This window comes from Chiroxiphia lanceolata, chromosome 7, assembly GCF_009829145.1.
Source record: "Chiroxiphia lanceolata isolate bChiLan1 chromosome 7, bChiLan1.pri, whole genome shotgun sequence".
NCBI classification, from domain to species: Eukaryota; Metazoa; Chordata; class Aves; order Passeriformes; family Pipridae; genus Chiroxiphia; species Chiroxiphia lanceolata.
In genome coordinates, this window is record NC_045643.1 from 7,445,237 (window position 1) to 7,691,346 (window position 246,110).

Below are 246,110 nucleotides of genomic sequence, written 5' to 3' on the forward strand. Positions count from 1 at the left end.
GTGGATTTAATTAGTGGGCTGGTAGGGATGATGGACAGTGTCTGATTCTGTGCTGGTGTTTAAACTCATGTTTGGACTAAGGCTCAGCAACCCAAAGGTTGAGAAGACTAATTTATTGCTGTATGGTGCAGGGCCATTGGAGATTCACTGTCACTTGGGGAATACAAGGGAGTTGGAATAGGGAGTCAAAGGCAGCTGCATCCAGTGTGCCAAAGGTTGGGAGAGCTAGCAAAGGACTGGTGCCATTTGCAGCCTCTGCACTGCAGGTGCTTGGTCTCAGTAGCCAGAGGATAATCAGTTAAACACTGCCTGTCCATTGCCCAGGAGAGCAGCCCATGCTATGGGGACCTCTAAGTTCAGAAGAGGGCAGGTGACTGAAGCCCAGGACATCAGCCCTTCCTGTCTGCAGTCATGCTCTCAGCAAATACAGGCAAACTTAGGGTATCTAAACCCTCAAAAGGCTGGGTTATGAAACCACAGGGACCTTTGGTGCTTGTGTGGTATTTTCTCTTGGTCCAGGTACCACTCCTAGCAGGATTAAGCAGCAGGTGACCCAAATAAAACACTCAAGACGCAAACCCAGTAACTCCAATCCATGCTCTGATTCAGCAAACTACTTCAAGGTGGTGCCTAGGTAAGTTCCTCTGATCTCTCTTAAAGTTAGGAGGGGCTTTAAGGCTCTGCTAATTACCACAGACCCACGACTGCTGTGCAAACTCAGTGCTTCCTGTGAACCATAACTCGCTGGCTTCAGCTGCATAGAATTAGCACTACTCTTAGCAAAGGGGTAAAATCCTGCCCCAAATCAGGGCAGACTGCCTACTCCTGAGATACCATGCTCTGTGCTCTTCAAGATGATGCAGGGGGCTCTATTCCTACATGTTCTCTTTCCGCTGGACGATAGGAGGGGCTTTCAGTGCAGACAGAGCGCTGTAGGTATGGCTTTAGCTGCCTGCAGCTTTGCATCCTCTTCTCCTGCTACCCTGTGAGCATCTTCCGGGCTCTGAATCCGCTTCCCGAGATGTGGGGGCTGCTGAGGAACCCCCGGGATCCGTGGGCATTTTGAAAGCTCTCTGTAATTAGTAATTACAGAGCTGTGTAAAGTCTAATGCTCTGGGGCTCCAGCATCTCGGCGGGATGAGCCTCTGGAAGCTGCCCTCTGGATTTTACCCTCCGGCTCCGCTCCGGCCGGGCAGGGAGGAGCTGCGGGGCGGGCGGTAGGTACCGGGGGCGGTGCCGGCCATCGCCCGCTTTTCTTCCCCTTTGTCCCCGCCCGGAGCTCCGCACGGAGAGGCAGCGGGAGCTGCGGGAGCTGCCGGCGGTAAAGGCGAGGGGCGGCGTGGGGGGGCTGGGGGAAGGAGGCTGCTCTGAGCGCTTAGAAAGCAGCTGGAGGATCCCTCCAGAAAGGGCTTTGGAAGCGCTGCTGCTCCCTGCTGGGAGCTCCAACCCCGCGCTGGTTGAGCATCTCTTCCTGCACCCAAGGCAGATTAACCCTTGGTTGTCCGATGTGTTTGTGCGTCGCTGGATAAACTCGCAGCTCTCGCGTCGCTCTGCTCATCCCGTTCGCTGTGGGCACAGGGAGGGTGTTGGGTCCCGTCAGACGGGGCAGGAAGCCCTTCTGGCAGGTTCTTGGGGTCTGTCCCCAGCCCAGGGAGCTGTCGTTGTCCCGCACGGCGCCTTCTCAGGCACGGAGACAAACAGGATACGGCCGAGAGCCTTCCGGTGCGGCGGGACGGGCCCGGGCAGCGCCCTTGGCCGCCGGGACCGCCCGGGGCGTGCGGGGACTGCGGGGTCCGGAGCATCACGGGGGGGACACAGTGGTGGGTGAGCCAGGGAACGCCCTGGGCCGTGTCCGTGAGAGGCAAAAAAATAGTAGGTGGTTGAGAAAGCGTAGAGTCGAGTTGTGATTGTGTTGTCAATTCTAAAACACGGGTTTCCTCAAAACAAAACCAAAAAACCTCCAAAGAAACCTCCCACAAAAAACAAACCCAAAGTGTTCTACTGTAGTGGTGATTTATTTCAGAAAACACCCGGGGAGCGGGGGAAAGCAAAGGAGTAAGGAGTGCTTAAAAACCTGGAAAGCTTTTCCACATCCAGCGCTGCTGGTTTCCTCCTGGGATTAGCTCACAGCCGTGGGAGGGATTCTCAGAGAGCAGGTTCACACTCCCCTGCCCGGAGCCTCATGGGCAAAGTCCTCTGGGGGCCCCCGCCAGGAACTGGAGGCTTTAGTGCCTATGGTCACAGACTAAGTAGGTGGCAAGAATTTGATCCCATGGTGACAAACCCAGCTTCTTGCCTCTTCCCAGGTGCCAGGTTATCCAAGCATGACCACCCAGATGTTCGAAGGCAGAGGCCATGCGGCCGTCTACCAGAAATACAGGTTTGCACCGGGCAAAGAGCTGCAGCAAACCATCCTTGCCTACCTGCAGGAAAAGGTGAGTGGGGTATGGCCAGGTTGGAGGATATCTTTATTTGTGGGTGGTAGTATTTACCTTGCTGGGAGTGTTACCTTGACTGGTACCAAGGGGAATGATAAATCAGCAGGGCTCAAGGCAAGATGGGGGCACGGGAGAGGCCTTCCACAGGTTCTGCCATGCCAAGGCTGTTCCTGAGTGGATGCTGGGGGAAGCAATGGGGTAAAAGCACAGAAACTGGGTGGCTGCCCACTGAGACACATCCCCTCCTCCCCACAGAAGGCAATCCCTGCTGAGCTGGTAGTGGATGTTGGCTGTGGGTCCGGACAAGGCACCCGCTTCCTTGCGGAGCACTTCAAGAAAGTGGTGGGGACGGACATCAGCGAAGCACAGATTCAGGAGGCCAAGGACACCTCCTCCATGCCCAATGTCTCTTACCTGTGAGTGTTGGGGGAGTGAGCTCAGCCGAAGGCAAAATTCGGGTCCTTACATGGAAGTGGTGTTTTGTGAGTATGGTTGTTGTAAGACCTAGCTGGCACCAAAGAAAGCCCTATTTGATGGAATTCCTGAGGTGAACAGGCATTATCCTACACTTCCAGTAGCCATGGTCTTCCCACATTGTCCTCATGGCCTCCAAAAAATACCCACTGGCTTCATGTCCTACCCTCTGATTCCCGTATCACAGATGTCTTTTTTCCCCTTCCCGCTCCAAGCGTGTGCCCTGCAGAGGAGCTGCCGTTCCAGGACGCCTCTGTGGACGTCCTGGCCTCGTTCACGGCCGCGCACTGGTTTGACATCGAGAAGTTCATGAGGGAAGCGCAGCGGGTGGTGAGGCCGGGCGGCTGCGTGGCCATCAGCACCTACACCGTGGACATGAGCCTGCGCTACGGAGACTGCTCCGAAAAGCTCACCAAAATCTTCAGGGAGGTGAGGAGATGGAACCCAAACCTCAGGGCTTCCCCTCCTGCTCTAGGCACAGGAAAATGTGTATTACTTGGATACGGAGAGGAATCCTAGTGCAGGATGGGGCAGAAGAGGGATGGTTATGTGCAGGGACAAGGCTGAGATGGGATTTAGAGGCTCCAAAGCAGTGCTAAATCTGGCTGGATGAGGAGAAAAGGGATGCTAGCATTGATGGGGCAGGCTCTGGTAGGGTGAGAAGAGTGCTAGAGCATTTCTGGGGGCTGGTATTGTCAAAGATACTTCTCCTGCTGTTGATCACAGAGAAAAGAATGGGGAGTATAAACTGTTTGGGAAAAGTCCTTTTTTAGTAATCTTTCTTGACAAAGGGTGTTTTAATAACTGGATAAAAGGAGCCTTTCCACAATCAGTAAAAGCAGTGCAAGGAGAAAGACAGAACTCTTATCTCTATGCTAAAATGTCATCCTTAAATTCTGGGCATTAAGCAAGATTTTTGGTGTGTTTTAATGCAACGAGTATTTAAAAAAAAAAAGGACCACGTGTGAATGCATCAGGTTTGGGCTTGAACCTGAGGTAAGTGGAAATTGAGAACTTCAAGTGGTTTTTTGCCTTTTTTTTTTTTTTTTTTTTTTAATACACTGTCTTTACAGTGCTGGGACCAGATTTTAAAATACTCACATAATAGACTAAAATTCGTCTTGGAAAACTACAAAGAGATCTTCGAGGCCTTGCCATTCCCAGACAAGAAGAGGTGAGCAGAACCCCCTCGGTGCAGCACCAGGAGTGGATAAAGGGGGGTGTCTCTGCTCCTCCGGGGGGCTGCTCTGCCTCCAGCCCAGCGAGGACACAAGGGAGTGGGGTTTGCCAGAAGCTCAGCCCAGCTGCTGGGGTTCAGCAAACCCCTGTGCACTGAGGCAGAGCTGTGTGGCTGCATTCCCGCTGCTCCTGGCTTTTATGTGGCTCTGTACTGAGCCATCAAATGTGGTCTGAGGGCTGTGAGGACCCTTCCTACTCAAGGCAGCCTTGGGTTGGATTTTCAGTTGATGGTCTAGCACAATTTGAGGTTTCTGGGCAGGTCACTTCATGGGTGAAAGATAAAATAGAGTGAGGCAGCAAATGTGCCCCAGACCTCGGGGGAGCCAGTGCCTGCCTCCCCACCGAGGCACAGGGCAGGGGCTGACTCTGCAGGCAAAAAGGATGTGGTGGTAGTGGTGGTGTGAAGGTGTTGGTGTCCTGGATGCTGGAGGGGTTGGGGTCTGCAGATAAGCCTGGACCAAAAGGGCTGGTGAAGTCACAGACTATGTGAGATGGTCCCTGGAACTATCTTTGCTTCTCCGGTAGCACATCAGTCAGAGCTCTTGACCCACCACATGCCACAACTGGATGTTGTTTCCATCTGCTGGACGTTTGATGGTGTCAGATACTTTATTCACCACCATGTCAATCTCTTATCTGTGTTCCCCTGCCTTTGAGATTTAACTTGTCAATGCTCCTTTCTTCCCCATCTCTCTTGTAGAATCACTGATATCTATGACAAAATTCCCATGACTGTTGAGGGTGTGGTTGGTTACTTGGAGTCTGCCTCTCCATATCAAACCTTTTTGAAGAGCGACCCTGAAGCTGCAAAATCCCTCCTCCAAGAGACTGAAAAGAGGTGAGAAAACTGCTTGGGAAAACAAGCAGGATGTGGAGGACTTGTTTTCTACAGTGCACAAAGAGTGAGGTTGTAGAGACCCCTCCGAAGCTAGAAGTGAGCTGTGCAGGGGTGCACTCCCTCCTTCCCCCAGGTGTGGGTGGGTGTCTGTCAAGGGTTAAACAGCAGATTCTTAAATGTTAAGTCCATGAAACTCTATGGTGTGCTTGCACTGATATATATGGAAGTATTGTGTCAGAGGTATCTTGAGTTTCTTTGTCTTGTTCTTGATTAGCAGAGGACACGAAAAATATTGGTGGTTGCATCTTTACCAGCCTGTTTTGGTCTCCAGCAAGGGCCTTCTGGGAAGGAAAGGCATCCCTGGGCCTGCTAATTTATTCACTGACAAGAACAACCCTTGTGCAGCAGCTGGAAGCATCTGCCATCCAGGCCTTTGTGCTATGGGTGGAAGAGCCGTGTCTCTGGTTGTGGGTGTCAGTTGGGAGCTGGCTGGACAGGGCGAGACCCTTCCTCTGCTTCTCGTTGCAGGATGCTGGAGACGATGGGAGTTTCTTCCCGTGAAACCCCAGTGGAGTTCTGGGTGAGGCACGTCTGTGTGCTGGGCTGCAGGGGACGGTGAAAGAGGAAACCCTCCTGATCTGGTGCTAAAACGGAAGGGAAACGTGGGTTGTCTCCAAATACCCCACTTGCAGCCGCTCTTTTTCTTTGGGAAGATTGATGCTGATTTCGGTGATGAAAATTTTGATCTTCTGTGGAAAGCAGAGGGGGTTTTATGCCTCTGGGGTTCCTGCCCACCTTGGTCCTGCAGTGAGCCCAGTGCTGCCCCCTCAGCAGTGGAAGGGTCCTGTTTTGGGCTGGTGGTGGTTGGATTACACATGGGGAAGAGAATCACAGTAATAGCTGAGAAACTTGCTGCATTTCTTACACAGTTAATAATAATTAAAAAAAAAAAAGCTGATAAAAAGTTGCCTGTGGTTCCTCTTTTTAAGAGAGGCTGTGGAGCACCTGCTGGGTGGGAATAACTGTGCTACATAGACATTGAGTGTCCTGAGTGGCCTTCTGCTCTGTGGGGGAGATGAGTTTTGGATAGGAAGGGCCATTTGCCCCTTTCCCTGCCCAGGCTGAGGAGGTGTGTGCTCTCTTTGGAAGCTGACTTGCAAAGGGGCTGTTCTCAGCCAGAAGGTGCCCCCATCCCTGGTGCTTAGCTGGCTGGTACAGGTGTAACAGCAGCTTACCTGCCCCAGGAGTGCTTTGGCCCTAGTGAGTCCCTTGCCCTCAGCACAGCTTGGGAGCCCTTCTGGGATTGCTGCCACAGGGGAGCAGGTTTCTGCCCATTATTACCCACCCACACTGCAAAGGCAAGATTAGAGGCTGCATTTTGGGGAGGGGCAGGTGGAGACATGAGGGCTCAGAGCTGGGCACAGCCCAGCACAGTCCCCTCCTGTTTGCTTTCTGCATATTTCAAGTTAAGGCACAGCCTCTGTGAGGACTGTTCCCTTTCCTGTAATTTCTGCCCATGGCAAGAAGGCTGCCCTGGCACTATGGGAAGGGCAGTGCCCTCACTTTGTTCTGCCTTTCTTAACAATGCACCAAAGTAAAAGTGGCACATCTGCTCCCTGCCCCAGAGAGCACACCTGGAGAGGGGCTTAGAGGGCCTAGAGGTGCTTCCACTGTGGTCCTGTGCTCTCAGGTGTGGTCCTGACTGAGCCCCCTCAACTTGGCAAAGGTGCTGGACCCTGGGCATATTTCCCCTGGGGTCACTGAGCCCTGGCTCAGCTTGCCCAGGGTGGGGAGCAGAGATTTTGCCCCCAGGAGATTGGTGGGGCCCTGGGAGGCCAGCTATGGGGTGGGAAGCCCATCATGGATATGAGGTTGGTGTCTGTGTCCATGGCCACATGCTGCAGCAGTGATGCCGGATCCAGCCTGATGCTGTCACCAGGGGATAGGCTGCACAGGTGCATGATGGGTTTGGGTGAGCAGCAGCCATCAGGCCTCCCTTGCCAGGTGAGGATGGGGCTGGTGCCTTGTCATCTCCAGAGGGTGCACAAGAAGTCTCTCTTCCCAGGGTGACACTGCTACTGGGGTGCCAGTGGCCTGACTGGCTGCCCGGGCCAGGGCAGCCCCAGCTTTGCTGGCAGGGATTTTTCTGGAGAGGGGCATCCCCACAGCCAAGGCAGGGAGGGAACCCCCAGGAGGGAACACCCTATGTCCCTACAGTGCTGGAGCAAAGGTTCTGGTGAAAAAGTGTTTGGGTTTTTTCCTCATTTTAAATTTAAAACAAGTTCGTTTAAGTCTGCTCAATAATTAACTCAGTAATTCACAGCCCTTCCCTCTGTGCATCCCCAGGGTCATGCAGCAGGTGCCAGGCTGTGCTGTGACACCAGGGGTTGCATCACCACCGTGCTCGGGCGCGGTGTCAGCAGCAGAGCGGCACAAACCATCACAGCTGTGACAGCTCGTGTGCAGAGAGGTGCTGAAGGGTTTTGGGGCATGTAGCTGGGCAAGGGGCACTTTGGTGGCACTGACACCCTGGGCTGGCAGGGACAGGTCGGGCAACAACTGCCAAGTGGAGCCCACCTCATGTCCCCTGTCTCAGCACCATCAGGCCCTGGGCAGGCCTCCCACACATTTATTTTTAAAGCTGGCTTTTTTGGGGCACAGTTTTTTGTCCCTTCTATCTTCTTTTCTCAGACCAGTAACTTTAGCAGGAGCCAATTCCTCCCAGGCAAGCCTGCTGGCTACAAAAGGGGTCAGGAAGGAGCCTTACTGGGCTCATCCTTACCCACTCCAGTGGCATTGCCTGTGGCCAAGACTTTCCCACGTTGTGCCACGTAGCGGCTGATGAGTCACCATGGAGCAGTTACCTCACCTGATGCTGACGCCAGCCCTGTCCTCAGCCATGTTTCACTTTCCTTCTCGCACATGGAACTTCGGAACTTCCCACACACCTGGGATTTCTTGCTCCAAGCAAATTCAAGTGGCTCCAGCCCGCTGGGCCGTGTGAATCCAAGGGGGTTCACCCTCTGTGCCGCTCTCCTGGCACAGTGCTGTCTGCAGCTGGGGCTGGAGCGATGGCTGTGGTGGGTCCCCAGTGTCCTGCAGACCATACTAGGCACTGTATGGTGTCCCCAGCCCATGCTGGCCTTGGGGGACCCTCCTCTGCCATGGCAGGAGCTGCCAGTTGCATGGTTTGGAGGAGCCGTGGACTGCGATATGGTGGAGCATGGCATCACCATCACCGTGTGAGACCCAGGCCAAGGCCCAGGATGGAAAAATCCCTTGATTCTGTTCAGCCAGGCACCTGGGGGTTTGGCTATGGCCACAGGTGAGCGTGGCACAACTACCTGAGCAAGGCACCCAGGAGGGATCCTCACCCCTCCATCCCATCCACCCTGAGGGCCAGGGGTCATGCTCATGGCCCGGCTTCACCCTCCAGCTTTCACTTTTCTTCGATGCCTCTGAATTTCCTTTTGCGTGTGTGAAGACATGAGGTTTCGCTTTACTTCTCCAAACAGAAATGACACCTGGGACATAAAAGCCACAGTGATGGGAAACAGGAGCCAAAGCTGGGTCCCACGGGGCTGTGATGCTGCTGTGACCAGACGGGTGACCCAAGAGTGTCTCGGCAGGGATCTGTGGTGTGGGACAGTGGTTCATGGTGGATCACCCCTCTCTCATTGGGGGACACATTTCTTTTTCACAACTGCTGGGATTTTCTGCTGAGGTGCTATCTATTCCAGCTGAGCTGTGCCTCGCTTGAGCAACATACATGGCATTATTTATGCTGGTTTGGGCTTTTATTTCAAAGCTGTATCAATCATGGACTTCGTTGCATTGAATAAAAATTATTCTTCTAAGTCTGTGGTTTTCTTTAATGGGAGAGAAAGGAAACACAGAGCTGTTGTCCTGTTTACTGAGAGGGCAGGCAAAGGAGCGAAGCCCAGGGCTCAGGCTTTTAATTATTGATCTCACCCACCCTGCTGCCAGGGGGGAGGCTGGCACGGGAGCCTGGTCCTGTGGCCGTATCTGTGGCTGGAAAACCTGTGCCCACCACGCTTTTACCACTGTCTTTTGCTGTCCTGGCTCTTCTCCAAGCTGTATCTGCATCCAGCTTGGTCAAGGTGGAAATAGTCACTGTCCCATCCATGCTGTCCTCTTCTCTTTATTTCCATCATGGTTTTCTAGGAAAGACCTGAGTAATCTGAGATGCTGCTGGAGCAGAGGAAGGGCTCAAGAAGGGCTGGATGGACCTTGTGGGTCAACAGCTGGTCCTGCTCTACCTCTTTAGAAATTATCTGGACAATGAGGCAGAGGGTACCCTGGGGGTACCAAGTTTTGTGGTGAAGCATACTAGGAGAAGTGGATGACACAGCAGGGAGTCATGCTGCTGTCCACAGGGACCTTGACAAGCTGGAGGAATGGGCTGATGGAACCTCCTGAAGTTCAACCAGGGAAAGGGCTAAGTCCTGCACCTGAGGAGTAACAGCTGGGGGCTGCCCAGATAGAAACCAGTGTGGCAGAAAAGGACCTGGGGGTCCTGGTGGGCATCAGGTTGAACATGAGCCAGAAACATGTCCTTGTGGCAAAGAAGTGAATGGTGTCTGGGGCTGCACTGGGAGCAGTGTTTCCAGCAGGCTGAGGGAGGTGATCCTTCCCTTCTACTCAGCACTGGTGAGGCCACCCCTGGAGTGCTGGGTCCAGGTTTGGGCTCCCCAGGGGGAGAGAGACATGGCACACACTGGATAGAGTCAAATCAATGTCATGAAGATGATGGACAGGAACATCTCTCCTATAAGGCAAGGCTGAGAAAGGAGGCTTAGGGACTCTTGGTAGTGCCTACTGACAGCATAGCAGAAAAAAGCTACAATCTGAAACGTGAAAATGCATCTGAACACAAAAAAACACTCACAGAGAGGCTGTGGAGTCACCACTCCATCCTTTGAGATATTTAAAACTGGACACAGTCCTGGGCAACCCATGCTGGCTGACCCTGCCAGAGCAAGGATTGCACTGGATGATGTCCAGAGATCCCAGTCCACCTCCATGACCACATCCATGCCACTCTGCCCACTCATAGATGTATCTTTCCACGGGCTTGCTCAAGAACTTTTCTTGTTCTCTTGGCCTCTTTGAAATCAGCAGTTTATTTCCAAATGTGAACACTAAAAGTCAAGTCCTTCTGGAGCGGTGTTTTCCTGTGTATGGCCATCACGGGAGACACTGCAAAGTGCATTTATGCCTGTTGCTGCCTTAATGTCTTGGCTTTTTAGATCCAGGTATTGCCCTAATTTTCTGTATGAATGCATGAAACTAAAAGCCCAGCAGCGATCGCAGGAGGTTACCTCGAGAGAAGGACAATTGGCTGAACGGGGCACCATTCCCGCTGTCACTGGAGGGATGTCAATACACCACATTTGTGCTTCCAGGCTGAAGAGGGAGGGAAACCTAGCTAATTCCAGTGGCTTGTAGGGTGGCAGCCCTGCTCATTTCTGGCAGCCTCCCTTCACAACTCTGTGTCCCACCTGGAAAACGTTAGGTGGAAGTGCTTCTGCTTTCACCCTTTTCCCTGCTTTGGTGGCAAGCCTGGGCCCCCGGGATAACACAGACATAGAGCTCATGCCTGCAGCCTGCGCCGTGGCGGTGCTTGCTCCCTGCTGCTGCTGCTGCTTTCCCCCCCTCCCTGCCATGGCCCTTTCTATAGGGAAACCGAGGCATGAACTCCTGCTGCCACTCAGGAGGCACTGTAACCCTCCCGGCCACCCCGAGTCTGCTGTCCCCGTGGGGCTGCGTGCCTGGGGTCTCCCGCAGCTCTCAGCGTGGGGCGGGGCTGGGTCGTGCCCGGTGTCCTCGCACTTGCCAGCACCTCTGTGCCACTCGGCGTGGCAGCGGCGTCCCCCCACTCAGCCCCCTCGGGGGCGTGTGCTGGAGGCAGCCCGAGCATCCCTCATCGCCGGTGCGCTCGCCCTGTCGAGGCGGAGCAGGCGGCAGGGCTGGAGGCAGCAGCGCAAGTAACGGAGGCGGGATTCCCGCCGCAGCTTTCGCTTTCCTGTTTCCAGAGCTGCCAGGCCGTGGATTTTCCTGTCAATGTGAAAGCAGCCACACCGGGCAGGTGGAATAAAAAGCCGGGGACATGGGGCAGCAAGGCATCCACAGCCAGCAGAGCAAAGCAAGGAAAGAAGCTCCCCCGGACAGCCCAGCATCTCCACAGCTGAGAGAGCCACCTGTGGCACCTGTCAGGCACCTCTGCATCAGGAGTTTAGCAAATCCTGCCCGGAGTCCTCCAGTTCATCCTCTCTGGCATCTTGCACCGCAGCCTCCTCACCCCATCGTAACCCACTGCTCACCATCGAGCTCTCATCAACAAAATGCTGTGTCTCCGCCTCACCACACTGCTTGTGCTGGTGCTGGGGGTCAGCCTGGGGGCTGCCTTTCCCCACAACACCCTGAGGAAGGGCTGCAGCCTGTTCAAGTACAAGCAAGTCACGTTCGATGAGAAGAAGGCTGTGAAGAAGATGCAGAAGGAGTTTGTGAGTATCGCTGGCAATGGGGGCTGTGGGCTGGGGAGGGGGGCAAGGCAGAGGAGATGCTGAATTTGAGACCTGAGTGACAAAGTGGATGTTTTCTGCAGCAGTCTGGGGAGGAGGAGGATGTTCTCCATGGGAGTTTGGGGACATGAAGGATGCTGGGCCAAATTTCGTCCTGGTTTCAAACCACATGGCTGGCGGGGTTGCATGACATCGCCAGAAGTCACAATGACAGTTGTTCAGTCTCTCTCTTGGTTTGTGCCTGCAGCGCAACATCAGGCAGCCGGGCCGCAACTGCGACACCGGGCTCTTGGATCGGAAGTGGATGTCGGCACACCTGTCGGTAAGAGCGAGGTGACGCTGTGACAAGGGGGCACAGCTCTCCTCTCAGCCAGTCCCACCCTCACCTGCACGCCAGGCAGGTCTTTGAGACTCCCCTCCTCCAGCCCTGGCTCTTTGGTCCCTAACCACACACTCCTGCCGCAGGTGCCCGACCGAGTGGTGCTGGTGGAAGCCGAGCTGAACTTCACCATCACGATGCTGCAGCTCTCCACCCACCCTGGCTTCACCAAGATGCGCCAGCGGCCCCTGGCCTTCCTCGCCCAAGCCCGGGAGGATCTGCGGGGCTGTGTGAGTGCCCCCCGAGCCCCCCACCCCGTGCCAGCTCCATGGCCCTGGCATTGTCGGCAGCGCCGCAGGGCATCACTGGTCCTTACCCCGCTGCTTCCCTTGCAGGTGGCTCCCTCGCATCAGCCCTCTGGGGAACTGAGCCAGTGGCTGCAGAACCTGCAGGTGGCCATGAATATGGTAAGTTGGGTCAGCGGGGCCAGGGGGTCTCGGGGTGTCAGTGACCTCAGGGCTGCACCTGACCCCATTGCTAACGCAGGCGCTGTCCCCGCCGCACAAGAACACCGGCTGCCTGGAGGACTATGCTGTCCGCCACGTCTTTGAAGTGCTGGAAGACCTGAACTGCGCTGCCCTCCAAGAGCAATGCTCTTAGCACCCGCCACCGGCCCCAAAGGACACCCTGAGGACCGCGAAAAACAACTGCTATTGCATCACTGTACTGTACTTAAGCCTTTTTCTTACTCATGTGAGCTCAGGGAACAATTTTTTTTCACAGTCTTTTAAATTATTGGGGTTTATTGTGTACTTATAAATGGCTCAGGAGGAGCTGAAGAAATGCCCCTCCTGAAAGAATGGCAATGAATATATTTATTTGATATCATTGTTTTGCTAGTTTTCAAAATGTTTTTAAGGAAATATATTTTTTCACCTGCTATTTATTACAGAGTATATTATGCATATTTTCCTGTATAAATTATTTTCTTGTATGCCATTTAATAAAATAAATACTATATGTAGACAAGCTGCCATCACATTTATTACTATGCTTTGCTGTAATACAACAGCAGAGGTATTGCACACACATCCTTGCAATTACATTCCATTGCATTGCATTGTCCAAATGAAACCTCATTCCATTTAATTTGGGGACAGGGAGGGAGAAAGGCCTGGATGCTGGGCTCTTTGGGGAGCTTTAGTAGATTTTATCACCTGGCCATGCCCCATCTGCTGCCACCTGATGACAAGAGCAGCACCTGAGGCAATGAAAACCCATCAGGAGGGAAATGCCCTTGGGCCAACACTACAGACAGGCAGGAAAAGCCCCAGAGGTGTGTCTGGAATTGCACATGGACTGCTGGATTTGGTTACAGCCAGGCACAGCTAATCTCTCAAAAAACAGCTGCACCAGTGCTTTGCCTGTGCGGCCACAGACTCCCAGGAACAGGCAGATGCCATCAGTGCCTGCTTGGGATCCAATCCCCTGACCCTGCTCACTATTTGACCCCTCGGTTTTGAAGTCTTGCAAGAAATCACTTTCTCTGGAGCCTATGTATAGTCAACATCTGGCAGGGAGGTTGTTTTTAGAACGTTTCTGGACTAAAGTGCTGTGCTGTGATAGCCAAACAATACATGGATCTGGAGAGAAAAGCCTAAGGAGGTAAGATGGTGTTTATTCATCCTCCAAAATAGATGTATTTAGGTTGTCCTGCTCTCACTGAGGTATCTATCAAGGCATTGTTCCTTTTGCCAGGCAAAGGCTGTAGGCTGTAGTGATGGGGCAGCCAGGCTCCTCAGGAGCTGGGAGCAGGAGTGGTGGGGACAGCTGGGAAGTGCTGCAGCTGGCCAGCTTTAGCCTAATGCCCCTGCCAGCTTCTTGTAGCTCAGGTAAGTCCTCTGCTTTTCCTGGAGGGTGACTGGAGGTGGGCAAGAAGCGCTTGCTTTCCCTGCAGACTCACAGAAGGAGTGCAGGGGTTCTGTGCTGGTTTAACTAGATTTCAGTCAGCAAAATTCCAATTTCTTTTTGGGGAGGAGGTGGTGGTATCATTCCAGTGAAGGTTTAGGACACAGTGAGTATTTCAACAGCTGTCAGCCAAATGTTCCTTGTGTTCGGTCTCCAGCTTTGCCTTATCACACTTTCTAACCTGGATGCTGCTTTCATGCCTGGTTCCCTTATTTAATGGAAGCCACCAAATGGAAGAATTTAAGTTTATGCACCTATTTTACAGGGGGAGGAGGCTGTTCTAACACAACTGTTTAAGTTTCTAAAGATTTTGGTCAGTCTGTTTATGATACCCAGGTAATTCACTCTCAATTACTAAATGCATTCTTATGATCCTTTTTTTTTTTACAGATTTCATCTGATTCACTCTTGCTCCCGTCTCATCGACTATTGCTCCCATTTGATTCACTATTGCTTCCACTAATCTGCTGCTGGAATGCACAAATAGTCTATTAATTTAAGCAGGTACTAAGGCAATGGTTGCAGTAAGCCTGGTTATGTTCCACTTGTGAAATCACCCTGATAATTGTTGGGGTTTTTTCCCCTCTTGCTGCGTTGCTATTTGCCACAGACTCAGTGTAATTTATATTGCAACTGAATCACCCCTCACAGCTCTATGAAGGGACTGTAAAATAATGGAATGTATTGGAATGGGCTGCCCAGGCAGGTGGTGGAGTCACCATTCCCTGGAGGTTTTTAAGGAAAGACTGGACATCTAGGTGACAGGGTGGTGGTGGGTCGTAGGTTGGACTCAATCATCTCACGGGTTTTTTCCAACGTATTTGATTCTGTGATTCTGCTCACAAAAGGTGAGAAAATTGAGCCTGGGGACACATAACTCAGCCCGAAGACCTCAACTCCCCTCGGGCACTGGGAGACACCGCTCCCGCTGCCCCTGAGGGGGCGACCCAACATGGCGCCGCCCTCCCGGCAGCCAGCGGCCACCCCGCGCCGCCGCCACCGCCAAAACTCGCGAGAACCCCGCAGGCGCACTGCCCGGCCCTGCCCGAGCTCTCGCGACATCTCCGCTGGGGGAGGGAGGGAGGAGGAGGAGGGGAGGGAGAAGAAGGAGAGGAGGAGGAGGAAGAGGAAGAAAGAGTCCGAAGGAGCTGCCGCTCCTGCCCGGGCCGGTGCCGGGGATGGTGTTGGCCGCGGCAGCCGGGCCCTGACGCCGCGCTCAGGTACGTGCGAGCCACCCCCCTTCCCTCAGCCCTCCCCGCCCGGGCCTGGCCCCTCCCGGCGCCCCCACAACTCCCGGGGCGGTCCCGGCCCGCCGGGCCTTGGGGCCCATTTGTGACCCCCGGCCCAGCTCTCCCGGCCCTCGGAACCCAGCGATCCCCCTGCCTCTGCGGAGGGGCTCCCGGGCCGCCGCTGCCTCCGCTCCCGGCGGAGCTGGGGAACTCCCGGGGCTCTCGCGCCCTTCCCTATAAATAAGCACAGTCTCCCTTCCCTGGCCTGTCTCTCCGGGGTCTGCAGCGGGGAAGCTTTGCTTGAACTGTTGGGGGCTTCCTTGCCGTGCTTCTCTGGAATTTGGGGTATAATTGAAGCGAATGATTTCTTTTTCACAGTGATCACGTTTCTCTTGGGTTTCCCGGTTTTCCGGGACAAGCTATAAAGATATTTGGACATTTAATGCCTATCGGAGTTGATTTAATTTGGAATTGGCACCTAAACGATGCGGTTTTTTTGGAGTGGAGAGGTTGCCTGCAATTTACAGATTTATTTCTTTTCATGTAGAGCGCCGTTCAGTACTTCCCAGACTCCCCTACTCCCCCCCCCTTTTTTTTTTTTTTTTAAGCAGCTGTTGGTTTTCCCTCCTCCAAAGAAAAAAGGTCTGTGTTGTCTGCTTATTCTTCCTTTCTCTGGGGTAGCAGGATGAAAAAACTTACTGTGTTTCAATTGAGCCAGCTGGATTTTACATTTACACCTAACATTACTTTTGTTTTGAAATGTATTTTGCAGCTGACACACACACTTGTCAGCTTCAGAGAACTTGACCTCCTTGTAGATCTCACCAGAGTTTCATACTGTTAGGGACTATTGTGAATTACATGTTTCCCTTTTTTTTAAGCCTTTTTGCTCAATTATCTGTTATGTCTTTCTCAACCCCCAGGTAAGGATTATACCTTGACGTCTTGCAATTTTTCCCCTTTTATTTGGTTCAATTAATTAATACGATTTAAAGGATAAACATTTCTCCTACCATTTTAGTGGTAATGGGGCCTGAAGGGTTTAGATCTTGTCAGCATTATGTTGGTTTTGCCAAACTTAAGAAGAATGGGTTGCCTTCAACTAAGAATAGTTACAAAATGTATTAAGCCATGACAGACTGGATGCTTTGGTTTAATGACTTTGGCATTCTGTCTGTCTTTTATTGTAATTATTTATCAGTGCAGTTATCTTCTAGAGGGGCTGGGTAACACAGCAAAACTGTCTCTTCATTTCAGTTATTGAGTCTCGCAACTTCTTGCACTGTGGAGAGTTTCCTGTTGTGCAGCTGCGTGGATCATTGCACTGTTTGCAGCTTAAGTCTTTTTTCTGTGTCCTGGGAGCTGCCTCAGAGCTCGCTTCCCAGTGTTAGAGAATAGTTCCAGTGATCTCTCCCCTTTCTCTTTGTTATTTCTTATATTTTGGCCAGCTGAAAAGCGACTCTGAACGCTGTCCTGGGAGGTGTGGATGAGGAGGCTGTAGCAGACTGTCTGGCAGGGGTATTTCCACAGCAGTTCTTAGGAAGGAGCAGTGTCAAGCAGTGACACTGCATTGTAGACACTGATGTAAGCCTGACCTTTCTCCTGCAAAATTGAGCTTCCCCTTAGCCTAACAAACTGTAGCTCTTTCAGTATTCACAGCCCAAACAAAATCTTTCTCTGAGTTTAATCACAGTTGTGTGAGCTGTGTGCAGCGTATTCTGTGTTTGACCGCTGAGAATGCGATGGAAGTTCGTTCCTTATTCAACAACTGTGAGTTGTTTTCATACTGCAGCCCCAGTGCTTCGTTTCTGGTGATGGGCTTTGCTCTCCCTTTGTGTTCCAGGTGGAAGCAGCAGGAATGCTAACACTGGCAAGCAAGCTGAAGCGGGATGATGGTGTCAGAGGACCCCGTGCGTCCAACCCAGCGTCGGATTCCACTCGGAGGGTGTCTGTGCGAGATAAATTACTTGTTAAAGGTGAAAGGGACTTGTACTGAAATATTTTGGGGTTTACGGTTTGCAGGTGTGTTGCCAGTAAGCAACACTAAATTGCATATGAATTTCCAGAGGTATTTTTGAAATGGCTTGTGACTTACCTCAGGATTGCTGCTGTAGGGTGTGCATTGACATACATCTCATCTCCAGCAGCTCTTTGCCTGTAGGACACTTGTTTTCGTTGAATAGTGAAAACCAAAACAAGTGTCCTCCTTACTCTGCTGAAAAATTAACCCATCATAAGGAACTCTGTCATCAATTAAAACATGATAAAAATTGCCACATGAGTGTCAATAAACGTATAGGAGGAGAATATCAACAATAGTATATTTGTCTTGATAGGAAGGTGGTTTTTTGAGCAAAAACATAACTGCCTGTGACAGGAAAAAACATCCTAAGGGTAACAACAGTGTTCCAGTGGTCTTTAATGGTACAGGTCATAGGCAGCAAAGTTTAAAAAGCTTAAAAAAAGCAATGCAGGGAGATATTTTTGTAGGCCTGGAGTCTCTAGAAGTTGAGTATGAAGCTGTGAGTTAAAAAAAACAGTGCTCGTTTTTGTATTGCAATAGAGTGTGTTCTAGGAGGGCTGCTGTGGGTTGTTACTGGTGGGGAAAAAAGCCCCAGACTTTCACTTTATGGCAGTTCTGGATAAATGGGGTAGTTTGTGAGGCAATAATTAAACTGTTTTATAGTGAATTCAGGGGCAGCTCTTTTTTGTACTTAATTTTTTTTTCCTGTAACATAGATAATATAATTAAAAATCCGTAGGTGCTGACACTTTGCAGTTACTGTGGGCTTAAACTCACGTTTACTCCCTCTGGTAATAGTTGAGTGTTTTAATGCTCTAGTGGCAAGGAGTATGTTGTTTAGATGGATGTTTCTGCTGAAAATGATCAATAGCAAATATGCTGCTGTTGATGGGTAAGCTGCCACTATTAGGGTTTGTGCCAGTCAGAGGAAACTCACATTTCCTGGTCTTGTTTCAGAATGATTTGAGACTGACAAGGGTGTATTTGCCTAACTGGTATTACCTAACTAGCATTGCATATGGGTTTTTTTCAAATTAGGATAAATTCTGTCATGTAACTGTGCTGGAGCAAGGTGTCACTGCAAATGCTGCTGCCTCAGTGCCCTGGGAAGTGCCACAGCTAGACTGTAGGAATGTGATATTCACAGTTTTCTCTCTGTACAGTTCTAAGGACAGGGACTTTTAATAACCCTGATGTGATCATTCTTGAAAAGAACTTGCTTTAGACTTCCAGTTTGGAAATCCTTAGTTAACTCCAGTTCTGAGGGAGGAAGATTTAGGTAGGAGAAATAAGCTCTTTAACCAGGCTAAGCTACAAAGCCAAATGACTAAATAATCTGAGATTTTTGCTAAACCTACAGGTATAGACTCAAGAGGAAGAGAGCAGTGCAATATAAATGCACTTCCAACTGCAATGCTTGGTATAGTGTGAGGTGCCATAAGACATTCTACTGTACCCTTAGAGCAGTCATGTTTTTCATTTTTAGGGCTAAAACCTTACAAAGTCTGCAGGGAGTAAGAGAACATGAGCTATAGAAAATCAGTATTGACGCTGTAATTGCTATGGCTGCATTAGCAAACCAGCACAGATTTGGGTATTGAACGAGCTGAGTCCCAAACTGACAAATGGTGAAAGCAGGTCACTGCTCATGTGCCTCTGACAAGTACTGGGTGCTGGATCCTCATCTGATTGTGCATGGAAGTTGTATCCCTACTGTGGAATGTGTGGCTTATGCCACTTAAAGAGTCACCGTCAAAGGTACAGTGAAAACGTCCTTAAATATAAATTTGCAGAAGCATAAAGAAGTTTGGGAAGGTTTCTGCTGCTTCTTACTGCTTGGATAATGCATGTGAAGGGAAATCAAGTTAGAATCAATTAAGAGTTATTTCTACAGAGGCTGGAATGGAAAGAGTGAGGGGGGCAAGGAGACCCTTAGTTGAGTCAGTTGAGTCATGAGGTTCAGAGTGAACCCCCTTTCATTCTGGACTCCTTTTCAGGGATGAGTCTCAGTGTGGCTGGGTCCAGTATTAGGGTTGGACTCAGTCAACAGTTTATGTCTAAAGAATTTAGCAGCACTTAATCGTAAAAGCACTTAAATGTTGGACTAATCACTAACCAGCTGTAAACATAACAATATTCTAGATTCAGGATAATAACATGTATACTATGTTATGTAGCATTCAAGTCAATACACAGATACACAAAGTTATATATAGAGAGGGACAAATGTGTAAAGGTAACACACACATATGGATATGTGTGCCTACAAGTGTATACCTATTGAAAAATTCCCCTCCAGAATCAGTGAAATACTTGTGTTTAATGCCTTTTTGGGAACTACTGGAATTGTCTGTCATTTGAGTGAGGATGATACCATTTCACTTGGACTGTAATTCAGATAAGGAATGTTCCGAAGCTGTCAGGGGATGACTGATTACTGCTCCTCTCATCTCCCACTGTGTTGAGGCAGCAGGAGTTCCTGGTATGGTCAGTGCTGCTCCTTGGCCTGGCAAGAGTTCCTAGAAGAGTTAAGGAATGCTTCACCACCGAGCTCCTGTGCAAAGGCCAAGGCCTGACAAGAGTTACTGAAATTGTAGAGCAGGCCAGAGGTGGGGAGGGGAGGCTCTCCTAGTCCTGATGCTCTCCCAGAAGAATTGTAGGAGCAACTGTCAGTGTGTTAGAATGGTTTCTGGACTCAAATGGGAGCTGACAGTAGAAGCAGATCATCTTAGTACAACTCCACTGAAAGCGAGAGGGAAATTCAGTAGCTAGTGTGAAAGATTTATTGGGGATATTCTCTTTTAAACTGCTTTTTAAGCTAAACGTAGACCATTTGCCTATGAAGTTTCTAGAATTTGCTCCAGCACTTCAAGATAGACCAGCTGCAGCAGCATCTACGATGTTGAGGGGGCTGAGGGAAGGTGAACTTTCGATGTTGACAGTGTTTTTAGGTCACATAAAGATCTGCAGGAATGAGTTTGGTAGGGAGTGCAGAGCTGTCTGCTCAAGGTGTGCATACAGCAGTGATGCTCTGCATCTAGACTAGCACCAGTGCCTTTATTGTCTGATTGTCTGGAACTGTAGTAGCCCAGCTGAACTTCAGGCTGCTGTTTTGCATCACAAAGTTATAGGAGCCTGGAAGAGTAGCTGTAAGTACAAGTTGTTACTGGTGAGTGTTTAGGCTGGAGTTACCAAACAAACAGATGACAGTTGCAGAATGGGTGAAAGTCTCAATCAGTTTCCTGGCAATGGTGAATTAAAAGATAATATGTTCTACATAAAAGAAGAGAAATCCTGGCTATCAGCAAGGGAAGAGGAGGAGATGAGAAGAGGCCCAAAGTGTTCTGTCAGCAGTGAAGCACCACTGTCCTATTCCTGATCCACAGTAAATTGATGATAGTCTAATAAATTCTGCAGTCTAATAATGCCTGCCAGCTTTGCTCGGGGTATTGTCCAGACACAGACAGTGGCTGGTTTTTCTCTGGAGTTAAAGACAGCCTCGTTTGTGTTGATTAGAGTCCAGTTCAGGAGGCAGTCTGGAATCTCTTTGGAGGATGTGCTGTCACACTGACAACCTTGTAGTGCTCAAATGTGTTGTGTGCACAGACTGGTAAATAGATCAATGCCATTTGATGAAGGGTAGATGGCCATGACCCAGCCCCTGTTAGTGTTGATGATGCTTGCAAACCTTCAAAAATCTGGCACAGACCAACTCCATGCTGCCTTAAGGTAGGAAGAATAAGTAGTAATTTAGGTATCATGTTGGCTGTTTGTACCATATGGATGTGAAGAAAATCTCAGTCAGCATCTGAAATAGTGTTACCCGGTGCTGTCCTTGACTTCAGTGATGGCCTCAAGTTAAACAGGCTTTTTTACACTTCTGTGAAAAAGCTGCTCTTAAAATACTGGTGCCCTTTGTTAGTTTTTCTAAGCTAGTCCTTTGATTTTTGTCCAGTGTTGTGTTATATTCAAGTATCAATCACGGCTCAGGGCACTTGCTTTGTTGGGTTATTTCATGGACATATTATGAATGGAAATATCTCTATCCTTAAAGTTTTGTTTAGGGAAGTAATTCTGAGGCAGCTGATTATTCTCTTCCAGCTGTTTTTCCTCTGGAGTGTTAAAGTCATGGCTGCTAAACAGGATTTGGCAGCAGCCTGTCTCCTGCAGGCTAACGGAGCACGTTTGGGAGTAGAGCAGGGCACATATGTCTGGAGTGTGGAGTGTGCTGCTGGTTCTGATCTGAAACCCTGGGAAGGCACAGGAAAACATCCACCAGTTGGGAATCACTGAGGGCACAGGTTTCTGAGGGTGTGGGGGGGCAAGGACTGGTAATTCAGGCTGCCAGGTCGTGGAGAGAGGCTTTGTGGCCCAGGACTGAGGGGTCTGGAGAGAGACCAAGCAGTGGCTAACATGTTTCAAGACAAATCAAGTGGAGGACATGCAAACAACTGCAGAAGACGGAAAGCAGATGCTGATGAGAGGAAGAGGAGCAGACAGAAATGGTGCTTGAAGGGGCTCTGCTGCCTCTCTCAGCTGGGAGAGGGGCTCTACTGCCTCTCTCACCTGGGAGAGAGGCTCTAACAAGGCACACCTTTGTTAAAAGTTCAGCGTGACTTATCTGTACGTCTCTTTTCACTGGGTTTTCCATATAGGCTCTGTGGGAGAGTAAGGCCCTAATTCTATAGATCTAGTGCCTAAGTTAAAATAGAGCAAGCAGTACATTTGCTTTAGCACCTTTCATTTTGTTCTGTGCTGCAGAGACAATTTTTGATGTTCTGTTCATCTCTAAGGGGCACTTCATTAAGTTGAGAACAGGGGCCACATGACTGCTCCTCCGGGATGCTGAGAATGCAGTGCTGAACTTGAAAGGCAAACCCTTTCTGGAAATTTGAAAGAGACTGAGGACAAGCCAAAGTGGTATTTAAAATTAATATTGTGTAATGAAGGTGACTACGAAATTGAATTCAAGATAGTGTGCCAGGATGGCAGGAGAAGTAATGCATGTGTGCTTATGGATCACAAAGGTTGTCCCTTAAGCTGTGGGTTTTGTAGTGCACCTGAACATCATCATTCAGTTTTAAATTATCAGTACTGTTTTGATTGTGACAGTTGGAAGTAACTTTACATATAAGAAAATGAGTTAACGTGTTTTACTCCTCAGTTGTCTTCAACATCTGTGGCTTTTCCAGCAGATTTCTGTAATCGGAAAATGTTTCGGGTGTGCCTTTGTATATAAGCCTGAGAGAATGGAAGTGGGAAGCTGATTATGAAAGTGAGTTTCATGTGCATTGAAACTAAAAATGAGGAGAATCCATGTATTTGCTTTCTTCAAGCTATGAAAATTGAAGTTATTACTGAGACATTTTTCCAGGGCTTTGCTGACAAAGGGAGGTGCAAGGCATTGCTTCACTTACGCCTCAGATTTTCAGCACACCTGAAATATGAAGTGATATATTGCAGACTTAGAGATTTCCAACCACAGTGGCTTTTGGTAGTTTTTGATGTCAGGATAATAAGCTTTGTTATAGTGTATAGAAGCTGAAGGTGTGATTTGATAGTGTCTTGTTTAAAATAAACATTTGGAAGCAGGAGGAGAATATACATCTTTTGCTCTATTGAAAAACTGGTGATATTAGCTGGCTCGTTTGACTTCTAATACTGGTCTGTGCAGTTCAGAGGAGCTAAGTAAGGAAAGCTATAAAGAGAGATGAGAATTAGGAGGCATAGACCCATATACAGGGCAGGAGTGTGCTCCTATTTCTGTCTTGAGAACTGTCAGGGGTAGGGAGAGTTATTGTTTGTGAAGTCATTTATAAATAGCTCTGGTTGCTTGTGTTAGGCTTAGCTTTTCTCTCTTCTGTAAAGTTCCTAGGCTGCTTCTGAGGCATAATGAGTTTGCATTCAACTCTTCCAAAGTTTGTGGTAGGTTTAACTTTAAGCCTTGCTTTTTTATTCTTTTTATGGTTTAAAATAGCATTTGGAACTGTTCAAGCAAGGGCATAGTGGGGCAAGAGCAGGACTCTGCAAGGATACCTACCACTGAGGTGTGCTTCTACACCAGATCACAGGAGGTTTTAAGAACACCAGACTGGCTGGTTGGGAGCTAATGGTATTTCCTGAGACTTGGATTTTCTGGTTGGTTGTCTCATCTTGTGCTGGTTTAAAAGTTAACCAGCAGAGGAAACCAAGCCAACTCAAAGAGAGATTACAAGTCAGAATAACAATTTAATAAAATAATACAATAAGTACGACCACACAGACAAGCAACAGGCACTAACCCACAAAGCCCAAATGTACAACCCAGCGCCCTGGGGTACAAACAAAGCGGTGCTACCTGGGCCCCCCCCTTGAGTCCAAAGCAAAGGGAGAGGGGAAAAACCTGCTGGTGGGAGAGCTGCTGCAGTTCAGCCAAAAGTGGTAATTGTAGTCCGGCCGAGGGTGGTGGTGAGCTGCAGTCTGGTTGAGAGCAATGAGCTGCAGTCCTCCTCTGGATCCCACGAGTGGTAAAAAGGTTCCGAAACTCCGGGTTTATATACTCTCCAGTTCAGGCAGGAATGTTCAGTCCTCCCCTCAGAGCGGGGAATCCCATAAAAGGGTATGAGGGTGCTCAGGAACATTCCCCCCCCACCTCGCAGGCCTCTACTGATAACAGTTTCTGGGAAATGGCATGGAGGGCTATAGAATACACAGTTTGGGCTATACCCATTCAGTGATGAATCGGTCCCAGCTGTTCTAACCAGGACACATCTTAATGGTGTGAATTGAGACACAGATACTGATTCTCCACAAAATGACTGTGAAAAGTAGTCAAGTTGAATTTTCTTTTCTATTTATCTGTAGTGACAGTCATTTTTTGAAAGAAGAGGTCAGAAAAATTGTGATCTTAAGTTTATTCTTTAATTTAGTGAGGCTTTTTGAGCTCTTGGAAGTTCAGTGCATTGGAGCTCTAATTGTCACTTCCATGCTTTGCTTATTTACAGATCTGTTTAATAAGTTGGCAGCCTGCACAAGGGGAGGTTTCTTACAGAGAATGCTCTTGCCAAGGGTGTTGCTTTATGTAGAAAATGCATGACTTAAAACATCAGAATCTTAATGGGGCTTGAATGATGTGGCCAAAATATTTGCTTTTTGAGCAGCAACATACAAAAACGGTTTCAGTGTCATGACTGTCACTACCAAAGAGTCATAGAATTTGGAAAACTCACAAACACTGTAGCTTTGGCCCACTAAATGTGCATCTTAATTGGTTAATTACCAATGTTTATGTATATTTATATGGCACAGTTAATAGTAACATCTGTTGCCTTACTCGATACTACTTTAAACATTCAGGTTATTGAAGCAGGTCTTTACCTGCATTTCTGTCTTTATAAAGTTGTTGCATTCTTAGTTTATGGTTTGTTGCAGAGGGGGTTAGAAGCCTTGATTTTGGAGGACTTGCTTTTGTGTGGATTAGTTAGCATAGCATTCCCACCTGTTTACACTCCTGCAAAGAAAGAGGGAGCTGTTCCCTTCTCCCAGGTGTAAATATTTTGTTTTCCTGTTTCCAGAAGAAAACCCAGTCATTCTTGTACCAGGACAGAGGGAAACACAGAAGTGTGAACACATTACAGGAAACTTCCACACTTCAAAGGAACTATGGTGACAGTGAACTCTCTGATCCTTGCGGGAGGCAGAAGTGAGGCCTTGGCTCAGCAGAGCTGCTGCAGCTCAGCCACTGCTGAGACTCAATGTGCTCTGTCCTTGGGTGTCAGGATTCATTAAGCTGAACAACACACAAACAGAGAAAGCAATAAGGAAAGCAGTCAACACCTTCAAATAAGAGCCAGGTCCTAACCTTTAGCCTGTAGTGAAGATTGATAGTGCCTCCCACTATGACAGGCTGGTGAATTTAAAGAGAAAGAAAGGTTGGTATAACTGCAACCTTCAGTTGTTGGTTGTTGTGTCTTCTTTTATCAACCAGGAAGGAAAAGTAAAGATAAAGCCCTTGATTATAGCTGAAATTCGATTTATTTTTTTATATATTGTGAAGACAGTACTCTTTCAAAACTTTTATCAAAAGTATGGCCCCAGCATTGTGTGTCTTTCGGTGCACAGCTTTGTTAAATCAGCTCTGGCTGCTCCAGTGTGGGATTTTAAAGAGTGCAGTTGTGAACTTTTTAGGTAAGTGTGAAACACAGTGCTTCTCTTTTGGTGGTTTTTTTTCTCTTGGTGTTGTAGGCTGCAGGGACACCAGGGCTGTGCCAGGCAAAAGGGAGGTGGAAGTCAAGTAACTATCATGCCCACTGCAGAGACCAGCCAGGTTCGGTAAGCATGGATGCAGAAAAAGTTCTGGAGAGTTATTGTGATGACCAGTTTGGATTCAGTGCCAAGAAATCTGAATTACAGTTTTCTTTACATGTATGTTTTTGAGAGTTAGTATTGAAATCCCTTACATGTTGTTAGCCCAAATAAATGGTCTGTCTCTCTGCAGGCCTGAAAGCAAAGTTAGAAGTGGAAAAAAAAGACTATAGGAAGTGCAAAAAATAGATTTGATGAGATTTTCTAGAACTTCAGAAGTGAAAGGGGAAGGTATCTTCATGCATCTCATTCATACTTCTGTGAGATACAGGTAGTTGAGATTAAGACTTAAATAAAATACAAAAAAGAGGGAGAGAAAGCAGGGGCTCTTCCAGAGCAGGTAACTTGACAGGGAAAGGTCTTAGGGCTATGCAACTGAATCAGGTTGCTTCCTTTCTTTTAATAATTACTTTTAAACTTTATGCTTGGGAAATAAATAAAAAGAAATTTTAATTGAGCAGGAGTGTATATGTATAGCAGACTGTGCTTTGGAAATGTCAGTACTCTGTGTGTGAGCAGCCCTGGCAGAGCTGAAGTCCCCATCACAGTAGGATGCGTTTGCAGAGTCTGTGGGGCAGGTTTCTAGTAACAAATTGAGTGGCTTAAAGAGAAATTTCAAGGTAAACTTCCACTGCAGCTTAATTATATTTTTAGGTAAAATTGTATTTACAGGGCGGTTTCAAGTAGATCTGCCAATCTGGACTTCAAGAATAGCTTTATGCTTGTATAAATAATGTGGTGTTGTTTTGTTTTTTTTTCTTTCAACAGAGGTTGCAGAGCTTGAAGCTAATTTACCTTGTAAGTATAGCATTTAATGGTATGCATTTTAAGGGGAAAAGGACCATTGAACTGAATGTTTTTATTGAAGTATGAATGCTAATGATATTTGTTAACTTTAGGGAAACCTTTGCAAAACGCTACCACTTGAGCTTGAACAGGTTTTCTTTGTTGCACCCTCTTAAGGGGTTGTAGAGAGGTGGACCCTCATTATTGTCCTTTGGAAGGAGAATTGATAATTTGCCTCCAGAATTTGATTGTTGGGGAGTGGAAGCTTAACTTCCATAAAACACCCAAAAGATTTGTGGGACTGAAGGGTGCATTTGTTGCCTCACACCTGTTTTTCCTCCATTCTCTCCTTTCCAAAACAGGAGATTCTGATTTAGGGGCAAAGAAAAATAGCTCAGTTCTCAGGAAACAAGTTAACCTGCTGTTTCTCTGCATCACATGTAAGATGTAACCTGATATGTTTGTTAATAGTGAACATACTAAAGAAAATTAGTTTTACAAAAGTGATCCATATTCCTTAGAACAAAAAAGGCAAATTAATGTGGTTTTAGCCCTGGAGTCTTACTTATGATATAAGCAATAAACAGCTGAAAATATTAATGGCTACTTTAAAACAGGCTTTAAGTGGGTAAGTGTCTTGTGGCTTCTAAAGCTTAGAAGGCCCAGTTGGCAAAGGGCAGCAAAACACAAAGCACTTTTACAAGAGGAGTAGAGTTCCTACTGCTCTGTGTTTGTTGCTCAGGGTGGATGTTGGCAGCAAAGCCAAGTTGTCGCTGAGCTCTTTGCTTCAGGCATTGGCCAGAACAGCATCATTCTGCCATGAGCTCTTAGAACACAGGCAAGCACAGCACGTTACTGCCTGGTGAGCTCAGAGGGACATTCAGAGCTCATCACTGGCCCTGCATAACCTCCTGTGCTGCACATTCCTCTGTGTCATCTCAGACGTTTTGCTGCAGGGAGAGAGGTGTGAGTTGTGTGCAGTGGGCTGAGAGTGTATGTGCAGGTGGTTCCTGTGCTGTACATCCATACTGACTTGTCCATATGCTTATCCTGCAAAGAAAAGCAGTGAATATTCTCTAGGATTATGTTGGAAGCTTTGACTATATTTTTTCTCTCCAGGTTAAACTTCTGAGTGCTGGTTGCGATGAGCATCTTCTATTTGCTGATGATTCTAAATCCAGATAAATGCTCAGATTTAAAAAGTGAGGCTTTTCAGTATACAGACTGCCTGATGGGAGGAAAAATGCAGAACAGAAGCAGGAAAAAGGGAGGGCAGGAAGAGGCATTATTTTAACTCTTCCTTTCTGTAGGCTCTTTTTTCTTAAAGGTGATTGCAGAGAATTTACACAGTAATTTTTATTTCGGGTAAACTTTTTTCTGTAGATTCTTCTGTAGGATGACAAGCACGTGGGAAATGTGTATTTTTAGTTACTACAATGTGAGCGCATTACTAGGGTTTGTGTACAGTTCTAGTTGATTTTTTTCAGGCAGATAAGGTTTATGTCTCTGATACTGTTTAGCTCCTTGAAAAGGAGCTAAAAGAACAACCAACTTGATGGGTTAAGAAGCTAAGGACTACACAGGGTGGATAGCAACATGTCTGTGGATATACACATCTTCTCATGCCAGCTTGACAGCTTGTCTCTGCCACAGTCATGAAAGGCCCGTTTTGTGCATGGGAAAGCAACTTGGTTTCGTAGAATCAGCTGGGTTGGAAGGGACCTCTGAGATCATCAAGTCCAACCCTTGATCCACTACCACCGTGGTTACTTGTTTGTGTCATCAAATGCAAACAAAGGGCTGTTCTACTGTGAACTGAAACTATTTTCCCCCACACTTGTTCTTCATTCTCACTATTCTCATTAAATTCATCTCTTCTGAGAATAAACCCATCGTGTTTGGTTTATGCTGCCCCATAACCTTTGCTGTTAAAGCACATAGTTGGTTATGTGGCAGAAACTTGTACAATGTGGCAGCTGAACAGAAACTCGCTGGCATTTGGATGAGGCTTTCAGGAAAGCTTGTGTCTCATTGTACCTTAAAGGTGTTAATAATCCCCTGTCACCACGTCTCCCTGTGGTGACTTCATGCAGGTCACAGTGTGTGATCAAATGTTAATACACAGATTATTATTATTAATGTTACAGAAGCTTGTAAGGCAGAGATGCTCCTCTGTATGCTGTCGCCTTCACGTGTAGCTACTATGCAGGAGAGCAAATCCTTTGGATTTGTAAAGCCTTTGAGACAGCATGGTTTGCTGAAAGGGAATGACCTTCTTCCTTACAGCTGAAAGAAGTAGAATTTCCAGGTGACTCATAACTGTATAGGGTGGAGATGCTCAAAGTGTAGGAGGAAATCACTTGACTGAAAGGTAGGGATTAATGAGGGAGGCAATTTGAAGAGTATAAAGGATGATACACTTGCTTTCCCAAGAGTGGAGAACTAATTGTCTGATGTAAATTATTCTTTTGCTTCACAGGTACATGTAAAGTGAATTTTCCTGACCCAAACAAGCTTCATTACTTTCAGCTAACTGTAACCCCAGGTAATTTTTTAAAGCATATTATTTTTCTTTCTGCGTGTTGGTGTTTAGGGAACTAATTCCAAGAGTTTGCTTGGACTCCAGTAAAGTGTCTACTCAAAGTGATTATTTTGTTAGTGGGATGGAGAAACTGGGCTGGATTTTGACAATCAGATTCCAATAAAAAGGCCATTAAAATTGAGAATGTTTAGGAAATATTCAAATCTTGTTTGCTTACTTTGATTGGAAGCTTTTTTTTTTGGCTCTCAGCCAGTTTCAAACCATCTTGTTTATTTGCTGAGAAAAATCTTGATCTGTGTCTGGGCAAGTTATTGTATTACAGCCCTGTTATGTACATGTGTAGTGTGTTCTACTAATTGCTTGATTCTGCAGTGGTGAAGAGATAGGTGACACATCACTGGTGCAAATGTTCAAATCTGTGCATGAGTGAAGATGCTTGATGAGTAGGGGTCTTAGTCTTTGAATATTCAAGTATGAGAAAGATCTTTTACTATTAATACAGGTATACTGTGAAGCTCCTTGCTGGCACGCTGGTCAATGGAAATGTTTTCAGAATTTATAATTTCCACCAAAGTTTCTTAATAGCCACCTGAAATTACAGAGTTTGCTCACAAAGCTGCCCATTGTAGAATAAAAAGTTGTGTTTTATGGATGAATTTGCATTTGGAAGATTATTTAAATTTCACGTGCACTTCTTGGTTATGTTTGAGACTGTGCAAGTGCTTAACTGAGGACATTGCCACATGCAGCACACTGAGCTGTTTGAGTTAGATGTGCTGGGATTGGTGTCTCCCTGCCAGCTGATCCTCCTAGATGCACGTTTTCTGTAGATGCTTATTGACAACAGCACTTGGGTGAGCTGTCAGTCATACAGATGTATTACCTGGAGAAACAGTGGTTTGCGCTTAACAGTGTGGTAGGAGCGTCTGCTAATCCCGGATTTTGAAGTCAGGGAGGCACTAGATGTCACTGTTGCTGCTTATTAGCCAAAATCGACTGGCCCTTCCTTGAACTAGAAAATCTTGGGTGGTCTTCGTTAACATGTCCATTCATGTGACTCTTTTTTGTGATGGAAAAGTGAGTGTAATTAAAAATAAATGCAAGTGCTATTCTAGCACTTTTAACCTCTCATTCTGTGAAGATGTGCTCATGTTTACTCAGTGGGTGTTAGTCTGCTTGCACTGAATGTCCTTCAGTTTATATGATGCTGCTTTATTATGTTTTGGAAATGAGTTGACTTTACAAGAGCATCATTGTGTGAGTTAGGGATGTCTTGAATATGAAGCAGTGGTAGCTTCTTCGTCCTGATTCCGAGATGTCTAAATCACAGTACTGGTTTTGTCTGTTCACTGCTGTGCAGCAAGGTGCTGCCGGCAGAGTGAGTGTGGTTTTTGTGCTGCAGGCAGAGTGAGTGTGGTTTTTGTGCTGCAGGCAGAGTGAGTGTGGTTTTTGTGCTGCAGGCAGAGTGAGTGTGGTTTTTGTGCTGGCCTCGTTGCTGAAATGATCTTGAAAACGAGATGATCTTAATTAACATTTTGTTACTCTAAATATAGCTGCACAGCTGAAGTCTCTGCAGTTGCAGTCTGACCCCAAGTAAACATCTATTTTCAGCTGTGCATAATTCAGGTATAGAATCTTGTGATCAGCTGCAGCTCAGCACAACTCTCTAAAGGCAGAACATAACACAGACCAAGAAAATCTTTGTAGTTTTCTGATTCCCTTCAAGACTGAGGTTTTCTTTACGGTGTGCTAAATCTTAGTTTCCTCTGGGATAGCAAAGAGGCAACTGAGTGGTTGTCAGAGAATTTTTACAGCTCAAGTGGGCTCGAGCCAACTATTCTTGTAGTGTCCAAACATTATTGCGTGAAACTTGACAGTCTGGAGGAAGAACCAGTTTTCCTTCTCCTACCTAGAACTGTCTCTTGCATTTGGAGCCGAGTTACTTCTAGAAATCCTGCTTGTGCATTTGGCTTTGCAAATCTCCCTGCAGCTTTTTTGTGGAGCAAGGGCTGAGCTCAGCCAGGGAATATCCAGCGCTGCCTTGCGGTTCGCCCTGTTAGGACTGATGAGGTGCATAAACAGGAGTAGGAGCCTGCACAGCAAAGGGCTTCAGGGGCTCACTTCTTAAGGCTCTCGGTTTAAGTTCTCTTATTTTCTAACATTAGAGCTTAAATTCTGCAGTGCACCATCAGTGGATATATAGTAGTGCCTGCTAGAAAATGGGTAAGCCTTAGATTTTACTGCCGCAGTGGACAAAACTCTGTGTTCCCAAGGCACACACTGCTGGCTTTCTGTGCTGTCTGAAACTTCTTTTTCCTTTTGTCATCTGAAACAATTGTTCTGTCATTGAAAAATGCCCTTGTGCCACACTTGCCTCTGTTCTTATTTTTCACCAGTACCACATTGGATTAAAATCTAGGGAAAATAAGGAGATATATGCTTGTAACACAGGCAGAGTCCTGCCTGCTGCACTGATATTTGGAGCACAAAATTGGAAGCTGAGACTAAAACACGGTAATGACCTGGAAAAAAGTAAAGGAGGTGAGTTTAGGTGGCTTACACATGAAGAACACTAGAAGAGTGTGTGTGGTTAATGCAATTTTCCTGCAGTTCCCAGGCAGCTGGAGCAGTCTAGGGTTAGTGTAGTTATTTTAGAGTCCCATTCTGGGGGGATTAATAAAGAGCCTGTTTTCTGGTTTGCATGCGGTAGAATGAGAAATGTCTGTGAGCATGGCTGAGCATTTCAATGCTGCTGGTTCAAGGAACAGCTATCCCAAGTGCATTCTTTGTGGCCTGTCCTAATTATCTTGCATTTTCTTTTAATGTGGTGAAATAATTTGGTTTAGTATCTTCCACAGCACTTTCAGGCATAAAAACACCTTACAAATGCAAACTAAGATTAGAGTCCGGTTGTTGGTAATGAAAATTGAGACTGAAATGTGTGGGATGCTTGCTCTGCTAGTGCAGCTTGAAGACAAAAATTTAAGCAGTAGGAGGAAGACTGGAACTCAGATATATTCCCTTTTAGCAAAAGACTCTCAGTGGCTAACTTCCTAAGTTATGTGCTAAAGCTGTTTTAGTTGATGATTTTATTTATAGCGCTTTCCCCATCGGTAACTCTACCAGAACTTCAGTTTTTCCCACCACTTCTCTCTGCCTAAAAAAGTTGAGAGTCTTTGTCCCAGTCTGAGAACTTATTTCCTTGCTTGAGATGCCACAAGATGACTTTATCATGAAAGCTTATCCTGTTAATGTAGTGCAAGATTTCTGGCTGAGTACCGAGGCCCTCCAAGGTATGAATTGTTGATACACAGTTGAGTGATTGGTAATGAGTAGCTTTATTGGTGCTTCAGTGAAAAGATCACATAAAGGGAGAATTGTAAAAGGAGGGAGGAGAGATGCCTTACTCTCCCAATTGGGTAAATATGTCCTTGCTTATTTTACAACGAGACCAGTAATGTGACCAGTATAATTTTTGGTTAGTGCTAGCATGGATTGATGTCCAGGTAAAACCAAAACAGAAAATGAGTTGTCAGGTAAGGCACTGATGAGTATTGAATTGTCTTTGAGGGAGACTTGATCTGAAAGGATGTAGAAGTGGCCTGCAGCATGAGGCACATACAACATGTAAGGTGCTCCAGCTCTTCCAGAGATTTCTCAGCCTTACAGAGAACACAGGAAAACAAATACAAGAAAGCTGAGTTAATAGATGAGGTATCTCTTAGAGCCTGTGGAGGTGTAAATATAGAGTTTTGAAAGTACTTGACCTCACCTAAAATATGTTTTTAATGAAAACGGGTGTTCTTTCACCATCTGGTCCTGCTGCTTCTATTCTGCTGACACCAATTACATCCTGCACGTGGACACGGGGAGTTTCTCCTGTGACTGGGTGGTATTGGAGCTATCCTGAGCTCAGTCTGCATGGTGGAGAAGGGCAGAGAAAATGAAAACCAACTGTTCAGCTTTTTTCCCCACCCCGTGTGTCTCTTGAGCAGTGTCAGGCTGATCTTGTTGTCTGTGCTCGGAGCCAAGGACGTACCTTGCTGTTCTGCACTCTGCAGTGGCTGTGGGCCCGGTGTTTCCAGTGTGCAGACCCATGTGGAGCGTGGCTTTGCTCTTGCTGCTTGACTGGCAGGAATCTGACAGTCTTTTGGCCAGCTCTCCTCCCTCGGAGCTGTTCTTGGATGTTTCTTTTGGACAACTGAGGATTCATTAAACCGGAGTATTTACTTTGACATAAGGCACATGTGGATACATCCCTCAACAGGCATCTATTCCATTTTAGCAGGGGTGCAATGTGAAGACCTGCAGCACACTTTGCTCCAGGCCCACAAGATCAAGGAACTAGTGAAATTAAGCCAAGGAAAATAACTTTTGTACTAGGAAATAGTTAGAATTCCTGACGGTTAAAATGCTATTACAGTGCTATTATAATGTGCTAGATAGTGGATAAAACGCAGTTAGCTGTGTTCTGTAGGATAAATGGTGGTGTTTGAGCTCCTAGGGGATATTAACTCACCTTTCACTTCTCATTCTTCAGTAATGGCTTTCTTTACTGATTTTTATCTCAGTATATTTGAAAACAAAAGATACGTAGAATCACAGAATCAGCCAGCTTGGAAAGGACCTCCGAGATCATCAAGTCCAACCCTTGATCCACAACCACCACATGCTTTTATCTTGCTTTTTTTCCTGTAAAAATCAGTGCATGTCCATTGATTTTCTGGTAAAGCATAATGTACCTGAGAAGGCTGATCAATAAATCCACCACACTTCAAAATTGAATTGGAGTGGAAATGGAGAATGGATTTGAAAGGCGTGTGTTCTGGACAGGTTATTCCAGGGAGATTTGCAGAGGCTGAGGGCTGCAGCTCAACGTGGAGGCAGCTGCCAGCAGTGCTGGGTGGGGTGGAGAAGCCAACCATCTTCTTTTTCCATACTCTCAACCTGTCCCAGAGGCTCTGGGGAGAAGCTGGGCCATGATGGACTTCAGGCACAGTCTTTTGGAGGGGCACACTGGACATAATGTGCAAGTTGGGGGTGATCTCTGGCAGCATCAGCTTTTGCTGGCTCACCCCTCTCCAGCTGAGGGTTTGCCTTATTGAACAGGGTGATGTCCTCTCCTTTTCTGTTGGTCAGCTGCTAAAAGATGGCAAAGAGCAGGAGGGTAGGAACTGCCTGCTCTCCTGTGATTATAGCAGTGTGGAGGCTACAGGCTGAAACCAGAGCATGTGGTTGTGGTGCATGGGTTGGTAGGAGAAGACAAAAGACCTGTGTAGGAATGGGGGAGGCAGCAAGTCCAGGAGACAGCATCCGAAAAGAGGATTTTGACCTACGGTAGAGAAGCTAGTTTGTTGTAGTTTGGAACAAGCTAGATAGATTAAAAAGCGTTTCCTTGTTTTCTGGAAACTGTGGATTGCTTCACAGAACATTCCTTTGCAATGTTGGTTTAAAAAATATAATTCATACATAACCAGCCCTCCTGGCCTTCAGGCCTGCACTGTGGCTGGGCCATGTGATACAGAGAGCGAGAGTACTCAAGATGGTTTGAGCCTGAGCATTCCTGACGTGTCCCAGACCCCCAGAGCTGGATGTGGGCTTGGTACCTGTTTCCCTTTTTTAATGAAAAGTAGTGGCGATGCCAGGCAGACATTTCAGATCACTTTGCAAGCATTTCAGCTTCGAAGCACAGCCATCTCAAGAGTTGCAGGCTGACTGTTACCCGATTATATTATTTCTGGTTCAATGTAACTAGATATTTTAAGATGTCATATTATAAAATGTAGCCATTTTAATAATTCAGTATTGAGTCTGAGGTTGACAGAGAGGCAGACATATTTTCCTAGCTGATGTATCATCCTAAGATAATTACAATAAAAGAACCTGCTTGCTCTTTTATTGTAGTGCACTGAAACATGCTCTTGCACACATTATTCATACAACTCACGATACATCATTGCTAGCATAAGTTTGGGAAGATGTGCAAAGTCCTGGAGCAGGATTTAGCACGCACTAGCAAGTGAAGTATTTCTCCAGCTCATTCCAAGGGTTGGTAAGGTGGTGCTGTGTGCCACATGGCAGGATTTTTTTCATACAGATATGAGAAGCTCAATCCAAAGTTCCTCTAACTTGGTATCACCTGTTACTCTGCTCAGGATAGTGGATTTTTATGGGACTGTTGACACGGACTTCAAATTTCTGCTGTAAAAATGTTGGGAGTGGAGGAAAACACTGCTCACGTGCTGTTTAAATTAGGTGGCAGCTAGTGGTGTGGTGTAACTAGGCTAAGTGTTTGATAACCCTGTGCCATTATTTTAATTTTTGTAGTTTTTTCTTATTTAACTATTTTCCTTGTTTTTCCTTTTCTAGATGAGGGCTATTACCAAGGTGGAAAGTTTCAGTTTGAAACTGAAGTTCCTGATGCCTACAATATGGTGGTGAGTATTTGAATAGTATTTGAATTCAACCATTAGTTGAATGATTGTCATTTTAGATTTTCTTTCCAGGTGATAGGACTTCAGAGGGAACTTGGCATTGAGACAGAAAGGATCTTGTGTCTGTTACTAAAGTACTGTGGGTTTATAGAAAAATCTTTGTTGCCTGGAGGTCATCTGAACTCCTGCTCAAATTTAGACTAGTGTTTAAAGTTGGGTTTGGTGGTTCAAGGCCTGGGCCAGTTGACATTTCAAAATCTCCTAGGATGGAGGTCTAAATCTCACTGCTTCTCTGGGCCTCTGTTCCAGTGCTTAATTACCTCTGTTGTGATTTTTTTTTTTTTTTCCCCTATATCAGGTCAGAATTTTTCTTTTTGTCTATGGGCCTCTTTTATCATTGTGCACCTCTAAGAGCCTGACTCAGTCTCCTCTTTACTCTCCTATCAGGTAGTTGCAGACAGCAGTAGAGTCCCTTCAGCCTTCTCTTCTCCAGGCTGAACAAATCCCTGTCCTTGACTCCTTGCCCTGTGTGTGTTAATCCCTTCTGGGACCATACAGTGAGGATGTGGAATGCACAGATACAGTGACAAGTGGCACCTCCAACAGTTTTACTGGTTGTCTCCCAGGCTGTTAAATATCTTTAAAAAAATAACAGTTCAATGGTTATTAAACAAACAGCTTTTCAGGGGACCAGGAAATAATTGTGATATCTTCTTGTAGGTAAATGGAAAGCTCCAGACAGCTTGGCCTTTTCAAGTCTGAGACTCTCGATATTTCATGATCGTACTTTACTAAAATTGCAGAACCTTGCAAGGGAGGAGAGATGCAATTACAATAAAAATAACTTCAGTCATTGTTTTCAGAGTTTAGCTATCAAAAGAACAAGATTGTCCCCAAAAATGGAAAACAATTAAGGCACATCTCCGATTCTCAGGAATTACAGCTGCTGTTATGTATCCTGATAGCTTGATACATAAGGAAACTAGACTCATTTGAGCAACTGAGTTGCAATATTTGCAAGTTAGGTATATGAATTTCAGGAGGAAGGAAGTGTCATTTTCTTTTAGTTTGAATGCTTTTGATAATTTTGTAATTTTTTCCCCCCATCCTTCTGCTTTGTTTCCTTACTTTTGGTGTTGATAGTTCAGACTCCTTTTGCTTTCAGAGAGGCTGAAGAATGTATAGACAAGGATCCTAGGGAAATGTTTCTGGGAAGACCTTTGGTTCATGTTCAGCTGCACCAGGCCTGAATTCAGCATTATGTGTATGTAAGAGTTGCAGTCACAGCATTGTTTGTGTAAAAGTATGAAGGAGGTGCAGTGGTCTGGAAGGTAATAACTTGAGTTCCCAGACTGAGCTTGGAGAACAGTGCATTAACACTGCTAGTAGAGTGGAAAGGTTATGTTTCTGAAAGCATAGTTGGCATTGGTTGGCATTCCAGAAGATGCCTTCAAGTTCCTGATACTCCTTTATAATCTGTGGATTAATGGGATGTATCTTATATAAAGTTCATGCTTGCAGAGGACTATAGCATTTCTGAAACAGCTTTGAATTTTCCCTTTGATTATTTTGATAGTTTTTTTTCTCCTTTTGTAGTAGTATTGGTCAAGAATTATCTGCTCAAGCTGTTTTGTTTTCAAAGTGTTTAGGATCATGTCTGTCTTTATTGATACACTTCTGCTAGTACATGTAAGTGCTTTAGGTAGTGTGTGCAGTGGGATGATTTTGGTTGTGGGATGTTTTAAGTCCCCCTTACCCTCACCAAAGACTTTCAGACTATGATACAGGCCACCCTTAGTAGCTTGTGTGTGATTATGCTCATATAATAAACACAAAGGTGGTCATTTAAGGTTCACTGCATCCTTGTTCTTACTTGAATAAGTCATGTCATGGCCAACATGGCCTTCATATAAAGGGGGAAACCTTCTCAGGTTCTCTGCTCTCTAATTTTTTCGTCATCTTCAATAATAACAGTTTAACCCCTGTGGTAATTTTGGGCCCAGGGGAACACACACAATATATACTAGTTTTATTTTCTTTAATTACTGTATTTCGGTTGTTCACCTGAAAAACACTGCTTCAGAAAAGTATTTGCTATATATAACTGGAGAGCTGAATCTTAATTTTGATCTGACTGTTTTGATTCTTAAATTCCAGAATTAAAAAGTCTCTGGTTTGTTATGGTTTCCTGCTCAGTACTGGCAGAAAAATCTACAGCAACTGTTAATTAGATATTTTACAATTCTAGCACCTCTCATCCAGTACAAAAGAATGCTTTGGGACTAGCTGGTGCTCAGAGAAAATATTCCAAATAACACAGATTCCAAATTTCTCTTAGGAACCACATCCTTTCTCTAGGGAAAAGATTGTGAATTGAAGAACTGGAGTTACAGGACAGATACCTCTAAGTACACGTGTCCTTTTTAGAGTGCCAAATTATAAGGATCTGAAACTGCTAATTAAGTTCATTCATCGATTAGCAGTTTATAATCAGTCTGCCATTTGGGGAGAACAGTGGAAGGGAGAGATTATTTATTACCTTCATTTTTCAAGAAATGAGACAAACTTAAACGGAAGCTTGCTCTGCAAAGCTTCCACCAAAACTGAAGTTGGAATATGCAGAATTCTCAAACACTTGCAAAGCTTTCTTGTACCTTCAGCATGTGTTCATGGATATGTTGAAGTGGCCTGAGGATGGATGGGAAAGGCAGACAGTTTCCACTGCCAAAACTAAAGAGAGATCCCAAAACATTGGGCTGCTTGGAAATGGAGGAGGGAACAGATACAGTCACTGCTGTGCCCCCTATTTGAGATTGGATCTATCTGTGCAGCTTTTGGTGTCTGAGGTAAAGGGAGAGTTTGAGCAGTGAAATAAATGGATTTTGTGAGCTTTGTTGTGCAAAGTGTCACACGTAGGACCTGGAGATGGTTGGAGGTGTTGAAGTGAAACATCATCATGAGGAAATCTTGTGGGGATTTGTTGGGCTAAGGAGGAGAATTGGAACAAGCTCGAAGGAGAAGTTTTGTCTGAAGATGTATTTTATGACAGTGCTCCACATTGTCCTGTCTGTCTAACAGGGGAAAAGGAGAAGGAAGAGAGAAAACCTTTGTCTTACTGTCAAAAGTGGGTTTTTCTAATTTTCAGCAATGCAAAACGCTTTGAAAGGATAAAGGAATTCTTTTGTTTTCATGATACAAAAAATGAGGCACCAGTTAATTCACTCTGACTGTGAGGATTTGGGGATTTCATTCTTTTTTTTTTTTTTAAAGAGTTTCTATAAAGCTTTTTTCCTACTCATCAATACATTCCCTATTTGAAGGTAGATATGGTAGAAACTTACTCTTTTATCTTGATCTACTGGCATGGAATAAATACTGCTGCTTTCCTTTGCTTGAGAACTAGACATAATCTTTCAAAACAATGTGAAGGTGTAGCTAATAAAAAGTTGTGCTGTTAGAAAACTTCTAAAACCAGCATTTGTTTTGAAGGGAAAGAGTTTGAGACTGTTTTCAGTCAAAATCTGTTACAACTTGTGGATGTGTTGTGGTGATGGGTGTTTCTTCTTTTAGAAGATATTTTTTGGATGTGTTTTTGGTGTCTCAGTGCCATGTGTATTTTCTTACCTCTTTTTCCAAGGAGTCTTAATTAAAAAAATATTTAATTAAAAAGATAATTGGAAAATTGAGAACAAAATGGTGACACAAAACACATCATGCTGCAAATATAACTGTTTGGCTGTTTTGTCTCTTGACTGAAGACTTTATGGGAAACAGTGGAGGAAAATAGCTCCACATCTATAATATGTGATTTAATTGAAATTATGCAAGGTGCTGGTCTGTGCTGATGTACTCCAGTGCACTTCCTATAAGGAATAATCTGCCTGATGGAAAGCTGCAAATCCTAATGGGGAAAGCATGGATGGAACAACGTGCTGTTGCTAAGCTACTGAAATTTTTATGACCCACTCTTTATTTACTTCACAAAACTAGAGCAAATGAGACTGTATTTTAAGAATCTGTGTTTCAAAACCCACTATGAAATTCACAAATTTGGTGATCTTGCCTGAAAATAAGTTTGATAGCTTTTTGTTTTAGTGTCTTAAATTCGAATATGACCAACTGTGAACAGGAAGGTCTGTGTTCCAAAGAAGTTGTTCTTTTGATGTAGTTATCATCATTGCATTCTCTGCTGGTTTAACAAACCCCTGACCTGGATATGCCATCCAGGAAAACACTTTGTAGTTTCTTGGTTTAAATTTTTGTCTTACTGGTTGAGTGTTAAGAATGTTGAGTGTTAGGAATGACTTAGAATGTTTTCTTTCTGCTGACGGAGTTAGGAGAAGAGAGTAAATTTTCTTGGCTTTCTTTAAAGCTATGTTTTTCTGAGGAAAAGCCTAATACCAGCCTAGCTTTTGTAAAGAGTTGAGAGAAGCTGAAAGGGGAGAGAAATCTAGTTTGACTCCTGTGGGTTATGTATCAGTGCCTTTAACATCCAGACTTTGGCTGTGAGTATCAAATGTATTTGCCTTTCTCAGTTGTGTGAGTTGTAACAGTGATATGGTTTTATTTTAAGGGATAACATGGTAATTTGTTTTCTCTCCTGGCAGCCTCCAAAGGTAAAGTGTTTGACAAGAATCTGGCATCCCAACATTACAGAGACGGGAGAAATCTGCCTAAGGTAGCACCAGCATCTGGTTTGGGTTTTTTTTAACCTTGGAGGTTTATCTGCTTGATAAAATATTGTATGGAATTGTTATGATGGTATTGTTTTCCACAGATTCTGCAAATCAGTGGCATGTATAGGAATATAGGAATCTACTGAAGGAATCATTCTTGCTGTGCATTAGGGCCCTTGTAGAGCCAGGTTCAGACTTAATGCTTTGTTTTACTTGGGGTAAAAATGTAAACTCCAATCTAAACAAAATTTTGGGTTTTTTTTTTCTCCCTTATAGCTGAATATCCTCAGGCCCTGATGGGACTTGAGGCTTTACTGTTTAATGCCTGAGTGTATGAAGTGCTTGAAAACCCTTCATATTTCACAAATGTTCCTTAAACTTTGACAGTAGCTCGTCTATACTTGTAATTTGATTATTTTAACATTTAATGTCCGCTAAGACGACACATGTACCGGTTATAACAAAGAAGATTTGGGGTCAAGATAAGTCTGAAAGCTTTACTTTACCAAAATGAGAGGCTTCTGTTGCTGGGTAGTTTTCCTTGATAGTAGATGTTTCCTCTCAAAGATCAGTTTCTGAAACTTTGATTTCAGTGTTTCGTCACCAGTACCTGATGGTGAAACTGGCCAGGAGCCAACCATAAACAGAAGTGAGAAACATAACTGTCATTTTTCAAGTTAGTGGCACATAAAAGAAAATGTAGATGAAGCAGATGCAATGACAATGTGAGATTGAAAGCTGTTCTGAAGATCCAGAATGGTTGTTGACATGTGTAGCAAATTAACACTTAAAAAAAGAAAAGCTGTATTTTTCCTGTAGATTTAAAATCATTTTAGTGCTGTGTTCAAGGTCCTGGTGAAAATGAAGTTTTCAGAGGGCAATCTCTCACACTTTTTAGGCAGGTCAGGCTCGTCAACCTTAAAAGAACTTAGATGCTTTGAGTCAGGTAGTGCAAGTAAGGGAACAAACAAGTGTGGAACCAGAAATACTGGGCACCAAACAATAGCTAAAGTTAAGTTCCAGTACAAAATCTTCTGAGGTTAAGTAAAGCATCACATCCACATAATCCCAGAATGGTTTGGGTTGGAAAGGACCTTAAAGCCCATCTCGTTCCAACCCCCTGCCATGTGTAGGGACATCTTCCACTATCCCAGGTTGCTCCAAGCCCTGTCCAGCCTGGCCTTGGACACTTCCAGAGATGAGGCAGCCACAACTTCTCTGAACACATTCTTCTGGATATTTCACTGTTTCCTGCCTTTAAATGGTTCTAATTATGAGAGCTGAATGCAGTGTTGGAACACTGTAGTTCTAATGAAGTGAAACGATTTTTTCAGCATCTGCACTGAAACGTCAGCTTTATTTGATTGTTAGGTACCTTAACATATCAAACCATTTAGATGGAAAAACTAAAATAACTTAGATTGATTTATGCCTGTTATAATGGAGAATGCATTCTATATATAGTACCTGCAATCACAGGAGTCTTTACATTAAAATAGCTTCAGTTATTTTTAAAAGCAGGAAAAAAAATCTTCATCAGTGTTTTTCCCAACTGCCTTTTGCTGAACATACATCATGGTGTAAGTATGTGTTGCTTTGATAATCATCCCTGGATTAAAACATACCAAATGGTTAAGATTGGGGTCAAGTGTAATAGTTTTGGGTAGGAAAAGTGTTGCTTCTCTGTGCTTTATGGATTGCAGTTACTCTGGACCATATTATTACTAGATCATATTAATTAGGTCTGGACCACGCTTGTGGATATTACCTCCACTGCACATGTGGATAAAAAAAGGTCAAGGTTTCTCCGGGACTGATCTCTCCATTATAGGAATTTTTAGTCAAAGCTATAAGTCAAGTCATGTCAGCTGGAGTTTCAGAAGGTTTTAAACTTACTGGAATAATGCAGTTTCCAGGTCAGTAGATGTTTTTGCAAGATCTCTTTAGGGTGCTCTGTATTTAACACGAAAAAATTCTTCAAAGCCTTCTTCCATGCAGGAATTACAAAATGAGAAATAGTTGATGGAGTGAAAGCTGAGCAGCTGACTGGTCATATCAATGACAGTTTTTGTTACCATAGCTTCAAAATGGGGATTTTGCAGTCTTCCCACAGGAACCCAAATGTAAGGATTTGAAATCATATTCTGAGAGGTCTCCGTAGATACAAACCCCAGATGGTGAGGTGTGGTTATCAGTACCAGTCCCCCATGACTGAGGACACACTGTTCTTTTCTTAGGTCCTTCTACAGCTGAAGACAAAGCAAACTAGATGATCTTTAAGGTTCCTTCCAACCCAAACTATTCTATGATTCAAATGTTTTATTGTTCTTCCCTGTTCCCGGTAAAGTCCCCCCCTGACAAACTCACCCTCCTGTCAGCCCAGCTCCCCTGTGGCAACAGGATCCACGGATGGCAGGTCTTTGAACAGGAGCTACATGCAGATGCTTGTTCATCCAGCAGACTAATTCATGTTTTTTGTGTGTTTCTGCTCATTTAGGTGTTCATTCTGTGTGTGTGATGCTGAGAGAGCCTCTCACTATTCAGACCTGCTTGGCTGGCTCTTATATCTGGGTCATCCCTGTGGAGAGCACGGGATGCAGCTTCTCTAGTCACCAGGTTGTGGGAAAAGGTTCTGATTAGGGGCTTAATGAGCATTGCCAATCTGTAGGAAGAAAAAGGATGCTGCTCTATAAATTAATTATATCAGCAAATGAGGAATGAATATTAAGCCGAGGGACACTTACCTGTCTTCACTGCTTTCCTGCCAGAGCTCTAGGAGAGGTATGAGTGTCTCCTCAAGTCCTGGCTGCAGGTGTTCCCCACTGGAGAGAGAGCTCTGAGGCCTTGGGAAGCTGCAGAGCTGTTAATGAGGCTTAACTGATATGCTCAGGCACTCTGAGCTCTGTCAGTGAATATCTTTATGATTTTTTTGTGTGTGTTAGCCTACTCCTCACTTTTAAGCTCCCAGTGAGTTATATGAAGAGGTAAAGGGGAGTACTGCAGCACAATTTTATAGGGAACTTTTGTTCCCTTTGTTTCGCTTTCACTTTTTTTATATGAACAAAAATTTCAGCCACAAGATGTTATTTTTAGTGTTCTTGAAATAAGTTTTGAGCTGCACTGGTGGTAATGGCATATTTTACCTTTTTAAAGGCACAGAAATGAGATTAGCAGCATGGTTAGGATGGAATGGTCTTGTCCGGTGTGATCATCCTGTCCTTAGCCTCTCTAGGAGGACAAGGAGTCACTGGACAAAGAGTATATTTCCTTGGATTAAAAACTCTGTGCATTCAATAAAAACTACCTGGATAGCCTCTATGGTCTAGTGGTCTGCTGTGATTTTTAAATTACTTAATACATGTCACCCTGAAAATTGGTAAAACCTAATGGTTTAAGACTAATGAGTTTCACTTTAACCCTGTCATTTCAGTAGCAGAAGCTGCTGCTGGTGGTGAATTTTGTGCTTTGACACTTTGCTGTGTTGAGATTTCAGTTTTATATTGCTTCTTACAAAGGAAGGTATAATTGTGGAATCCAGACTTTCTCATTCATATTATTACTTTTGTGAGCAAGACTTCAGCTTATTTCTCCATTGTTCTCTGGTCTCCAGTAGTTTTCCTTCTCATAACTGCTGAGGTTTGGACTGGAAAGGTCCAGAAATACCTGAAGAGCTGAACACACCTCTATAATTTCAACTTTTAAATAGGTCAGCAGCTTCACTGGACTTAGTATGCAGCATAATATGTTGGTCATATAAATTTCCATGCTGGATATCTGCATATAGGGAAGTCTGTATCTTATTTTATGTATTCATATGTGTTTGTACTAGAATTCAAGAGCACGTGTTACAGTTAATAAGGAATTTTTTCCTCCTGAGCAGACAGACTAAAACTATTTCACTTTCCTATCCCTGCCTCTAGGAAGCTAAAGTCCTCTCACAGAAGAGAGGATGATAATCCTCTTTTTGCTAATTAGATATCCCTTTTCTGGATTGGATTGTGCTAGTTTTGGTGAGAGATGCATTGTTCTGCAAGTTTGTCTCTCCACCAAAGATTAACATGTTCTAAAATGTGTCTGTGTGCTCAGTGGATAAAAAAAATGTTCAACGTAGAGACTGTCACAAGGATTTCTGTCACACTTATTCTACTCGAGGAAAATTTATTCAGGTGTTTTGACAAAGGTTTTGCTCAGGTCAGGAGTTCTGTTATGACACTGTGTGGAATGTAATTTTAGGAAGCCATGCCAGCTCCTGTGGTTTGAAATTCCACTATATCTAGTGAAAGAAGTAGATCTTCTTTTGCAATTACTTCCTAAGTTCCTAATGTTTTCTGAGAAGATTTCTGACAAAGTTTAACTAGAAGTTGCATTGTATAATATGTGTGTCTTTTTTTTTTTCCCCAGTTTATTGAGAGAACATTCAATCGATGGCACTGGCTGGGCTCCAACTAGAACATTAAAGGTACTATTTCATTTTAGATGCATCCATCGAACTAGATATAGTTTAAAAATCCTTTTATGGACTTGGAAAGAGACAGATAATGTGGTTTGTTCTGGAAACAGCTGAGATTTTTGTCTTTTAACAAGTGCTGGTGGCAATACTAGAACAAGTACAGTACTGACTGATCAAGGAAACGTTTGCTAGTTTTAGTGTAGTTGCACAAATCCTGCTGTGACTGATAAAAGGGTTTGTAGCTTGGTGGGACTGCAGATAACCCTGAGACCCCGTGGTTGGTAAGGGGGTCTGCTGTTTTTTTACCCAGGCAGCAGTTGCCAAGAGCAAGAGCATGATGTGAGCAAGACCAGCAGTAATGTCTGGTAATTTCCATTGATATTCCTGACAAATCAGCGCAGAGCACTGAGCTGTAATCTTCCTGTTGCTGGAATTGTGCTGTTTATGGACAGTATGACCACACGGTCCAGTTACTTGTCAGTGCATTAAAGATTGTGGTGGGTGTGAGTTCACTACAGAGCACAGAATGACATGGAATGGGGAGTGACCGACAGCAAACGAGAGCCATGAGCTGGGACCCAGGTTACTTTTGTCTCTTTATGTGCCAGTTGCCCCCACTAATCCAGCCTTCCTGAATCCTTTGTTTCCAACACCCTGGATGGGACTTTGAGCAGCCTGGTTTAGTGGAAGGTGTCTCTGCCCATGGCAGCAGGGTGGGGCTAGATGAGCTTTAAGGTCCCATTGAACCCAGACCTCTATGAACATTTGGAAACCGTGGCTTGGAGCATCTGGGAGCACCTGCTTGTCTCCATAATACTGTGTGAGTTTGCACAGTAGCACTGTGGATGGCATCCATTCTTGGCCAGTGATGGACTTGCAAATTAGTATTTCATATTCCTCTCATCAGTAATATGAAGGCAGACTGATTTTCTGGAGGAATAGTACCCAAATTTCTCCGATAAACACTCTGAACCACTGCTAAGATATTGAATTTGAGAATGGGCATGTGCTGTACTTCTGCAACAAAAATTCCCAGGAATTACTAATGCAGCCATTTCCATGGTTAGTAGAACCATTCCAATTAGATAACACACATCAAAAGCCACGTGCACAAACCAGCTCTGCTTTATGCTGCTGCATGCATGGAGCTTGTGTGCTTAAACCTTTAGAAGGCTGAAGTTTCACGCTGTCTCATCTTCTGAATCCTTGTGGTGGCAGCAGAGCTCTTACACGAAAAATCCTTCAAAATAAACTGCTGTGACCTTTTTGATAATTGGCTTCAGTATCAAATGGGTAGAAACTTGAAGAAACTTTCTGAAATAAAAGCAAAAATCTGCTAAATAATCTGTAAAAATTATCTGATAAAATGTATTTTAACTGTGTAGAGAATTCTTAATTGTTACCTGGCTATGAGTTAGCAATAGGAGCTTATTTACCTTTCAGTCTCCATTCTGTTATGTCCTGCATCATTTTATTGTATACTTTCCTCTTTAAAACAGGTAATTCTTATGAATTAAGGCTGAAGCTGAAGACTGCTGCAGTTATTTGGAGCCTCTGCTCAGTGTCTGAACTTGCTTTTCTCCTGCTTTTAGGTTTGATGATCGAAATGGAAGTTTTCCAGACAGAAAGCAAATAGTGGCTTTAATTCCATTCTGTTCTCAGATTTTATGTCACTGGAAACACCAGTTTTTAAATATCTCATATGAATTAACACAGTTGCTGTTACACTGATACCCTGCTTCTTCCCCTTCTGTAATCCTAATTTCACACTCAAAAGTGCTTTAGTAGCTTCTGTTATTCCTCAACATTCACTTCTTTGTGTCCTATTTGCCATGACTATGACCTGCCTAGTTAAGATACTCCTTAGTATTCTCCAGCTTTCTCCTAAATGCTCCTTTTCACTTTGCTGTAAAAATATCTGGAGTGATTGATTTTAAAAACTGAAGAAGTGGATCTGTGTATTGTGATTGAAGAATTGGTTCTAAAAGTCAAACTGTTCCTTCTGCAATGACCTCTAACCAGCTACAGCTGGAAATAGGTCCATAAATAAGTGGCTGTTGCTGCTGTCAGGAGACACAGAAGCAGGAATGGGAAGTGTCAAGGTGGTCTTAGACTATAGATCTGCAGACAACTTTTCATACCCACCTACAGGAAAGCGCTGTTTTTTTCAGGAATTTGTCTCCCATAACTTCAGATACAAGGTCAATAGGTATCTGTCTGTGTTATTAGATTATCTAATCTAAAAGGAATTAACTCATTTTCAATAAACTGTTGCTGTTTGGAGTTTATCCTTAAGAGGCTTGCTTATTTAATTAGTGTTTAGTACTAATGGGAAAATTTTGCCCTCTTTGTTGCAGTAGTTCTGCTCTTGTCTTCAGGCAGTAAAATTACTTTATCTGAAATCATGCAAATGCCAAACTAATCTCTTGGAGAAATAAATCAGAGGGTTGTGACTTAACTTTTCCAGTTAACTTTACCTCCATGTTTAAGCATCAACCTGAACAGTTTTGAAAGTACAAAACTTTGATCTATCATCTTAAGGAAAATAGGTGGTCTGCTGTCAAAACCATATGTAATCAGTGCAGAGGAGTATTTTGAACAGTCAATAACTGTCACTGTCTTCAGGATGAAGGGAAAAAAGAAAACCTGTATGTTCTGTGTCATTCACGTTAATTCTTGTTGCTCGTTTTTTCTCAGTGTTATGGTGCCATTGTACAGCTATTGATTTATTCAAGTTCTGTTTTGGAATGGGTCTCTTTGTCTTTCTTCTCCACGTCTAAGAATTGAATAAGCCCCAGACAAAAAAACTTCAGATCTACTATTTTGTGAAGAGAAGATGTAAGCCACTAAAGACAATCTTCTGTGTAGATCTGACATTCTGTTTTCTCTTAAAATAAGCTTCAGGAAATTTTTCTGCAGGGTTCTATTGTGTTGTATTTTGATTTATAAATTGGCTTTATCAGTTTTCTAAGTGATTTATTTCTTTCCCCTCTGTACCTGCCCAGGCTGGTGAAAACACACAGCTCAATGTCTTGTCGTAGCCTTTGCTTCATAAAACATTTGCAGAAGTTTTCATTTTCTCTCTTTTATATCTTTCTCTCTTTAGTATCTTCTGGTAAAGCCAAATCTTTGGTTTAGGTATAGTAGCTGTTACTGCTGGCATGTGAGTCAGGAGAGCAAGGCAGTACCTTAGATAAACTGTGGTTGTTTTCCCCAAATTGTTGATTTCTGAATATACAGTTTGTGTCAACTTTAATCAGTTGAGTAGACTGGTCTCCTGAGGGCATGGCTTTAGTGTTCCTAATCACTGCAGTGTAGTTCATTAGGGAGCTATCACAGAATTCCCCAGGGAACAATTTATACAAGACTATCTGCCTACCCTGAAGTACCCTCGAGGACAAATGTCAAGGAGGGAGTGACAAAAGTGAGGGATTTTACAGGAGTGCTCCTGCATACTTGGCAATTCACAGCTGGCTTGGTCTGGGAGAGGAACAGACTGGAATTGTTCCTGTTTTCTTCCCTCTCATATATTTAAGCACAGAAGAAGTCGTTTTCCAGCCTTTCTCCTTTTTTTGTGTTTGCTAACTGGAGCAGTTCATGCCATTTAAGTTCCCCCGAGCCCTCTGTAAGCTGCTGCTGTGCTTGGGTGGGAAGCATGGGCTAGGATGGCAGGCACATGAGAATTGAGATGCCCTTTGTGGGTGACTTATTCCAGGTGGAAATAATGTTTTTCCTCCTACAGGAATTCTCTGAGATGGGAGAGGAAGCACAAAAGAGAAAATTTTATTTGGGAGAAGACTGTTTCGGAGGGAAGAAGTTTTTTCGCAAGCTAAAAAGTACCTACATCTCTGGAAAGAAAACTTCTTTTTTTTTTTTTTTTTTTTTTTTGAATCCCAGGATCAGTGATGAATTTTGTATGCTTTAGGGGTTGCAGAGAGGTGGTTACTCCGTGGGGGGAAATTCCAGATGTTTGAGGAGGAGAAGCATGACAGAGCTTGGGGAAGGTGGGGCTTGGTGGGATGAAGAGTGCTTGGCTTTCTAGGCTGCAGTGAAGGGAGGAAGAAGCTGGGCTTGTTTTCGAGACATGATGGAAGAGGGTGAATGGAAGAGGAGAATCACCTGGAGCTGGTGCATAGGCAGACAGGATAGCAGAGAGCTGCTCCAGGACGCTTGTTTTATTGGAGTTGTTGCTTCAGTTTATAAAGCAAACAAAAAAAATTTACTTCAGACATCTTGTAGAAATGACTGCTGCTCCTTTCGTTCATCTGAGTGGCTTAAATTGTTTGTTTATAAAAAGTGGTTTAGCAACGAGCTTTGATTTAATCAATCTATTAGATCCAAAATGCTCCTTGGATCTCTAAAGGAGTTTCTTTAATTGGAAGTTCATTAGCTGCTTTTGTCTGGCTTTCTCTCTGCTTAAATTAATGTATTAAATATAGTTTGCTTGTTAAAGGAAAATCTTAATTTGCAATTTACATGTCTGCTTTCTCTTGAAAAGAAGTGCTGTGGTTGTGTTTTTGAAACCCTTGTTTGTGTCATGGTTTCAGTGGCATTGCTTTTGTGAAGTGGTTGTGAGAACTGTCACTTGGGAAGGGCTGGTGACTAACTGAATTAGGACCTCCTGCAAATGCAAAGCTTTGAGACTCTCTGGCCTCAGGAGAGGCGACTTCAAAAGCTGTATTGAGGATTTTGATTCATTGCTTTTGAACTTTAAACACTGCTGCAGTGGCAGGTCTTTTTCTCCTCATTTGGCATGCTGTAAATAAATCTGTGGGCAGGGGTTTGATGTAACTTTTCACTGAAGTGCGACACAAAAATACTCCAGAACGAAAAGGGACCATTATAAAGGGTTATTTACAATTGTCTGATCTTCTGACTTGCTTATGTTGACTTCCCTGCTCTCAACCTCAGACTGGTGATATTGCCATGGAGCAGAGTGTGTTTTCCTCTATTCCCTCTTCCACTTGCTGTGGATTTAGCCAGGTAGTGCTCTGCTTGGGAATCCTGGTTATTTAGCTCAAGTATCGTACTTAAATCCTCTGAACTAACAAAGTAGATGTTAATTAAACTCACTTGCGTTCCCAAGATCTGCTGTTGACTCCCAAAAGCATCTAACCAACCCCATGGGTGTCATGGGTGCTTATGCAAAGCCTCTGGGACACTGGACAGGGAATAGGGACCAGGCCTGCCTGGGCACAGCTGGAACTGGAGCCAGGTAGAGCAGCTCAGGCAATTCAGCAGCTTTTGCCTGCAGGGTCCAGCCTGGGCAGACCTGGGTGCTTCGGTCCAAAAAGCACAGGAGTTTCTCAGCTGTGCTCTGAAGTGACCCCTCAGCAGTGGGTGCACTTGTACTCTCACTTGGATGTCAAGCACAGAGAAGAAAGTTGATAAAAAGCAGCTTTGTAAAGGAAAAAGCCTTGTCAGGTAGAGATGTCTGATGCTCCTCTTACAGGGGAGTTCTCATTGAGGTGCAGCAGCATCGAGGTGTGCACTATTAGCATTTTAAGTTGCCATCTGTCCTGCTCCTGCCTGTGGAGATAACCTTTAAAAGTTCTTGTACTACGCCCAACTTTCAGTTTTCAGAGTATTTAAGCAGAAGTTTGGTAAATGTTTGAAACTAAGGCTGATGCTTTATTACACTGAAAGAAAGTTTTTGAACTGTTAGATCTGACAGGATCTTTGGTGGCTCATACATCCTTTAGTTCCATCGGAAAATGCATTCAAAGGCCGGTGCTTATCTGCATGCAGCAGGCAGCTCTGGAGTCAGTAATGCAAGGGCATTCTTTCTGCAATGCAACAGTGTCAAGTTTCTCAAATACAAAGTATTTGTTTCGCTCTTGTTCCATCTCATTTCCCTATCTCAATATCCTAGATTTAAACCCAAGCTAGCCACAAACTCATTACAAAAAGTGTTGCCCTCTGGTAGGAATTTAGCATTATTTTTTTATGGAGCCATGCAAGGATATAAAATGAATCCAGCAAGTCATAAAAGTTGAATAGGTGGAAGCATCAAAAATTATATTAAGAATTTCACACATAAGTTATTCAGTAGTAATAATAATAATAATCCCATTATGCGTTTTGGTGTCTAGAATGACAGTGAAAATGTACAGCATTCTGACAACTTATGACCTTACAAAGTTTTGCTGGTTTTTTTTCTTTTTGTGTTTGTCATTTTTTTTAATGAAACTCTATGCAAAGCCAGTCTGAATGAGTCAAGCATCCCAAAGCCCTAAAATCAGGGCTCAGCAAGTAAGAATTTGGGAGCAATTTATTATGTAATGGGAAAACAATTTGGTATCACATTTCTGTTACCACCACCACTGCCTCCCTGGGGGGCAGTAAAGCCTCTGAGGGCAGCAGTGGAAGGGGCTCCCTGTAATTCAGTGTCTGGGTCATTCCTTTCATGCAGTTTGTGTCTGTGCTGCCATTGAAGGTCATGAGCACCTTTAAAAGTTGCTGGTTTTGCCACACACGTCAAGATGCTGAAACTGGAAACACAATATCAGCTGTGCTGGGCAGATTCACGTTTTTAAAGCAAATAAACTGAGTAAGGTTATTTGTGCAAGATCAAAGGGAAATTGGATCGTGAGAGGCTGTTTTCCACATAATGCTGACATCATGTCTTTTTCATTAGGACATAATTGCATGGTGTCCTTAAGGGATATGGATTTCTGTGATCCACCACTCAGCAGAGGGCCCAGAACAGGAAACAAGCTGAAATGCACTCAATTATTGAAGTTCTTTGCTGTGAATAGGGAGTTTTAACTTTGAGGCTTTATCTTTATTGTAAAAGGCATATTTTAGCCATGAAATTATTGATGTGCAGCCTCTGTCCCACGGGTGGAAACGAGGCAGTGTGGTTTTCATGGACAGGCAGTCCAGTGCTCACAGGCTGTCACGAGATCAGCCCTGGTCTTTAACTGAAGTGTCTGGTAGGTGTGAGCTCTGGTGCCCAGAATGCAGTGGAATTTTGCAGTAGGGAGCTTGGTTATGTTACTGCTGAAAGAAATAATCTTTTCTGTAGGTAGGAAAGTGTAACCTCTGAGTTGGTGATAGATGATTCTTTTAGGTGTATTTCTGTAATATTTGGATGTTGTGTGTTTTCTTCCTCTTTGAAGGTTGTCAGTGGACTCTGAGGTCAATGCTAACAGAACCCCAAAATAAGCTGCTTGGTGACACTATTTGGAGGCAGGTTCCCCTGAAACCTCCTGTTTGCAGAAACTGCAAACCCTCTCTATTCAGTGTGTTTAAATAGGTACTTAAAGGTAATAGAATTATCTGAGACATATTCTTATATAAGAACAGTATTTTTCCATACTCATACTACACCTAACTCTCTTTTCTCTGATGTTTTGACAGTTTCAAGTATTTGTCTGACACCATTTTAATTTTTTCATTTTAAGAATGCATTGCTGAATTAAGTTTTATAGCCATCCTTTAAACCAAGGAATGCAGTTTTCAGTTGATGGCATATACTGAAGTATTATTTATCTTCTTGAGTGAAGAAGTAACAGGAGTAAGGCTCCTGTACACACAGATCTGAACTTTTATTTGAATATGCAGTATTTGTTTTTTGCTGACTCCTAAATATCAAGTGTCCATGAAATGGAAAAGCTTTTTCAATATTTTGATGTAAATTAGTTAAACATCACCCTTAATCTAGATTTAATTTCCAGTAATTTAATGATTAATATAAAAATTAAGTATGTGAACGTGTTCAAAACACTTGAAATCCGTGTCTAACTGACTGTGTTTTTCCTTTGCAGGATGTTGTCTGGGGATTAAACTCCTTATTTACTGTAAGTAAAGAAATATTTTGCATATCCACTTTTCTTTTTCCTGCCTGGTTTAGCTTGAGCATCTGCTCACATGAACCCTGTGTGTTGCCTCTAAAAGTTTAGGTCATTATTTCCCTCAACTTCAGTGGAGGTTGTAAAAGTATGAAATCAGCTTGTGCTTTTTTTTTTGTGTAACTGCAAGACTAATACAGATGGTCTGAAGTGCCAGCTTTTTGTACATCCATTTTACTGTTGGTTAAAAATATTGTGGGACATTTTGATGACATGTTACTTGATATCTTCCATGCAGTATGAAATTCCTTCCTTGAAAATGGAGGAGAGGGCAGGAAGCTGTAAGAGGCAGGCAGGATGCAACAGCTGCTTTTGTCTTAAAAGTGGAGAGGCTAAGTCTTTACTGTAGAAAATGACCTCTTTTAGAGATTCCAGGGTTATGGTCCCTTTCCACAGCCATTGGAAGGTCAGGAGAAAGCAAAGAGTGGCACTACCTTGGTGGCCACATTTGTCATGCCCTCTGGAGAGAGCTACCCCAGCCACTCCAGGATGTAGAAAGGAGGCTGTGAAAAGCTTTGGATGAGGAGCATTGCTGTGGGCTTCCCTTGTCCCAGCCTGTTTTTGGAGAGAGGAATTCCTTCCACCACTACCTGCAGAGGCAGAGCAGCGGCTGTGCTTCCAGTGCTGTCGCTGGGATCGTGGAGAGTTACTGAAACCTCCAGCGAAGCCCAGGCCAGTGACTGACTACAATTTGCTGGGATTTCCTGGCACCCCAAGGCTTGATTTGTTTCAACAACTTCTCTGGTAAATTGATTTTAGGAGATAGGAGAGCATTTGCCTTTTTAATAAAAGGTAATTGCATTTCACAGTCAGTCTCCACTGCATGATGAGTAACTGGAAGGGAGTAAAATCCACTGGAAGTACAAAGGAATGCCTTCAGGGGCAGAACTGCACATAAAAATAATCTGTAGGGCAAACAACTGCAGAGAGTGATGGTTGTGGGTCGGAGACCACAGGGATTTGTCATGACCAGTAAGAGCTGTGCTTCCCAGCTTCCCTCTTGGACTTCCCCCACAACCACCTTCTTATAAATAAGTAGGCTTCGGAAAGCTGGCACTGGGATCATCACATGGGTCTTGCAGGTTCTTTTGGGACTTTCTGGAAGAAAGAGAGAGGAAAATGAGGTGGATAGGTGTGGTGCCTTGATTGCTGCCTGAAAATGAGTCAGAGACTGACAGGAACCTTTCAGACTTGTGGAACAGCAGTATTCCTCTCTGTCATAGACTGAACTAAACTGGGGAAAGGATCTGGGCTGCAGGCAGAATAGGGATTTGTGTTTCAGTATTATTTGTAATGATGATTCCCTTTCCAGCAGCATTGTGTTCTCCATTGTTTTTAACCCTAGACCCTCTCTCCTTCCAAAGTTAGTATTTGAGATTAAACTGAGAAATAGGAGGTTTATTTTGACTTTCTGCTCCCTGACCCCACATGCCTTTAGTTCCTGGGCTCTTTGCAGTTCTTTTCCTCTTGTTTTTCTCATACTGCTAAAACATCCCTGTTTCTCATGCTCTAGGTTACGTAGTTTCTTCACAGGAGGGAATTAAATTGCTTTTCTATGGAGATGGCATTAAGGAAACTTCTACCTTATCACCATGATGTTTGCAGGGGTTTTTTTAAGGGTTTACTTTGCCTTCGAGCAAAAATCAACAAGAATTGTGCCTCCTGAAAATTTGAATGTTCCTTCAAAATTGGGCTTAAAACTGTCTCAGTTTTCAAATAGAAGTGCATCACTGCCAGGGAGGAGTGTCACAGGGCCATGTGTGGCCTGCCACCAGAAGGACTCAAATGCCTTGCTGCTGTTGTCCTTTAATTGTCTTATGATTTGGTTTGCAGTCATCAGACTCATTTGCGGTTTCCTTTGGCAGGGACACCACCAAGGTAGTGAGAAAATGGCACTGGGCTTGTTGGTCCTCTTTGCTTTGTTTCGTTCTGTTCTTCACTGGGAATTTGGGTTCTGCATGCGATGCAGTGAGTGGGAAACCTGTCATGTTCTCTGGGGTTTTTTTTCCAGGATCTTTTGAATTTTGACGATCCCTTGAATATTGAGGCTGCAGAGCATCATCTGCGTGACAAGGTGAGTCAGTGGTTTATTTAAAGCCTGTTGTTCCTAAACAAATACACGTTCTGTACTCAGATTCCCAGTCAGTCCTTTTAAAGCGCTCACGCTGGTACTTCAGGCAGTCGAGTGACTCATTGTATCAGCAACCAGTTACTCAAACAAAAAGTGCTTTCTCTGGGAAAGTAAACTCCACACAGTAGTGTTAGTCACCATATGCTGGAATTGTTGACCATAATGTAGTCATGTCCCCAAAATAGATGATCTTTTCCTTCTCGTTTCTGAGATTGTTTCCCTGAAGTTGTACATGTTCTGTGCAGCAAGTGACAGTGAGTTGGTTTGTCGCAGTGACGTGAGTAGCCTTTACCTTAAAACACCTGTGAAAAGATCTCTTTTTCTATCTCTTTCCAAAGGCAACTTTTTTCTTCGCAGCTCTTACATCTATCATGCTTTTATAGAGCCAGGAAAAATCTGGGCATATTTAAAGGCCAGGAGAGGAGTGGAAGCTTTATTTTCTTGTTACTGGTCCTAATTTTAACGTGTGCATTATGGACTGGGTCAAAACATGTTCTTGCTTAGTGGCCTGGTGAAAATGTACTGCTCAGCTTGACACGGTGTCTGGAGGTAGAGGTGACCAAAAGTGCTAGTTTCTTCCTTGTATCAATGTCCAGAATGGTGTCACATTTTATTATATAGATTAATTCCTCAAGCAGACAGAACTTACACTTGGCATGCTCAAGATCTCTTGTTTTAATTAAATCCTTCTGATACTTTTGTGGGGGTTAACCTCTAAGATGGAAGAAAGCTTCCAGGTAAGCGTTGATTTGAAGAGTTCATTGAAAATGCAGTCAGGCAGTGCACCTAATTTATCTCATTTTTTCAAGAGGAAATATCAGGATTGCAAGTTCATCTTTCCAGCTGTTTTTTGATTAATGAGATGTTGTAGCTATTCTGGTTATTTATCAGTGTTTGCAGGGCTGGGATGAGACTGTAAACATATATTGAGAAAAAATTTCTAGAAACCTACTCTGGAAGAGAGGTTTTTTTGTGGCTTTGTTTTATCATAGAATTGTTTGGGTTGGAAGGGGCCTTAAAGACCATCTTGTTCCAAGTTCCCTGCCATGGGCAGGAATACCTCCCACTAGACCAGGTTGCTCCAAACTCATGAGAGCAGAGTAGAGGGGGAGAATCACCTCCCAGGGCACCTTCCAAGCCATAAAACACTGAACTGGTCACTGAGGGGGTACAACATGGGAAACAAAACCAGTGTAGGGAAGGCTGAATAATTTTCTTTGTTTGCATTGTTAGACTGAATTATTCTCCACTCTTACTGGGAAAATTTGTAGCTTATCAGTGCTTTGAGTAAATTGTTACACCTCAGAGTAGCCAGGCTACTTCCCAAAGAGTGTCCACTCCCCAGAGGGTGATGAAATGCTATGAAATTGCTGTCTTGCACCTCTCAGCCTTGCTCAGATGTTGGAAATTTTGGGAATCCGCAGGAAGGAAGAATGTTACCTGATTTGTAAAACACACCTCCCTCAAAACCAGAGGTGAGCGCTCAAAATAGGTCCTGCTACACTGATAGCATGAGAATTGTTTGGCTTTTTCAGGTAACAGCAGCTGTGGAAGAAGTGAAAAGGAAATTGAGTGGGTTTTTGACACTCTTCTGAATTACAAATATTTTTGGAACAAGCACTTCTTATTTAGTAAACTCTAAGGGTTCTCCTCCCAGGCATCTGTAAAATTCATATTCTGCCATGTTAACTCTTTTTAGGAGCTTATTTGAATTTAGTGGAGGTGTTTCATTGGTAGTGACAGCACCAGGTAGTGCTGAATTTTCCGTAGTACATCTTACAGCAACATCAATAAAAACCAGTGATGCCTGTGTGGAGAGAATAAATTGTGCAAGGGAGAGAAAAGGCCACTCAGAGGATGCAATTGCAGCCTGAGTTAACTTTTTGTCTTTCTCTGGTATAGATGTCATGTAGCATATAAACACTTTGTTGTAGAGTCAGACTGCAGTGGTCCCATCCTGGCTCTTAAGAAAATACTTGAAATGCTCCATATGATTAATATAGGAATGCTAATTAATTTTCTTTTCCCTGAGGTGTTTTTACATGTGTAATCAATGACAGAAGTAGTGTATATGTAATGCTTGTGCTCACATGCACAGTATCTGTACAGACAGATGTGCAAATGTATCTGTATACAAACAGTTTTGTATAGAGACATCTGTGTCCGACAGATCCTGCAGGAGAACCTTGACAGCACGGGGTGTGTGGCATGGAACAGCCAAACCACGTGTACCTCAAGCTGTCTCCTGTGTTTCTCCCAGAGGAGATGACTCAGTATTTCACTGAAATAATTTCAGATTTGAAATCATGGAGTCCCTCCATTCCAGGCTAAATGTGGCTGCCTGAGAGGTTAACAGTTAATCCAAGGCCTTGCCTCTGGCTATTGAAAATGCTGGGTTTTGTTCAGTTACACAGGCTGGTTTTAAGTCATCGCAAATGACTCCTGCCTTGCAGATGCTGGAAGAAGTCACATCAGAAATATCAAATCCTTATTACTGATTCTTAGAAAACAGCTGTGCTTGGAATGTTTGTGTTAGATCAGGCTAGAAGGGACAGTTGTGATCCCTTCCTGTGTAAGGGACCTCTTCATTTTTGCATTAAATCTGTGGCTTATAACTGAGCTCACAGTTGTGACTTTTGAGGGAGCAACCTTGTTCTAAGATGTAAAAATGATGCAAAATTCAGAGTTTGAGTTTTATAATTCATTAACCTCTCTTACCTGAGATCTGAGTACACCTTCAGCTTCCAGCCCTCCAGGATCAACTTCAGCTCCAGTTACTGAACTTGGTTCCTTCCAGCTTCCTTTAGCCAGGGAGCATCAAGTCTTTTATACAAATTATTTTTTAGAGTACATATGATTGTTTATGCAGCTTTAATTATAAACTTTTTTGCCAGGTGCCAGTAACTTTTTGGAAGGCTGTACAACAAATTTGGGCAGAGTCATCAACATTTGTTTCCACAAATGTTGCACAAAGAGGTTATCTCGACATTCAGACTTCCTAGCCCTCTGTATCCAAAAAAACTGCCTTCTTACCAGAAGTGTTCTAGAGACCTATGTTGTAACTGGTTATTTTTGTCAAAAAGCCTTTTTGGTGACAGCTGGTATTATCTGCCATTTTGTGTGGCAGGGTTTTGCAGAGGTAGGACCCTGTAGTTGTCTGCATTCAGTGGGACTGGTCAGGTGATTTCCTCATTATTGAGACCCAGTTTGTAAGGCTTCAGTTTTGCCTGTTGTGAGCTTATCTTATGGCTGTCATCAAGGGATATTGGATGTTCCAAAGTTTAGGTACCCACATGGTAATATTTCTCCATGTAGGCAGTGACATGTCCCCCCTTCCAGCTTATGAACTCAATCTCATGTTCTCTTGTCATCTTCTCATGTCTCTTGGTAACTGTCTCATCACTACTGGGGGGCTGTTTTTCAAGTCCCTCCCCAGGCCTTCTGCTCTTTACCACCAAGCCCTGTTGCTTCAGCCTCTCCTCTTGCCAAGGCCTTCCCAGCAGTGCTGTTCCCAGCCCAGCCTGTGGGACTGTCCCCATGCAGGGTCTGGGTGTGTCCCAGCAGTGGGCCTTTATCTTTGGCCTTGCTGGGCCTCCTGTGGTGGCTGTTGGCCTTTCTTCCAGCCCATGCAGGCCCCTCCGGAGAGTGGATTTGCCCTCTGGCGTGTTGACTGCATCCTCTTTAGCAGATCTGTATTTCTGTAGATCTGCTACCAGTTTCCACACTCAGCCAGTTTTTAACCTGAAATCTTCTTGCAAGCTCGCTCACTGTGAGTTTTGGCATTTAATAAAGCGTTCAGATAAAATTGTAGGTTCCCTTTGCTTTTTTTTTTTTTCCCCCTCTGCTTTCATTTAACTCATAATTGTTTCCAGCTTAGGGGAAGTTTGCATTGTTCATTTTTGCAGCACTACTTCTTGGAACATTCCTGGTACCCACGTTGCTCTGCAGTTAGGTCATAATCGCTGGAAGATAATCATCCTCTCTTGGTTTAGAGCTCAGTAAATTGAAATAAAGGATGACTGATGTCTCTTTGTAAACTAATCAAGGTGTTTCCCAGTGTTCAGTCTTCTCACACTGATACTATCTCAGCAGTTTTGTGGTATGAGTGTTTTTGTTGAATTTAAAGAAACTGTTACTAGTTAATGAGCTGAGACTGCTTTGGATTTAGCAGAGACATCAGCCTATCAGTAATTAGAGGGATGACCAGAGCCATTAATTGTCAATCGAATCAATTCCACAAATTCCAAAGCAATGAGCAAGTGTTGAAGTTTTAGTGACTACTCATTTAAAAACAATGAGCTAAAAATTGTAGGATTTGCTGTTTTGTACAGTGAACAAATAGAACTTTATTGACTTGCTCTCTGTGGCAGCCAGGTAGGCTGAATACTGAAGGAGCAGGGATATAACTTGGTCATGCAAAATCAAATGAGCTTAGTAGTTCAGGACTTGTGTATTCCTGAGCTAGAGGTGCTTGTGGATGCAGCGTCTGTGATTTGTTAGCTGAAATCTAGAGAATACTTTCCATATGTCCATCTGTCATGGTTGTTTTGAGATACTACCTCAGGACATTGCAATTCTCTGGGGCCCTTAAAAGCCCTTACATTTCCTAGGAGTGTTTACTTTGGCCAAAAAACATTTCAGAGCCATATGTACAACACACAACAGGAAGATTCATTGCATTCTTCATGTGGCTTAAAGTAGAAATGTGTTTTCAAATACTCTTTAGCTTTCTTTTTCACCTAGACCTGCCATATGAAGAATGCTAATGCTGTGTCCTGTTTTACTTGTATTTACCTTGTATTTGGTGCAATTTAAAAGGCTAAAGCACATTCGGTCATGCTGCAGATGAGCAAATACTGATATACTTGTTCATCCATGTGCTCTGGAGTTGTTTCAGTAGAAGCTGAGTAACATCACCGTGTGTTGTTTCCCTGCATGACCTTCCCATCTTCTCAGTGAAACTCATCTGTCAGCATTCAGTGCCTAGAAACACTTCATGCCATGTCCTTGGGAATGAGTAAGGTAGATTGCACTCCAGGAGGAGTTTTTTACCCTTGAGAAAATCCAGCTTGTTGTATTTACCTGCAGCTCTGAAGTGCCAAAGCTGAGAAGTCTAATGGGAATAAGTGTGTGTTTGCCAAGAATCCGTCTTAAACTTTTAACTTAGTTCAGTGAGTCCTGATTTTATTTGTGTGCTCCTTGGAAAGCAGTGACGTAAATTTCCAATTCTGAAGTTCGGGAATGCTCTAAACGGTAGGTGTTCACAGGGCTCTGGTGATCATTAGATCAAAGAAGGTCATTAATGCCTCACTTTTGTGGCCAGCCCTTTGCTCATCCCAGCCAGAGGAGTGGGGGCTGTTGTGAGGCTCATCATTAACTGGCTCTGGAAAGATCGAGTTGCTCTTGGATGTGGAGGGGTCATTTTGCTGCTTCCAGCATGCAGTCCAGGTGCCAGCTGTCCTGATCTGTACCTGCTTTGATGCATTTCCCAGTTTCTACCTGGTTTTAAAAAACATGTGGCACACCAACCCTGTGCAAAAAAGGGGTCTTGGCTTTGCCTTTCCCCCCTCTGTCTTCTGCTCGTGTCAGGAAAGGGAGTATTAATTGCTTCCCTGCCTTTTTCATAGCTACTTTAGTAGCCAAGCTTGGAGCTGTTGTTTTGATACTTTAACACTGAATTATTTTGCGTAGATTTGTGTGGAGGAGTTTGATTCTGGATTGACTTTTGTGATTCTTTTTTCTTTTTTTTTTTTTTTAATTAAAGGTTTTTCTTGGTAATAAAGAAAATAAGGTGTTTTTTCAGGGTTATTTCTGTGGAGATGAATTTATAATGTTCATGGTATTATGAAATCTGAAGCTGCCTCTTAAGGTTTCCTCTTAGGATTTTAATTGCCCTACATAGCCTCAGTTCCTTAGGAAACTAGGCTTAAAAAAAAATCTCTCCTTTCAATTGCTTGCAGTCTTTGGAGGTTGTTTTAATGAATCTTCTGGGATGAAGGTTTTCCTTGAATTACTTGAGGAGTGTCGCCTTGTCTTTACTAGTGAGAGCGCTAATTTAATTCCATTAGAAATTCCATTCATAATTAGGAACAGTTACTGTCTATGTATTTCATATTTCACTGAAGAGCTTTTTTAACCTTTCATAATTGTGTGCAGGTTTTTGAGAGTCCTTAAACAGCACACAGTTCAGGATTTTTATAGAACAACCTTAATTTCTCAAACATTTGCCCTGTGACTGCCCCATCCTTGGAAATGTTCGAGGCCAGGTTGGACAGAGCTTGGAGCAACCTGGTACAGTGGAAGGTGTTCCTGCCTGTGGCAGGGGGGTAGGAGAGATGAACTTTACAGTTCTTTCCAACCCAAACCATTCTGTGAAACCCTTCCTTGGGCAACTGGGCAAGAACCAGCAGCACCTGACAATATGCAGTGCCTGGACCAGATACCTTGTGAAAACAGGTGAGTCATTGAAGGAGAAGGTTGTCAGCAAGAGGTCTGTAAGTAAGTAATGAGCACAAATAAGGAACAAATACAGATGTGTCTGTAGAAGATCTTTAGGCATCCCTTTGGAAGTGCAGTGAGTTGAATTGCCACCCAAATTGTCCCTCTGCATCTCTCATTTCTCTAGTTCTGGAGCCACCAAAACCCAGCAAAAACTTGGAATGGTAAAACTTCTTTTGCGCCAAGAATGATTTCATCCCTGCGGAGTTGTGGTTTTTTTGTTGTTTTTTTTTTTTTTGCTTGTGGGTTTGGTCTTTTTCCATCAGAAGCTAAGTCTACTAAGAGCCTACTAAGTTTGCTAAGTGTGGCCTGGGAAGCACATTCTCAAAGTGGAAGGGGATTTCTGTTCTTGTGTCTTACTTCAGGTTTTATCTAACACTATAAACCAATCTGCCACACAGACTGGGAGCCCTGTGCTTTCCTTTCCAAGCTGTCCCACGAGGTGCTAAATACAGGAGCTGGCAGATTTGGGATCTTTTATCTCTGAGTAATTTTGTCCTCAGATTGATTATTCCTTCAGACAGTTAAAAAGTGCCAGAGCTCACTACCTGTGTATGATTTCAGATCTGCTCCTTCTACAGACTCTTCCAGAATAATGTCATGCCCAGCTGTACTTTTATCCTCCTGGCTTTTTATTTCTGTGCTTATACATAATAAGGGCATAATTACATTTAGATTTAAGTCTTCCTTGAAAATCCATTTTTCTGGGTAGCTCAAGAAATGCATTTGAAACTAAATAATGTCTTCAGATTTGGATTCTTCTTTATCTCTTGTCATTGGTCACTTTGAAGTTAGTCATCTTCTATTAATGTAGTTTCATATCTCAGAAGATCAGTCTGTTTGAAATGCTCTTTGATGCATCTGAATGGAAAGCACAGTATGAATGCTGGGGTGTCAGAGGTGTGTTGGATCCTCTAAGCAGACAAACAGTGACACAAAATAAAATTAAACTCGGAAGTTTGGAGAAAAAAAATATTCACTAACTGTGTTTCTTCACCAGGTCTTCTGGTTTAAAGTAATTCATTTAAGTGATCTTACAGTAACTTTTCTGTTTCTCTGTTGTACTAACTCTGCTATCATTTTTACATCAGAGTATTCAGGTAGGCATTTGAGCACTTAGCTTCTGCAGGGACTCTTCCTGTTCAGAGGAGAGCAGGTCTTTTCCCTTGCCACTTCTTCAGAGCCATCCCAAACTTAACAGAAATAGAAGGAGCAGCTGGCAGTGGCTTTTACAGGTCTTCAACGTAGACCTTTGCTGATTGAAACAACCCAGTAATGTGAACTGCTGCCCTTCGCTTGAGACACCAGCTCAATATCTGTGTTGGAAAGGAATGAAGCATCTGCAGGAGGATTCTTATTTATAACTTGCTTATTTTTCTTCCTTACCTCCAAACTGCGTAGACTCTGGTTTTCTGGGGGTTTTATCTTTGACTTAGTGTAAAACTCAGGGCCAGTGTGGTTTAATTCCTTGAGGCTGCAGAGCCCGAGGGCAGAGGTACCGTGACCACTGTAGGGAGAGCATCACTTAGTGAGTTAACTTCCCTTGCTTTAAGCATTTGGGTTGGTTCACCTCTTCATAAATGGAGACTGAGTGACCTGCAGGAACATTTCTTCAGCTTTAAATTAATTGGGTTTGTGTAGCTGGAAGCAAAATCTTTCCTGCAGATGTTCTTCATGGGTTTTCTGCTTGCTGGATCTGTTAGCAGTTAAATGTCTTGAAGTAAATCTGTCTGGGAATTAGAAATATTAACCACTGATCTGTAATGATCATCGGCCAATTTGGGTGCAAAACAGTTTGTTTGGATAGTAGTCACCAAAATTATTCAAGATTCTGTAAAAGACACTTCAATGTAAGACACTTCCATTATATAAAATATAATAAATAAAATTTCATGGTCCATGGGTGCTGCATCTTGTCACTGTACATTTCAGAGGAGATACTATTTGTGGTAAAAAGCACTGGAAATAACTCTAAACAAGAATTTTATTTTTCAGATAATTGTGAATTATGTGAAATGATGTGTTCCTGTGATGGGCAGTGTTCCTTAAACTGAGAACAGTTGAAATGGTTTTATTTTGCAGAGTAGCAAAAGCATGTGGGTGGGTCAGAAGTCAAATACCAGCTCTCTGTTACCCAAGTTTTTAACATGTTTCCATTGGAATGCTTGTCTCTTTATTGGATTGGGTCCAGGGAATGCACTCCAAAGGTTTTTAGTGGCAAACTGTTTTCTTTAATGCTTTCCCTGAGGAATTTTTTAAAAATAATGCTCATTTAATTCATTCATGCATTATGTTTAGTCCAGTTCTCTTTGTCAGGCTTTTTGCCTTTGCAAATAATTTCCCATCACAACCAGCTGGAAATTTTTCCAGTTTCCAGACATATCCCTATAAAATTCTGTATTCAAACAGTGACAATGATATATGGAGAATTCTGATTGTTACTTTTATAATTATTAAATTCAAACGCTAAGGGTTTAATGATGACTCAAGACAACTGGAAAATTTACCTTAGAACAGAGAAATTATTTCAAAAACATTTACTTGAATTTATTTTAAGGTGCTCTTTAAAAATTAATTATTAATGTGTTTGAGCTGGTGCTGGAGGAGCAGTGGTGTCAGTTGTGCCAGATGCTTGTAAGTGATGAGCAGATTTTGCTGAAGAGCCTTCTGACTAAATTACCTTTCACACTTGACAGTTCCATTGGCTGGAAGTATTTTTGATTAAAGTGTAAATTTTTGAGTTTGCAGGTTGGCTACAAAGGCTTCTTGGTAGCTCTTCTATCCTGTGTTGTGCTCGCTGCTTCTTCACCAAGTGGTGTTTCCTGCACACATGGTCCAAGTGAAGCCCACTCCGTGTTGTGGGAACATCTGGCTGAGTACTTGTGTTTAGAAGGGAGCCTTTGCAGTGACCCTGTGTCTGATCTGGAAATCATCACTGCAGCACATGTGTTTGCAAGTGCAGAGCTCTGTGAGTTCAGAGCCCACAACTATTGTCTCTTTTAGTTCTGTGCAGGCTTTATCCTACTCATGGGACACAAATGGGGATTTAAAAGGTCAGTACTGTTTTGTGATCCTCCCCTCAGCTTTACAAGCTTAATGTATTTTGACCTGTGTAGCTGAAGTCCATCTCCCAAGACATGTCTGTCTTGCCTTTCACTTAGCTGAATGCCAGTTCTGCCCTCTAGTCCCTCACTGAATACACCCAACTGTTAGATGCTTTGAGGTTGTACTCAGTTATTTTTAAGGGGTTAAAAAATGGGCACATTCTTGTATCAAAGTTTGTTCCCTAAAGCCTGGCTGGTAACATAATAAGAAACTGAAAGCTGAAAATGTTTTAGTAATAAACCCCTGCTTTCATCTGTCAAGCCAACCGAATGAAGAATGTAGGTGATCAAAGCATTATTTGACAGCCTCTTCAGGATATTGAGAAAGCTTCTTTTTCAATTATTGGCAGGATCAGGTTGGAGTGGAACACTTAGTGGTAGCTTGGAAAATGCAAGTAAAATCATATAGTGCATCTAAATATGCAAAGTTCTGGGTGCCCTGCGCTTCTCCTTCAGTTGAAAAAGAATTGAGACCACTCAGAGTTTCTCAGGATGCATCTTTAGTTTTACACTGATCTTTCAGCAGCTGTTCCAGAAAACAGCATTAGCTATTGCCCTTCCTCCCTGTCATCGTGGTACATGAAAATGTATTTACTGTTCCTGCAGGCCCCAGGGGTGTAATGAGGTGCGAATACAGATTGTCTGCTGCTCACAGGAACAAAGGCTGACCGAGGGTTGCAGAGGGATGGCAGCTGTTCGAGACTGCTGGGTTAACTGCACCCTAATGTAATCCTGCATAAATGAGTGGAGATAAAACAAACTGGACCTTGCTGTTACTGGAGGGATGTAATATAATATCGAGCTCCAATGTGAGCCTGGTATTTTGCTAATTGCACAGAGTTCTGGGATCTGGTGTGTCACGTTGCCGGCCTGGTGGCTGCTGCGTGCTTGTCAGTAACCTCCAGTCCATGACTGACAGCTCTCTGCTGCTTGCTTGAGTCTCTGCTTTCATCTGATTTGTTTTGTGATTTATTGAGACAGAGTAGCTTCCTGCTCTAGAACAACTCAGGGGGACCCATGCAAGCACACCTGTCACGCAAAAGCTGCACATGAGAATTTTGGTGTGAACACATCAAAAACTGGAGTCAAGAAACATCTTCCACCTTGTGTGGAGTACCTGGTGGTGCTGGCTGTTCCTTGATTAAAGGCAGGGATTTTGTGGCACTTGGTCACAGTCTTCTGCAGCCAGAGCAAAAGCCCCTACCAGTGCTTTTGGGTCTGCTGGCTCTCTTAGCACAATGTGAAGTCTGACAGCATCCTGCTTGTTTGTGTTCTTAGCCACAAAAGCCAGTTTGCACACACATCAGTCAAGCACACTGAACTTGTGTCAAAAGAGTCTGGAGTTTCATTTGATGACCTCTTGAATCTGGCATAAGGGAGTGGCAGATCGGCAATATACAGAATTTTCTGGAATTTCTTTCCAGCCCCATGCTGGTGCTTGACTTCAAATATTACCTTGGTTAGCCCTGCATTCGTTTTGGCAAAGTAAATGGAGAAAAGGGGATTAGTTACAGCTGCCAAATGAAGTGTTGTCAGGGAGTGGGTCTTTTCTATGGATTCTAGCCCTGTGTTGGCAGACTTTAGAGGAAACTTCAGCTTGAAAGACTTGAAAAATCTTGGACTGCCTGCCTTGTCAGTAGTGTGAATAATTCAGTAACAAAATCTACAAAGCCAGGATATTTTTTCCTGCTGTCTTGAAAGATCTTTATTTCAGTAGTAAAATATTTACCATGTAACTTCCCAATTACTTTCCATATAATATCACAGAATGGTTTGGGCTGGAAGAGGACCTTCAAGACCATCTTGTTCCACCCCCCTGCCACGGGCAGGGACACCTTCCACTAGACCAGGTTGCTCTGAGCCTTGTCCAGCCTGGCCTTCAGCACTTCCAGGGATGGGGCAACCATGTTAGTTTTAGCACTGGGAAAAAATCAGGCTTTCTGTGAGTTCTCTAGGAACAATTCAACAGCCATGTCTATTCAGAGCCCCCTGTTGAAGCATCCCACTGGATTTCCTCATGTGGGGATATTGTAAGGATGCTGGTTATTACGTGACTGCTTCTCTGATTAGATGGTGCTCTCCACAATGTCAGGCACTCTAAGTGGTACTTGGATTTCAGACACTTATCCTGCAGCATTGGACAATTGTTTTTACTGTGTTTTATTTGGCTGCATCAACAGAAGCAACTTTTAATGGTTCTGCTGGCCAGAAGAGCCTGTTGGGGTCTGTGCTCCCCAGCAGTGAAATGTGAGCTGGAGGGAGCTGGGTTTCTTGCATTACTGCACCCCTCTGACACTGCTTGATGTATTGCCATATCCCTCAACTCAAAATAAGTCCTTTATAACTTCCACAGCACTTACAGTGCTTGTTGGAGAAAACAACAGCTGCTTTTGATTCTTCAGTATCATTGAGCATATGAACCCCTGAGCTGAAATCCCTCTAGAAAAAGAAATAGGGATTACATTTCATAGGGGGACGAGTAAACCAGGTTTGGACATGTTTTTTGGATGTTCTCTTTATTGCTGAAAATTCACAGATGTTTGTCAGCGAAGTTTAAATAGGTAGATAACCCTGAAAGATGTAACAAGTGACAACAAAGATGATCCTTTGGTTTCAGGCTCTTATTTGCTTCATCAGGAATGAAAATGGACATTTCAGCACTGCAAATTTGGGGTTTTTCTCCATTGGCTGCACTCAAGCCAAGCTTTTCACCTTGTATCGATTTTCCTTATAATGATTTCAGTCATTGTAAATAGTTTCATTTTGATATCTTTAATCATAAACTGAAAAATGGGTTTAAAGAAAAATAGGTTCTTTTTTTTTTTTAATTCCAATATCATTAAGTGGTTAATGTTGGTTTACAATAGAATTTGTAGATATGTTTGAAACTTACGTTTGTTTGAATAGAATGGGATCTGGTGTCTACAAATCTAGTTTGGCCAGGCAACATTGCAATTTTGAGCATAGTTTCTTGTGGAGGGGACTTAGTTATCCAAATTGCTGGAACCTTGAAGCAGATGAGGACATTATCACCTCTCTCTGCTCGGGTAGCAAGGGCCAGAGATTTTTGGGTATTCTCAGTTCACTCTAAATCAATTTGAGTCAATTAACTGTAAATTAAGTTTGAAATCTAATACCTAGCTCTTATTTAGGGCATTTCATCAGTGGAAACAAGCATGCTGATGGAGAGCTCATTGTGGTTTTTGGTACTTTGCTGTTGAGAATTGTAGTGATGTAGAGAGGAAAATGATTCTCTCTGGGTAGGACAATAGAGCAGTGGGGGGCTGGGCATTCATTTGGATCCTCTTAGTCCTGCATTAATACCCTGACATTTAAATTGCATTCTGTTCCTTATCCTTTTCTTAATTTTGACGTGAATGTCTCAGTCTTTCTGTAATGTTCCTACACAGATAGCCTTTCTCACCTGTTTTATCTCTGCTCTGACAAGTTCAGTTTTGAAGGAGTAAAGACAGACTGCTTTTCTCTGCTATGCTGCCCTTTGTACTTGTAGGTGCCAAAAGTTCCTGTTACACAGATAAGCTAAAATGCACAAGGGAAAAAGCAACCAATTTTTTAATTTAAGTTTGACATTCTGCTTTTTTTTTATTTGCTTGCAAAATAAATTCTTTTCCTGATTTTCAGGACTCAGCTTGGCCTGTGGCTTAAATCAGCATTGGACTGCACCGACTGCAGTCACAGCTGAGACTTATCCTGGCTCTTTTCTCTCTTATGTCTTACAAACTCCAACCCTGCAGGCAGCCCATGGTTGTGATAAACAGAGTGAAGAACATTTGGCGAGGAAATCAGTGCAAGACTTAAGTCCCTGGCAGTAATTCCTGTGGCTGAAGGAGTCAGATACCCTCCCTGGAGGAGCCTCTGGCACTGCCCCATGCTGACAAAAAGAGGCTCTGCCAGGGTGTTTGAAACCGTTTCCCCTGTGCTGCTGAGGGGAGAGTTGCTCTGAATGGCTTGGCAATGGCTTATAATGAGTGGCCATTCATCCGTGATGTGTTGACTGTATTCTACAGGCAGTCTCAGCTATAATTCCTTGGCTGAAAGGAAATTTTTTCTTGTGTGTGATTAAATGCCCATCTTTTTAAAAATAAAAACAAAGATTGCCATCAGGAGGGTAATTTCCTGAACAAGGTAGTACACTACAGATAGCTACTAAAATAGGTGAAAAGGAAAAGGAAGCTTTTGCCTTATCCTTAGAAGCAATCAATTTAATGTGAATAAGGTAAGTTCCTGTAAGTGGGGAGAGATTCAGAACTGCGAGACGCGTCAGGTTTAAAGTAATTTTTCGATTAAAGTTTCCTAGACTGTAAAACTGTAATTGGGTAGGGGAAAGAGGGGAATCCATCCATATATTTTAAACTGAACAATCTGGTGTTTTACATATTGGAATATGAGATAATAGTAATTAGGTGTAGAACAAAAGAGTTTCTGTGGAGCTGAGGGTAAAGGAATTACTGAGTTGACAAGCCTGACGCTTTCCTCCTCCATTCCCTAAGATTAAAAATTATACTTTTTAACAAAGTGTTCCTATGTTTGGTGTGTCACTGTGGTATGGATAGATGTGTCAACCTTAGTGCCACTCTTGTTTTTGAAGGATTTCTGTTTTCTATCCTTTCACTTCTGTGATAAAAGTTGAATATCATTTTCGAGTCTGTCAGTTTGATATTCTAATAACAGCAGCAGAATAATTTGAAGAAATATAAAATGATGGATGATGATAAAACTGAGCAGAGAGACTCTGGAAAATTTTGCAAGACAGCTCTCAGGCTGCATGAAAATAATCTTGTGTTTTTAATGTAACTGCAAGTTAAAGGTCTTGATAGAAACATTTCTGCGTTCTTTCTTGCTTATGCTCAGTGTAACACTCCATTTGTGTCTCATCAGACCTGAGTGGAGTGCAAGGATCACCTCCCTTGACCTGCTACCACTGCTCAGTGTGGCCCAGGATGGCAGTGGTTGTCTTTGGTGGTTCATGGTCAGCTTGGTGACCATCAGAACCTCAAGGTCCTTCTCTGCAGAGCTGCCTGCCAGTCCCCAGCGTGTGCTGGTGGATGGCGTTGTTCTTGGGCAAAACTTTGCATTTCCTTTGTTGACCCTCCTGGAGTTCTGCTCTCTCTGGTTCTCTGGCCTGTTGAGGTCCTTCTGGATGGTGTATCAGCCACACCTCCCACTTTTGTATCATCAGCAAGCTCTGTCCCTTCATCCAGGTCATTAATGAAGATGTTGAACAGTGCTCCTGCCCCTTGAGTGCTCCACTGAGACTCTGTGCTGCTGAACACTTCAGCAGGTTCAGTCCCCCTACTGCCTATTTATCTGACCTGTCCTGAATCAGCTTGTCTTAGAGCTTCCCTCAAGTGAATCTTTAGCAATTGCTTTGCTTTTTAGTCTTTCTTTGGTAAAGGAATAAGGCTTCTGCAGTGATACCATCCATCTATCCCTTCATCCCAGCCTCCCCCTCTATTCCCGTAGCTTTTAAACACACACTAATTTCCATCGGATTTGACAGAGCAGCAGAGTCTTTACACCCAGTTGCTGTAGCTGTCACAAAAACTGTCAGCAGCAGCAGCAAAGAGAGGACTGTGAGTGAGCCTCCAGGAAAGCCTCTCATGCCAGCTCTGCCAGGCCCCACTCTGGGTGGGCTCCACAGGCATGTCCAGCTCAGAGCAGACCCTGAGCTTTGCCCTCCTCAGCTGGTGCCAAGGAGACCTGGGTGAAACCCAAGGGGGCTGTAGGAGGCTGAGGGAACTACAATTCTTGCTGGGAGGGAGGAGGTGATGAAAGGTATCAAAAGGTGGAGGGGGCAAGGAAGGCAGTAATGATATTTGCAAGTCTGGAAATGGCCAGATTTTGCTGTCTTTGCTTGCTAAATGTGTCTTGTAAAGCCCTTTCTGATTATACTTGACATTCCCAAGCGGGAGGGCTTGCAAACAGACTCTTGCACACTAAGAACTTTATTCTGGTAAAGAGAACTACCCACAAGCCACTCAAACACCACAGGGAGTTCCATTGCTTCCTACTGATCACGAGATCTGCATACTTTTACTTGCAGTTGTCTTTTTTCCTCTTCCATATTTAGCCACATTGGAAGTACTTAGGGAGCACACTGCTGAATACATGAATTTTTAGAAGATTTTGTACAACTCTGATATTTTCATTTTCAGTGCTGCTGGCTCTTACTCCCGACAATGGAAAGATACGTGCTCTTAAAATTGCTAAAGAAGTAATTGAGGTCAAGGCTTTGAAGCTACTGCTTCATCATCTTGCATTATTAATTCTCAAGGTTTACAGAAAGAGTGACATTGTAAAATTCATTATAAAATTGTATACAGTGTCATGCTGACTGCTCTGCTTGCGTGCATTCTGCTCTCCTTTTTGTAACTTCTCACTGGATTACCTCTTACCATTTTTAGTTGTTTTCATCTGTAAACTGGATTTCTCCTTCTCTACTTTCACCTCTTCCACGTGATCTTGGAATTACTCTGATGTGAAGTTTGTGAGGTCGCAGTCTTTCTTGGCAAGAAATTACAGTGAAAAAGAAAGTTCCCAAGAGTTTACTGTGGGATCCAGGGCTGTGTCAGAGGAACAGTCTGAGGTGATATAGCTATTTCTATACCCTTAGAAACAGTAAAAAGATAATATTTTTAAAACAATGTAAGAAATGTTTTGCCAAATGTGGTGATTTCTACAGTACTTCATGAATCCCTTGCTCTTTGCTGGGTTTCCTGATGCTGCATCTGCAGTTGAGGTATGTCAGGAGATTTCAGGACAGCTCTCCAGACAGTGCTTTCCCATGCATCTTTCCCATGAATCTTTGTAAAATCAGTGCATTGTAAAAATGCATGTGTTGCTTAAACTAGCAGAGTCTCATCCTTGCTGTGCTGTTTACTTGCTCCTGTTTGAGCTTCATTTGGACTTGGACCCATTTCTGTCCGTTGTCTAATATGGGGTTTTCCACTTAACCTCATCCCCTTGTTTAAATTGATAGCCCTGCACTAGGCCTTGACATCTTGAAATCTCTCTTCCCAGTGGGAAATAGCTGCTTCCAAACATTTTCAACAACACTGGTTTTTATTTCTAACAGTACAAAACTGTGATGTGATGAAAGTGTTCTTAACCTTCTTAAGGTAAAATAACTCACATTTATTCCTGGCTACTGAATCAGATATCTATTTCCTGATATCTTTTATAGGGGTTACGAAATGTTGAAGGATTGTTCTAATTAAATGCACTCACAAGGTATATCTGAGGATCTGAAGTATATCTTCATGTTAGGTCAGGCAAGCCTGGCAACTCTGTTGTAAGGAAGCTTTTTTCCCCCCACATTTGTGATGAATCCCAAAGTACTGGTAACTGAACTTGTAGCCTGGCTTTCCTGACACTCAGAGATCGGCTGCTCCACACACCAGCAGGGTTTCAAGCAGAAGGAGCTTCTCAAGGGAAGAACTTGATCTGCTGCCTTAGAGGCAAACCTCAGCTTTCCAAGCTTTTACCACACTGGAAAAGAATTTAGCCCCAAAAGGCTTTCAGAAGGCTTGATGTGGGTTTTTTGGAAGCTATTTAATATTTGTTGTGGGGTTTTTATTACCCTCTGATTGCAGCTTAATGTCTTATTAAGAACAACAGTTCCATCCCAGTCCAAAAACATCTTTTCATAACAATTCTCCCTGTGAGTCATTACATTTATTTATCTCCGTATTTATCGCAGTAAATCCTTCACTTCCTCTGCACCCCCAACCACCCTTTTTGGTGTTTGTTGTTCTCACTGAAACTGAGGCAGCCACAGTAGAATACATATTTGTTTTTCTGCAATATTCCTGCATTTACAGAACTGCACTGGGTTTTTTCTTGGATTGCCTCCTCATTTTATGTTCCGTGTCCTTGTTACAGCCTTTGAGGCCTCTTCCCAGGGAGCAAAAAGTACATTAAGTAGCGTGTGCAAATGAGCAACAGCACAGCTGCTAATTGTGCTAACAGATGTAAATACGAAAAACATTATTTTTCTAATGCTGCAAGTATTCATAGAAACCATTACCCATCTTCCATAACACTTTGATTGTGGATGGAGCCTCTCTCAGGTTCAGCAAAGTTGATTAAGCTTTTGCAGATGGTTTGATTTGCTGAGGAAACGGTGGAAATGTGGGAGAAATGCGGATGTTTTAAAGCTTTTGTTTTAGGTGCTTTAGGCAACTAAGTGACTTAAAAGGAAAGCTTTTGCTTTGCATCCTTTAGAAACATTCATGACTCTTGAACAGGAACATGGGAGAGTTGCTGAATGCCAACAAGGAGTCTGAACTCTTGGAGCTGAGTTCCCCCTGTGCCTCACCTGCCTGGTCAGGTTTGTTTGAACATCATTTGCCTTGAGTAGAGTATGACTTGCAAAAACCCTCTGGCCAGACCCAGGCAGCTCCTATTTCCTCTGTGCTTGTAATTTATCCATTAAGATCTCAGATCCCAAGGACATAACGTCTCTTGGGAATGAGTGGCGTCCTCCTGTGTGGAAGTGCCTTCGCCGCTCAGAGAAGGTTAACATCAGTGTAATTGGGATAATTCAGGTAATTTTCTTGAAGGGCTTTTCTATAACCCTTTCCAACTGACAAGGTAGCCAGTGTGCCTGGCACCAGCCTTGGGAGCCTTGGAGGAGACCAGCTCCTGACATTGAGTACTGAGTGACCAAGCAGTCTCTGTGCCCCCTGGCTTAACTCCAGGGTGGTTTTCTTTGTTTTCAGCAACATGGGCAAAATCAGAAATGGTAACAAGGAATCAGTCAGTCCTGGCAAATCCTGAGCCATTTGGCACCACGGCCGTAGGACCAGACGACTCGCAAAGTCTCCACCATCTGCTTCCAGCCAAGCTGCTCCAAAAGCCAAAGGGTGGATTTGGCAGGAGTCAGGACCTACGTCAGATTTGATCCAGGGAACAGTTTTTCTTTGGGAAGCTGCTTTGCCCTCCTCATCTGGCTCAATTCCCTCGCCTTTGCACAAACAGGATTTAGATGTCGTTATCCCTGGCTACCACGGCAGCATTCACACCCTCTTCCAGTAACTTCAGAGAGTGCTTTTCTTCCTTTACCTTTGCTCCACTGGGAGACAACTGGAAGTTTGTGGAGGCATGATGGAAGTGGTTCCTACAGGAGATGTGGAATCTCAAACAGCCCTGCTGCTCCATGTTCAGCATGTTAATGCTTTGCTCTGTCTTTCCAGCACATCTTCAGCTTCCCTGTGTCCTGGCAGGCAGGTCACTGCTTTCCACATCAATTCTGTAACCTACCTCTGTGTAAAGATGTTTTTCAGAAAAAAGGTCCAAAACTTAGTGTTTCTCTTCTTCCCCACAATGCTGCTCTTTTCCAATAGCTGCAGTGGTGTGATTGGTATTTGGTTGTTGGTTTTTTACCCCTTGGAGTAAAAAGTCACCATTTTTTCCTTTTAGAACTTAGCTGCTAAGAAATCTACTGAAGCATTTTCTCACCATTTTGCAAAACAATAATTGCTTGATGTCTAGAAACAATTTTAAAATCTGAAGTAGAGATCACAGGCCATGAAAATTGATGTAGCTTTGACTGCACCTGCTAAGCACAAGAGCTTGTGGGAGAGACCTCTGTATAAGTTTTTCACCCCCCCATTCTTCTCTTTCTTCATAGAACTAAAATTTAATTACAGAGCTTGGAAAAGTCTTCAGATCATGTAGAGACTGAGCTAAATAAAACAATGACAGGGAAATGAGAGCAAGGCAGGAATATGAATTGAAAAAAACACCTCACACTTGGGATTTTTGTATTACTCAAAAGTTTTATTCAGCTCCTTTTTAAATGGGAGGGAACGTGTGGGAGCTGATGGGTGTGAATACTGATTTCCTGCAAAGTAGAAAAGAAAGAAAAGGTGGATTTAAATATCATTTATAGGGCTAATGGGTAAATCTAACTGGTTATTATATCTTCCTCCTTAAACTTTGGCTGAGCTGAGTAATGTTGTTTTAGTTGTGCTCAGAAGACCTCTTTCCTAAAAAGTTTGAGGAAAATACAAGGTCCTGGCAGAAGTTGTTTGGAATTTAACCTTGGTGAGAAATGTTGGATTCCAGTGGTATTCTGTTAAAGTAGTACTTTTTTAATTATTATTGTTTTCTTTAACACAAAAGAGGGAAGGGCAGCAGCAATTGATTATTTTTATGATCTTTTTCTGTTTCCATTTGGATTTTACAGGATTGTAGATCTAAAGGATGTGAAGGTGGATCAGAGAGTTTGTCACAGTGTCTGGGTGGTTGTAGTCACAGCTGAGGGACGTGTGGTATGGAGGGACTGGCCAGTGTGGGCTTCAGCCTTCAGAGAGACAGAGAGGGGCAGAGTCTCTGCTCTCTAATAAACTGCAAAAAAATTTTGCCAAATACTGCAGTGTGTGAAGTACCAGTAGTGGGTATATTAAGGATAGTAATGAGCTTAATCTGCTTTAGTTTGGTGTAGGAGTTTTTTTTTGTTTTGTTTGTTTGTGGGATTTTTCTTCGGTTTTGTTTTGTTTTATTTTTATTATTGTTACTACTATTTTTGGGTAATTCTTACATATACATTTATTTTAAATAAATAAAAAAGATTCCCAAGAGAAAGTTTCCATTACAACTTTTCCAGACTTCGCTGGTAGCTGTCACAGAAGTATTGTGTTTGTTTTGGATTACTGAGCAGATCTTCTTTGGATTAGAAATAAAAGCTTAAATAAAAGACTAGCAGTTAATCAGTATAACTTAGTGCAGTATAAACAGTTGAAAAGATAAAGGCATTTCTCTCAGAGCTGCCAAATCAGGTCAAAGCCCAGTTTTTGAAACAGTAACTCAGTCTTGAGTGTGTGCTTCCATGTGCTTTTAGAAATGGTAGGATGTAGTTCTCTTCTGGGGTCTGGGGCTCTACAGATCCTCTCCCAAATGCTCTTCAATAGAATCACAGAATGGTTTGGGTTGGGATGGACCTTAAAGTTCATCTCATTCCAACCCCCTGCCATGGGCAGGGACACCTTCCACTAGACCAGGTTGCTCCAAGCCCCATCCAGCCTGGCCTGGGACACTTCTAGGGATGGGGCATCCACAGCTTCTCTGGGCAACCTGTGCCAGGGCCTCACCACCCTCACAGGGAAGGATTTCTTCCTAATACCTCATCTAACCCTGCTCTCTCAGTTTAAAACCATTGCTCCTTGTTCTGTGTGTTATACATATATTTGGTATTTGCTTAAAGGTTATTTACTAAAGCTTTTTGTTGAAATACAAAGGACAATTTCTGTGGGATATGTTTTAGCTTTACAGTCTCTGCTGTAGCCAGTTCTCAGCTCAGAAATATGCCATGATTTGTATTTCATATTCTTCCTCCACTGATGTTTTTTTCAGTTTCCCTTTGATTGATTGTCCCCATCTGATTTTCATCAACTGAAGCAAGGATTTGGCCAGCATTACTCACGTAGCAAATACTTCCCACAGGGTACTGATGTACTGCTGTGCTCTCCCTCTCACCTCTCACAGCTCAGGGTGCTGCAGAGCTGCTTTGGATCTGGTCCAAACCAGACCTGTTCTGTGTTTGGAACAGGTCCTGTTCTGTTTCTGTGCTGTCCTGGGGTGGCCATCATTCTGAGGGGTTTGTTTCCCATCCTGCCCACGAGGCCAGTGTCTAATTTCTGTCCCCAAATCCCAGGGCTGTGTTGCACAGAGGAGGTCTGGCTCAGGCACAGACCTCTCCACCCCTAAGGCAGTGTGGCAGGTACTGCTCCCAGACAGAAACCCAAGCCTCATTCCTCCTCAGCACATCTCCAGAGAACCCAAGGGCAGCTTTATCCGCCCTTACAGTACAGTGAGACTGATGAAGGGCAAATGCTGGTAGTTTAAAATTAGATTTCCCCTTTGAAAAGCTCCTCCATGTGGTGTTTCCAGGACTCACCGATGGTCCGTGTCAGGGTTTAATGACTGGCTGAGTTGTTTCTGGTGAAGTTTCATGTGTTACACCATCAGTGCTCCTGTTCTACAGGGACAGTCAGCCCTCTCCCCTTCATCAGTCTTTGGCCTGCTCTGATGGCATGGGACACTACTTGGTGTAGAGGCAGGCAGCTGTGCCTCCAGCCAGGCTAGCAGTGGGATGTGATCCAGGTCCAGAGGGATGTGGCAGGAGCCCCACTGGGCACAGCGACCACCCCCTCAGCCATGGTCAGTGAGGGTCAAGAGTCATGTCAGTGACCATTTCTGCTGAGGGACTGGCAGGAGCAGAAATGGCCACTGACAAGAGCTGCTTTGATGGGGGAGATTTCCAGCAGCAAACCTCCTGACTCTTCTCCCTCTCAGCATCCAGACCACAGGACTTTATGCTTTTCTCATCTGTCTTGGCATCAAAGGATGCTTGGGCTCCAGGGCACTAATGCAGAGCCGGGTTTGGGTACAGTTCCTTGGAGTCTCCCACAGAAGGACACAAGCTCCATTCAAGGGGTAGGCTTTGTTTTTTTAATAAGAGCAGATATTTTGTGCAACCTGCCTTCTAGCCTGTCTTTCTAGTGGTCCTACACTTAGGATCTGCCCTTGAAGGGATGAGTCCTTTTTCTTTCCCTGAGCATTCCTAGCAGGATTTTGTACGCACCTCTTTATAATGCAAGATATGTGCTGCTTTGATTAATTTTTTGCATTTGATTATTCAATGCTGCACATAAACAGATGTGCACAGAGAGAAGTGCTCCCTATTAATCAGGAGCTGCTGAGCCATATGGCACGTGAAGATGGAGTGTCAGCTCTGGGATGAGCACCTTCTGTTCAGCAGCCAGGTTCACATGCAGGGAGTACCGTGTTAATATATTCCTGCCAACACTAGATCCTTCATCCCAGGCTGCCTGAGTGACAGTGTGGATCTCTGGAGCCTTCCTCCTTTACTGAGGTCTTGCATTTGTTAAATCACTGCTGAGAGCCCCCTTCATGTTTACTAACCTCATAAAGGTACAGATGAAAAAGCAGAGGGTGCTGAGCTATCTGTACTGCTCTCAGATACTGCACACAGAGGAAGGTGCAGTTGGCCCTGTTGCATGTCCAGTGATATTTCTTATTCTTGTTCCCAATTTCTTTTAGTGACCCATCTCTTGGAGAGACACAAGAGTAGGAAGTAACGTACAGTAAGCCCTCAGTTAATTAATTAAGTTTCGACAACACTGGGAATTGTAACTGCAAGTGTTAGAGACCCTGGATGGTAATAAAACGAGGAAAAACTACTAGGAAGTGTCACTGTTTTGGTTATTGTAAAAAATCAACGTTATTGCCAAGGTGGATCTTACTGCCTTTATGGCTGGCACCCTGATATTTAGCTCTGTATCCCAATAATTAATAGAGTCACAGAATGGTTCGGATTGGAAAGGACCTTAAAACTCATCCAGTCCCACCCCCTGCCAGGGGCAGGGACACCTTCCACTAGACCAGGTTGCTCCAAGCCCAATCCAACCTGGCCTTGGACACTTCTAGGGATGGGGCAGCCACGGCTTCTCTGGGCATCCTGTGCCAGAGCAAGAATTTCTTCCTAATATCCAGCCTAAGTCTACCCTCTTCCAGCTTAAAGCCAGTAAGCCACTGAGGAGTCCGAAAGGTTTCATCTTCAGGTGCAGTGTTGTGACTGACACGCTCCGATGTTGTGAGTGCCCCAGACCAGGCTGACAGCAGGCACAAATAACCAGTAAATGAGTGTTCCTGCATTGTTTGCCATGATGAGTTAGTTTGTATCTAGGTAGTCCACAATGTATCAGAGCTGAAAACAAATTCAAAAGGTCAATTTTCTTTTTGTTTGAATGGTTTTTAACAGACTCGAGGTACATAGAGGTGGTTCTTACCTGGGGCAGCCAGAGATCTGTGACACTTTTATGTGATACTCAGCTATCATAACTTTCATCTATAGCTTGAAATTGCCTGGTATTAGAAATTTCATTTAAAATGAAGATGATATTAGGTCTGTAGTGTTAGTTTTTGAACACACTTAACAGTTGTACAAGTGTGGAAATATGTGTGCTTGCAACAGAGTTTAAAAGTCACTACACAGAATAATGCCTTTTGTAGGTGCCATATTGTGCCAAAATAGGTGCTCCTTTCCCCTAAGAAGAGCAGGCAGCCTGTCCCTAAGGAGAAAAGGGATTTATGCAGCCCTGGCTTCTGTCAGCAGTCAGTGCTTGCAGGGCTGCTCACCACACCTAGGGCTCCTGGTGCCAAGGTGTCAGGCATCTCCAGGTGATTTCTTCTCACTTCTGCTCTCTGCATTTATTTCTGCCGAAGCTCAGATCCATAACTCTCCTGAGAAGAGCCTTTAGCAGAGGGTGTTTTTCCCTTAAAGTGCATTTATATTTTTGATACAATATTTTTGGCCTTAAACTGCATTTTAAACTTCTTTGAGATTCAGAGCACTTTGCATATAGTTCACGGGAATCTCTGCGTTGCACTTTATCAGCTGGCAATTGAAATTGTGAACAGCTTTTCTGGTGGATCATAGTTCTTTGATCCTGTGATTTGGGACTTTAACCGTAGGATAAACTATCTTTTCACTGGTAGAAAAACTCAGTGGCAGAAAACCAAACTGCCATAAAGGGACCTGATGTGTAGGTGTTTGAAGTGTGGTGTTGGAGCCAAGGAAGTATAGATGCATTCCAAGGCTTACTAAGGCAAAAAGGCCATATTACTGCTTTGTCCTGGTGTGATGTGCAGATGATGTGCAGATCTTTGCTGAGTGATCTGTACCAGAACAGTTTGTGTTCAAAGGGTGTCATTTTACGTGTCAGCAAACCTGGAGCTGAGAAGTGACACTGAAGCAGGACCATGCCTTGTGATTCCACAGGTTGTGGCAATGGGACTTTGTGCCCTTTCTAGTAAAAGCAGAGCCTTGGCACAGGATTTCAGTGCTTCTATGGCCTCTGCTCAGCAGGCAGCTCCAGCACACCAGGACAGTGTTCAAAATCTGTTGCATATATTGGGTTTTTAGTTGTTTTTTTTTTAACAGATGTGAGTACATAAATTTCCCAGGTTTTCCTGCTTTATATTCTAGCAGCACAAAAAACGGGGAGCTGAAAATCAAGCAAAATGCACTTTGCTGTGAAAGCCCCACTTGACTCTGGAGCACAGGTGCCTCAGTGTGTTTGGGTGGAACATACTTAATACCGGGCTGTAGGCACAGAAGGCAAGGTTCAGGCTCGGAATAACATACCAGGAATGTGGCATCGGCCTGACATCCCAGTTTGGACAGGGATAACATCCTGAATTTCTCATGCTCAGCATCTCTGTGCTTTATGAAGTACCAGAACTGTGTGTTTTTCCCTAGATACAGAGGTTATAGAACAGTCAGACTCCGTTTCCATGGGAAACTCTTTGCCCAGTTTATTCCCCAGAGGATCCCTGTCAGAGCATGGACACCTGTTTGCAAGGACCGGACCGTCAGAACCTGGGTCTCTGGGAGAGCAGTGGGCCTTTCCCTTGATGGCAGTTCCACCCTACCAGTGCCAGTGTGGGAATCCACCAGTGCACAGTCCCACAGGAATCCATCTCTGCTGTGCTTGGAGTAACTGTGCCTGTGCTTCCCTCTAGGAGGACTTTCGGAATAAAGTTGAAGATTACATTAAGCGCTACGCGAGATGATGAAGGGAGAAGGATGGCAGGACCATGGCTTCCACACTAGAGTTGTCCTTAACTTCAACAACAACAATAAACCAGCCCGGATTGTACCAGTCCTGTGTCCATGTTGTACTGAAGAAGAAAAACTAACTTCATAACCTGTCCATGTTCAAAGGAGAGTTCAGCATAAATACAGCAAGAAATTGTGTCTGTTGGTTGAAAAAGTCGTTTGCTTCCTTTTAAAAAATGTTTACTCTTCTGAACTGTACTGTATATCCTGTTGATGAGATATGCTTGAGAAGTTAAAGAAATCACTATTGAAATTGTAATTACACTTTTTTTTTTAGCTCTTGCCTAGTCTGGAGGGGGGAAGGAAAACAAACCCAAACAGAAAAGGTGACGTGTTTTTGGAACACTTGGAGTTGGCAATAAATGGTCTCCTGTGAACCAAATCACAAAACTGTTGCCTTCGATGAGCAGAAACAATATGAGCTTTTCCCAAGAGTCACTCAGCTGAGGCTTAGAGCTTGCCAGAATGCAAGTGCAAAATGAGATTCTACTTCTGGTATTGAAATTCTCAATGCTATTTAATGTAAGTATGTTTTTGTCACAGTTTGGAATTTTTACATTAATAATTTCAGCCCCTGTTTGGGCTACAGTATTTTTTTTTTTGTTTCTATTCATTGTGTGAAGTAGTTAAAAGAAATACAGGCTAATGGGTAACTTAAGTAAATGTTTAGTATTAGTAAAAATTACATATATATTATATATTTCTGTGAAAATTTAATGGAAGGGAGTTTTTTTTTTTTTAAGAAATCTGCCTTTGGCTTTCTGATCTGGATGTGGTGAGGGAGCATGAGATGGTGTTTGATCTGACAACAGTGAATTCAGGCACCATTACCTGGAGAACACCTAATTGTGTTCTCCATATTCCTGCACTGGAAGGGAATGATGGAACTGGGACCCATAATACACCACACCCCATCTTGCACGCTTGGCTTTCTCAGCGATTGGAAAGGATGTTGATGCTGTAACTGCCTTTTCTGTGAGGAGCTGTGTGGCAGACACAGTGTGTGTGAGCAGGGAGCCTGCAGGAGAGAGTAGCATGTACCTCAGGAATCGCTTCAGTCCGTGTGCCAGAGCTCCCTGGGCATCATCCGGGATTGGGATCACGCAGAGGGAGGTGATGGAACCGATTCGAGCTTTTATAAACCATAGAAATAAATCCTTGTGTGGTTTTTTTACAGAGCAGGTGTGTGTGTGACACTTGGGCATCGACTGTTGGGTTTTTACCCCTGTTCATTCTTTCCTGCTGTTCCTCTGCAGACACTGAAAGAAATCAAAATAATCTCCATTGTGAGAGATGGTGGCAGAGCTGGAGTGCAAACTGTAAGCACAGTACAATTGTGCATGTTTTAAGTTTTCCCTGTACCTTTTCCCTTACAGCTTCACAGGCTCCTGTAGCTGTTACTGGAGGTCTGGGAAAGCAGGGAGATGAAATGCAGGGATTGGGATGCAGGAGGAGAGCTTCGCCTGATGATAATAGTGCCACCGTGTCTGTTCCCAGTGAAACATGGATCAGCCTATTATTTTAAGCAGGCAACTGCAGTGAGAGATCTTTGCTGCCCAAACAGAAATGTCAGGGAAGGTAAGAAGTAAAACACTCACAAAATAGAAAGGTTGGGAAATACATCCAGAAATACATCAGAAGAATTCTCTTGTTTTTGAGCTGAAAACTGAACCAGTTTGCTGTAATGAAGATGAGTAATCCTTGCTGTAAGTGGCACCCTGGTAGTGTTATCACCTTCCATCTTTCAGGAAAAGGGGTCAAACTCCCCATTTCTTGGGCTGTCATCCATGCCTGGCTCCCAACTTGTCCCGGGAAGCTGCTGCAGATGCACCAGGGCAGAGCAACTCCAGGGTGCTGCTCCAGGAGCCAGGAAAGCTGTGCCAGGGTGGGCAGCAGGTTTGGGGTACCAGAGAATAGAGCTAGAGCTGCAGCTCTCAAAGCCCATCCCCACCTCCAGAACAATCCTGCTGTTAAACTCCTTCCCTGTGTTTTTGCTTGCCTGGAGGAGATGAGCAGAATAATAAAGTTTGGATACTGTTAAATACTTTAATAAGAGTAGGTGTTTTGTGCAATGTGCCTTCTAGCTTGTCTTTCTAGTGGTCCTACACTTAGAATCTTTTCTTTGAAGGGATGTTAAGAGTCCTCCTTGACCTGAGCAGGAAGGCCTGAGCATTGGTTTGTGCCTAACCAGGATGCACAAGGCCAGGAAAATGTTACACCTCATCCTCATCCTACAAGAGCCCACCACCTCACCATCCAGGAAAATAAACTGAATTAATTTTTCCTGAACACAAGGAGCTGGGGGGGTTATATACTTATAAATATATGTGTATTTATATGTATTTCTGTGTATATTGGTAGAATCATAGACTGGTTTGGGTTAGAAGGCTGGCTGGGTTAGGCAGAGGGCTGTGTGTCCCACTGCCTGGCTTGTCCATTTGGGAGGCCTTTTTGGGAAATGTGAGAGCCAGTGTAAATAGCAGTTGGGTCTCCCCAGGGAACCCTGAGCCAGCAAGGTACTGAAAGGGTCTGGAGTGGTCTAGACTTGTCGGGGAGGGCGGAGACCAGTGGTAGGGTTGGGGGTCCCATCCCATCCCAGGTGCTGCCCAGTCTCCCACTAAGGTAGGTGACCCCACTCCTGGATGCTGCCAAAGGGGTGGATCCCTGACCTGCCCACCCACACCCAGGAACCCCCCTCTAGGGATCCCAGGGACCCTGCTGGCTCAGGGGCAGCCCTTCCATCCCCCTCCCTGGGCCCCCCTGCCCAGGGCTGCCTCTGGGCATTAAGGGGGGGGGGGCTTTGACTTCAGCCTTCAAGGAAGGGGTGAGAGCAGAGGACTTGCACCAGAGACAGGTACCTGGTTTATGTAGGTATTTATTTATTTAGATAGGAAAAGCACCTTATTCCCATTCCTCATTAGCCCCCCGGGGCATTGCCACAGTCACCACCAGTGCCACCAGCTCCCAGTGCCAACTTTCACCCGCTGCTGCCTGTCATCCAGGCAAAACCCACCCCGTGCAGGCCTTGTCCTTGGGCTGGGGACTGGGGGAAAAGATGCCTTTCCAAGTGTGCTGAAGAAAAAAAAAAGGGACAAAAAGAGGAAGCCGTGGAGGTTTCTCTGTGCCCAGACCTGCCGGCCTCGTGGTTACACGTCGATGCTGCGCCGGCACTGCGGGATCAGTAGGATTTCGACTCCCCACACCCCCTTTCCTTGTACTTTTTTTTTCCCCTTTAAAAATTCTTCTCTCTTGGCACACGGTGCTGGGGGTTGCCAGGGAGGAAGTAATTGGGAAAGGCGGAGCAGAGCAGTGCTGATGCCTGGGGTGAGTGGTGCTCCCCAGTATCCCAGGAGGACTCCCAGCTGTCTGGGCAGTCCATGACAGCCTCACTGGCCCCCAGAATCCCATTTTGCCCAACAACCCTGTCTTAAATGATGCATTCATTGGGAAACCACCGGGGGTGTGGCACAGAGGGTACTGGTGAAGAGGAGCAGTGGCGATGCTGTCTCTGCTTCCAGCGCTTGGTACCCTCCGTGATGCTCCTCTGCCAGGGTCTTCCCAAAAAACCAGGCACGTTCCAGGGGAGATCCCCCCGTCCCTCCCCTGGGCCGGCCGCGGGGCGTTCCCTACACGATGCCCTCGCTGCGTTTGCTCCTCCACACCACCAGTGCGGTCATGAGCAGGGTGACGAGCACGGGCAGCAGGATGAAGGGGCACAGGACGGCGTTGGGGGGGTCGTGCAGCGCCCGCCCGGACGGGGAGCAGTTCCTGAAGTACTGTCTGTGCACGGCCACGAAGAACTCGTCCACCTGCCGGTTGGGCCAGTAGCAGTCGAGCCTCTCGGCGATCAGCACCGTGCAGTTGGTCAGCTCCCCGTACGTGCTGCAACACAGGCAAGGGCACCGGGTGGCAGGGGGGGGGGGGGGGCACCGGGGACCAGCACCCGGACACAGGCACACCACCTCCCCCCCCCCAGCAAAAAATATTGTATGCATCATATATAATAGTATATAACATTACATATATCATTTATAGATAGTATATAGTACATCATATAATAATATTATATATATTACCTATTGTCTATTATATAAATGTTTATATTGTTATATAATAATAATATTATTCATATTCAATAACATAACTGTGTTATAGCATAATAAATATATAATATTCATATTGTAGTTATATTTTGTTATTATATTTTATTTATATTATATAACATATATGCTATTATACATTACATATTATATGCTATATATATGTTATATAATAATGTATGATTATAATAATTACATATATAGACAATATATTTCATTATTTACATAACATAATGTATAATATAAAATCTATGCAATACATAATATGCACTATATAATTTGTATAGAAAATACGTAATAAAAAGTATATACTATTTAATTTATAACATGTAACATATAAAAGCTATATAATATGTAATATATATATATTTATATTATATAAATATATTTATATAATATAAATATATATATTTTTATACATGATATATAAAATATATCCTTGTGCAACATATTATACACTTTCTATGACAAAGGTGTGATATTTGAGATTGTATTTGAGTTGTTACTTATTAAATTTTTTAGCAATTTGTTTGAGGTTGTAGCTACATAGATATATCTGACCCTATAAAAATATGCAGGGTTTTGTTTTTTTTTTAATTTATATAACCTGTATAAAACTATATGGGGGGTTTGATTTTTTTTTAGCTAGAGTGGTATAAAGATATATGGGGTTTTTTTTTTTACATTCCAATCAGGTTTTGCTACTTTGATGGCACTTCTGAGTGCTCACCCACAGCCAAAAGCAGAAGTGGTTTTCATTTACAGAAGGACATAAAAACAGAAATAATATTTACAGAAATAACAGGTTTGGGGTGGTTTTGTTTGGTTTGTGGTAGTTTTTATGGGATTTCATGGCTGAATCAGTGCTATTAGAAAATACAGGATGGACCCAGATTTTAAGCAAAGACCTTCAGGAAATCCATGCCAGCTTGTCTGGCTGCCGGCCTTTGGAGCACCATCCTCCAGCTTGTGTGGATTCATCCAAAGGGGGACAGAAGTCAGTACATCTAATCTACTTAAAATTCTCCTTTTAATTGCCTAAAAATTAAGAGATTGCATAGGAACCAGCTGCCTGCTTTGAAGCTGTGCAGGACCACAACCCATCCCACCTCTATGGCCGGCAAGTCCATTTTTCCTTTTTTTTTTTTCCTTTTAAACATTTGGAAAACCAGGAGCAGCCTTGAGCCAGGGGCACTGTCCCTGTGCTGGGCCATCCAGCCATCCTCCGGAAGGACAGGTATTACAGTGCCTTTCAAACCCTCCCTGCTTTAAAACTGGCTATGCATAAAAATACTTAATTTTTTCCCCCATCCCAATTAGTCATATCTAATCTGAGAGAAGCAAAGCAAACCAAACCCCAGCTCACCAATTAAAAACCCGCCTGGGGGAAGAAATATTTTATAAGCAGCTTCCCAGCCAGTCTCCACAGCTGCTGTGCAGCTCCTCAGCCCGGTTTCAGGGCAGGCTGTGCCAACAGGCACACGGCAACACCACTGGGAGCCCCTGCCGAGCCCGGTGATTTAATTAATGGGGTGCCTGCAGCTGCTAAAAGCAGATTCTGCTCAGCATCCCAATGTGCAAAATTACCACTTCCCGTTCATCAGCATCCTTAGGAGATCTCGGGAGCCGAAGCATCTTCAGGAACCAGAGGGACAGTGTTAACAGAGAGGCGAATAAAAGCTATTTTTAAAGCTGAAGGGCCATACAGCAGCTGGCTGAGCCCTTCCCCGGCTCCGACCCTGCTTCCTTCCGTGGAGATAAATAGCTGCTCCCATCATTAGACGTGAAGACATTCAAGGAACCAAAGCCAAACGGTGCCAGCAATGAAAGGACAAATTGTAAGTGCCCTTCAGCAGCAGCCGAACTGCAGCGCTCAGCCGGCTCCATAGCGAGGATGGAGCTGAGGAGAAGAGCTGAGCAGCTCCAGCCCCATGAGCAGCGCTGGGAGGGGGCTGTGGGGCGACAAGTGCCTGTCCTGGAGTGGAAGGAAGTCCCCCCCATCCCGATGGGGTGCCTTATGGTACCCTATGTCTTTTGTCCCTTTCATTTTTGCTTAGTTAAAGCCCCCCTGCTCCGGATGGGATGGCATCCCCAGCACCACAGAGGGATCCCAAAGGGATCCATGCACTGGGATCGGATAAACCAGACCAGCTGGATCCAGGCTGCTTGCAATGCCTTGTCAGACAGGATCAAGATCCCACTGGAGAGCAGCAGTGTTGCTGCCCGGGGCTGAGCCGCTCTTCCCTGCCACAGCCATGGCAAACATTTATCCCATTGCATCTCCAAATCGGCATCTGGTTCTCTCTCCCCACGAGCAGAGCTACATTATTGTGTTAGCACCATGCCAGCATCGTCCCACCGGGAATTCATCCCAGGCTGACAGTGAAATATCTTGTTTTCCTGCCCAGCTCTGCCCTCCCTCCCCTTGCCACAATCCAGCCGAGGAGAGTGAGGTCCCCTCCCATACCAGGCAAAGCTGAGCTGAGCTCCAGGAGCTGCAAGGATGATCATGGTATTCCTGGTGTCCAGAGAGAGTTGTAACCCTCAGTCACAGAGTTAAAACTCTCTTTGGAGAGAAAGTTGTAGCAGGATTCTCTGCCTAATTGGGGGTAAAGCAGCTTGAACTATACCCTATTTGCAAAAGTTACCAGGGATGGATGGAGAAGGGCGAGGGTGAGGGCGGTTCAGGATTTACCCACGGCCATTGCTATGGGTGAGTAACATCAATCTCTACTTAATAATTATTTTGCTTGCTTTAATAGCATTGCTTCAATATTGCTTCAGTAAATAGGGCACCATATTTATAGTTATAATTATCTCTACCGTGTAGTAAATAATTCTGAGTAAGGTCTTTTAGTCTAATAGTTACCATTATTAATAAAATAACTAATTTATTCATAAAATATACTTGGTTTGCCAAGACAAAGTCACACATTCACTTCCACATATATAATCCTTTAAACATAAACTGCTGCCACAGTCTGGGGCTAAGACTGGATCCAGCCACACCCTGACTCCTTTTCATTCCATTAGCCAAATTTCTGACAGCATCTACATACAGAGTTCAAAAAGTGAATAAAATGTCAGGTTTGATATATTTAAAAAGAAAAGCTGCATTTCTTTTTAAGCAGTTGACAGTAAATGCCCACAATATAAACCCAGCAGCACAGCTAAATGTATGGAACTGATACAGTAACGTGGCCGCTTCACACCCATCTGGGATGGACACCAGTGCCCGATGCTCATGCTCGGTACTGCACTGCATTTACTCCTTGTGAGCGTGCAGAGGTACAAGGGTTTGGGAAGAAATTCATTGTATCACGATCCTCCGTGTTTGTTGCAGTAAATAAAACACTGTTCTGGTGTCACCTCGGGGGGTTCACACCTTGCGCTGCCTCTGTCGGGGCGTCCCGGGGCCGCTTTGGGGGGGGGGGGGAAAACTCGGACTGGATTTCCACTGGAAAACGGAATGGGGGAAAACACGGACTGGATTTTTCCGGAGTACGGAATGGATTTCAAAAAAAAAAAAAAAAAAAAAAAGAAGGGTTGGACTTGATGATCTCAGAGGTCCTTTCCAACCCGGGTGATTCTATGATTCTATGATTCTATGACTTGCCTGTCTATCTGTCTAACCTCTTCCAGCTGGAAAAACCCAACTGCTATTAAAGTTGACAAAAGACAATGATATTATTAATGAAAGCAGCTACACCATGTTAGACTGTTCATTACAGGCTCCTAGCCAACTTCAATTAATTGCATGGCTGCTATGCCTAAAAAGACTGCCCACAGAAAGAAGGCTTGGGGGGCGGGGGAAGGAGGTATTTTTGACTTTTTGCTGTGAGGTGCTCAATCCATCATTTTCCTCCTCAGTTGTAAATAAAATATTGCTTAAGAAAATCCCCTTTTAGATTAGCTGTGTGTTTTCTTCTAAGCACAACCTATATTAAATTACACATCTGTATTTGCCTTTTCAGACAGCTTCTGATACAATGAAGGTTTATATCCTGTCTTCAACAATACTGTGTTTGGTTAACAGATTTAATTTTATACAAAGCATTTCTAAATAGAATACAGAAACAGCAATGCCATCACAACCCACTGCTTAGGCACCCTTCTCCTGCCCTGCTGTTTCCAGGCTGCTCTCCCTCCTACCCCCAAACCTGCAGAACCAGCCTGTGCAGTTGAGTTAAATGTCTCCAAGGACTCTCAAAGAACTGACTCCCTCCTGGCTTTCTGACCACTTTCTCTTCATCTGAAACTGCAATGACCTCTCCTGCTTGACTGAGCTGTTCCTAAACTATTAATAATTCACACTTTAAGTCCTCTTTCTCACCTAGGATATCTCCCTATGAATGCTTTCCATACACTGAGCTTTGTGCTCCCTATGAACATCTACCTTTGCAATTCATACAGGCATGTAAATGGAATGAATGGTTGCACTTCATTAGAGACTCTTCATTACTGACACATCCAAACACAACTGCACTTTAAAACCCCTGGCCTTCTGTCCCAGCTTTGAGATTTAGCAACAGATCCCCAAGAGAAACCACAGCTTTGCCCGACACAACAGGGACATGCCTTTTTATACCAGTTCCTGACATCTAATATCTTGCTCTCTTTCAGCCCAAATTTAGGTAAAGGCTGAAGAAATTCAAGTTGTTTCTTGTAACAAGTGCTTCAGTTATTCTATCCTATTCCTACAAACATTAAACCCAATAGTCTCTCAAGTACAGTAAAGCAGGGAAGTTTGAGTTGCTCCCAAGAGCCCTATTCCTTCCTTCACTTCACCTCACTTGTAGGTTTTTGCTAATTCAGAAAACTCCAGCTGAATTTTGTTTTTTCTGCCAGTATGATCTCATGCCTCATGATCTTGCCGTGACCTCAGACCATCCTCTGTGTTGTACTGTTACATGGTTTTTACATTGCTGTTACCTTTGACTGAGTGTTTCAGGCCCTGAACAATTTATTGATAGAGATACAGCTTCTGTCCCAAACAACTTGTGTGAGCAAGTCACAAATTCTGGCTTTCTTTCTCTGTACCTTCTAACATTCATCCCACTTGGAGAAGGCCTTTTCTCCCTTGTTGTGATTACTGAGCTGCCATAGGATAGCACTAGGAGCAGGGCAGGTTTTGCCAAACGATCCCACCACTGCAGGGAGACAGGCAGCTGGCCCTGAAAAGTACAGCCTAGCTTACTTCTCAATATTTTTCCTTACCCAAAGGTGAACTGCAATTAAAACTGTTTTCCTTGTCACCATGAAAAAGGTTTGGGTTTAAAGGACACTCTGGGGATGAGGATGAATGGGGATGGGGCCAGGCTGCTGGTGGGAAGCAGTCAAGGACTGATTAAGGGTTTGATGGCATCCAAATGCTTACACTGGTATAAATCCCAAGGAATTCCTCTGTGTTTTTACCACTGCAAACAAGACTAGAATTGCATCTGGCATTTATTCCTTGACCGCACCTGGATGCGGGCAGTGTTACTGTGGCTGGGGTTCACAGGACTGACAACTCTCTCTCTCTTCTGCCACAAGTACGAGGATATTTCCTATCCTACCCAAATTCCACGCTTCGGAACACAAAAACACCACAAGGTTTTCCTTTTGCTTTGTAAATTAAAAGAAAACACTGATTTCCTCCTCTGCAGGGCAAGCTCGGAGACAGGATGAAGGGGTATCCATTGGGACCTGGCAAGTTGAAGATAAATAAGTAGATAATGAGATAATAAGGGAATGGATCAATCTGTTTTGTGTAAATAATGGACAAATAACGTGAAGGCACAGCGTGAGTGTGCTGGCAGCTGCGGGAGCAGCCCCCAGCCAGGGCCGGGTACCAGGCGAGCCGGGAGCTGGCAGCTCCGCCCCTGGCTGCAGCTGTCAGACCAGCACGCTCCCACCGCGGAGCTCCTTCCCCGCAGAATGCCCGCGGCGAGGGGAAAGCATTCCCTGGAGATATTTAGGCATGCCGCGGGGTGGATATATTTGGGATGAGGATGCCTTGCTTGGCTGGAGTGACACCCGCAGCTGCGTCCCCCCGTCCTGCTGCGCCGACGCCGTGCACGGACCGTCAGGCAAATCCATTCCCTGGCCACGGCCAGAGCCGAGCAGGAAAAATAGCTGCAAGTCACCAGCTCCTGCTGACGCATTCGTGGGTGGGCGGCCGGCACCCGACCCCTCCAGCAGCCCCAGCTCTGCCAGCAGCGCTCCACATCCCCAAAATAGCTGCCCCCAGGGAGACCACAGCTAATCCCCCGGCTCAATCACCATGCCGATGAATTTGGACCTGGAATCAAAACAGCCATGTTGGTCTTTGGGAGAATTCATCCTGCACAGCTGAGCTCCTGGCTAAAGCAGCTCGGCCACCACCATGGAGTGGAGGAGCCCATGACATGGAGGAGCTCCTGCTGCAGCTCCAGTCCGGCTTTTAAATCCCAGGGCAGCCGCAAGCCCTGGAAAACAAAACACCAGAATGCTGAGGATCCAAGGAGCACCCGAGGCCACGCCGGAATGCTCGGCCTTTGGGGAGGAGGACAGGGAAGAAAACCAGATGACCCAAGGGAAAACACCTCTCAGTGTGGAAGGACACTCCAGTCCTTCTCCCTTCCCAGGAGACACTGTTCACGGCCAGCCTCTGGGATGAATTATTAAATTAAAAACCACCTGGCATCCCATTCCCAAAGTGTGTAGCAGCTCACGAGTTCCCCGGTCCACGATAAAGACTTGCATATCCATAAACATCGACTTTCCCTAAATAAGCATGGCTAAGGAAGCCAGCAGAGCTCAATGGTGTTGGACAAACCTTCACAGAGAGCTGGTGCTTGTCCACATGGTCCAAGCCCAACCTCACCAAACACTCCTGGTGCCGAGAGACCCCTCGGTTCCATTGGAATGCTGCAGCACCAGTGAGGCCAGAGCTCAGGTAATGCCTCTGAGGGTAAGATGGGAGCAGCATCTGCAGCCTATAAATAGGACCAATGAACCACAATTACAAACTCTGCTGAGACAATTCATTTATCCAGATGTTCCCATCGTGTTACCCTCAATTGAGCAGGAAATGATGGGCCTTACAGGCTCTTTCCTGCTAAACGCTGCTGTACAGGAAATCACAGCTCCAAACCTGAAGCTGTAGAGGCCCTGGCAGAGGCAAAACCTCACAGCATTTCTCCTTGCTTCAGACAGGTTTCAAGCATCAAAATTCCTTGGTTTGGGGGAAGATACGGAAAGAACAGGCTCTAGGCAAAAGGTGGGTTATTTCCATTTCATCATCTCACACCTGGAGGAAGTCAAATCCTTCCCCTTAAGCCAGAGGGGTGACCAGCCACCTATGCCACCCCCTGCCCACTCCTGCTTATTGTCCAAAAGGGGTTGGTGATTCTCACACACCCCCAGGGAACAAGGACGCTGAGCAAGGTGGACAACCAAACCCCATATCCTTGCAGCTTACTTACTGCAGTAGCTGAGCTATTTCTGCCTGATTTTTCCCAGTGTCCTGAGGGCACAAGAGGATCAGAGGAATGTCATCTCTTAAGTGACCTCAAGCCATGTGTTCACAGGGAGCAAGTGGACTCAGGCAATCAAATTAAACACTGCAAGCTTATCAACATTTCCTCCAGGAGCCTCAAGGATAACAGTTTAGTTGAAGCTATTTAGGAGAAATACAGCACGTTGAAGATAAAGAACAAGCTCTTCTAAACACCTCTGCTCTCTAGGCAGTGGTTTTGCTGGGGGAGGAGATGGATTGAGCTCATCAAGCCTGCAGACAGCACTGAACCAGGACCAAAAGCAAAGTCCTGCCCTTGGAGGACACTCAGCACACCCAGTACGTATGTTTAGAATCACAGAATAAAACATAGAACCATTAAAGTTGGAAAAGACCTCTAAGATCATTGAGTCCAACCTTTGACTGAAAAATACATAAACACAGGTGTGTGTAGTTTTTAATCTGGCACAGAAGAAAGGGCCATGAAGCAGGAAATCAACCAAAATCTTGCAAAACCTCTAATTTTTGAGCAAAACAGCTCATGGCACACAGCACCACCTACTCGCTGTTTCCAGCTGACCTCCATCCCCACTGGTGTCCCAAGAGCTCATTTTTGTCCTTTGCTTCATTTTCCCAGGGAAAGGCCATGGCCCAACAATGCTGTACAATATTGAAAGTCAGCTGAGGGCAGAAAAGGGGGTTTATTTTCTCTTTTCAAGCCCTCATGGTGACATGTGGCCACCCCTGACTGGTCTTCACAACTTCAATCAAAACCCTCTCATCAGGAGAATGATTTACTCCATGGTAGTACCAAGAAAACTCTGCTGATTCTAAATGGGAAAGAGCTAATCCAAGGAAAGTGCTGTATGGGTGGTTTGCAATAAAAATAAACTGAAAGAAATTCCCCAAAAATCAAACACACTTCCCATAAGTAACATCCCTGCTCTCCCTGATGGGGCTGCACTGAGCAGGGTTCCCTTATCACCCTCATTATCCCCCAAAGATGCTCCACTAGGGAAGCTGCATCTCTGCTTCTCCCAAGTCATAAATCACCACTGACTCCCTGACACTGATTACAAACAGGAGGCTTAGCAGAGGACTGCCATGCCATACCATTCCAGCCTCTCCCTCTAGTTGCTTAGAAAAATCAACACACAACTCCTGGAAGCAGGGGCTGAGCCAGCAGGTCCAGTGGGACAGCCTGGGATTTTCTCACAGAAAGGGTCTGAGGGCCTCTCAGTGGGTTATGGGGTTTTCAAGCTGAGTTTTGGACTGACTGGAGAAGCAGAGTGCTGAGAAAAAAATTAAAAATCTCATGGAAAATATGTCCATCAAGTTGTGAGTCACCAGAAGCTGTGACAGGGGTACCAATCTGCTGCTTTATTAACCCATTGATTTCCAGACAGTTGTAGTCTTCTCCGACTGAAGCTCCATTGCTGAGCCACGTGGTTGAGCACAGCCACCATCCTGACTTCCAGACACTGCTCAAGTTTAGCTCCCTGAAAGCCTCTTTAACCATGGAATGGCTGAGCTCAGAGACAACCTCTGGAGACTCTTTGAGTCTCGTCCAAACCCCCCTGCTCAAGCAGGGCCACCTACAGGTGGTTGCTCATGGCAATGTCCAGCTGCTTTTTTAGTATCTCCAAGGATGGAGATTCCACATCCTCCCTGGGCGATCAGTGCCACTGCTTGGCCACCCTCACAGTGGAATAGCATTTTCTGGTGTTCAGAGGGAACCTCCCATGCCTGTTTGTGCCCACTCCCTTCTCTGCCACATGGACATGTTTCTGGCTCATGCTCTCATGCACCATGCCTGGTGCCCACCAGCACCCCCAGGTCCTTTTCTACCACACTGGTTTCTATCTGGGCAGCCCCCAGCACATCCTGCTGCCTGTGGTTGTTCCTCCTCAGGTACAGGACTTTGCCCTTCCCCTGGTTGAACTGCAGGAGGTTCCATCAGCCCATTCCTCCATCCTTTTAGATTTGTTGCCTCTGGATGGCAACACAACCCCCTGGTGTGTCACCCACTCCTCCTAGTTTGGTGTCATCTGAAAGTTTGCTGGGATTACACTCGGTCCCATCACCCACATCATTAATGGAGAGGTTAAGCAGGACAGTTGACCCCTGGGACACACCACTAGTTGCTGGCCTCCAACTGGTGTTTGTCCAAAAACTGACACCCCCTGGGCCTGGCTGTTCTGGCAGTTTCCAACCCACCTCGCTGTCTGCCCATGCGGCCCACACCTATTTGTGGGGATCTTACAGGAGATGGTGCCAAAAGCCTCACTGAAGTCCGGGCAGACAACGTCCAGTGCTCTCCCCTCCAAGCTCACCTTGTGGCCTCACAGGATGGAGAAGCCCCAGCAGGGGCTGGGCCCAGCAGGGGTGGAGCCAGGGCAGCACCAGCAGCAGAGTGAAACAGCACATTGTTTATCCCCCACCAGGAAATAAACCCCCAAACCCAAAGACAGGTGCAGGTGGTCTTGGGGTGCCAGGACTAGAGGGACGAGCAGAGAGGCCTCACTTACCCCACGGTCTCATCCCAGTCGCACCAGAGCCGCTGCCCAATGCCCTCCATGCTGAGCTGGAACTGCTTCAGGCAGTAGTGCCGGATCATCCAGCCGTAGTCCGGCTCCTGGCACGCTGTCGCCGCGATGAAGTGCTGGGCTGGAAGACAGGCCAGGGGCAGGCAGGGTCAGGCTCTGCTGTGGTGGGTCACGGTACAACCACGGCCCCCAGCCCCCTGCAGAGGGCACCCACCACAGCAGAGCTGAGACCAAAGCAACCCCGCTCTCAACCAGCTGCTCCAAGACATCTTTGAGGTTGATTTCCCTGATGCTGATAAACCCATTATTCAAGACATGCCAGGTAAGTCAGAAGTAAGGACATGGATTCATTCTCTGCTGATCGCTCGGCACATGCCTTTGGACTTTAAATGCCCAGGTTTTTGGTTTACAAAACGAGTAAGGGCGTTGGGGAAGGTGGGGAATAACCCCATGGCTCCCTGCTGGAGCAAAGCACCTGCACAGGGCCACGTTTGGGAACAAATGTCCACCTGAGATGGAGCACAAGGTCTGGCACAGGAAAATTCATCCCTGGTGCACTGCGCTGATTTAATCCCCCTCTGGGAACATGTCCCTGCCACATGGTGCCTTCTGGTTTGGGAGCAGGGAAGGAAGGGATGCTGCCTACAGGCTCGAGCACAATCAGTGCCATGTTGCTAGTAGGGGGAAAGGGACAGTGATGTTACAAAAGGAAGGGGAAACAAACCTTTGAAAGAATGATTTACTGAGCCTGGCTATAAATAATACCTTTCCCTTGGTTCCAGAGAGCCAGCTCGTGCCTTTTCAGCTCCCGGAGTACACTACAGGCAGGCATCACATACCAGCTCTATTTTTTGCCACGTGTGAATAACTCTGTGCTTTATTTTTATCTTGTTTTTTTTTAACACAACAGAATTTAGCTGCTTTTATTTAGCAGCCAAGGGACATCACTACAGGACATCATCTCTCTGCAGCCTCCAAAATCCTCGGAGCACATAGGTACCAGCATCCTATGGCAACGGGTGGGAACTCAGGGAATTTGGGTGATGTTTCTGGTTGGCTGCAGGGCTCCCACACTGCCTCCCACCACCAACTGTGAGTAAATGAGCCAAGAGAAGTTAAGGAGTGTTAAACCCTCACTGTTGCAATAATAAAAAAATTGAGTTTATCAAAACCTAAAGCTCTCCCCAGCTGATACCAGCCAGGGGCTCACCTAACAGCACCTCAGCCAGAGATAAGCCCTGCTCAGAAATGGGAGCGTTTGAGATGCTGAAGCAAAGCACAGAGGGAGGAGGAGAAGGTGGAGGAGGAATGGTGCAATAATTTTATGTGAGGCCTGGACTGCAAATCTCAGTCTGGGCAGGCTCAAGGATGATTGATGGCTGGGAGGCTTCTCCCCCCTTCTCATCCTTCGGTTGAGCGAGCACCAGCATCCGAGGGAGGCTCAGGTGCCAACCCAAGGGGTCACCCCTCGGTGAGGTCTGTGCACTGGACTGTAAAGGACAAGGGCTCTGTAAATATTATGCCCATCACACGTCTGGACAAGCAGCTGCAGAGAAAATGCCTCTGGGGAACACGTCAAGTGCAGAGCAGGAGAGCAAGAGGGAAGAAGGGAGAGCAGGGGAGGAGAACAGACCAAAAGGCAGATGGATGAGGGGCCGAGGGGGTTGAGGAGCAAAGGAGGAAACAGAGCCAGGAAGAAATGAGTGAGACATGCAAAGCACGGAGAGAAATTGAGGAAGACAAAGCCACTTCAGGGAATTCGACAGTGATGCGGCACAGGGAGAAAGAAAAGTAGGAGTTAACCGAGCGTGGTCAGGCTGCACTTCACCTGGCTTTGCTCCTCCCACTCTCTAAGCATGGGTGAGCCTAGAGACAAGTCCTTTGCACCACAACTATCCTTTGGGATGCCCAAATGTTTCCTGACAACCACACAGCTGCTTGGAGGAAAACACCTTAAGAGGCAGCTCCACCTTGGGTGGAGACAGGAGAAACACTGAATAAACCATGGGGATGAAGCAACTGAGAACCACAAAGTGGCTGCAAGGAGCTGCAAGCCACATACAGCTGGTAGTCAGCAGGAAAACCAGACCCATCGGCCAGTGACCAAGACCCTTCACATGGACATTTGATTTTTAACATGGTGACGGGCTCTTTTGTCTTACACATCAGAAGCAAACAGCATCCAAGAGGAGTGAGGCCCAACAGAGCCCATTGCGTAAGTGCTGCCAGGATGGAGCCGGACACAGCAAGGCAAAAAAGCCCTTTTGTTTTCAGCTGACTGGGGAGAACCAACTCGAGCTGTAATTATACATTTTAAGGTCGAAGTGAGGAGAAGCTCCTGCTACGTTTCCACCTAAAGCCCCAGCTCCCTGCTGCTTTACAGATTTCCCCCAAACCCGTGTCAGGCTGGGATGGGCTCAGGGTTTGTAACAGCAGGGGAAAAAAAAGCAGGGAGAGAGTTTTGTATCTCCTGGCTCTCATTCCAGAAGGCTTTCCTTCTGCCCTCAGCCCTGCTGATGGAGATGGGGTAAGTCAGCTGCAGTGAGCCGTAAATAACCGAGCTCCAGAGCAGTCACGTCTCTGTACTTAGCAGCATCCATTTGTGAAGGCCACAAGGAGCTGCTGAATAAACGAGCTCCAAAACACAACTATACCGAGGTTTAGCCTCCAAAGAGCTCCCCTCTCACAGGCCCCCGTCGCTCCTGTTCCCTCAGGAAAAATGGCATTGGGAGCTGCGGGAACACAGTGGTCCTCTGGGAGCATCCCACTGGAGCCATGCAGTACCTCCAAAGCTCTGCTTGGTCTTTAGGTGCCACCTCAACATGGAGAATCACAGAATCCCAAATTAGTTTGAGTTGGAAGGGACCTTAAAGCTCATCTCATTCCACTCCCCTGCCATGGGCAGGGACACCTTCCACTAGACCAGGTTTCTCCAAGCCCCACCCAACCTGGCCTTGGACACTTCCAGGGATGGGGCAGCCACAGCTTCTCTGGGCAACCTGTGCCACGGCCTCCCCACCCTCACAGGGAAGAATTTCTTGCTAATATCTAATCTAACCCTGCCCTCAGTCAGTGTGAAACCATTCTCCCTTCTCCTATCACTGGAACTGTTGATGAACAACCTTCCCCGCAGAGAGAATCCCTGATTGCCTGCTAAAAGATGTAAGCTTAAGGATCCTTCATTTGCCTCTTCACAGGAAACATCTGGAGAACAGCAGTGGGGAGGTGATTGGAGGGACAGCTTTTGCAGGCATCCCAGATCCTCCTGATTGCCCTGGGATTGATGACCTGGAGAGTTCCAGCAAGCATCTACCAGGATTCTACCAGCTGTAAAAAACCTGCCACACATTTATTTCTGCAGAAAAGTAGTGTTGGTCCTGAATTGTTACCAAAATTTCAGGAAAACAACTGGACTTTCTGGGTCACCCCTCCAGAAACAGCTCGGTGGGTACCGCCCACTCCTCCTGCCACCATTGTGAGCCCACACACTTGTCACAGTGATGGTTCGCCTGCAGAAATCCCTGAGCTTTCTCCACAAGGAAAGTTTTGCATTTTACATGTGTCCCCTCTGCTCAATTCCTTGGTCTCTGGCCACATTCTCCTCAGTTTTCCGGGAATTCTTGGTCTTGACTTTCTGGGACGTGTAACTAACCCCATGGGGAAGCAGAGCCCAAGAACAGATTTGAGCATTTCAAACTGGTATAGCACGGGATGTTCCCAGTTCCCAGGCATTTTTGCAAGCCTTGCCACTCCAGCTCTCTGCCATTCGACCTCTGGATGTTGCCCAAGGCGTGTGTGCACTGGGAGACTCTGGGGCAGCAAGTCTCAAGTAAGGCAGTTTCATTTTTGGGGAGATCCCACCATAGTGGACTCAAAACCGCTCCTACTCTCACCTCTCATGAGGGGCTGTATAAAACTAACTCAGGGAGTGAACTGGGTGGGACTCAACAACCTCCAAGAAGCCCAGAGCACTGAATGGATCCAGTTGCTGGATCCACAGTGGTGACTATCTTATTCTGGGGGGAAACTGCTTTGCTTCATAGCAAAGAGAAGGAAACAGCCATGTATTCATCAAAAAGCTTGGAAGTCTCATTAAACCCCAAAGATGGCAGAGAACTGCAAAGTGACACTCACAGGAGGGCTGGCAATGAACAAGGCACATGTAGCACCAGCAAAGCTCTGGGTTCTCAGAACAAACACCCCAGTATCTTCCTCTGGGCTTCTCCCAGAGGCTGTAACCCCCACTGTGAAATGATTAGTGCTCTCAACACATCCAAGACAAAAACAGTCTGTTTTCCCCTCCCTTTTGGGGTGGTGGCTTTGTTGTTTGATTGAAAATAACCCTCGTGGTTTGGACTCAGTTGCAGAATAAAACCCAGCAAGAGCTGGAAATCTGGTGTTTGTTCACTGAGCGTGATCCGAGCCCTGCACTCGGCACAGCCCCATCCAGTGGGATGAATCCTGCCTCAGCAGGTACAAACCTGTGAGATTAAACCAGGTACAACCTAACCAGACAGACGTACTCCATGCTGCCAACTTGTCTACTCACCAGCTGGGAAGGAGGGGGTCTCTTGGGGCTAACCCCAAACCTGATTTTGTCCCACTTTCTCGTGGCCAACAACCCCCAGACACCTCAGACTCACGGCTGTCCCTCAGGCCGCCATCCTGGTGACAAAAACCTCCAGTGGGGATCACAGCTCCATGTCCCTGCTGGAGGTACCACATGGCTCTAGTAGAGCAGGTTTTCAGCAGGGGAATTTTGCAGGCACAGCCCTGAGAAACCCTGAAAGTACATGTTCATTCCCTCAGGCCACCTCATTTTCCTTTCCAACCCCTCCCCTGGTGTTGGGACCCCCATTTACACACAAACCAGACAAGCTGGTCCTCAGCAACTGCATTTCTCAGCATCTTCCCTTTCACTCAGCAGAACCAAAAAAAAAAAAAAAATGGAAAAATTGGCCCTTCCAATATCTGCAGACCCTTGGGAAGGGTCTGATTCCCTCTGCTTAAAAATACACCTCCCCCCAGGGCTGCATCAGGCAGCCGCCAGCTCAGCAGAGCCTTCGGAGCTTGCAAACACTCCCTTGGTTCACCAGGAAAAACTAAGCTGGTGCTTAGCAAAGCTGTGTCCCACTTTGGCTGGAGCTGGGGGACAGAAAACTGCAGATGTTGGAGTTGGGAAGGGCAGGGTGGCCGGCTCAAGGCCGTGTGCTCCTCTCTGAGAAAGGAGGGAGCCATCTGCTCACACCTCTGCTTGCTGACAGCCCAGGATGTGCCCCCACAGTCAAACGAAACCTCTGAGCCCTGACAAGGCTATTTCTGTCCTGGTTTTACATGAGGAATGTATTTTTAAAGCCTCTCCTCCCTGGCTGAGTCAGACTGGGGGCACTGGCCCCCACCCCGAGCTACTGGGATCTGGCAGTGACTCTGGGGGCTGTCAGGGCTGTGCAGCAGCTTGGGAATGGAGATGGATGGAGGGGCCCAAACCCTGCAGGTGTTTGTGGGGAGACAGAGACTTGCACAGAATCATCCCATCCCAAACCTGCTCATGGATGCTTCTGAAGTATCCTCAGGTCCCAAAACCAGGCAGACTCTGCCTCCCCTGCCCACTTCACTCTTGTTCACTGAGTGAACAAGACAGTTGTGGCACTGTCCCTTAATCCTCAGGATTTTCTCTCCCAGCATAACCACTCAGGACGTAAGCCAAGAGGGAACTCGTGGGATTTTGGGGTTTTCATGTGCTGAAAGGGAGTGGGATTTTTCAATACACACTGAGTCACGGCACAGTGAGGATTTCAGAGGCAGAGCAGATGCTGGGAGGTGGGGGGAGATCTGCCTGTCTCCCAGGACCTCCTGGGAAGGCCGATTCCAGGATGTCTCGGACAGGCTGCCACTGCCCACTTAAGAAAAGAGAAGGAGCAGTCCCCTCTCCCTGCCTGCCCTCTGCTCCAGGGGGTGCAGATGGAGCAGCAGAAGGAAACTACTCAGCTACTTCTTAAACAAAGCAGTCTGTAAGCACGGCCTGGACACAGTTACAAAGCCCAGCTGGAGCTCCCCCCTGAGCTCTGCAGATGGAGGGTTCACCCCAAATTCTGCCTGTCCAACAGCCTCGCTGCCATGAAGTCATACAAAAGCTTTCAGAGCACTCAAGGACTCATGAAACTTGGACAGGAAAGAAGTCACTCAGGCTCAGAGGGGGAAAAAAGCCTCATAGCAGGGAAAAATTGTCAAATGAAGAGGCAGGGCTAGGAAAGCTCAATGGTAGGAAAACGGATATTCCCCCTGGAAAACACACATGGGGCTGTGGCTTTGCTTGTGCTGCTTTGAGGAGCGAGCTGCAGACACTGCAGCCCCAGGGAAGAGCACGGCCACGGGCCTCCCCCTGGCTCCCCAGATCACAGGATCATAGAATGTTTCAGCTGGGAAGGCCCTGTAAGACCAGCAAGTCCCACCCTCAACCCAGCACTGCCAAGGCCACCCCTAAACCACTTCCCCAAGTGCTACATTCACATGGCTTTTAAGTGCCTCCAGGGATGGGGACGCCAACACTGCCCTGGGCAGCCCTTTGGGTAAAGAAATTTTTCCTAATATCCAATTTAAATCTCCCCTGGCAAGACTTGATGACACTTCCTCTTGTTCTATGGCTTGTTTTCCTGGGAGAGGAGCCTACCAGGGAGTTGTAGAGAGCAAGAAGGTGCCCCCTGAAACTCCTTTGCTCCAGGTCGAGCCCCCCCAGATCCCTCAGCTGCTCCTGGTGCTCCAGACCCTTCCTCAGCTCCATTCTCTTCTCTGGACACACACACTCCAGCTCCTCGATGCCTTTCTTGTCCTGAGGGGCCCAAAACTGAACCCAGAATTTGAGATGTGCCCTCAGCAGTGCCCAGCACAGGGGGACAATCACTTCCCTGGTCCTGCTGGCCACACTATTCCTGATACAGGCCAGGTGCCATTGGCTTTCTGCCTCCCTGGGCACACTGATGGCTCATGTTCAGTTGCTGTCACTCAGCACACCCAGATCCTTTTCCTCTGCGCCACTTTCCAGCCACTCTGCCCCAACCCTGGAGCTGCCAGGGGTTGTTGTGACCAAGTACAACCCAAAGTCTCTGTGCTGCATCTCTCTCCATCTGGGTCTGCTCACAAAACAGCCTCCCCCGACACTAAATAAACACTTGCTGACCAATCCCATTAAATCCCAGCAAAAGGAGACCTCTGTGCCAAATACAAACCATGGCAGGAGGTGCCATGGTTTAAGTGCTGTGCCAGGGATGTAAGGAGAGGTGAGGGGCAGTGTAAAACCCTGCTGGCCTGGGAGACAGCAGACACCTGAATGCAGAATTGGCACAGAAAGTCACTCTCCTGTCAGCCAGGCTGGGGACAGTCCCCTGCCTGCCAGGGACCTGGCCATGTGGAAAGCTCGGGCTGCAGATGCCCTCCAAAGGGGCCAAAGGCTTCCACATCCTAGGGAATGGAGCACAAGATGTGGTGGGTCAGAGGAGCACGCTGGGGCCCATCCCCAGAAGTCCCATTTCTGAGGGACACGGCTTAGATGAGCGCAGGAGCAGAGCCAGCAAGGGCTGTGCTTCACCAAAGCCAGGCTGGATGCTCCAGAAACACTCTGGGGGATAAACATCCCCGGGCATGAAGACTTACTTACAGTAAAAGGCAGTAACGGGAGAAGGTCAAGCGGAAACAAGCGGATCCCAAACAGCCGTCGGCTCCGGCTCAGCCGCACACCGGCTGCCGGACACGGCTCCCGGCACAGGCGCCAGCACAGGGACCTTTGACTTCACCCCTATTTTTCTGGCAGCCTGATGATCTTTTGATAACACACCCGAGCCTGTGACCTGCTCTGAAGCAATACAGGGCACCAGGTTTCACCACAGCACGTCCCATCCAAGTGCTGCGATTGCTCTCCCCCACCGCAGTGAGGGGCAACAGGAGCAGCTCCAGTCCCTCTCCCTGCCTGGCACCTGGACCCTGCCACCCATCCCAGCTCTGTGGCCCCACAGAGTGGCAGTTCTTCAGGGAGGCAAACAATCTGGGAGACTGAAGTGAAAACCACCCTGGCCTTCATCCTGCCCACATGGGGTTTCACCTCTGCTGATGACACTGCCCAGCTCCTGCCTTGTCCCCAGTACCCATGGGTGACCTGTGCACCCTGTCCCCTGAACTCACAGCCCAGTCCAAGCAGGAAGCCCAATCACTAGTTAACAAAAATATCATCAAATCCATTGGTTGCAAGCTTAACATGGCACTTGCTTACAAAAACTATAAAATGAAGAGAAATACCACACAGGCATTGCTTCCAGGCAGCTGGCTCCTACCTCAACTTCAACTAAAAACTCCCTGGCAATTATTTTTAGGGAGTTTATTGTGTGCCCTCTTGGAATAGCTATAAAACGACAGCAAAAACTCAAACACTCCCATCCTGGCAAAAAGTAAATGCCTACAGATCATCAAAGTACCATCTCGATGGATAAATCACTTCCTTCCTTCACAGGCACAACAGGATGCCAAATTTAAAACCTCTGAGATCCTTTTGGGTTTCATGATTATGTTCAGCTGTATGCAAAATACCTCATTAGTGCTGGCTGGGAAAAAAAAAAAAGCTACCTCTTTATCTTGCTTTGTATAATAAAATGAAACGAATCAGAATTCCAGGAGCAGGGATGAAGTTCTCCTTTCCTACACCAAGTTAAAAAATCAGATTAAAGGCCTTTAGGTTCTGAGTATTCACCTGTATTAGCATGAGTTACAGAATGTCCTTGTTATCCATTAGAGGCTGCCAAGCACCTTTCCAGAAACACGTCCCTAGACTTGATTCTGCAGAGGGTAGAATGGCAAATACTTTTATTCCCCCCCCAACTTCATTCAGTAAGTAAAATAAAGTCAAAAGTAGCCGAAAAGGGAGGAAAGAGAAATGAATTCCAAACCCTGCCATGCTGAAATCCAATTGCTGCCTGATTGCAAACCAGGGGAGGGAAAAATCTGCCATGAGCTGTTAGTTACAAAGATAATTATATCCTTAATGAATAGCGGGGTCTTTTGGAAAATAATTCTCCCTGACTGAATTAATGGAGGAAAAACACAGGTTTTAGACACACACTGGCAATGTGTGCACAGCCCTGACTTCACTGGCTTCACCCACTCTGAGTTCAAACCACCTCTGCCTGTGACCACCGCCAAAACCTGCTCCCAGAAGGAGGGTGAAAGAAACCAGGGATCCCTCTGGAATTCTGTGCATCCCACTTTTGCAAACAGCCCACGAGGCTGGCAGCAGCAGCCAGGGGCTGAAGGGATGCCAGCCCTGAGAACAAGCCACCTCTCTCCTGCCTACCAGAGGAGGACTGTGGTTTCCAGCTTTGCCATCCCAACACCTTAACCCAGCGTTAGACCCAGGCTTTAGAGCTATTTTTAGAACATCAACAAAGCTGGGGACGCCACAGGAGGCCAGATGTCAGCTAGGTCTCAAACCCAGGCTGGTCTGGCTGCAGAAAGCCAGGGAAAAACCAGCAGCCACCACACTCAAGATTTCAGGAATGTGCTAAAGGCAAATGCAGTCTCCTCCCACCCCCCGAGAGTATTTTTTCCTTCAGCTATTTCAGTTGACTGAGGCTAAAATAAGAACAGGGAAAGTAACTCCAAGGTTAAAAGTGCTTGGCCGTGGTTTGTAGACAACACTCTGCAATTCTGTTGGCTCAGGTTTCAAGGGGTTTGAGTGTATTAAACATGGACTATTCTGCTACATGGGACCATCTACCATTTGACTGAACTACCTTTGAGATTAAAAAAACTGCCAACAGATCACCTATAAGGAAGTACATAGTGAGTAAATATAAAAAATTTGTTAGGGAGAACATCAAAATAAATCGTACCACTGTCTTGTTGGTGCATTCACCACAGGCTGCACAGAACAGTAGCTTGACTAAATACTTTCAACACAGAATTTCCAGACTAAAATCTGTTGCTGAGCCATGTGAGCAGCCCAGAAGTAATTTCTTTTCCCTTTTAACAGAAATTTCTCGATGCGGTTTTCTTTCCTTCCAGCTGAACAGCACACAGACATTGCACCTCTCTGCAACTCACACACATAGAGCACTGCCCCTTTCCCAACAACATTACCTAAAGGATAGAGGGAAGCCCAGAGGGATTGCGTCCTGCCCTCAGCCAAAATCTGGAGGTTTTCAACCAGGCTGCTGCCCACTTCTCTGCTAGGATGCTTTCCTGAGGCGTCAGGATGTGCTTTTAAATCCTCAAAAGCTCACGTTGTAGAAGCACAGAGACAAGGGACTGAGACCATTAAGCAGGTTCATTACTGGGTTTGATGATTAAAAGCAGCCAGCTCACAGGCAGCACCCACAGCAGCACAACAGCAGACAGGGACAAGGATTCCCTGGTATTCACCCACCCACAGCGGGAATTAGCCTGGCAAACCCTAGCCACAGATATATTTTAGAAGAGAAAAAAGCATTTAGCTATTTGACCAAGCTGAAACATGCTCTGTTTCCCCTATAAGGGGTTTTCAATGCTATTCTCCCTCCAACCCAGTGGTGTTTTTGGTCCTCTCCTGGTGCAGGGTCTGTGCTGGGAAGGGCTGTGACCACAACCATCACTGCGGGGCCCGAACCTCCCCCAAACACCCACTAACTCTGACAGAGCCAGACTTCACAGCTGGCCAGAGGAGCAGAATGAACCTGCCAGTGCAGAGCAATAACTCCAGAATCCCACCTGCAGCCTTCCAAGACCTCTCTTAACTCTGCAGTGATCTGATATTGATTCCCAGCCCCGTGAAAACATAAAGGATGCCAACCCCATTTTTAGCCATTATGAGGTCTCTAATTTCATTCCAAACAGGTCACAGCATTTATGTTTTCATTATCCACAACCTCCCGGGTCATCACAAATAGGAGATCACGGCACCAGTGCTTAATGGTTCTTTAATTCAAGAGCATTTCAGAGTTAATAAATGCAATTCAATTTCTCAAACCCAAGTGGCTTCCTGACCAGATAACACAGCCTCCATCTACCCTACCAAATCCATAGGCCATTGGTTTCTGCAGGAATAGAACTGGCATGTATGGGAGCATACAAGAAATTACAGGGTGGAGGCAATTTGTTCTTCCCTACTCACATACTTTTAATGTTTAGGAAGTTTCACGTCCTCTCCATCTCAAAAAATGTTCTGAAAGGGAGGAGGACATTTTAGTTTATTGTTGGGGATTTCTAACATGGCAAACTCTAAATACTGAGGAGGACTCTTCCAGAGATGCAATAGCCTTCAATTAGATTTTAAAGGAAGTCTTAGCACTTTTATAAAAGAGGCACTCAAATCACTGGCAGTCATTACTGAGTGTGCTTTGAGCTGAGAGAAAACATAAATATACCCCCAAAATTTAGCAGTAATGGTGCAGCTGCCTGACTCGCAAAGCTGCTCCTGCAGAGGTTTCCTTTTCTCATTACTTTTACTGTTCATCTTTTCTTCTTATTATTATTTTTGAGTCCAGCAAATTCAAGTGATGAGATGACCACAGCCTGCAAAGCTCCAAGCTTTGGTATCAAGGTGTAAGGGACAATAGTTTAAGGATGGTTACAGGGCAACAGGAATATAGAATCACAGAATAGTTTGGGTTGGAAGTGACCTCAAAGACCATCTCATTCCAACTCTCTGCCATGGGCTTCTACTAGCCCAGGTTGCTCAGAGCTCCACCCAACCTGGCCTTGAACACTTCCAGGGATGGGGCAGCCACAGCTTCTCTGGGCAAACCTGTGCCAGGGCCTCCCCACCCTCACAAAGTAGAATTTTTTTCCTAATATGCAATCCAACCTTGCCTTTTGTCAGTGTGAAGCCATTCTCCCTTCTCCCATACATGCTCTCGTAAAAAGTTCCTCTGTATCCTTCTCATATGCTCACAGGCACTCAAGCATGTGCAGAAAACCCAAAGCATCTCCTCTCATTGCCACATCTTTTCCCAGAGGCATCTTGGACCACAGATCAAAGTCATGTTGTTCATACACACAGTTAAGACAATTAAAGACACTCTGAAGAACTTCAAAGGTTTCTACCTTTTTTCCTGACCCCAGGGGTGCCAGCAGCTGAAGAGAGGATACAAGTGGACTTAGAATTTCTTGTTTTCCAGGAGAGGTCATAAACAGTGCCAAAACCTTTTGTTTTTAAGAAAGCATCATTTTCTGCAGAATATGCAAACACAGTGCTGTACAGCATAGGCAGAAGATGGAGGGAATCAATGATACATTAATGTTTTACCAGCCTTGTTTGCAATGCAGCTTTCTAAATCCAAAAGAAATCCTAGTAGCCCAGCCCAGCCCTGCCTTTAAACACTGAAATACAGTGCAGAGCTGATGTGGTGCCAATCATCACTGCCCCAGTAACAAAGAGCAAGACCACAGCTCATCCCCTCCTGAGAAGCCTCTATAGGGAGCTGTAGTTAAAAAACAGAAAAAGCCTAATTTTACCTTAATGGAAGTGGTTACCTTGGGATACAGCTGGATCTCAGGTCTGCTGAATGAGACCAAGGTTATTTTTAGGATGGTCGATTCCCTGACCACTTGCTTTTGAAAGACTCTGCAGCAAGGTGGGAAGTTACTTAAAGCTTTAAGAGAAAGGCTTTTCTGGCACAGGAGGAATGCTTGGCCAATCCTGCCAGGATTTGGACTGTGGCTTTGGTACAGCCAGGGGTTTATGGTGACAGGGAGAGGGGCCTGTGTCATCCCATTCTCTCATGGCCCACACCACATGCAAAATTTGGTACAGCTCACCCAGCTTTAGGCCAGGGACTTGTTCTCCACCACCTCTGTGGTCACAGAGCACAGAGGATGTTCCTAGCTAGCAGTAGAAGCTGGATCTAAGACAGTATCTAGTTCTTCTGAAACAGAAAACCACTTCTGCATCCTGCTGTGGGCTGCAGCAGCAGAGCACAGCTGAACACAGCGAGCAGGAGCTGGGGTAGGACCAGCCCCAAGGAAAGCCTCCAAGCTCAAGCTGAGCTGCTTACAGAGGTGGACACGTCTCCAGAAACCCAGCTCTGGGGAGGAGACCACCACAAACCACACTCAGTGTTCATAAAACTCTCGACAGTTCACAAGGGAAGGTGTGTTAGTGACAGAAGAAGCCTCCAAGAGCATGTCCTAAGGCAGCAGCTGGGCCCACGAGCTGGCAGTGAAAACATCAACATACAGCCATAAAACTCACCCTCCCTCCCTGCTGCTGGGCCAAAGAGGCTTGAAATGGAGTGTGGTAAGATTTACAGGCACAGAGACAATGCTCCCCACACAAGTGTCAGACCTGGTGTCAAGCAGAGGCACTCCAGGTCTGCCAGCAGGATCATTAGGAGGATTCTGGTAAATATAGTAACAGAGCTTTTTCCACACCTTTTGTATCCCCCCCTTTTCAAAATATTCTTTTCATTTTTAAAACACCTGCTTCCTCAGAAGCATCAGTGACCTCAAAATTCATGACTCTACCACGATTTCTGAGCACTCAGTTGTCACTTGCAATTTCCATGCAGCCCTGTCTGTGTGCAGGGCTGTGAAGCAGAAAGGCACAAAAAGGTTGTTTTTTTGTTAAATAGCACAGACTGTGCTCAAAAATAAAAATAAATAATCCCACAAGAAGGATGTAGGTAAAGACAAACACATTCACAGCATCATGATTAGCTGCCATCAGGCAGAGGCAGCATCCTGCTGCTTCCAAGCCCACTGTAGGTGGAAAGGAGCAGCCTGGAGTACCAGCAACTCCTGCTTGCTTTGCTTTCAGCAGTTACAGTGCCCAAACCAAGAGAAGGAAGGGTCAGGAAAATGAGACTGACTGGGAAAAGAAAGCAGAGAGAAATCCTAACCAGCAGAGTTAGTGCTCACTGGCAGCAAAACCAGGCACAGGTTTCTGCACTGACCACTCACTCCTCAGCCAGGGACCCGCAGCCTTTCCCTGCAACCCGGCACGGAGAACGTGCCTCGTCCAAGGGCACAGCTTTCTCCTGCCCCTGCACAGCTGAGGAGCGGTAAATAGTTAATCAGGGGGTACGGGTAAGCCCATTACCTGCAGCATATTCAGGTTTATTCACCAGGGTTTGGAGGGGAAAACCAGCACAGGAGAAGGAAGGGAAAGAAGGAGAAATCTGTGCATCCTCAAGGAGCACTTCGACTTCATGGAAGATCAGCGTTAGGACGAGAGAGCATGGTTTAAGTACCTTAAATAAACACACTTCTACAGAGTACGAGATCTCTCGGAGCTTTCTGCTGCGGGTACCCAGGTGACAAGCACGGCACAAGTCTCTACCTGTTGCAGCTGAAATGCCAGGAGCAGCAAAGAAACCAGGGCACGCTGCACCCAAGAAAACAACTGGGCAACAAAAACTTCCAACCCGATCCCCGGTAAAACCCGAAACATCTGACCTCACCTGAGAGAAGCCTGTTTGAACGAGCACTTCTGGCTGTCTGCTCTCCCTGCGGCTCAGGAACGGGAAGAGAGACTCCTAAAGCAGTAATTAAAAACGTGCAGCAAAAGGCAAGGACGGCTGCCAGCGGAGCACGGCTCAGTACATCTCACCTACCAAGCAGGGAATCCCACACAAAGCAGGCTGTGTCCAACAGCATCATCACCTCAGACTCCCAGGCCAAGCGCGATGTGTCCCGGCGTTCTGGCATAATTTCTCCTTTTGATTCCCACCCGCCGTCTGTGTCGCCAGCGACGCCAGGCTGGTGCCTCCCCGGGTTTCAGGGAAGAAGGGTGTAAGCGGTGAAGCCCGGGAGGAGGCGGCAGGGGCTGCACGCCCGTTCCCAACGCAGAGGGGCTTCCAGGGAGCCTCTCCCGCCGCCCCACCGGCCCCGGGGGAGTTGTGTCCCGGTGCCCGCACTTACCCAGGACGAAGCAGAGGAAGCGCCGCGGGAGCAGGGCCATGGCCCCGCGGCAGGAGCGGCTCCGCTCCGGGGCCGGGCGGGCTCCGCGCCCGCGGCGCTGAGCGCAGGGGCGGACCCGGGGCGGCCGCGGGCCCCGCCCGCTCCACGGGGCTCGCTCGTCCGCAACACCCCCTTCTCCCCAGAGACCGGGGGTACCTCTCCCGAGGCGCCTGCAGGACGTAGCCGAGGCTCTCGTTACCTCCGACTCCGCACCCGTAGCCCGGAGCCGCGGGAAAGGGAGCGAACAGTTCAGAAGGAAAGCGTCGAGAAGTCCTTCTTCCCCACGCGGTTTCCTTAGCCCTGCTTCTATCTCCACCGAAGGAATTTCTCCCTAGCCTGAGGGTGAAAATCTAGCCTTCCCCCTTTTATGTGTTGGATATGAACACAGAGGATGCAGTGCAACCTCAGGGAGAAGGTAAATGTTTTGGGGTTTTTTTAACCGAGTGGAACATCACTACTGAGCTCCTACAGCTCCACCTGCAGCTCATTACCGAATCATGTCTGAACAGCAGTGCCGGCCTGCGCTCCTCAGGATAAGCCATTAGGAGCAGGTGAGGGCTCCAGCTGCAGCGAGGACATTGGCCCGCAGATCGCTTCTCTCACATTTCAAGTCCGCTCTTCCTTTCAAAGGGAGAACAATAAACAAGGAAACCTGGTGGGATGCCACAGTGCACTCATTTGAGTGTTTCACACTGCAGACACTTCTGCTTTCCCAACAGAAACAAAACAGCCTGCACGCCAGAGAGCCAGTTCTTCCTAAACTATTAACACCTGCCTAATTACAGAGTCAAGTCAGGGAACAGAAACAGCAACAGCTGCTATTAATAATGTGGCACAGTAAAGCCAAGGCCTCCTTTCATCTTTACAGGACCAGGGCAGAAACCAAAACATCACCAGCAGCAGCAGGACCAAGGTACAGTACAAAGCTGGGCTTTGACAGCGTTACCGTAGCAGTTCTGCTACGAGGAGAGGGAGTGGATGAGATCTGAAAACAACACTGGCACAACTTTTTGAAGAACAGATTTTAACCTTTATTGACCACAGATCAGTTCTCTCACATTTTAAGTCAGCTCTGCCTTTCAAAGGGAGAACAGCGAACAATGAAACCTGAAGGAACGCCCCAGTGCATCTGAGTGTTTCACATTACAGACACTTCTGCTTTCCCAACAGAAACAAAACGGCCTGCACGCCAGAGAGACAGTTCTTCCTACACTATTAACACCTCCCTAATTAGAGTCAAGTTCAGGGGACAGAAACAGCAACAGCTGCTACTAAAAATCTGAAAACAGCACAACACTGGCACAACTTTTTGAAGAACAAATGTTAACCTTTATTAGTAACCATGGCTGCTCTTTCCAGTAGCAATTACAGCAGGATCTAGAACAAAGTACAACAGGGAGTGAGTTAGGATAGATGAGCTTTGAGCCCAATCACCTTTTCTTAAATGCATTACTTACTTTTTTTCTTACTATGGAAAGATGGGAATTCTTTTTCTCTCTTATTTACTAATAACTTGGCTATTTCACACCTCCCTCATGATCAAAATAAAAATTATGTCATTACCTCTTTCGCAAAGCAACACAAAAAAAATACAGTAATAGGAACAATTATGACTGCAAAGCCCACACACCATTTAAAAAATAAAAAACCACTTGACAAGGGAAGCAGAACACATTTTGAGGCTGTTAAAACTTACTGACTGACAACGCTCTCAAGTGTAAAATTTTATATTTTAGGCATGAGTTCATGTTAGTCCAGTGGAATTCAGTCAGTAGAGTAACACTTTTTGCAGGAAATCTGGTAGTGGCACTGCTAGCAGGTTCCTAAAGGCATCCATAGGTACCCAAAGCAAACAGGGTACCAAGCTTAGCAGGAGACTAAAACAAGGATGTCTCCTACAGGAGAACAGATACACACATCCCGGGAATTCCAGGCTGTGGTTTCAGCATGTTCAGCTCACTGCAGCTTCCTGCAGTGCTGTATCATTGTGCAAAGTGCTTAACATGAGAAAACTCCAGAGCTGAACATCAGCCACCAGAGAGATGGCACCATTTTTTCTGAACCAAATCCCGTGCTGGGATTTCTTTATGAAAGGCTACGCAAGGGCCGGCCATTAGATGTCACCTTTGTGCAGAGTATGTGTGACAACACCCTCCACAAAGTTAATCAGTAAAGCAGTTTAGTAGTTAACCCCCAGTACACCAAGTTCTCCTGGTGTACTGGGGGTTAACTGTGAGACAGCTCCCAAACCTTAGAAACCAGTGTTTCAGTGGATTCACTTCAGTACTTCTTGTAGAGCTGATAATCTAGTCAGGCTATAGAGCTATGCAAATTCAAGTGGTTTTATTTGGATGTATCTCTGCAGGCTGGAATACTCACTGTTTTTCACTGCTTTTCCTGCCCACAATTGGGCATTGATTTCCTCAGAATGGCAGAGGTCCTTTCCTCAATAGTACTGATGGCCAAGCCACATAGCATACCTTTGTTGTTTTTCCTCACCTGCTGAATAGCCTCCACAATTTGGTCTCTATGGAAATGAAAGAAATAACTGTTTACACATCACATTTTGTGCAATACATTTAGCACTTAGTTACCATGGATATTGGCTCCATTACAAGCCAGAGCAGAAAAGAAATCCCAAAACTCTCACCTGTTAGCCTCTGGATGGGTTGCTTGGAGTCTCTTAATCAGCTTGGTAAAGCTGCTCAAGTTCAGTGCATAAGGAGAATTAAAGATATCACCTGGTTCAATGCTGTAAGAATAAGATGTTTTCTGCAGGGAATTTTCTCCAGTATCCTAGAATTGCATCAAAATAAGGAAAAAGTGAATGGGTTAAGTATTGTACAGGTCATACAACAAATCTTTCCTACAAATAAATATAAAGTCATAGAACCACAGAAGGATTCAGGTTGGAAGGGACATTACAGAGTCCAATCCAGTTCCACCCCCCTGCCATGGGCAGGGAACACGTTCCACTAGACCAGGTTCCTCAGAGCCCCATCCAACGTGGCCTTGGACACTTCCAGGGATGGGGCAGCCACAGCTTCTCTGGGCAACCTGTGCCAGGGCCTCCCCACCCTCACAGGGAAGGATTTCTTTCTAATATCCAATCTAAACCTGCTCTCAGTTTGATACCAGTTTGAACAAGAAAAAACCCAAATGATACAGTGATCAACACAGACTCAGATCAGTAAGTTATTCCAATACAACCACTCGTGTTATCCAATCTGTAAATTAGAAATAAAACTACTACATGCATTTATGTGTAACTTACATTCCTGCTACTTTAAATTAGATCCAATTACCATTTCCCAAAGGACTAGCATGTTTAAAGAGAAATCCCCAAAGACAGCAAATCTATGCAGTTTATGAGAGCAATACCAGCAAGTACTAATTTGGTGTTTACTGTCCAAGGGCCAAGCTGAGCCAAGACAAAATCCTGTATTTGTACAGATATTTCTTAGATTTCTACTAAAAAATCCTACAATTTCTTTCCAATCCAGTACCCCAAAATCATTCCTGTATAAAATCCCAGGACATTCACATTAAAAAAAGGTGTTACTCAAAAAGGGGAGAAAAACAAGATGAAAAATCTAGTGCAAATGGGCAAGTTCCCAACTGTCTTAAGAAAAGTCACGATCTGATGCAGAGGCAAAGCAGTAGTGCTCTCCCTCTTCTGTCACATGCCAGAAATTTATTACCAATACATAACACATTTTCCTACCCTAACATCATTTTCTACATATTAAATGTAACGTTTGATGAGACAAGAAGTTTTAAGGCTCTTAGTCTGCCACAGAGAGGAGCTTTGGTAATAATTATTTAACTTTTGATTATCTCCAAGCAAAGAATGTACCAACTCTTCAGTAGGTGATTTCAGATCAGGGAACTTGACAGCAAATGTATGGATGAACTCATTAAAGAGGCAAGACATTACTACTACAACATAACTAAGAACAGACATACCTCCAACACCGAGGAACTTGGGCCACCAACATGAACAGAAGAATGTTCATCCCCACTCTGAACTGTCTTCACTTCTAATAATAAATGTAAGAAAGCAAACAGTTACAATTCTTGTTTCAGTTCTAGCTGGTGTATTCTCTGTAAATTTTGGATGCCTAGAGAGAAAACTTTTGGAAAAACCTAAGAGAATGAAGAGGATCTTCTAATAGAAAATGAGTCTCCTGAGAAGCACAATAGTTCAGTTTGTGAAATATCTCTTCCTTGAGTGTTTCCTGAGGTTTGAAAAGGCAAAAGAGGCAGAGAAAACACTGCTCTGAACTAACAGGTACCACTGCTGAAGGCTGGGCAGGGGAGCCCCCAAGCTCTCTGCCTTCAACACACAGGGACTTCTCACCATGCCAGTCACTGTGACCCAAGTGTCCAAACACAGACCATTCTCAGCTAACTCTTGGTAATCCAGCATGGGAAGGAAGGGAAGGAGGAGAAAAAAAATAAAGATTTCTACCTATGTGATTGGCTGGACATTTACTAATTTGAGTTTAACCACTGCAGGTAAAGTTTTCAAGGAAAAATACGGACGAAAACAGCTGAGTTATCTACAAGGATTCACCGCAAGTCAATGACAAAATAAGTCTAAAAACCCAGTTGGCATTTTTTCCAGGTTTACTTATGCTTGTAGAAGGAACAGACTACTCAAATAATAAAAAAACACCATTATTAGGAATGTCAGCTTAAAGCACACGACTCTTAAATCACCCGTGCCTTGCTTTTCCTGTTGCTTTTTCGTTTCTTCAGGTATTACTGGAAAATCTGACATTGTCAACTCTTCTTTAGCATCAAACCAATATTCAGTCCCTTCCTCAGTTTTCATACGGCCTTGACAATTGAAATAAAATTCAGGGTGTTAAAATTCAAACCGTGTTATGTCATATGAACATCAAATTTCTATACTTAAGAGGATTCCAGCTACCTACATGACTTAGTACTACATTTAAAAGGTGACACAGACTAGTTTTCACTTCTAATTTAAATAGCAATTTTTTTTTCAAGATGCAAATAATAATATAGAGCTCTACACTATTACCATTAATATAAATTATTATTAAAAATAAATTATGATAGCTTTCCATCACAGAAAGAACAGCTGAGTATCCATGTATACGTTTTACACAGGGTTTGTTTTTTTCCCCAACAACTTAACTCACAAAGAAGGTGGTATTTTCACTAGATGCAGATCGCTTACCATGTTTCAGATCCTGACCTTTATGTTGTCCTTCCCGTGCCTCGGGGGAAGCAGAGTCACTTGGCTGACCACCCTCAGTCTGTGGCTTGTCCTACAAACATGTTTCAGTTTACATCACAGCACTTGCACCTGATTATACATTATTCTTCTAAGCTTCAGAATATCAATTGATTAAACAGGTAAATTTTTATGAAGTTATCCTACTGATTGTCTTCAAGAATCCCCAGCTTATTTTGAAAGGGCAGTCAAAACTGTGGACACATCAGCTGCATTTGTGATTAGTGGCAGAGGATCTCAGGCTGAGCCCTGAAAACTGTGATTGTATTTGCAGGCAAAAGGAGACCCTGCTCCACAACATTAACACCTATGAAACTCAGCAGTGAAGAAGTCCCTACCCTATTGACAGAAGTCTGCTCTTGCATTTCTGGTGCTTCAACATCAGCTCTTTCTTCACCTGGAAGATCACTAAAACAGATCCAAGAATTTCATACAAAATGTGGCACAACAATTTTAAATTCTACAATTACTTCTACAAGTACTCTGACACATTAATTTAAATATTTCCAAAAGCTCACAGTAGAATAGACTTACTTAGTAAATCTTAGCTTTTTTTGATTATATCTAGATGGCTTTCTGGGGGATGTTTTGATGTATGTCCTTATAATTCAAAATACCTCTACAATTTTTACTAATTAATTATAAAACAACTAAAACTAACTGCCCTTTTTTTTCTTCAATTGATTTTACTTATGCTTAAAAAGAAATTTCAAAAAGGTCTCCAGCTGTTTACCTGTAAACTTATTTTACCAGTAAAACTTATTGCCAAATTTGGTTTTTTATCACCATGTAACGTCAGTGGGCATGGTTCCTGACTATGCAATACCATGTATCTGAAATATGAAGTTATTTTTCTATCATTCTTCATAACTGAATGACAATCTTAGCAGAACAGATGTTTATATACTCAATATTTATCTCTGTTGGCAGCAAAGTCCTTTTATCTCTGTTGGCAGCAAAGTCCTTTTGGGTTTTTGTGGCTGCTTGGTTTTTAAGACAGATCCCATCATGACTGGAGACAAAAATTTTTAGTAGTGGAAGTAGGGAACCAGGAAAATGACCTGTAAATTAAAAACTTTTGAAGTTTTTAAGATAGTGAAGATATAACTCCCTAGTTTGCATAGTAGAACACTGCAGAGTAAAAATGCCCTTAAAATAAAATCGTTGAACCCAAAGGGCAATGCTGGTCTTTCAGCTAAACAGTCTGTAACAAGAAGATACATTCTGAAATCAAGAAATTTTAAGTTTAAAATCTTATAAACTCATTCCTCATTTATTTTTAGGAAGTACAAGAAGAAATGAAACTACTCACTCAGAGCCAAGAGACTTTCTGAAAAACTGTCAAAAAAAAGAAAGATTTGTCTTACTTTTCTGAATAAACCCATTTATATTAAAAACCATATAGCAATTAAGAAATTACCTTGCCAGGGACGTAAAAGGAAGAGATTGGGGGTAACTTCACTTCAACTGACAGTGGTGGGAGAGCATTTAAAGGTATGCCCATGTTTATTTCCATTCTCATATTGTTGTAATTATTTTCTAGCTCTTCCAAAACCAACAGCAGAGATGAATGTAATTCAGTCTTCTCATCACATCTACTGAAATATGGATAATAAATAACACCAACTTAGGAAGATATTTTCTTTATTCTACTGCTTCCAGAATTGCTCAAAGATTTTACAAGATTCCTCCACATTGTACAGAAACACAAGTTAGCAACTATATTGTGCATCACTTGTTTCGCTCGGGTTTTATTCCTGGAAACAAGCTGTATTTTGGGTTTTGGAATGCTACAAAAAAAATTAAAGCTGGAAATAAGACTTGACAGTTACTTTTCTGGGCAACAGCACCAACCATAAAGACTCTTACAAGCTATGGATAGACTATATCAGTACCATTTTGCAATTAATGCCTGCTAACCAGTTATCCACTTCATCTAAAAGGACAGGAAAGTACGTGCCTCCCAAAAGCTGTGTTCTCCTCAAAAGCCAGCTGATAAACCGTCAAGCAGTGCTGATAGCACATCTTATAATGGATGGCCAGAAGCTGCAGCTCTGCCTCAGTTGCTCTCTGCAGAGTGTTTTGACAGCAGCTTGACACAGAATTCTTCACGGTTTGCTTGTTGAGATGTACTGGCCTTTAAAATAATAACAGTAACAGAATATTGATTCCAGGGCTTCCAATGTTTTGTTTACATTCATTACTTTTTATTTTGAAACAAGGAGATTTGCAGAAGCTATTTCTGATATGATTTAAGGAAAAAAAGAAAAAATAAGTTAGTTCCTCCAATTTACCCCACAGAAAGAATAATGCTTTACAGTTGCTTTCACATTACATTCAGCCTCAATTCAAAGGAGGGAACTGCACCAGCATTATAATAATTTGTGTCGAAAAAGCGAAGCCTTAAGAATAAAAAAGAAGTTTAGCAACTCTATAAATCTGCAAACACACTTATTTTGTTTCCACAGTCATGGAATAATTTAGGTTGGAAAGGATCTCAGGAGGTCAGCACCTGCAGTCCAAGGCTGCTTTGGTCTCTGTTCAACTTCTGGAGGTTTTCAGCTCACTTTTCTCACCTGTCCAGGTCCCTTCCTACCCTCCAGTGCAGAAGCTGCTGACCAGCAATCTTTTAATACCATCAGTTTTGCCAAGTCACAGAGAATTTTTCAATCATGAAAAACCCTCTTATGCAGCATCTAGAATTCCAAACCAAGAACAACTCAACCCACCTGTCAGTGCTCATCTTCCAATCACAGGTACAGAGCTGATTCTTTGATTCCCACTGCTCCTAAACAAAAAGAAAACCATTTAAAAAAGTTACAGATTAACATTCACACAAGTTCTGAGCAAGTCCAAGTTAAAGAAAGTTCTACATATCAAAATGGTTTGGCAGGTTGTTTTTTTTTTTTTTTTAAATTACCTGAACGTGTGAACAGTGGGCTCCGAATGACCATTCTGTGTTGGAAGCAGCATCCACACAGTTTTGACGGGGCCATCCCACCGGTCGAGATTTGTTCATCATCGTTATCTCTGTGTTAATTGCCCTGGAGCAGAGACAAACCTGAGCACTGCTGCTTCTGCTTGTTGTAAAGCAAGCTCTGAAATCAGAGCTGGCATCGACAGCCTGTGTCACTGCAGAGACACTGGCCATGCTTTTCAGGGCTCCACGGCACTCCGAGTTCACACAGCGGGGACTTCCACCGGAGGATTCATCTGCAACTTCCACACTAAAATCAGGATTCTTACTAGTGGGAATTTCAGAGACAGGAAATTGGATTCCAGCATCCTCTGCAGTGCTGTCAACACGGACGGTACCAGGTTTTTCACAGCTGTAGAAATCAGAGGATTCTGCGTGTTCGCAAAACTGCAGAGCTACTTTAGGGGCCCTTTCCCTTGGCGACAGGAAAGGGCCCTCTGGCTTCATTGAGACACTGTGAGTGTGCCTGTTGCTGTCCCCAGACACTTCTTCTTCCCCTGTACTGATGTGGGGTGGCACCTTGTGACCTTGTGGTATGTCCTTCACCTCTCCAATTTCCCTCTCCTCAAAGAATTCACTTGAGCTATTTGTATCATCAGCATATTCCTCGTGAGCACTGAGATACTCCAGATGGGAGTCTTCAGTTAAAAGGCTTCCTTCACCTGGATCTTCACCTGGACAGGAGCCCTGAGTGACAGAACTCCTTTTGCTGTTAACACGGCTGCTCTTTCCCACTTCCATGGTACCAACACTCCCTCTTCCTCAGAAGTAATCCACACAACTCACTTCCAGTGCAACCTCTCTGGCTCTTCCTACCAGGTTCTCCCTTTAATAAAAATCAAGAGAAGTTAGAGATGCTCCACGGTATTCAAGAAGACATTACAGTTAAAAAAATATGTTAAACTAACCATCCTACTTTTACCTACTGCATGCTAGCACAGAAGGTAGCAATGCTATGTTATGTTCTCAAAGAAATCCTAAGAGGTCATGGAAGACCATTACAAGAATTTGCTGCCCTTGACTGTGTGATTTCACTTGAGTAAAAGCATCCTCAGAGATCAACCATCCCTATTTTCTTAAACTCCTGGGCAAAGCTTCCATGCCCTTAAAATGGAAGCATTTCTTGGCTGAAGCATCAGAATCCTTGTTGATACACAGTGAACTACTTTACATCATACAGCACACAAGGGGTTGCACATACTGACTCTGAACTATAAAGTTTTACATAAAATCAGAAAACTGTCAAGTTTTTTAAAACCACTCATATTAAGGAAAGAGGTGAACTTCAAGCTCTGTGCCTCCCAAGAACTAAAAACTTCCCATTTGCTGGACTGAGGGAAGTTAAAGCATATTCCTTTTATTTCTGCAGAAGCAAGAAACAGTTTTCAAGGACAAAACCATAAGAAAACCTGAGAACCTTTAAAACAAAAAACTCTAAGTCATAAAGGAACACAGGAAGACAATCTCTTGCAGCAGAGCCCTTCTTTTAGCAAAAGAAGGAAGCTGGACAATACACTAAAACCAAAGCAATGCAACAAACCCCGTTTTGTGAAAAATATGAACAAAAAGCAGAGAAAAAGCACATAGGGATGGAGGATGCTCTTTGTGAAGCTTGTTTATTATAAACATCTGTCAGTTCTTCTCTGCCTTCCCTCAGAAGCTTCTAACAAATTAAAGAATACATAAAAACACTAGACATATTCCTATTAGGTCTGATTTCTAAACTACTTAAATGACGCATTACAGTCTTTGTCACCAGTACATGAGAGCCCTTTCTCAGGTGGAAAAATGCCTTATCTGTCCAATCTGCATCCACTGATGCTTCTCCACTAGGGATTTTAATTCAAATGGCATCACTTTAAAACACTTCATAAAAATGCTTTAAACCTTTTACAGAAGTGATCGATAGAAGTCATTCACCCTCCAAAGACAATCATGGAATGGTTTGGGTTGGAAGGGATCTTAAAAGTCATCTCCTTCCACACCCCTGCCGTGGGTAGGGACACCTTCCACTAGACCAGGTGGCTTGAAGCTCCTGGCCTTGAACACTTCCATGGTTTCATTATGCACTTTTACAGTTATTTTTCCTTCAAAAACGTTGTCTTTTCTTACTACATTAACTTTATCTTCACCTCCTAACCGAAGCTTTGAGCGACTCCGTGGAATTCAAAGCCGAACGCTGCCACAGCACATCCCAGACGCCTGTACATAAATCACAACGTTATTAACACGGCGAAGTGACTTACCCACTCTTCCTTAAGAACAAGCCAAGAAACGAGACCCAAAACACCTCCACGCCCCAGGTAAGTTACAGTAACCTTGCTGCCGCTGCTAATGACACAACCAGACGCTGAACCTGACACAACCAGACAGCCGAGCCAGTCTCCGCCGCGGCGCTGGGTGAGGGCGGGGGGAGCCTGGGGCTTCTGCTCGCCCGGGGGGAACCCTCAGGCGGCAGAACCGCGACTTACCGCAGCTCCAGGGCAGGCTGAGCCGCTGTCCCTCTGCCCAGACGAAGCCCCCCGGCCCCGCTGGCGCGACCCCGAGCCGGCCCAGCCCCGTTACGGGCGCCGCGCCCGCCCCGCCCCTCAGACCCGGCCGCAGCCGCGGCCCCGCCGGACACGCGCTCAACTCCCTCCCGGCCCCGCGCCCCGCTCCCATTGGCTGCGGCGGGGACCGCGCCGCCGTCTGATTGGTCGGCGCTGAGCCCGCGCTCGCCGCGTGCCGCCACCCCTTCCTTCAGAGGCGGTGCCGCCATGTTCTTCTTCGGCGGTGTCCCCCTCAGAGGCGGTGTCACCACGTTCCCCCAGAGACAGTACCGCCATGTGCCCTCAGAGGCGGTGCCACCGTGTTCCCCCAGAGACAGTACCGCCATGTGCCCTCAGAGGCGGTGCCGCGGTGGCCCCTGAGAAGCGGCCAGTCCCTTCTCTTCCCTCACGACTCTCCTGCCACCGGGCACAAAGCCCAAACCGCAGCTGGCAGCGAGGAGCAGCATCATCCCTTGTACAGTTATTACATAATAAGAATAAAAGAATATCCTGAGCTGGAAGGGATGCACAAGGATCATCGAGTCCAGCTCCTGACCCTGCCAGGACACCCCAACAATCCCACCCTGTCCCTGAGAGCACTGTCCAAGTGCTCCTTGAGCTCTGGCAGCCTTGGGGCCGTGACCACTGGCCCTGGGGAGCCTGTTCAGTGCCCCGCCACCCTCTGGGGGAATAACCTTTTCCTAATATCCAACCTAAACGTCCCCTGAGACATACTAAAACTTACCTGAAAGTTTCCAGTCTGAAGGAGCATGTTACAGGAGTGGAAGCAAATGCAGGTACATACCTGCCACGTGGGTACATGTTACTTTTAAAAGTGGCTCTGCTCCTTCCTTTAAACATATGCACGTAAAGGTCTTAATATTAAGTGCGTAAAACATCACTCAGCTGCCTAAAACAACCTCCCAAACACATACCATTGTTTAGAGCATCTAAAGCAGAGACAAGCACTACCCTCCTCCTCAGTCTCTTTCACGGAAGCAGCATCTCTGGCAACACCCACGATCAGGGCAAGATGAAATTTCGTACTAAAATAACACTTCTTTGATGAACAAAGCTGCCTCCTGTTGTGAAGGATTCTTCCAGGGAAAGCTTCTATGTGTTACCTCTATGTTCACCAGAAAGAAAGTAGAGAATTCATCCAATTAGCAATACCATTTAAATTTCTCTTGCTTGGAGGCTGTCCCCGTCCGCTCCCTGCCCAAGTGCACATGGCCACTAAATGATCAATATTTGGAGATATATGTGCGCCTGACATTAAAAATATTACTATTTGGAGGTATATGTGTGCCCTGCCATTAAAAATGTTAATATCTAGAGGTGTGTCTCACACCAGTGCCCTCAGTCGCACAAGCTCCTGAATTTGTACACTTTACAACCAGCGTTGCTCATGTTTGTGTGATCCTACAGCAACGTATTAAAAAGGAAAATGGGCTGCTACACCGGTATCATCCCAAAACTCTGTATTTTCCAAGAGAACTTTTCGTGGTAACATCACCATGACAGACCACTCCATAAAAACTACCCAAACAAGTGACATTTTATTGGCGAGTTCTGCTCATAATGAATTTCCTTTTCCACGCTCACATTCCCTAACAGAGCGCCTGGAAAAAAGCCAAACAAACAAAACCAACATTTTAGGTAACATTCCATTTGCAAACAATAAAATTATTTAACAATTTAAAATAGAGGTTAACAAATTCATTTAAGTTCTAGGAAAACCTATCCTGGTTCCCCCAGGAGCTGTTCCTCGCCAGGCTGCCACCACCTCAGCTCCACTCTGGGTCCCGAGGCGCTCTCGTTTGGAGCTCAATTAAAAGGACTGGGACATGTGCTATTATTACCATTAAAAGCCCTGTTGTTGTACATTCTTCACAGAAAAACATAAAACAGTTTGCAGTAAACCAACCAGTTCTTTTTCTTCCCTTATTCTAAAGCTAAGTCATACTGAAAGTTAGGGGGAGAAAAAATGTGTCTTCAACATTCATCTACTTTACCACACACAAAGATTTCTACTAAGAGCATATCCAGGTTGAAATAACACATCTGACTTCCGTCATGAGGTTAATGCTTATGGGGTGCGAGATGAAAACTACTTTGAAATAATAAACACATCCCTTTTTGATGAGCAAAGCATTATTTTTAGCCTTTTGGACCAATGCTTAATTGCTGAGTTGTTTCTCCTGGATCTTGCCAGGAGAGACAGCTTTCACCACTACCACGAATGAAAAGATGACTGGTGACAATCACACACCTTATCATTACTAAGATGTTGTATTTAGCATGTTTGTTTGCATTCTGAAAATCCCTTAGCTCATTTTTTAGGCCCCAGAGGCTTTGTACACCAGAAATTATACAAGTCAAGCACAGAAAATTGTAAATTGGTATCCACAGTGATTTTGAGGTATTCCACAAGAAACCTGGCTCTGCACCTGAATGTTCCTCTCAAAAAACAAACAAACAAACAAAGACCCCAAAGCCCTAGCTGGAGCGGAAATTTAATTTAAAAAGATTCCTTCCATCTCCATGTTTCACCACATTTGATGAACAAGGACCTTCCCCACCAAGGCACAGGAAGGTCCTTCAGCTGGCACCTTTGCACGGCAGGCAGCTCCCCCCAGACCCTGCCCGAGCCATGAGGGACAAGGAAAACAAAAAACTAGTGGATTTTACAGACCACAAAAAGGGGACTGAGAAACATTTATTGGAGATCTTAAAAAGTGGGAAACAGTCCCGTTGGCTGAAACAATTCCTGATGTATAGAAAATATGTGCCCTGCATAGAAACATTCCTTGAAGATGAAGACCAGTTGGACACGGTTGTTCATTATCTGCAGGAAGTATATGCCAAGATGGACAAGACAAACTTCCAACACCTCCTTGGGGACAGCATCAGATTCACAATTGATGTCCTCTTTCTGGAGGTGAGTGAACATGAAACTGTGGAAAAAGTAACTGTAAAGTAATAAATAACATGAATTATTGTACTGCAGGCAGTTTGCAGAAAGCCTGATTGTTTCAGTATTGTATTGCTTCACTACAGGTTTGTCTAAAATCAAGCTTGGCTTGGAAGAAGTTTGCCGTGACTTTCGCATTACCAGGTAGTGCACTGCTGAATTACTGGTATAATTCATAGAATCCCAGAATGGTTTGGATTGGAAGGGACCTTAGAGATCTCATTCCACCTCCCTTGTCATGGGCAGGGACACCTTCCACTAGACCACGTTGCTCCAAGCCCTGTCCAACCTGGCCTTGAACACTTCCAGGGATGGGGCAGCCACAGCTTCCCTGGGCAGTGTGTCCAATTCAGTATGTTTATATCTAGAAACAGATAATTTGAGGACTTTGAAAAGGATGCATATTTTAGATATCCTTCTCAAAACTGCACCTAGTCGGTATGGTCACATGTTATGCATCAGGACAGAGCCAATCATTGAATTTAAGGGTTTTATCTCTTGGGGTTAACACACAACCCATGGACTGCATCTGCCTCCAGAGACATTTCCTTTCACTCTGAAGTGGTTGGGAGCTTGCAGGAGCAGAAGTTTCTTGAAGTAAACAGCTACTGGGCTTTCCCCGTGGAGTAGTGATGCAAGTGTTGATGGCTTCATTTCATGTACACATCCAGTCTTAGGCTAAAACAAGGAATGCGAAGGACATGAAGGTGCTGGAGCGTGTCCAGAGAAGGGAGTAGAGCTGGGGAAAGGTCTGGAGCACAAGTCTGATGAGGAGCAGCTGAGGGAGCTGGGGGGGCTCAGCCTGGAGAAGAGGAGGCTCGGGGGAACCTTCTCGCTCTCTACAACTCCCTGACAGGAGGGTGGAGCCGGGGGGGGGGGGGGGGAGTTGGGCTCTTCTGCCACATCTCAAATGGAAGGACGAGAGGAAATGGCCTTAAGTTGCATCAGGGGAGGTTCAGATTAGATATTAGAAAACATTTTTTCACTGCAAGAATGGTCAGGCATTGGAATAAGTTGCCCAGGGAGGTGGTGGATTCACCGTCTCTGGAAGTGTTCCCCAGGAGCATAAAAAAAGCCTTCTTCATCCTTTTCCTGGGATATTAATTTTCAGTACTTCATTCCTAAATTTCCTTGTGCACTCAGAAGAGATGAAGAAGAAGGTGTTGTTTCCTAGCCAAACGAGAGAAACACATTCAGACACTGTTTTTGGTTTATTTAGTGAAGGTGCTCTAAGAAGATACCAGCGATTCCCTTGCGTTGAAAATAGCAGCAGTTTGTACTGTAACCTCCCGTCTGCAAGGAAGAGGCTGGGGAAAGACCTGGATCAGAGAGTCTGAAGACTAAGTTAAGAAGAAATGTGGTCTCCCGGGTCTGGATTTGGCTTGATAGAACCATATCTATTGACGCAGCATGGACAGAGGGTTGCTCCTGTGGAACAGCAGATGCTGCTTCACAGCATGAGCAGATTCCGAAGGGATCGGTCGCCTGCCTCAGGCGCTTTCCTGTAAGGGCCGAAAGGGGACAGGCAGCTTTATCCCTCAGGTAACTGCTGTTCTCCTTTGAGTAGTACATTCAGAATGATTTCCAATAAACCAGAGCTGTAGTGCTAGTCATATATAATTTTTGTACACGCAATAATTGCCTGCAACATCTTAATTGGTTACGCTGATTTTCAGGAAAAGTGGAAAACCTTCATAATGACCTAAGAAGGAAAGAAGTCGCTACTTCTGTATTCGTAGAAAACCCATAGGCAGTAATATTTTCTAAAGTGCTTCTTTACTTATCAGTTACTCTTTTAAAAATCAGACTTTTATTTTGTAGCGGCATCGTTTCCTAGTGGTTCATGGACCAGTAGATAGTTTCTGATGTAAAAAACCCATTTCATATTTTGTTTAAGCAAATGACACTTGCTTTGACAAATGCACCAAAGAGAATGATCTAAGTGCAAAACCCACCATTTCTGAAAACACGGCCTTATGCTGGTTTACTAACGCAACTTTACATCTTTTAAAAGTCATTTACTTCAACTCCAAGAGCAGGGATTAAATAATACAAATAAAAGTTGAAAATTCAATGAAGCTATTGCCTATTTACCCTGAAATAAAAGAGTCTCATGATTCCACTGGTGCAAAAATCCTTCCAGACACCTTTGTTTTATTGGCAAAGTCATTTAAGGTCACTTTTGCTTCCAAGACCATCTTCTTCCATGGTTTCCACTGAAGGAGTTTTGCTTCGTAATGGCTTGTGGTTCCACAGTGATTTGTAAATGAAAAACCTACTATGAATAACTCTACCGTAGTCACTAAATTACAGATACTGTCACGAGAAAAGTCCAAAACTTACAGTGTTTCTTTTAAAATTTTCAGCAAGACACAAAATTCCAGTCAAATTGTTTTCTTTGAATACCATTTTAAATGGCAATAAATGGCTGCTGTGCCCCTCTGGATGGAGAACTTAATGTGCTTCTTACGCGGTCGACTGATACTGTTCTTCGAAAGTCCCCAGCGCTCGGTGTGGAAGGGCTCCCGCAGGCACAGCCATTTGGATCAGCTACTCCTATGGATATAGTGCAGTAGGTTTGAATCTGCGCAGAGAGACCCGCAGCTGGGTGGCACGTAGCAAATGTTGGGGTTGCCTGTTCTCAGAAGGCATGACACAAAGCATCCCGGGCAGCAAGAGACAGAAGCAGCTGCAGCGTCGTTCCGATTCCGTCAAGTAGTAGTGGTTTCCGTCGGGAGGTGGTGGTTATTGCTGCGACAGTAAAGCACTCCGGTTGGCTTTCATCTTCTCCAAACGTTTCACAAGGTGCCCATTGCTCACCTCAAGCTCTTCAGTTTTATCCAGTGCTGAACGAAGCTGAAGGAAGGAAGCAGAAAAAAAAAAAAAAAAAGAAAAGGTAACTTTCACAGCGTTTTCAATTTCCCAAGAAAAGCAAGGTTTGTAGCTACCAACACCAACTGACCATATTGTTGGAATTTCCCTCTGACATAAAGCCGCTGAAAATTCCTTTTTGTAGCGTTAAAAGTAAATGTTGTGTAACTGCTTTGAAAGCCACACAAACACAGGTATTTTCTAAGCATGCCAAGAATCCAAGGTATTTACAGAATGTTGAACAACTGGCTCAGAATTTTCCTCAGCTCCAGAGGCATGAGGCTCAGAGGTATCTGCTGGGTGATGTACACCTGTCTCACCGCTCAGCTTTTACGTTTCTGGTTCCCAGAACTACATCCACAGCCTTAGTTTCCTATAAAACCCACCACAGGATGGGGGTAGGGAGAGAGAGCTGGACTGCACATAGCAGTACTTATAGGCAGTAGAGCAGAAGGAGTATTCAGAAGAAGCAAAGAGCCACACTTAGGAGGCAGGAGTGAGAGAAGCTGATAAAGGTACTCAGGCTGGTTGTGGGCAGCTACCTGGAAAGAATATGAAGTTTGGAAAGAAAACTAAGGTGAAAATTACAGATGACTTGAAGATGCAACGCTTTTAAAAAGACAGAAACACGGACAGAATCTGTGGACAGCCACACTACAGCAAAAAGGCGTGAAGAGATTGACAGAGCAAGAAAAACAAGCTCACAGAGAACGACTCACATCCATTTAGCCTTCAAATTTAGACTCTGAGCTTGAAAGTTTAGACTGTCATTCCTGGCAAGGTGTGGCACTGTTCTTAAATAATGAAGCACCCAAACTAAGTTTACAGCAGAGTTTGCAGCTTTCTACTGCTGTAATTTCTGAACCACATGTTCTAAGAGACCAGTGATGTGTGTTTACAAACCCAGAATTTATACATCCCAAAGTAATGAGCCTTCAGGTACAGTCGAGGACAAGGACAGCAAAGTAGAAATAGGAACTTTTCAGCTTGACGAATGTGGAACCACAGGAGCATTCACAGCTGCGAACCTGAGCATTTGGAGGCTGCTTCCAGGTTCATGTTGCACAAATGGAACTTGAGTCTGCTCCAGAGAACCAGCTCTGGTACAAATCAAGGCACAGCAAGCCAGTTTAGGAAGGAATGATGAAACAGCAGTGGGAGTTCACAGTTGAGACTGTTACTCCAGTCTGAGCACCGAAAGTTTGGTTATACATTTAGAATTAATAACTAAATCAATTAAAAAATTAGATGTTTATTCTTTGCTGTGCCAATAAGGGCGGTTCCTCCTCTAAAACACACCACGGGGGCAGGTCTCCCCCCACACAGAGCGGGCTGACTGCTGGCCTGTGACAGCCTGCAGTTGGAGTTACCTCTCTCTGTAGTTTGCGTTTCTCTGCTTTCAGTTCATCTTCTACTCTTTCAGCATTTTCAGCAGCAGTTTTGTATCGGGCTACCTGACCTTCCAGTCGTATTACCTAAGGTGAAGGCAAAGTTTCTGAATTAAAAGCTGTACCAAGAAGTTACTCTGAAGGTTTACTCTCCCACTAGTACTCAAGGAATAACCAGAGAGATGCTCACTCCTCATTAATAAAATAAGGCACATTTTCAGAAAAAAAAATATACCAAGGAAGCATGGCAACAGTAACCTACTCCAGACCTTTTACACATATCCATATTTAAACATGCTTCCAGCAACAAAAAATACAGTCCATTGACTAAAATTCTCTTTGCAAGAGCATCACTGATGTAGTCTGGACAAGAGCAAACAATCAAAATTGAACAGCTGTGTATAAAATCCATACTTATACATCATATGCCAGGAGCCATTTAAGACTTGTCAATAGCTGGGCACAAGGAAGTATTCTGCAGAGTTCAGCAAGTGCTCTCAATATACCTTTGTCTTTGAATGTTTTTCCTTCATTTCAGATGAATAATATATTCCCTCTTCCCCAAACATAAATGAAAGCATTTCAGTCCTAGTAGCCCTAATGCTCCAACACTCCTCTTTCTTATTTGAAGAGAAAATCACAGTAATCATAATTTCATTTATCATATAACAAAATACACTTTCTCTTTGCATTCTCACCGTGCCTAAACAAACAGAAGAAGCCAAAAACTTACATTCTGCTCCAATGCTGTTATCTCTTGCTCAGACTTTGCTAGTTTAAATTTGAGATCACTGATCTGTCTGTTGGCATCTCCTAAAAAAATTGCAGATTTATCAGAGATGTCAGAACAAGTGTTAGCAGTTTCTAACAAGTCTGTCATAAAATTTCCATGCATCAGGGATCTGCAGCAGTAGAGTAGTTCTCTGTCAAAAAGTGCCCAGCTATAGAGAGGCACTATTCCCATTCTTGCCTGATTCCCTTACAACCACTCTGAAAGCGGAATTATCCTGAATTCACCCCAGCTCTCCTGAGGAGCAATAATACAGATTCCCAACTGCAGTCTTACTCCAACAAAGGCTCCTAATTCCCTCACCTCTATAGAGGTGCAGAGCTGAAGCTCCCTAAGAACTGAGGGGTCACTTTTACTCAGTTATATGGTTATACATTTTCTCACCCGCATGCAGGGCACAAAATTCCCTTAAAATCAAAATGCAGCTCACTTTGGAGATCAGTCATGTGCATATCTGTCCCGTTTTCCAGAACTTCATCTTCTGACTGTGTGTTATCCATCTTGCCATTCTTTTGCTTTTCTTCCAGTTGTCCCTTTAATTTTTTAATCTGAAGAACACAAAATAGTTATTAAAGTTACTGAGAAAAATTGTGGCTCAGTACTCAAAATCATTCAAGTATTATAAAACAAATTGTATATTTTTAAAACCTAGATTCCAGAAAATCTTTTATTGCAAAATAATGTCCTAGAAATTCTTTTGGCAAATGACTCATCCTATTTTACACATCAGTGCTTATGTATAGATTCAGGACCGAACACAATGAGTGGAAGAAGGCTATTTTACTAGAAAAGGCATAAATGTTCTGCAGGCACATTCATGTAAAACATTCTTAAAAACTCCCAAAACTGTGTCTGGGTGTGTGCAAGTCTCAAGGTCAAGGATCTAGAGCGTAAATGAAAGCACAGAGTGACCTGCAGAGAAACAGATCAGCTGAAGTTTTCTGAATAAACTTTATATCCTCTATGGAATATCACAGAACCAGCAAAAATCACTTTAATTGCTATTTACCCATCTACAGCAATTCTTCCACTGTTTCTTTCCGAATGGCCCATTACCCACAGACCCAGCAATCCGGAGGGCTGACTCTTGGAAATAAAATTTGCTGAGCCATGCTTGTTTTACCCTTGGGCTTGGCCAATGTGAAGTACTATTCTTCAGAAATAATCCTGGAGAAGGAGTTTTAGGTGACTGAGGACACTGAACGTGACAGGTTAGCATGGCACTGCTCTTCCCATGTATCCTGAATTAATGTGCAGGAGAAACATTTCAGAGGAAGAATTAAGTGACCAGCGAGGCAGCAAGTGCCCAGCAAGAGCAACCCAGCACGTGTTCTGCGAGGCAGCAGCGCTGCTGCCCTACACCTTGCCTGGGGGCTATTTTCTTAATCCCTGTTATTCTTATTAAAGTTTTTGTAAACAGCATTTCCCTTTCCCCATGATTACCTGGTCTAGGAGGGATTCTCGTTCATCAATGAGCCTTTTCAGCCTGTCTGAAAGATAAGAGCGAAGGTTCAGTGCTGATGTGATCGCGCGGCACGTTCCGGAGCGCATCTGATACATGTGATGAACCGTTAAGGTTAGTGGAACTACTGGTGGAGGGAGTTATGCACGTACCACAGGAAATGAGGCCACAGACAGGGCTGGGAAGGGGCTGCAGCCAGGGGAGGTTATGTCATTCTCACAGAACATGCTTGTCACGGCAGTAGCTGCATGCAAAGAGGCTAATCTTCTACGTTAGGTTAGCATGCAAGAACTCTAGGGTCAAACACAACTGCAACACAAAATCTCACAAATCTTTACAGTTTAGCACAATGAAAATACTGTAAAAACCTATAACCATAGCTAAGCACGTTCTCAGCCCTTTAAATCTTCCCTTCTTTTACATGGCAATGACATTTTTTCTTCAATATTATGACCAGAAAAACATTTGCCCATCAAATTATTTGTGTTTTGAATGCAGCAGTCTGGTACAACCTTCTTTTCTCTTCACAGTCAATTCTCCATGTCAGACATCAAGAGGCCATGGGCAATCTGGGCCAGCTGTTGTGCTACACTTGCACTTGGAAGTGCTACACGGTCAGCACATGGATATGTGTGGCTTTCATTAATGAAGACCACTCTACAGACTGAGACAACTGGAAAAAAGAACTACAAATTAAGCAACCAAATTGCTCGTGTTTTTTCCTTCCCTGTTAAGGGGTGCAAAACATGAAAGCATTTTATCAGGTACTCACACATTCTCTTATCACGAAAATTATCTCATTAATTAACAACCTCTGTTCAGGTACACCTCAAGCAGAAGTGCACTGAAACATAGCACTCAAATGCACTTCTTAGAAGAGGCTCTGTTGACCTCAGCCGAGTCTTAGTCCCCAGGTCTGACGTGGGTGTTTACTGCAGGTTTATTTAGCCTGCCTCCCTTGCCAGCAGGCAGCCACCTGGGCAGAACCCAGGGTGTTCAGAGCTCAACTCCACAGCTAAGGTCTTAAATGGTTAAAATCCAAAGGTCCCTCAAGAAAAAGGTCTTTTTGTAAACTTAAGGAAAGCAATTGACAAATTACAGGTAAGAGCCTGGTGGGCTTTTACCAGGTAAATTCTGTTGACAGAGTGACTTAAATGTTTTTGAAGAGCTTTAAAAATGCCAGTCCTCCTTTGTCCTTAAATCCTGAACGGGCCAAAGTCTTGTGGTTCTTGTGGTTCTCCCTTTTTTCTTGTTAGCATGCCCAGTTAAAGGGAATAAAGACTCTGCATTTAATCAAATCATGGGGAAAACTGGTTTTCAAATGAAAGTCCCTCTGTGCAGCAGACATATACAGTCCATTAGGTAGCAATAATGTGGTATGTCATTCCCCTCCTGGCTATACAAATTCCCATACACCAGCAGTCATACCAGAGCATGGAATAAAACCTTTACCTTGGCTTCTGATGCAATACCCCAATACGGATCTTAACGTGACATCCCAGTGCAGCTACTCTATGCCATCATTTTAATCCTTCTCAAGTCCTATCTTTTTTTTTTTTTACTCAACTGTTACACCTGAGCATTTCTATGGAAAAACAAAATAAACAAAACCAACAGAAACTTCACATTTTCATGAACTATCAAGAGTGATATAAACCCCTTCAAAATAATACTTTCACAGATCTATATGGGAAGGAAAGGAAACTTACAGAAGTTCTGTAAAAGATAAAAGATAAAGAAAAATAATGAAGAAAACAAGGAGAGCAAACAGTAAAAGACAGGTTGAAGATACTAGGAGATAGTTTTGGGAGTCACAGGTCAGCAAAGACTGAGAAGTGGAGTTCTAAGGACTGGAAGGAGAATGAGGACTGAGGCAGCAGGAAACCTCTGGGCCACTACAAAATTAGCCCAAACTTACTGACTCTAAAGGAGCCAAATAATCCACCTTGATCCTGAAAATAATTTAGTTGTAACTTTCATTAACACAGCCACTGCCATGGGGTGAAACACACCTGCCTGAAGAAAGGACACCTCCTCCAGCTTCCAGGAAGGGAGCATATCAGCTTCCCCCAAGCCCTTTCCCTGCAAAATGGATGTTAGCGCTTTGGGATGAACCTTCAAATCCCATCTCACCATCAGTCCTCTCTTCCCTCATTATGGACATCTGTGCACCCCTCTGGGACATGCTGGCAGCAGGATTTACAGGACCAGGGAGAAAACTAGTTTGGAAAATTACTTTTTATGTAGGAAAGTTTTCTACCCATAGAGATGAAGGTCTTTGAGATTTCACTTATCTTTTAAACCCCCACACTAACACAGAAAACTTACTTTATCTTTGCTATCTCTGCAGTCACCTTAATTTTGCATTTAGGAGACATTTTTCCAACAAATCAAGGATCTGAGGACTTTGAGAGCAGGTGAACAGGAAAGAGCAATTTCCTGAATTAGGACACTGAAGCAGCTAATTGAAATTCTTATCTGTAACAGTCATTATCCTTATTTCACATACAAAGATACTACAATGAATAATTAGAGTGTGACATTCACCTCACTTCACTTTGGAAAACATGAATCCCAGGATATTCACTGCACCAGTTCATGGCTTTCACACACACAGGAGTTTAAGAGAGGACTGAAGGAGGCATGGGGCCTGTGAGGGAGCAGGACACAGGGGGGTGATGGTGACCAGTGTCTTCTGCTATGGTTTCTGAATGAAATGACTGTTCTCATTGCCTTGGCACTGCAGGTGACTCGAGGCACTGCTAACTCGGGTGCTGCTTCAGTGGCACCATTGACCAAACATCCTCAAATTAGTCACAGATCCTCCATGGCTCTTCCCATTTGGAGGGATGGGATGGAGCTTCCCATGGGATGGGAAGGAGCTGTTTTTATCTGCATGACTCACATGATGTGTGGCCCACAAAGTAATTAATCATTATGCAAATGAAAGGATAAATTCTACTTGGAGGATGGAAAGACATTCCATGAAATCACAGCAGCAGCCCCAAGCAGGTGTTCTGAACAGCCTGCAGGAATACGACTCTGGGATCATTAGCAGCTTAGACAATACTCCTTTCTCCAGATCTGTCCATTTATTTGGATCATGAGAAAAGAACACAAAATATTGAGAAATGCCTTCCTGTCTTTCTCAGAAGAAGGATACTGTTGGGGACAGCACAGGATTTGGAAAACACCAGCTTGCAATACTGATTTTGAAGGGAACAGGAGGACTGCTCTTTTCTGTAGTAAAGGAAATATTGACAAAGATCTTTTCACTATTTTTGTTTCCTTTTTCATCAGGTACTTTTCTTCAGCTATTGCTTTTGAAAGCATTTCAGGCTAGCTCTGAATGTGCAGTTATGCACAAACCTGGGCTACAGGGGCTACAGGCTACATGTGGCACCAGGTGTTGAACAGAAAACCCAGCAAGCATTTGGGGCTATTCTAAAAGACAAAAGTCTCATCCTTGGGTCACATACTCATATTTGAAAGCCAAAACCACCAAAGAAAGTGACAAGTCAGGTGTTTTCTTCTATCTGTTACCTGTTGCAGGGGAAATGCCAAAAACTGTTTTCAACTGCGTAACTTCACAAGAGATGCATTTTCTAGGTAATTCCTCCTGAGACACCGTCTCCTCTCCCTCTCTAATGGCACACATTTCACTCAATGCTGGCTGACGTAAAATGCTGAAATTATTAAGTTTTGAATATAACATCTAGTAGTTCCCTTTACCATCAAGGTAATTTACCTGGGAGACCTCCTGCTCTCCCTCGATGTGCAAATACTCAAGCAAAACTTAAGAGGTAAAACAATACCGTGACCACCTCTTCCACGGTACTTGCCCAATTCCAGACGTCAGGGAGCAGGTGCCAACAGAAGTAACAAGCAGCTAATGTTCCAGGATGGATTTCTGGCACATCAGCTACTCTGCACTGCCTGTCCATGTTCTTGCTCCTGCCCTGTTTACACTGAGAGTGCGATAAAAGCTGGTATGTGGACAGGCAAGACTGGAGTTGTTTCTCCTTCTGTGACCTGGCTTTGTTTTATGAAGTTAAAAAACTCATTAAAAAATCAGCTCATCAGTGATTCCCTCAACCACCCAGATGCCTTTCGATTAGAAATCAACTTGGATAAAAAATCCAGGAAATTAGCATGTGGCTAATTTAACTCAGGTAGATCCATCCACATGTACAGGTGAAGCCTGGGAAGCACATTTAATGATGTATTTAAATGTATTTAACATTTAAAAAGCACTTTCAACATTAAACCAGATATTACTGTTGAGGGTATAGCAGAGCCAAATCTTTAAATAAACACTGCTACATGTTAATAAGAAATGCTCTTAAGATCTATGACTTTTTGGATTAGCATTTAGTGTAAACCCTTTAAGAACAACTGCTGATACTTACAGAAACCATGGTGGATCTGCTGTAAGGTGGAGAGAAGCCATATGAAAGGAGTTACAGGGTTACAGACCTGTTAGAGGTTTACAGTTAAGGGTGCCATCATATATTCAAGGTCCTCAAACCCCGAGGCTGCCCCGTCCTAGGAAGATCGCTCTTCCAGCTACGTAGCACAACGCAATAAACTGAACAAAGCTGCAGAAAAATGCGTTTGAAATTATACAGATTTAAATAACTATTTATGCAGGTTTAGAAACAGTGCTCTGGACAGGTAATTTAAAGTATAAAATATGTTTATTTAAATTATATACAGCAGCACATTTTGGTATACATTTTGAAATTTTGCATTCTGTCTGTACTCTATCAGCTTTGTAACATCAGTACAAACACAGCCTTCCATAGCCCCCACCCCCCCTCAATTTGCATTTTCTTGTGATGCTCATTGCCTAAAACAACTTTAAATGAATATTCATGTATGCAAAACATGCTCTTCCTCCCAAGCACTAGCAAAGATGCAAGAAAAAATACAGCAATGGAGTCCAAGTGTCTAATTTATGCCAGGAATTCAAAGCAATCCAGCTTTTCCAAAAAGCACGGGGGCTAGTACACAGAACAACAGTCATCTTTGGTCTGATACCCAAAAAGAGTTAAGACATGCAAACTTATCTTCTTTCCAGAACAGAGGAGGTAAGATTGTTTCAGAGATAAAAACATTCTTTCAGAATCATAGCAAACAAAAAATATAATGCAGTAAGCAAATGCAATTTTGAACAAAAATCTTCTTGGAAAAATAGATATTTTATACATTCGTATCTAGACAGTACTTAAGAGCAGACCTAAGCACACATTACAGTGTGTATTGACACTTTCTCTGGAAAAAATAAAAAAACCATGTGAGACATGGTGTGAAAGGCCTATCGTGGTGCAAAGTGCCTAGATGAAGTAAACATGTATATATTTTTTCCTTTCAGCAAACTAAGACCTTGTTAAAAACCTGTATGTTGCACTTTCTTCAAACTGTATATTGTTCTTCCAAAGTGCTTGGACTAAGCAGATTCACAGTGATCCTACTATATTTTGGAATGTGACCATATTAGAAATACACACAAAGTGGAATGAAAATATCTTTTCCATATTAAAAAAATAAGATTAGTTCATAGATTTTAATCATTCTGAAAGGAGTTTCAACATCAGTGTGGTTGATCTGATGAGTTCCTTCATGAAGTGTTAATGTACTTACTGCAGATTTAAGCAGAAGTAAGCATGTGCATAAGTTCATAAAGGTCCCATGCACATATGTACATTCAGGACATCTGTCATCTAGCCTAGAATAAAAAAATGCCTACAGAAATTCCTCAGTAGCAGTTATCCACACTAGAGGTATGATAGTCTGCATGGTCGATTTGTGAAGCTTTTAACCTGAGACACAGCAAAACAAAACCCACTCATGACTTCCTGTGGCCAGGTAGGTCAGCGAATAACTTAATACTTGCATCACTACCACGTACATACATTGCATTATGATGAGTTACCTATAAAGAAAAAGCTGTAAGAGTATTCCTAGGGTCTGGTGTCTTGTGCAAAGTGCATGTTTCTGTCCTGGGACTGGTCACATGGCATGCAACTTGTGCAGGCTTGAGATCCTGAACTTAGGATATTGTACAGTCATCTCTGGATCTACCTCTACCTTTTCTACTACCCTGCAAATCCTCCTTGCTTTCAGCCCTGTTAATGACAGCACTTTCCAAATCCTGTTCCAAAACATTTTCATCCTGTATTTTTTCCACTGAATTAGAATCTGATGCTTTGATTTCATCTTCCATCACATCAGCCTTCTCATCAGCATTCCACAATGCTTCTCCTTGCAAGCACCCTGTTTCTTCAGGCTCATCTTGTTTATGCTGCAAGCTGTCGTCTTTGGGCAAGGCATCTTTGGTTCCCATTTGGTCTGTTCCTTCTCCAGCTTTGTCTGTGTGGGCAGTTTTTCCAACAGCACCATTTGCTCCATCACCCTCTTCTTTCTGTGTTTGAGTTTTCTCTCCATCACATTTTTCATCAGATTCTAGTATTTGATTTGACTCTTCATCAAAATCAAATGCATCGCCGTCATCTTCCAGGCTTTCCTCTGCTTGATCCTCCAATTTAACTTGTTCACTAACTTCTTCATCCTGCTCAGCTTTCTGTGCCAGGGAATTATTTACACGTTCCTCAGAAGCAAGTTCCCCACCATGGTGGTCTGTAAGCTCTAATTCTTGCTCATTTTCTTTCAGTGTTTCTTTATCAGCTTTGTTTTCAGTAGTTACAGTAACGCCTACACTTGACTCCTCTTTAGATTCATCTTTCTCTTGTTTGACCACCTTCTGCACTTCACCTTCTAAAGGAATATTTTTCTCTGCTTCTGTACTACCTGCTGTTTCTTCACTACACTGAACTGTTTGAACTTCTACCTCTGGCTTTAAATCTTCTACCCATTCTGTACCACTTTCCTTTCCTTTCTCAGATTCATCCCCTGTTTCCAATTCTGACTCCTTAATTTTATCATCTGAAGGACTTGGGTCTAAACTGGTTTCCTGAGCCGTCACCTCTTTCACAACATCAGTGCCTGGCTGTGCCTGCTGCAGCACACTTCCTTCTACCTCAGGAATACAGCCCTCTGCCTCCACAGATGGCATATCTTGCTCCCCTGTGTCTGCAGAACCTGAACACTTCTTCAGCTCTTCCATAGATTCTTCCTCCTGTCTGTCCTTCTCAGCTGCAGCATTTTCAGGTTCAGTTTTATCTTGTGTACTTTGTTCCTCTGATGATGCTGAAGGACTGTCTCCTGATGAAACTGGCTGGGTGAATGCCTGATGTCCTCCACATTCCTTTTCAAGTGACTCTGCTGGGACACCCCTTTCACAGGACTCCATCCCCTCCACACCCACAGACTCAGTTTCCCTTGGCTGACCCTCAACTGCGTTCCCAACCTCATTTTCTTCTTCAGCTCCATCCCCTCCTGTTTCATCAGTTCTTCCATCGGTGCAGTCTTTGCTTTCAACAAGTTTTCCCTCCAAGACATCTGTAACCTTGTTTTCAGCACTTTCTTCTGAGTGCTGGAGTTCCTCTGGAGTGGAACTCTCCACATTTCCCTCTTCCCTAAGCAAGCCTCCCACTGCACCCTCTGGTAGCCCTGCCTGGTTAAAAACCAGCTCACTGCTCTCACTTGTACTGTTGGCTTCCTGACCCATTTCATTATCACTTAGGTCATGGCTAGTTTTAAGATCCTCTTGTTCTTCCTGCTTGGGTGCAGCTTCTCCCAGTTCCTGCTCTGTACCTAAGTCACAAAGCATTTCCTGAGAAGTCTCAGAAATCTGATGGCCTTGCAGAGAGCCCACCTCCGAGTTCTCGTCTGTCCCTGCACTCAAGTCACGGTTTTCAGCCTCCGTACTATCAGGCTGCTGGGCCAGTGTGCCTGTGGACTCTGTCACCCTTCTCAGATCATCTGTGTCACTACCATTGTTGGAAGAAGTGCTCCCTGACACAGGTTCTGTAAGGCTTTGAGCTTGCTCTGCAAACCTACTATCTGGGAGCATCACTGTTGACAGGGCGTCACGTTCTTCAACCATTTTTTCTGCCTTTGCATTTTCAGCAGCATGCAATGTCTGTACTTCCTGCTCCTCAGACTCCTCTTTGTGTTCCTCATGCTCAGTATTCTGCATGATTTCTCTTTTCCCCACATCCTCCAAAATCTCATTTTTCATCTCCACTTCATTGGCTTTGCCTAAAAGACCATTGAGAAAGTTGAAGGGACCACACCACAGCACTTACCTCCCCATTTAAAACCCGAAAGAGAGAATGAATCAAAGAACAGGTTAATAAGAGATCAGCTTTTGCCAATTACGTGAGGCAAAGCAGCAATTGAATTAGTAAGGGTCTGGAGGTTTTGATCAGTGAAACTCACCACTGCCCTCTCAAAGCAAGAAGTCTCTGGTGCTGGCTTGTGTTTTTGGAAAGGAGATTTATGCTCTTGCCTGTGTGAATTACAGCTTTCGTTGAGGAGGACAACTGTTTGAAGCAGTGCAATTTAACAGCAATACTTGCAGATGTACCTTTAAAGGTTGTATTTCCTCAGCAATATTCTCTACAACTTCAGTCCTGACACCCCTCTATGCATGCAGGGGTCTGATGCCATTACAATGAAGTCATGAAGGATTATTCAGTAATGTTTTACTTTTAATACCACAAACGGGCATCGTCATCAGTGTGCATGACAGACACTGAATGTAAAATCTGATTGGCAAGCAAATGGTTTGGCTGTTCAGCACTCCCAACACAGAGCAGAGCTCAGGTACTCTGTGCCCCTTACAGCCACCCAAAGGGATGGGGACTTCTGTGGTTTTTGGAAAGGTGTGGGGTTTTTTTGTTGTTGTAACAATTTTTCTTCCAACTTATATTTAGAAGCAACAGGTATTAAAACAATAGTGTTTGTGGTTAGTTAGCTTTTGGGTCTATGTTGTATCTATTTCCCCCCCAAAAAAAAACAAAAACAGAATTAGGAGATATAGAAAACATACTGCATTTAAAAATACACCCTTACCTCGGGTTTTGGTGTTCCATATTGTTTCCATACAGAAACTGAGTGAGGAAAAAGCAGCCAAAAGCTCAAAGCAAGAAAACTTGCACTTGGAACAGTTGGCTGCCTGATGCTATTTATGCATGTTCATTTAGAACAAAAAAACCCAACAAACCAAAAATATTACTTCCTTTCCTTACACTAGTACAATAGTTCTCTGAGTGGCCATTCATCACAACTGTGTAAGAAGATTTTTGCCAACCAGATTTCTCCTTCCTAATGCTATCCATGTCAATTATATTCTTTCAGTTAAATGTTAATGTAAGAAGTTAAAATGTTGAAGTATTAAATTAACTGCTCAATAGTACAGGATTACCAGGGACAAAGAATTCATCCTCTAATATGGTGTAATAGTGCCCAGCACTGTTGTTCAAGCAGACACTTCCAGTTCACAGGGATATAAACGAACCAACATACAAGTTCTTTATAGAAAACTAAAATGCTTTTTGTTTCCTTATCAGAATTATCCTGGGACAGCTTTCAAGTTCAGGGTTTAAATAGTAATGTGAATGGCTGCTACTTATCTGTAATGTACTGTTTGTACTCTCGTCCTTTGCCGCCTTGGAAGGGAAATGAAGTTTGCCCTTGCTGGAAACTGCACAACATACTGGGAGTGATAATCAATATTAAGCAGAAAAATGCATAGGAAGTGATTTAACAAGTAGCATGCTGCGTGATGTGTTAATTGTCCCACTAACAAATGCCCAAATTCAAGCAAAGATGGATGAATGAATGACAGACAGGCAGGAAGATCTGAAAGGACATAGAGCACTTACCTAGCATCCCCTCCCCTCCTGTCTTTAATGCCTGAGTTGTGCCTGGAACAGTTCTGGAAGAATCCAAGTGTCCTTCGTTATCAAGAATGTCTGATGTCTCCCCATTGGTGGCTACATCAGAGTCAGGGATTATTCCATGTTTCTGTAGAGAAGGGAAAGCAATGCTTTAGAGTCTGCTGCTCAGAAAGAGAGGGATTCTTAAGTGTTCTTGTCCGTGATACTCTGAATAAACAATTGCTTCAATCATTCCATTAAACATGGCTGGAAGTCAGGAAAGAGAACAGATATTGCAGTTCTCAGTTTAGCCATTCTGACAGGAAGCATGTGATCCCAGCTCTTTTTTTTTTTTTTAAACAAAAATCTGCAGCATAAAATGTTCCTCAGATCAGCATCTCCTACAAAAGCAAGTCCTTATTACTCTCGTCTACACTAAGAAGTCACAATCAATAGTAGGGGGAAAGACTTAATATAGAAAATTCCTGAAATGGCAACTTACAGGCAACATGACAATCAAGTTATTGCTACTGAGGTAGATTTAAATTTTCTGCCGGAATGTACAGGAGAAAAAGGTCAGCAGTTGATTGCAAATTTCTTTTATTCCTCTTGCATACCTTCAGTTGCTCCTTCAGCACAAGCACTTCATCTCTAAGGTCATCCCGCTCACTCCTTATGGAATCAAAGAAATCTTTCTGCCTCTCTAGCGCCTGAGTTCCCGACAGAGACAGAGGGCGAGGAGGTGTGAAGAAAGGAAGGTAGACAAGTAAAGGCCATGAAAAGCAAGTGCAAACAAGAATGAGCAGATTTAAGATATTCAGAGACTGATGGAAGGGGCATGGATGAAAAAAGGTCAAGTTTACAGATTACAGGACTGAGTTTACATACAGAGAGATAAACTTCAAATCCAAGAAATGCACAGCTTATTCAATAACCAGACATTCAGAGCCCAATCCTTCATTAGAGATCCTTCAAATGAGGATCCAAGTGTTATTCGTATCTGCTAGACAGGTTAATCCATACCTATATTACTTCAACATGCACACTGAACATATGTTAACTGAAGGGCATGGAAGCAGGTCCCCTGGATTTCAGGAGTCTTTTTATTCCATGGGTTACCATCCTGGGTGCAGTACGTTTCAATTAATTTGAAAGCTGCCACTATGTCATCCTTAGTCTGTGATGCACCATGTGCAAGTGCATATTTTGCCACTGACCCCCCCCCAATATTTCTATGTAAGTACAAATAGAACCATAAAAAAATTGGACCATTTTCAGTTTCAAGCTGATACGAATTATTGGACATCACAAGCACGGGCAAGCCGCCAGATTTCCTCCTCCTATATTCAGAAAGTCTTTCACAGTGCTCAGTTGGAAAAGAAAGCCAGGCTGTTCTTTAAGAGCGGGTTTCCATGTGGCTTTGACAAGGGGTGGTGGGAAGGGATAAGAAGCATGGGAGACTTTCATCCCAATAGCCTATAAATAGCTCTATTACCTCTTTATCCCACTCCAGTTTCTGCTCAGTCCACAGATTAAATCTGAATAAGCGAAAATTCAGTGCTGATGGAACTGCATTATAAATAGCACTTCCTTTCTCAATATGGCAAATGCAAATGGTGCAGCACAGCAAATAAACTACCCTTGGTCTGCAATCAGCCCAGCTGCTAGATTTTTCTTGGATTTTATGGCACTGGCCAAAGACAAAACTTGCTATTTGCTAGTCACACCAAGCAAAGGCACTAAGGAAGGTTTTATTCATGGGGTTTTACAGAAGCAGAATCAGGTGGAGAATGACACTCTGAAGACATTTCAGGAGTTGACAAGTCCTACCCCTATTTTTTTGTCTTTCCACTCTATTGTCTCCTGAAGGTCGGAAATTTCCCTGACATAGCTCTGCTGTTTCTGTTGCAGCTGCTGGATTTCCTGAGGGACAGGAGCAAAGCAAGAAGACAGAAAGCAGGTAACAGGTTAACAAAGAAGGTCAAGATTGCAGTGATGCCAAAGAAAGAAAAAAGTCAGGTGCTAAAGTAAAAAGAATATCTACATGCACAGCTTCTGACATCTCAACTGAACCTGTGCTCCTGAAGACAATCTTATTATCCACAAGATGACTTAATACAAGTTATACAGTTCTGTTATTTTCCTCTGCATCTCCACAAACAGCTGTCCAAAATATAATACTTGGGAAGAATGAGATAATGTTTAGGAAAGTACTGTTTCCATTAGTCACCTCCGAACCTGTTTGGCCTGAAACACTAATATTTCTTCAGGTGAGAAACTTGAGTAGGCAATAAAATTCTCCATGCCTCACCTTCTCTGCTCTTGGTGCTTACTGGGAATGTACCAAACAAAGAAGCCATTAAAAAAAAAAAGTTACTTACTGCAAGCATTTCTTCTCTTTGCTTCAAAGCCTCTTTGATTTCCATGAACTGAAACTGCAATATGCTATGAGCATGCTTCTCCCTCTCAAATTCCTACAAATAATGAAATATGCATGAAATTATTATTAATCAAAAATAGTTTCCCATAAAAAAGGGGGAAACAAGCCCAAACACAAAGGAAATGCTTACTGAAATGTAATTTTTGAATATCCCTCTAATCACAATCCCACAAGAGTACAATTTTTATCTCATTTGTCCTTTTTCCAAGATCAAATATAGAAGTGACAATCATCATTTAGCCCATTTCATAAGCTGAGCAGCAGGCTGGCAGTGAAGACCTTTTACACTCCAGTCCTACAGATTGAAAGGATGGGAATTTAACCCATTCTTTCCACATGGCCACATACTAAAAGTTAACCGGACTTATTAAAATAAAAAGAAAAAAACACACTGTATCTTCCAGGACCCATGTTTTGAGGTGCACTGTAGTGCCATAAGCTAAAAACAGCCAGTTCTGAAAAACTAACCCAAGCCCCAGTTTTATCATTTAACACCAAATCACTAGCTGTCAGATGCTGAATTCATGTAAAACTTAATTCAACACTTAACCACGGAGTTGCCTTAACTATTTGAACTGCACAACTCTCCCATGGCCTGTCTGGAGACACCTTTGTGTGTAACAATGCTCCAGAAGTCCCTACAGACAAACCCCCTGAACTCAAAGATGAAATATAAAATAGAGATGTGATAATACCAATATGGCCTTTACCATGTAAAACATTTCTTCCCTTTTTCAGAAATTGCTTTATAAGACAGAAACTTAGGGAAAATTCCCATTTGTAGGACACAAGTACATAATATGCTGCTATTCCACTTGCCTTAACAGTAATTAAAACAGTAACTTATTCAAAAATTTGAATAGTAATTTGGTTGCCTCCTCACAAAGGTCCCTGCCCACCTCCAAATATTCCCCTGTTATTTACCATGCCATACATATACATATACATACTTTACTTTTTTCTTCATATTGCCTCCTGGATTCTGCCAGCTGTTCTTCTAACTCTAGGAGTGCATCCTTCAGGGTGTCTACTTGGTACATAAAATTGGTTTTTTCATTGTCTAGTTGAGCATTTGACACCATAGCCTTTTTGTATTTCTCTTCAACTTCAGCTAGAGAGTCCTGAAAAGAATAACCAACCCCAGTCAGAGCCAGAAATAAAGGACACTTCACCAAGCAAGACCTCCAATGAGAAAAATAAAGTACCAAAACACAAGCATGCCAAGTCTGCCTATGGAAACCAGCACTATTCATGTACTGGAGGCTTCCCAGCTGTCCCAAGGTGAGGATAACCTCCTGTGTTCCCACTACACTGGTGACTACAAGCAAGGAGCCTTACCTCAGGACAGATAAAATCCTTCCTGTTCTGTGCTGCATCAGCTTCTGCCTTCCCAGTTTTCTTCCTTCTCCCTCCTCCCCCTGCCCCTGCACATTGGCAGCTCAAAGCAGCTGCTGAAGATGACAAATTGTGATTTTTTTTTTTAAAGGTAAACTGGCCTTGATTTAAGATCATTTCAGGAGATCTGAGGCCTTAAATTAAGGCAGTTTAACAGCCACTTCACACTAATTTAAAGGATCCTTGCAGTGTGGGAACTCCTAAATATACTGAGTCAGGCATTAGAATTAACTGTGAAAGAGAAAACTGCAGCTTTTGTGACCTGATGTATCATTTTCCATTAGGTTTCCCATATCACATCCCTTCTTTACAAATTTACTCTGTAAGATATAGTTCTCAGTATTTTGAAAACCCCTCCTCTTAACAGCCTGACCCGAATATAAGATACTGAGATATTTATAACAACAAATGATAGCAAAATAAAGATTAGCATAATTTTCCATGTTGTGCAGACAAACTTTGCACTATTTGATTTTAATACTGAAATAAAAGAGTTACATAAACAAAACAGAGTAAATGTGAAAACAAGGAGGACACACATGTCAACATTTTAGTTTACAGATCAAACAATTTCTCTTGGAACTTGTGTAATACTAATCATTTCAACTGAAGTACAGGTGAGTTTCATATACTTCCTTTTTCAGCCAGTAAGTGGAACTGAGGATGATAGTGGCAAAATCTGAATCATTTTAGTTTACATTTCTATTGACAAATGAGATGATTTGTCGCTCAGGACATGAATTTGTACAGTTCCAAACACTTAACTATGTTTAGGTGCACTTTCCACCCTGAGATGAGAAATACCAGGCACAGGAAAGCCACTAGGATTTGAAAACTATGGTAGGACCAAACCACATAAATGAGCTGGAAAGGAAGTATATGCAAGGAAGAAGTTAAGGAAGTTGCTGTTCCACACCTTTGGCATGCTACATTTTGGTTTCTTAGCATCAAGCAGTGCAGCTTAGGTGCAAATCACCCCAAAAGACAGTCTAAGGGACAGGAATTGAAAAACTACCTACATTTTTTACGCCATGTGATTATTTTGCTTATGCCAGCTACTCAGTGATCAGGGAAAAAAAGATTTTACAAGAAAAGGGCCCAAACCACTCCTCTTTCATTGTCAGCTCACTTAAGATGGCAGCATCTTCACCTGTCACAGCACTGAGCCACTGATGCAATCAGCAATTAATGCTGATAAATGTTGCATTAGATATCTATCTGCAAGACTGCCTTTTCCAAAAACAAAACCACAGCTCACATTGCTGCTCATTTATGAGGTGGGTTATACACAGACATAAAAGTTAGTTGTTGCACCAAAATCTGTTTATGGCTTCATGGAAGTGGCAAGAGCTTCAGCATTCATTCTTCACGTAACAAGCTCTATTACATAGAGTTTTGTTAGAAGGATTATTTAAGGGTGTCTTCTAAACCAAAATGACAGAAAAGAAACCAAAAAACAAACCAAAGAAAAGAAACCAAAATGACAGTCACCACCTCACATGACCTTAAAAAAATAAAAACATACAAGCTTTTAAACTCTTGCTTTTAATAGTATTGTAGGATATGAGTTCTAGTCAATCTTCCAATATTGGAAGGTTTCTTGGATTAGGAGACTATTAAAAAAAACCAACCCTAATAATTTTAATTTGGTAGTAAAATGATTACCTCCTCAAACCAGCAAAGACAACATGCAATGGCAATCAGCAGACTTTTCAGTTAACATTTGGAAGCATTTCTCACCACAATCAATCCAGGTCAGAACAGATACCTTTCCAGTTAATTAAACACTTTCCACACAGTTTCCAGCCTCTCCAGAAGAACAGCATGCAAGGTCAGCTCTAAGGCTCACACTGGGGCTCTGAATGCTTAGCCAGGGTTAATGATCACACTCTTGGTCTGCAGCAAACCAGTACCTTCAATTCTTTCAGTCCCTGCATGTATTTGCCTTCTACATCCTGAATCTGGTCCTTTAACTCATAGATATCCTGAGGGAAATGGTGAGAAAGGTGAATGACGCCACGGAAACTAACAGGTAGAAGCACAGCTGGTTGGGACAAGCAAGTATTCAAAGTTCTCCTTTATATATCTCTACCACACAGGTTAAGGGGGCTGATCCTAAGCTGAAGTCTTGCCAAACAACCAGATTTATTGGTTAGGAGTTTATGATAATTCTGCTTTTCTTGACTGGAAAAAATGAAATCTTCAGCATTATGGACAAGACACAGACACAGGTTCAAAGGCTCCAACCCCAGCCCACAGCCCTTCTCTGCTCCTTTCACTGATGACCACCCTCTGCCACAGCCTCCCTCCTCTTCTCTCCAGTAAGTCCACTGCTTCTTGCATTATTTCCACCCTCCTATCAGTGGGCTTTATTGAGCCCATTCCCTATTTCAGGATCACGACCGGTTTCCTGCAACACACACCAGCTCCCCGCGGCACCTCTAACGAAGCCGATCGCTTCTCATTCACTGCACCCAATTCACTGCCAGAACTGCCAGGAGGGGCAGACAAGCCAGTTTCTTCTTGGGAAGGGAGTCTGAGGGATATTTAAACCTTTGTGCTGGTTTTAAGTATTTCTCACCTTGATTTCTCTAATAGATGCCTCTGTATCAGCTGAGATGGATGTGTCCCCACTGCCTCTCCGTGAAGAAGTCCCACCCAGAGAAGCCAAGGTAGCTGCTGATAAACTTGAGACAGTACGTGCTCCCTACAATCACACCCAGGTAAACATGGTTAGAATGCTTTTTGTCCCAGATATATTGTGAGTTTGTAGTTTTTTCCCTTTTTTTTTTTTTTTTACATGTATTACACCAACCGTTGCACTTTTAAATTATGCAGATTTGATTCAAATGTAATTTTCTAAGAAGGAAAAAAAATCAAACTCAAGATTTAACAAGGGACACTAATGAGAAAAGGCAGATCAGATGTATTTAAATACTACTGCAATAGGAGTTTGCATGATTTAGCTTCTAACTAATAATTTTTAATTAGACAAACTCTCTAGGAGCTAATATCAACTTGCCAGACATTTTTCAAAACTTGTAATAATACATTTTTTTAGGATGATTTTGACAACTTCTCAAACTCCTTTCCTTTCATGGGTATTTATCTACTCTACAGCAGTAGCCACAAGAACTGTTCTCCTGTATTGAGGGTTCTGCATTAAGCCAATTGCTCACTACTGCAGTAGCCTCCTCTTTTATTACTATGATTTATTTATTTTTACATAATACCATAATTAAGATCTAATAAATAAATATTCATGTGGCTTAGCCTAAAGCAATTTCAGCCAACTGCTATGCTACTTCACATCTGAGTGAGCAGAGGCTGAAAAGTTCAGCTTCAAAAATGTAGTAGTAGAAGGCTCCAGCAATTAAAATTTTTGCCCCATAATGGATTTTATAGATTTTTGTGCTCATGGCAAGTTCTACCTACCAAAAAGAATGAAGAAAGCACTATTGTCAGAATAATTCATCAGATCCTTCTTACCTTCTCAAAGTCTTTTTCTGGCCTTTCTTCAATCTGTAAAGAAACAAAGATTGAGAAGGATTCATTAATATAATAAATAAAGGATAAGAGAAGGCAGTATTATACCAGAAAGAGAATTCTTAAAGCTGTAAAAGACTTCTCATTAGCAATTTCTACCCACTCAAAAGGCAGCCAGCTCGCTCAGAACAGCAGTGTCTTGGCTGGTACCTCAGGGCACAAGGCTGGACAATCCACTTCCAATTTCTAGGCAGTGTGTAATTAAGTGAAATATGCTTATTGATAAAAAACTACTAGGTCTATTAAATAAGGCAGAGGAATACATTTTTCTATACTCTACATCACAAGGTTTCAAACATGAAGATGACACACGATCTATGAGTTGGCAATGCAGGAGTACAAAGGTCTAGTTGGGAATGAACTCAAAGTTCCAGATGCCTTTCCCTGGACATAAACAGCTGTATGCAAATGCTGTCCTGACAAATGCAGCTGCTCCTATTTAGTTTGCAACAATTTAAAAATATGCCTGAAATGAACCCCAAATAGTAATTTATTTAAAGAGAGAAGGGAAGTTGTTTTTTTTTTTAATTGGAAGATCAACAGATTTCCAGACCAAGGCAGCTTCTTGAAAGTTGCATTTTTTATGGACCTTAACTAAAAAAGGCTCCTCTGAAGCCTGCCACTTAATCCTCCCTGGTCCCAAAAAACAAGGTATCAAGTTAAGACTTGAAATCTACACCTTAAAAACCTCTGGTGAATATTCCTCACTCAAGAAAAACAGCAACTGCAACTTCAAGCAGAGATCCAAGACTACAAAACTGATCCTCAAGTCAAATATCATGAGATCAGCTCAAAGTCTAACTAAACAGCTCTTTAGGGTTTCAGTACTGCACTGCAATTTACTAATTCAGAGGAGATCCTGCACTAAAACTAGTCTAGAAGAAACAAAACAAAATAGTATTTAGGAGTACAGAAAATTACCATGGATACAAACAGCTTAAATGTTTAAAAGAAAGTTAAAGAACAAGACCCACGTACAACACCAGTGGGAATTTTTTCCTTGATGGGAACCATCTTATCAACTCTTTCCTGTTCTGAACTGAAATGAAATATACACTTTACCAAGAACTAAGTGTAAAAAGGACTGAATGAAATGAAAAGCTTAGGAGAGAGAACTCAAGAACTCCTGAACTTGTCAAATTCTTCTGGGAACATTTCAGCATCAGAGTCAAGATGGTTTCCCAAAGGAATCCTAGAAACTAAGAGAACAAGAGACTAAGAGCCAAAGGCAATAATGTTTTTGAAATTACTGGAAAAATAATCAGGGTAGACCCTATTCAGGGGAAGGCAGGGGACAGTTGTGGTTTAACCGGTAATTTCCATGGACAACACACTCAAAAACTACCTCTCCTTCCAATCAGTTCAGGGGAGGGGGGTTATCTAAATTATGCAGAATAATATGGGGACGATCCAACTCATTATTTTTTTATATTATTCGTGGTACCCTATTAAAAAAAAAAATCTGAGAACTGAGAGGTACCTATTACAAATCAGCTTCTTACACTGACAACACATCTCGTAGCATAAATGCCCCATGAATTAGCATTAAAAAGTTTAAGTCTGAGGCTTGGAAGTAAAATAAGCCAGACTTAAAGCTCTAGGTCTAAACTTCGCAAAGACACTGAATACACAAAATACTTAAGAAAAAACCCTCAAATCTCTGAATTTGGATGCAGTAAGAGAAGGTAACTAATGAAGGCAGATACTTCAGTTCAGACCCCATAAACAACATGGACTGAATTGTGCAAACAGCCTTTTATTTTCATGACAGACAGCTCCAAGTGCTGGATTTGACAGCCTTTTAGCCTGGCCAAGCACTATGTGGTTGTTTATCAAGAGAGTTGTGGCAGTGTCAATACTGGCATGTGACAAAAGATTAGCGTGCACACACACACAAATCTACTTCCAGGAGTTTTTGTACAGCCTTTGCAAAATCTGCCTTTACAGGTTCAGGGCACAACTCAAAACATTTATTTTCCTTAAGCCATTGGCAGAATGGCCTCTCTTTTCTGAAATTATGTGCAATCTCAGTTTTTAGTAAAATAAAGAAGGGAGCAAATATTGATATTGTTTTAATGGTGCACCACGAGTCAAATAAAAGCTTCCATTTACAAAGGGGAAAATGTTGAAGACAACGTGGTGAGAGAAGTGACTACAGTGAATATTTGTACTCAGAGCACTCATAACCACACCTGTGAAGCCTGCTACACCTTTATTGCAAAACAATCTTAAATAATAACTCTAATGGGGCATAATCTGTTATAATTAAAGCTATTAAGTAACATCTAAAATTGAGGTAGTTTCAAAAAACAAACCAGGAGATTTCATTTTCCCTATTGATGCTCCTGCACACATCCATTTGGTGCCATGAATGGCATACTCAGAGCATTTTCCCTTCAGAGCCAGTAATTACTACTACTAACTTATTTAAATATTAACACTTAAAAAATGTAAAATGTCTTGAGAAATGCCAGTTCCATATTCCAAAACAAAATCCTTACATTATAAAGATGCCTTCTGCTACACAATACTTCTCTAAGCAAAAGGTTAGTTTGAAACAAGCAGCATTTAATTTTATGGTTACATGGCAGTGAAACACCAAAACCTGTCTTCTAGAAAGACAGAAGATTAATATTTTATACAGCTTTCATTCTGCTCCTGTTTAGATTAATGTATTCACAGTATCACTTCTTTAAAGAGATAATTTTGCTTTTCAACAGCAGTCAGCCACCAGAGGGAACTCCAGGTTTCCAGCCTTCATCCAGTCCCCCACAAGCCCTTTGGCAGTTGATTCAGCAAGAAATCAGAGAAAGGTCAGGGAATAAATGTTTGGTTTTATCTGAAGTTGTTCAGAATTCTTGCCTAAAATACTTACCTTCTATTTTAGCATTCAATCAAGAACACTGCAATTATTAAACACTTTGAAAATAACTTCTTCACCTTCAAAGCACAGCCATTCAAAAAAAAACCATTCTGGCGCTGGGACTTTTCCCACACATAAAGGACTGAGAGAATACTTGCTAAAAAGGAGATTTAAAGAGGGATTCACCTAATGATACTTTACAGAACACTGTACCATTTTTCATTTGCACAAGAGTAGGGGTCTGTCTCTGATCACAGATTATCTTCCTCTTCACCAACAACTTGGGCAATTTGTTCCTTATTGCGTAAAAAAGCAGGAAAAGGAAGTAATTTTCCGAGGAACTCCAGCACGCATATCTTTGTTTTGGCAAAGGGAATAGGTTGCTGTCTGCAAAATAAGTGTAATGGGATCAGAGTTCAGCCTCTTCTGACAGGGGTTTCAGAATAAATCCAGAGCCACGTTACAAAAATGTCACCAGTATCAGAGGCTTACTGCAGCTGGAAGTGTAACAGGAGCAAAATCATCCCACGAGCCTATATATGGATATAGTGCCTATTTTTCATAGATAATAAATACATTTTAGTACAATGTTTGAGAAAGTATTTCTCTGTACTATGCAGTCAGTTAGTGAGTTAACTCTTGAAGCTCTTTGCCACCAGTGAGTGTCCAGGCCAAAATTAGAGTCCCTGCAGCACTATCAGAGAGCATGCAACAAAACAACTCTTAAATAAAGAGCTCTTAAAATCAATGAAAGGAACACGATTAAGGCACAATTTCCAGCTTCCAGGCTCCTGAACAAGGCTAGAGAAGAAGGGAAATCTGGAATACTTGCTGACTGGTTGTGCTACATACCACGCTCGAGTATCAGAACAACTTCAGTGTGTTCAGTATGTGGCTGTCACTGCTCAGCCCCATCTAGGACCCTGCACTTAGATCAACTTTCTCAGGAAAGCAAGGGGGTTTTTATGGTGACAAATCAAATTAAGTCATTTCCTGCTCTCTTAAAGTAGTACAGCACAGTTTGAAATGGAAACATGGTCAACAATGAAGAAAAATTTTTACAATAGGTAGTGCTGAACACAGGGATGGTACCTACAAAACCTGGAATTAAAAAAGACAAAAGAGGTACTGCAGGCAGTATAACCCCTCCTAAAATCCCCATCTTACCAGTCTGATCGGCTGGGCTGGGCCAGGCAGTAACACAGAGTCCCTGCGTGTTTTTCCAAGGAGAGCCACCTTAACACTAGCAATTAGCAACAAGCCTTTCAAAGTCAGCAGGGGAAATCCACTGCTGAAATTTTTCAGGTCTGAAGCTGGTTTGTGAGAAGAATCCTCGCTCAGGAATGAGTGCTATGCCAAACGTCATTGCTTAAACAAACTTATCAGCCTCTGAAATGCAAGTCAGCACTGCAGCAAATCCTCACTCTGGAGGGGCCCAAAGCACATCCAGACTGTCAGAGGCCAGGCTTGGATAGACCTTCAGGTGTAGAGGAGGGAAGGCAAAACCTGATAAGTGCCTACGTCAAAATAAAGTCTGTCACTGTCTTCATTTTATTTCTGGTGAGAACATGAACTTCTTCCAATGAACAAAGCTGTTCTCAACAACACACAATCAATGTGACCTGAGCACTGTGTGTATGACCTGGACGTATGGACAGACCGGGGAACGAGATGCTGGAAAGCAGTGCCACAGGAAGGGATCTGGGGTCCTCACTGATGGCGAGCTGAATATGAGTCAGCAGTGCCCTGGCAGCCAGGAGGGACATCGGTGTCCTGAGGGGCATCAGGCAAAGAAAGCATTGCCAGCCGGCCGAGGGAGGGGATTGTCTCGCTCTGCTCCGGGGCGGCCTCCCTTGGAATACTGTGTGCAGTTCTGGGCACTGCAATGTAACAAACATCTAAAGCTGTTAGAGAGCATTCAAAGGAGGGACATGAAGATGATGAAGGGTCTGGAGGGGCCATATGAGGAGCAGCTGAGGGCACTTGGCTTGATCAGCCTGGAGAAGATGAGGCTGAGGTCAGACCTCACCATGGTCTGCAGCTCCCTCACAAGGAGCAGCTCCAATCTCTGTTCTCTGTGACCAGTGACAGGACTGGAGAAAACGGCTGGAGCTGAGTCAGGGGAGGCTTAGGCTGGATATCAGGAAGAAGTTCTTCCCCCAGAGGGTGACTGGGCATTGGAACAGGCTCCACAGGGCAGTGGTCACTGCCTCAGGGCTGCCAGAACTCAAGAAGCATTTGGACAATGCTTTCAAGGACATGTTGGGACTGTTGGGGTGTCCTGTGCAGGGCCAGGAGTGGGACTCAATAATCCTTGTGAGTCCCTGCCAACTCAGGATATTCCATGATTCTACACATGCTCACACTGCTGTTGGTACCAGCCCATCTGATGCCAACTGCTCGTGCCCACTGCCTCAGCCTCCACAGGAAGGGAGGGAGCCAGGATAAACCATCATCTTCTCAGGGCAGCAAAACATGCCCTCTCCTATTATTTTGCCTGCCTTTGCTCAGAAAGCTGTCAGATAAATACTACTGCATTCTGAGTCTATTCAGCTTTTTAATTTTAAAACCCCCAAACTTCTACAATTCATACTAAAAGCCCATCTCAGTCAAAACATGCCGATAGCTCTGGCACAAGATTTACCCCAATCTGTACAAAAGGACCTGCTGTTTGCTCTTGGTAGTCTTGAGATCTGTATTTTTTATAAGGATAATTCTTTAGTATTAAACAGCACATTTGCATATCTGCAGTGACTGCAAGGAGAGCAGATGATTACTCCTGGGGTAACAGGAAAAATGTTAAAGAAAAATAAACACACAGCGAACTTCATGCAGATATAGTGAATTTGTAAAAATAACTACAAACACAAATATTCACATGTTATGTTTAAGTACCTTCCTGCTTTTTCCTGTATTACCAACATGGTAACACAGAGAACACAAGCTGGCAAAGCTCTGCACAGCAGGAAAACTACTGTTCTGCTGAAATCTTAGTGAACAGTGACAGAAGGAGGTAACAAAATTCTGAGAAAAAAAATTTAAGGGCTGCAGTACTAGCTGTTGTATGCTTTAATTTTGAAAGGTCAATGGAATCATTCTCCATTCCCCATGTATAATTTCTCATGGTAGTTGGTAGGCTTGGGAACAGCTCAGTTTTGGTTTTCTGCTTAATAATGTCCATAATGATAAGAAAATCATGTGTTAAGCACGCATGATCAGAGTACATGGATTTTGTAAACTGTCCCACTCTCAAGTGACACAAGCATGCTGGAAACAGCTTTTCAACCCAACAGATATTCCCCTATTCCTTCTCCTCCACCAGCCATTTAAAAAGTAAACTTGGAATTGAATCTTTACGTGTGTAAATCCCAGAAAATGTATAAAGCAAAATCAAGAAACCATATGATTAAGGCAAGAAACAACTCATTGTTGTGGTTTAGCGATGTTGAAATGAAAAGTGCTAATGCTGACTAATGATATAAAGAAAACTAGCCCTTTTTTTCCTCTCAGGTTATCACTGTCATCCAAGGAGATCTTTATTCTTCCTTCAGGAATTCCCAGCAGATGACATTTCAGGAGTGGAAGCCAAGCACTGCTGAGCCTGCTGAGAAGACAGGGCTCTCTCTCAGCATCTTTACTGCCAAGATCAAGTATATCACCAAAACCATTATTGAAATGCTTTGAAACCTCTGTTAGTAAAAGGTAAGTGATTCCTCACTGTGAGTTCAGGTAAAGCAATGTCTGTTTAATACAGGGGGGAAAAATTATTATCACAAGGTGCTACTGTATTGACCCTGTGTAGTAATAAAGACTTTGAGGATCATCTAGACTCACTATGGCATTAACTCTCAGCTCTTCTTCAAGGCCATGGAGATAAGGGAAGCTCTTCACACCCTGTAGTAAACCACTAATTAAAAAAAAAAAAAAGTAGTTTAAGAAGAGCCTATTGTCTCCCTGTAGAGCAGATTCAGCTTGGCACCTTGGTGCTGACACAGCAAACCATCCCCAGCCACTTGCATACCAACAGACCAAAGTGTATGTAGAGAATTAAAATTTTAAAATAGGAAACCTCTTGTGCAGCTCCCAGGAGGGGCAAACTGCATCCTGTGATTCCCATAAGCAACTTGCACGGATTACTTGGTTTGCATACAAAAAACACCTAATGGAAACCAACAGCAGCATATGGGTACCCAGCTCCTTACCCTTAAAGAATTTTAGTGGAATCTCTGTTTATTCTGATTAACTTTTGCTTTGGGGATAATTGAAATTCAGTTTGCAAAGCCATTTAAGAAGTATTACTAATGTAAGTTATATACTGCAAGAACTCATAGCTCAGGGACTCAGGTTCAGGGACTAATTGAAATACTGATTTATTTATAGCTCACCGGCTGCCATACATTATCTGGTGAAAATAATTTTCTTTTTTAATTAATTTTTACCCTCGTCTTTAAGAAACACCAATACTTCAGAGCACATAGCTTTTTTCTATCAGTATTCAAAATGCAGACTACATTTGAAGGGGGAACCAGCACAGAATCACAGACTGGTTTGGGTTGGAAGGGACTTTAAAGCTCAGCTCATTCCAGCCCCCTGCCATGGGCAGGGGCACCTTCCACTATCCCAGGTTGCTCCAAACCCCGTCCAACCTGGCCTGGGACACTTCCAGGGATGGGGCAGCCACAGCTTCTCTGGGCAACCTGTGACAGGGCCTCACCACCCTCACAGGGAGGAATTTCTTTCTAACATCCCATCTAACCCTGCCCTCTGTCAGTGAGAAGCCAATCCCCCTTCTCCTGTCAGTACGTGCCCTTGTCCAAAGTCCTTCTCCAGCTCTGCTGCAGGTTCCCACGATGGGGACATTGAACACAAAGCAATTCCTTACTGCAGCCTACATGTGTTTCCCAAAGAGGAACACCCCAAGTGTCCGTGCTACAGCTCATGCTGTTGCTGTGGCAGCTTTCTTGCCGATCCAGATACTCCTTTTTAATTGGTCCTTAAGGCAACATTTACAGCATTAAAGTTCCAGCTCCTCAGCAAAGGCAGCGGGATGTTATGACTAGAGCAGCATGCTGTGTGTGTTAATTTACACCCTCCTCACCACTTTTTCTTGGGGATGTGGCAGGTAACACATGACAGGTCCCAGGAGAAAGAGCACAGTAAAACTTCCCTAGAAGGAAGGTTTCCATGAAGCAAAGCCAGTTTATTGAAACTCAGTGCAATGCTTCAAAACCCACTCTCTATGGAAAATTAATGTTCTTATAGACCGTAAGCTGCACATTTCCTCTAAGAGACGTCCTGCTGCACTCTGCTACTGTCACCACACTATCAGCCCGTGCTCGGGAATTAATCAGGGAAGATACTCAGAGTTGTAAACAGCAAAATGGAAACAACCGCAAAGAGAAAGCACAGCACGCCACTAAAAAAAAATCAGAAGACAGTTACTTCGTATCTATGAACAGCAGATGCTGGACAAGCCTTTAGTATTTGAGCCCTGCTCAGCCACAATTTAGGAATTCACGCTGGGTACATGTTATCCTTCTAGCACTTCACCATGCTCAAGGGTCTTCAGTGCCTGGTACTCTACAGACCCATAAACATGTCCAAATTCAACCTCTGGAGAACCCTGCAGCTTTGCAGCAACACAACACCAAAATAACTGCTTGATGTAGAGAAACTAAACTGCATAAATGCTGCAGTGAGATTTAGAGTTTCCTGATTTTAATCCCCGAAGGAGATGCAGTACTAGCACCAGTCTTTCTCGTAATACCCTTGCCAGTGTGCTTCATGCCCAACTTAAAATAAACTTAGTGCTGTCACATGAGTCCAAACTGTACTTTCTGTTGTAAAAACATGTGCATCTGCACCAAAATTACTTTGGTTCTGTAACGTCTCATCTGGTTCACCCCTTCTTTGTCTTAAGCGTTGCCCAGAAGGTCCAATTAATACCATAAGAAACTGTCTCATGAGGGACAGTGACCCCTTAGGACAAAACAGACCTTGAAGAACAGAGGAATGAAACAGTTCAGGGACAAAGATAAACAGAGGAGCTCACCACTGGACTGGCCCGAGCAGAGCTGGCTCTTGAGGATGCCCGAGATCCCGAACCAAGGTAGCAGCTGTACTCGGAAGGCTGCCGCAGGTAAACCAGGAACAGCAAGCAGAGAAAAGAGAAAGGCATTAGAACTGGGAAGAGAAGCAAGAGAGGATGTAGAGCATTATATCTGAAGTTAGTTACGAAAATGGTTTCATGCAGCTGGACAAAGGAACAGCAGTGAAAGAGAGCAGACACCTCAAATGTTAATTTAAAATTTAAGGCAAGTAGTAAGTCCATTGACAGATCAGGTAGAGTTTTGATTAAATTATTTGAATGACAGAATACTAATGATTTATTTATATCTCTTAAGGTACCAGTCACAAGTAAGCAACCCTCAGTCTCTATACAAAAAGCTCCATCCTACTTTCCAAGAGCTCTGAGGTTCTCTGGTGAATCTTTTTCCCATGTTTCCAACATTGTGCACGTATAAAATGAATCCATGTTCCACAGGCCAAAGCAAGAAACATCCATCCATCCAGGATTAAAGCAAAAACTGAGACCATCTCAGAGACTGAGTATCTCTCCTGCTTTTCCAGCATCTGCAGTCTTCATCTCCTGCCAAAGAAAGTCTTAGCCCTTCTTAAAAGCAAACATCTAAGCAGTGATGCAGAACACACAGGGCTGGCTTGTTGCTGACAAGCACAAAGAATGTGTCTATACTGTTTTATTTCCAGAGGTTATAATGCAATGGAAGTAGAGAAGGGAAATTAAAGTGCCAGAGAAATAAAACTAAAACTTATTCTGGAAATAATGAGTTTATTTTATAGGTGATTAAGACTTTTCCTCAGATACAAAAATGGAGAAATCCAAGGAATTATAATACTTTTAAGATGCACATACTCTGTCTTTTCTTAAGGTTTCTTTTATTATGTTACCTGACCACTACAGGAATCTCTGGACTTCTCAGCTGCAGAGACAACCAGGCCTTCACCAAGCTACTGGAGGGCTGTTTCAGCACCATTAGTCACACTAACAAAGCAGCACAGCATTGACTGGAAATTAAACTTACAGTACTAATAAGTGGTAAGAGAGTAGGCTGGAAATAACCCCAGCTAGAATACAACCACAAGCTTAGTTACTAACCACAAAGCACTACGTGCAAGGTATACAGCCCTTAGCAACCCCTCAGGCAGGGCAGAACGTGGCCAAGCCATGTCCTCAGATACACTCAGAGGGAGGCCCTGGCACAGGTTGCACAGAGAGGCTGTGGCTGCCCCGTCCCTGGAAGTGTTCAAGGCCAGGCTGGACGGGGCTTGGAGCAACCTGGTCTTGTAGAAGGTGTCCCTGGCCATGGCAGGGGGTGGAATGAGATGATCTTTAAGGTCCCTTCCAACCCAAACTATTCTGGGATTTTATGTCTCACATGACGTGACACTGGCTTCATGCACCTGAGCTTCATTTCAGAGGTGAGAATATGCATAATATAGAACTCTGTTGCACACTTTTTACAATTGCTGTCAGTCACACTAATTCCTAAATGAAAGACATAAAGTACTGAAGTAAAAATTTATATTCTCTTTTCTTATTAAGCAGTTTGAGCACAGAAGCCTTGGCCATCACCGGTGGTTTATGTTTAACCTAAGAAGGGTTTAGAATAAATTTGAAACACATGACAGGGAAAAAGTATTAATTACTGATGAGTCCAACATTAATGCTTCCAGGGCCTATTTATTCTGTGCATTGCAGGGCAGGGTATGGAAGCAAGTGCACTTGTTCAGCTGGCTGAGACCAAACAAAGCCAGGTTCAGCCTCACCCCCTGCATTCACCTGACCATCCAAAAACATTCTTTGGGAACAGCTACCCAAATAGCACTCCCTCTACATGTTAAAAGTGCTGCAAGGTTCAGAGACATCAAAATAACCACAGATAACCTGGCAATTGTGACAAGGTCATTCCCTTGGAAGCAAACCCCTCCTACTTCAACTCTCTCATTACTACAGGCAACCATTCAACAGGAGCTGGAAAAGCTGGGTTACACACAGGCTTCCAAATACCTGTGGCACCGGGTGGGATTGGGATGGAGGAAGGGGAATGAGCACCAGAGTTTTATTGAGTGTTCCCTGTTCAAGCCACTGACAGTGGGTGAAAGACTTGTAAACAGTTCCTGGGCTGAGAGCCTGCTGTAAATGACTTTTCCCCAGAGCAGCAGTGCATCATCTGGACCTCCGAGGGACTAATCCCAAACGTAAGACAACATCCCATAAAAACACAGGGCTACAACCAGCTCAGCCTCAGTGGCAAACTCACTGAACTGCAGGCTGCTGCCACAACACTGCAAACGGGTCAGTATCAATGAATTTTCTGAGGCAGACAAAGGAAATCAAGGCAGAATTGTGAAACAAAAAGCAATTTGAAGCTTAACATCAGTAGGAAGATGCACAGCACAACTAATGAAACAATGGGACTGCAAGAGGATGGTGCAGCCCTTTAAAGACTAACAGGTGCTCAGTAAGCATTCTGGGAAGCGTTTCCTCCTCCAGGCTAATAAAAATGTAATGTTTAAGGTTAAATTAACATCAATGCTTTGTCCTGAGTCTTTTTACTCTTACGGTCTTAGATGGTGGATTTTTGTTTGCTGGGGTCTTTTTGGTTGGTTGGGGTCTTTTTTATAATCAATGGGCCCCCAGGGCAGGATTTAAGAATCAAAAGAAGACTGGCTTTTATTTTTTTTTCCCAGGTGGGCACAACAGCAGCAGCTGTACCACCTGGCTCGAATGCCCACCATGACACAAAGGCCCTCTCTGAGAAGAGGTGAAGGCATTTTCTGCCTTCTAATCTGTAAACCAAGTCCTGCAGTTTCTGTTTTTTGAAAGGAAACAACTTACACTGTTATTCCCCATATTGTTGCTCCCCATCAATGATAGAGCTCTCCGCTCTCAGGAACATGTAATATGGAAGCCTTGTCATGAGTTGGCATGTATATGAATATAAAATATTATTTGAATATAAATCCAAGAAACAAACTCAAGCAAGCCATTTGTTCACAAAAATCCTTTGCTTCACGCTAGCATAGGATTGCTAATGTTGAACTGATTTTTAACTTTTTTGTTAATTATTTTTTGGACTTGCATTTTTCTCAGTTTTCCAAAGAAGAATCAAGTCTCAGCGAGGGACAGGACTTCACGTACCACCTTTCCAAGGTGTTTTATCTGCAAACCAACTGTGAAGCAGGGCCGTATTCCCCTCTCTGCAGATAAACCACCCACTTTTTATTCCATGGAGTCTCCTGGAAACGGTGCTCCTACTTATGATGCCCGCAGCAGCAGGCTCTGGATCTCACACAGTTCATCTTAAATGCTCCTCAGCCCAGAAAAGGCTGAGTCCTGGTACATACAGATAAAGGGAGGACAGAGACACACAGCAGGGAAATGCAGAAAACATCTTACAGCACGAGAACTAGGGGCACTATACCGACGGCTCCCGCTGTAAACGCTCTCCTCGTACACAGACGCCTACAATTGAAACACAGAGTCAGCGCAGGAGTGGCAGGTCACGTTTCAGGCTGCAGAATTCCAAACTCACACGGTGCAGCGTGGAGGACGTGAGGGAATGAGCAGGATGTGAGAGGACTGGGACATCTCCTGTGTGCAACCACAAGCAACATGCAAGGGAAGGTCTAACCTGGGAAACACCACGAGGCACGTGCAGAGTCTGACACACACCCCGAGTCCATCACACATCGTGCACTTCTAACCCTTCTCCCAGGGGTTAAAGTCAACACTCAATTCAATTCAACAGTTTTACTGCCTGTCAACAAAACGGCTACATCAATTCTTAAATTGTTTCTATCTGTTAAACCTTCATTTCTGGTGCTGGCAATAAGAGGAAAAACTCACCCCTGATGAGCTTCACTCACTAGCCAGTTTAATAAACTAAAAAAAGAGGAAGAAAATGTGTATTTTAAGATTGGCTCCAGTTTAGCATAGAGATACATGGCTTAGGAAACACAAGGGCAGTAGAAACGCTAAGCTTTGAGAAAAAGTTCTGAGAAGCTCATTTTAAATAAAAGTGGTGCTATTTGCCTAAAAAAATTTGCAAACCGATTTTTTTTTTAGTTGTTAAACAACCAGAAAGAATTGATGTTGCCTCTGTCCTGCTCCTGCTCATACATGGAAACTAAGACAACCATCTCCAGACAGACAGATACCCGTGACAGCATCACAACCCCACAGTTCCAACAGGAATTAAAGGAATGATCAGCAAATCCAGGCCTGTACAAACAGCATTGCACACATGCAGTCGGATGGACTGGACATCACAGAATGAGATAAATGGACCCAACAGGAACCACAGACAGGTAAGAGACAACATGTGCATGGCTGGAGGTGAGTGGCTTCAGAACTTGTGTTTAAAGCATTAGTACAACAAACCCTGTAACTTCTGGCTGGCAGGGCATCGCTGTACAGCAGGGAGGGCTGAGGAAGACAAGCACAAAACTTTTTTTTGCAGAGAAAATTGAAACAAAAAAAAAAGGCGCCTACAGCAGAATTGACCATCTTGGTGAGAAATTAGGATCATTGCACTACAACAGAAGGAAACCCACTATAGAGAATGTTAGTCATCTGCACCATAAAAGCATTAGCTCTCAGCTCCCAAAGACTAAGAATACCAAGTAGACACGAGCATTTCCTACAGGAAGGGAGGACACGGCAGCATGCAAAAGCAAAACAGTGTAATTCAGTTTTAGGTTGTCAAGTTGTTATTGTCTCACACACTTGTGTACAGGAGCCAGAAAGGGTGTTTCTCCCCACTTCAACCAAAGCCAGAGAAAAAGCTACACAGAAGTGTTAGGATACACAGTTTAAGTGTTTCACACAGATATAAGATCAACTGTTGTGTATTTTATTATCCACAAATGCAGAGAAAATCCAAATAGTTCAGGAAAAAATTACAAATACTTAAGTCAGAGCATGAAACAAGTGGTTCTGCTGTTAGTAACCACAACTCCCAAGATGCAGCAGCTAAACTCAGAGCACACGCTGTATCTGGCAGAATTAGGTGCAAGGGAAACTCCAGCAGTGGTCCCCAGCCCAAGGCTTGCAGGCAAGGTCCTGCTGCAAGTCCCCCCCCACACACACATCTGCAGTATCCCATCACTGCACCGTGATATTCCTGACTGCTGCTCCCAGCCAGGACAGGCTGTGGGCCCGGAGCACTGCTTGAGCACTGCCTGCTGGCACGGGGCTGGCCAAGCTCTGCCCACACACGGGACAATCCAACCTCCTGGGGATTTTACAGCCTCAGTGATTCTCTTCTAGCAGTCTGGGAATTGCTTCCCTGTAATTTCACTTCATGCAGACTGGATTGTCTTAAGCTTGCTAGACTGACATAATGAGCAGAGGAGTTGCCTCAAATAGAGAACTTCAGTTAATTAAGATTTCTCTTATTTTTCCAACTGAAGCCAATATCAGTCAAAGTAACTGTAGGAAAGGGAGGAACAGCAAAGGAAAACTGATTGTGCTCCTTTTAAAGCAGTTTTCCATGACTCATTCCAATCTTAAAAGGTCTGGTTTGGTTTTGGTGTGGGGTTTTTTTTAAGTTTTACTTAAAAGAGCTACAGTCTCTTGACAATTGGTCCAAATTGATTCCTAAGTACAAGAGGTTGTATTATCCAAATGAAGTCAGGACAAGTCCAGGCCAGATGAAGCCAGAGGGCAACAGACCCAATTTCCATTTTGAGAAGAAAGTTGAGATGTGGAAGCGTAGCCGCTGTTGTGCAGACCCAGATCAGAGTAGTAGGAAGCCTGTGTTAACAACAAACAAACAAAAAATCCTTGAGAACTCGGCTTCGTAACATGAAGCCGAGTTCTCAATTCCTTTAAATGGGAAGTAAAAAGTAAATCAAGTGATTACAAACTGCAAGGAGTCAAATTGGTCACGGGCACCAGAATAAGAGAGAACTGCATTAAAGCTGTGAGGGTGTGTGAGAACTGTGTGCCCTCTCAGGCACTGGAAAAATGCACTGGTCAGAGAGTTGGTCAACTTCCTTCAGAGTTCCTGAGGAGCTTATGCCCTATAAGCTACACCCACAAGAGATGCAGGAGAAGGTGAGATGCTGGGAGATACAAAGCAAAGCCAGGGACCTAAACTGTTGGGTGTGCCCAGCAGGAAATGTGGGTAGCCCACTGTCAGATATGGCAAGGCTGAGTGAAGTGGAAACTCTTCTGCAGGAAGTGAGACTGTCTAAATCAAACACCTTATTTAAATTAAACCCCTTCTTTTATGCAGCTTCCTACCTTGCATCCAGCCAACCCGGGACTTTGGTCCACCTACTCTGTCTCCCCAAAATTAGGGAGATCTTTATTCAACTCCAAGTTAAACACTTACAGTACTACTAGTGACTGACTTACAACTCCAGTGGACTTAAAAAATCACCCTCACCCTCTGAAATCCTTGTTTGTCCAGTATGATATACAACATCTGCATGCATTCCCCAGCACCTGTATGGAGTGTAGGATGACAGGTCAGCTCATCCACTGCCAGGTGTTATCTGTGAGAACTTACGCTGTGCAAACACCTCACCACAAGCACGTGGGGCTTGCCAGGGAGGCTGGCAGCAGTAGGGTATTTATAACAGAATGCAACTCAGTATTTTGGCTTCCCAAAAGCTTTAGGAGAAGCCCCTGTGGATATGTTACGTGTCTAAATAGAACACGCAACAAGACGTTGTGAAAAACTTAAGCTGTTATAAACAGCTGCTTTTAATATGCAGGAATATTAAATTTGTAAGTCAAGGTCTTTTGAATGCAGGTTGGAAATGCACATATAAGACATTATGCATTTTACAGAGCCACAGGAATCAGGAGAATACAGGCATAGTAGGAAGTATACTTTGCATTTTCCTTATTTTCAGAAAAAAGAGCAGCCTAAAAGTACATCTGAGATGTGCTAAGGAAGTTTCTGTGCTGTACCAGGGCCAGCTGCACCTGGAGCCAAGTGGCAGGGAATAAAGCTCACCAGGAAGGGGTGCTCAGGGGTGAGCACACGCTGCAGCACGAAGGGACGGGGAGGAAATGCTGCCTCCTCACATCCCCACCCACCCGAAATGACTCGGGTGCTCACTCAGTCTTCTGCAAGAAGTTGCAAAGGTATTGTCAAAGCCTCCCAGGCACTGTTTATATTTCTTATTTTCCCACGGGTGTGTGCAGGCTGGTGGGAACGGTTGTTCTGGAAGATCTCACACCTTCACCTCCTTTGCTACACTCCAGAGCCCTCCTTTTCCAGCTGCTCTCTGACATTGCACTTCTCCAGTAATTTTTAGGGCGGTCTAGGCAACCAAGCTACTCTGCTTTCAGTAGCCAACTTCTTACAAGCCCTAACTCATCTTTGCCTCATCACTATGATCCATGTAGGTGTTAAGTCCATTCACAAAGGAGGGAGATCTATGACAAATTAAAATAACTTGTTTGCCCTTGACACTGGACTTCTGTCACTGTAAGCAAACAGATGTGTGGGTAACACACAACACCCACAGGCACAGACTGAAGGCAAATCATTGTCCAGCCTCAGAAAGAAACACAAAAATAACCAACCCACAGATGAAAACCCTTCAATCAATGTTTGTAAAATAAGACTTTCACTGAAAAGAAACCTGAACTAAACTAAGCTTTAAGAAATTACTTTCATTCTCACATAGAGAGCCTGTAATCTGCATGTGGACTACCTAAACTCATGGCATTAATCACATTTAAGGAATCAACCTGTAGCACTACAAATGCAGTGTTCACATGGAGATCAGTCCGTTCAGTAACTTAGACATCTACTGGACATCTATTTTGGAAACAACTATTACCAGCAGAGTCATCCCTTCCCTGGCAACCTGAAGAATTTTCCTCTCGTTTTTCACTGTCACTTTGACATCTTTATGGTTAGATTTGGGCTTTTTAGAGAGGTGAACACTAGCCAGACTGGCATCAACTGGGTTTCAGCTATTCTGAGTTACCCCCGAACTTTCCTCTGCCTCCTAAGTAATGATTAATCCGAATTACCTTTAGTAATGAAAACTGCCAGGAACTAATGATGTTGCTGTAATGAAGCTCTACACAGACTAAACCTCCCTACTTACTGCAAACCCTAATATCATGATGATTTTAAATTACTTGAATGGAAGCCAAACAACTCCTTTTCCCTGGACGACAATCCTGCAGGTCTTTTGCTCTCCCTGCAGCCCTTGGAGCACTGGAGTATGTCAGTAAAGAATAAGAACATCATTTGTCACAAGTACTGCACAATAAAGCTCCTTGAACTCGTCAAACTGTCCAGCAAGAGTGCCAACAACAGGACATGCTGTTTTGTTAACAGTTTAAGCAACAGTATTTCATTGTCTCTTATCAACATACACAAGCTAAATGCATAAAACTAGATGGCAGCAACAATTTAAAATGGACATGAAATATAAGGTCCCGTTTCATTGTTTATCCAAGCATCTGCTTAACTTCATGCTTACAAAGTAACCCCCTGAACTCTATTTCATGTTTAGCATGTATTGCTCAAACACTTGGCTAAATGGAGTCTGAAAGGGAATTTATTCTCCCCCCAGAAACAGAGCTTTAGTCTGCATACCACTAAATTTCTTTACAAGTACTGATAGCACAAAGATCACCAGGCTCTGAGCTTTTGTGTGGCCTTGCTAAAATAAAGGCAAGTAAAAGAACCCAAACAGTTTCCCTCCCTGCCCCCCAGGCTCTGCTTCAGGCAGTCCCTTTAAATCATTTGCACAAACCCCAATATTTAACAAAGGAGAACGACGAGCTGCTATAATTGACACACAACACTTGTGCTGGAACAGAAGGGAACATTGTGACCCGCATAGGCACAATGGAGTTAATAATTAAGCTTTTTTTTGACAAGAGCACGTTTGACAAAGTTGAATAACAATCATTCTGTTGTCCAGCATGTGGAAATCCTCCATGCCAGGTGCTGCCAATCTATTTCTTGCCACAATTTTAACTTTTACCCAATTTTGCTTACCAGTTAAGCAGTTCTGCCTTCCAAGTTCTACTTGTACCAAATTCAGAGACTTCCCTTCCCACTCATGGCCTGATTTTTCGTTTTTTATTTCCCATCCAGCTTAGTGCTGCACCTCCATGTCTGACAAACTTCAAACCCACAACATGCAACACAGGAAAAGCCTGCTTTACCACAGGAAAGAATTTGCTAATTAGCTTTAATCCCATTAAATAGAGCAATATAATTTTATAGCAATATAAATCATCTACTAACCCTGCTAGATTTTCTACTCTGGGATGATCCATACACGTCTTCCTCATAACCATTGGTCTGTTATTGAAGGAAAGGAAAAAGGAAAGAAAAAAAGGAGAGACAAAAATTGACGCAGACCCAAAAGGGAATTTTTAAGCAAATGTCATCACTTACAAAAAGCAAAGGCAGAGACAGAACTTTTCAAAGATACACCAGGAACAGGAGAAGTGCAGGATGGGGTCATGTTTTCAAACATGAGGACACGAACATTTGTGTCAGTACCTGTATACCAGCCAAAAATGTCAAGGATACTCCTGCCTGCTTTTTTTGACTCTTTTTTTTTTTTTTTTTGCCTCCCCTATCATCACTGCTCTATAGCCCCCATCTCTTCAAACGCTCTGTGAGGGGAACACAGGACAAAAAGGGGATTAGAGACTACAATCAAAGATATATATCACTATAGTTACTTATACCTCAGGCAGCTAAGCAGTTAAAATACAGGAAATTGTAGCAAAAGACTTCATTCTAAATTTATATTTGAGAAATTCAGCATAGTAAGCATGCAGTGATGTATGAATTCTCTTCTTTTTAGCTCTTCTTTTTAATTTTGAGCATCGAAATTAAGCCCAGGCAATGGCCATCTGCCACATCCCAGTATTTTGCATGGCAGTCCAAAGGCTAATAAGAGATTTGGGTTGGCTCAGCTGTCCTCCTCATGGCCAGCCTCGTTGTCATCGAGCTGTTTTCCCTCAGAGGAGGAAAAACAAGCTCAAGCAGGGTGAGATGCTTCAAATCCCTATGGCAGCAGCTCCGGGAATAAAACAAAACGATCACCACAACTCAGTTTTTAGTCTGGAAATGCAATGTTGAAGAAGAGAGTACAGACCCAAAAGTCACCTCAATCAATACCATTAAAAGCTCAGGTTTCTCCAGCAATTCACTGTTCTGGCATCACCTCACAGTGAGCCCTGGTTTAACACTGAAAACCAGGAAGCACTCTGTGTGTTTGAGGTGGGGGTTTTAGTGGAAATTTAATTAGCATTTCTATGCAAATGAAGTTCTGAAGTCCAAGTTTTAATACATTCCTGAAATGAAAATCCATTAAAACCAATCTGATTCAATTTCCAAGCAAAATATTTATCATCTACTATACAGCGGCTTCCATGAAAAATTAAACAAATTAACTTGGAAATCAGTTTAGAGCCAAGCTGGGAACACACTTCTGGGAAAAGAAACGCTTAGATTCTCTATTGAAATGCAGTATTATCACCCCAAATGGACGGCAAACATCCAAGTTTCTTTTTTCAAGAAGAAATGGTTTGAAGTACTTCTAAAGCCTTCTCACACAGCTTGGCTCCTTTCTAGTTTTTACTAGCTTTTCTTTTTTAAGGCTCCTTGAATTTCTCTAACACTTCCCTGAAGAATGGTTAAAATGGATCTTCAGCAACTGAAGGCAACACTCCAGCTCAGCCTTAACAGCACCGTGCAGAACTATTACTTCCACCACTCCTTTTATTACTACACTGAGGAATTAAGTTTGCTTTTTTCAGCTATGTAATACTGACTAAATGAAACCTCAGATCACTATCTGGACCGTCCTATTACTTTGTAATAGTAACTTCTTTTTTCCCAGGTGTGGTATTCCTCATTTATTTGTACTGTTATTTACTTTTGACAAGTTGTCTCCTATTCATCATCAATATTTTCAGTCTAACCTCACATGAAACTGCCTTCACTCCCTGCACTTTGACAGCCAGGCAATACAGACTCCTGCAGAACTGCTTTTCCCCCTTTAAAAAAAACAGATATGCTGTCTTAGATGGGAACAGACCAGCTGAGATCCTTTCCAGCTGTCTCATTTTCTAAGTTATTTCTCATTCCTTTTACAACAGTACATTCCTTTGACAAGGACTAGATCTGACCCAAGGTTTCACTTAATGTCATGTACAGACATGCCAAGAGCCTTATAGTCAACCTATAGTAACATCTCATGCTTCTCCTTTATGCCCTTAAATAATTACCCTGCTTAGGGAAGTTGATTTGACATAATTAATTTTCTACAAATCCAGGTTAATTTTTTATCACTTTATAGTTCAGGCCCTTCTAAAGGAATTTGTTTCATTTGCCCTGGTGTCTTTCAGATTTCAGACTGCAGCCCCATAGCTCAGGTCATTTCCCTTGCTACTATGACCCATCCTCTCCAGAAACATCTCCAGTGCATATTTTTGAAGACAAATGCTCCAGACAGCTCTGGAAAAGCAGGGTCAGTTTTATCAGACCTTGTTGACCTTTGTTCTCTGCTATGTTAACACACTAAACATCCAACCCTAACCCTCATGAAAACCTTAACAAATAAAATTGCATACTAGGGAGGCCAAAAGACTCAGATTTACTTGTTCTCCCTTCACGTGCCATTGACTCATTCCTCTCCGTTTTTAACAGACGCAGAAAACCACCTTATTGCCATTATGTCCATTTCTACTTGAACGTTTTTTACCTCAGACTGTAGTTCATGATGCTCCTTCAGGCTTTCTCAATCCCACATCCAACTTCTGCTCCTCAGAAGTCTCTGCTCAGTTCCAGTGTACTGAAAAACCCCAACCCAGCCTGGCAACCTCTTCCTGTAATGAGGAGCCTTCCCCTCAGAGCAGTACACCACTCTGCCCTCTCTTGTGTACCCTTTCCTGCCCTAGAATTTCTCCCCATAAAATCCTCACTGTGTGAAAGCACATTATCCTTTATCCTCCCTCCAGACCCAGTTTTGTGGTGCTCTAAGTAATGCTCTATTTGTACAGGTGCTAGTAAGGCACCCATACATCGGGAACTGTAGTGACAGGATAAGGAGTAATGGGTTCAGACTGAAAAAGGGGAAATTTAGGCTAGATATATGGAAGAAACTCCTCCCTGTGAGGGTGGTGAGGTCTTGGCACGGGTTGCCCAGAGAAACTGCCCCATCCCTGGAACTGTTCATGGCAGGTTGGATGGGGCTTGGAGCAACTTAGTCTAGTGGAAGGTGTCCCTGCCCATGGCAGGGAAGTGGAACAAAATGATCTTTAACGCCCCTTCCAACCCAAACCATTCTGTGATTCTATTATACTCTCTCAATATTGCTGTGTAATATTAAAGTTCAACTTAGGTAGCTCAAGTTAGGTTTTGAGTTTTGCCAGGTGTCCTCCATGCACAACACTGACATAAGGGTTTGGATTTTTCCACGTTATGCACGTGAAATGATGGTCACTATTTGTGCACAAATCCTGACAGTCACACTGTATCCTTGACACTGGGCTGGTGAGCTCTCATACTTGAACATACTCTTTGTCTATCACAGTGGGTTTGTATGTAAAAAAACCTCTCTGAGGCAGTTAGTCAAGATACATACTGCTTTGGAGTAGTTCTTCTTTTTGGTCCTCTCATTCTCTAATCCAGCCTGCAGTGAGATTAAGAATGCAGGATGAGAAGATCAATGATTTTATGCACACCCATCCGCAGCCAGGCATGCACGTCCACATGCAGAAACATCAGTCCAGCTCTCCTCCAGCTCTACACAACACAGCTCAGTGAGCACACAGGAAAAAAAAAATCAAATCTCGGAGTCAAATGCCCAGTTATTAGAGAATATTGTTAAAAGTGATGATAGCGCTGTTAAATTTAGTAGCCACAGTTAAAACCATTCACGCTTGCTGGGTTAAGTCAATTAAAAGAGCTACCAGCTGTCCATACTTACTACATCAATACATCCATGCAAAACCCAAATGTGTTTGAACTATTTCTGTATGTAGGTCACGCACAAATAGATACATTGCATTCCTAATTGAAAATAGTGCTGGGAACGAAGGAGAGTGAAAAACGTAGAGAATCTATAAAACTGCAGACACTGAACACCTCTATTTCAACACAGCGCTGCCACAAGGCATCAGGAAATATTTTAAACTGAGTTTAAAGTCCCAATGCTCACTGTCCCTTTCTGTTCTTCCAAGAGTCAGCTTTACCTCAGCGTTCACAGGAGCAAATACTTGTTCTCCTTGTATTATTATTAATTTGATTTTGTCCCCCAAAGTGAAGGTAACAGCTTGACACAAGCTGCATCTTTGGTAGGCAGTATGTTTGTCCCATCACCTTTGCTAGATCTATTCTATTATAAGATCCTTTCCAGATCTATGCTGAAATAAATCCAGATGCATCAGGCCAAACGATGGACAGGTTGTAACAGAGACAGTCTGTCAGGAGAAATAAAAGCCATTCTGCTCTGTCCTATGGTAACTACTGAGCTAGACCTGGATCAGATCTCTAATCACTTGTCGCTCTTCGTCTGAACTGCGTCAGAGCAGTAGGAGAGGGAAGTGGCATCTTCACATCACACACCACAAACTGTCTCAGGATCCTTCCAGATCCTTATCTCAGACCAGTTATCACAACTTGTGTTAGTTTTCTTCTTCATTATTAGTTTTTAAACACACACACTGCAAAGCTTGCAGACTATTCTCACCACTGGGTAGGTGCTGGCATATTCCAAATGAGACTGTAAAGGCATGAGAGGAAAGGAAAATCAGAATACAAAGGAAAACACTCAAGCAAGTTATGGCAATCAAAAGAATTCCCCAAACCAAACACACAGACACAAAAATAGGCACAGAGATGTAAATCCCAACTAAAGAACTTTGATAATGCAGGAATTCTTGCACAAAGGCACAAGGAGGAACGTGGCAGTAAACAAAACATGGAAAATGCACAGATTACATCACAAGTGATTACTACCACAACAGTATTTCATGCTGATGGTCTTGGATTATAGAGACAGCCAGTTGAGAAGTGGGAGAACTAGGACAACTGAAATAGAATAGAGACTGAAGAGAGGCTCAACAAACACAGGGTGATGTTACTGAGCTTTCCTAGAAAAATCTGCATGATAAAGAATTGAGCTTGCAGAACTCCTGAAACAGATGTCGTTGATGGGTTCAGGAAGAGCAACAGAAAAGCTGTTGCAGAAGCCCCTTGGTGTCAGCTGAGGAGACACACACATAGCCAAGCCAGCATTCTATTGGCACCCCAGGTCACTGTTTACAGCACAGTCACAGCTGTGGAGCTTCAATTTGCTGGCCTGGTCTGATCAACATCTCCAGTGGTTTTGCAGGATGTAGTGCTGGCTGCTCTGCCAGAAGCATCCAGGCCAGCTCCCCAAAAGCTACCTCAGCAGATCTCTGGTGCCTGCAATCCAGACATCCACTTAAAAAAATATTCCAGGAGAAAACCCCAGAGTAAAACCTGCACAGATTAGTAGTGTGGTAAAGTTTTAGGGAGAAACCAATGTCCAATACTGGCTCATTTCAGTGAAAACTTCCTGTACAGAAGAGTAGCACGGGTTCAAAAAGCAACCCCTACCACCATCAGACCCTCACAGCAGTGCAAGGAGTCTGAGTGACAAAATGCAAGATCAATTTTACAAAAATGCAAGTCCTACAAAACAATGACATCCTGCAAGGATGGAAGGAGAGCCCTCAAATATCAAAAAAAATAGCCTCATTCAGAATTCTCACTCATTTTATAAACCCTTGTGGACACAAGGCAATAGTTTTTGGTTTTGTCTTCAAGCTAAAATAGCTCCAAAACCAAACTGAACTCTAGTAATCAGAGGTAATTTTTTAGGTTGGTCATTCATTGTTCATGGTTTCTTTACTTTGTTGTTTTGAAGACAGGCACAGCAAGAGCCAAACCTTCACAGATTAGCCAGAGATGGGGTCAAACTATTAAAAACATCTACTGTAAGCCCACACCAGGAAAGTGATCAGAGAGACTGTTTATAAGAGCATGGAGTGACAGGAGAAGGGAGAATGGATTCAAACTGGAAGAGAGTAGGTTTAGATTAGGAAGAAATTCTTCCCTGTGAGGGTGGTGAGGCCCTGGCACAGGTTGCCCAGAGAAGCTGTGGCTGCCCCATCCCTGGAAGTGTCCTAGGCCAGGTTGGATGGGGCTTGGAGAAACCTGGGCTAGTGGAAGGTGTCCCTTCCCATGGCAGAGGGTGGAACAGGGCAAGCTTTAAGGTCCCTCCAACCCAAACTGTTCTATAATTCTATGTTCTGTTGATTAATTGTGAATAAAACAACTGGAGGATGTAGAAGGGTAAGTTTTGGTTCAGACTAGCAAACATTTACATGCTTCTATAATCCCAGTGGCACTTGCAGGATGGAAGGAAGCTCTGTCAAAACTTTTCCTGTGCCTAAGAACACCCACTGAACGCTGGGACAGGAGGGAGTCTGTGCAACATCACAAGAAATACCAGAGTGGAAAGTTTCAACCAGATCCTTCTGTCAGAGAAACACATTCTTTGCAGAGGTATGAAGAATTTAGGGACCATCCAGTGGACCAGTTGGAGACTGCTGTTCACCAGACCAGCACTGGTTATCACAGCCTGAAGGCACATGGGCAGCCCAGAGGCTGGCTGCTCTAGGAAAAATGGTTGGAAAAGCTTCTCCAACCACCCATGGTGGGGAGGCAGAATGCAAGGCTTCTGCCATTTACTTATCTAAAAAACACAGGATTGTGTTACAAAAACACCTCAAAAGCAATCAGTGGTGGATTTCCATGAACAAAAAGGTGTTTCAGATGAAGATGTGCTATAAGCACAGAGACAGCATCCTTGCATTGTGCCACACTAAGGAACACACTTATAGCAATGGTTAAACAACCCATTTGTGTTGTCAACACCTTCTAAACAGAAAGAATTGATATTTCAACTGAACTAGAGATTTTTTTTCCCTCTAAAAAAACACTTTCATGAACATGTTGACATTTAACTCTAAGTAAAATAAACATTTCTTTTCCTGTTCAGCTGTGAAGAGAAGCTTTTCTTAATCGAATCTTTGGAGCTTTGAGGCATCTTCTAGCTTTGAAAAGCACTCAAATAAGTTTGCAATCTTGAAGAACAAAGATTTTCACAGCATTTCAAAAGTAGCAATAAGAATTCCAATAAAAAGGGAACAGGGCAACACTAAGTATTTTTATGTGTACCTTGAGCTATTGTGAACAACATTTGGGATCACTGAGTCGGCTCTGCAGTAGCAATTTTTATTTATTTATTTATTTATTTATTTTTAAATGAGTCCTCTAAGCTCTACACTAGACCAGACTAAAGGCTTATATACACATCTGTTATCTGGGAAAATACTTTCTAGATATTTTGAGGAAAAAAACCATTTGAACTTTTCCTAGAGATGAGTACTCTGTGCTTTACTTTTCTCCCTCCAGAAAACTTAAGCCTGCAAATGAATTTTAAGTATCTCTAAAGCATTTTTAAGGAGAGTAACCAGTGACAGGACCCTAGGGAATGTCATGGAGCTGTCTCAGGGGAGGTTTAGGCTGGATATCAGGAAAAGGTTCTTCCCCCAGAGGGTGGTGGGGCACTGAACAGGCTCCCCAAGGCAGTGGTCACAGCCCAAGGCTGACAGAGCTCAAGCAGCATTTAGACAACACTCTGAGGCACATGGTAGGATTGTTGGGGTATCCTGGGCAGGGCCAGGAGCTGGACTTGGATGATCCTTGTGGGTCCCTTCCAATTCAGGATATTCCATGATTCTACAGGTATTCACCTGCAACTCCAAAGTGCTTAAGACTTATTTCCACTGATTATTTTCTTCTGGTTTCCTGAGCTAATAAACACTGATCCTGCAGTAAGCTAGCACTTCCTTTTCAGTATCAGTAATGAAACAGGGGAGCTTCCAAGGTGCATACAAGAAATAGCTGCCTATACCAATGTCTTGGCTAAGTACTTCCTGCAACAGCAAACAGCATTTACCACAAAGGTTCCTGCACAGGAATTCCTGCTCCTGCACACTGCACACACATCTGACAGTTCCCCTGGCTGAAAGAATTATTGATCCATGTGTTACTCAAAAAAAAAACAACACAGAACACATCAAGGCCTTGGAAGGACGATACTATGAGAGTACTACAACCAGTCTGGGGTGCAGGGAGACGGTGACATCCATACACACACACACACAGACAGAAATTGTACAATTTACCAACCCTCAGGCTTCCACGGCTACCCACTGACATGCGCTCATCTTCATCCGAAGCCTATCGAGAGAAAAGTATAAAGACAAAAAAATAAACAATGAAAAGAACACAAGTAACAGGCAGTGAGGTAAATGCTGATGGCTTTGATGGGACAGAAGGCAAGAAAAGACGTACAAAATAAATGTATTTTAAAAAGAACTGCATTAAAACTATAAGCAGAAAGTAAATTAAATCATACTCTGCCCAAGAAACACTGTCAAGTGTTTCACTACAGCTTGCTTGGGTGTTCCCTGCTCTAAGCTCTTGGCCCTTGGTCTGAATAAATGAATGTTAAACACTCCAAGCAGGTTATTTCCCCACCTCCCCCCTCCTTTTTTCTCACACATTTGCAAAAACTCCCTGAAGTGTCTGGGGAGAGAGCAGAGAAGTCAGGAAGTGGCTTTGGGGTTTTCACTTGCCTGGGGTGGGGGGAGCTTTTTTTGGTTTAGAGTTTTTTTTTTTAAGAAGGAAGTTCCTTATACTTGTGTCTTTTCTTAATTTGAAATGTCTAGCTAGACAGAAGAAGCAAAAGTAGATACTAACCGAGGCATTTCTTCGGGCTCTACGGGAATAACGCTCACTGTCTTCCTACCAAGGCAGCAGAGAGAAAACAGAGGGAAGTGTTGAGAGGACAGAGACACCAACACAGCGTTCCAGAAACACACAGTGAACTTCAGCCACGCTTGGGAGTCAGCGAGGTTAAACCAAATAAACGGAAGGTGACACCCTGTCACACTAGAAAATCCCTCTCTCCCTCCTTTGTGACCCCAACTTTCTTCCCCTCCGTTTTACTCTGCTAGACACTGTTATTACTGGTGCAGAAAACTTCAAGCAGCGATGCCTAATTTCTATCTCAAAAATGTTTCAAGTGCATCTCTTCGCATGTGGGCACCGGTAATACTTACAGGGCTTGTGTCATTATGTTTCCCAGTCCTTCAAAATAAACCTCAAAAATCTTCCATTTGAAATAACGTGGCAGGGCCATGGTCTCTCCCTAGTGAGTATCCTGGAGGGGCACAGCCTGGCCCCTTCTTCCAGACTGAAAGCAGCTGTGCTCTGCTTACAGCCCCTGTGACACTGCAAATACTGTCAGGTGTAATACGTCTCAGTATACTGATTTTAACAAATTGATTTACCATGGAATTTAGAAACAGCGATAGAAAACAGGAAAAAGAAAAACTTTCACCATTATAGTCAACAGTTCTCACAGGTTGAACGGACTTTCAAGCAAGGGAATTGCCAGTGAGGTGGAGCTAAGCTCATCCAGCAAGGATTTGAGGAGACTCAATGGCTTATTTGTGAGACTGGAGCACCTTGGTGGATAGGTGGTCCGGGCAAACAAGTATTTACACTGATTTATTATCGAGGGTCAAGAGTTTTGAGGAGTTTGTGAGGTTATCTTCTTTATCTTATATTACAGGTGTTAAAACACTCAGATGTTGCTAGTGGCCAAGTCCGTAGCTGGTATCAACTTCACTGGCTTTGGCAAATTGTAAAATTCTGAACACTGTATTATCAGAAAAAGCAAACATTGCCACCGTAGCAGTAATAATTCCTCCGAAGGATACCCCTGGGCCACTAAGTGCCAAGGTAACCGAGGCAGCACAGATAAAGCATGCTCACAATTTACCTGTGAAGGCAGATTTAAGAAGACTTAAATGGTAATGAAACCCACAAGAAGTAAAATGAGTATGGATATTCCTTGTATCTCAAGGGGCTTTAAAAGGCCTTTATTCTAACCTAACCCTCAAGCAATAGAGTGGAGACAGAGGTCTGTTAAAAAAGATGGCTCTAACCCAGCCCTTGCCAGTTTTAAGCTGATTAAAAGCCACCTTTCAGGTGGAAATGCAAGTCTGCAGGAATGCTTGTGGTACGAGTGGAATTCACATCTCCAACACAAGAAAATACCTGCTTTGTGGGATTTCAAACTCTGTGAACTATACAAAACTTCAACACATAAAAGTTGTTGAGCTACGTTGATCAAGTCCTACCATCCATTGCTCGATGTCTCCCCACTTAGTATCCAGACCATAATATTTCTACAGACAGAAAAGGGAAAAAAACAGAATTTAGATGAGAAAAGCAAACACAGAACATTTAGACATGCATTGCCAGGTCTTGGCCGAGCCACACACACACACACAGACATGCCAAGAAGAGCTGCACCGAGTGGCACCAGAACCCTCCACAGCACATGCCCAGGAAAAGCTGCCTGGAAAAAGGAAAGGGATTTTGGGGGTACAGCCAGGACACTTGACAGCTTCTTCTCTCTCAGCAGTGCAGAATCCCAGTGCTGGGGGACAGGAGCAAGGAGTGTAATGAGTCTTGAATTCCTGACCCATTTAAGTCAAGAGTCATTACAAGGGAGGTGAACGCAGGACACTTCCAGGATGAAAAATGCTGTCAAATCATGTTTCCCATACAGATTTGTCAAACTGGGCAGACAAGTTGAATACAAACACATCTCTGTGCACTCTGATTCGCTGTATTCAGAGCTGCCCAGAGCTCCATTCAGAGCACGAGGCTTTTTGCCTACACTTCAGCCATCTGACAGCGGTGGGAGTGCCAACAAGGATAGAAGAGGACAAGCTCCACCAATGCAGGCAAGGTTGGAAAGCTCCCTGCCTTTCAGTTCCAAATGCCATGAATTTTCTTAATAGACTGTCTTGTCTGAACCGCTTCTCAGCTTGTAATTTCTTTGCACAACATCGGGAAGTTCCCAATTAATTTGAATTTCCACCAGGCAGCGATACACGGGTTTAATGGGACTTTTCTTCCTCCCCAAACAAGCATGTCAACTCTGGTCTCAGGAAGTTTGCATTTTTAATGGTGACCATAAGGTTCCTGTGTGAAGAAAAACCACTGGCCTAAAGCACAGCAACAGCCAAATGGAAATCCTGCTTAAGGAAGCATAATATGTATTTTAGAGCTTTCCTACTGGCTTGAGGAGGGAGGAGTATCAACGGTCGAAACCTTAGGAAATGATAAAAGAAAATCAGAAATGTGTTCTGTACTGCACTCTGGTTTTACCACTCGCTCGATGGTATTAACGTAATTTTGCTTTCACCCTTAAAAACCTCATTCACTAGTTATTAATAAACTAGAACCAACAGCAGCTGGACTACAGTTCAACACTTTATCAGTCTACTTCCAGTTCAGAGTTCTTTCTCTTCAAACAACAAAATTATTTTCATGTTAAAGTATTCTTCATTTTCCTTTATTCTTAACAGCTCTGGAGAGAGCAAAATAGGTAGTGAGGTGCTCAATTATGCATCCTGGATAGTCTGAACTGTTCAATGACCTACCTTTAAATGCTGCCTATTTTGAGGTCAAACTGGGAAAAGGCAGGAGCTCAGAACAATCCCAGTTATTAGGAAAAATGTTAGAAAATAAGTTTTTAGGCCAGTAATTTGAACACAGAAAATTAATTCACTGCATGGCAGAGTTAAGTAGTATGTCAACATCTCTCTGGAACAAGGAAAAGAGACAACAGTTCAATAACCTCTCTAACCACTTCCCTATGGGAACAGGGAAGTATTCCCCTCTGCTTTACCTGCAAAGCATCTCCCTGTGTGTTCAAGAATATCCCATTCCCTACACAATGCCTAGCCAAATTACACACAAGCGAAGCTTCCCCCTTGAACTACAGGAAATCAGAGGGCACAACATGAATAGTTTCTTCAAGCGTTGCACACTTCTCACAAGGGCTCAGACTCGTTACTTCCAGGTAAAAGCAAAACCCATACAACAGAGCGTTATAAAATTAACTTTTATGTACATCACAGCCTGAAAATGACCCCTGAAAATTCAATGAGCTCCAGCTGGTCAGGGCTGTGTACATGATGAGAACCTACAGATTATACGGTTTGCAGTACAGCAGGTCAGGTAAAGCCTTATTAGAGGCTTTTCAGCCATTAAGAGACACCAATTTAAAAAAAGACTATTAAAATGGAGAATCCTTTCTCACACACAGAAAGGATCCATAAACACACTAGTAATTTCTGAAAGGTCTGCTGCTCCTTCTTCCTGCCTTCTGTTCTCATTTTCTGACAGTGGCTTTTGAATTCAGCATTGCAGAAGGCAGATAAGGAAACACCCCTCATAAGACTTGCTGTGTCACAATTTAAGTTCCACTTACAGGCTTTTCCTCCTCCATTTCAAATTACACAGCTACATGCTTAATATCCCCTAAAGAAAAATCTTAATGAATGCAACTGCCTCGAGACTATTTTTAATTTATTATCTTTTAAACAGCACATGTCATATGGGACTGAACTGGCAGCTTTTGAAGTCTCAAGTATTTTGACCCCTCACCCCTTCCTGTTTCTTTCTCTGCACTGACTCTTCTGTTCTGTCCCCAGGGGCCTGATTTGAATGGGTTAAAGGAAGAAATGGTGCTTAGCCATTCACTTAGGTTTCAGCCAGAGGTCCTTGCTGGACTCAAGTTCCCTTCTACCCTGAAAAGTGATATTACAATTAAATAATTAATGACGTTAATACCATTGAGAGAGAATTCCAGATGCGATTTGCTCACTAAGTGACAGCGAAAACCACCAGACTTGCAAACTCACTACGGGATGTTGGGAGGATAACCCACTTATCTTCTCATCCATGTCAGGACACCAACAGTAAACAACCTCCTGGGCTCCCACGGGGCTGCATTTGCACCAGAAGGTTAAATTAGTTCCCATAAAGGAGATTAATAACGAGCCTGTTGATCCATGGGCAGACGTTGAGTCACTCACTACGCAGTCAACTCCAGAAATAAAACCAAGAGTAAGATAGATTTGTTGCTCAATCGATGGGGTCAGGGTTAAATACCAGAGCACATGATTTGAGCAGCTCTCTTCATATACATACGCCCTCGAAGAGGAGAACAGCACTTTCGAAAAGCACATGCACTGCTAGATCAAGCTTTGAAACATGCAGTTAGGGCAGCTGGAGTGCCAGAACAAAACCAAACAAGGCCGTGGTTTTAGGACACATTCATCACTCAGCAAGCAATCAAAATATCTCAGGAAACAAAAAGGAAACATTCAATAAGGGAGGCTTGAAGAAATATGTGCTTTCTCCCTCCCTGTAAATCCTCTTTGGAGCTATTTCTGTTTCTAGGTACCACATAGTTCATATGCTGGAAGTGTAGAACAGTCAAACATCATAACACAAACTCCAAAATCTCTGTTGCTACATAGCAAGTGACCTCAGAGCTACTATTATCATCATCATCATCTTGGCCATCATCATGAAAAGGAAATTGGGAGGAAGGAAGAGATCACAACTTTAAATTGAGGTGAGAGAAGATTAAATAATGTAAAAGCACTTGTAAGACTTAGGTGCCATTGGAAGGAAGGTCATATGGTTTATTTACCAAAAGATTATGAATTCAAACACAGCATCGCTGATTTCCTTCAGTGACTTTCTGCAAACAAAGTCATCTGAAAGTCATTCTTCCTGCTGGCACCTGTTAAATGCTTGCCCAGCCTGAAATACTTCCAGGGATACTCTTGGCCTTTGGCACACAAATGTCTGTGTGGTTCTTGGTGACACACAGAGCCACCATACCCTCCTATGACCCTGCTATGCCAAGTCACTCTTCTGCTTATTGATTATTCTCTGGCCAAACAGGCTGTAGAAAAAAATCATATTAAGTGCCTGACCAGACATTTTCCAAGGGTCATCTTCCCCCCACTCCCCTTTATTACCCATACAAGATTAAGGGAGGGAAGGAATTGCATGGAAATTTACAGCCTGCTGTGCATCTCCCATTCTTTAGAGGATTTTCTAGGTTGGACTCAACGATCTTGGAGGTCTTTTCCAACCTAAATGATTCTGTGATTCTGAAATTCTAGCACGACTCACAACACAGGAACACATGCAAACAAGAATGAAAGCGAGCAAGCCCTACCTTCTGGACTTGATAGATCTGAGGGAAAAGGGAAAGGAAAGAAACAAGGAACAAAGCTAAGCATGAATGGATACATAGCAGTGCAACATTCCACAGCTCATTCTGGAGGGAAAAAACGTAATTCATACAGAAAATACAGCAAAACATGAATACAAAGAAGTGCACATTGAAGTCCTGTAGATTTAGGTAGAACAACCCTACACACCTTTCACCTATGTACAGCACAATCAGCGTGTTAAAGCTCCTGGAAAATTCCTTGCAAATACACTGCCAGCACTAGAGGATCTCTGCAGGTTGCTTTTTCAATTTTTAACGCTTCCATGGAGCCTCACATTGTTTTCAGGCCTTAATAAATACACTGCTGACTCTGCTGCTCGATAGTCTTGGAGCACTTTGGTAATGCACAAAAGCATTACAGTCACTCTACTGCATCTGAATTTTGAGTAAGTGGAGAACTGCCCTTGACTGATCAGCTTTGTAAACGCACATGAAAATGGAAAATGTGTTTTTTCTTTAATCTTTGCTAAAGCCAGAAACCTTTCTGGGTTAAAAAACTCAAAGAACTCTTCTTCTTCAAAACCACCTAGCTGGCTACACAAATCCAGAAGGAAGCTGAAGCTTCATTCTCCCCACTTCCCTGTTGAACACCAAGCTCTGAATTTTCAGGAAACATATCCCAGCTCTGGTCTGAGAGTCCTCAGCTGCCTCACTGCTGATCTTCTGAGACAAGCAGAGACACGGAGTAAACACCAACACCAGCCCGCTGCTCTAGGGGGCAGGGAACATACACTGCTCTGACTCCAATACTCCAGTGGGTCAGCAGGCAGCAGGGTAGTCAGCCTCCTGTATTTTGGGGTATTCAGAGGATCTCTGCCATCCAGGTATTCAGATGATCCCTGCCACCCACTGCTCTCTGAGAAATCCACCTCAGAGATACCCAGATCCCAGCCCTGGGGAAGCCGAACGTACATTTTTCAATCCCCGCCCTCCTGATCAGGTTCCCCTTCACGAAGGACAAGTGCAGAACCCAGCTTAATACCTCAGCAGCATTAATTCCCATTCCAACAAGCGCAGTGGGGATAATTAGGACCCACATTTAAAACCACCATTCCCACACAAATTCAATACCTCACTTACCTTCTAAGAAAGCCCTGAAGAAGAAAATTAACTAGATGCTCCCACAGTTCCCAAGGCTGCACACAATTCCAGTCTCTAGCTTTTCCATGGCACACACAGGGTGCCTTTTGTCCATATACAGAAGCCAAACACACAGGTTTAGTTGTTGCAATTACCATGCGGCCGTTTAACCTTTAGGCTTTAACTTTTCAGTGCTGTTTTTCCACCCATGCTTTCAGGCAACAACCACGGAAGTCTTTATTTTTGAAACCCCAGTGCTTCAGGTTTGGCATAGAAGGTATTCCCACTGAGCCCAAAGTAAAACACGCAAGGAGTCTTGTGCCCAGGACCCTGATTGCCAAGAGACAAGATAACAATGAGGCCCTTTGTTCAGACCAGGCACCATGGAAGGAGGTGGAGAAGGGCACAGGGATAAAGCCAAGTGCATCATCATAACTGTTCCAGTGTTTTATAAAACCTGGAATTCTGAATGCTAACAGGCATTACAACAGCTCTTCTCCAAAGTGACTGATCTCTCGGCAGTGTCCTAGTGGGAGGTGTCCCTGCCCACGGCAGGGGGGTTGAAACTAGATGATTTTTAAAGATCCTTTCCAACCCAAACCGCTTGAGGATTCTGTGATGATACTGTCCTCCTTAGATGGTATGTTACAGGAGGAAACACACTTTTAAAGAATAATTCCTATTGCAGGTGTGCCCCTCACAAAAGCTTAAGAGTCAACAGACACCAAAGCAGTGAAATGTGTTAAACAGCACTCTCCTGTATTAGGGTATGACAAAAAAACCCAAACATGTGTTTTGTCCACAGTATTAGTGGCAGACTGCTTTCCTGGTTTCCTCATCAAAGGAGTTTTCCCACAAAAATAACATTTTTCATAGAAATATCTTTAAAACAGGACAGAACAAACTAGTGATGCATTGTTAGATGGTGGTAGAAGTTCAGAGTCTACTAAAAACACCTTCAACATTGTCCCTTTCCAAATTTTCCTGTGCATCCTCACACTGGCTTTGTAAGACAGGCACAGATTAACCATCAGAAACCTTCTTCATTTCTTCCCTGGATATGGAAGCACCGAGTTTCATAGTCTGTCTCACCCTTCCCATTTAAGCCACAAAAATTCTGCTTTTCTCTAGCTTTTCTTTTCTACTAGAAAGTATTGGTGGTATACTTTATTCTAAAGAAATATGAATCCAAAGGAAGAAAAGTAAGTATGCTTTTAAAGAAGGAATTTACAAAATAGCCAAGGCAAGTTTTGTGCTCTGCCCTTAAAGCAAGAGCTGAAAATGAAGGCAGGAGACCAGCACAGTGCACTTGCCTTGAACTAGAAGGCTCATCTAATGTGCAAACTGACAAGGAAGAATCTTATCCAGCCGATTAAGGAGTGGGAGGAGATCACTGTCTTTTCACTTCAGGCACTAATATCAGCTTAAACTGTGGTCTCCAAGTGTCAGTCCTCAAAGAGACGTTTAAAGCCTTGGCAGCAGAGCACACAGAAAGTACTCCTACAGAAAACATTCTCTACAATTAGCCCTAAAGCTGCAGCTTTTACGTGTCTTGAAACATTCCTGTTAAATATTGTTTGGGGGGAAAAAGGCTTTAACACATCTTATGTCAAGCTTCAAGAGAAAAAAGGAAAAAAAATGCACAGGAAAAAAATTATTCTTTCCATTTTACCTGGTAGCCCCATGATAATTAACAACTTGTTACTCAGAAAAACTGAGCTGAAAACTCCTGACTTGCTCTTCTGCCTGAATTAACAATAAATATCTGAGTGTACACAGGCATTTGTCTCAGGACCCAGCACAAGTACAAGCCAAAGGGACCGGCCTCAGACTCTGCAGCTGGAAACCAAATGTTTAAAGGCCCCGGCAGCATGGTATGGTAAAAGATGACCCATCACTGCTCTGACTCCCACCAGCTGGGGAGTATCAGCAGTGTGGAAACAGGGAAGGGAGCAAGTACCATCTACTGTAATTGTCCTTTCAGCTCAGAACACGCATGGGCAATGAGAGCTCTCCTGCACTGTGTGGAAGCAAACCAGCAAACCTGTCCAAACCTCCAGATTAATTATTTACATCTTTGGTGAATAACAACAACAAAGCAGCACCGAATGAGAACTCAGAAACATTCAAGCTGTTCCATTTGTTAGATCTGTGCCTTTCCTAAAGCCTTATCACCAAGAACACATTCTCTACTAAATATATAAATTTATTCACATATATGTGATTCAAGAGTGATCACTACCCTTATCTTCATGAGGAAGCCAACCATGTCCTGGGCTCATCCCACAGTGTGGGCAGCAGGGGAGGGGGGGATTCTGGCCCTTTGCCCTGCTCAGGTGAGACCCCACCTGCAGAGCTGCCTCCAGCTCTGGGGGCCCCAGCACAGGAAGGACATGGAGCTGTTGGAGTGAGCGCAGAGGAGGCACCAAGATGATTAGAGGGATGGAGCACCTCTCCTATCGGGAAAGGCTGGGAGAATTGGGGTTGTTCAGCCTGGAGAAGAGAAGCTCCAGGGTGACCTAATTGCGGCCTTCCAGGACCTGAAGGGGCCTACAGGAAAGGGAGAGAGAGACTATCTACCAGGGCCTGGAGATACAGGACAAGGGGTGATGGCTTCAAATTCACAGGTTTAGATTAGATATTAGGAGGAAATTCTTCCCTGTGAGGGTGGTGAAGCCCTGGCACAGGTTTCTCAGAGAAGCTGTGGCTGCCTCATCCCTGGAAGTGTCCAAGGCCAGGTTGGACGGGGCTTGGAGCAACCTGGTCTAGTGGAAGGTGTCCATGGCAGGGGGCTGGAACAAGATGAGCTTTAAGGTCACTTCCAACCCAAACCATTTTGGGATTCTGTGATCAGATCATGATTCTTGTGCTCATTTTCTTTCTTCAGCTTCAGAAAACACTTTTCATCTACCTAGTTCACACTTTACTATAAACTTGTGCTTGTGTTCTCACCTTCCTCTCCCCAGAGAAGAAAAACCCAAAAACACAAACCACTGGCACACTTATCCTTCCTTCTGCTGCCCGGCATGAGGTGGTGCCAGGTGATGCCATGGTGGGGCACCACCTGCAATCCTGCCCCACCACAGCCACCGGCTGCAGCCTTCCACCAGAACTTTTCCCACATTTCCCCCTGCAATCAAGTGTTTTCTGCCAAAAGCCCATCTATTTCTGCTACCTAATTTCTCCATCATGTGTGTAGACTCGTGATGCAAAAGTCACCCGGTTATTTTAAAATGAGGAAAATGAAGCACAAGATGAAGAAATGTCATTAATACTAGTTGGTGGGCAGGAAAGGAGCCAATTTTCAAATCCAAATTATTAAAACACTCTGCTTCTTTGCCAGTGAGGGCTATACTGCCATGGTTATAGCCAGTAATGTAGCACCTGGAAACTTTTAAATCAGACCAGCAATATAAATATATTTTCAAGTAATCCACGCTCCACAAGAAAGCCTGCCAGGGCATGTACAGTGCTTTAAGCATGAACAAGTACACGCACATGCAATAAATTTATTTATTGCTTTTTAACTGCCACAGCTGGCTCTAAAAAGCCTTCTGAAGTAGTAAAGCAAGTGCCTTAAGTTCTGGTTATTTAACATGGCAGTAGAGGAAAAGTGCTCTTTATGTCTTGAAAAGTTTGCAAAGGGAAATGAGGATGGCAGAGAACAAGCTGTACAGACACCAGTGTCACAGTAGGTTCCCCACCAAGGAAGGTGTAGGTGCCAAATCTCTTTGGTTGATCACTGCTTGAGATTTTCTGTATGTTTTATTATATCTGCAGGATACTTGTGGCAAGGAAAAACTTCCTCCAGTCAATCCTAACTAGCTCTACCTGGCATCTGGGGGCTGAGATTAAGCTATTTTGAAAAGTTACAGAATCTTTGAGCTTGCAAAATACAAAATGAATGTGTAATCATATTATGTCATTTATGCCAGTGAATTACAAAGCAGATTGTAGTGGGTATCTGGCTGAGCTTTTACTGAATGTAGTATTTCAGAGGGACATCCTGTCCTATTCAATTTCAATCTCTATGAAATTTGTCACAGATTTTCAGATCACAAGCTCCTCAGTTATTAACTGCAGGAGCATGCACACAAGCTTTAGCTTTCACACCAAAATTTCAGTTTACCAGGACACCCTTTGCAGCATCAGCTTTTAATCTTCAAAGGGGTCATCAGCTCCACTAAAGTTATCTGTAAATTAGATGGTGTCAGCTGCCACGACTCTGGTATTTACCTTCCTGCCCAAACAAAACACCTGATGCTTGTTTACCACAAGCCCTCCCACGGGCTGCTGGGCAAGTCCCACCAGACCGTCAGCAGCTTGGCAGTGCCAACATTTAGACCTTCCGACCGTGAGACAGGTTGCAAAAAACATCCTTTAGAAAGCAGCAACTGCAGCAGGAAAAGGCTTCTCTCTTTCACGAGCTCTGTGTCTGCAGCAAGGCTCCCCCACAGCTCTCACTGCTGCTGTGTTTGCAGGTACATCAAACCCTGCTGTGGCTACAGGGTGCTGAGACACATCCAGACATGTATGAGACACTCCAAAAGCCAAGCGTGGGCAAACTGCCCAAGCACTTCTTTTGCGGGCTGGTTGCTGCAGCCTGCACTGACACCGGTCTGCCATCACACCCTCATCCATATCCTGCTATCACATCCTGATTCACTGCTTAAAAGCTCCACTGAATCCTTCTCTGTGCCCTAAAGCACAGATGTAGAATCACTGAATTACAGAATAGCCTGGGTTGGAAGCAACCTTAAAAATCATCCCTTTCCACCCCCCTGCAGGAACACCTTCCACTCGCCCAGGTTGCTCCAAGCCCTGTCTTGGACACTTCCAGGGATGGGGCAGCCACAGCTTCTCTGGGCAACCAGCGTCAGAGCCTCACCACCCTCACAGGGAAGAATTTCTTCCTAATGTCTAACCTATTCCCTTTCACTGTAAAGCCATTCTCCCTTGTCCTGTCACTACATGCTCTTGTACATTTGTTCTTACTATGTATTCCCACACCCTGACCCCAGACTCCTTACTACTTCCTTTTCCCTCAAAAATCTATTGAAAAAATTAAATTGTTATTACTGTTGGCCTTGTAACGCCTACTCTGCTGTTTCACTGAATCAACACCAGCAAATACAAATTTTAAGCCCTTTTGGTTCAGTTCACCTGGGCCAACCCCTGCTTGCAGCCCTGTTCCAATAGCACCAGTTAATCTTCTAGAGCTCCTAAACAAATGCTGCTCCCAGTTTCTTGTAGCAGTGACACTGAATACAGCTCCTACTTGTCAAACACAGCAGGAGCAGAACAAGCTCTCTGGTCTTTAAGATCATTCCTACGCTGGAAGCCCATGACCTCCCACATGCTGACAGGCAGAGGCACAGAAACTCTGCTGGTGGTATAAAACAACCAGATCTTCCTGAATTAGGGAGAGACTACAGCACAGGCATTTAATCCAAATTCTGTGGAGAAGGTAATGCTTTGCCAAGCTCAGTTTCTGTCGCTGCTCCAGCCAACAGCAGACCATCCTTTTTACAAACTGGGGGAGAGCCTAATATCAGCTTCACAGCAGAAAGCAGAACGATTTACAATAGAGTTATACGAGGGCCAGGAATCTTCCATATTCATTAGATTTCTAACAAAGTGATAAGAATCCACCACCCCCAATGCACACACAAAGAAGCTGCACACTTCGAAGCTTAATATTAAACAATAATTACTAACCACGAGTATTTTCTGTGAATAATTACAATGGCTTCACCAAGATAAAATCCTCGCCACGATCCATATTTTTTCCAGGCTGTTCTACGATTAACATTAGTTCCACGCAGACTACATGTGTTTCCACAGAATACAGATTAACCCTCTCTTCCAGAATCTCTGATCATCTTCTTCCCTGCATATAAGTCCAAACACCCCCCAGAGCCTTGACCTTACCTCCTTCTGCTGTCTCTCCAGTTCTTTCATTCGGATCTCCCGTGCCTCTGCCCGCGCCGCTCGCTTCGCCGCGAGCCTTGCTTCAGCCTGCAAACGGGAACACAGGAATGAAATGAAAGCTGGACAATCCAACGTAAAACACACCTGCTAAGCAGGGCATGAAATAAGGAGACTTGACTCGGCAAGACTGTAAACACATCCGTAGGAGTTAATTCCCTATTGCAAGTAATGGCCCTGCCTTCTGTAACTTGTTATCTTCACAGTCAGCTAATACACACCCGCGCAGGCACAACCCTCGTTAGCGCTTGTGTTTAAAAGTGCTCTGTGTCTCTTTAATTACTGTTTGTGTGGCTGGGGAGGAAACAGGGAGATTTACTTAAGAAAGGCGGGTTTTGCTCTTTTTGTTTTGGATGGGGTTTTTTTTCCCTCTCCTGCGGTGTTGGATTATTTTTTATTGATGAATTAATTTGACCAGCAGCAAACGCATCGTGTGCCCCTTTTCCTCACCGCTGACACTGTGCACACATACCTGGGCACAGGGGCTGGGTAAACACTGCTGTTCAGCATGACTGTGCACAGCTAAGGCTGAAGTGATAGAGGGTAGGGAACCTGAGAAAATGCACTAACTCAACTGTAAGTCTCCAGAACTCTGTATTCCAGTCTCAACCTCTCTGGAGTGGAATTCTGCCAGGAACAGGCCTTTAGGGAGTGCTTCCTCACTTCAGCCCTGTTGGAAGTGCTGGAACATGCTACACATTGCAGTAACATTTTTAATATTCTTCTTTAAATCCCAGGCAAAGCCAGTAGGTCTTACAGAGAAAAACGTGAAACACATTTCAGGCTTGGTAGAATACAACTGTGAGCAGCTCGCCCAGCAGAATTCAGAATAGCTCAGCAGGAGTCAAAGGCATCACTCAGCCAGTCACCCTGATGTTACACCCAACTCCTCTGCTTATGAAACTTTCCACTGTAAGTACAACATCCAAATTTACAGGAAAAAGTGCAATAATATCAAGGTCAAGCACACAGAGAAATCAAAATGCTGATGTTTTCACCAGTGCTTCTAAATAGAAGGGAAACCAGAAAAAAAGGAAGGTGTAATTTCTTCTCCCTTCTGTAAGTGTATTCACCACTCAAGCTTGGGGGAAAGGGCCTTCAAAAACACAAAACAAAACACAGAAAGCAAGCCAAAAATTGCCTTATAGGTTGGCTGGAACTTGCAACTAGTGAAAACCAAGCACGAGCAATGTATGGGAGGACTAGGAGCCTTGTGATGCTGTACATCTTAAAACCTCAGCCTGGAGAAGAGAAGACCAAGAGGTGATCTCATCAGTCCATACAAATATCTCCAAGATGGGTGTCAAGAGGATGGTGCCAGACTCTTTTCAGGTGTACCCAGCAACAGGAAGAGGAGCAACGGCCATAAACTAAACCACATGAAAGTCCACCTTAACATGAGGATCAAATTCTTTCCATGGAGGGTGGCAGAGCACAGGAACAGGCTGCCCAGGGAGATCGTGGAGTCTCCCTCTCTGGATACATTCCAAACCCACCTGGACACATTCCTGTGTGCTCCAGGTGACACTGCCTTGGCAGGGGGGTTGGACTGAATGATCTCGAGAGGTCCCTTCCAACTCCAACTATCCTGTGATTCTGTGAACTTCAGTCTGAAAAATTACTTGTAATAACAAAAAAACTACCTTCTTGGAGAGCAAAAAAAAAAGCTCACGGCAGAAAGACAGACAGGCTGGTTTTGCACAGAGCACTGTTCTCCCTTGAGTTCACTGTTTGAATTTTGAGGTAACCGGCTCTGCCATGGACAGAAACTCCCATCTCCACATCTGCACCCAAAACCACCCCCTCTCATCATCTGTTACTTATGGAGCCAGGTGATGGCAGGCTCCAGGGTGCAGGCACGTATTCCCAGGAGTGTTTTCAACAGCACTTCCCAACCTGAAGCAGTTTGTCCAAAAAAAAAACAACCCCAAAACCAAAAAAACACCCCAGCCCCGCTGCTAGGCAAATCCTAGGCGGAATCCCTGCCAGGCAGTGTTATGATCCACCTGCAGTGTTTGAATTTATGACACCCACTATGTAAACATGCCCCGAGATGTATGCTAAAGGTAAGAAACCGCTGCTCTACAAACAAGCATGATATCAACTCGACGAGATTCCTTTCTGTTTATTTAAAAATAAACTGTAGCACTTGCAGATCCCACCTGATATAGGTGAAGAATAACATCCAAGCAAACTGTTTTTCCCTTATGGAAAATAAAGGGCCCCAAAGTCTCCATAAGCAAAATACACCAAACAGTACAGACTGTGTATCTCAAACTTCCCCTGCGACAGAAAGAGGCAGAAACAAGATTATTTTTATGTTAACATTACTGTAGGTCTCATCCTCATGAATTTCAATAACCAGCTGAGCTTTCACATTAGAATTGGATGCCTTCACATAAAATTCAGATGTTGTACTACAGAAAAGTGTGTTTCCCCTTGCTTTCTTTATATCATAAGGGCAAAAGGATTTGCAGAATACCTAGCTGTGTTGCAGAATTATATGTTTTACAGAAGCACAACATAAGATGAAATGAAACAACTTGAAAAATAGGAATAAAAATTAAAAATTTAGCCAGTTGTTCTCAGGGCTCCCTGAGAATGAGGCTCACAGTTCCCTGATTACTGATACCAACTACAGTAAGTTAAATTAATTTTACTTTGTGCAACATTGCACATGTAACCTGTCATTTAGTAGTATGCATTTCAGTTTTAAGTGCCAATCCATGGGGCATATCTAATTAATTCTATTTCACCTATGCAATCCTCCACCTGTTAATTAAGAGCCAATCTGCAAACCTTGTAAGAAGAAAAACACATTTTCACTTAGCATCTTTGACTAAAAATGGCTTAAGTCTTGGAACAAGCATATTGTTTATTTATGAACTTTTTCTTTCCATGACCACGGGGCTCTTCAGCATTAAGTATCCCTGAACACAAACAACACAAACTGTATTCTGGATTCTTGAACTTTAAGTTAAAAATCTGCTGTTAGCACATACTGGTACCACCTTTGTAAGAAGTTAAATTGTTATTCCGCCCTGAACACTAATATTTTAAGGCAATTCATTTTTATCATGTCAGAACAAATAATTATAGAATTATTTGGGCTGGAAGGAACCTCTGGAGGTCTCCACTCCACCCTCCTGCTCAAAGCAGGGTCAGCATCAAACTCACATCAGTTGCTTTGCCCAGTTGGCTCCTGAAAACTTCCAGGTTTGGTGGCTCCACGGCCCCTCCAGGCTCCTGTCTCAATGCCTGACCATCCTCACAGTGAATAAATCCCCCACATATATCATGTCAGAACTGCTCTTGGCTCCCTGGTAACCCCAGCTTGTATGCCAGAAGGCTGCTGTGCCTTAAGGTCGGCCGTTTGTAAGAAACAGGCCATCCTTTCCTAAAGGGTTTCTGAGTCCACAGCAAAATGAGAGAACGAGTGACAAGAAACGTGCAAGAAGAAAAGGAAGACTTCAGTATCTGAGGTTCTGCAGGTGTTCTCCAACTCAACAGAAATGTTTTATGGTATAGTCAGACTGGTCATTAAATGATCAACCTGTGGCCTTCATAATCCTGTTTCTAGCATGCTTTGGTGGATGGAATTACTACACTCTGTTGGTGGCATTAGTGACAAACCTGGCATCACTTGTGAGCTCAGAGGAAGTAAATCCATCAGGGCCGGGATGAGTCCACACACTGTGTACAACGTTATCAAAATCAAACCAAAGTCTGGGAGCATATTAACATCCAGCAAATTCTGCAGCAAGTGTGGGCGGCAAACAGGACCTCTTAGACACTGGGCTTTTCCTGTGCAAAAGCCCAGCTCAGGTACAGACAGGTGCAGGTACCCCACCAAAACACAACCTCCACTGCTACCCCCACCTGCTCATTCACAGTCATTCTGCAAACCTTTAAGACCTGTAAGAATAAAAGCACCAACTTTTAGACTAAGACAAAAGAGTGTCAGATTTATTATGGACCTCTCCCTCAAACACAGGGGTGTGATGAAACTCATCCGAGTTTGTCAAACCACACTCTTTGAAGCTCTTGGACTCTGCTCTGTGCTATAAATACCTTGATTCCTTGCACGCCCTGCAAACAGCAATGTTAACTTTACATTTCTCTCTCTGTGCTGACCAAACCAAAACAGGCTTTGCCTGGCTGACTTTGGCCTTCATCCAGTCCAAGTGCTCATCAGAGCCACTACCTGTAAGGGCAGTAGCAGAGACAGACACCACAGCCTGCAAAAGACGCTGCTGAACATTATAAAACCACCCCAAAATTCACACAGACTTCTGAAATTCACACTACAAAAGCTAAAACAAAAGTCTTTAGGTTGCCTAAGGCATAAAAAACTATTTAAGGGATTCAAGATAAAAAAAACCCTAAATATCACTAAGATTCAAGGAAGTGATCTTAAAATCATCTAAAATTCACTAGTGACTCAGCAAGCAGTACAGGCCTCAATCAAAAGTGACAGATCACTGGCAAAAACAGAAGAATAAAAATATGAAGTCTAATTGCACTCATTACAAAGCTTTTGCAACTTCCCTTTTATGAGGTATTGCTCATCTGACAAGAAGAACTGGCAGCTTCAGCCTTACTGAGCACGTCATACAAAAAAACACCTCCTAAGAGGCTTCCGTAAAGCCCCGTGGGCAAAACGAGAGGAGATGGCAACCACACTGCTGAGACCAACACGGAACTGTGCACCAGCTGAAAAATCATCACCTTAATTTCTGTAACTCTCTCAAATACTACAAATATACACACTGAATTTCTGTCTTTTATTGCAGTTGCTCAGAATGACTTATAGCCACTAAGCCCTGAAACAAGTGTACCGTTGAACTGCAAAACATTCACTCGTTGCTTTTGCTGTTCTACTTGCCCAGCACTTGCTTAAGGGTCACTTCAGTTTGAAAACAAAATTCCAGTCCTGTGCAGCAGCAGATCCTTACCCTGACTTAAAGGAGTTCAGTGTATTTAGCTCTGAACAGGGAAAAAAATAATCAGGTTGTAACCTGGTTCAGCACAACTATGTCTGGAAAAAACTAAACCAGGTACTGGACATCAGTTGGAAAAGGTGAGAAGCATCCTCTGCCACCCACAGCAGTGGGGAGAGGTGGGAGTATGAGATGTGCAACTGCTGAGGAGTTACCCCCCACCCCCCCTTTTTAAATATCACTCCTGGAGACAAGGTGAGGTCTGGCTGCGCCCGTGGCCAGGCTATAATGCACAATGGTTACGGAAGCGATGGCTTCCTGCCCCAAGCGCGGCGTCGGGGAAGCTGCACGGTCATTATCATTTCGATGAGAGAATTATTTAGGTGACTTGGTAAGGTAGAGGCCAATGACACACATCCTGAAGGTGTGCATTCTCAGAGCTTTTCCCTTCTGAAAAGGCCAGGGGTTCATTGTTCGCCCGGCAGCCCCAAGAAACAGCCAACAAAGACAGGAAGTTATGCTGGTTTTTTTGAGTGAAAAATGACTATGTTGACTTGCCACATAGTTACATGTGTAAGAGTTTTCCATCTATACAAAGCACCCCTTAATTCCAATGCACTCAAAATTACCTGTTTCTAAGCCTAGTAATCAAAGTCAGTATCGTATCTTTTTGTGGAGGACTGAAGTGTTAGTTTGCCAGCACCAAACCACACTCCGAAAAGCTCTCTGATCCCACTGCCAAAGAAGCTTTAAAACACAAGTCTGCCCAACTAAATTACACCTGCTCACTGTATACAACCACTATTATGTATTTCTGCAATAACTATTCTCAGGCTGATTTAAACTTCTTGCCAACGTGCTTAAGATACAGCCAGCCAGTCACTTTTGGGGCCAGCATAACTTTTCATGATGGATGCTGTCCCATTCCAGTATTCTTCATGCAAAGGCTCTTCCTCAGATATTATACAACTGTTCATTCTATTTATCCAAGTCGTATTTTACCAGACAAAAATCTGACAAGGTTTGTTGCAGTTCTACATAATTTAAAGCCTATTTAGACAAGCAACACCTGATTTGCAATAGTCCTGTAACACAGCTGACCAACATAGCTACCAGGTAGAACTTGTGCTAACCCATGGCAATGATTTTTCCATCTCTACTTGAGCAACAAGTGATCTAAACCAGCGAGTTCCAGGAGCTCACGGGGAGTTATCACATGCTATTTAGCATTGAAACAAGACAGTCTATAATGACTTCTATGCTTAGAGGTCAAACGGGCCTAATTATCTGACATATTTTGCATCTGAGTTATAAATACAAACACACTTTGCACCACTTACTCATATGATAATGAGCCTGTGAATCACATAGGGCTCGGTCAGTCCACATCCTGCTTTACTCCTCGCCTTTCTCTTAAATGCAAATTACTATTAAAAGGCAGCAGGTTGATGAACCTTAGCCTACACGCAAACTTAAGGATTCCCTGCTAATACCCACGTACCAGCGCCGCCGGCTTGACAGACCATCACCATAACAGCTCCTCTCCCTTCAATGCGGGAACAGTGGCGAGCCCCAGCGCCAGCTTCTGTCAAAGGATGACCAACCCTCCCACCACCATTCGATGGTCACACGGGGCTGTTCTGACACTTCGTTTGGAAAACATTTTACAGGTTCCGCTGGCACGACTGCTCCCGGAGCAGACCGCGCAGCGAGCAGCTCGCGTTTTGGTCAGCGATTTTCAAAAGCAAGGCTCGGACGAGCCCCGGCGGTGCCGGCCGGCCCCGGACACCACGTGGAGCCCCCGCACCCCCGGCCTTACCTGCTGCTGGGCGGCCGGGCTGAGGCAGTCGGCGGCCGCCTCCATGGCTCCCGCTGTGCCGCTGCCGCCGTCTGTCCCCACCGGGAGCCGCCCGGGACCCGCCCGGCACGGCCCGGGGGCGGAGCGGGGAGCGGGGGCTGCGCTGCCCGGCCGGGGCCGGACCGAGCGCTCCCGGGGCTACACCTGCCGCCGCTCCCGCTGCGCATCGCTGCGAAATCCCCACGGAACCCACCACGGAAAGCGACTCCGGAGCGTCTGCAAGCCTTATCGCCTCCCTTTTGTGCCCGAGGAAGATAAACACCCCCGGAACATCCCAACAACTCGGCGCACGCCCGCCCTCCAGGCTGCAGATCCGCGCAGCTCCCAGCGCGCTGGCAGATAACACGCAGGACAGATGCTTATAAATATACATTCACACCAAGTGGCGTTTGCGTGGCAGAAATGAACCGCCTAATTGCTGTTAATTGCTGCGATTATATCGGTATGGTGGGTTGGGTTGTGTAGAGCCGATCTTAAAACAAGCTATCCACGCTGGATTAGCTGGTGTTGGTTTTATTCTGTAAGAAATGGCATTACACGCTAAGCAAGAATAGTAATTTTTAAAAGCATCTATTCGAGGTCTGACCATATTGCAGAAGCACGAACAGGAATAGTGGCTGATCGAAAAAGAGGACATCCCGCATTTCAAAAGGTCTCTCGTGATGAGTTGGATGAGCCAAAACCACAGAAGGATTAGAGGACACAAGAGCTTTTAAATGGGAAAATACCCCAAGAACAATTCAAGGCACTGTGAGAGCAGAAATCCTGGCTCCAGAGAAATTAGTGCCATCTTTTGATTCCACCCGATTTCGTCCAAACCTTCTCTCGATTCCTTCTGACTTCACCCCAAGCGCATACACCTATCCCCCTCCCAGAGGTCAGGGAGGAAACCATCAGGGCAGGGAGAACTGCCGAAGTTTAAACAGCTCATTTTATCCGTTCCCATTCTGCAGCAGCAACAATAGAGCACACGGAGAGTCATCTCTTCCGGGCACCGGATTTTCTCCGGCAAGCAAAACAGGTTGCTCCTTAGCAACTCAGCCCGCGCTCTCCTCCCCGCTCAGCCGGCACAGGTCGGCGAGCCCTGCAAAGCTCCACCCAGCAACTGAGCTCAGTTTTTCCATGAGCTGCCGGCCCAGTACAAGGAATCTGGTTCCTCAGGCTGGCAGAGCACACGCTCCCATGCTGCTGACAGTGTTTTAGCCAATTTGGAAGCGCTGGCACTATTTTACATTTGAGGGCAATACTTCGGCTGGTTTCACCGGCAGTCCCTGGACTCCAGCCATATTCCACTGTCCCTGGAAAGGCCAGACGTGCTCACCTCAAATAAAAAGGATTAGGGATGTCTAACTTGCACCCTGGCCCTGAGAGAAACCCTGATTAAGTCAGGTGAAGCTTTACACTTGTAAAACAGACTGGTTTTACATAAGTCATAGAACCACAATGGTTTGGACTGGAAGGGACCTGAAAGCTTACCCAGTTCCACACCCCTGCCATGGGCAGGGACACCTGCCACTAGACCAGGTTGCTCCAAGCCCCATCCAGCCTGGCCTTGAACATTTCCAGGGATGGGGCAGCCACAGCTTCTCTGGGCAACCTGTGCCAGGGCCTCACCACCCTCATAGGGAAGAATTTCTTCCTTATACCAACCTAACTCAGCCTTCTGACAGTGTGAAGCCACTCCCCCTTGTCCTGTCATTCCAGGCCCTTGTAAAAAGTCTCCATCATTCCTATAAGCCTTCTTTAAGTACTGAAAGGGTGCAATAAGGTCTCCAAAGTCATATTTTTCAATAAACTCCAAAAACACCTGTTGAGTCTACAAGTTATTTTATCCTTCATTACCAGGTAAAGGATCCAACTTTGCTTTAAAAAATAAGTGTCAACTGTCTTAAATCCACTTCAGCAGGTGTATAAAAATAAAGAAAGCACTAGATATATAAATAATATACGTTTCTGTAAAGCATCTGTAATTTAAATCTACATTTAACAAACACTCACTTCATCCCCTGGTGTTGCTCACACTGAAATCAGGAACCAGGCCAACGTAACACCATCAGGAAACGCTCTCCTTTCCAGGTGGTATAACCTTCAGCCCTAAGCCCGTTATTTAAGGCTGATAAAGTTCTCAGTCTGCTGTGCTTCCTTATCCTCCACCAGAAGGAGCAAAGACCAACAGAGACCTGCAGCACCTGAAGGCAGGCCCTGCCCTGCCCTGCAGCGGTGCTTCCTACCCCGGCTGGCTGGCTTGCCTGGAGATGCTTCCTGAGTGCTGGCAACATCTCTGCTCTGCCCTGCCATGCCAAGCAGGTCTCTCTTTTGTGAATGGCCCCGAGTCCAACAGAAGTTATGCCTAATTTGCAGAGACTGCTCAGCATTTTGGTGCAGTAAACAGTCTCATTTTGGGATTCCTGCAATGCTTGGTGCTCAGCTGTGAAGAAGGCACTTCTGGACTATGGCAGCTCACCCCAAGGTGGCAGAGACCAGGCACTGGAGTTACTTCTTCAGGAAAAATACATAATGCCTTGTATGTAGAAGTTTTAACAGAGGAAAGTGATGTGAACTGTGAACTGTGTGAATCTGAAGTATTATAAAAAGTGAGCATAACAAAATATGAATATTTTCATCTTAGCTTAAAATAGAAAATTCGTTTTGGTTTTCTCGGTTAACGAGAATTAAGCTCCCCTTACATTCACTGGCAAATCTGTACAGTTTTTGTACTGTCACTTGGAAAATACACTGGCTTTACAAGGCATAAATTACCCCACATGCACCTTTTCCTGTTTACTTTCAAGTCCATGTACAAGCAAAGATGTTTGGTTTTATTTCGTTTACTTGAGGAAGCACTTTGTACACACCTCAGGATAAACTCAAATAAACAAATGTGCTACGGACCTGCTGGGTAGGAACTGAAGGATCAACATGCCTTTTAAATGCAAGCAAACTTCTATTTTTCAGTAGTACAGAGCTGACAACACTCAGTACACACGCTTCAGCATCTTATGATTGATTTTACGTGAAGTGAGGCTCGGAATTCCAACCAGGTCCTGACAAATTCCCCAACACCATGAATTCTCTGTACACCCACATACACACTCTCTCTTCCTCGACCCTCCTGGCGCTCAACACTCCACTGGATCCTTCAGACACAGCTAAATAAAAAGCAAGTGCACACAGTTCTGTGACTACAGGAGCTGAGCCACAATCTAGGAAGCCAGTGATGCATCTTACTTGACTGCTTGCCAGGGGTATTTAGCATCGTTAAGCTGATAGCAGGGATCTCTTAAATTCCTTGCCCTGGAGGTGCAGGGGACACTCACAGCACCTGGAGGACACTGGCTGAAAGTGGGTATTAGTCTTAGCTTTTCTTTTTTTACCCCCTCAAAAATGCTGTGCCTATCTCATCATACCTCCCTCCTATTCAGAAAGAAAGCCAAAGCATTTTGAAGCTCTGCTAAATATCGTGACAATTATTTATTCAGCACTGTCAGACAGTTCTTGTGTCCGTCCATTTCCCCTCTGAAATGGGACACTGGAAGAGTGCCATTAATTCTGGGACATATCTAAGCAGGAAGAATGTTCGTTGTGGAAATATGCATTACATGTACTAAAATGCTAAACTGAGCCTAAGAAAAACAGATAATGAGAGACTTGGGGGGGGGGGAAGTCAGCTGACATTTTCAGAAACCTAGTGCCATAACTGCAAGTTCATCTTGGTATGTCTAAGCAGGAAAAAAAAAGAAATTTACTGCACTTAAGACAGCAGCTCCAATGCCGATGACACAGACCCCTCATCTCCCCAGGGAGAACACACCTCTCTTGCAAACACACACATACACACACACACACACACACACAATGCATGTGTGCACTCAGCACAATGCATTCCTCCACAAATGCTAGCCTAAATCCTAAAAAATCAGTTTTCCAGAACTGCACAGTTTACCCACAACTACCAAGGAGCTGCGTCAAAAGGAAGAGGGAAAGATCATACAGTCATCCTCCAAGTATGTTACTATCACTAATAACTCACCAAATTCCAAGGAAGCCTGGCCCCCAGCACACACTCAACTCCTTATTTTTGTCTTCAGGGTGCCCAGAGGTAGTTTAAGAGGCATGGAAGCAGGATTCAAGTAGGAATAAAGTAGGCAAAACCTTTACAGACAGGTTTAAACACTGAAAAAACCTGCACTATAGATCAGTCTGGCTCACTTCAGTATTAATTCATAAGCAATACAGCAGCCACCTCCCAACACTATCCATCACCTATGTACATAACTGAGCTTATATCACAGATATAAAAATGAAATTCTGTCATGCATTTCTTGTACTCTCTTGAAGTAGCATCACTTTTGGTGGACTTGTCAATATTAGATTACTGGGTGGATTCAATCTTAAAGGTCTTTTCCAACCTACCTGATTTAATGATCCTTAGAATTTTGGTAATGACCCTCCATATCACATTTACTACTGCCTTTCCAAACAGTGGAAACAGACAAAGCAAGTCTCATTTTGTGGAGAGAAAAAAAGCTGAAAAATACTTTATATTAGAAGAAATATTTGGTTACTCTAGCTTTTTTTTTTTTTTTAAATAAGGTTCAAAATTATTCTAAGGTTCAAGAAAGTCTATAAAAATCTATGGAGTAACACCCATCTGGAGTCATGCAGACAGGAAAAATGACATATGCATCTCACTTCATCATCCCTGCCTGCTATGGGCATCCTGGCACCTTTGCAGCTCAGCTGGCAAAGTTAACAAAACCTCCTTGTAACCTGTAACCAAGGCAATGAACTCGAGTAAACACAACTAAGTGCTTCTTAGGAAAACAATGTCCGGTTTTCAGCACCAAAATGCACTGCCAGTATCAACAGATTATCTTCTAGTGAGGCTGGAAGGGAGGAGGAGGAAGGAAACTGCTGGACCAGGCGCAAGTGCCACACCACAGTCACATGGACTCTGGAGGGGAGGCTGGGAGGCTCTTGGGTAGCCTGAACATGGCATGTCTGTCAGCTCAGGGAATCCCTTCAGCTTCAGAACTCAAAAGCAATGCTGTCATCAACATTTGGAAATCAAATATATTAATGTCTCTCATGAACATTTGGAAATCAAATATATTAATGCCTCGCTGCTGTTGGAAAGCTTCTGAAATGTGAAATGTGGGTGTATGAAAAGCTATGTGATCTTCTTGGTTTAGAAGAGAGATTCAAGAATAGTTCCCACAAGCCAATAAAAATTCCTGTCCTAGCCTTAAGGTTTTCCATTCCTTTGCTTAATAAATGGAAAAAAAAAAATCAGAGCAACAAAAAAAAAGTTTTGGTTGGGAACATCTCAGAGAGCCTGCTGGGGTATCCACAACAGGAGGCTTTGCCATCTTCCAGGCTCTACCTCCAACCTAATCAGCTTTACAGAGTTGGAAGCTGCATTAACCATTTCCACCACAACTGTAAATTCTGTAATTTGGAAAACCAACAGTAATTCCAAAAAATACCACGCAGAAGGACTGAGGTTCTGCGTATTTCAGTCCTACCTCATCAGGGACAAACATTAAGTGGGGGAAATACATGGAGCGTTTGAAAACTCTGGGAGTGCCATGGTTAACTCACCAAGCTCTCCAACTCAACATGCAAAAAGGCAATCAACATCCAATGCACAGTAAAAATCAAGGCCAAAAAGTCTTACAGCTAAACATAATTACGGTTTCAACCCAAATATTTGACTGTATACGTGAGAGCACATGAACTAGTATGGCATCTTAAATTTACAGTGATCGCATCTTTACCTTATGATCCTCTGCAAACACTGAAGAATCTCATTATCAGACATCTTAGCAAAAAATTGACGTTTCCCTTTGAGAAGTGTCCAATTTCCCCATACAAAGGGGATAATAAGGACACCTACAAAGGAAACCTGACCAAAAGAACTGTTGTGGTGTTTCCCATGACCACCCTAACTGCAACATAAACATATTTTTCTGAGTTGGACTCACTCACACCCTGCAATCCCACAGGAATGAATTTGGTGGGAGATTAAATGATAATTTTTTTCAGAGAAAGCTTTTCTTGCAAGGGCATTCCAAGAGTGATTTCTGGTTTTGTTTTTAAAGTTTCTCAGAATATCAGAGCTCTGTTTTTCTCTTTCCATTAATTCCCAAGGATCAGGAGCAGGGAGTTGGAACAGGCTCCCCTCTGACATGCTGATGGTGCTGTTGTGAGTTATCTGTGTTTAAGGGGTCAGCATTCTTGGTCTTCTTGCTTAACAGTTTAAGCCAAAAATTGGGAAGGGGAGGAGGGAAAGACACTCACAATTAATGAGGAATTTATACACGAACACTGTCCACTTTGGAGAAATGTCTGCTCATGCATTTGAGAGGAAACCCATCTCAGAGATCTAATTTAAGCATGTGACCAGAGGCTGGAAAGTCTTGTTGACACAGACCTTTTTTCCCCCATAAAGGAGGAGAATGTTTATTCTGCAGTGAACAGCATGTACAGCTCTACAATGTAAGAGACAATTAAGGAGTTGCGTCCTACCTCATAAATTATATTGCCATGGAGTCACAAGGGCCTGCTGCTAAAAATACAGTCTAAACAATAACTGAGCTCCATCATGAGCTTGCATGGATTACCAAAGTAAATCCTGACACAAGGCATTGATCTCAAAGCACCTCTTAAAACTGAAGTATCCTGTAATCATTTCCACAGATCTTCGCAGTGTTTTAGAGGCATTTATTGTCTTAGTAAATGTTTTTGTTAGGGTTTTTTTTGTTTGTTTGTTTTTTTTTTTGTTGGTTGGTTTTGGTTTTTCTTTTCCCCTCCCCTTGGGGTTTAAAAGTGACACTGTTGTAAAATTTACTGACTGTTCAGGAAGGTTATAAAGTCTCTTTCCCTCTGCTACTCAGTCAGGTACATTCTCACACACCCCCTTGTTGACAGCTTCTTCAGTGGCTTGCACTGGTGTGGTACCTGCTGCAGTGCTGGGTTCCCCTGAATACTAAGGCACTGATTTAGCTGCCACTGGCTTAGCTGCAAACTGGATTCCACTTTCAGATGCACTGGACTCATGGTAGGAGGGATAGGAAAAATGCTCAAAGCATGTTCTTCAACTCAAACAAACCCTCTCCATGAGAAAGCTCTAGAGACCTCAAAGTAGCTTCAGGGACAAGATTAGGAAGAAAATTACAAAATTCTACAGTAAATCAGTTCTGTAGAATCTTACAAGTATTATACCTTTCATAAGTAGCTCCAGAGCCTGGAGAATGGGAAGCTCACTGTATACACAGGGTGCACCACTTCCACTGCTATTTAGCAATTAATACCTTGTCCCATTTCCATACTCTGAAAAAACGAAATAGGGATGAAAGCACAATTCCAGTATAGGGGGATGGCAGGCAGCTCTGCAGCAGTGTGTTACAGTTTTAAACCCCTACCGATTTTGTGTAGGTGATGTATTTGTCAGAGGACCAACAAAGTATCAACTAACCACATTTACGTCACTTCTTCAATTGGCATTTTCTCCCTAAATAGCTCTAGTCAGTAAGTGGTTGCTCCCACAAGAGAAGAATTTGGATAGTCCTCTACAGCTGTTACCTCCAAGAGCAAACCCACATGTTTTATACACCCCGTGTAATACTGCACTCATGTATTTTAGATCAAGACTGTTACTCATGTAAAATAGTTTTGAGGGAGTCAACACTGGCTTTGGAAACAGCTGGATCACTCATACCAATAAATGAATCAGAAATCATACCTACAAGGAGAAAAATAAACAAAACCCACTTGACAGTAGTAGCAAATATGGACTGGAATTTCACAAGGAAAGCAGAAAAAGCTTCCCAGCGTTATCTCGTGAAATAGTTATTTGCATGAAGCCGCATCCAGTCATTTCTTCCACTTGTTTTACCCAACTTCTTTACAAAAAGAGAAGCTTCCCTTTTACAGTGACCCCACTGATCCTTTTAGTTTTCCCTCTGTGGCATCAGCAGCATTTTGCAGTGACTGTTTCCCTCATTTAAAATGTAAATAGAACCGAACCTCAGAACACACAAGTAGAATGGTTGTGTTCCAGAGTGCTTTTTAAATACTGTATTTCTCTTTGATTGCAGAACAGCCTCTGTAATTAAAGTCACACAGAGTTCACTGCTGACTTTAGAGGGCTTAAAGCAATCTGGTAGAAAGAGGGTTGTATGTGGACGGGGTGTACCTAAGGGAGGTAAGAGCCTGTAAAACCCACCCCAAAGTTAGTCCATGGAATGTACACCTCAAAAGGTTCTAAATCTTTCTTCATTACAAAATGTGTATATTTGGCATACTGAATTTGCACACATACAAAATTAATTCAATCACTGGTACGTGTTACTGAAAAGCAAACACATTTTCTTGACCATAAAGTAAGCACAGTAACCCTATTTGGAGCCTGCAATAAACTACAATATTTCATCCCCTTTCTTTACAGTATAAAGAAATGTAGGAGGTTGGGGAGGGCTCCAGGGCTGGGCAAATGCCAACATGTTTTTGAATGTGGACATAAACAGGGATTTTTGTTCCTGACTGGTAAACATATTTGAAGTATAAATAAGAAGTGAAATTCAGGGACTACTACAAGCAGTGTAATCTGTGGGGATCACATTCTGGACCCCACTGAACTGCAAATTTCATCTGAATAAGAGCTGGTAAATATGGAACACAGCTCTGCACTTACAGCACATTAAAATGTAGATACAAACTCCCAGCAAGTGCTTAAAACAACAACCACACTACTAGTCCAGAGAAAAGAAACCGCACATGTTGAAGTAAAGGTTACTTTACTGTTCCAGGATTACCCACTCTGTGACAAGAAGTGATATAAAGCATTAAGAAAGGGCATAAATATAAGATTAAATTATTTTTGGTTTCTCACAACCAAGTCCACCTGCTTTCTGGTTTAATCACCTTAAAAAAAAAAAAAAATCAACAAAAAGCCCACTTGCATCACGGTAAGGACAAATACATTTACAGGGTATTGAGTCCACCAGCACCACTGGGTCTCCACAGAGACATGGACTTTGCATGCAGGCAGATTTCAGTTGATATATTCTTTTAAGGCCAAGTGAAATGAAGATGAGAAGCTTCGGGTCACCCATTGAATACTCCCCAAAGCCTAGGGGACCAAGATTTAATACCCACATTCCAGTTCCTGGACAGAAACAGTTCAACACAGGTTAAGTGATAGAAACTGAACAGTTTCCAATGCTGAGACAAATCATATCATTATTCTGGAATTGTCTAAGACTGGAAATTAGATCATGTGAACTGCCGTTGTTTCAGTGTCACACTGATGTGGGCCCTTCCCATTTTGTAATAGGTCAGAACAATTTGTCTTTTAAGCTTCAGTGGGAAATTTCTGAAGAGTTTCATGCCAAGAACTAGTCAGTGAACTCGCACAGGTCTTTGCCACCAATTAGGAGCAATTCAGAATTCCAGTGCGCTTCAGTTTCTTGTCCAGAGAACAGAGATTATATGTCCCTCTTGAGGAAAAAAACACAAGTAGTATTCTGAACTCTTAAGACACAACACACTACATATAGAGATTTTATGACAGGAGAAAGTACAAGAAAAAAAATCTTTCCCCCAGCTACAGCATTTGCATTTATTGAATATACAGGACAGCACACGGGAGGCAAACAGAGCTCTTTCTTGGAACTTAATTTTCAATAGCAACTTGCAAAACAGAGCAGCTCTCTGCACACAAGGGCACCAGCCCATGGCGTGCAACTCAGAAGCGCTGACTACAGGAGAAGAGATGTAAGAGATCTTAATGTTGCCAATACAGCAGGCACTTGCTTGCCAAGTTTGCTACAGCTGATACAGGCTTCTCTCTGCTTTGACAAAAAAGTAAATCATACTAAATACTAATAGCACAGCCAGCAAGATCAGTCCTTGAAAAAAGGACTCCCTCCTGAAAAGCCTGTAACTGTCCAAACAGGCACTCCAGTCACAGGACTCATCCCAACAGGTTTCACTTACACAAGTGATGTCAAATCTCTGGGACTGGGCCAAAGCTTTGAGCTCCTCTTTTTTGTTCCTCACGCTGTGTGCATTAGTGTAGAAACATTGCAGGTGTGGTTCATTGTAGCCAACACCCCCTGAGGCAGATTGAGGGATCCCATGAGTGCTGGTTTTCTCAAGTTCTGGCACACCATCCCATCGCTCATCACTGGCAAACCTGGTTTAGTTCCTTTCCCCCTTCCAAGCTGATTTAAAGCTCTGTCAATGAACCTCACTAGCTCCTGTGCTAGAACTCCTTTTCCCCTCTGAGAAAGGTACATCCCATCGGGTGTCAGTAGACCAAGTGTGAAGCAGATCATCTCATGGTCAAAAACCCCATAATTTCTCCAATTACACCAACCTTGCAGCCAGTTATTGACCTGATGGATCTGCCTATCCTACCAATATTATTCGTCATTATCAGAAGAACCACAGGAATCACTACCTGTGCTCCTGATCCCTCAACCAATTATCCCAGGACCCTGAAGTCTCCTTTGATTGCCCTCAGACTTGTATTTGTTATTTCATTACTGCCAGTTTGAACAACCTATAACAGGCAGTAATCAGAGGGCCTTACTAGACTGGAGAGTTTTCCAGTAATGTCCCTTATCCGAGCCCCAGGGAGACAGCAGACTTCCCTGTGAGTTGGGTCCAGTCTGCATATCAGACCCTCCCTTCCCCTTAGAAGGGAGTCTCCCATTACAACTACCCTTCTTTTCCCCTTAGCAGAGGAGGTCTTGATGTGGGGTACAGGTGGTGTTGTTTTAGGAGGCTCCTCTGTCCCAGAAGGACCTTCGCCCATCTCATCAGTTGTCTGGACTTCTAATTCCAGAGCCTCATACCTCTTGTCGAAGGTGCCAGTCCTACTTGTAAGATTCTGAGAAGGAGGAGGAACCTTCCTCCTGGTTCATGCAGTGACCTGCTTCCAGCCTTCATCTTTAACAGACCCTTGACTAACAGTCCCTTGAGTAATTACCCTGTAGGGTTCTGAGTCCACCTGCTTCTCCACTACGATGGAGGCTCGACACTCCCGAGAGCAGAGGGTTGCCACACTCCAGGTTGCTTGCACTCCCGGAAGCCATTTAAATGTCCCTCTGTTGCTCCCGGCACCGCTCCCTCCTCTCCCAGAAGGCTGCCAAGGGATTACAGGTCATGGGGCTGCTGCACAGGTTCCTGAACTCAGAAACCTCCTGTACAGCTGGATCTCACCCCTTGGACTTCCCTTCACTCAGGGCTGCCTGAGCCTCAGTGACTGAGGCTTTGTGTAGGTCTCACCGTGTTTAATTGTGAACTTCAAGCTTGCTTAAACTGGCCTGAACCCCACAAGAGGGAGCAGCAATCAAGCAAACAAACTTTTGTGTTTCTGAATCAGAGACAGTACTTCCACCACACAAGGCTGGATCCCCGAATCTTCATTATAAATGTTTAATTACTTGGTTACTTGGTCACTGAGGATGTGGTTGAAAATTACTGGCACCTTTTAATCTGACCTTGGGATAACAAAGAGAGCAAGAGACTACAAAGAAGGGATACTCCTCAGTATTCCCACTGAGGACATGGCAATTCAGCCTTAAATTATTGCCATTACCCAATACATTTCAACCACTTATGTGAAGAAGCAAACCAACAAAGGTGGCAGGGGAGTGGGGATATTTAAAATTTGTATTAAGCCTCCAGATCATCCAGACTCTCAAAAAACTCCACAAATCCTAGCTAACTTTATTTTGTCAGTAATTCCTATTCTGTATGCTCACTCTCTGCTCCAGCAATACTTTTGAAGAACTCCAAAAAAACCCACAGGGTTTTTATTTTAACTACCAGCCTTTCAAAAGGTAACAGCTTCCACCTTCAGCATCACTTCAACATAGCAGAAAAAAAACATTAAGAGGTTTAAAAAGGTTCACAGTATTATTTCTTGCAGGCTCCCAACCATCTTGTTTTTAAGTGGAAGAACAGACAGCAACATGCTTTGCTGACAGTTAGATGGTTTTTAAGTAGGAACATCTCAGAGCTCAAAGCAGAAGCTGAGGACTCAACTAAATGCTGTTTTAGAGGCAGAACCTCTGGCATCACACTGTCTCCTACCTCCCAGCTCAGTATTTCAGGACCTATTAATAATTTATTGCCTTTTTTTAAGAGCAGGAATTGTAAAGAGAGCACATTCAGCTACAAATTGCAGTAGAGAGGGGAGACTGGCAGAAAGTTTTTGACAGAACAACACTTTGAGACAGAATTTCTTTTTTTGTGTGCTTCAATGCCATCCCAGGAGGACCAACAAAGCACAGCTGAGCAGGTCACTGTACAAGAGCCACGGCATCACTTAGCTAAAACCCATCATTAGTTCTCCTGACAGCTCCTGGAGGGTGTGTTTGGTCCTCTTGTCATCCCCGGAGTATTTTCTGTTACTGCTCTCCCTTCCTGGGTTTCTCCCTCTGGGATTATCCACAGTGCCCTCAACAGGTTTTCATTATATTCACACCCTAATCACCTGAAAAAGGATGAAAGTAAGAATCTGAATTTAATTGAAGCTATGCTTTTGATCATAAAATAAAAAAAAAGTGAGGATTTTACATTCACCTGCCAATATCACAGAAACAAAAAAACCCAAAAACCAATACAAGCCATTTTTACATGTTTTGGGTTCCTCTGGCAATAGACCTTGCACACATCAGTTGCTCCAATAGAGACTTTAAAAATAGCTCTGACTGTTCCTTATGCTTCCCAGATTTTTTAAAGCTGTCTGTTATGGATGCAGAAATACTTGGAGCTACAGACATACAAAGAATAACTGGTTTTAGAGGCACATCTGCCAAAGAATACAAGATTTGCTGGTAATCATTCAAGAATGTTAATGTCAAATATTATTCATAATCACAATAGTTTACTACTAAAGTTAGAGTAGGCTTTTAGCTTATATGAAAAAAAAAAAAAACCAAACACAATACATAAGGAAGTTATACAAAGAATAACTTCCATTTATTTTCATAGCTCTGACAATTTCATGGAGAGTAACATTTCCAAAATGATTCACAGCAACCTCTTCCAAGCTTTAATGATGCTTACAGCCATGTCACCTCACAGTCAGATAGCACAAGAATTTAAACCAGCTAAAATTTTGGGAAAAGACCTGAAAACCTTCCATGTCGCCAGAAGCAATGACGCTTCAATAGGCAGGAAATCTCCATGGCTCAACAGCACCAATTAAGCAGGGAAGAAACAGAGTTCTTTGAAACCTGAGATGCTGCTTGAAAGGAAAAAGAGAATCTCCTTGAGGTCACTGAGAATTCCTTGTGACCTTTTGCAAACGCAGATAAATCTGTTATTACTTTGTCCCTGGTGAACTCCACCTGCTCTTCCCTGGCAGTTACAGGAGGACATGGTGCCAATGTACTTTATACAGTTGAGAAGCTCTCCTGTCTCCCACACTGCAAGCAGTGAGCTGATAAAAATGTACACTTGCCAAGCCAATTCCAAAAAAATCAATCAGTTGAGACTCAAGGGCATGAATGACAAGCTTATTCAGCTACACACAGCAAACACCAGTGAGGCAAGTAGCACTACCTGACCATTTTAAATGACTCTTCTTCAAAAGATCTAAGAATTGCTGCTGATCAAAATATTACCTAAAAAACTGTATGAACAAATTTAAAGTAAAGCTGCTGACAGTGGCCAGCTACAAATTGAACTAAGGAAAGACTTATCTGGCTTTTAATCCCAGCACAAATCTTTTGTTAGGAGTGCATTTTAAATACTCATACCAAATCTGCAGATATTATTTAAGGAGTCAAATTTGCTGGGGAACCAAAGTGTGTAAATATAGCATGCAGCTTGGATTTGCTCCATCTACAAGTAACTGAGAAAGCCTACTTTCACCTCCCAAAAGCATTTAACACTACTTTACATCTAGCCAATGCCGAGGAACAGACTTGTGAGCTATTTATACGCAGAGATAAAGGTGCCAAAAAAGGTTTTAAAAAAAACCTTGAGGTCATCAAGCCTCAGTCTATCTAGGAGATGCCGTTTTCCTGCTATACAGTTACTTTTTCATACAGTTGCTAGCAGAGAACAAGCAGAGAGAAGTAAAACAGGGAGCGATGCACTGCTCTCTGAAAAACACATTTAAATAAGTGAAAACAGAGGCTTGAAGTGCCATCATAGGAATGGATCCAGCTTAGTGCACTATGCATTAGTTAACAGCAGGTTTAAGGTTTCCTCTGAATAAAACATGTGGAGCTGCAGATTTTACACCATTACTCAATTAAAGAAACTGTCACTTCACAGTGGGTAGCAATATCACAAAATCACGTCAACACTCCATTCATACAGGGGGGAAAGGCTGTACAGTTCTGTTGTTATTAACTCCACAGGGCTTTTGAAATTCTGGAAACGTCAAGGTTATCTGGAAACCACCTTGAACATTCAAAGGACACTCCCCAGTTAAGTTAATGGCTCGGCAAGAGCTGCAGTCAGCAAAGTCTGCTTCACTGAAAACCTACAGTACAGAGACTGGAAAAGCCATTGTAGTACATAACTACAGCTTATGCAAATTCATACAGCAGGTCTGGGAAAAGCAAGGCTAAATCTCTTCAAACAGCAGAAGCTCTGCCATAAATCCAGACACATACTGGAATAAGCATGATAAACAGTCCAGGTTTTGATAAAAATGCCTTTGTAACCGTTCTGCTGCAAATATATCAAACATTTGTTTAATGTTAGGCTAAATGCTGAACACCCAAACTGACCACTGTGGAAGCAGCAGCAGGGACAGCCAGAGGCTACAGAGGTCTTCAGCTCAGCTTCCATTCCTCTGGCCAGCTCTCCCACTCCAACCTAGGAATAAGGTTCCCCCAAATACTGCTCTGAGGGGTGGGAGGGAAGGATGCCCCTGCTCTCCGACATTTCCAGCTGTAGCAGAGATGCACAGTGGTTTCAGTGGGGAACAACCACAAAACATCCATCTATAAGGAATGCCTTGGGGCTTGCAGGCCGCCTCGTTGGACACTGTAGCTTCTCTCCAGGGCCTTGGCAGCCAGCCCAGCATCACACTGCCAGTGTCCCAATTCCCAGCAGGGACCAGAGAGTCTCACAGGGAATATCAGGCGCTGAATCCAAGCCCTGCATCTCCCTTTGCACACTTACGGCATTTTACTTCCTGCATTGGATGCAGGACCCTGCTGAGCTTATTGCAGACAGCAAAATAAACACTGGCTTTGCAAAATCGTGTCCAAGCTTGACTTGGGAGTTGCCACTTTTGTGTCCAGAGGAGAGCCCAGCCACCCGAAAGCAGAGGATGCAATGCACCCACACTGATGCTTAAAAGTCTGCCTCTCCAGTGGCCACTTTTGAAACAGAAATTATTTGTCATGATCTGATCACCTCTAACAGATTTTCCCACCAAAAACACAAGCAAAATAAATGACTAATTTTAAGAGATTGATACAAAATTGCCCTTAGTTTGTTCACCAGGCTCTGGTTTAACACCTTTGGAGAGAAATCATCCAGGTTAAGTGTAACAGAATGTCGTTACAGTTCTGTTGCAATGTTTACTCTTCACAAATGAGTATTCTTTAGATGTTCATGTTTTGGTGACATTCAGCTGAGGTCACAACTTACCTGTCTAAATATTTACACTATATAAGGTACTGTAGCTGTGATGGGCAATGCAGACCAAATATAACACTGATACCATCACAGGGTCAATAGTACCTGAGTTATCTGGCCAATACTGTCATCCACATGAAATAAACTACTTATTTCATCAGGATTAAACATGATGTTTGCTCTATATTAGATGTTTTGCACGGTTTAGCCTTTGTTCTCAAAATGGCACACAGATAGCAAAGTAGGTGACAGGCTTAATATGCTACTACTAGAATACATTCCTCATTTTCATGCACATTCCTGTGGCTTAAATACTCTGGAAAAGGAAAGCTTTCTGCCACAGTCACTGTAAAGCCATATACTTCCACCTCCTTACAGCAAAACATCATACAGCTTTCACTCTAGCCATCTCTTTTATGAGGACACTAAAGTATTTATTGTATTTCTCTCTTTGTGCAGATTTTTATTAGTCCTGTGAATTCCATACTGTTGGGGGTATTGATTGTTCTCCCCATATATAAACCCATATCATCTATTTGACCTGTCAAATTTTGCTATGATACTGCATCAGTTGTTATAACAACCATCCCTCACCATCACCAAGCCAGATGAAGGGTTTATTTTCCATTACTGATGTTCAAGATTGAGCTTCTGCCACGTTCTTACACCAATTTCACTGCAGCAGCAAGAACTCTAAATAGGCCGATTATCACCAATCCCATAAAAATCTCTATCCAGAGGATCAATGAGGTGCCCACGGACCAGCCCAGAGGCAGCTGCAGAACCTGAATATTCGCATAGTGAAAAGCTTTGGCATTTACAAGAGGAATTCACACCTCTCTCCCGTGCTGAATCCGTCCCTCCTGCACTATTCCCCTTTCACAGCTCGTGGGCAGGCAGGGTTTGATCCGATCTCCTCAGGGCATTAATACACACTGCGAGCACGGCAGCTGCCGCCCGTCCCGCTTGTCCTCCGGAGCAACGACAGCTCCGGATTTAACGACACGGATCCAGGCGACAAGGGACAGATGGCAAAAGCGCCCTCGCCATGTGCTGCTTTCTATGGGAGACACGCTTCTCCACAAATCTGCTGCACTAAGGAATCAGCCCGACTTGGACTGCTGACGGATGCCAAGGGATACTCCGATACTACAACAGATTACAGCTCCCTTTTCCTTTGTTCAGCTCTCAAACCCACAGCTGAGCCAAGACTGCCCCTCACTCCTTGTCCAACCACAAACCACCCCATGGGGTGGCAAGGAAATTATTTCTCTGCTCATTCCCCTGTGGTATCTCAGTAAGAAAAGAAAAAAAAAATTAAAATTCGCCATTTTTTCATCACATTCACGCTGTGAAGTTTCCCCATGACAACCCCGCTGATTTGCGCAACAGTTATTTCTGTCGCTAACAAAAGCAACAAAAGATCGGGAACAAAAAGAAAATTGAGTAAGAATGGGAAAAATACACCACCCTAATGCTGGAAATATGATTCAAGTGTTAAAAAATGCAATCTGACTTTTTATAGAGTACAAAACCGGCGACAACCATTTTCTTTCACTTCTTTGACAGTATCTGGCAGAGGGGGAAGAAATGAGGTTTCAAAGTCCTGTTTATTGTATAATCTAAGGCCTGATCTAGTTGTGAGACTAACAAGGAGAAAACAAATTTAAGTGCTGACCTATAGGTCTAAAATTAGTTTCATTAAATGCATTGACTACTGGCAAATGCCATTCTGATGACAAGAAAGCCAAAACAGGACTCTGGAAAGCTGCATGTTCCTCATAGCATACATCACTCTCCAAAACTAGATTCCTTCCTGTCTAGTAGGTATCCATGCTCTTTATAAACATAATTATTAGGAGTTTTTTATGGGCTTTTCTATGTTGTCTTAATATGAACAGTACTGAAGTCCCCAACTTCATATTCCTTCAGTGTCACAAAGCACCATCACTGTTCTGAATGCAACAGAACTGCCCATACTCTTAACAATAAGAGCAAATGTTCAAGTGTCCATACAGAGCCAGAGTTCTGCTAAATATAAGTAGAATATTATATTCCTGATCTTAAAGAAGCATCAGAATTGACAGTATGTGACCGTGCTTTTTTTAACACACAAGTTATATAAAAATAGTCTTTTCTCCTTAAATCAGACTTCTAAGCTTCACAGTGACATTTAAACCCTTCATGCTACAGGGGCGTTTCATCCTGAATTCAGCACAGTTCTGGTGCTTTTTTTATCCTTCAAATGTGTTCACTAAAGCACTCAAAGTCCGTTCCATTAGATTCACACTGCACTTCCCCCAGGCATTCTCAGTCCCAGCTTCCCAAGCAATGGTCTATCTACACATTACTGGGCTTTCTAGGAAACCTTTTCAAAGAGAAACTGAATTACAAAAATTTATTGAGAAGTTCTCATTTTCATTACTTTAAAATATATAACCACCAATTCTCTTCCTGTCACCACTGTCACGAACAACTGCTCAGGCTGAAAATTATAACAATCAACCTTTTAGATAGGAACCATTTTCCTTGGAGTTGGATACTTTTAAATGGGTTTTCATTCTCATGGATGCAAACCTGCAAGAGTCATTTACCTAAAGCTTTCAGGGAACACAAGCTCAGGATCTGTGCAACCTTCACATCAACCCTGATGTGATGAAGCCACAGTGGAGAGAGGCAATGAGCCCAAGAATTCTGCTCCAGGATCTCAAAGCTGGGCCTTAACCGCATAACCACAATGATAAAAAAAATGCAGACAACTGCAGAGATGGGGGCAAACAGGAGGTGTTTTTAAGACACTGAGACCTAGATAGTCAAGAAAGTATTTTCATGGATCTGAGCCTCAGGCTTTTGATTTCAAATTCACAGGAAGGCTTCAGAGTGTTCATGCTGCTCCAGAAAAACCTTATGGACAAAGAGGCAAAAAGTTATTAAGCTTTGTTAGTGCAGTGGTATTTACAGAATATTGCATATAAAAACAGACATTGTCTTGATTTAAACCAATATCAACGACAGTCTAAATAAAACTCTGAAATACCCATCAGCTACACTGATGGGTAAAGCAGGTCTACTGATGTTTTAGTTTTGCAACAACTTATAAAAATCTGACATTTCAGCAAATTCAACAGAACAGGAAACATGGTACGCAATACAGTGAATTTCTAACCCTTTTCTCCAGCAAAATCCTCTTTAGTCCAGTAAAAATCCCTTTCATATTTGTCAACTGACACTGTCTGTTTGTTCATATACCTGAGCAGAGTGTTTGTTTATTACAAACAGAAAAAGGACAAGCTCACAAAAACAACCAACTGAAGTCAGTCCTTCACCCACACTGTCTAAGCATCCATGAGATTCACAGTCCTGGGAGCAGTGAAAGAAGTTCATTCCTATAAAGCAAAATCCATACAGGCTAAATTCTTCATGAACACTTGATTTCACCTGAAAGAATGTTTTTATTCTCAGCTTCAGGGCTGGAAGTGATGAAAGCTGTGTATGCTGTAAAAAGCTGCCCGCAGACACAGAAATGTATTCTTGATTCCACTAGGAAAAGAACAGCATCTGCCTAAATTTCACTTCCTTTGACAGAAATGAGACTCAGCTACACCAGAGACAAACAGCTCAACTGAATGCAAGGGGTTTGTGGTTAAAATCTAGGAGTGAACATCCTGCATTTTGATGATTAAGATACTAAACTCATGTTTAACCTTTAACTGAAGAAATAACTCAGGAGCATGACCAAGACAGCTATAATATCCAGAATTGTAGCACTTTCTTATTTATGTTAATCAGAGGAAGTTATAAAATACTCTCCCTTTCTTCCTTCCACAGGCTTTGTAGGGAGTAGGTAGTGATTAACTTTTCATTAACAGGAAAAGCATTAGCAGACTACTCACAAAGCTGCCTGGAAGACTGAGATTACTGAGAGCCCTGGGGGCAGTTTTGGGCCCCTCACTCTAAGGAGGACATAAAGTTATTAGAAAGTGTCCAAAGGAGGCACCAAGAAGCCTCCATCAGCAAACCATCCCAAGATGAACAGTCGAGTTTCTTTCCTGCATCTCTTCCATCCTAATTGTTTCTGCAGGCATCCAACTGCAACAGCACCTTCCTTATCAATACAGACCTGACAGCTGGAGATGAGAGTTTACAGATCCCACCACCAGCAGCCTAAGGCATTAATTCCCTTCCAGAGTATCATTTTAAGATTATTGAAAGTGTTCAGGTGACTAATTTATGCATTCAGACAGTCACAGATTAAATTAGGAATTCTCTCTGTCAATGCTGCAATCCAAGGAAAAGCAAGTGGGATACAAAAGAGCAAAAAAGCAACATAAATTACCTAATTTGGCACACTTTTGGTTGAAAAACATCAGCTGTTGGAAGTTGTTACAAGCCCTCAGACAAATATTTCCTCTGAAATACTATTTATTAATGGTCATTTCAGTGCATGTGCCAGCACTTCATTTCCAGAAATCTGCCTAAAAGCTGGATATCTGTGTTCATAGAATTGTTACTAATTTAAGAAGTCTCCACTGAGTGCCTAAAATTGACTAATTCTTCTAATTTCTAATGTGGTAGTAATAGGAGAGGTATTTTTCCATGTGTTCAGATATTTATACAGCCTTATTTTTGGTATGGTAAGCTGTTTGAGGATTTACATACAACCTATGGCAGAGGAAAAGGAAAATATGCTACACCATCTATTCCCAGTAAGCCAGCTATGGCTTTGGATGCCATACTTCATATATTTAGACTCAGGCAGAAGCAACTTTACCTGAGTAAAGCAGCTAAAAATAGTGACATTTAAGTCTTATTACCAAATCTGAAAGTTCCTTCTGTTATTTCTGTTTTGATTCTGTTTTCTTCTTTCTAAGAGAAGTTCTTTGATTTTGGATGGAATTTATCTTAAAATGACCCCACTCTGTGTTTCCTTTGTCACGTTTATCTTAGCAAGAGCCTGAAGGATAGGACATCGAGCTTCTACACAAATATACTGTCTGAATAAAACCAGAAACTCTGGAAAAAAAATCACTTTCAACAGCAGGAAAATCCCAAATGGTAAGCCACTATCATCGTGACTTTTGGAAGGGAGAGGGGGAAAATCCAAAACTAAAACCGACCAAAACCAAAACCTCATGGATTTAACTCCAAAATAAATTTCAGAGATTATGAGCTGCCTCTCTCAGAAAACTGTCAGCTGCTTGTAAGTGATTGCTGCCTGACCCTCCTCTCCCACCTCCCAGTTTCTCTCCTTTTCAAGTAAAATCTCAACATTTTGGAAACTGCTTCTGTGCTAAACAAAGAGGTATCTGCCTCCTTTTCATATTTGACCTTTGTCTGCAACCCGATAGACTGGACAACTCATGGCATCCATACTGCACCATCAGCCCAGCAAGCTGCTTTCTATTATAGACTGTGCTCTCTGCAGATGGAGTTCATTAAAATAAGCACTGTGGCAAAAGGCAAACCATCCACACGCGAGCAGAGGCTGCAGCTGTCGACCAGCTCGGCCATCTCCAAATAACTCCCATAACTCCAGCATGTAACACAGCCCTTCCTAATCTGTTCGCCTCCATGCATGGGAATGTCTGCAGGGAAGATACTCTCACCCTTCCCACCCAATGAGAGAAAGGAGGGTAGAGCAGGTTCAACATGAACTCATCCTTCAAGTCTTCAACCATCCAAGCAGAGATAGGCAATATTAGCCAATGCCAGTATGTCCTGGTATGAGAGTTCTTTAATGGGGGACTCTGTTTGTCCACGTCCAGAGAAGACTATGTAACACACTCACACTGGGAGAAAGAGGAGGGGGGAGAAGTTGGTTTCATTTTAAAGCCTAACTTCTATTCCCCACCCAGTGAATCACAAGATGACCTTTTGAAGATGGAGGATCCTCAACCCCTTTTGTCAAGCACACAAAGTCTTAAAGATAAAAGATAAAGCTGCTTTCAACTCAATGCCATTAAAAGCTGAGTGTTGCTAAACCAGACACCACGACAAAAGGCAATTTTAAGGACTTTATGTACATAAAATATGCTGAGCTGGAAGGGACCCACAAGGATCATTGAGTCCAACTCCTGGCCCTGCCCAGGACACCCCAACAATCCCACCATGTGCCTCAGAGCATTGTCCAGAAACTCCTTGAGCTCTGGCAGGTTTGGGGCTGTGACCACTGCCCCGGGGAGCCTGTTCCAGTGCCCTACCATGCTCTGGGTGAACCTTTGCTGGGAGCTGGACTTGATGATCCATGAGTCCCTTCCAACTTGAGATATTCTATTCTGTTGTTATAAAGCTCCAGTTTTACAAAGAATATGAGAGTTCATCTGAATGTTATTGTTTACACTCCCAGAAAATCAACACTATTTACATGAATATGCACACCTAGTATATTTACTATTATGAAATTATGCAATAAAATGATTAATTTTTATGCATAATGTATATAAACAATATTTCCTCAAATCAGAAGTATCAATAAAATCCTTGCCAGACAGCTGCCACTTTCTCTGTGAGGTCTTGTTTTTAAATCACAGTTCCATTAGAGCCTTTTAGTCCTCACCAACACAGCCACTTAATCTTTATTTCTCTAACATGTAATTTCCTTTAATTATATTTGGAGAATACTTAAAAGCTTATTAACATTAATTATAAGAGTCAGAGAGGTCTTTAGCCATAATTACCAGCACAAATCAAAGCCCCGAGTAATTTTTTGGGGGAGTTTCTTCTGGTTTTTTCTTTAAAGAAGCAATTTGATAATCTGTCATACTGAATTGCCCAGGATGATTGAACTGCTTCACTCAACACAATGAGCAGCTGAAACAGGTAAACATGAACATCTTTGTAGACAAACTTCAGCATCCAACTATAAGTGTATTTTCCCTCCTGTTTCAGCAAATCCCAAAATTCATTTGGAGATATTAAATGGGCTTTTGAGAAAGCATCAGAAGGAACTGACACTTCTCCTAAGCTTTTGTATGAATCTTTTTACTTCCACACCTGTTTGGAATGCCGTACTTCATCTATTTGGATTCAGGCATGTATTTAGACTCAGACCTCAAGTGACATTTTGCAGCAATTAGGAAATCTAGTTTTCAGGTAAGCTCTAGCCTCAAGTGACATCTGAACGGCTGCAGGCATCAGGGGTCTAGAGGAGGACTGTCAGAACGGGGAAAGTAGATGCTGCAATCTTTGAGGAGGAGAAACAGCGGGGACTCAAAGCTGCCAAAGAGGGAGGCCACAGAGAGGTCTCAAACTGGTAGTACAGAGGCTGGTTTAATTGTAGCTGTTATGCACAGATTTACTCTCAAGCAGACTTCACTCTCAAAGACCAAACCTGCAAAACTACGACCTGGGTTCACCGTATGGTAACGTTAATATTGCATCATAAAGCAGGGACATGTCTTCAGGGAATCCTGCATAAGCCATTTAGAGCATATGAACAGCAACAAGCATGACATGTCCCTCTTTTAGGTGTGTGAATTTTTCAGCTCTCAGCTGTCACTTTCCATGTCTTTTCTGACAAAGTTCTAGCTTCAGATGGCAAGCGACTGCAACATAATCTTCTAAAATAAATCAGCTAAGCTTTCAGCCTTCCTACCTGGGGGAAAGCCCCCACTGCAGCCACAGTGGAAAGCTCTAATCTAGTTTTTCACTGTTTTACTAGGACTTATTACCAGAAGTAGGTGTACACGAGCATTCCCAGCCCATTCAGAGATGTCATTTGTTGCCAGCCCCCTTTGCTTGCACACACCTCACCCGTCCAGCTTGGTCGCTCTGAGAGTTGGAGGAACAGATGAAGTGATAGTTCTGCCCCTGAACTTCACCAGGATGCTTTTCCAGTCTTCTTTTCAAAAAGCTCTTTGAGACTACTGCTAAGCAATCATGGTCTAAAGCCTCTGCAACCGGATTAAGAGAAGAGCCAGGATGCCAAAAATCTTGGACAAGAGGAAGTGACTCCAGTCCAAATGCTGTGATAAAAGGTACACTAGATACAAAAGCAGCCAGAACTATTAAGAATCTTTTGGCTTGTCCTGCCTACTCTTTCACCTCATTCATTAACTCGTAAGTCCTACTGATTCTCTTCTCCAAGATTAAATATTTAAAGTTACATAGTTAGAACTTGCCAAACTTTGGTGGGACACACGCACAATTTCTCTAATTTGTACTGGAAAAGATGTATTAGAGGAGAAGAACAACTGCCAAGCACAAAACCTCTAGGTCTGACTAATAAATCAGTATTGCTTTTAAATAAATCCCTGTCTTCTAGAAGTATCATAATACAACATCCATCACACCAGGGAGCTTATACTCACAGAAAGCAGGTCCCATGCAATTTTTGCTGAACTCAGGCTGATTTCTGAAGTGCAATTCCATCCAATGTAATCACTTTATAATAAATTTCAGATGCTAAAGACCAACACTAGATTAAAACCATCCTGCTATGGAGATAGGTGAAGAACTGGCTGCATCAAGGTCAACTTTCCAGTCAATTCATCTCGGTAATCCTTCAATTTTGGCTTCCTATCTTGGCAAATCCAGGCAGGAAAAGACAGGTCTTCCAAATAAAAAGAAAAAGGCATATCTTGTAATGGTTTCATTAATACCCAAGATGCTGAATCCAAAAAAGCTGCCAAAGATCTCTAATCTGTTTTCAGAAAGGAATGGAAAATTAACCAGCAGCGTACACAAGTAGAAAACCTTTGTGACACCTGAATTGGAGAGATTGAGCCAGTTCACAATCTGGCTCATCCTGAATAACTGCTCAGTACATTTCCAGTACTGAGGCAAAACCCAAACTCCAAACAGGGAATAAACAAAAAAAAAAAGAAAAAGAAAAGGCAGCAGTTTTCCCATATTCTGCATTCACAGAAAAGTTATTTATTCTCTTTCAAGGGGTTAACTTTGCCATTTGATCAAGTGTGAGTCAGCTTGAAGGGGAAGAAGGCAGAACCTTAGGGCAGGAAGCTCATTCCTAGGACACCTACTTAGCTAAACCACAGGCTGAAAGCTGTGCCAGAGACAGCATTGTTTTACCTCTCCAACAAAAGGAAACAGCAAGGTGAGGAAGAAACTGCTTGGCAATTAAGAAAAGGGGGACAAACACGCACCATAACTGGGTTCTGTTCTGATGCCTGTGCAAGTCAGGCAAGACTTAAGCAGTGTTTTGCCCCCCATCTCTCACCAAAGGACCCCTGCTTTACCTGGACACTCGCACAGTATCATGCCCCCTCCCATAACAACAGCACAACTTCCAAGGAGCTCTTAAAAATCAACACCAACACTTTCCTGTCAAAGATATTTAATGTATAAGACACCCCTCTCTCCTTTTTATCCTCCTCTTTTTCCACAATCAATTTATTTTCCCTCCTCAATACAGTGTAGCGTTTGACTGCCACAGCAGCATGGATTTTCCCATGGTTCTTTGCCAGGATCACTCTTGGTTTGAGTCAATGTCCAAGCGAAGGAAGTTCACTCCCCATTTCATTCCAGCCATAACCCTTTCCCCTGGAGTTTCCAACAATGAGATGGTAGAAAAAGCCACCAAACAACAAAATGAAATTGTTTTCTCTTGTTTTCTGCACTTCACTTCAGCGTAACCAAAAGGAAGACTAAACTTTCTGGATTTCATGAGCTTAGCTTATTCCACAATGAAGAGAGCTGATGCCAGCATAGGATGCATGAAAATGAGAAAGCAGTGGCACAGAACACTGATTATTTTATAAAAGCAGCAACATTAAATTGCATTCAAGCAAAACAAACACAAAGCACTTTGACATCTGACTACTGAAGCATTTGGTGGCATTACCATGATCTCTCATGCCCCTGAATTAGCCCATTTCTAAAATAAGCACTGACTGACAAACTTCTAGGAAGCTTTAACTGTGTGGGTTTTTCTGTTTTGGGATTATATTTTTATGTAGCATAATCTCACAGCACAAGAAACCAAACAGGATGAGGAGATAAACCAACACAGTGACAATTCATTGCTGTTCTCAGACTCCACCCTCAGTTTGGAGAGACCTTTATGCTGAAAGTTTGATTTCATTTATTTCTTACGCAAAAAAAACATGTTGTGCTGAGTGTTGCCAGCCATACAATCTTTCAAGGGTTTCCATCTCAGATAAAACCTGAGAAAGAAACAAGGACACTTAGAAGCAAACACCTCTATTGATTGAGTTGCATGTGTCACACACCGGAGTGGCACAGCCAAGCTCCTGAAGGAACTTCAAGAATCAAGGAATTACAGCATCTCATTAATGAAAGAAAACTCAGGAGTAAGAATCATGCATAAATAATTATTTATGCTTCTTGGAGATAAAAAAAAGTTTGAATTCAGCAGAATTAAGACCAGCAGCTGATGAGTAAGAGTGCAGAAGTTGGCCAAGAGCCATTACTTTAGGGAATAAAAATATTTATCGCCGACTCCCACCCTGCCTAAGTATTTTCCTGCACTATAAAAATAGAAGTGGTTTAAAAACTATTGTGCAAGAAAAGCTATTTCAAATTAATATCTAAGAGCACAGAAGATTATCAACAACACCCACTATGTTATACAAAACAAATCTCATTTCTGTCTTTCCCAAGGTGTTCCCTGTACAATCAGGTCACACTTCACAATGAACCCACTGCAGTGCTACAGAATTGGAAATTAAATCCATTTATACAATTGTCCTGGTTTGGCAGTACTGGGATGAATAGTACATCTCACTGCACCCAGCCCACCCGCATTCCTGTTGTAGAACTGAAACAAAAGGAAGCTGAAGATAGTGTGGCAATAAACAAACCAATAAATCACACAACTACTTTATTAGTCATTTTCAAAGCATGTATAAAGTTTTGAAGGAAACAATTCAACATATGATGTTAATTATCTGTATTTTCCTTATTTGCCATACCACACCTTCCCTCTTTTCCTCAGTCTTCACCAACCAGCTAATCCAGCCAGGGTAATTACTTATTGCATCTCAGATGGAATTCTGTCAAGCTTAGCACATTAAAGAGAGTACTAGAAGTGTGTTGCTTCTATATATAAACTGGCTGTCTGGTGTACAGTATGTCTGAATAATATGGCCTGCCTGACGCTGGATGCAAGTTCTCCTGGATAAGGAAAAAAGAAATCCCTCTCTGGAGTTATGTTCAAACAACCGAAGCACCTCATAATGTTCTCGAGGAACAAGAGTTCACACTGTCTTTGGAAAAACCCATCACACCTACCAATTACACTTCATTACTGAATTTCCTTGAGATACTCAAAAGCCTTTCATAAAGCATGTCACGCAAAGCAGCAGAAACAAAGATTTGAGTGCAGAAGCAGACAAAATACTTCAGGAGTTACAAAGTTGTAGCGAGGGTTACCTGCCTCCTCTCCCAGGCTGCAGTATCAGACCCTGTCAGCTGCTCCTTTGCTCTGTACCAGCATCACACCTTTCCCCTGGGTGGCCTTTGTTTCCTTCATAACAGCATATTAAAAATACACCCAAGAAACCATCACACATTTACTTATAGAAGAGTGTGGGTTTTATCCCACACAGAAATAAATCCACTGAAGGTTTTCAGCTGTAACATAACGCAGTTACAACATCGGTATAACACAGTTATGCACGACAAAGTTTACAAAACTCCACAGGCCTTCCCAAGGTGACACTTGGATTTTTGGCTGCTAGGCAGGATTTCCTGCAATGCCCACGGTGTAAGTTCTTGGAACTTCCTGAAGTGTAACGTCAAAAACTCAAGTGCGACGAGTTTTTGTAATGCCTACTGATGGATTTTCAACATGTCTATTTTCCAGAACGCCTGTTCTCTGCTTTAGCATGTGTCTCCCCAGCATTTGGGAAGCACTGACTGTTCAGTATGGTGTTACTCCTCATCTCAGGTGCTACACAGCACATCCTTTCAAAGGGAACACTTGACTATGTTTGTGTCAGTCTGACTTCACCAGATTGCATAACCAAACTAGGTTACAGGGACCCGACACTAACAGTTGATATCAGTACTATTTAAACTGTTAGGCAGTCAAAATAATTATTATTTTATCTATAATAAGAACTCATTGCAACAGTTTTGATCCTCAATCCCACAGCTTGTTGACAGCAGGAGGAAAATCAGTGTGTTGTGACACTTGACCTAAGTTGTCAGGGTAAGACTGATGTCCAGAGCCTACTTCCAAAATTTAATTAATTAATTTAAAAATGTTAAAACGAGGGATAATGCTGTAGAAGCCACTCAAAAATGTGGGCACTCAATATAGTTTGAGTATCCTTTAAAAAACCTAAGTCTAAGACAACTTTCTAGCAGTGAAAAAGGCGCCCTCAGTGCCACTTTTCTTTCCCAGCCATATATTTGAAAGCAGATATTCTCCTCCTTCCTCATTGAAGTACCTTTTTCCCTGGGAAGGGTTGACCTACAAACCAAGGTATTTAAAAAGCAAATTACTGTTTAGAGTTAAGTACTTTCATAAATGGGAGTTCAAAACAGAAACACTCAAGTATCAAGTCAGAACAAAGGGTTCAATCTTTGTTTACATGGAACTTCCATTTCAGTAAGTATAAATATCTACAACTACACACATCTAATAGACAAATTATTTCCTCACGCCTCATAGGTATACCTCTAATTTCTGTCACAAAAGTCAGGAATATCTGACCTCTTCAAATAATTAGTAATAATAATAAATCCCTAAAGGTACATTCCTACCTGACTTCAAGCAAATGAAAGACAAAACAAATTTTTACATGCAACATTAAAATTCAAAACAGGAGATGACCTTTAGTGCACTTCTCTGAGTGGAATGTTCTCATCCACAAGAAGATTTAATTAAATTTAGCTCTTTAGACTGATTAGAGTTAATAAAGCAATTTGTTAATAGACCGTTTTATTATGTTTACAATACGATGTTTTGTTGGACACTGTGTAAGTTAAAGCTGCCAGGCACTGGTTTTTCACTCTCTTCAACTGCACTGATTTTATAGGAAATTTAAAAGGCCCCAGAGTCATCATAAGCACTGGAGAAGATCAGAAGTCTAGTACATAAATTAAGTTGCATGAAGGACCCTACAAGACATGTCACCAGAGAGGATTATTTTGATTTTATAGGTAAAACACACCGAACTCACTATATACAAGAGAACTATTGTAAAAATAAAAATTCAGCATATGCAAGAGAACTATTGTAAAAATTGTGATTTTTCATGCCTCTCACTGCTAAATACTTCTGTTAAGCAGTGGATGACACCTCTGTCATCTGTTTAAAAAGTGTTTGGGGAGAGCCAGGTGGGAAAGAGTTGCATGGAATTCTTCAAATTGTATTACCTGCCTGCAGAGAGACTGTGTTTCTGAATAACTTAGGTATTCTGCTACAACAAATAGCCTGCAGCTCTCCCTCAGGCTACCCATATTCTCATGGAAAAGCCAGGACACTTCAAATACAAGCTGGAACTCTCCATTTGTAACATCCGCCAAGGAAATGCCAAAACCTGCTTGAGCGAATCTGATTTAAGGAAAAGTGTCTATATCCAGAGACACCACCTTAAAAAAAGCCTGGTGAAATTGCCTTTTCTTGTTAGTACAGCTGTACGCTGCAGAGTATGGATAACAGCTTCTACTACACCGTGCTTTACTGGATTTTCTGTCCTTCATTAACAAAAAAAAAATCAAACTTCAAACATTTAGCAACGGTGCTCTAAGCACGTCTCTTCAGGAGAGGAGCCAAGTTCTACATTTCAGTTTGCAGAAAAAGCACACAGGAAATTTCACAGAGAAAACGCTTTAAAAATTCACTTCAAGTGATTTCAAGAGACCCGTCAAAAAATAAATTTAAAAAAAAGAAAAACTAAGAAAATCACACTGTGCCCTTAATCTCAACCAGTTCAAAAATTTGTATCTACAAGACACACTTACCTGGCCAGCGGACAGGAGTCACCCTCTCATGCTGCCATCATTCCACAACCCATTCCCTCATGGGAAGAGGAATTCCCTGAGAGAGTCAGGACATGCCAAGACAACTTGCCCAGAGAGTCAGGACATGCCAAGACAACTTGCCCAGAGAGTCAGGACATGCCAAGACAACTTGCCCAGGGTGCGATGGCGCTGAACAACCCATCAGCTCGGATTAAAGCTAAAAAAACAGCATTGTTTAAGAAACCATTGGACAGCTTTTGCGTGGGGGTGGGACAGGATTAGTGCATCCAAACCGGGTCTGAGCCACAACAGATTACCTGGAGAATCTGTGTCCTAACCCTCATTAACAAATTAGTTTAGTTTGAAATACACTACACCAGGCCACACACGCCTTGTCTAGTGGTACAACAGAAAAATTACCTTCACAGCTGCTTACTGGAGTTCTGGAAATCAAAGAATGCCACCTGGAATACATCAGCAGCAGAAGACAGAGACAGGTCTCCCCTGCTCAGGTCCTTTCTTTGCTTGCTCCATTTTTCCCTAACAGCAATTACCACCCAGCAGATACAATCATGACTTTTATCCTCAGTCTCACAGTCTATTTAACACTCAAATCGTGTTGATTGGTAAGTTTAATGTCAGGAACAGCTGTGTTTGAAAAATGGTAAAGTAACAAGAAGTGGTGAGAGAATGGGATAAGCCAGCAGCAGCTCAGCCCTTGGAGAATCACATTTGATTAGAGGAAATTACAATGAACCCCCAATTCCCTTAAGGTTTCCCACCAGCTCCCGAGGTGCACCCAGCAATCTTAGAAATGTCACACACAAGGGGCTTACACCTGATGGCTGTATTCACAGAGCTCTCTTCCAAGACTATTTTTTTGGCACACTGTGGTGATTTTATAGTGGGAAGACTGAAAGAGGAGACTTGCTAAGCCAGAAGCACAGGTAACAGACCCCAGAGAAACATCTCTAGGTAATCCATATCTAAGAAGCTTGTTTCTGTATTAACAGGTTGAGCCTCCCCAAAAAATGAGACTAGATTTTTGTAAAGAGTATAGCTCACTACAAAACCACTGATCTTTATTTTCTAATGCTAAATTTGTATATTGCTTGGTTAGACAACAAGTTACCTCTCACCTGAAAACTGTTGTTAAGCCTGACAGGTTACACTTATTCCATCAGTGATACAAAAGCATTTCACCAGCACACACAGAGAACCTTTCTTTGCTTGCTCCAGTTCAACAAATAATGATTTTTTTTTTCCCCGGGTAATTAAAAAAGAATGGACAAATATTACTAAACCCACTGTATAACCCTCTATAAATAAAACACTGACATTATCCCTTGTATCCACACACAAGCACACTATTTCCCAGAGCCCCTGGATTCCTCCACAGTTCATTTAAAGGTTAGGTCACATCACTGTTTCAATGTACTCATTTCACATCGGGGTAGATTTAAATTTCATATTTAAGAAACAATGGAATAGCATGACCTTTGGGTATCCCACAACATGTCCCAGAAGCCCACTTTCATTTTCAACAGATGTTGAATCAACATATTTGTCAATGTAAATCCTCTTAGAGCCCAGCAGTACATTCAGCAAAGGAAGAAAACCAAGACCAGCACACACAAATTTCGTATGGGAGAACAGACAATTTAAGGAAAACAGTTTATGGGAAATACACAATTGTACAGCAAAGCAACAGGGTTGTAGACCATCAAAATAAGTCAGTCTTAACTGACTTATTACCTAAAAACACATAACATTAAATCTACTATTTTCCTAGCAAGTCCATTGAAAGGAGTTGAAGTTTACAATCAGAGAGAAACAAGAAGCAAATACAGATTAAAAAAAAACCAACACCAAACCAGTAGGCTGTTTTCTTTTAGTGTTCATAGCCAGCAGAAGCAAATATGATTTCATGGGTTTGTGTGAAGACTGTAGCACACCAGCACTGATAAAAACAGCCCTATCTCAACCATCTGACTCTGAAGCAACATGTGTTTTAAAAGGGAAAAAATGTGAAGCCACAAGAGTCCGATAGGAGACCAGAGCCCAAGGATTTTTCTGCATGTAAAGCACACCAAGAGCCTTTCCTTGCTCTCCTGTCATCCTAGTATGTTAGCTGATAAACGCTCCATAATTAGAAGACCCAAGTGGGGATGCCTGAAATCCATCTGACCTGAGGGAACAAGTTTAAAAACCTGACCCAGCTTTTAGAGTGCCAGATACCCGTGTATTACGTTTCTGTCTACTGGAAGGGGCTGGCAAAGGCAGACAAAAGAGACAGACTCAACTAAACATGGTATTCAAACGTGGGATTAGGGAAAGGTTATTTTGGGACGTAGGAAGTACTCAGAAGAGGAAGGCAAAGAAAAAAAAAAAGAATATTAAATTTAAACCAGATACTGGCAAAGGGAAAGGTCACAAGATATGCAAAAGCAGAAACCAAGAGGGAAGAAATATTACTTCTTTACATTCCCTGTCTGTGCAGAGCTCTGCACTCAAGGCATCTGTTGGACTGCGGGAATGGTTTGCAAAGAGTCACCAGTGTGACAGAGGCATCGTCACTTCACTGCAGGCAATACTAACACAAGCCACTGCCCAAGCACCTAAAGCAGTAAACACACAAATAAACTGTATTTGTGGAACTCTCTTCCAGTCAGCTTTTCCATTCTGGGAGAGATAAATCAATCTGACACTAATTACATCCAAAAACTGCAAGTAATGACGTTATGGTAGGAAAAGGCCAACTCTGAGGGATCTATTTTTGAGGAAGTCAGTCAGGGACACCATCTTGCTTGTTTCTTTGATAGAAGTTTGAATACAGATTGAATAATCCACTCTCATTCACATAAACCTTCCGACAGCTAAGAGGAAAGAAAACTGTTGCTCTGAAACCTAAGTATCATTTGTGCCATTCTTCACACACCAACGATAACATGCACTGCCCTACCTAATTACCAGGTATTAAAAATAGGAACACAGTTATGATGGTACACCTGGTAATTTTGGTTTACCAAAGACTCTGATTTCTTGTACAGCAGCATATAATACAAAAATAAAATCTAAGTATTCTGTCCCAAAGCACAGGAGCTCACGAAGCATTGGAGAACTAGAAGGCATCCAGTGTTTTTGCAAGTATAATGTCAGGATTAAGCTGTGTGACAAAAGAAGCTCTCATCTTACAGAGAAATCAGCATGCAGGAAGGAGAAAAGAGTGGTGACGAACCCAGCAAGGAGCTAGAGGCAACAGGAAACGAAGAGGCTTCCTCACCACATCCAAGACTGGAACACAGCTCAGATTTGGCACTATCAGATCACTTTCCTTGTCTCCAGCTCAGCTCTTAAATGCTGCAGTATCATTTAGGTGGATAAATCCACAGTCCACGTCAAGCTGTTGGCTCACAGAAGGGCAAAGCAGATGTGACTGAACAAATCCACATCTCTTCAGATCACACCCAGGCTACTTCATACTGGAAGTGCATCTCAAAGGAATCAACTTCCCAGTTCTAGGTCAGAAATTTTTAATGAGCAATTAGCTCAGACACTCATTTTTGCTGGCACCAAACAGTATCTTAAGTTGCTAAATTAACAAAAGTTATTTCAATGTATTCAGTTAAACTTTCAAGTCAGAACTAGTCACTCAAAGTTTTAGACCAGAGCTGTGCCCTTTACGTACAAGTATTCTCAAAACCCAAACCATCCATCCTTCCTTAACCGAGAAACAGCTAGTTGTGTTAAAACTTTCAAATTTTTATGTCTGAGAATAAACCCAACATGGTTTTCAAGGGATTTGAAGACCAACATCCCCCCTTTCACAATGCCACACCCTAAAGTAGCACACACTTGACACAGGAAAACATGAATCATTGAGGGGATGAAGGAAGAGAGCACAGGATTGCAGGCTAGATGCTGCAGTGCAAGTCAAAGCCATCTGGGGAAGACACTAGTCACTGCTTCATTGAGCCAGGGATACACCCTCTTCTGCCCAGTTTTTGGTTTAGGCATGCATCCACAAGCCAAAACAAGCAACTCTCCATTTTGGAAACAGCATTAGTCAGAGTTAGCTTGTGTCTTCTCCCCTCCCAACACTCAAAAGTCTCTACTGGTTAGGCCATAAAAGTGCCCCTAGCTCTGCTCATCGGGAAATATTTCCCACTCCTTGCCCTTCAAGCAAGGATTCATGCCACTTAGTTAAGTTTGTTTAAAGGCAGAATTAGAAACCATCCAAATACTAATAGGAAATTTCTTTGGTGCTGTGGTCTAACCAGTGAGTACTCTGGGTAAGGACAGCTGTCAAACTTGCACAGTGGGCAGAGTTATGGCAAATTCCTGCCAACAGGAAAGCAGTACTTCTGCTTTTTTTCCCAGCCTCTGAACACATGACTTTTGTATCCTCTCTGTAGCCTCCAAAAATCATTACTTTTTAACAGCCTGACTAGAACTTACACATTTTCATACAAGAAAATTATGTCACATGGTCATTCAGCTACTTGAAGTCATTTACACACTGCAAGCACTGCATAATTAAAACCACCACGTGCCTACCAGTGAAGCATTGCTTTATTTAGTATTTATTATGCCACATCAAGTTTTAATTTCAACAGTTAAATCTTCTACAATCAGGCCTCTGAGAGCTGCCTTACATTTCTTGCAACTTACCAGCAACACTGGTGGTTCTCCACCCTCAAAATACCTGAGCTCCAGCACATCAGACTACTCTGTTTAAGAGGATACTGTCACTAGTCTCACTCTACTGTAAGAGGTTATGCTACTCACAGGATGAAGTGGCACACAGTAGCTCTTCACCAGCAGGAATTTACCTTACAGCATCTTACTCTTAAGAGCTAAAGCAAAATTAGGGACAAAGATGCTGGGCTGGAATCTAGGGATCACAGCACCCTTGAGCTGCAGTGATCTGTACCACAACTCATCCCAGCTACTCACAGTATGAAAGACATGTTCACTAGGAATCAGCCAACACCAACTGCAAGACTCTACACCAAGCCTGCCCATATGGATGCATTTAAAATGTATTTTTGCCTAATACAATGTTCTAATTTCAATGCACATACCAGCTATTTTTCCAGCATTAGCTGGGAAAGTTCTACAGTCTATTTCTTGTTCCATAACTTAAATAAGGTGAAAGGAAAGGAGAGTGTCTTGGGAGTAGATGGTTACAGATGTCTTCCCCCAAGAAGCCCTTAAGCACTTCCTTCATCTTTCCCATGTGATGAAGCCCAAAAATCAGCTGTTTTCCTATTACGTGCAAGACCAGCTGCATCTCTGGTGGATTCAGAGGGATGAGCAAGAGCACAAGATATCGTGGAGCTTTCTCTGCTTCTGGTATTGAAATGACCATGCACCTTCCCTTCTCAGAAGCATCTCTGGCATTTAAAATAAACTCTCCAAGTCACCTTACGACTTCTCTGAAGGAAAATTTGGCTTGCTGCAGCCCCCTTGCCCCATCCCCCCCACACCATTCCAATGGGCAGCTTCTCCCCAAAAAGTATTTCAACACAAGCGAGACAACAGCTGATATTTCAGAGCTGCTATTTTAAGGATTGCCTACGAGTGCTTCTGTCTAGCTAGACAGATTCACTGCCTTGGCAACTTGCTGACTTGACAGGAGGGACAAATACCTTGCTTCACAAGCCTCAAATGTTATGTGGATTATGCTCCTTGCAACCAAAGGATGAAAAAAAAAATCTGAACAGTGTTGAAAGCCTTGCAAGTACATCTGAGCTCCAGCTTCATTCAGCAACAGGCCTGGAAAAACATCCTTCTAGATGAGGTAATGATTAGTATTACATCCTGCAGCCAAGCTCAGCATCTGGGCTTGCAAAGAAAGAGGCTGGGCTTCCCATGTTGTTAATCCTACCAGTAGTCTCTTGCTCGACTGAAACAGGAATCACAGTTCCTAAACAGCTGTTTCCTCGGACAGCAAGAGAACAGCTGAAGAGGACTCGGGCCAGGCACGGACACAAAGGCGGACGACTAATTATTTCAAGTTGCAATAGGCACAGTGTGAGGCAGACTGTGCAGTGGCAAACAGGATTTTTATCTTGCTTCCCAAACCATCCAGAGCTGCTCCTTCACACATTTCTTTTGGAAAAGATTGTAAGTGATGCCAATGCCGTTTGTTGGATATACAGACGTAAAACATTAGTAAAAAAGGAGTGTTTGATGAAGAACATATTTGCTACATAAAATCATCTCAAATTTGGAACAATTCCCCACGCCCTACTGGCAAGCATCGCCTACAAAGTCCTCCTTCCTTCCTATATTTAGGTCAGCCAGGCTGAGTCAAGCCCTCCAAGAGCATCCCTTGCTTTCATAACTTTCTGTTCTAGAAGACAGACTTACAGTCAGACCTGCTTCTTCACATCATATGTTAACCCTCAGAAAGGCTGAAAGTAATGCAGTAAAAAAATAAGTCAAGTACTGGTGCTACATAAACTAGACTGTTTCTAAGGGCTTCTCTTGGAATATTCATCTGGCTTACAAAAGCCTTCACACATCTGTAATGCCAAATACTGTTCAAAAAAGTTCCACCACTACAAAAGAGGAACACAGATCTTACATGGGCATTATCTCCTATATCCTTAGGGAACACGCTGCTTTAAATGCTCTGGTTTGCATAACAGTTCAATAAAGTTTGAGTGGCTTGTGTTTGCTCATATAAATATCCATTCCGCTTGGTTTAGCTTCGACTTTCATCAAATTGTTTCCATCTCTACATATGGAAGTCACCCAAAATTCTGTATAAACCAGAGATCTCTCCCCCAAATTATCCCCTCAATTAAAAAGATTTCACATTCAGTGATCACAGCATCTCTCCACTAGCCCCAAAACTCCAACTTAGGCTTTTGAAGTTCCTTAATACCTTCTTACTGTAATCATTATTTTACTGGTTGGCTGGTTTCACCTCCATTTTGAGCTTTTTCTAATCACCTTTTTCTAATCAGAGTGAGGAGCTCTTGTTGCTCCTCACAAGAGCGTAACATTCCAATTTTTGAATCACAAGGCATACAAGCTAATGCCCAAACTAAACAGTTCAGTGAAACAACCAAATTAATGATCCATAAACTGATCATTGCAGTTATTGAGAAAAAAATACTGATGTATGTACAAGTACACAGGTGACAATTCTCAAAAGTGACATAAGAGTGTACGAAGAATAAAGACACAACCATCATAACACTACTGTCTTTAACAATAAAAATAAATTATGTTGCTTGAATTACTAATTTCAAATTAATTACTAGCTAAAGAGTTCTACACTGTAAAATCATGGATGAAAAAGATTTCTAGCACAGGGATGACACAGGGCAGGATTGTTTTTTCTGAGCAGTATAACACACTTGTTTGCAAAACAGTGGCAAAACAGGGTGTCAATTACTTTCCTAATAAAAACAAGAAATTGACCTTCTCTTCCTCATTCAAGAAAACAAAAACCAGTAACCAATATTACCTGCCTGTGAGAAAAACACCTCATTGACACAGATGGCAGTTCCTTGTTGGATTTGCAAAACTCCTTCTGCTCGTGTAACAATTATTACCGTAGTGGAAGTTAGCAAGAAAAATATTCCCCTAGGAACAGTGTCTCAAGTAATCATATCAAACCCATGTCATCCAAGCGGGAAGCCAGCTCCTGTAAGGTTCAGCAGCCCAGGACTCTGCCTTCCCGAACCACGCATGCACCAGCCCGGCAGATGATTGCGCAGTACGCGGACGCGATTCCCGCTGGCTGTGCTGGCACAGACCTTGAAGAGTATCAAACTGCTAGATTTTGCAAACACTGCTGGCATGCACTCACCGAGGAACAAAACAGCCCAAAAGTTTCCGTTGACCTAAACACCGAATAATCTGCTGGCGTCAGTGCGAGTCCGAAAGCGGAGAAGCCGATCATTGATGGGCTTCGCTGCCATCTGCAAGAGCTCACACCCGGGAAAAAACAAGCTCAGCAATACAAGCCAGGTGTGCATACGGCAAATCCTGAGTGGCAGCTGTCTGTGGCTGTTAGAAACCCAGCACACCGTGTTCTCCTGTTAATTATATTTACATATTTGCCATCCACTTAATTACCGTGTCTGCCAGGAACTCCGCAGCCAGATTTAGCGGTACAGCACTGTGCCTTCTACCTCCCTTCTAATTAGGTCTAGACAAGGCGATGAACTACAAGCAGCTCATCCAGTTCAGACATTGCCTCAAACGTTAAAACTTACTACTGCTGATTAACACAACTAACACTGCTCCTAAGCCCTTGTCACTATGATGTGCTTCACTCTTACAATTTCCTTCCGCTTGCTTAGTTACTTCCCCTCCAGACCGACGGCTCTTGCGTCCCGCGGGGCGAGGGCTGCCCTCCTCACCACACCAGGCTCTCCCTCGGTCTGCGCAAGACTGCACACACACAGCAAGACAGGCCGGCTGCAAATTCAAAAAAATAAAAATCGTGCTTCAAATGGCAGGAGTTTAAGAGTCCTTACAAGCCTTACTGTCTCCTAATAGAAGCACGCAGCAGAGCAAGAATGGTGGATTTGTCAATACACTGACAATCACAAAATAAAACTGGAAAGTGTCAATCTTTCTGGAGGAAAACCAAAAGGAGAGAAGATGTATGTATTTCAGCTCACTTCGCAGGATCCCAAGGTAAAAGGAACCTCCATAGATCAGTCTGGTTTGGATTCCCTTTTAGGCTCCTATCTTAACATAGGAAAAATGAGATTCTAGGATCTGCAAATAACTTGCAAGCACCTCTGGCTTCTGGACAACAAAGACCAAAGGAAAGAGAGGAGTGAAAACCTATGTGCAAACACAACATGTCTATGTCCCAGCTTTGTCTGAACACCTGTGAGGAAGGCTACAAGAGACCAAATGTCAGTAACCCTTATACCCTTATTAACATAAAGACTATCAGCATCCCTATTAGGAAGGGACAAAAGGCTTAATCTACATTTTTTAAGAATTTTTAGATTATACAGAAGCAATCCTTCATGGGATCCTCTGTGTGGAAAACAGGTGGTTAAACAACAAAACAATAATAAGTGCATAAAACCCACACACAGAGTAATGCAAATAGTTAAAATAATATGGGAAAATGCTGAACCTTGAACTTGGCAGTTCACAGTTTTAGCACTCAAGGGAAAAGATAAAAGACATGCTTGTGTTGGGCTTTTTGCAAATGGAGTTGTCCTTTAAACAAACCCCAGGAGAAGAAAAAAAAAAAAACACAAAACACCACAATATTTGAGCCTCAAACTGCTGCACAATGCAGTGAAAATCAGACGTAAGTTAAAGAAAAGAGAAAGTGAGAGAAAAATGTGCAACAAAGGACAACCTAGGCCCTCTGTTACAATGTTTTCCTTGATCAAATGACAGCACAGCCAGGACACAGTTATAGAATTTAAACTCTCACCCCAAACAATTCTTAGGATATTATCATGACACAAACTCTAACAGACAGCACAATCACTCTTGCTATTTTATGTCCCGACAATGAGATACTCTTGTCCTCCTATCTCAAACTCCATCCCCAGGAACTTTCACATCTTCTCATCAAACTGCCACAAAAATCTGCCTTCTGGAAACACGCTATCCGAATCACTCACACAAAAATCAGTCTACTGCATGTTTTCCAGTGATGCTACAAGCCACTTCAAAATGGTACACAAGAATAGTAAAGGCATTACTGACAATATGGTGCATGATGCTACAGCTAACTCAACCTACCAGGCAGTGCCATCAAAAATAAGCTACAAATTAGCATCCCTCTTTATCCTGCTGCAACTGTGATTCAGGAAAGGAAACCACAAGAGACTTAAATCTCTTCTAGAAGAGCTATTTATCTCACAACCCATCTTGGGGTGAGACCAATGCCAGGCGAGGAGACTCACATAACCCATACTAGGGGAAGCGAATGGCCACCTTCAGCAGCAACCAGCACTGGAGCAGCTTAGACACAGTGAATCACAGAATGGGTGGGGTTCAAACGGCCTTAAAGCTCATCTAGTTCCAATCCCCTGCCATGGGCAGGGATACCTTCCACTAAACCAGGCTGCTCAGAGCGCCACCCACTCCCGGGGATGAGGTTTCCACAACTTCTCTTGGTAACCCGTGCCAGTGCCTCACCACTCTCACAGTCAAGAATTTCTTCTAAATATCCAATCTAAACTTACTCTCTGTCAGTGTGATGACATTTTCCCCTTGTCCTGTCACTACATGCTCTAGTAAATAGTCTCTCTCCATCTTTCTTGTAGGTTCTGTACTAGAGAACAACCCCAGAGCTGCTTATCCTGCTCTCAGGTTGGGGTTGCCCATCTCTCCTGTCGGAAGACTGAGGGACAAAGGATGCAGAACAACCCGAGTCAGATTTAGTAAAGATAAAAACCGAACTCACATCATTCCGGTTACCACTGAACCAATGCAACTGCACCCAAGAAGAACAAGGAGGTAGCAAGCAGCCACCCATCAGCTGGTTTAACTGGTTAAAGTCACACTGAGCACAATGCAGTGTCTAGTGGCCAGCAACATAAATATATGTCAGTTTTCAAGTCAGAGGGCTCAATTATGCCTACATCCAGCATCAGCCTGCAGTATTCCAGTTTTATTTTTTCACTTCCATCTCTGGAAGCGTTCAAGGCCAGGCTGAACGGGGCTTGCAGCAACCTGCTCTAGCGGGAGGTGTCCTTGCCCACGGCAGTGGTTTGGAGCTAGATGATCATTAAGGTCCCTTCCAACCCCAACCATTCTGCGACTCCATGATTTTTAAGTATCCGTAACACACCCGAGCGGCCTATTTTCAGTGGTTAACACCACTCTCAGTGGTTCTCAGCGGCAGACGATGGATGTCCCCTCCCGGAGGCGCTGGAGCGGGGGTGGCTCCGGCACCGCACGCCCTTCCCCGCACTGAGAGCCGGAGCGGTGCCCAGCAATGCTCACACAGACGGAGGTGAAAGCGGCTTTTTACCTCGCCCTTGAGCCGCCGTGGTGTCTGTGGCCGGGGGCGCCTGCGCGGCGCTCGGGGGAGACCGGGGGGGAAAGAGAGCGGAGGGAGGAGGATGGAGAAGGGAGAAAGGGGGGATGCCGCCTCACGCCGCTCACTCACCTCGCGGGCGATCTGGTTGAGCGCATCGTCCTCCGCCGTCAGGCGCTCCCGGTTCGGCAGCCGCTTTCTCCCGGCACCCTGCGTCCCCATGGCGGACCCGACGGGACCGGAGCCGGACCGACCCCGCTCCCCGGCAGCCCCGACCGACCCTCCCGCTCCCTCCGCCGCCTCCGCCGGCGCGCCCGTCACCGCCCCCCGCCCCGCGCATGCGCCGCCGCCCCCCGCCCTGAGGGGCAGGACGGGGCCGCCTCGTCCCCCCCTCTCCACCCCCTGAAGCCGGGATGCGGCGGCTCCCTGCGCGGTGCCTTCACAGCCCCGCTAGAAAAGGGATTCAGGGGGGCCCCTGTCCGCTGTCCTCACGCCCCCCTTCCCCAAAATCGGAGTCCAGGGGGGCCCTGCTCGCTGCCCTCATGCCCCTTCCTGCTCCCACAGCCCCACTCCTGCCTGGGGTCTCCGGACTGCCTGCCGAGCTGTAGGAAAGTCCCAGCATCACAGAATCACAGAATGGGTGAGGTTGGAAGGGACCACAGCAGGTCCCATCTGGTCCAACCTCCCTGCTCAAGCAGGGTCAACCCACAACACATGGCACAGGATCGTGTCCAGACGGTTCTGGAGTATCTCCGGTGAGGGAGACTCCACACCCTCTCTGGGCAACCTATTCCAATGTGTAGTCACTTGTATAAGAAAGAAGTTCTTCCTCGTGCTCAGGTGGAACTTCCTCGGCATCAGTTCCTGCCTGTTACCTCTTGTGCTATTGCTGGGCATCACCGAGCAGAGCCTGGACCATCTTCTGACACCCTCCCTGCAGTTATTGACAGACATGGATCCTCTCGAGGCTGAACAAGCTCAGCTCCCTCAGCCTTTCTTCATATGAGAGATGCTCCAGTCCCCCAGTCGTCCTCGTTACCCTCCACTGGATCTGCTCCATGTCTCTCCTGTACTGAGGAGCCCAGACTGGACACAGTAAACTTACCAGAAATTGTGGAAACGCGCATCAAAACCTCACCAGCAGCAAAGCTGAGGGATTTCTCTGCCACAAATATGGGGGGAACAGGATAGAAAAATGTCTCCTCATGCCCTGAACCCTCACACAGCCTCATCGTCCTGTGGGATCTCTTCAACAATGAATTTTCCTATTGTGTATAAGTGGACATGATTCATTTTAGTGTCAAGTACATCAGTGCTTAATTAATTCACATTGACAAGGAAAATGTATTTTCTGGAATTCCTGTCACAGCCCTTACTCCTTAATTTTCACACTAATTCCCTAAATACGAATTAAAAGTCTCTCAAGCTCACGTTATTACACAGACAGAAAAAAAGGGCTACAAAACCCACCCATCCCCTTCTGACCAGGAAGCTGCATTTAATCTTTATGGCTTAATTTTACCATTGATTTAAACTTGATAAAGGTAAAAGCCAACACCTGCCTTCTCAGTATATATTGGCAGTTTCCATGTACAACACCTGAGATTTGGGTCATCCTCAAGTTAACTGGGTAGAGGTATTGCATCAATGCTGCTCCTTGCACCTGGGACTGTTTATCTTACAAGAAATAAATGATTTTTTGTCAGCAGAAGCGGATGGATGAGTCCCTTACCTTGCTTGGGCATTAAAATGTGCATCACATCCTCAGATTCAGCATCAAGTTTACTCTGACCCCACACAAGTGGATAAAAAGGGACCTGCTCTGCAGTGCAACACTGGGGCCTTAAACTAAGCTCTCACCCTGGAGGCAAAGCCTTGCCGGGTCTGGTTTTCCTAGATATCCCTGAGGCTTCCCTTCTTCACCTCCCTGAGGCCTGGCTTAGCGCTATCACCCTTTCAGGCTCTGCATAACTTCTTCCTTGAGCCCTTATCCTTGCATTTGCCCCTGCCCTTTGAGGAATTCTAGCCAGAGAGGCGGGGCAAAGCCTTATTTTTAGGTCCCTGTTACCCAGGGATTTCAGCCACCTGTGCAGCTGCATCACCGTATCCATGCAAGGAATTTCCCGTTCAGGGGTGCAGTAAGATTTGCATCAGTGCTGTTTGCCTGCCTGGCTGAAAGCCCTACAGAGGCTTGGCTGTATGGCCAACTGAACCTTGAGCTAGGCAGTTTTCTGTCCAAACACCTACTATTGAGGGGACAAAAGGAAGGGGAGAAAGGAATAGAGGGAAATAGAAATATGGGGGCAAAGGGGAAAGGAAGAAAGGAAGAAAGAAAGAAAGAAAGAAGAAAGAAAGAGAGAGAAATTTGAGGGGAAGGGGTGGAAAGAGGGGAAGAGAAATACGGGGGAAGGAGGAAGGAAATGGGTGGGAGAAAGGAGGGGGAAAGAAAGAAACAGAGGGAAAAAGAAATCCAGGGGAAAGGTGGGAAAGGGTGGGAAGAATGGGGAGAAGAGAGGGAGGGGAATAAAGACGGGAAAAGAAATGGTGAAAGAAAATGAGGAAAGCAAAAGGGAGGAAGAAATAGAGGGAAAGAAATACAGGAAAAACAGGGGAAAGGGAGGAAGGGGGAAAGAAAGAGATGAGGAAGGGAAGGAGGGAAAGATGAAGAAAAGAATAAAGCAGAATTGGAAGAGAACAAGCTATTGGGTGACTGCAGTCAGATTTCAAATCACACATTGAACATGTGCTGCAGTGTAAGAAATCCTTTTTTCCTCACATTCCAGATACACACAGTAATTTTTTTCTTTTAATATAGACAAAATAAGCCATATTGTTATAAAGTACTATACATACAGACTTTGTTCAGATAAGTATGAAATAATGATTAAAAAAACATTAGTTTTGGCTGCACTATGAAGTGCAGTGAGTGAAAATGAAATACTGAATGTATTTTTCTTATTTTAATAAGCAACATGAAGTTGAAGCTCATTTTGTCTGAGAGTCATGAATGTGATTAATGATACTCGGACAACACTGAGTATCCCATGCCAGTTTTAAAGGGCTCAATTTGAAGTGCACAGTACATACCTCATTCTCCAGTGTCCTGTGTGCAAGGAGGCTGTTTTGTGCAGAGCACACCCTACAGATACAATTTTCCACTCTTAAACAGAACCACCTTGTAAAACCTCACTCTTGAGAATCAGAACAAGCAATCAGCTGTTAAAACTGGTGGTGGTGTACTCAACAGACCTCTTTTGCATAATAAAACGAATGTTTTTATATTCTGTGCAGGAAAATGTGATTACATCTCTATTAGCAGCAAGCCTTGGGATAGGAGAATCCAGTGGCAAGGACGGTGTTAAAACTGTTAACTGATGGTGTTAAAAGAAAATGTTCCACTGTAAGGTCACAGCATCTGCCAAAACAGAAATGAAGCCTGACAGCTTTAACAAGATATCCATTAGTCCAAGGAGAGTGGAATGCTTGAAGACCTTGGAAAATCTATGCTTAGGAGGCAAATATTTTGTATTGTCAAGATACATGACAGGAGCAGAGCTCCATTAGCACTGTAGTATTTTGCAAACATAACAGCAGTGTTATCCAGAAGGGTCTGTGGATTTATTAGTGGAAAAAAATTACATCACAGACAAGTATGTGTTGGCACTGAAATTCTGCAGGAAAAAATCTATTGATGCAACTAAAGGGCTTGTACTTTATTAGACCTCCTAAGGAGCCCAAGATGATCGTCTTCAGCAAATCAGACCTCCTGGGAAAAGCTCTCAGGTGCTGCCACATTTGAACAGTGTCAAGACAGGGCTCAGGAGAGTGGTAGTGTCCATGCAGATTTCATCCAGATGAAATTCATTACTGTTGGTTCATCTTTTCAAGTCAGCAGAGTCTCTATTTGCATCAGCAGAGCTCTGACCCTCTGGGAACCTTAATTAGCTTTGTCATGTCTAGCCTGGGGCTTGTAGTCACACCGCAAAGCCATAACTGATAAGTGTCTTCCCAGGTGGTCCAGAAAAGAGATCCATGAGCTTGGGTTGACCAAGAAGAATACAGTCCATAAAGTTGTGAGCTTCCAAGCCTTTAGGAGGACTGGAAAAAAAAATATCCCAGAACGGCAGGAGACAATTATCTTGATCACTTTTACCAACAGCAACTTACGTGCTATACTAAAGATGTGGGTATATTTCTGAAGAGAGCTTATGTGTTGCCTTCACCTTGCCAAAACCCCTCAATGACTTACTGGCCTCCTCTAGTCACCTTAGCGTGCCATGAGAGAGTTTTTCACCCATAAACTTTTTGCAGGTCAGTGAAGATGCCACTATGAGGATCTCAAGGTCTCGGTATTGGATTGCTTTTAAGGCTGAGGAAGAATCTTCCTGTGGAGGGACTTTTTCAAAGGTTAACCTTGGGGTTGATTTCATTTAGTATTTTCATCAGCACCCTGACACAAATAGGACAGCACTAATGAAATAAGCTGATGACACGGTGTTTTGAAATGTCACCAAAAAAGGAGGATAAAGTCCTACAAGAGGTTAAGGACTGAGAAACAAGTGGAGTGAAATCAAGCAGACAGACAATACCATGTCAAGAGCTAAATTCATTATCTCATCAGCTGTTAATAAGGGAAAAAGAGGAAGTTCTGGGGTCATAAACTGATCACAGATTGGTTGTGTGCCACCATCACAACATAAACACCAAAAAAATTGCATTTAATGTTAGAGCACTTCAGGAAAGGTCATTGCACCACCATCCGCAAGACCTTACCTAAAATGGTGCCTGCAAGTCTGCCTTTCCATGCTAAAAAGAAACCAAACTTGAATAGCTGTGAAGAGAAAAGCTCCTAAGATAAGCAGCAGCAGGAGTTTACTGAGATGAGAAGGAGTTGGCTTGTCTAGCCAAAGGCAGAACAACTATGCTTCTTTTCTATAAACTCCGTTAGAGATAAGTGGGATGAGGATGATGCTATATAAAACTTGGAGCCAAGTTAGCACAAAAGCATACAGCTAAACAGGCCATATATAACTGTAGTCTGGAAAGCAAGGGTTTCTTGCCAAATTTCTGGACATGCATCCAAAAGCTGTTTTTGGATAGCCAGAGTGAAGTATGTTAAGTCTGTGGTAAGCACTATACTGAGAGTCTGTCTGCCTTAACAAGCACTTGTCCAAACACTGCAGGCTTTTCACCCTGCCAGTAAATCTACCACATGAATATCCATCACAGCTGACGCTCAACAACCCCAGAGAGGTTGTTCTGGTCCCATTGATGCTTCTGTTTGGAGAACATAAGCCAGCCTCCACCCAGACCGACATGTGCAAGCTCTGCATTACTGTGCCAGGCTGGGAACTTACCTGCAATGTGCAAACTATCACTGAACTCGCTGAAAACTGCCCATCCTGGGCGAAAATGGGAACTCACCCAATGCAGCCTCTGCAGACCTAATCTAATTAGCAACAGACACGCCATGGCTCAGAGTGTTTCACTGCAAAGCAAAGTGAAGCCAACTCCACAGCAGCTGTGGTTGTGGGGAGCCAAACCCATCCCAGGCTGTTGAACAGCAACCGATTGCGGTGCCTGGCTCCCAGAGATGGATGGTCATGGTCTGCTGTTTGCTCTCTGTGCTCCTATCCGCTATTCCCAGCCTGCCACAGCACCGCTGAGCTGCAAAATCTGGCTGTTTCGCCTCCTGTGGCTTCCCCTCTTGATGTGTAAAAAACCCTATATTTTAAGAAAGCTCCGGGCTATCTTCAGAAGAAAATATGTCCTAGTCTCTTCCACGTAATATAAAAACACTCCTCATTCCCTACCTCAAGTGCTATAGGGATAAAAGCTATTCCAGACTGGGGGATGCTTGGGTAGTACAGTCCCTGCATCCCTGCCTTCTCTTCACAGGCTTGGGCAGAAGGCAGGCAAGAGGTCAATATGCATATTTAATTTGGGAATACAGCCTCTGTATCTGTCAAAAAAATAGTCTGAACTAGTTAGTCCTTCAGTCAGACAAAATCGAGATGGCTTTGGTGAAAACAATGCATTACATCAGCTGAAGCAGCTGAGGAACTGGCTCTGCATCACTTTGGGATTAATATATCAAAGCATTCCTGCTGTCGTTATGCTGGTGTCCTCACCCCACTGACAGGGAGTAGACATGAGAGTGAGGAATCACGTGGCCTTGCTACAAGGGCTTGATGCTGCCTGCTTGTTTAATTTTTCCCATATTTTTTTCTGCTCCATGCTGTGTGGCCTCATCCACTCCCATTCCAAATGTTGCAGAGTTAAGCTGAGCCACATTTTCCAATCAGGCCCTTCATATTTTCTTGAACTCCAATTGTTTTGGACTGGAGTAAAACATAGCCACAACACATGGTCTGAAAACAGCCAGTTGTTTGTCAAAGACCAAGTGCTTGCACTAATTAGTCATACTGTTCTGTAAAATGCCATATGAACATGCTTTTGGAAGAGCTTATGGGAAACCACATCACAGTTAAAACTCCCTCAGCTGAAGTGGAAGAGGGGGAAGGAGGTGCTGTTTAGTGTCCCTGTGGAAATCTATCCAGACTCAACCAGAGCACAAGTCAGAGGCACACTATCCCTTTTCTCGAGCACAGAAAACAGTACTCTGCTTCTATCCCTCTTTCATGCTTGTCAGGAAAGAGGTATGTTTTCCACTCACCTATTTTACAGCGAAATGAAAAATTGCCAGCTCTGTTCTCAAGGAACGGTTCCAACCACTTGCCATCAGACAGAGGAGCACCCGTGTGATGTCTCACGGTTCTGCATTATGGGCTGGAGCTGTGCATCGCTACCCCATCTCCTGCCACCTCTCTGGTCACCCACCTACAGAGAACATCAGCAAACAGGCAGTGTCAGCTAACAATTCCTGGCTTACCTAAAATAAACCATGCTGTTGGCTAAAGTATCTCAGATTCCAGCTGTGATAATCACTCGTAGGGCAGGAAGGCAGGTCATTATAGTTTCCTGAAATAAAGAAGTTTGCCTAAACTGGTAAGTGGTAGATGATGCTGGTAACAAAACACCAAAGGAAACGGAGACAAAACATTTCAGATGTTACATGTGTTAGAGTTGGCGCATCTGATTTTAAATCATAACACATTTTTCTGGCATCCATAGCATTCCTGGTTTTCTGTGCACAGTGACTGATGAATGCCATGCAGGACTGACTCATCTGCCCAGTGCTCTCTCTGCCCTCTGCCTCACTGTGCATCATCAGTTGCTGCAGCCCATCCCAGCCCTGCAGCAGGTACCGTGCACTGCCATATTCCTGTAGGCTTTCCCACAGGATTAATTTTAGACAGCACTAAAACCCTTCTGATCCTTCCTTGTAGGAATGTGAAGGAATTAGCCCCTCTATTCTCCATCTACAAAGAGACAAAACAGTCAGGCAAGTGTTGTCGAAGTCTCCAGTGTTTAGTTTTCCCTCCAAATGTAGCAACAATTAAAAGAAGATTTCACACACACACACACACAAAGTTACTGCAGAATCCTTTCATTTCAGATGCTGTAAAAACAACAAATAAACAAATAAATAAATAGATAGGTAAAGCACTGGATACTCCAAACTGGACAGAAAGCAAAATACGTGCTTGCATCTAGAAACCACCAATTTCCATAGCCAGCTCAATGGCTTGTCAAGGAGCGGGCTGCAAACAGATGCCAGAGTCAGGAGCAGAATGGCCTCAGCCACAAGCTTCTGCTTTTCCTTCCTTTTGCCTTCTGCCTTTCCTAGCTGTGCCTTTCCCTAAGGACAGCTACTCGATATAATTACTTATTGCAGGGTTTCCAGCCTTAAGCCACGTCGGGCTGGGCACTGTTAGAAGGAGGCATCTCCCCAGGGATTGACAGGCACCGCCTTTGTTGCCCAACTTCAACTTCTACAGACGTTTTCATCCTCTCTGACCTTGGAGCTGTGGTGGTAGAGGGGAAAGGCAGGAAAGACACTTCTCTGTGTGGCCTCTTTTGGGGAAGTTACTAGTTTAAGTTTCCGAAACATCCGGAGCGCATTAGTGGTTCAACTCAACTAATTAGAAATTCCCAAAATAATTTTTAATATATTTTTCAATTATAAAAGGGGTTGCTCTAGGTAACAGCAGATAATGGTTCCACCCCCCTCCCTCCCCAAGGCATTTGTTCCTTCCAAGTTTATTGGCAACAGATGACTCATTTCACCTCTGCCTAAGCTTTACAACTCTTCCAGCAGCATCTGGTCCTAAACGAGGTTACTCAGGCTCATACTGATGAAATAATTTCTATTCTTGTGCCTTTACAGACCATGCCTGTAACAGCCAGTGCCTGAGACTAAAAACCAACTGAAAACCAGCCAAACATTTAGATGTGAGCTGAAAAAAGCAAGAGGATGCTGTGGCCACCGGCCTGGTTGCAAAGCCCGGAAAGGCAAAATTCATCATAAAATGCCCTGTGAAGTTGTCCGAGCTACACATCCTAAAGCTGGGTAGGGACTTCAGGAAAACTAAACTTATATTCACACCCACACGAACTTTCCAAGTTTGTGCTAGACAGCATTGCTTAAATATTCCTCTTTCCAAGCACAGGCAAACCATTTTCAGTTGCATTTATTGCAACTGTCTCACAAACACAGAGAGATTAAATGCTTGTGAGGGAGATTACTGAGCTGGGAGCAACTTTAAGTTGTCAGGGAGCTTCTCTATAGCCCTTTCCTTGGAAAGGTATTGCCTACATCCATTTTTAGCCTGGTTTCCTAAGGGAACATATGTGATCACTCTGTGAGCGTGCACCAGTCCCAGACTAACAGCTTAAGCCAGCTGGCCAGTTGCCACCAAGCTTTTTTGGAGAGGTCAAGGTCCATTCCAAACGTGATATCCCCACTGGCAAAAGAAGCAGCACGTGGAGCTCCTGGTAGACACCAGACCCTGCACGTGGAAGAGAGTGCTTAAGTGCTTTAATCATGTAAAATGCTGCAAAACCTGCACCTTGTTAGATAACGATGTCTCTTATTTCACAGAACCATTTCCTTCTTTTCCATACCCCTCAGGAGCCGGCTCTCCCTTTGAAGTCAGGTGCCCAACCCAGAGCCAAAGGTGTCCGCATCGAAGCTCCTCTGGCAAAGTGGGCTGGACTCGTGGAGGGAGATCCTTCTGGCCAAGGTCCACTGAGTAAAAGAGAACATGAAGTTTGAGATAACAAAATGTTCGATGCAGACATTTTTATTCAAGGAAGTCACATTTACCTTTCACAAAAGCCGCTCTTTACTTATTAGACATGTGGCAAGAACCTCAGCACATCCCTGTTCCTTGAGGCTATTTAATTGTGACCTGTCAAGTGTAATTTCAAAGGTGTAAGCAATCTCACCTGTCTCTTCAAATGGTAGCAGGCAATACTGTAGGGAAACCTTTCTTGTGGTTCACACTTGTATTCTTTATGTAATTTAATGCCACTGTACTTCAAATGTTTATTGTAGTCAGTAGTTATTTTCCCTCCTCAGTCTTTAATACATGCTAATGTTCACCACCACTTATCATCTGGGAGCTATTAATATTAAGCTTGTTTAATGTTTCCAGGCCGATCTCTGGAGTGTTTTAGTGATGTTAATAATTAATATAGGAAGCCTAGCATGTTAGAAGCCTGAAGCAGTTCAGGGCAGGCTCACAGTTTCAAGCCACAGTGTAAATGATTTGTTCATCATTACAGCTCCACTAATCCTTAAAATATTTCCTAACAGTGAGGACCCCAATCCTTTTTTCATTAGCAAAGGCACAACCCTTCCTCCTCTCAAAACTGACAAAATGATCTTTTAATGCTCCATTGCAGTGGTGACAAACCTCACCTATCTGATCACTACTGGGCTACCCTGGGTCTTCAGAAGTTCCTCTTGCACCAGCTCATGACAGTACTGCACACATAGAAAAGGAGAAACAGCAAAGATCAGGACACTTAGAAAAAACACTTCCATTCCAAGCCAGATCTCTGTGATTTAGCTCCTTACCCATGTTTTCTGTGAGAACCCTCGCGCAAACAAGGGATTGCACATTTTACAGCACAGTATGGCAAACAGTTTTGAGAACATCACTTGTTGTGGCCTCTGAATGGGTCGATTATTTTGAATTTATTTTGTTTACCATGGTTTCAGATGTTCCTTTTTGAAACAAACAGGCTTTTAGAAACAGAAGAGCCTCAGGTTATTTCTGAGGCTACTGACAAATGCCAGGCTGGCTTGCTTAGCAAGAGGCAGCGTGCCCACCTGTCTTGAAGCTGGCCAGGGGCTCCTCAGACCAACACACAGCATTTTGGAGCCCTGCTCAAAGGATCACAAGTGAGAAGAGCTGCTCTGCAGGAGCCGATCAAACCACAGGTGGACTCTGATCAGAGAGCTCAGTTATAGCAACACCAACTAAACCAGAATAGTTCTATTCCAAAAGCAAGGCCTGCTATATATACTCGCACACAAGGGACTGGTTCCTTTTGAAGCTGATGGTGCAGAGGCAAGTTGTCTGTCCTATGGCTGGTCCAGGAGCCAACATCATTTAGGCAAGATCACAACAAAAGCCACAGTTTTTGACCATTGATTCTGGTCTCTACATACCCACTGCCAGATGTCTAAATCTGGTCATAACCTCAGCTCTGTCCAGCCAGAGCTCACAACAGACACAGTGTTGGCTTTGCAACAGCATCAAGACCACAGCTGACGCTCTCAGAATACCTGGCAATACAGATGCAGCCCATCAGAACCTATATAGAGAGCAGTTTGCAGCAGTGGGGGCTTTACATCAGGTCAGCAATGGCCTGTGGCCACTGTAGGCTTTCAGCACAGCCCAGAGCCCTAAAGCCATCAGACCACGGCACAAAACAGCAGGATTCAGATGCTATGAAGTACGCACCCCACACTTCCCAAAATGCCTGCTCACACATGCACATGCACTACAGGTAATTTGCTTCTGAAAAAACAAATGAGGATTTCCACCTAGTGAGCTATGAGAGTGATATCTAGTGAGCTCATACTGCTTTAACCCTGCTGCAGTGGCTTCAGTCTGTGCAGGTGAAACCTTAAAGCAGCTCTAGCAAACCCCAGCTCTGTGGTTTAAGCCAGAAAACTTTCATAAAGCCCTTCCAAGGTAAGTAACACTTTTTTTTTTTTTTGCTACTCCATGTCCCCCAGCAACAGGAAGAGAAAATAAAAAAACCAACCTGAAAAGTTGCTTGTGCTTTTGGACATGGTCTTCAGAAAGCAAGAGGCAAGGCAGGCAACAGCGTTCACTGTATGATCCAGGCAGCTGAAACACGCTCAGGTACCTGTGCCTGTTTCTGGTCAGAGCAAACAAATTCAGGAGTGAGGTCACAGCCACCTGTCCCTGTGTGAAATGGTGCAGCAGTGCTGTGATGTGAGCAGAAAACAAGAGCCTGGAGGTACCCAAGCAAGCAGCACAAACAGTGCTCAGCTGAGCAGGGCTGCCAAGACCACAGCGTACCCTTGAAGCAGACTAAATAAGAAATGAGAGTGTTCCAGATAAAAACTGATCCATCAGAAACAATTTCATGGTATCTCAGGGGACCAAAAATGCTAAAGCTGAGGCTAATTTCTGAGCAGTACAAGGTCTAAGCACTGCTCCAGCAGTGTGGGAGCCTTGATGAAGACCAGACCTCCCGCGCTGGGCTGCCTGCACAGGGCACACCAGGGAGCACATGTAAACTGTGAAGATGAGCCAAGGAGAGTGGGAGAAACAAGTCAGGGGAGAAAAAAAAAAATCTTCCCACAGGTAGACAAGCGGCAAAGCTGAGGTTTCAGTCTCTGTTTTCATCTTGGGGTAGTGCCCTCATTACCAGACCCTGTTGCCTTTTCCACCCAACTGCTCTTCCTTAAGCAAGGGATGATTTACAGTTCTCATGTGGATGCTTCCTCACAGCAGGCACAGTCAGAAAGAAACAACTGCTACACAACCACTGGGAAAGAACCCTCTAGGAACTCCCAAACTGCTCCATAAAGATCTGTGTCCCTGTGCATCCTTTTACTCAGAGAAAGGGAGAAGGAGAGGCATCCTGCCCCAAGTTATACAGCAGGCAGAGCCAGAATACAAAATAATTTGAATTATTCTTGCCTGTTTAATCTAGGAGTTTTATTTTTACCTGCTCTGGCATTCCTATGCACCACTGACATGCCAACCTTTCCTTCACAGTTAAAAATCAAAGAAAAAGGCTGAGGTGGAGCAGTGGAGGAATGCCTGCAAAGAGGTTACAGGTGCTCAAATGGTGCATTGCTGGGCTGGTGCATACCACTCCTGCAGCCAGACCCGCCCTGCAAATTCTCATGACGTAATTACATCAGGCAAGCATAACATGAAATGCAATCCCTAGACCTCGGAAAAACAACCAGTGTCCAGTTTTTACCAGTAAAATTTATTTCAGGTGAGGAACCCTTCACTGCACAAGCACAGCTGAGCAAGGTGCACACCTGGCTTTGTGCAGGACTCTGCAGATGCTCTACCCATCCAGTTTTGATGCAGACACAGTCTCTATTTGCAAAGTACTCCACACTGAAGGAGGTCTGACTCTGAGCGTTCAGGGCATCAAGATATTCACATGCTGAAGAAGCAGGCAAGCAGACAGAGATGTTACACAAAAAAACTTCTGGCTTTCTGACACCACAACAGTGTTCATCACAAAGATTCAGCTCCTGGTTGTTTGGAGAACAGGGCCTATCCAAAGAGAAGTGATCTGTCCAGATGCACTTCTGGGAGGAGACCTCAGTCCGTATCTCCTCTCACCCTCACTCACTGGTATCTGGTTGCCCAGTTCTGAAATGAGACTGGGGAGCAGCATCCTCCTTGTCTTAAATGGTAGATGAGCTGTGCCCTCTAGTGGGGTCTGACACACAAGGAGCTGGAGAAGAGCTTTCCAGGGGAAGATGACACAGCCCACACAAGGGACACACTCACCTGGACTCAGGAGGACTCCAAGGCATTTACACCAGCCAGGCCACAGCACTTTGTTTGGGCATCTCATTTCCACCATCTTCTTTTGTAAAAGCCCTTCACAAAGACCCTGAGATCAGCTCAGTTGGTTAGATCATGCTGCCAATAACACCAAGGTCATGGGTTTGATCCCTGTGTGGGCTATTTACTTAAAAGTTGGACTTGATGATCCTTGTGGGTCCCTTCCAACTCAGAATATTCTGAGAAAGGCATCTGAGATGTGTCATGTGCTCAAGCAGAGGAGACTGATATGAAAATAATAGAGCACGAGATGAGTGCTTATTGCAGCAGCACAAACTGGTAATCAAGTTTCTTTTAGCACCAACAAAGCAGTCCTTTCATAAGGCTTCAAAACCTTCCAGCCTTTTTTTTTCTACTAAAAATTAGATGCTTAATTTAGGTGCATGATGCTACCATAGCTTGTAGGTCCAAACCAGTGGTAAAAGGAAACAGACTGCCTTTCAGCATCACTCATTGCTGTGGGCAAAGATTCTTCCTGCAGCAATCCCAACCTAAGAGCTCCATGCCCCCAGCCTTTCCAAAGTCCTGAAACACCTTCCTGCCCCTGTGCTGTGCCAGGGAAA

General features: G+C 43.8%; 6 protein-coding genes and 1 long non-coding RNA gene across 26 annotated transcripts; 3 read left to right on the forward strand and 4 right to left on the reverse strand.

The window, feature by feature from the left end:
• The first annotated feature begins 451 nt into the window (after positions 1–451).
• Positions 452–5,941, forward strand: LOC116789705 (putative methyltransferase DDB_G0268948). Of its 2 annotated transcripts, none has more exons than XM_032693838.1 (7): positions 452–634; positions 2,307–2,435; positions 2,694–2,854; positions 3,128–3,341; positions 3,986–4,086; positions 4,852–4,989; positions 5,518–5,940. In XM_032693838.1, exons 2-7 carry the CDS (start codon positions 2,325–2,327, stop codon positions 5,606–5,608), a joined length of 816 nt encoding a protein of 271 aa, XP_032549729.1. In that variant the 5' UTR covers positions 452–634; positions 2,307–2,324; the 3' UTR covers positions 5,609–5,940. The 2 variants fall into 2 exon arrangements, with proteins under 2 accessions (XP_032549729.1, XP_032549728.1); XM_032693837.1 differs by lacking the exon at positions 452–634 and adding an exon at positions 1,202–1,321 and having other exon boundaries at positions 5,518–5,941.
• Positions 5,942–11,354: 5,413 nt separating this feature from the next.
• Positions 11,355–12,717, forward strand: LOC116789401 (interferon lambda-3-like). The gene is made up of 5 exons (XM_032693205.1): positions 11,355–11,516; positions 11,782–11,856; positions 12,000–12,143; positions 12,249–12,320; positions 12,421–12,717. The coding sequence occupies exons 1-5, from the start codon at positions 11,355–11,357 to the stop codon at positions 12,511–12,513; spliced, it is 546 nt and encodes a 181-aa protein (XP_032549096.1). The 3' UTR covers positions 12,514–12,717.
• Positions 12,718–14,864: 2,147 nt separating this feature from the next.
• Positions 14,865–81,603, forward strand: UBE2F (ubiquitin conjugating enzyme E2 F (putative)). Of its 3 annotated transcripts, XR_004358027.1 has the most exons (11): positions 14,865–15,041; positions 16,894–17,026; positions 26,185–26,214; positions 28,682–28,747; positions 35,114–35,181; positions 39,786–39,856; positions 44,256–44,313; positions 52,074–52,106; positions 54,169–54,231; positions 79,461–80,079; positions 80,934–81,603. XR_004358027.1 is itself a non-coding variant. In XM_032693240.1 (10 exons), exons 2-10 carry the CDS (start codon positions 16,909–16,911, stop codon positions 79,509–79,511), a joined length of 558 nt encoding a protein of 185 aa, XP_032549131.1. In that variant the 5' UTR covers positions 14,865–15,041; positions 16,894–16,908; the 3' UTR covers positions 79,512–81,603. The 3 variants fall into 3 exon arrangements, 2 of the variants coding, with proteins under 2 accessions (XP_032549131.1, XP_032549132.1); XM_032693240.1 differs by having other exon boundaries at positions 79,461–81,603; XM_032693241.1 differs by lacking the exon at positions 26,185–26,214 and having other exon boundaries at positions 14,889–15,041; positions 79,461–81,603.
• A 1,172-nt stretch (positions 81,604–82,775) lies between these two features.
• Positions 82,776–108,675, reverse strand: RAMP1 (receptor activity modifying protein 1). 3 transcript variants are annotated; one of them, XM_032693414.1, is made up of 3 exons: positions 108,561–108,675; positions 93,666–93,804; positions 82,776–83,439 (listed from the first exon to the last, which is right to left on the reverse strand). In XM_032693414.1, exons 1-3 carry the CDS (start codon positions 108,598–108,600, stop codon positions 83,184–83,186), a joined length of 435 nt encoding a protein of 144 aa, XP_032549305.1. In that variant the 5' UTR covers positions 108,601–108,675; the 3' UTR covers positions 82,776–83,183. The 3 variants fall into 3 exon arrangements, with proteins under 3 accessions (XP_032549305.1, XP_032549303.1, XP_032549304.1); XM_032693412.1 differs by lacking the exon at positions 108,561–108,675 and adding an exon at positions 108,254–108,362; XM_032693413.1 differs by lacking the exon at positions 108,561–108,675 and adding an exon at positions 105,108–105,229.
• Positions 108,676–109,905: 1,230 nt separating this feature from the next.
• Positions 109,906–119,414, reverse strand: RBM44 (RNA binding motif protein 44). 4 transcript variants are annotated; one of them, XM_032693409.1, is made up of 14 exons: positions 119,314–119,414; positions 118,969–119,044; positions 116,786–117,669; positions 116,595–116,653; positions 115,826–116,002; positions 115,286–115,460; positions 115,178–115,203; positions 114,204–114,273; positions 113,809–113,899; positions 113,322–113,441; positions 112,566–112,639; positions 111,250–111,395; positions 110,979–111,126; positions 109,906–109,976 (listed from the first exon to the last, which is right to left on the reverse strand). In XM_032693409.1, the coding sequence occupies exons 3-13, from the start codon at positions 117,581–117,583 to the stop codon at positions 110,985–110,987; spliced, it is 1,878 nt and encodes a 625-aa protein (XP_032549300.1). In that variant the 5' UTR covers positions 117,584–117,669; positions 118,969–119,044; positions 119,314–119,414; the 3' UTR covers positions 109,906–109,976; positions 110,979–110,984. The 4 variants fall into 4 exon arrangements, with proteins under 4 accessions (XP_032549300.1, XP_032549301.1, XP_032549299.1 ...); XM_032693410.1 differs by having other exon boundaries at positions 113,328–113,441; positions 115,286–115,463; XM_032693408.1 differs by having other exon boundaries at positions 115,286–115,463.
• Positions 119,415–120,903: 1,489 nt separating this feature from the next.
• On the reverse strand, positions 120,904–232,867 carry LRRFIP1 (LRR binding FLII interacting protein 1). Of its 12 annotated transcripts, none has more exons than XM_032693940.1 (25): positions 232,694–232,821; positions 185,206–185,292; positions 178,138–178,155; positions 174,224–174,271; positions 172,776–172,820; positions 172,203–172,253; positions 168,667–168,699; positions 167,560–167,607; positions 164,202–164,258; positions 159,350–159,394; positions 158,366–158,431; positions 154,937–155,014; positions 145,965–145,997; positions 145,057–145,182; positions 144,389–144,460; positions 142,031–142,201; positions 141,022–141,114; positions 140,471–140,563; positions 139,258–139,350; positions 138,647–138,788; positions 128,837–128,883; positions 127,824–127,941; positions 127,337–127,416; positions 126,586–126,690; positions 120,904–125,200 (listed from the first exon to the last, which is right to left on the reverse strand). In XM_032693940.1, exons 1-25 carry the CDS (start codon positions 232,781–232,783, stop codon positions 125,090–125,092), a joined length of 1,950 nt encoding a protein of 649 aa, XP_032549831.1. In that variant the 5' UTR covers positions 232,784–232,821; the 3' UTR covers positions 120,904–125,089. The 12 variants fall into 12 exon arrangements, with proteins under 12 accessions (XP_032549831.1, XP_032549830.1, XP_032549832.1 ...); XM_032693939.1 differs by lacking the exon at positions 159,350–159,394 and adding an exon at positions 160,643–160,723; XM_032693930.1 differs by lacking the exons at positions 120,904–125,200; positions 126,586–126,690; positions 127,337–127,416; positions 127,824–127,941; positions 128,837–128,883 and adding an exon at positions 134,385–137,018.
• An 8,549-nt stretch (positions 232,868–241,416) lies between these two features.
• LOC116789493 lies at positions 241,417–243,491 on the reverse strand. Its single transcript, XR_004358053.1, has 3 exons — positions 243,144–243,491; positions 242,388–242,453; positions 241,417–241,712 (listed from the first exon to the last, which is right to left on the reverse strand). It is a non-coding gene; the product is annotated as an uncharacterized LOC116789493 (long non-coding RNA).
• Positions 243,492–246,110: the final 2,619 nt, after the last annotated feature.

What these genes read in the sequence shown, in the direction of transcription:
- LOC116789705 (XM_032693838.1), top strand. Translation starts at nt 2,325, where the DNA reads ATGACCACCCAGATGTTCGAAGGCAGAGGCCATGCGGCCGTCTACCAG. An exon ending in TTGCCTACCTGCAGGAAAAG is followed by an intron (nt 2,436 to 2,693) that starts GTGAGTGGGGTA and finishes TCCTCCCCACAG; the next exon opens with AAGGCAATCCCTGCTGAGCT. An exon ending in ATGCCCAATGTCTCTTACCT is followed by an intron (nt 2,855 to 3,127) that starts GTGAGTGTTGGG and finishes TCCCGCTCCAAG; the next exon opens with CGTGTGCCCTGCAGAGGAGC.
- LOC116789401 (XM_032693205.1), top strand. Translation starts at nt 11,355, where the DNA reads ATGCTGTGTCTCCGCCTCACCACACTGCTTGTGCTGGTGCTGGGGGTC. An exon ending in AGAAGATGCAGAAGGAGTTT is followed by an intron (nt 11,517 to 11,781) that starts GTGAGTATCGCT and finishes TTGTGCCTGCAG; the next exon opens with CGCAACATCAGGCAGCCGGG. An exon ending in GGGAGGATCTGCGGGGCTGT is followed by an intron (nt 12,144 to 12,248) that starts GTGAGTGCCCCC and finishes CTTCCCTTGCAG; the next exon opens with GTGGCTCCCTCGCATCAGCC.
- UBE2F (XM_032693240.1), top strand. Translation starts at nt 16,909, where the DNA reads ATGCTAACACTGGCAAGCAAGCTGAAGCGGGATGATGGTGTCAGAGGA. An exon ending in TCAGCTAACTGTAACCCCAG is followed by an intron (nt 28,748 to 35,113) that starts GTAATTTTTTAA and finishes TTCCTTTTCTAG; the next exon opens with ATGAGGGCTATTACCAAGGT. An exon ending in CTCCAACTAGAACATTAAAG is followed by an intron (nt 44,314 to 52,073) that starts GTACTATTTCAT and finishes TTTCCTTTGCAG; the next exon opens with GATGTTGTCTGGGGATTAAA.
- RAMP1 (XM_032693412.1), bottom strand. Translation starts at nt 108,347, where the DNA reads ATGCCAGAACGCCGGGACACATCGCGCTTGGCCTGGGAGTCTGAGGTG. An exon ending in TGTGTGGGATTCCCTGCTTG is followed by an intron (nt 93,805 to 108,253) that starts GTAGGTGAGATG and finishes CCTGTCTTCCAG; the next exon opens with CCCAGCACTTCATCGCGGCG. An exon ending in GACTGGGATGAGACCGTGGG is followed by an intron (nt 83,440 to 93,665) that starts GTAAGTGAGGCC and finishes CCTGTGTTGCAG; the next exon opens with CACGTACGGGGAGCTGACCA.
- RBM44 (XM_032693408.1), bottom strand. Translation starts at nt 117,583, where the DNA reads ATGGAAGTGGGAAAGAGCAGCCGTGTTAACAGCAAAAGGAGTTCTGTC. An exon ending in TGGAAGATGAGCACTGACAG is followed by an intron (nt 116,003 to 116,594) that starts GTGGGTTGAGTT and finishes ATTATTTTAAAG; the next exon opens with GCCAGTACATCTCAACAAGC. An exon ending in CAAGTTCCTCGGTGTTGGAG is followed by an intron (nt 111,396 to 112,565) that starts GTATGTCTGTTC and finishes ATGCAATTCTAG; the next exon opens with GATACTGGAGAAAATTCCCT.
- LRRFIP1 (XM_032693929.1), bottom strand. Translation starts at nt 232,783, where the DNA reads ATGGGGACGCAGGGTGCCGGGAGAAAGCGGCTGCCGAACCGGGAGCGC. An exon ending in GAGCCCGAAGAAATGCCTCG is followed by an intron (nt 172,254 to 172,775) that starts GTTAGTATCTAC and finishes TTCTCTCGATAG; the next exon opens with GCTTCGGATGAAGATGAGCG. An exon ending in AATATGAAGAAAAAAGTAAA is followed by an intron (nt 141,115 to 142,030) that starts GTATGTATATGT and finishes CATTATTTGTAG; the next exon opens with GAATTTGAGAGGGAGAAGCA.